This window comes from Octopus sinensis, linkage group LG18, assembly GCF_006345805.1.
Source record: "Octopus sinensis linkage group LG18, ASM634580v1, whole genome shotgun sequence".
Lineage (NCBI taxonomy): Eukaryota > Metazoa > Mollusca > Cephalopoda > Octopoda > Octopodidae > Octopus > Octopus sinensis.
Genome location: NC_043014.1, coordinates 33363376 through 33578375, shown reverse-complemented (window position 1 = coordinate 33578375; position 215000 = coordinate 33363376). Strand labels below are relative to the sequence as shown.

General features: G+C 37.9%; 4 protein-coding genes across 8 annotated transcripts in view; 2 read left to right on the top strand and 2 right to left on the bottom strand.

Annotated features, from left to right (window-relative positions):
- Nucleotides 1-14164: 14164 nt before the first annotated feature.
- On the bottom strand, nucleotides 14165-23914 carry LOC115221452 (adenine phosphoribosyltransferase). 4 transcript variants are annotated; one of them, XM_029791638.2, is made up of 5 exons: nucleotides 23455-23539; nucleotides 22329-22419; nucleotides 18051-18288; nucleotides 15837-15915; nucleotides 14165-14581 (listed from the first exon to the last, which is right to left on the bottom strand). In XM_029791638.2, the coding sequence occupies exons 2-5, from the start codon at nucleotides 22415-22417 to the stop codon at nucleotides 14442-14444; spliced, it is 546 nt and encodes a 181-aa protein (XP_029647498.1). In that variant the 5' UTR covers nucleotides 22418-22419; nucleotides 23455-23539; the 3' UTR covers nucleotides 14165-14441. The 4 variants fall into 4 exon arrangements, with proteins under 4 accessions (XP_029647498.1, XP_036366747.1, XP_036366746.1 ...); XM_036510854.1 differs by having other exon boundaries at nucleotides 23520-23539; XM_036510853.1 differs by having other exon boundaries at nucleotides 22329-22431; nucleotides 23455-23533.
- A 22-nt stretch (nucleotides 23915-23936) lies between these two features.
- Nucleotides 23937-142690, top strand: LOC115221443 (maestro heat-like repeat-containing protein family member 1). Of its 2 annotated transcripts, XM_029791625.2 has the most exons (42): nucleotides 23937-24207; nucleotides 35934-36079; nucleotides 39572-39703; nucleotides 43356-43518; nucleotides 52767-52865; nucleotides 55300-55451; nucleotides 56823-56963; nucleotides 57945-58037; nucleotides 60556-60634; nucleotides 64166-64279; nucleotides 65416-65489; nucleotides 67525-67653; nucleotides 68389-68493; nucleotides 69063-69207; nucleotides 72196-72236; nucleotides 73838-73979; nucleotides 75831-75889; nucleotides 78217-78324; nucleotides 79875-79994; nucleotides 83056-83178; nucleotides 84071-84220; nucleotides 85143-85265; nucleotides 86563-86642; nucleotides 89352-89589; nucleotides 90782-90892; nucleotides 92848-92977; nucleotides 95316-95425; nucleotides 97362-97514; nucleotides 99088-99242; nucleotides 100816-100972; nucleotides 101880-102017; nucleotides 103617-103678; nucleotides 105416-105553; nucleotides 110730-110844; nucleotides 114304-114450; nucleotides 117414-117602; nucleotides 120461-120616; nucleotides 124347-124481; nucleotides 127889-127991; nucleotides 129623-129688; nucleotides 134175-134189; nucleotides 142531-142690. In XM_029791625.2, exons 1-42 carry the CDS (start codon nucleotides 24156-24158, stop codon nucleotides 142611-142613), a joined length of 4971 nt encoding a protein of 1656 aa, XP_029647485.1. In that variant the 5' UTR covers nucleotides 23937-24155; the 3' UTR covers nucleotides 142614-142690. The 2 variants fall into 2 exon arrangements, with proteins under 2 accessions (XP_029647485.1, XP_029647486.1); XM_029791626.2 differs by lacking the exon at nucleotides 134175-134189.
- An 18821-nt stretch (nucleotides 142691-161511) lies between these two features.
- On the bottom strand, nucleotides 161512-188544 carry LOC118766969. The gene is made up of 2 exons (XM_036510855.1): nucleotides 188337-188544; nucleotides 161512-162091 (listed from the first exon to the last, which is right to left on the bottom strand). The coding sequence occupies exons 1-2, from the start codon at nucleotides 188448-188450 to the stop codon at nucleotides 161669-161671; spliced, it is 537 nt and encodes a 178-aa protein (XP_036366748.1). The 5' UTR covers nucleotides 188451-188544; the 3' UTR covers nucleotides 161512-161668.
- A 19010-nt stretch (nucleotides 188545-207554) lies between these two features.
- The window catches only part of LOC115221444 (kinesin-like protein KIF28P), a 113241-nt gene continuing 105795 nt past the window's right edge, over nucleotides 207555-215000 (top strand). The window contains exon 1 of the mRNA XM_029791627.2: nucleotides 207555-207878. Within this exon, the coding sequence (XP_029647487.1) occupies nucleotides 207865-207878 (14 nt within the window). The 5' untranslated portion in view covers nucleotides 207555-207864. The remainder of the gene's footprint in view (nucleotides 207879-215000) is intronic.

The following is a 215000-nucleotide window of genomic DNA, read 5'->3' as shown; positions in this document are numbered from 1 at the left end:
AAAACAAAAACATTTTTACATTAAAAAGAGTAGGATATCGTAATGCTATGGTGCAAATTAATTAAAGCTAATGAATTTTACTACGAAACAAGAATTCGAATAAGCTATTTACTTGAACACATGATTGAAGATGACAGTGTTGCCTGTGGACATGATGGAAAACATGATATTGTACCAAGAATTAAATTGGGATTACTCTTCCTTGCGTGCATTAGTGTTAATAACATTATTGAAAGAAGTCAACATTGAGAACACAAACAATTCTATGCATGTATCTATCAGTGCGTGCGTGTGTGTGTGTGTGTGTGTGTGTTTATATGGATGGAAGCACTCCGTCGGTTACGACGACGAGGGTTCCGGTTGATCCGAATCAACGGAACAGCCTGCTCGTGAAATTAACGTGTAAGTGGCTGAGCACTCCACAGACACGTGCACGCTTAACGTAGTTCTCGGGAATATTCAGCGTGACACAGAGAGTGACAAGGCCGGCCCTTTGAAATACAGGTACAACAGAAACAGGAAGTAAGAGTGAGAGAAAGTTGTGGTGAAACAGCAGGGATCACCACCATCCCCTGCCGGAGCCTCGTGGATCTTTAGGTGTTTTCGCTCAATAAACACTCACAAGGCCCGGTCTGGGAATCGAAACCGCGATCCTATGACCGCGAGTCCGCTGCCCTAACCACTGGGCCATTGCGCCTCCACAGCATTAGTGTTAATAACATTATTGAAAGAAGTCAACATTAAGAACACAAACAATTCTATGTATGTATCTATCTGTGCGTGCGTGTGTGCGTGTGTGTGTGTGTGTTTATATATGTAGCATATGATATAATTATAATCAGGGCAAATTTTCGCTATTTCTCCGGAGACTGAAAGAAAGGATGAACAACCTTGATCAATTTTCGAACCTTATAGTGTTAAGCACTTTCGTTATGCAAATTAGGAACTCCTGCATAGAATAACTGCTGCATTTGTTGAGGAATCTACAACATTCTGACAGTCTCCAGAGAAACAAGCTACCAAACTGTTTATATACTCAACAAATGCAGCAGTTTTGCGTACCGAAAGTGTTTAACACTATAAATACCAGCGGCCTGTCAACGGGGATCTTAGTCCACACAGTATCAAGGTATCATATAATAAATATGTTACATATGGTATAATTACAAACAGGGAGAATTTTAGCTATTGCTCCACAGACTGAAAAAAATTATGAACAACCTTAAGCGATTTTTTAACCTTATGGGGTTCTCATCAGAGGTGTCTACAGCATTCTGACAGTCTCCGGAGAAACAAGCAGCCAAACTGTTTATATACTCAACAAATGCAGCAGTTATTCTATGCAGGAGTTCCTAATTTGCATAACGAAAGTGCTTAACACTATAAATAGCAGCGGCCTGTCAACGAGGATCTTAGTCCACACAGTATCAAGGTATGATATATGTATATGCACATACATACATACATACATACATACATACATACATACATATTTTATTACTTATATTTTATCTTGTTTTATTTTTCTTAAGCATTATTAACAATTCGACAAGGCGGCGAGCTGGCAGAAACGTTAGCATGCCGGGCGAAATGCGTAGCCGTATTTCGTCTGCCGTTACGTTCTGAGTTCAAATTCCGTCGAGGTCGACTTTGCCTTTCATCCTTTCGGGGTCGATAAATTAAGTACTAGATATAATCGACTTAATCCGTTTGTCCTCTCTGTGTTTAGCCCCTTGTGGGTAGTAAAGAAATGAGTATTTCGTCTGCCGTTACGTTCTGAGTTCAAATTCCAGTGAGGCTACCAAACCTACCACACTCAGACATCTTCAGCTTTATATATATAGATTTGCTACACACTACTTTCCATCCTTAATAATGAAACTTGGTAGATCCAGAAGCTAAACACACAGAGACACACACAGATACACACACAGACACACAAGTTGAATTCTATATATATAGATTTCTCAACGGGGATTTCAGGGGAGAGTTTCAGGGAGTCGCTGGCGATGTATCGTGATGATCAAAAATCCGGCCTGCTAAAATTTGGTTAAAGTGATTCAAACTGCAGACTCAATGCAAAATGGTCACATTTAATTCAAAGCGTTGAAAATGTTATAAAAATAATTGGTATGTGTTCACAAAGTCCAAACGATTAATACGAAAATATCCTCCAGACTACATCCCGAAAATTCATTTCTTGGGCGAATTTCTACAATGTTTACGGCGATTCGTTTTTATATCTTGATTTTTTATTTTTCATGCAATTTACGCATGCTTGCATGCGTGGTAAACACAGTTCACGTCAAACAGCTGACTGAGTAAAGTTCGCTATTCAACGCATGGGATAAGGCCTAAACAAACACATTATCGATTTTTGCACTTGCGAAATGAATTTCGGAACAGAAATAGCGCAGTTCAATTTTCATTCGCCTAAACTTTAAGTGACCCATTTTGTTGGCTAGGAGATGTGCCGGGAAGTAAAACACACAGACACACAAGTTGAGTTTTATATATATAGATATCACCGTGACCGACCTGGCTATCAGATGTTGCTACACATCGCTGGTCACAATGCGCTTTGCATTGTTTTAGCCTTTAAATGACACCTCCCCGCTGGCTAAGCGAGCAGGCCAACAGAAGAAAGAGTGAGAGAAAGTTGTGGCGAAAGAGTACAGCAGGGATCGCCACCACCCCCTGCTGGAGCCTCGTGGAGCTTTAGGTGTTTTCGCTCAATAAACACTCACAACGCCTGGTCTGGGAATTGATTCTACACCGCAAGTTCGCTGTCCTAACCACTGGGCCATTGCGCCTCCACGTATATATATATATATATATGTGTGTGCGTGTGTGCGCGCGCGCGCAAACATTGTATGTGTTTATAAATATATATAAACACAAACACGTTTGCGCACACTCACACAGGCACGGACATGCACGTGCACAAATACACACATACACAGACACACCTACCACAGGTCATTCACCATTCTTCTTTCTAGACACGCGACTGATTATCTATTTTACCAGACTTACAAAAGTCACATAAGAATAACAAAAGATGTTATTAGCACTGTTTTTACTATCAAACTTTGTTTATTATATCAAGGCAGAAATATAATACCAGTTGTGGCCACCCAGTGAACGCAACTGGCTTACCCGACGTAGACACCTACAGTTCTCTACCCTTGCCCCAAGAATATTATACTATACATTTTCAGATCTATTCGGGAGCGATCAGATCCATAATGTCAACAGTTTTGAAAGGTATGGTCGCCCTCGACGGCATTTGAACAGAGAATGTAAAGTACCGGAAGAAAGCAATTTCCAACGCTCTAACAAGTGCGCCAGCTTGTCCGCTGACTGATAATTATATCCAATTCAAAGAGACGCCTGAACATTACTAGTTCTAAATCTATAAAGTACCTCTCTCAACACACACACACACTCTTTTACTCGTTTCAGTCATTTGACTGCGGCCATGCTGGAACACCGCCCTTAATCGAGCAACTCGACCTCGGGACCCATTCTTTTGTAAGCCCAGTACTTATTCTATCGGTCTCCCTTGCCGAACCGCCCTGTAACGGGGACATAAACACACCAGCATCGGCTGTCAAGCAATGCCAGGAGGACAAACAGAAGACACGCATATATATATATACATATATACGACGGGCTTCTTTCAGTTTCCGTCTACCAAATCCACTCACAAGGCTTTGGTCAGCCCGAGGCTATAGTAGAAGACACTTACCCAAGGTGCCACGCAGTGGGACTGAACCCGGAACCATGTGGTTGGTAAACAAGCTACTTACCACACAGCCTCCTACACACATACACATACATATATATGATATATATATATATTATATATAAAAATAATATATTATATATACATACATGTATGTACATACCTACATATAATGTATTATACATGCATATATGGGTACAGAACATAAAAAAAAAAACGTTGAACACAATGAAAAACGAAAACAAAAACAAAAACATAGACACGAGACATACACATAAAGAATATTCCCCTTCTTCAGTTGTCCCTATATATATATATATATATATATATTATATATATATATATATATATATATATATATATATATATATATATATATATGTGTGTGTGTTGTGTGTGTGTATGTAAGAGAGAGAGAGAAAGAGAGAGATTAAGCATAGACGCACATACACATATATATACAAAAAAGATATTTTCCAAGTTTCCGAGACAAGGGAAACTACTCTAAAATCATATATTCACGGGGAATAACTCTAACGTTTTAAGAAAGTACACAGTAGATTCTCAGCATACAACTATGTCGATTCATGCGTGTACGCAGTTCTTTATCTAAAATACAGGCTAGGCGCATGAAAAATGGAAATCTAACGTAGTGATTCTCAAGCGGTGCACCGCGGATATTTGAAAATATAATTTATGGATTAAAAAGAGATCTTATCATAAATCTGCTTGTCACTCTGTTACTTAGCTCGTCTGTAACGCTTCCGTGTGATTAGTTGAAGTGGAAGAAGGATGGGGAGGAGGAGGTGGTAGTGAATGAAATACTCTTTTACTTGTTTCAGTCATTTGACTGCGGCCATGCTGGAGCACCGCCTTTAATCGAGCAACTCGACACCGGGACTTATTCTTTTGTAAGCCCAGTACATATTCTATCGGTCTCTTTTGCCGAACCGCTAAGTAACGGGGACATAAACACACCAGCATCGGTTGTCAAGTGATGCTAGGGGACAAACACAGACACACAAACGCATATATATATATTTTATAGATATATACGACGGGCTTCTTTCCGTTTCCGTCTACCAAATCCACTCACAAGGCATTGGTCGGCCCAAGGCTATAGTAGAAGATACTTGCCCAAGGTGCCACGCAGTGGGACTGAACCCGGAACCATGTGGTTGGTAGACAAGCTACTTACCACACAGCCACTCCTACGCCTATGTTTAATTTTTTTGTTTTAACTTAGTTTTTTTTTCTTTCGTCACTCAGCCTGTCTGTAACACTTTCACATGATTAGTTGAAGGGAAAAGGCGAAGAGCGAAAGAAAAGGAGGGTAAGACGAAGAGTGAGAGAGAAAGAGGGAGAGTGTTGTGTATAAAGCCTATAAAATTGTGCATGAAGTATATAAGGTGTATATATAAAGTGCATTAAGTAATCATCGTGTTCCAATATTCTTCACTTTTCAATGAATAGACAAGAAGTTGAAAATTTTGGGGGCCCATGACACTACATCACCCTAAGTAAGGCATGTGTAAAATTTGAATGAAATCGGTTGTGTAGTTCTTGAGTTTTAGGGATTCACACACACACACAGACATTCTTGTCTTTATATATATACTAGCAGTATCGCCCGGCGTTGCTCGGGTTTGTAAGGGAAATAATTATATAAGCATTTTTAGAGATGTAAAGTATAATAGCCATCTCAATATGGCTAACCACAAAGGGGGAGGGGTGTTACTGTAGCTTTTTACGTTCTGAGATTTAATAATAAATTTTAGAGAGTTACTTCCCTTATATATGTCAAAAATGGATTAAAAATGGGAAAAATTGATGGTAAATTTTTTTTTAAATCGTAGACTCATCGTAGACGCGCGCTAATACCCAGACGGTCTCGATATGAATCACGACTATAAGATACCCGGTTTTGGTTAAACTGCACCGCAAAATGTGGGAGTAGTTAGGAATCTAAATCGTAGGAGACAGACACACAACCTCACTTTTATATATAAAGATTTCCTCTATTTACATAATATTGAGGTCTCTTTCTTTCTTTTGTTATCTTACTGTTTTTACCAATATACATATATATATATATAAATATATATATAGTTACAGAGATGTACTTGCATAGCAAGTGACTTGATCTGAGATCGTGTGCTGGAACGAAAACAGTTGCAGCGTTGAAGGTGTTTATAAGCCATTTAAGAAACACACAAAAACCGTTACATTCACTTCAACATTTAAATTTATTTGTCAAAATATTTTCGTCGCTTTGAGACCACGACTTGTTAAGCACGATATTTTTGTCAGTGAACAGGTCGCGGTCTCAAAGCGACGAAAATATTTTGGCAAATTAAATTTAAATGTTGAAGTGAATGTAACGGTTTTTGTGTGTTTCTTAAATGGCTTACAAACACCTTCCACGCTGCAATATATATATACACATATATATATATGTATGTATGTATGTATGTATGTGTGTATGTGTATGCATGTATGTGTGTGTGTGTGCGTGTCTGTGCTTGTGATTGTCCTCCACCACTGCTTGACAACGAATGTTGGTTTGTTTACATCCCTGTCACCTAGTGGTTTGACAAAGGAAACAGATAGAATAAGTACAATGCTTACAAAAATAAAACTGGAGTTGATTCATTAAACTACAATTCTTCAAGGCATTGCCCCAGCATGGCCACAGACCAATGGCTGGAAAAAGCAGAAGAATAAAAGAATACATTCTCTGCTTTGGTCTTATGTTCAAGGCATGAGAAAGCTTGAATTTACATGAGAATGCCTAACAGACCTGGTAGAAACAGCAGCAAAATCTCCCTCAAATCACACCTTACTGTCTTATGTATGTATATATATATATGAGCCAATGAGGGGGACTTCTACATGGTAGCTAGACCTGGTAGAAATAGCAGCCAAATTTCCCCCAAATCACACCTTACTGTCTTATCTATGTATATATGTATGTATGAGCCTATGAGGGAGACCCCTACATGGCAGCTAGACATGGTAGAAATAGCAGCCAAATCTCCCTCAAATCACACCTTACTGTCTTATCTTTCTGCTACTTGGATATAGGTCTTATATTCGTAGTAAAAAACTTTCCTGTCACACACTCACGCACACGCACACACACACACACACGCACCCTCACACACACACACACACGCGCACACACACACACACACACACACACTCACACACACGCACGTTAGCTTACAATTTTATTTATATATTTGCGTGTCTATGTGTGGAAAGAGGAAGTGGGAGACAGAGTGAAAGAATCACTCACTACAGTAAGTGAATTACTTTCATTTTATTCATTGCCCACTGTGTGTGTGCGTGTGCGTGTGGTGTAAACCAGACTAAGAAAAGCATTTGACACACACCAGAATGTGAGTTTTCTGTAAATTTTGCTTAATTGGAGTTTAAATTTTAAAAACTGGACCTGGCATGACGCGATGCATTGTACTCTTAAAACTGACAGGTAAATTGTAATTGAAGAAATCCTATATTGTAGATTTGTATAACTCCCAAAGGGAGGCAGATAAAATCTGCCTTTTATAATCTCTTATTATAAAAGGCAGATTTTATCTGCCTCCCTTTGGGAGTTATACAAATCTACAATATAGGATTTCTTCAATTACAATTTACCTAGCAGTTTTAAGAGTACAATGCATCGCGTCATGCCAGGTCCAGTTTTTAAAATTTAAACTCCAATTAAGCAAAATTTACAGAAAACTCATATTCTGGTGTGTGTGTCAAATGCTTTTCTTAGTCTGGTTTACACCACACGCAAACGCACACACACAGTGGGCAACGAATAAAATGAAAGTAAATAGCGACAGAGTGATTTGAGGAAGACTAAACTGAAAGTATTCTGTCTATGACGCTGATAGATACATGAGTAAAATGTATGGGAAGCTAAGAGCTAAGAGTGAGTGAAAATGTTCTTGGAAGAGAGTAAATAGCGAGAGAGGAAGACTTTCATTAAATAACCGTAGTGGCTTGTGTTAGTAATAAAGTAAACATACTCATACATACATACATACATACATACATACACACACACACACATACACATACATACACACACACATACATACATACACACATACACACATACATATACATACATACATACATATACATACATACATACACACACACACAGTATTGAAGCTTGAGAACAATCAGATACATTTGCAACACATCTGTTGAAAATATTATTGTTCACACACATACATATACATATATACATACAGACAGACAGACAGATAGACACACACACACACACACACATGATCCAGCATGGCCACAACCTCAAGGCTGAAATATATAAAAGAATAACAGAATATAAATGTGTGCAAAGTACAAGAAATATTAATGCAGTATATGGGGATTGGACAATAAGCGTAAGGGAGTGTCAATGGTGGTTCCAGAAATCCCGAGCCATAAACTACAGCCTAGAAGACGAGCCTCATCCTGAAAGATCTGTAGAACTCGACAAGGACATCCTGAAAACCCTGGTGGAACAAAATTTCATCGTAACTGTTGAGGAACTAGCAGAGAAGCTTGGATTTGGTCATTCAACCATTCATTGAGACCTGTGTGCTATCAGAAAAGTCAGCAAATTGGGTCAATGGGTTCCTCACGAACTTTCCGAGTCTAATTGCATGCAGAGAGTGAATGTATGCTTTTCTTTGCTGTCACATCTCACCACTACTGCGCTATGTATATCTATATATATAAAACTGTAGTTGTGTGAGTGTCTGTCCCCTTCGATTTAGATTCCTAACTACTCCCACATTTTGCGGTGCAGTTTAACCAAATTCGGGTAGCTTATAGTCGTGATTCATATCGAGCCCGTCTGAATATTAGCGCGCGTCTACGATGAGTCTACGATTTTAAAAATAATTTAACATCATTTTTTATTCCATTTTTAATGCATAATTTTTCGTGTGTCGATGGCGGCGGAGTTGGCGTCCACGCTCACACCTGCACCTGTGGGGAAGGGAGTGTAAGGAAATCAACGTCGTAATGCGTTGTCAAGGAGACCAGTGTTCTTTTAGAACAACGACTTCATGGCTTGAAGACACCAAAACAGAAATGGCTAAGAAAGCGTCTACATGAGTCTACGATTTTAAAAAAAATTTACCATCGTTTTTTTCCCCTTTTAATGCATTTTTTCGCTATTATATAAGGGAAGTAACTCTCTAAAAATGTCTACGATGAGTCAACGATTTTTCAAAAAATTTACCATCATATTTTTTCCATTTTTAATGCATTTTTTGCTATTTTTTGGCTATAACTCTCTAAAAATGCTTATATAGTTATTTCCCTTACAAACCCGAGCAACGCCGGGCGATACTGCTAGTAAGAGATATATAGATTGATCAAAAAGGCATGTACCTCACAGCTGGAATGTCTTTGATCATAAGTTTGCTTAACCACAGATGACTTGGAGTTATATAATAACATCAACAACAGCATCAACCCCAACCCTTACTACGTGTTGTTTCTCAAATGTCACACAAAACATCATTTATTCTTTCTTTTCCCGTTTCCTTTCAATTCTACATTTATTTCCTGCAAGCGTTGAAGTACACGTTAATAAACTAAGGAGGAAAACCCGTTGGCCAAAATGTAATACAAATAAAAAGGTGTGAAGTAAAAAGAAAACTGGTTTTCATTACAGTATTTTAAAGTTAATAACGGATGCAGGCGTGGCTGTGTGGTAAGAGGTTTGCTTCCAAACTATATAGTTCCAGGTTCAGTCTCAAGTATCTTCTACTATAGCCCTGGGTCGACCAAAGCCTTGTGAATAGATTTGGTAGATGGAAACTGAAACTTGTTATATACACACGCACCATGTGTGTGAAGAGGGCGATTGTGTTTGTCCCCCACCACCTCTTGACAAACTGTGAAGGTTTATTTACGACCCCGTAACGCTTAGCAGTTCGGCAAAAGCGATGATAGAATAAAAAGTCAAGTACTGGGGCGATTCGTTTGACTAAAGCCCTTCAAGGCAATACCTCAGATGGCCGAGGCCTAATGACTGACACAAGTAAACGATAAAACCTAATATATACGGAGACGTATTTACGTTGGAATGTTACTGCTGAAAAATACATGGATTTCCTTGCTTAAAGAGAAAATTTATCAAACTCTAGTTTCTTTTCGCCCTGACCAATAAATCTTTCGCCTTCACTAAAGTAAGAACCGGTAAATGTTTTATAATTTTAGAAAGATAATTCTTCAGGCTTATTGCAGGAAAAGTTAAAATAATTCACAAATAAAACATATGCATTTGAATGTCGATGCTAAACCTGAAAATATTTTCATAAAGAACATTATTAAAGTTCATAAGTTACTCTGGAACACATATTTTACAAAAGACAATTTGCACTTGTTTAAAACATTTTATTTTTCTGAGTTAATGATTACAGTTCCTATCTCTAATTCTACAGCAGTTCTAATGGCTGTCTGTCTCTCTCTCTCCCTCAATACACACACAAACAGGCGTTGGCATAACTGTGCGGTAAGAAGTTTGATTCCCAACCACATGGTCCTGGGTTCATCCCACCGCATGGCAGCTTGGGCAAGTATCTTCTACTATAGCCTCGGGCCAACCAAGGCCTTGTGAGAGGATTTAGTAGATGGAAACTGAAAGAAACCTGCATGTGGGTGTGTGTTTGTTTGTCCCACACCACTGCTTCACAACCAGTGTTGGTGGAGTTACATTATAATTAAGAGGTTTGGCAAAAAAGTCCAAAAGAATAAGTACCAGGCTTTAAAAATGTACTAAGAGTACTGGGGTCTATTCGTTCAACTAAAAGAATTCTTCAAAGCAGTGCCACAGCTTAACTGTAGTCTAACTCTTTTAAACAAGATTATATATATATATAACATAATATATAGGGTAATAATAAATTATTATTACCAGTGGCCAAGCACAAAAAACGAATTAGTCATTAGACTATATATTATTCGTATAGAAATACAATAAGAGGCTTCCAAATAGAAAAGCGTTGTGCTAGAAAGAGTAGTGGTTTTTGAGATTTCTACTGTTCTTTCTAGCACAACGCTTTCCTATTTGGAAGCCTCTTATTGTATTTATATATATATATATATATATATATATATATATGTATATATATCGAGGCAAATCGGTAACGAACGGCAAATGCAAAATCAACAAAAGTCAAAGGGAAGTATTCTCTTCTCGGATTGTAAAACACGACTGCTTCTGTTTTTCTGTTGTAAGGCATCAAGTTGTTAAATATGACAATATGGAATAACATGATGATATTCCACATATTGTTTATATTCCACAGCCTCTAATATCTTCGTTTTTTCAGAGTCTTTCTGTCTTGGCTGGAACATTTTCTTTGCTCTCCACTATCAGCCCTTAAATTAGCAAGGAAGTAGTCTACCTGGCTGTGAAAGTCATGCATTTTAATTCTCATATGACATCCTAGATGAAAGGCGAAAAGTAACTTAATATTTTTTTTTAATTGAATCGCCACCCAACAAAAAAATAAAAAGATGTCTTTTGTAGCTAATGTAAACAGGTTTAATAAAATCATAAACAGCTCATCTTTCATTAACCCTTGAAGAATCAGATTACTTATTTATTCAGTTCTGAATTAATCACACATTATTTTGTAGCTTTGAAATTTCAATGATGTGAGTGTTTACTTTTAGATTTTCATATTGTAGGCTGAGCATATGAGGTTAGACATAACAGGCTGAAAAATGTTAACATTCTTATCTTAGATCCTTCAGAAGTTGTTTGTTCCTTCTCAAGCCACGCCTGGCTCATAATGGGTCAGTTTCCCGGTTTCATTGGCGAATAGGTTCCCCACCTGGATGAGACGCCAGTCCATCACAGGTGAGCTGCTAGATGCAGGAGGAAAGAGTGAAAGAAAGTTGTGGTGAAAGAGTCAGCAGAAGTTCACCATTACCTTCTGCTGGAGCCATGTGGAGCTTAGGTGTTTTGCTCATAAACACACACATTGCCCGGTCTGAAATTCGAACCCACGATTCCTTGATCGCGAGTCCACTGCTCTAACCACTAGGCCACGTGCCTAGTGGTTAGAGCACATTATCTTGTAGCTTTGAAATTTCAATGATATGAGTGTTTACTTTTAGATTTTCATATTGTAGACTGAGCATATGAAGCTACACATAACAGGCTGAAAAATGTTAACATTCTTATCTTAGATCCATCAGAAGTACCTACTTTTAAATTCTCTAGGTAGTGCACATCACTCAGTAGGGACCAGAGGGATGGTTTCCTGGTTTCTATGGCATATATATTCAATTTTACTAGCTGAGTAGACTGGAGCAATGTGAAATGAAGTGTTTTGCTCAAGAACAGAATGCATCACCCAGTCAAGGAATCGAAACTGCAATCTTATGATCAAGAGTTCAACACCCTAACCACTAAGCCATGTGCCTACACATAAATTCTCAAGACTAAACAATATTTTCCACAGATGTCTGAGTCACTAAAGCTGTACTGGATGGTTTTATAAACCTAGCTCTATATGAAGTGCTGCAAATAAGCTGTATTTGTTTATTTTATTAGGTATTTGTTTGTGTTTTCTATTATAGAAATCACTGCATCCCAGCCATTTGTGTGTGTGAATGTTTAGGTTTACCAGTGTGCTGACTTATGTTATTTTATGTAAACAAAGGAATGTACTTGTTCTAAAAAGCACTAGTCTGAAACGAGCACCTTTTCAAACTCCACCTGTCTAACACCCATGGACAAGTTTACAAAGTCAGAAAACAGCACAGCTCCAATGACTTTCGGAAACATTCTGTCATGCCAAGCATTGCTGAAGTATGGAACAAACTGCCGGCATCAGTTGTTAGTTGTCGGAGCACTGCATCCTTCAAAACTTCCATGCTTCCTGAGATTCGCCAACACTACACCTGATTTTCTCCTCTCCATACACACGCAAGCATGTATCTGACTCATATACTGTTCACTTTCCAGATATTTGTACATTACTGCATATGCTTTATACACATTTTTGACAAGTTGTGGTGCACCTGAACACTGTATACAATAATTTCATTATTATTATTATTATTATTATGAAATGAGCACTAGGTTCAATATGATCAACTAAAACTCTTCAAATGCAATGCTCCCAGCATGGTCACATTTCACTGATTGAAACCATGTTCAACTGATGCTGCAATTCCAATACCCTAAAAATAACGACAATATTAATCCTTTCTGCTATAGGTACAAGGCCTGAAATATATATATATTTTTGGTAGTGGTGGTGGGTCTTGTCAATTACATCAAATCTAGTGCTCAGCTGGTACTTACTTTATCGACCCTAGAAGGATGAAAGGCAAAGTTGACCTCAGCTGAATTTGAACTCAGAACGTAACGGCAGACGAAATACTCCTAAGCATTTCACCTGGCATGCTAACGATTCTGCCAGCTCACCTTTCTACAAGGCCTGAACTTTGGAGGAGGGGACAGTTGATTACATCAACCTCAGTAAACAACTGGTACTTTTTTCATTGACCCTGAAAGGATGAAAGGCAAAGTTGACCTCGGCAGAACTTGAACTCAGGATGTGAAAATGAATGAAATGCTGTCAAGTATTTTGCCCAACATACTAACGACTCTGCCAGCTAATAATAACAATGGTCTCTAATTTAGGCACAAAACTTGAAATTTTGAGTAGAGTGGTTTAATAGATAATATCAACTGCAGTACTTGACTGGCACTTTTGTTACTGATCCTGAGAAGATCAAATGTCAAGTTGACCTCAACAGGATTTGAACTCAAAGCATAAAGAGCCAAAACAAATACCGCAAGATATCTTTCATCACTCGAAAATGATTCTGCTAATCCAATAATAATAATAATAATTCTTGGTACAATAGGCACAAGGCCTGAAATTTTGAGGGAGGAGAGAGTTGATTACATCAAACTCCATGCTTACCTGGTGCTTATTTTATTGACTCAGGAAGGATGAAAGGCAAAGTCGTCCATGGAGGAATTTGAACTCAGAATGTAAGTAAGAAATGCCACTAAGCATTTTGCCTGCATTAATAATAATAATAATAATAATAATAATAATCCCTTCTACTATAGGCACAAGGCCTGAAATGCTGGGGGAGGGGATAGTTGATTGCATTGACCCCAGTTCTCAACTGGTATTTATTTTATCAACACTGAAAAGATGAAAGGCAAAGTCAGCCCCGACAGAATTTGAGCTCAGAATGTAAGGATGGATGAAATGCTGCTGAGTATTTTGTCCGGCACACTAATGATTCTGCCAGCTTGCTGCCTTAGGAATAATAACAATGCCAAAATCTTTTAGAGAGGTTAAATAATAAACAGGTCATATTCCAAAAATTTTGAATAAAAACATAAAATTTTAAAATATAATTTAGCTATAAAAGTGTATAAAAATCTTCCGGAAAAATATGGAAATCAAAAGGTCCAAGGACATGACCTTAAAAAAACGTTTCAGAAACAGACCGGAATGAGTACAATCTTCACAAACATTATTTTCAAAGTGATTTAAGAAAAAGAAAAAAAAAAAACATTTTGATTAATAATCCATAAATCAACCAGAGTTATCATGGAAACAGCAAGTCATGATAAGTCCAAATAAAACCATTTTCAGCAGAAACGGATGAAAAGTCTTTACATTTCTATGATGGAATTTACAGGCACTTGTATATCCGTTAGTTTGCCAATAAATTCCTTTGCCTTTATCACAACCAGACACATCTGCACGATTGCTTTTTCCCTTGTCATCAGCTTAACAGCAGCCTCTAAAGTTCCTGCAAGAAGATGATGGAAGGTGACTGAGATTGCTAACATACAATAACAGCTGTGAAACAGTTTAACCCATAAATATTCAGATTACTCTGTGAAATGTAATGGCCTCTTTTTGCATTGTTTTGCATTAATCATTGCAGCTTTGAGATTTCAATGATGCGATGGTTTGTTTACAGAATGACATTGTAGAGTAAGTTTAAGAGCTCAGATCTGGCTAGTTTTAGCAATAACAAAAAAAAAAAACATGCACATACACTCATTAATTATCAGTGATGAAAGTAGTATTAATATCAAAAGGTGGTGTGTATATCTAACTTAACAGTGATGCTTCGTTAGAACATTGAATACTGTGTTATTAGCCAAGAGAGATCCTTTCATATAGGCACTTGGTGTGTAAATCACACACGTCATAGCAAATGTGAACCATCTGTCGTGGACACCAGAATATGTATATATATATATATATATATATATTTAACAATTAAGGATGACTTCTTAATAAGGAATTTTAACAAGAAATTATCAGGTAGTTAGCGTGAAAAACCTCATAAGAGAAAAAATTTTGAAAATAATTTTTTTCCTTTAGAAAATATTAATTTATATTGTATAGAGGGCATTATTACACATAAATGCCTCACACTAAGAGGGACATAAGTCATTACTCCCAAAATTTTACTAATCGTACCTAATGCATATGCATATATATATATATATATTATATATATATATATACACATACAGACACATGTAAAATACTTTATCTATCTATCTATCTAGAGATAGAGAGATAGAGAGAGCAATTAAATTGTGGAAAAAGCATTCTAGTTATTTAACATGGAATGCTGTTAAATTCAGTTCAGATTTTAAATTTATTTCATAAAATGTCAAATTTGTTGCCACAACTTAAAACCTGGTCATGGACACACTTCCACTTTAAGAGTTTCAAGGGTACCCTGATAGTGACCAGATTGCATTTATATGATCCCTTCTGCCTATCTTCTCACCACTGTATATACTCATTAGACCCCTTACTTTAAACGTCTACATACAAACCCTTTCAACAAGGCTAGGTAGAAGATGGGGTGGAATTCTAAGAAGGCTAATGAGAACTGTTCCACTTCCTTAATGTTACTAATAATTGACACACGTACACATGCACACATTCAAACTCTCACAAAGTTAAATCAAGAGGATGTAGATAACAGAGATACACATCAATATATAGACATTGGTAATTGTTGAAATTAGAATATTTACCTCCAGTCGCTAACAGGTCATCCACAATAACAACTTTCTGACCGGACTTCACAGCTGTTGTTTGTACTTCAAAAGAGTCCTTCAATACAAACACAAAATCATTTTATTAAATAAAAAAAAAAAAAAAAAAAAAAATCAAAAAAATCAAAATCAAAATCGATCAACATCAATGGAAATTGTAGCTGTGATACCAGTACTGGTGGCACGTAAGAGAACCATCCGAACGTGGCCGTTGCCAGTGCCGCCTCGACTGGCTTCTGCGCCGGTGGCACGTAAAAAGCACCATCCGAACGTGGCCGTTGCGAGCGCCGCCTCGACTGGCCTCTGCGCCGGTGGCACGTAAAAAGCATCATCCGATTGTGGCCGTTGCCAGCCTCGTCTGGCATCTGTGCAGGTGGCACGTAAAAAGTGGTTGGCGTTAGGAAGGGCATCCAGCTGTAGAAACACTGCCAGATCAGACTGGGCCTGGCGCAGCCTTCTGGCTTCCCAGACCCCAGTTGAACCGTCCAACCCATGCTAGCATGGAAAATGGATGTTAAATGATGATGATGATGATATATAAATCTATTTTAGAGAGTACTATACCACTCCATATATCACACTGCTCCTTCTCTATTGCACAACATTACTATGTACCATGACGGCTCTCTAGCATTACTGTATAATATTAATTTCAAATTTTGGCACAATGCCAGCAATTCCGAGGGAGGGGGGTCAAGTTGACTGCAATGTAAAGATAGTTGAAATGCCACTAAACATTTTACCCAGCATGCTAACAATTCTGCCAGCTTGCTGCCTTCTATAAAATTGATTTCAAATTTTGGCACAAGGTCAGCAATTTCAGGGGACTTGATTACATTGACGACCAGTACACAACTGGTATTTATTTTGTTCATCCTGAAAAAATGAAAGGCAAAGTCAACCTTGGTGGGATTTGAACCCAGAATGTAAAGATAGATGAAATGCTGCTAAGCATTTTACTTGGTGTGCAAACGATTCTGTCAGCTTGTCACCTTAACATTATTGCATGATACAGCTATAAAAAAAAAATTCTTCTATATCATTGCTGTTTTATCATATAATAACATCACAATATACCATTGCTGTCCTTTTATACAACACTGCTACATACCATTGCTGTTCTATCAAGAAGCAAAATTACTGTATAACATTACTATTCTATTTTTTTTTTTTTGACCCCCTTCGGTCAGACACTGACCATGGGTTTGCACCTAGAGAGTTACCCTCTGAGGCACAAGTCTGGGCAAGGTTGTTTTTTGTTTTTTTTTTATGGAAGACCAGCAGTCGCCCATGCATACCGGCCTCCCCTCTCCACGTCACCGATGTTGTCCAAGGGAAAGGCAAGGGCCGATACAGCTTGGCACCTGTGACGTCGCAACTCATTTCTACAGCTGAGTGAACTGGAGCAACGTGAAATAAAGTGTCTTGCTCAAGAACACAACACGCAGCCCGGTCCGGGATTCGAGCTCACAACCTCACGATCGTAAGCTTGACGCTCTAACCACTGAGCCATGGCCCTTCACTATTCTATTACATAACAAAATTACTATATACCATTTCTCTTTTGTTATATATCATACAACATCATTGTCATCAATATTTAACATCCATTTTCAATGCTGGCATGAGTTGGATGGCTTGAGAGGAACTGGCAAGGCCAGGGGGTGACACCAAGTTCTATAGTCAGTTTTGGCTTGGTTTCTATGACTGGATGTTTTTCCTAATGCCAAACACTCAACAGAGCATACTGGATGCTTTTTACGTGGCACCAGCACCCATACCAATGCTTTTTACATGGTACCTTGGTTTTAGGATCTCAACTGTGTTGTGGTGAGCGGGTCTACTCAAGTACAGCAATGTCTCACATATCTCGGTCCTCTGTCATCTCCTTAGTAAGGTTCAACATTTTGAGACTGGCCTTCATGATACACCATTGCTAGTTGCTTCTATAACATTGCTATACAACACTGCTGTTCTATTAAATAACGTTACTAAACACCTATTGCTCTGTTGTATAACATTATAACATTTCTCTGTATATGTGTACATGCATATAATTGTATTATACATTTGTGATTGTGCATGTAAGTCAGTGTGTGTTCATGCCTATCATGAAAGTATCTATATGTGTATGTATATATGTGCATGTGAGCAGATGCAAACACTTGTAAAAGAAAAATGAGAAAACATTACCTCGCCATATTCAAGTTTGTAATTTACTGAATATGTTGGTCCTGGCAATTTCCCCTTCTTGCGAATAGGAACAAAACCTACATTTAATTCGTTGGCAATAAGAGGCCCAAAAAGGAATCCCCTAGCTTCGAGTCCAACAATTAGTTCAACATCTGGAGCATGTTCTTTTACTATTTCAACCATTTTGGAAATGAGGCCCTTGAAGACTGGAGGGTTTTGTAAAATTGGTAAAACATCACTGCAAACAGAGAGATTTATTTAAATATTGGTTTTAAATTTTGGCACAAGGCCAGAAATTTCAGAGGAAAAGCTAAGTTGAATTCATCAACTTCAGTGCTTAAATGGTACTTATTTTATATATTTCAAAGGGCTGAAAGTGAAAGTCAACCCTAGTGACATTTGAACACAGAGTGTAAAGTCAGAAGAAAGGCCGCTAAGCATTTTGTCCAATGTGGTAACAATTCTGCCAAGTTGCTGCCTTGAGATTATTTTAAATATTGAAGTAAGTATGTGGCGGTGTTTAAGAAGTACACCAACTCAGATAGTTGAGATGGTATTGAGAGTGAACCACCACACACATGCATGAGGGCATTATGGGTGCACCAGTACACGTACACAAACTTTGCACATGTACAAGCAGGTATTTGTGAATTCACAAGCACACAACACACATGTAAGCATGTATGTTGTTAGGTGCATCACTTCTGCATGCAAGCAGATATCGGTAGGTGGGCCAACTTCACCCTCATAACATCTGAGAAACACAAGTGGATACACTAACCAGCACTTGCACATGCAAACAGTTGATAGTGGGTGCAGTTCTTGCAAGCAAGCATTGTTAGGTATATAACTCGTACATAGAAGCAATTATTGATGGATGCATCATCCTCATGTTCACTCTATGCAAGAAGGTAAATGCACTATCTCAGATAATCACTTTACTGAACTGAGAATAAAAATTGATTCATTCAGAAAATGGAGGAAATAGAAATGTGATAGATTAGGGGATGCAATAATAAAATATAGAAGAGATCAAAACTAAATTTTGGAACATTTTACAGAAAAATAATGGTAAAAACGTTCTTAAAAGATATTTACTTACAGCTTTAAAAGGGATTTTGAGAAACCTATTAGAAAGGGTATATTTACTTACAAAATAAGCAGCAGTGATACAATAGCAACGAATTAAGCGAAAACTTGGAGAGCTTCTTAATAAAAAATTTTCCTTTTATCAATAGAAACATAAACAGCCTTAATGATTAAAAGACCAAATTTCGATTGGCCACAATTAGGCACATGCACTTATTTACCTCCCCTTCGTCTGCACTCTTTTGCTGTGTAATACCAATATACAATATTTGGCCTCTTGATCATTCAGTATATTTATGTTTGTGTTGATAGAAATGAAAGAAAATATTCAATAATGAGAGAATTTAAAGGCAAAAAATATTTGTGACATAAACAATAATCAGTGGTGAGCACATCTAACCGCTAATTTGCTAACTAAAAAAGTTAGCTTTGCTAACACATCCACTAAACAATTAAAAAAATTAGCAGAAGCTAGCACTAACTTTTATCATATCATATCATATGATGGGCACAGCTAACCAAAATGTTAGCTTCTCTAACCACTAATTCACTAAACAGGTAAAGAAATTAGCAGAAGCTGGCGCTAATTGATAACCTCTAACTTTTATCATATGAATTTAGCTTCAGTTTGGTTTTTTGGCTCTAAAACCCCTAAAAACAGACCTAGAGAGCTGAAATTTTCGTGTTGTTGCTTAGACATAGAACTTCCCAAAAAGGTATAGAATGCCAAGATCAGATGATGATCAAGGTGTATGCAAATAATTAAATGAACAAATGAAATTAAGCATTAGTTTTTCAGTCAACATACATTTTATTTACTGTACAAAACTATTAATCAAATCAAAAAGGTTTAGTATAGAATAGGTATCATACCAAGATCAGATGATGATCAAGGTGTACTACTCTGGCTGGGCCTTCTCCATTGCCTCAATATGATGCTGGTTGCCCTTCAGAAACATCAGCTTCTCAAAGTTACCATCTGACAGGGAGGCCCTCTTGACCCTCAAAATATCTTTGTAGAGAATAGGAACTCGACTGCAGCACTGGATCAGATGGTGGTGTTATACTTGGTGAACAGGTCAATCACACCTGCCCACCCAAAAAGGCAACTTCAGTCAGAACCTCCTTCAAGACAGCCTCCAACCAAGTCTTCACCAAGTTCTGCACTTTAGGCTTCAATGACCTGTGGCTCCTGCTCTCCTGGATCTGAGTGATGTTGCTGAAGAACTCATCTTCCTCATCCTCATTGCTGGTGGTGGTGCTGCTGCCCTCCTTATTGGTCTCCATGGCGTCTGTTACTCTGCTAACCCAGCTGTTATTATACCTCTCCAACGAGAACAGGCGAAAGTTGGGATGGAAGGCAGTGGCTAGCTGGCACTCCGGGACTTCTAGGAGGAACTCAAACCTTTTCGTGGTGCCTGCAAGTATTGCGTCGACCAGAGGACTGCAGTTTGAACTTGGCCTCCTTCAACTTCATGACGATAGCCGCTACATTTGGCAGAAGGCTCCCAAGATGGTCCTGGTCTTACCCCTGGATTTCATCCAAAGCCTTGGCAATATTAGACATCACCTGGGCATACTCCATGAGGAAGCCAACATCAGAATCAGTGAAGGTCTGCAGCTTCAACTGTGTTATCCTGTGGACAGCTCCCCTAGTCTTCTCCAGTAGAATAATTGTAAAGAGACATAAGTTGTGAAGTTAAAAACTTAAATTATATATATATTGTAACAGTGAAAATATGATTAGGATGGGCAAAGTTCAGAGAGCTCCTACCCCTGCTGGCAACAAAGGGACTCTCTCTCAAAGTGAAAGGCAGATTGTGTGTGAACAGCTATGCTACATGGTAGTGAAACATGGGCTGAGACAGCTGAGGACATGCATAGGCTTGAAAGAAATGAAGTCAGTATGCTTTGCTGGATGTGCAATGTCAGTGTACATGTTCAACAGAGTTTAAGCATATTGAGAGAACAGTTAGGCATAAGAGGCATCAGATGTGGTGTGCAAAGGAGACAACTGCACTGGTGTGGTCATGTGATGCATATGGATGAGAACAGCTGAGTAAAGAAGTACCGATCTCTAACTGTGGAGGGAACATGTGAGGTAGACCCAGGAAGATATGGAATGAGGTGGTGAAATATGACCTTCGAACTTTGAGCCTCACAATTAATATTGGTAGGTACTTGATTATATTTGTTCTTATGCTAATATAAATAAACCACTAACGGTTTCCAAAGTTAACGAAAATGCTTATTCGCTAAATGTAAAGTTAGCTTTAGCGGAACCTTGCCCACCACTGACAATAAATATGTTACTGTTTATGTCTTTGATATCCCGGCAAGCAACTTTTTAAAAATTATAGAGAAAATATGTCTTTCAAATAACCACCCTTTTAAAACTGTAAATGAATATCTTTTGAGATAGTTTGTCTAATTTTTTCTTAAAATATTTCATAATTTGGGTCTTCATCTTTTAACATTATGGTGCACAATACTTTGAGCAGTCTTTCAAGTTTTCAATAATCTGGTAATTGTTCAGTTTTGTGATATTAAAAAGTAAAAAAAATTAAGGGGGAGATAACTAGTATAAGGACACATAAGTCAACATAAACACTGGATATTATTTACTTTGGAATTGGTCAGAACGGTACGTGGAAGACCAGTGGGACCGCAATTCATTGTTCCTGAAATTGAAATCCTCAAACATGAATTAATCTTGGAATTGATATTCCAAGATTAATTCATGTTTGAGGATTTCAATTTCAGGAACAATGAATTGCGGTCCCACTGGTCTTCCACGTACCCAAATATCACCCAAAATCACGAAACAAGATTTTTCTGTGGTTGGCACGGTGTTGACTAATTATGAATTTATACATGTGCAAAAATTATAATTCGCCATGTTAGCTTACTACAGTATTTGTTGTTTAGCACTAAGTTGACTTATGCATGGCCCTTTACTAGTTATCTCCCCCTTAATTTTTATTTACTTTTTAAATATCACTAACCTGAACAAATTACCTTCTGATTTTTCAGTCATTTGAACTTTGACGTTCTTACGTCTTGCATCCAATTGCAGCATATGACATTTTTAGTAAACTTTAAAATGGGTAATAGCAGTAATTCAAACACTGAAAAGAAACGAAGAAATAAGATAAAAATAAGAATAAGGTGAAAGAAAGTGTTGCCTACCAAAAGTTAACCCCTTTCTTGGGAAAATCTGGGAAATATTTCAACACTTCTTTGATTTTGACGACCCTTTCATCTTCTTCAGTTTCCATTTCTGCAATAGTATATGAAAGAGTGAAAAACAAATGGGTTCCTTAAAATTCCAAGAAGCATTTGGCACCTGTTGAAACCTACAAGCTTGTCGTGCACACCTTCTTTAGATAATATACTTATTTCTTTACTACCCACAAGGGGTTAAACACAGAGAAGACAAACAAGGACAGACAAATGGATTAAGTCGATTATATCGACCCCAGTGCGTAACTGGTACTTATTTAATCGACCTAAAGGATGAGGCAAAGTGGACCTCGGCGGAATTTGAACTCAGAACGTAACGACAGACGAAATACGGCTACGCATTTCGCCCGGCGTGCTAGGGACAAAAACATCTTCAGATGTGACTCATAGATGTGTTATGGGAGTAAGATAGGAAAAGCGATTTCATAGAGGGCATGTATTGTTGTAGTATTGGAATCGAGTTAGATATATAGTAGGTATCGAATAAAACAGTAACATCAAGTTTCAGAACATGGTTCATGGCGTCATAGGAAAGAAAAGGGTACCACTTTTTCCTTCAATTTTCTCTAGTATTTTTTTTTCTTACACGTGCGCCCGCTTTTATAACCTTTTTCTTCTCCCTTGAGGTGTAGGATATCTATTCTGATATTTCGCTACGAAATCAGCTCTGATCCAGGAAAACACCCACGAACATTTGAACTACGATATCTATCAGAGATATAAAAAAGCAACCTAGAAGTTAGTGTTAGCAGTGGACAAAAGGTGCACACAGACATGTAACTAAACGACGTCATAGAGGACAGGATTTCTTCTGTAGAGTTTCACTGCTTCGAAGAAAAACGAAAACATTTATTATTTGAATACCTAGGTATCGTTCCTCTGAACATTAGCCTGAGCAACGTACAGAACGTAGAACCGATGCTAACCGTGTACCATAAAGCTACACCCTCTAAGTTTTAAAATTGAATACACCGTTCGACTTCAAAGCAACAGCATATATATATATATATTGAAAGCTTCGAACAATGGTATTTGCATAAAGAAAACAAAAAGTATAATTTATGGACTCTACCTAGGCTATTAATGGTATTTCGTACAACTGCGAACGGAGAAAAGTGAACCAAAATAATCACGTACGCAAGACGGAATGTAACACCGACCGGTGACAGATGAAAATAGTTAACATCAAAAACATAGTCCGTATTTCTACCTTGTGTGCTGAAACTATTGTATTCTATCGTGATTATTTTAAAACTAAGTTTGTGAATAACAAGGCAATTTACTCAAAATTCCTTTTTATTGTGCAGTTTCAAAATAACAGGTGTTTATGCAACTCATTTAAAGAATATAATTTCCATTATATAAGTAAAGAAAGAAATAAATATACACACTTTTAAAGGATTGCACGAACTCACGATGTTACAAAAAAGAAATGATGTAAGACAGAGTGAAGCTCCTGTATACTAAAATGCGCATCTGTAGAGCACCTGATATATAAGCGGTGAGCAACGCCCCCTACCGATAGGTGGTGGACTATGTCATTTGTATCCGTCATATGACTGATAGCTGTATTGTCAGTTGTGATGATGGTGGTAATGACTTATTAATCAGTGTATGGCCCACTTCAAATCAGCAGTGGAAGAGGGCTTCTTTTTGAAGAGAGAACTTGCGATTTGCAGCATCGACGATACCAATCACTGAGATAAGTCATCTCTGGCAAAAGGAAAATTATCTCAATTCAAATATAAGGAAAGAAAGTAAGAAGGCATCAACATGCCTTCATCTAAGAAGGACGGAGTACGAGAAACAGGCGGACAGGTTGACAGTGAGTACATAGTTTATATATATACATATATCTGGTGGGTAGTGCACGTAAAGTGCGCATCACAAGCGGTGATGGCGAGCGGGGTCATAAACAGTTTTCTTAATCTATGTGTCTGCGTGGGCAACTGTTCTCGATCTCGAAGAAGGAAGCTTCTGTTCGTCCTCATGGAGGATCACCCACAGATGTTGTTTGGATATTGATGGATCTTTTCGTGGGGGTCGTTTAGGGAAGACATCTGTTGTGCATGATTATGCATCTTCCGATTCACGACGCATTAATAGCTTCAGTCGGTTCTTAAAAATACCTTCGCTTGACAGTTCTGTTTGTTGATCTGAGACTAGCTCAATAACAATATCGAAGATATTTATAGGACAAAACAACAAGGTTGGGAATATGTTATAAATATTAAACATCATTTGTGTCATATTCAGTTAAGATCGGTTATGGATAATTGTTTCTATTTTGTTTGTCTTTTTTTTTTTAATATCAAAGAAATAACCAAAATACGGAAATAATTGATTACATGAGTCCATGAATGCCTGTTGCGATGCTTTCAATCAACACATTTATTTGTGTATATGATTTTGTATGCTTGTTCAGTATTTGTGTGAGTGTACGTTTGTATACATGCATATGTAAGTAATATGCATGAAGTTAATTACAACAGATAATTAAACAATCTACAGCTAATATTCCAGTGAAGTTGTGTTGTTTGCGGTTGTGTTTATGTTGTTAGTGGATTGTGTATATGCGCGTGTGTGTGTGTGTGTGTGTGTGTGTATACTGTAACAAATATATTTAGGGAGAGAGTTTGCCTTTGTTTCGCTGTGTGTATATTCTGAACTTTTCTTTCCGTGTTTTCGTTTCAGCTGTGAGCCAAGCTTCCTCTAATCATACCCCACCGTCTTAAAATGAAATGACACTTTGTGTAATGTAGCCCTAAATATTCAAAAATAACTAAATAAACAAAAGAATGGCCATGGCTGGAATGCCTTTGTAAGTTTGCGCGATCAGAGTTGATTTAGCGCTAAACAATATCTATAATAATGGCTATCACCGTAGCCTTAAGAGGCGTGTATCTGCCGAGATAGCAACAGCTCAGTTCCTGAATGAAAATATTTCATTTAATTTGCCGTTGTTTGTGTTAAGAAAGGCATGACCGTGTCTTCCCCGGCTTTTTAATAAATGATCATTGTTATTTTCTATGCCTATCCCTTATATATATATATATAAGCTTCCATACCTTGTAAGAAGTTCTATATCAATAAGATTACATTTAGTAATAACAATAACAAAACTGCCGACCACAACAGTGTAAATGTTTAGATGTAAACCATCTCGCCTAAATATACCCTTAAACTACAAAGATAGTCATGGCTAGAAACGCTTTTGATCAGCTCGATCAGAGCTGGCCTACGGCTAAACTACGTCGGCGACAATAAAACTCAAAATCCTTGAGTTTCGTGTAATTACAATTGTTACAATGCCCGTAAGTCAGGACCATGGAGTAATTTGTAAGCGTTTTCGACTCCAAAAATTATTTCAGTATCGTTTTACTTTCGTTTTCCCATGCTGACATGAATTGGACCTGTATTAAAACATCCCGTCCCCCTTCGTTGTCCATTGTCGGTTTGCCCACAGCAACAGAGTAAACCCACCAGTTTTTCTTGTGTATAATGCATGTACAACACTGTAAAACTGGTCTAGAGTAGCTGTCTCATACAAGAATACTAAAGCGACCCCTCAACTCTGTTCATATTTGGAGTTATTGCTCAACAAGTAGATTTGGGTGTGGTTTGCAGGTTCCATGGCTTGTTTGTACAATTCATTTTAGGTGCTATGGAAACAACCATTTTACAGGAATAAGGGTCCTATATACCTTGTGTTAGGTCATCCTCAGAGTTGTTACTCTCCTAGATAGATAGCTTATAATGTGGCTTGTAGGGTCCATCTCCTTTGAACATTCCATATACTTAGAATATTAGCAAATGTTTCTATTAAATTAATTTTATCTTTAAAAAGAACTCAATACTTTTAATAGAGTACATTTACAGTATATAACATATATAACAGTTCCAGCTACATTATATCTTGTTTATCAGATATTTCTCAAGCAGGAGTGGCTGGTAGTGAGTTGCAACGCAATCAAATGAGACTGCTTAACTACATCTGAGGATGGGCTCAGCATAAAACTCAGCATCGTAAGATTCTCAGTGGCCAGAATTAACACACACACATACGTGCACATATATGTATGTAAAGGCATGTGACTTGTGATTAGAGTGTTGGACTGTCAGGTGCAAGGTTGTGAGTTCAGTTCTTGGACCAAGCAGTAGGTTGTGTCCTTGAGCAAGATACTGCATTTCATGTCACTCCAGTCTATTCAGAGGACCGCTGGTGTATCTGTATTTCCTTCTAGCTGTCTCAGCCTCGATGTTCTTCAGGGTCAAGGCTGAGAATGTTGTGGTGTTTAAGGCGGCGAGCTGGCAGAAACGTTATCATGCTGGGCGAGATGCTTAGTGGTATTTCATCTGCCGTTACATTCTGAGTTCAAATTCCACCGAGGTCGACTTGCCTTTCATCCTTTCGGGGTCGAGATAAATAAAGTACCAGTTACGCACTGGGGTTGATGTAATCGACTTAATCCCTTTGTCTGTTCTTGTTTGTCCTCTCTATGTTTAGCCCCTTGTGGGCAATAAAGAAATATATATCTGCTAGCAACTACATACATACCTAAAATAACTAACAAAAGAGCAGTACAAGTTACCAGATCATACTTGCTTGTAACTAATGGTTAATGTTTGATGTGTGTGCGTCTGTATACACATGTATAGATATATAAGGAGCACTGTAAAATGTGGCATGTAACCGAAAACCAAACTTAGTTGTGGGTTCTGTAGTCCAGTATCCAGTGTAGGACAATGCAGGGGCATCAACCTCAGAATAGGCTTGTGTGCAGAACACAAGCATAGTAATAAAAATAATAATGGTTTCAAATTTTGGTACACAGCCAGAAAGTTCAGGGATGGAGCTAGTTGATTACACTGACCCCGATACTCAACTGATATTTATTTTGTCAACCCTGAAAGGCTATGTTGGCCTCAGCAGAATTTGAATGCAGAATGTCAAGACAGCTGAAATGCCACTAAGCTTTTTACCCAGCATACTAACAGTTCTGCCAGCTTGCAGGCATAGTTTTCAGTGCTTTATAGGAGATACACATGTTTCATTAAAATGCTGAAGTAATTACATAAGTTGTAGTGACATTATACAATCATGCACTTTACCTCATCAGTGTCCCATAATGTTTCTACATCTTTATGTAATTAGTTCAGGATTTTGATGGAACTTGTACATGTCCTATAAAACATTGAATACCATACCTGGTTTCTGCTTATTTCTTTGTCATTTCATTTTTTTATATAGGTTTGCCAGCCTCCTCTGGCCCCTGTGCCAGTGGCACCTAAACAGCACCAACTACACTCACGGAATGGTTGGCGTTAGGAAGGGCATTCAGCTGTAGAAACACTGCCAGATCAGACTGGAGCCTGGTGCAGCCTCCTGGTGCAGCCTCCTGGCTTCCCAGACCCTGGTCGAACCGTCCAACCCATGCTAGCATGGAAAACGGACGTTAAACAATGATGATGATGATGATAGTGGAATAGAAAAAGGAAATAGGAGGCTATGATATTCATACCTCTCTCAAGAACATGTATGATCCTAGGTATAATTATGTTATTCTGTTGTGCACCATCATACTACAATAAGCAATTATAACAAGAGTTACAGCGATCCAATGAGGGAAGCTATATGTAGTCTCTCAACCTGATAACAACTTCAACTTAATTTAAGCCCAAACCACACTTTACCAACTTTGAAAAGAACTTGTTGAATATTGTAATCCAGGTTGTTAAAACTTAAGAGGAAAGAATTAGTGGGAATGGTTATATGTCTGCTCAAACAGGACCGGCTAGAGACTAAGCCAATAAGTGATATATGGGTCAAAAAAGGAGCTTGTACATGGTCACCCAACCAGCTAGAAAAAACAGTCAAATTTTCCTCAAATCACATCTGTTGATTTAAAAGGGGGAAAAACATATTGGACAATGCAGTAATCCTATATATAAAAGGTTAGATGATCATGGCTGGAATAGCTTTCTTTATAGGACTGCTTGATCACAACTGGCCCTGGAGCAAAACAACATCAGCCAGTAATAACAGCAACAGTTGCTAGAGCTCAAGGCTTGGTTTCTTAGCCAGCCACCTGACACTTTTCTTCGGTCTTAATCTCCTATATCCTATACTTAGTGTGTGTCTGAGTGTATGTTTTTAGTTGTCTGTGTTCAGCTGCATGTATTTGTACTTGTATTTTATCAATATTTATATAAGCATAAAGATAGTGAGCTGGCAAAATTTTTAGCATGCTAGGCAAAATGCTTAGCAGTATTTCATCTGTCTTTACATTCTGAGTTCAAATTCTGCTGAGATCAGCTTTGCCTTTCATTTGTTCAGGGTCGATAAAATAAGTACCAGTTGAACACTGAGGTTGATGTAATCAATTTATCCTCTCTCCCGAAGTAGCTGGCCTTGTGCTAAGAATGTAAACCAATAAATATGTATATAAGCATACATGTGTTGTTATATATACAAATAGGAATGTGTCATATCAGTATGAATGCATGTCTGTATTATAAGTACATAGGCAACGTCATCGTCATCATCATTATTTAACATTGGTTTTAACATTGGCATGGACTGGACAGTTTGACAGGATCTCACATGCCATAGGGTCGCATCATGCCCCAATGTCAGCTTTGGCATGTGTGTGTGTGTGTAATCCAGTTCACCCAGTTACATGGTTAGGCTGACTACAACTAATCTAGCACCTAATCTAGCATGATGAATAGGTTTGCTAGAAATCCATTTGGACAAAAAAATACCTGTACCTGTCAAAATGATGTGTGAACTTAACCCTTTCGTTACCAACCCAACTGAAACCGCCTCTGGTTCTGTAGTACAAATGTCTTGTTTTCATAAAGTTTTGAATTAAAATCTTCCACCAAACCTTTAGTCACAATTTATGTTCCTAACACTAGCTGAATGATAACTAAGTTATTTTACTAAATTCTTTGTTATATTTAAAGTAACTGAAAGAAACACAGAGCATCTCAAAATAAATACGGTTATGAAAGGGTTAATGTAGACTATCTACCAATAGAACTCAAGGACATAGAAATACTTCAGATGATAAGCAAAAATCTGTAAAATTACTAGGAGTGAGAGGTAGACTTGTGCACTTTAGCTCTGATAACTTGTCCACTTTTAGCCTTCTAGCATTTAAATCAATTGCATCTCGCCAAAATATTCACTAAACATAGAGAGGACAAGCAAGAACAGACAAAGGGATTAAGTCGATTACATCGACCCCAGTGCGTAACTGGTACTTTATTTATCTCGACCCCGAAAGGATGAAAGGCAAAGTCGACCTCGGTGGAATTTGAATCAGAATGTAACGGCAGATGAAATACTGCTAAGCATCTCGCCCTGCATGCTAACATTTCTGCCAGCTCGCCGCCTTAAACACCACAACATTCCCAGCCTTGACCCTGAAGAACATTGAGGCTGAGACAGCTAGAAGGAAATATAGATACACCAGCGGTCCTCTGAATAGACTGGAGTAGCATGAAATGCAACATCTTGCTCATACTCAGATTTCTTTGTCAAATGTATTGCTCATTTATTCATATTATTTTGAATTAATCATGTATTATCTTGTAGCTTTGAGATTTCAATGGTGTGTTTGTATATTTTTAGAATGACATTGTAAGGGAAGTGTAAGAGATTGGATCTGGTCAGTTTTTGCATAAAACAGGTAAAATATTTGAGCCGGATATGGTTGGATTAAATGCTAAAGGATTAATGTTCCAACTGGCCAGATCTGGCATCTCACAGCTACCCTAGTATGTCATTTTGTACATAAACAATCACATCATCGAAATCTCAAGGCTACAAAATAATGCAGGATAAATTCAAAATGATGTGAATCAATATGCATAGCAACTGACTGAGTAATCTGAATGCTAAAGGTTAATGCTGTACTCTTTCGTCACGGCTTTCTCTCACTCTTTCTTCTGTTGGCCTTCTCGCTTAGCCAGCCGGGTGGTGTCATTGATGGCTAAAACAATGCGAAGCGCATTGTGACCAGCGATGTGTAGCAACATCTGATGGCTTGGTTTGTCACGTGATCACATGATATATATATATATATACTGGCAGAAACGTTAGCATGCTGGGCGAAATGCGAAGCCATATTTCGTCTGCCGTTACGTTCTGAGTTCAAATTCCGCCGAGGTCGACTTTGCCTTTCATCCTTTCGGGGTCGATAAATTAAATACCAGTTACGCACTGGGGTCGATGTAATCGACTAAATCCCTTTGTCTGTCCTTGTTTGTTTCCTCTGTGTTTAGCCCCTTGTGGGTAGTAAAGAAATATATATATACTTTCTACTATTGGCACAAGGCCTGAAATTTTGGTGGAGACGGCTAGCCAGTTACATTGACCCCAGTAGTTGATTGATACTTATTTTATAAACCTCTGAAAGTCAACTGGTAGAAATGCCACTAAACATTTTTCCTGATGTGCTAATAATTCTGACAGCTTACCTTGTGTGTATGTGTGTGTGTGCATGTGTGCATGTGCCTATGTATGCTTGTGTTGTGTATTTATATTGTTTCCATTAATATTAGATTTTAAAGACGCCATTACAAGTGAGAAGGCTAACTTTCCAGCTGACTAACAACACATGCTCTGCTGTATCCAAAAATTGTTTAAATTGGTTCTCTTTAACTAATCTGTCAATTCTTTTACCATCACTCTCACTCTCTCACACTCTTTCACCCTCTACTCCTGTTTTTTTCCCTTCTTTTACTGATTTTTTTTATTTGACTTACTTTATTTCTTTCTCCTTTCTCCTCTACCTATCTCTCCCACTTAGTTTGTCTTTCTTTTTCTCTTTCACTCTTCAAACTGTAGCCTTGCACCAAATTTAGAAATCGCCATTTTCAAGACTGAATGGCACAATTAGTAAAGTGGCAAACAAACTTCATTGCATGACCTCATTATATCTCCTTACGTACTGAGCTCAAATAACACTGACGTTGATTATTAGGCCTCATGAAGGCAATGATAAGTGACCAAAACCTTTGGTGATATGCCATGCTTGAGAAGACCTATCAAGTCAAGTGAAATTGTGTAATGGTGTAATGGGTGCTTTTTACATGCATCACTAGCACCTGTGCCAGTGGCATGTAAAAAGCACCCATTACACTCTTGGAGTGGTTGGTGTTAGGAAGGGCATCCAGCCATAGAAACCATGCCAAATTAGATTGGAACCTGGGGCAGCTTTGGTGTTAAGAAGGGCATCCAGCCATAGAAACCATGCCAAATCAGATTGGAACCTGGTGCAGCTTTGGTGTTAGGAAGGGCATCCAGCCATAGAACTCATGCCAAATCAGATTGGAACCTGGTGCAGCTTCGGTGTTAAGAAGGGCATCCAGCCATAGAAACCATGCCAAATCATATTGGAACCTGGTGCAGCTTTGGTGTTGAGAAGGGCATCCAGCCATAGAAACCATGCCAAATCAGATTGGAACCTGGTGCAGCTTTGGTGTTAAGAAGGGCATCCAGCCATAGAACTCATGCCAAATCAGATTGGAACCTGGTGCAGCTTTGGTGTTAAGAAGGGCATCCAGCCATAGAAACCATGCCAAATCAGATTGGAACCTGGTGCAGCTTTGGTGTTAAGAAGGGCATCCAGCCATAGAAACCATGCCAAATCAGATTGGAACCTGGTGCAGCTTTGGTGTTAAGAAGGGCATCCAGCCATAGAAACCATGCCAAATCAGATTGGAACCTGGTGCAGCTTTGGTGTTGAGAAGGGCATCCAGCCATAAAAACCATGCCAGATCAGATTGGAACCTGGTGCAGCTTTGGTGTTAGGAAGGGCATCCAGCCATAGAACTCATGCCAAATCATATTGGAACCTGGTGCAGCTTTGGTGTTAGGAAGGGCATCCAGCCATAGAACCATGCCAAATCAGATTGGAACCTGGTGAAGCTTTGGTGTTAGGAAGGGCATCCAGCCATAGAACTCATGCCAAATCATATTGGAACCTGGTGCAGCTTTGGTGTTGAGAAGGGCATCCAGCCATAGAACTCATGCCAAATCAGATTGGAACCTGGTGCAGCTTTGGTGTTAGGAAGGGCATCCAGCCATAGAACCATGCCAAATCAGATTGGAAGCTGGTGCAGCTTTGGTGTTAGGAAGGGCATCCAGCCATAGAACTCATGCCAAATCATATTGGAACCTGGTGCAGCTTTGGTGTTAGGAAGGGCATCCAGCCATAGAACTCATGCCAAATCATATTGGAACCTGGTGCAGCTTTGGTGTTAGGAAGGGCATCCAGCCATAGAACCATGCCAAATCAGATTGGAACCTGGTGCAGCTTTGGTGTTAGGAAGGGCATCCAGCCATAGAACTCATGCCAAATCATATTGGAACCTGGTGCAGCTTTGGTGTTAGGAAGGGCATCCAGCCATAGAACCATGCCAAATCAGATTGGAACCTGGTGCAGCTTTGGTGTTAGGAAGGGCATCCAGCCATAGAACCATGCCAAATCATATTGGAACCTGGTGCAGCTTTGGTGTTAGGAAGGGCATCCAGCCATAGAACTCATGCCAAATCAGATTGGAACCTGGTGCAGCTTTGGTATTAGGAAGGGCATCCAGCCATAAAAACCATGCCAAATCAGATTGGAACCTGGTATAGCCCTACAGTTTACCAGTTTCGGTCAAACTATATAACCCATGCTAGTGTGGAAAGCAGACACTAAATATGATTAATTCTCTCCAAAGCATGTAACTGTGTAGAAGTTTTTATTGAGCTAGCAGAATCATTATCATGACAATCGAAATACTTAGTGGTGTTTCATCTGTCTTATGTTTTGACCTCAATTTCTGTTGAGGTCAACTTTGCCTTTCATCCTCTCAGGGTTGGTAAAATAAAAGACTAGTCTAGCACTGAGGTCAATGTAATCAGCTACACCAGTATTTTCCAACCATTTTTTTAACCTATGGGCCCTTTTGATTCCTATTTTATTCGGATAGACCCTTGGAACCTTACAGTGTCTAAATTTCATTCTTTTGAGTTCAAATCCCACCAAAGTTGACATTACTTTTCAACATTCAGGTATTAACAAAGTAATTAACCAAATGAGTAGATCAAATAAATTCCAATAATATAAGGAATTATACTGGACTAACTTTGACATTCTGCTGAAAATATGTGCCAAAAAAAAAAAAGAAAAAGAAATACTTATGATTATCATTAATATGAGTTCAAGTATTCCTGAATTTAAATATATTGAACTTTGTGTAAGTTCAATAAATAGCAGATCTGTAAGCTGATAGCAAGAAATCAAAGTCCACATAATGTTAAGAGATTCTTGAGGGTATATGTATAGTTAGTGAACTTCAGGTCTATCATTCTTTATCTCAGATGATTAATCTATTCCTTGTTCTAGAATTATATAACTTACTAGCACTATGACCCGGCAATGCCGGGTCATAGTGCTAGTGCATGCATATACAGCTGCGTGCATGTGCACATACACGCGAGTACTGTCTAAATCTCCGACAAATTACATACAGCTAGCTGGCATTCAATTGGCGTATCAAGTTTCAGGCATTTTGATTGGGTTTTGGATAGAAAATTCACAAAAGAGTCACTTCTATTGATTTTTTTAATGGCTTTGCGGGGTGACTGGGGAAATGTAAAGATGTGCACGACCACCCTTGGATGGTTTTGAATAACTATAGAAAGTGTGAGCCCTCTAACTGAAAAACTGTGGATTTGTATAAAGGACACGCACACAGACTTTTTGCCGTTTATATATAGAGAGATAATGGAGATATGCAAACAGATTGTAAATTATTACTGTAGACATATTCCCTTCCACATATCATCTTGATACATGCAAACAACAGTTGTCAACTAGTGTGACATAGTTTGTAGACATCTCACTGAAGGATAACTATTGTCATCTGGACTAACACATTTTGTAGATGTCCACTGGACAGACACTGTCTGCAGATCTGGAGTGGACTAACAGTCTGTAGATTGTCAGTGGCACAATTGCAGGTTGTAGATGTTGACTGGATAGACACACTCGACAGATGTCAACTGGACAGACACACTCTGTACATGTTGGACTGATGCACTCTGCAGATGTTGACCAGACAGACACATTCTGTAGATGTCAACTGAGCAGACACACTCTGCAGATGTCAACTGGACAGACACACTCTGTACATGTCAACTAGACAGATGCATGCTTCAGATGTTGTTTGAACTGATGCTCTCTGCAGATTTCAACTGGTCAGACACACTCTGCAGATGTCAACATGACATACACACTCTGCAGGTATTGACTGGACATAGGCACTCTGCAGATGTCAACTGAACAGACATTCAGCAGATGTCAACTGGACAGACACACTTTGAAGTTGTTGACTAGATAGTGTCTGAAGTTGTCAACTAAGCTGAAATGGAATGAAATTTTTCACATGTAGACTTAGCAGGATTAATGGAAGTTTGAATAGTTCTTTTTCACCAATGCTTCCAGAATTTATTATCAGTTTTTCTCATGACTAAGCGATTGCAAGAAAATTTAAACTATTTATTTGACTAAGGGAAGTGAAAGTGACATGACCAAGCTGATAAGTTATCAGATAACTTCTGCTTCATGTATTTGAATCTGTTGAATGTATTATTTTGTATTTGTGATTAAAACATGATTATATTAGGTTTTACTTTACCTGGCTGTTGAGAATAATTTACCAGTTTGTTGGGGAATGTTTATATGAAATAATACTGTGAAAACAGGCATGTAGCTTTCATCTGCTTCAAATGCTACGAAGCCAGAGATATAAGTACCAGTACCTGAACCCTTTCATTACCAACCCGGCTGAAACTGGCTCTGGCTCTGAGTACAAATGTCTTGTTTTCATAAATTTTGAATTAAAATCTTCCACCAAACTTTTGTCACAATTTATGTACCTATCACTAGCTAGTGGAGGCGCAATGGCCCAGTGGTTAGGGCAGCGGACTCGCGGTTGTAGGATCGCGGTTTCGATTCCCAGACCGGGCGTTGTGAGTGTTTATTGAGCGAAAACACCTAAAAGCTCCACGAGGCTCCGGCAGGGATGGTGGTGATCCCTGCTGTACTCTTTCACCACAACTTTCTCTCACTCTTACTTCCTGTTTCTGTTGTACCTGTATTTCAAAGGGCCGGCCTTGTCACTCTCTCTGTCACGCTGAATATCCCCGAGAACTACGTTAAGGGTACACGTGTCTGTGGAGTGCTCAGCCACTTACACGTTAATTTCACGAGCAGGCTGTTCCATTGATCGGATCAACCGGAACCCTCGTCGTTGTAACCGACGGAGTGCTTCCACTTCCACTTCCATTACTAGCTTAATGATAACTAAGTTATTTTACTAAATTCTTTGTTATATTTAAAGTAATTGAAAGAAACACAGAGCATCTCAAAATAAATACGGTAACGAAAAGGTTAAAAGTTGTTTGTAGGGTATTCATTCACATTGTAATGGTTAGCACCTACTAACTCGATATTTTGCTAACTTGATACTCTCTGTTTGTGATTTCAGATCTGGTATTTGCCCTGATCGACTCATTGTGCGATAAAGATGAGCTTGCTGAAGAGTTGATACGTGATTCATTGGTGGAGCTTGGGAAGAAGAAAACAGATCTAGTCATAAGCTCTACGTATTACTATCTGAAGAAGAATTCTAAGGTGAGTTGTTGGTATTCTTTAACTCTAGGTCAGCTCTGATCAGATTGACCTATGATTAAAGACATTTCAACCATAACCCTCCAGTATGTCGGAGACTTCATTTTTCAGAGTATTCCGGTGGCACGTGAAAAAAACATTCGAGTGAGGTCGTTGCCAGTGCCATTGAGCTGGCTCCTGTGCAGGTAGCACGTAAAAAACATCATTTGAGCGTGGCCGTTCCAGTACTGCCTAACTGGCCCTTGTGCTGGTGGCATGTAAAAGCACCCACTACACTCTCAGAGTGGTTGGCATTAGGAAGGGCACCCAGCTGTAGAAACTCTGCCAGATCAGATTGGAGCCTGGTGCAGCCATCTGGTTCGCCAGTCCTCAGTCAAATCGTCCAACACATGCTAGCATGAAAAGCGGATGTCAAACGATGATGATGCAGTGGACAGCAAAATTGTTACTGCAATGGACAAATTGCTTAGTGATATTTCTTATGACTCTTTACATTCTGAGTTCAAATACTGTCAAGGTCAACTTTGCTATTCATCCTTTTGGTGTGTGTGGTGGTGGGAGATCAATAAAATAAAGTACCAGTTGAATACTGAGGTTGGTGTAATTGACTAACCCTCTCTCACTAAAACTACTGGTCTTGTGCCAAAATTTGTTACATATTATTACATATTATTACATTGTTACATATTACATTGGCACCCCCATGACAAACTCATCCGGAAGGCAATAACGCCAGATTCTCCCCCAGGCTGGTATAAGTGGAGAGGTTGCCAGCTGAAGACGTAGCTCACATCAGTCAAAGCATCTGTGGAACTCGAGTCTTTGGCATTCATTGCTGAAACCAGGAGTGGCCACTGACAAAAATGTGTGGGCTGCCTTAACCTGTGACGTGGTGATCTCAATAGGAGCTGGCTTAACTCCTCCAGGGCGAATGCTGTTACAAGACAAGACAAAAAGATATTATTACATTTTGATTTTAAATTTTGATGCAAGGCCTGCAATTTCAGGGGATGGGGTAAGTTGATTACACCAACGCCAGTGCTCAATCTGTACTCATTTTATTGACTCTGTAAAAATGAAAGGCAGATTCAATGGAATTTGAACTCAGAACACAAAGACAGATGAAATGCCACTAAGCATTTTGCCTCAGCTCGTTGCCTTCTTAATAATAATAATAATAATAATAATAATATTAATAATAATAATAATAATAATACAACACAAAATACAGAACCAAATATATGGCACACTAGCATAACAACATCACAAACTTCCAACCTGTTGTCTCTTGAGGTCTCTGGGTGAGACTTGGAGCCAACTTGTACAAATATAAAGCAAAAGTCAAACATAGAATAATAATAATAATAATCCTTTCTACTAAAGGCAGAAAGCCTGAAATCTTGGAGGAGGTGACTAGTTGATTACACTGATCTCAGTGTTTCATTGATACAATCCTGAAAAGATAAAAGGCAAAGTTGACCTCAGTGGAATTTGAACTCAGAACGTAAAGATAGATGAAATGCTGCGAAGCATTTTGCCTGGTATGCTAATAATTCTGCTAGCTTGCCACCTTACACATATTGTTACATATTATCATCGTTGTTCATTACACTTTTGTGGAGTTTCATGTTAATCTTACATCTCCCATTTAGAGTGTTTAAATATCAAGGTTGATCTTTTTAAAAGAGTATGAAGTTACCACTTAGTCGCTACTTTTCCCAGGTCCTCTCTGGCACAAAGCACAAGTACTTTTCAAGGACCTTAAGGGACTTGGAGAAGGGCTGGCCTCTTGACATGCCATTTAAACTCACTAATGAGTTGATATTTTCTGATGTTACATGAACTGGTTTTTCTGCCTTGGAGTTTAATAGATCCTGTGCCTCAAGGATACTCTTGGGAGAGTAAAAGACTAGTAAACTAAACTGTAAATAAACCAGCAGAAGGCAACAGGAAACCAGTACTGTATTCTTCACAAGAAAAAACCATGAATATATGAAGCTTCAAAATTTGGCATGGAGGTCTATGATTACTCTCTCTTATACTCTTTTACTTGTTTCAGTCATTTGACTGTGGCCATGCTGGAGGACCGCCTTTAGTCGACCAAATCGACCCCAGGACTTATTCTTTGTAAGCTTAGTACTTATTCTATCGGTCTCTTTTGCCGAACCACTAAGTTACGGGGACGTAATCACACCAACAGTTGGCAGAATATTTAGCATGCCAGGCAAAATACTTAGTGGCATTTCATCTGACTTTATGTTCTGAGTTCAAATTCCATTGAGGTCAGCTCCGCCTTTCATTTTTACAGAGTCAATTAAATGAGTACAGATTGAGCACTGGCGTTGGTGTAATCAACTTACCCCATCCCCTGAAATTGCAGGCCTTGTGTCAAAATTTAAAATCAAAATGTAATAATATCTTTTTGTCAAGCGATGTTGGTGGGGACAAACACACACACACAAACATATATATATACAACGGGCTTCTTTCAGTTTCCATCTACCAAATCCACTCACAAGGCTTTAGTCGGCCCGAGGCTATAGCAGAAGACACTTGCCCAAGGTACCATGCAGTGGGACTGAACCCAGAACCATGTGGTTGGTAAGCAAGCTACTTACCACAGCCATTCCTACACCTACAATATTTGTAGGCAAGGTGCATGAAGAGAAAGAGAGTCTTTCTTTTATCCTATTTTATAGTCCTTAAATATCAATGCTGAATTTATATTCCCTCTTTTATACTGTGTTTAACTCTTTAGCATTTAAACCAGCCATATCTGGCCAAAATAATTTACCTGTTTTAACTTCATGCTGGCCAGGTCTAGTCTCTCATACTTAACCTACAATAGCCACATCATTGAAATCTGAGATCTACAAGATAATGCATGGCTATTTTTTATCAATAAATATTATATTTGACTGAGATATCTGAATGCTAAAGAGTTAAATATCACTGTCAATCATATATCACTTTTTCTTTTCTTTCTTAAGGTTAGGCAAAAAGGCAGTGTTCTCCAATATGAGAAGGTCTCTAAAGCCAGTGGGAGGGAGAAAGTTATCCTCAAACCTGAGACCTGGCATTATTGCTTACAATAGAATGATATTCACTAAAAGCACTTAAGGTTCCATGGTCTGGTGGTAAACTGGGTGATAGATTAAGCCTACCACCCGAGTAGGTCATGGCAGGATTTGAACTCAAAACATAAAGAACTGCAATAAATACCGCAAGGCATCTTGTCTAACCTGCTCACAACTCCATCCGTCCCAATCTACCTCCATGTAATGGTACACTATTTTATTGACTTTTAAAGGATGAGAGGTAAAGTAGACCTTGGCAGGATTAGAACTCAGAGCATAGAGAACTGGAACAAATACCACAAGGTATTTCCATTTTTAAAGTGTTTAAATATCAATACTGATCTTATGTCCCCCTTTTTATTGTATGTTTAAAATGCTAATACTGTTCTTATCTCCTCTTTTGTTATGTTGTCTTCAGCTCCCCATTGCTCACAGAGTGGCTATTTTGAACTGTATGGAGAGAATCTTAAAAGAATGTCTAGAAGTGTTGGACATGAAGCTTGCCTCCAGTGTTATAGACCAAGCATTAAAAGAACTTACCACTTCCAAGGTAACACACCATCTTATATCTTTCTGTTTCTAAACATTGTTTTCTAGCTTGGTGGGGAGATTTATAGGATTTTGCTTTATTTTCCCTCTCTAGCCTTCATATCAAGAGTGATACAGGTTGGACATAGCCAATCTGAAAGAAGCGGCCCAGGAAAAAACTGGCTGGAGGACACTGATCCATCGAGTAACCGAGAGTCGACTTCGACTGAGCGGATAGATAGATAGTCTTCATATTCCCCAATTTCTTTTACTTCTGCCTTTTCTCTTCCTTTCTCTCAGTCTCACTTAAAATGATGATGAGGAGGAAGAGGCAGTGGTGGTGGTGATGATGATAGCTCTTCAATCCCTGTAAATGATTCATACTGCCTCCTTTTTATCAGTAAGACTTCCAACTCATTTGAAGCCAATATCAAACTGGTTAACAACCTGTTGGAAACCAGCTCAATCCATCATGTTAAATGATGTTTTCAATGGCATTCAGAATTGATTAGGAAAGAGAAACAACAACAACAACAAAAATTGGCTCTTTTACTCTTTTACTTGTTTCAGTCATTTGACTGTGGCCATGCTGGAGCACCGCCTTTAATCAAGCAATTCGACCCCAGGACTTATTCTTTTTTGTAAGCCCAGTACTTATTCTATCGGTCTCTTTTGCTGAACCGCTAAGTAACGGGGACATAAACACACCAGCATCAGTTGTCAAGCAATGCTAGGGGGACAAACACAGACACACAAACACACACACGCACATTATATATAATATATATATATATATTATATATATATATATATATATTACACACACACATATATATACGACGGGCTTCTTTCAGTTTCCGTCTACCAAATCCACTCACAAGGCTTTGGTCGGCCTGAGGCTATAGCAGAAGACACGTGCCCACGGTGCCACGCAGTGGGACTGAACCCGGAACCATGTGGTTGGTAAACAAGCTACTTACCACACAGCCACTCCTGGCTATTTATTTTGTCAAAGCTATTTGTTTCCCTTTCAGCTGTGTGTCAGTTCAAATGTCATATGAGAAGCCTTAGTCTGCAAGGGTTAAACACAACCTTTGTGAAAGTATTAAAATTGTATGAGAATATATAATAGTTTCTTGGTTGATAGCTGAATCAGTAGTTGAATTAGCCATGGGACATCAGGACAAAATCCCTCTGGACAAAAATATGAATTAATAAATATTTTAGATTTTTTAATAAGATTTCACTTTCCTAAAATATTTTTATTGTATAGAACAACACTCTGGGGGATTTTGTCTACAGGTTTTTGTCCGGTTGGAATTTTATCCTAGTACCCAGCCATAGTGTGGTTAAGTTTTTGTAACTTCACTTCTGTTGGTAGCTGTATATTGTATCTTTTTTTTTCATTCTGTACTATGGACTGTGTCTTTTATCTACTTTATTATCTTTTACTTGTTTCAATCATTAGACTGTGGCCATGCTGGGGCACTGCCTTGAAGAATTTTTAGTTGCATGAATTAACCCCAATACTTTATTTTTTCAAACCTGGCACTTATTCTCTTTTGTCGAACTGCTAAGTTACAAGGATGTAAACACACCAACACCAGTTGTCAAGTGGGACACACACACACACACAAACACACACAGACATAGACACACACACACACACACAGATATACAGGGTTGGACAAAATAAAGGAAACACCTTAAAATTTCAAACAAATTAATTTTAATATGGGGCAGGACCACCTTTAGCAGTAATTACAGCTTGACTTCTATGAGGTATGGACTTGTACAAAGTTTGAATTGTTTCCAAACGAATTTTTGTCCATTCTTCACCTAAAACAATCTCCAGTTCTTGTGACGATGGTAGAGAATATTGACTCCTTACTTGTTTTTCTAAAATGCACCATAAATGTTCAATAATATTGAGATCTGGGGACTGTGGTGGCCAGATAAGACATTTGGCTTCACTAGAATGTTCCTTGTGCCATTCAATAACAACTTTAGCTGTGTAAACTGGTGCGTTATCATCCTAAATGATTGCATTTCCCTCTGGAAACAGTTCTGCAACCATAGGATGAATTTGATCAAACAAACTGCTTAAATAGTCTTGACTATTAATTCTGCCATGAAGGGAAACCATTGGGCTGGTGGATTTCCAAGATATAGCACCCCACCCCCACCTCCCAGATCAGCACAGATCCTCCTCCATGTTTAACTGTTGGAAGAAGGCAGTCTGGGTCAATGCTTCTTTTGGCTGTCTTCACATATCTATTCGGTTGGTGGTTGGAAATAAGGTAATGTTCAAATTCCTCTGAGCTCAACTTTGCCTTTCATTCTTTTGGGGTCAATAAATTAAGTACCAGTTACATACTGGGGTTGATCTAATCGACAGCCCCCCCTCCTCCCCCAAAATTTCAGACCTTGTGCCTAGAGTAGAAAAGCATATTTTTATGGACAAGAAAACAGACATATTGTTTACATACAGTGGCTAAAATATCTATAGATATATTATTATTGTATTGTATAATAAAGAAATATAGTAATCTAACGCAGTGTCATCCATTGATTGTTATTACCATCATCCATTACACTGCATTACAATTTTTTTTTTCTTTGTCTATGGCCAGTAAGTGTTATTTCCTCTTTATTTCTATCTAGAAATTAAAGGAAATAACCACTATTCCCTTCAAACTTTACTTATGTGATCCAGACATCATGTTTTGAAACGGACCTATTTTCCATTACATTTCAGACTGATTCAGCATTGAGTTACTGAAGCAGAAATATTGTTATAGCAAATATTCTGCTCAATGCCACAGATTTGCTTGTCAGTTGCTTGACCTTAACCAGTTGAGCATGTCCTTTAGTGATTGACAGTATGTGCATCTCTGATCATGAGCAAGAGTAGCAGGAGTAGTGTGTTGAGAGGGATTATTTGGGGTTTGAATAAATGTAACAAAAGCAAAGTTTGAAGGAAATATTAGCCACGTTGCTACTCAAGGACAAAGATCACGTTACACAGTGTTATAGATTACAGTGGTTGGGACTAAAACATCCTGAGATGACTGCTACCTGAAAAACAAATAGTGAGGCCTCTAATGTACCTGATGTAGTGTGGCGAGAAGTTTTAGATGAATTAAATTACACCTGTAATGTAAGTTACACCTGTAGTTAGCCATGTGATGAAATTAACTAAGCTAACAAGTACATACCATGTGACCACATGACCAACCAGACTATCAGATGTTGTTACACATCGCTGGTCACAATGTGCTCTTGCAATGTTTTAGCCTTCAAATGACACCACCCTGCTAGCTGGTTGAAAGGAGACTGGGGCAATGTGAACTGAAGTGTTTTGCTCAAGAACACAACATGCTGCCCTGTCAGGGAATCGAACCCACAACCTAGCAATCATGATTACAACAGCCTCACCACTAGGCCATGCACCTTCACAAGTACATAAATTATTAATTTTAGTGCAATTCTAAGTTAGACTCAAAGCAGTAAAAAACGGTGATTTTAGGGGATAGATTTGTCATGTATATTTCTTCTTGTCTTTTTGGCATGGCAGTGTGAGTACCTATGGCCCTAACACTGTCACTTTGTTGTTGCTAAGTCATCATCAAATTTGACAAATGAATTTTCATGTATCATATTCTTTCTCCCAGGAAATTGTTCCTGAATGGCAGTCTGCAGCCAGTGGTGTTCTTGTAGCCTTAGGAGCCAGATATTGCAATGAAGTGATGGAAGTACTGGTACAGAATTTCAAGCCTGGAGCTTTACCTCATTTCTTTATTGTACAGACTATGGCTAATCTCAGCACTGCCAATGGTAAGAGTCACTTTTCACACCTTCTTTGTTTTTTAGGTTAATAAAGTTGATAATGGTACAGACGTATCTGTGTGGTTAGAAGCTTGCTTCCCAACCACATGGTTCTGGGCTTCAGTCTCACTGCATGGCACCTTGGTCAAGTGTCTTCTCCTATAGCCTTGAACTGACCAAGGCCTTGTGAGTGGATTTGATAGACAGAAACTGAAAGAAGCATGTGTGTGTGTTTGTATGTCTTTGTATCTGTATACCCCCCCCACTCCACTGTGAAGGCGCATGGCTCAGTGGTTAGAGCATCGAGCTTACGGTCGTGAGGTTGTGAGTTCGAATCCCAGACCGGGCTGTGTGTTGTGTTCTTGAGCAAGACACTTTATTTCACGTTACTCCAGTTCACTTAGCTGTAGAAATGAGTTGTGACATCACAGGTGCCAAGCTGTATTGGCCTTTGCCTTTCCCTTGGATAACATTGGTGGCGTGGAGAGGGGAGGCCGGTATGCATGGGCGACTGCTGGTCTTCCATAAACAACCTTGCCTGGACTGCACTTTCTAGGTGCAATACCACAGTCAGTCATGACCGAAAGAGGTCTCAGCACCCCCCACCACCACTTGACAACTGGGGTTGGTTTGTTTATGTTCCTGTAACCTAGCAGTTCGGCATAGAAAAACAATTGAAAAGGTACTGGGTTTAAAAAAAGTACTGGGTCAATTCATTTGATTAAAAGTTCTTCAAGGCAGTGGCCCAGCATGACTGCAATCTAATGACTGAAACAAGTAAAGAATAAAGGATAATAGATTAGTGACAAGATGGAGGATCATCGACTTCCTGAGATCACACTGTAAAGTGAACACTCCTCTGGTCACTATGATAGAGAAGCACCAAATAAATCCATCAACACCTGCCACATTGATCACCAGCTGGAAGTCTGTTCTTGTTGCTGACCAGAAAACCTGGCATCTCACTGTTCTCCAGGCAACGGTCTCCTTTGAAGACATGTAGGGGACCATCTTTGCTGATAAAACAAAAAGGAGGAAAAAAACTGGGACAATGTGACCAATGCTGACCAGTGCACCTCTCTATGCAGTCTCTGCGGTCATGCCTGCCAACTGAACACGTTAGACATCAGCAAGCCTGCAACATACATGGATCTATGCTCATGTAGCCAAGCCTCATGTTAAAATCTAAGGCAAAACATTTTGTAGTATATTTAGTTATAGCTTTTTACATTCTCATATTAAGTTGGCCTTTAATCTTTCTGCAGGGATGGGGGGTGGGGGGTGAAGGTTGTCAGAATAAATATCAGTCAATTACTGGAGACAATTTAATCAACTGTATTTTCTCCATGTGTCTAACACACGTGGACATACCTACAAAGTCAGAAAACAACACAGCTCCCATGACTTTCGGAAACATTTTTTCACGCTCAGAGTTGCTGAAGCATGGAATAAACTGCCTGCATCAGTTGTTGACTACCATGGCACTGCATCCTTTAAGGCCCTCATGCTTTCCGAAATCCGCCGAAACTACACCTGATTATATATACACTTTAGATGAGTTGTAGTGCACCTGAGCACTGTACACAATGTTTTATTACTATATTATTATTATTATTTTAACTTTGATTATTCACTGTCACAGTTGCAATTACTAGCTAAATGCAATTTTTCAGGTGATATATTGTGAATGATGAAGTAGTCAAATAATTAATTACGCAACTGAATAATTAATTGTGTAGCAGGCAAATAAGGGAGCCTCTATGTGGTTATGCAACCTACTAGAAATGGCAACCTAATCTTTCTCAAGTGACATTCTCATGTCTAAATAAATGAAGTAGACATTGGAAAATGTTATTCTTATACATTGTCTGATCATAAGTCTACTTTGATAAAGGCAGAACTCGGTCAACTCAACAACAACAACAACAGATTATATATATACAAAATAGATAAGCAATGCACACACACATACACGAATATATATATATATATGAATTAGAGATAAAACCACTATAATGCAACTCAGACAGTGATAGACTTATTACACTTATTACTTATTATATTATATTTATCATTCTTTTTATACTTTCGGAAAAAAAAAAAATATATATATATATATATATATATATTATATATTATATTATATTATATTATATTTATTTTATTTGTTATTTATGTATTGGTTTATGTCTATCACTGTTTGAGTTGCATATATATATATATATATACTTTATTTCAAAGCAGCAGAAAATTCAACAAAACCTGTTACTCAGAGTAACAGGTTTTGTTGAATTTTCTGCTGCTTTTAAATAAAGCATATTACTCTACCACTGGTATTTGAGTACTCTTTTTTCCACCTTGTTTCACATTTATGTGTTTACTCCGGTATATATATACATATATATATATTGTGAAGGTGCATGGCTCAGTGGTTGGAGCATTGAGCTTACGATCGTGAGGTTATGAGCTCGAATCCTGGACTGGTTTACATGTTGTGTTCTTGAGCAAGACACTTTATTTCATGTTACTCCAGTTCACTCAGCTGTAGAAACGAGTTGTGATGTCACAGGTGCCAAGCTGTATCGGCCCCTTTGCCTTTCCCTTGGATAACACTGGTGGCGTGGAGAGGGGAGGCCTGTATGCATGGGTGACTGCTGGTCTTCCATAAACAACCTTGCCTGGACTTGTGCCTGGGAGGGTAACTTTCTAGGTGCAATCCCATGGTCTGTGTTGTGACCGAAAGGCATCTCAGATATATATATATATATTATCATCATCATCATTTAATGTCCATTGTCCATGTTGGCTTGGGTTGGATGGTTTGACCAGAGCTGGGCAGCTGTACCAGACTCCAGTTCAATTTTGTATGATTTCTATGGCTGAATGCCCTTCCTAATGCCAACCACTTTACAGAGTATGCTGGGTGCTTTTACGTGACACCACATGGGCACTTTTATGTGGTACCAGACGGGCGCTTTTATGTGGGACTGCACATGCACTTTTATGTGACACCACATGAGCACTTTTACATGGTACCACATGGGCGTTTTGATGTGGAACTGCATGGGTGCTTTTGTGTGGCACCACCATGGGTGCTTTACACCACCAGCAGGATCAGTCTTAACACTTCTGCTGTGGGTACGGATCCTCTTGAGTACGGCCAGACACCAGGTATCTTAGTCCTCTGTCATCTTGCCGGAAAGGTTCAGCTTCCTGAGATTGTTCTTCAGTACTTCATTCCATGTCTTCCTGGGTCACCCACTTCCATGTATTCCACCCATTTTGAGAGATGGAAAATAGATAGGCAATGCCCTCCCCCCACCTGCACACAAACACACACACACACATACACACACACACACACACACACACACACATGCACACACACATGCACACACACATATACATACACATACACAATAGATAGGCATACAGGTGTGTGTGTCACGTAAAAAGCACCATTCGAGCATGATCATTACCAGCATTGCCTTACTGGCACCTGAGCTGGTGGCATGTTTAAAAAGATTTGAGCGAGGTCGTTGCCAGTAGTGCCTGACTGGCCCCCATGCCGGTGGCATGTAAAAGCACTCACTACACTCTCGGAGTGGTTGGCGTTAGGAAGGGCATCCAGCTGTAGAAACTCTGCCAGATTAAGGTTGGAGCCTGGTGCAGCCATCTGGTTTGCCAGTCCTCAGTCAAATTGTCCAACCCATGCCAGCATGGAAAGCGGATGTTAAACGATAATGATGATATATATATATATATATATATATATTGTTGTAGGGAATCAGTAATAATGGTACATACCTCCCACATGGTGAATGGAATAACCTAGTCACTGTAAGTAAAGAGATTATGTAGTAGGCAGTCAAGACATAGTTGTCTCTTTACTAGTTTTACTAAGAATACTGTATACTGAAGTGGACGTTATATCAATCCAACATTTTAAGGATTATAACATATATGTATGTATATCATACCTTTGGTACTGCATAGATTTACATATATTATGTCATATCTTGATACTGTGTGGATTGGGATCTCCATTGGTAGACCACAGATATTAAGTAAAATGCTAAGCACTTACGGTATGCAATTTGCTAGCTCCAATTCTCTGAAGTGACCAGATTTGTCATGTATATAAGTTGACTGGCAGCTTGATTGATCAAGTGATGTAGAAGACATGGGAAGACTTGAAAGGAATGAACCCAGCATGCTCTGCTGGATGCATGATGCCAGTGAGTATGTATGACTAAATTGTAAATGTTTTGCGAGAGAAATTAGGTAGGAGTGGCTGTGTGGTAAGTAACTTGCTTACGAACCACATGGTTCCGGGTTCAGTCCCACTGCGTGGCACCTCGGGCAAGTGTCTTCTACTATAGCCTCGGGCCGACCAAAGCCTTGTGAGTGGATTTGGTAGACAGAAACTGAAAGAAGCCCATCGTATATATGTATATATATATATATATATAATAATAAATATTAGGGAATAAATCCAAATTTACAGGGAAAAATCAGATTTAGGATTGAATCCAATTTTATAGAAATATAATATAATATTAATTAGAGACAAAACCACTATTATGCAAATCAAACAAAGAAAGACTTAATCCAATGCATAAAAATTTTTATATAAATTAAATATAATTAAGATTAATTAAGATATCCACTACGATCGTTTCTTGTCACTTCAATGGACATTCATCAGGTGGTTTCAAGACCTACTATGCAATTTTGAACTATGAACTTCATAGTTCAAAATTGCATAGTAGGTCTTGAAACCACCTGATGAATGTCCATTGAAGTGACAAGAAACGATCGTAGTGGATATCTTAATTAATCTTAATTATATTTAATTTATATAAAATTTTTTATGCATTGGATTAAGTGTTTCTTTGTTTGATTTGCATAATAGTGGTTTTGTTTCTAATTAATATTATATATATATATATATATATATATATATATATGTGTGTGTGTGTGTGTGTGTGTGTGTGTGTGTGTATATATATATGTTTGTGTGAATGTGTTTGTCACCGAACATCACTTGACAACTGATGCTGGTGTGTTTACATCCCCATAACTTAGTGGTTCAGCAAGACTGATAGAATAAGTACTAGACTTACAAAGAATAAGTCTTGGGGTCAATTTGTTTGACTAAAGGTGGTGCTCCAGCATGGCCACAGTCAAGTGACTGAACAAAGTAAAAGAGGATAAAAGGCATCAGTTGTAGTGTGCAAGAGAGAAGACTGCACTGATAATGTCATGTGATGCATATGGATGATGACAGCTGCATAAAGAAGTGCCTATCTCTGAATGTGGAGAGAACCTATGGAAGAGGAAGACCCATGAAGACATGGGATAAAATGGTGAGAAATGATCTTCAGATATTAAGCTTCACAGTGGTGGTGAGAAAGGATTGAAACATTTGGTGATATTCTGTGCTTGAGAAGACCCACCCAGCAAAGTAAAATACACATACCCTTGGCTACACCTGATAAAAACTGATAGAGAGGGGTCCTTAGTCTTTACAGACACCCTCTCTTGTACTGTTTGGCTTGATAAAATAGACCAGGCCATGCTATAAAGTGGTTGTTAACAAGAAAGGTATCCAGCTGTAAAAAGCATACCAGAAACTAAATGTGAAATATAACAAATAACAATAAAGGTAGCTGGTTTTCTTGGTCGCTGTTCATATGTGACAGATGATGAATGGCTATAAGACACTGTGACAAATATCCAAGCCTTGCTAGCATAGAAAAACTGACACAAAGCAACAATATATATGTTAGCAGTTTTTAAACAATATTTTGGAAAGTAGCAATTTTAGCAATTGTCAAATGTTTTGGTTTTTTTTATAAAGTCTTGAACAATTGACCAACAGTTTTAATAATTAGAAAATACATGTTTGTATGTATTATTGTTATTATAATAATAATTATTATTATTACCGGTAGTAGTAATAGTAGAAATAGACTAGAAAGTATTGGTAATTGTGAGGTGATGGTGTTGCATGCTACTAGTTGCTGTGATCATTAAAATTATTTTAGTCAGAAGGAATAATAGTTCTTGCTTACAAACCACATAGGTCCGGGTTCAGTGCCACTGTGTGACACCTTGAGCAAGTGTCATCTACTATAGCTTCGGGCTGACCAAAGCCTTGTGAGTGGATTTGGTAGACAGAAACTGAAGGAAGCCCGTCATATATATGTATGTGTGTCTTTGTTTGTCCCCCAACATTGCTTGACAATGAATGCTGGTGTGTTACATTCCCGTAACTTAGCAGTTCAGCAAAAGAGACTGATAGAATAAGTACTATGCTCACAAAGAATAAGTCCTGGGGTCGATTTGCTCGACTAAAGGTGGTGCTCCAGCATGGCCACAGTCAAATGACTGAAACAAGTAAAAGAGTAGTGGATGTCCCATTGTTTTAAGTCCAAAATAAGTAATATATTGCAGCTTCTCATATTTTAGCATGGTGGCATTGTTCTTCAGACAGTTTTTTTTCTTGCAATTCTATGTCAAAGCACATATCATGATACAGTTTCTACTTTGATGTTCTGAAAGTCTCTTGAATAGTTCATGGTGTCCTTCAGCATCTACCTACCAAAGTTATTGCCTTTGTCTTTGAGATAGCATGCATCTTTTCATATTCTGCCACTGTGTTCAAATTTCAGACACTGGTAGAATATGTCATATAAAACAGGTTTTACTCTTAGCATTTTTGAGAAAAACTTATATTTACAAAGTAATTTCATGTTAAAGTAGGCCTATTTCGGTAATTTCAACCAATCAATGATGTGTATTCAGCTGAATAAAATTACTGCCGTTGTTTGTCAACAACAACTATCGGTGGTGTATTTTTCGTTTGTCACTGTTTTTTATGACATCATTCATGCATTTGTACTGGTTTTAGGGTTAGGGTGTTAGGGTTTTAGGGTTAGGGTTGTCATAAATAACAGTGACAAAGGAAATATACACTGCGAGAAGTTCTTGTTGACAAACAACGGCAGTAATTTTATTCAGCTGAATATTCGTTATTGATTGGTTGAAATTACCAAAATAAGCCTACTTTGATGTGAAATTACTTCACAAATATGTTTTCCTCAAAAATGCTAACAGTAAAACATGTTTTATATGACACATTCTACCAGTGTCCGAAGTTTGAAAGTGTTTAGTTACAAAAAATTATTTTTTAAATCTGTACGTCAAAAGGTAAAAATCCCATATCATTGATATTACTCATTGTAATATTGTTATCATTGTTATCTAACTATGTCTATCCTGTCTTTTCTAGTGTTGATAACCCAAGACCACATTATCTAATATGGGATTTGTTAAAGACAGTTAAGTTATGATTTGAAGATTTGACTGCTTTTTGTAGCAAATCACGTAACCGCATAATGGCCTCCAGATTCATTCTCAAGAATGTTGTTATAGTTTGTTGATGAAGGAATCTTTGCCATAGACTTCCTTTGAATGTAATCTGCAATATCTTCTTCAAGCCATTACCATACATAATGGTTTATGTTATTAGCATATGATGGCTAATTCAAGAGAGAGAATTATTGATTTAATCAAATCCATTATTGGCCTTGTTCTTTTTATTCTATTAATGTTAGAATGATTGAAAAGATTTTTGTACTCAGGTCATGAAGAGATATGATTATACCACAGAGCAAAAATTTTTTTGCTTCACTAATTCTCCTAATCAATCTAATACTCATAATAATTGAGTTGGTTCTTTCATAATCAAATTGATTTCTTACATAGGCATCAGGCTGTCACCATTGTGTTATGAAGGCAGAGACATGGTAATGAAACCAGATTTGATCTCAGCAAGATTTGAGCTCAAAACATAGAGTCAGAAGAAATGCTGCCAGACATTTTGATCAATGCTCACTGCTAATAATGATAATAATTTTTTTCTAATTCTGACACAAAGCAGGCAATTTTGAGAGAGGGGGTAGGGCAAGTGAATTACATTGACCCTAGCGCTTGACTGGTATTTTATTTTATTGATCTCCAAAAAGATGAAAGGCTAAGTTGACCTTTGTAGAATTTGAACTCAGAACATAAAGAGCCAAATGAAATGTCAGCATTTTGTGCTAGCACCTACCAGCTCATCACCTAATTAATAATAAAGATAATATTTTCACATTTTGGCACAAGGCCAGTAATTTTGGGGGAGGGTAAGTTGATTACATCACCCCAGTGCTTGACTGCTACTTATTTTATCGACCTCCAAAGGATGAAAGGCAAAGTCAACCTTGCTGGAATTTGAACTCAGAACATAACGACAGGTCATATGCCAATAAGCATTTTGCCCAGCGTGCTGGCAGTTCTGCCAGATCACCACCTTATTGTTTGTTCCTTTTCAAGCCATGCCTGGCTCATAAGGGCTGGTTTCCTGGTTTCCTTGGCATATAGGTTCCCCACCTGGATGGGACACCGGTCTGTCGCAGGTGAGCTACAAGATGAAGGAGGAAAGAGTGAGAGAAAGTTGTGGTGAAAGAGTCAGCAGAAGTTCGCCATTACCTTCTACCAGAGTCGTGGGAGCTTAGGTGTTTCACTCATAAACACACACATCACTTGGTCTGAGATTTGAACCCGCAATCCCACGACCGTAAGCCCACTGCTCTAACCACTAGGCTATGTGCCTCCACTCACCACCTTATTAATAATTATAATAATAACTAGCTGGCTCTGTGCTGTCAAAAATGGCAGCTAATTGTAGTATTTTATGTATAAATAAGGTACATAATAATCATTGATACAACCATTCACATACTCCCCTTGTAATGCACACACATACACACATATACTCACACAGAGTTGAAACACTGTTTGATTTTTCTTTTCAGTGTTGAATATTCACCATCCCACTTTCATTGCACACACACACACATATTCTCACACAGAGCTGAAACACTGGTTGATTTTTTTTTTTGTTTTTCACTGTAGGACTTCCATCATCTCACTACCATGTTTGCTATCACCCCTTCCTTCCTTATTCATCTATCACCCCTTCCTTTCTCATTCATATGTTGTGACGGAGAAAAACACAAGAGTATTATAGTAGATTCTTATAGCTGTTTAGATAATTTTGTATGTATCAGTTAGTAAATTTTTTATTACCTGTCTCCATTCAACTGAATAAATTTTCAATTAATAACTTGCATCTGTACCATTTCCATGCTTGAAATATTCTTCCTATCTCAATCATTACAGTCACTCTCTTTCTATTTCTTTTACAGTGTTTGACATGATGCCTCACATCAATGCCAGTCTGGGTGCAATTCTACCCATGATGGGTATGGCTAAACAAGACAATATGAGATGGGTTTTCTGTAATGGTCAGTTTTCATTCATGATTCTTTTACACTCTTTTTTCTGTTTCTTTTTTTTTTTTAATTTTAAAATTCCTAATAATTTTCAATTCATATTTTGTTGTGTCTGGGAGAGTCATTTTCTTTTAGTACCTTATTATTAAACACACTCACCGGTAAAGTTTCCACTCATTTACTTATTTACTTTTCCTAAAATTTTTGTTGGGTCTTGCAACCTTTTGCTGCTCCTCCTCCCATCCTCGTCTCTATCTCCTGTCCGCTGCCGCATTGTACTGCTGCCCGAAACCAACCCTCTTGCTTCGACCCGCGCTGGTGCCCGTCCTTCTGCAGTAGACCTGTGTGCAGTAGACTTACAACCTTTTCAACAACTATTAGCTGTTGAAAAGGTTGCAAGAGACAATTAAAATTTTAGGAAAAATAAATAATTAATGAATGGAAACTTTACTGGTGAGTGTGTTAAGTAATAAGGCACTAAAAGAAAATGCCTCTCTCCAGACACAACAAAGTATGCTTCAACACATGAACTCACATAAAGAATCCTGCAAACCAAATCCAAAAGTGAAATTTCAATTCATAGCCTGTCTACTTTTTGTCTCACAAGTATTGAGGGTTGCAGTTGCATGGATCTGAGTACAGAAAGTGTTGTTGTACTGTTTCAAAAATGAGTGCTTTATACTGTTTGTGCTCTGCTCTGCTGTATCCATGAACATGACACTCATCAATGACTCAAATAACTTGAAGTATGTCTCATGTATAGGCTCATATTTCAAGTTATTTAAACTGAGAATATTGTAACTGTTTTTTTTTTTTTTATCTGGTATGTCTGATGCATATCTTGTGTATGTGTATGTGTGTGTGTGTGTGTGTGTTGTCAGTTAACTAATAATCTGATGTCTGTCTGTTGTATATCTGTTTGTTGGCTATCTATTGTATTTTTGTTGTGCATCTGAGATATTTTGTCCTTGTCTATTTGGTGTTGCTGAGCCAATGCTGACATGTTTGACAGCAAATGTTTTAATTTTTCTCTCATTCTTGATTTCCCTTTCTCCTCTTTACTTTCCTTTTCTGTTTGTCTATTTGTCTGTCCGTCTGTCTGTCTCTCTATATATATGTGTGTGTGTGTGTGAGCATATTTCTCTTCATGTTGACAAGGGGAGGGAAAGTATTTATGGTAGTCATGTTCAATTAATAAATTGTGTTGGACTCAAGATTGTATGATTGTGGTTTCAATCCCTGGACCAGATGATATGTTGTGTTCTTGAGCAAAACACTTCACTTCACTTCACATTGTTCTTGTCCACTCAACTGTAGAAATGAATACCACTAGTGAAGGCGTGTCACTTAGTGGTTAGGGTGTTGGATTCGCAACTGTAAAATTGTGGTTTTGTTCACTGGATCGGGTGATCTATCCTGTTCTCGAGCAAAAACACTTCATTTCATGTTGCTCCAGTACACTCAGCTGTAGAAATGAGATTAGCCTGGAGAGGGACAGGCTCCATCAGGCTTTCTCACCCTAAATACACTGCATAGCTGCAGTCTCCCAACATCTCCCAAAGGGTTAATGGACTTTTCAATGTCCATCTCTCACTCTATCTGTATGTGTATATTTCTGCACACGTGTGTGTGTGTGTGTGTTTGCCTTCAGTGCCAAAAACTACTGTTGCCAAAAACAGGTTCAAAGTCCAGTCTGTCACACCAAATCACTAGATCCCCAACAGCCATACCTAATCATCTCTTTCCAGTTTGCTTTGTATCTTAGTAATCTGATGTCTGCCTATTGTCTATTTGCTGTGAATGTTTTCTGTTTGTTAGCAATCTGCTGTTGTGTGTGTATTGAATAAATGTTTGTCATGCATTGTCTATCATTTGAAAGCATCTATTTGTTATCAGTCTGTTATGTGTCTGTAGTCTTTTGTGTATATGTTACCCATTGGGGACTAAAATATCTTCTGCTGTTGGAGACTAGAATATGTTCTGGTCCTAAAGGGAAGGGCTAGTCTTTGGGATGCAGTCCTAACTATGCTAAGGATGTGCTTTCATCAGGAGAGATCCTCAGTGATAGTGAGGGCTAAGACTTGGAGCAACTCTGAGGCCTTTAGCTGAGTGCCAGTCATGTTCTGAGGGGATGTGGTGTAATGATGTTTTGATATGAGTAGTGTCTTTGTTGTTAAAAGAGATAAGGTTGGTAGTCTACTGTCTAACTGTAGAGTATCTTCTGTGTACTTAACAACAATCTGTTGTCTGTCGCTTGTCTATCTGTGTTTTTGGTGTGCCGACTGTCCTTTTTGTATCTGTTATGCTTGTTGTCAATCTCCATGTGGTCAGCTGTGTATCTGTTATTTATTTGTTAATTTTCTGATAATCCGGTGTATCTGTTATGTATCTGTTTCCCATATGTCAGTTATTTACAACCTCTTAATTCCTTGTTTTTTGGTTCCAGTTTTACAACACTTCAGCGAAGCAATTCTAGAGTACATTGCTAACATTGAGAAAGCCCCTGATCCTACAGTCTCTAAAGTGATGTTTGCCAGAGAAATATCAGCTGCTTATGACATACTTTTCAATGTTTGGCTACAGTCTAAAGAAGCAAAGGTTAGTAAGTGGTTGGTTGTTGTTTTTAAGTCTGTAATGAATCATAATGATCTTCTTTCATTCATGGACATTACTGACCGATTAAACATAATACAATTGATTTGTGTGTGTGTGTTTGTGTAAAAGCAAGAGAGCCAGTTTTGGGCAGCGGCAATGGACGGGAGATAGAGAGACGAGGACAGGAGGAGGAACAGCGAAAGGTTGCAAGACACTCAGTTTATGGGAAAGGATGCTCGAATGAAAGAACTTGCAGAAGACGATTTGCAAAATTCAGAAGTGGAGATTTCAGCCTTGAAGATGAAGATTGAACTGGACGTCCAGTTGAGTTTGATGATAAGCTCTTTGAGGCATTACTTGGAGAAAATCTTGCATTATCAGTTGAAGAATTGGCAATAAAGTTAGTTCAAACCATACAACTGTTCATTGTCATCTTCAACAACTTGGAAAGGTTCCTAAACTTGGAAAATGGGTGCCTCGTGAATTGTCCAAAAGCAACCGCAAATCCTGAATTGACATCTGCTCTTCTCTCCATTCTCGCAAACTCATTTCACCTGTTTTGGATGGACTTGTGACTGGTGATGAAAAATGGATCTTCTATCAAAATGTTAAACATCGTAAACGTCGGGGTCATGATACTTTTTAAAGGCGGTGCTCCAGCATGGCCGCAGTCAAATGACTGAAACAAGTAAAAGAGTAAAAGAGAGTGGCTTGGTAAAAGGGGAAAAGTTCAACCACAACCGAGAAGGGAACTTCATGGAAAAAAGGTTTTTCTCTCTATATGGTGGGATTACAAAGGAGTAATTCACTTTGAATTGTTACCACCTAATGCAACAATCAATGCTCAAGTCTACTGTCAGCAATTAGAGCGTTTGAACCAAGCTTTGAAGAAAAAAAAGACCCGCTTTAGTGAATAGAAAAGGAGTGATGTTTCATCAGGACAATGCGCGACCCCACTCTGCAAAGATCATATCACAGAATATTGAAGAGCTTGGTTGGGAAAAAATTCCTCATCCACCTTATTCTCCCAACCTTGGTCCTTCAGACTACCATTTGTCTCAAAGCTTACAGAACCATTTAGAGGACATAGCTTTCACAAGCCAGGAGGAGGTCGAAACTGACATTTCAGAGTTCTTCGATTTGAAACCAAAAGAGTTTTATATTGATGAGATTAAAAAGCTTGTAAATAGATGGGAGGAAGTCATAGATAATCAAGGAAAGTACATTGATGATTAAATTTCAATTAAATATAATATTTGATCACTTGTTTTCTTTATTCAAAATTCAAATGTGTATCATCATATTTACTTTCAAAGAACAAGCACATACTCACACACTCACATTTTAATATCATGTTTTATTGTATTTTTTTAGCTGCGAATAGCTGTGATAGAAGCAATAGGACCAATGACCCATATCATGAACCGGAATGACTTGGAAGAGCAGCTTCCAAAACTTATTCATGGAATTCTTGGACTCTACAAGAAACATCAAGTATCTTTTCACATCACCCAGGTTTGGTTGAAATTATTTTTTTATCGTATTCATATATATTTATTTATTATAATTTTTTTTAATATTTACCCCTTATGTTATGAAATTATTTCCCCAATCACTCAAATGTGCTGTGAATGGAGTTTAAAGTATAGACATAGGCATGGCTGCATGATTAAGAAGTTCAGCCACATAGTTTTGTGTTCAGTCCCACTGTATGACACCTTGGGCAAGTGTCTTCTTCTACAGTCCTTAGTAGACTAAAGCTTTATGAGAAACTGAATAAAATGTGATGTATATGTACATATGTGCGTGTGATGTTGGTCTCTTTTTGTCTTGACATCATCTGATAAAAAATGAACATCACTGTCATACAAATGGTGTCTCTCACTTCCAGCTATCTGTGAAAACATGTTCAACTCTGATGAAATACGACATTCTGATCTCAAATTCTGTTGACATCGACTTTGCATTTCGTCATTTCAGTTTTGATAAAATGAGTACCAGTTGAGCACTGCTTGATGTAATCAACTCACCCCCTCCTCTAAACTTGCTGGTCTTGTACCAAAATTTCAAATCAATATTAGTTTTTACTGTTCCTTCTTTTGATACTGGTATTTTGGTTTAACTGTCTGTTAAAAGTAGTTGTTTTTTCCTGTTGTTATTTTGGTTTAAATAGCTGTTAAAAGTACTGGTTTTAACTATTTCATCTTACATTTCTTTTTTTAATTTACTTGAAGATGTGAAGATATAAAATGTGGTTTCCTTAACCTTTCAGGCCTTTCTAAACTGATATAGTTATGTTATGACCCCAATGCTCAATTGGTAGTTATAATCCTATGGTATTCCTCAACAGATTTTTACTATCTATATTTAGGGTCCTGAAGATCTGAGAGTAAAATTAGCATGGCATGTGTGAGATGTCAACCATCTCAACCAATGAAAATAGTCTATCTACATACCTCTACTAATTTACATATTTCTGTCTTTCTACTCTTTCAGGCCCTCTGTATGGTGCTGGACGCTGGTTGTTCAGAAGGAAGCATGATTATGGAACCATATCTAGAAAACCTCTACAATGCACTTTTCCCACAAGTGAGTTGTTTTTTTTTTATCATATTTTTCAGTTCTTCGGTGAAATATCAATAATAAAGCAATCACACTGTGTAACATGGTTTTTGTCCTTGGGTAGCAACTGTTATTTCCTATTTGCTTACCCTTAGAAAGTATGAATAATGGCTAATATTTCCTTCAAACTTGTTTTTGTTACATTTGTTCAAACCCCAAAAAATCCCTCTCAACACATAGCTATGATGCTTCCCCAGTACTCCAGCTCATGATCGGAGATGCACATATTGTTGGCCACTAAGGGACATGTTCAAATGGTTAAGGTGAAGCAACTGACAAGCAAATCTGTGGTATTGAGCAGAATATTTGCTATAACAATATTTCTGCTTCAGCAATTCAGTGCTGAATCAATCAGAAATGTAATGGGAAATAGATCAGTTTCAAAATATTGATGTCCATGTCCCAACCACTGTAATCTATAACACTGTGTAACACAATCTTTGTCCTTGGGTAGCAACTGTTATTTTCTGTTTGCTTACCTCTAAAAAGTATGAAAAGCTGCTAATATTTCCTTCAAACTTTGCTTTTGTTACATTTATTAGAAACCCCAAAGAATCTCTCTCAACTCACTATTCCTGCTACTCTTGCTCATGATCAGAGATGCACATACTGTCAATCACTAAAGGACATGCTCAAGTGGTTAAGGTGAAGCAACTGACAAGCAAATCTGTGGTAATGAGCAGAATATTTGCTATAACAATATATGTTTCAGTAACTCAATGCTGAATCAGTCTGAAATGTAATGGAAAATAGGTCAGTTTCAAAATATTGATGTCCAGGTCATAATAGCAAAGTTTGAAGGGAATAGTAGTTATTTCCTTTGATTCCTAGATATAAGCCAATACGAAATAACACTTACTAACCAGAGACAAAGCAAAAATAAAAATTTTGCAGCACAGTGTTATCAGATCAGGTTAGGTATGGGGGCATATGCTGTTGCAGTGCATCTCTGCATCAACCATTTGTCAGTATTCTCTACTCTTGGTGGCTGACTACTTTGCACCACTCAAGCAACAACTCTCATACCTATCCTGTCTACCAGGCCTTGTAGGCAGTCAAGGTACTTCCCCAAAGGAGAGAACTTGATGGGTCTATTTAAGTAGTCATTACTGGTGAGGGTTTTATGAGGTCAGAAGCAAAGCCTACTTCAATCTCTTTTAATCACTCTTTATAACATGCAGAGAATACATTGGATCTATTCTTTGGCATACCATTCCCCATACCACATAAAGCAATTATAATCAATTAAAATTCTTAATGATAATCTATTAGAATATTTTATGATAGATAAGTAAGCTATTAAAATTTTCAATGATGCACAATTAAAATTTTTAATGACATTCAATTAAACATTTTAATGATAATTAATGTCTTTTATGTTAAATAGTAAATGGATTTAATGATATGCTTTGATGATATTTAATAAATCATTATGAAAATATTAATAATTAGCTATAAAACTTTTTTTTTCTTCAAATTGGGCTAGTGCTATGTAAAGAACACACAGTATCTGTAAATTGGTTGGCATTGGAAAGAACATTCAGTAGAAACCTTGCCAAGCAGACATTGGAGTCCAGTGCAGCCTTCTGGCTAGTTATCTGATGAGTCAAGAGGAAGGGATTGATTTTCTGGTCCTTGCAGGTCTTCTGAGACTGGTTAGATTGATGTCATTAATGTTTTGTTTAAATTGTTGCTGGCCAACATCTGCTGGGAGAAGATCCCAGAGGGCTGATGTTCCAGAGACAAAGGATTGGGCTTAATGGTTAGTATGAGGTGCAATCCATGCCAGTATGAAATACAAACATTAAATGATGATGATAATGTTTATCATTAAATATCAATTCAGTATTATTCGTTATTCTAAGGCAAGTGGTTCGAATATTTAGATTTAGGTTCAAACCACATTCAAAAATGTGTTTCAATTTGCTTGTGAGTTAGTGTTTCTCATTAGACCATCTTCATAGGTATGCTCGCCACATTCCCCACACAACTAAATCTCACAGCCCAAATTCCGTTATTTGTCCTCAGCCAAGACCTCTGCTCATAGCTGTACTGCCACAGTTCAACCCTTTAGCATTTAAACAGGCCATATCCAGCCAAAATATTTGACCTGTTTTATGTTCAAACTGACCAGCTCCAGCTTTTCTCACCTACCTTACAATGTCATTCTAAAAATAAACAATCACGTCATCAGGATTTCAAGATTGCAAGACAATGCATGATTAATTCAAAAAAGTGACCAAACAAGCATTATGTTTGCTGAAGTAATCTGAAGGCTAAAGAACACAATCTACAATGCTTGAAGAAAAATCAACAATTTCTACAAGCTAGATGGCTTTTACCGAACACCATAACTTCTGCAAGACAATCATTTAAACTACAAAGGATCTCTTTTTTTTTTTTTTTAGTAGTAGTAGTAGTAGTAGTAGTAGTAGTAATTGTTGGTGGTGTTGTTATAGTTCAAAGTGAATTATCTTGTTTCCAGATTACAGCCCCACTGGATTATGATAATCCCATGAGCATCAAAAACTACAATGAAGTTTTGAGATGTTTCACAGTGATATGTAAGTTGATTTATACTGTTTCTTTTTCATCACCTCCACTACCACCACCACTGTGACCATTAGTACTATAACTACCATCCCTATCTCTTTCACCACTACCTCTGGTCACTAGTCAAATGTCATCATTGTTGTCAACACCAACATATCAATGCCACTACCATCACTACCACCACCACCACTGTGATCACTAATGCTGTCAACACCCCCACCACCACCACCACCATTATCACTATTACCATTACTTTGATTACTGCTATTGTGTCTACTAGTATTATCACTACAATCACCAATGCCACTTCTGCCATCACCATTATCACCACTACTACTGCTGTTGCTTCTTACACCTCTCTCACTATCACCACAACCACTAACACCACCACTCATCTTCAACACTCCCATTCTTGCTACCGCCACCATAAGGCCATCACAATTCATCATTTCTCCTCAACATCATTTCAGCTCCATCCCTCTCTTTATCTCACACTATGTATTTATCTATCTCTCTTCATTTTCACTCTATCCTTACCCATTTCTCTCTACTCCCTTCATCTCTCTCTCTCTCTCTCTATATATATATATATATATAACTAATGTAGGATAAAATTTTTTTCGGGGAAAAAAATTTTATCAATGGCCAGCATATCAAAAAATACATTTAAAGGTTAAATTTATAAATAATTTACAAGATAAGGGCAAAAGAAAAATTCTATGCCAGATATGCCAAAAAAAAGCCAAAACTTTTCAATAACCATTATAATTTATGAGTCTCAAAACAAACCGATAGAAATTTCTAAAAAATTTGTTATTACCGTATTGGTCCAATTTCTTAATTAACCCCGAAATTGGACCAATACGGTAATAACAAATTTTTTAGAAATTTCTATCGGTTTGTTTCGAGACTCATAAATTATAATGGTTATTGAAAAGTTTTGTCTTTCGGCATATTTGGCATTAGAATTTTTCTTTTGCCCTTATCTTGTAAATTATTTATAAGCACCATCCGTTCGTAGCCGTTTGCCAGCTCTGTCTGGCACCTGTGCGGGTGGCACGTAAAAAGCACCCACTACACTCATGGAGTGGTTGGCGTTAGGAAGGGCATCCAGCCATAGAAACACTGCCAGATCTGACTGGGCCTGATGAAGCCTTCCAGCTTCACAGACCCCAGTTGAACCGTCCAACCCATGCTAGCATGGAAAACGGACGCTAAATGATGATGATGATATAACCAAGAAAAAAGCAACAAGAATGGATTAGTAGTTTAGTACAATTGTTTCATACCAAGAACAATTGTAACAATTGAAACAATTGTACTAAACTATTAATCCATTCTTGTTGCTTTTTTCTTGGTTATATATATATAAATAATTTTTTCTTGGTTATAATCATCCCACATTTTTATGGTTAATACCATAAACAATTCTGGTGCATCTAAGTTAAGTACCATATTCATTTGAATTCATTGGAATTCACTTGAATCTTAATTGTTTTTGCTATATATATAAGAAAATAGAGATGATTAAATTAATAATTATTTATTAATTACAAAAATAGACTACTATTCTGACTGCTGTTTTGATTAAATACCTTAGAAATTGATTAGTATAATTAAAAACATATAATAAGAGATTATAAAAGGCAGATTTTATCTGCCTCCCTTTGTTTCTTATAGAAATCTACAATATAGGATTTCTTCAATTACAATTTACCTAGCATTTTTAAGAGTAGAATGCATCAGGGTGTGCCAGGTCCAGTTTTTAAAATTTCAACCCCAATTAAGCAAAATTTAGAGAAAACTCACATTGTGGTGCGTGAGTCAAGTGCTTTTCTTAGTGTGGGCTATAGCACACGCACACACACAAAAAGGGAGCGATCTGATTCACTTACGCTATCACTCTAATTTCTACGACTTTCTCTTTGCAAGTTTGCAACAAATAAAGTGAAACTATTTCTATAAAACGGAAAAAAAAAAAAACACAGCAAACAGAAACAAATAAATACATAACGATTTACACAATTTCTTCAATTAGAGTTTACCCATGATTTTTCAAAGTACTTCCATTGGGTCATGCCATACAAAATTTCTTTCAATTTTACCCCCAATTAAGACAAAATTCGAGAAAACTCAATATTTTAACATTTCACTCCGAAAGCATTGATGTACATGTGTGCGTGCGTGAGTGTGTGTGTGTCATTCCTCACACACACGCATACACATACATACATGACAGTGACAAACACAAACGTTTCAAACAACTACATACAAACACGTGTGTGTTTGTTATTTGTAAAAAAGGTGCCAAACACAACTCGCTTCTCATACGAACACATTTGCAAAAACACACCGACGGTCGAATTGCTATAACAATACAGAAAAGGTAAATTGGTTTTTAATTTACTTTTTGTCGTTAAATTTTGGTAGTATTAATTTGGCGAGCCGACCTTCTTTCAGTATATATTTATACATACATAAATATATACACATATTCTGTATATATTTTATTATATAATATTATATATAGATATATGTATATATAATTGCAGTATGAAACAGTGTTTATGTATAAACAGACGACACTTATATATAGTTATTAATAAATGTATGCATCCGTTTAAAAGAAAAACCAAAAAATATTTTATTCTTTATAAATGTTGTGTTCAAAATAACATTTTCTTTTAAGAATGTGTATATAACAAAGTATGTGTATATAACTACATGGCTTATATCTTTATATATAAAAGTGAAGTTGTGTGTCTGTCTCCTACGATTTAGATTCCTAACTACTCCCACATTTTGCGGTGCAGTTTAACCAAAAGCGGGTATCTTATAGTCGTGATTCATATCGAGCCCTTCTGGGTATTAGCGCGCGTCTACGATGAGTCTACGATTTAAAAAAAATTTACCATCATATTTTTCCATTTTAATGCATTTTTTTCGCTATTATATAAGGGAAGTAACTCTCTAAAAATATCTACGATGTGTCAACGATTTTTTAAAAAATTTACCTTAATTTTTTTCCCATTTTTAATGCATTGTTTTGCTATTTTTTGGCTATAACTCTCTAAAAATGCTTATATAGTTATTTCCCTTACAAACCCGAGCAACGCCGGACGATACTGCTAGTATATATATATATATATATATATATATATATTCTCTGTTGTGTCTGGGGAGAGTTATTTTCTTTTTGTACCTTATAATTTAACACATTTACTGGTAAAATTTCCACTTATTCCTTATTTTTATTTCCCTAAAAGAATAAGTGGAAATTTTTCTGGTGAGTGTGTTAAATTATAAGGTACAAAAAGAAAATGACTCTCCCCAGACACAACAAAATATGCTTCAACACACGAACTCACATAAAGCATCTTGCAAACCAAATCCAAAAACGAAATAAAAGTGTGTGTGTATATATATATATATATATATATATACACATATAAAATCCTTAAATATATATATATAAATGTATGTATATGTATAAATGTATGTATGTGTATATTCCTCTTAACAATGTCCATCAATTATTTCAGCTCACTCATTCTCATCCAAACTCATGGCAATTTTACTCCAAAAACTCGAGAGCAATAATGAGAAAACTCGGATTGGGATATTGTCCATCCTGAAGCATCTCATTAACGCTGGAGGTAAGTAAGACAGTCTTTGTGATCCTTCATAGTCCCTTCCTCTTTCTAGCCTTATTTACAATGGTAACTTGCCTTTGCAAGAGATTACTTTACCAATATTGAATTTTAATCGAACAAATCAACCGCAGTACTTAATTATCTATCTGTCTATCTGCTCAGTCGAAGTCGACTCTTGGTTACTCGATGGATCAGTGTCCTCCAGTCAATTCTATCCTGGGCCGCTTCTTTCAGATTGGCTATGTCCATTCCGGTATCACTCTTGATGGTGTCAAGCCAGCGGGTTCTTGGTCGGCCTCTTCCTCTCTTGCCACTGACCATTCCGAGCATGATGTCCTTCTCCAGGGATTTTCTCCGCATAATATGACCAAAATATGCCAATCTATGCTTGGTGATCCTAGCTTCTAGCGACATTTTCGGCCTGATCTGCTTAAGAACTTCTCCATTGGTGAGCCTCGCTGTCCATGGAATCCGTAAAAGTCTTCTCCAATACCAAAGCTCGAATGCATTAATTCTCTTCTGGTCAGCTTTCTTTAGTGTCCAGGTCTCACATCCATATGTTGCTATTTGGAAGACAATTGCATTCACCAATCTGCATTTGGTAGCGAGTCTGATGTCTCTACTCTTCCAGACCCTGCTCATGCTGACCATTGCCTCTCTGCCTAGTACTATCCGCCGTCTTATTTTTGGAGTGCAGTCACCATCTCGATTTATTTTGGAGCCAAGGAAGATGAAATCATCAACCATTTCGATCTCTTTTTTCTTTAAACCTGGTACTTATTCTCTCAGTTACTTTTGCCAAACAACTAATTTATGGGTACGTTAACATACCAACACTGGCTGTCAAGTAGTGGCGGGCGGAAGACAAACACAGACATGAAGATATATACATGCACATACACTCACACATGACAGACTTCTTTCAGTTTCTGTTTATCAAATCCACTCACAAGGCTTTGGTTGGCCCAAGTCTACAGTAGAAGACACTTGCTAAAGATGCCACACAGTGGTACTGAATTCAGAACCATGTGGTTGGTAGGCAAACTTCTTAACACAAAGCTGCACCTTTTTAATTTTGCCTTTCCTCATGAATCCCTACTTCTATTATGCTCCCTATTTAATCTATTCCTATCTTGCAGGTTCCAGTATGGATGAAATGCAAGAATTATTGCTGTCTGGTCTCAAAATCTTGCTCTCTGAATCAAACAACAAGGTAGGTGTTTCTTTGTTCAGAATTGCCACTACAATGTAGTGGTTGTGGTGGTGGTAGTAGGAGTAGGAGTAGTAGCAGTAATAGTAGAAGTAGTAGTAGTAGAAGCAGTAGTAGTTGTAGAAGTGGTAGTGGTGGTGGTGGTAGTAGTAGTAGTAGTAGTAGTAGTAGTAGTAATAGTAGTAGTAGTAGTAATGTTAGAGGTAGTGGTGGTAGTAGTAGTGGTTGCAGTTGTTGACCTCTGGGTCAGATTTATGAACTGAGATGTCACTGTCCTATCGTTTATTCAAACAAATTGTATCAAGGATTGCATTATTATTCAATATGTTCCTTCTTTGAAGACCGTAGAGTGTGATTTGAGGGAGACTTGGCTACTATTTCTTGCGTGTTGAGTGACTATGAACAAGCTCTTTCATTGATTTCATTGCAGTATGTTAATTTGATCTTGTGGTGGTCTGTAGTAATTAAAAGAAATTGAAGGTTAGTGTGTTATAGTTATTTCGGTAGTGGTATTTGTTTTTAATATAAACCTTTTTGATTTATGTCATAAGGCATAGGAGTAGCTGTGTGGTAAGTAGCTTGCTTACCAACCACATGGTTCTGGGTTCAGTCCCACTGTGTGGCACCTTGGGCAAGTGTCTTCTACTATAGCCTTGGGATGACCAAAGCCTTGTGATTGGATTTGGTAGACAGAAACTGAAAGAAGCCTGTCGTATATATGTGTGTGTATATATATATATATATATATATATATATATATGTATGTTTGTGTGTCTGCATTTGTCCTCCCAACATCACTTGACAACCAATGCTGGTGTGTTTACATCCCCATAACTTAGCGGTTCAGCAAAAGAGACCGATGGAATAAGTACTAGGATTACAAAAAATAAATCCTGGGGTCGATTTGCTCGACTAAAGGCGGTTCTCCAGCATGGCCACAGTCAAATGACTGAAACAAGTAAACGAGTAAAAGTGTATGGTGATGACCACCACATGGTTGAGAACAATATCCATCTTGGAACAGGTTTCTCTAAAGATGTGTGAAGAGTTTAACATGAAACAGAATTTTGAACTCACACATATAAAGTATTCTTTATCCGAGTGAAGGGCAGATTGAATTATATTGCATGGGAGTGAAATGAACATTGAATATGAGGAATGAGTGAAGGCTGGATAGCAATAATACAAGACAGTCCATGCTGACTGGATGGCTTAGTGGTCATGGTGCATGAATTATAGAGCACAAAGAAAGATGAAAGAATTTCTGCATATAAGAGGAATCAGATGTGTGCAAGAGAGAAAACTGGTACAGGCATGTAATGCATTTAAGGAACAGTAGTTGTGCTTGAAGAAATTATGGGTTGTATTAGTGTGTCTTGCTGTTGCAGGCCTTAGGACATAGCCAGTGGATTTAGGGTCAAAATAAGCATTTTATTTTTTTTTTTGCCCACAAGGAGCTGAACATAGAGGGGACAAACAAAGACAGACAAACAAATTAAGTCTATTACATCGACCCCAGTGCGTAACTGGTACTTAATTTATCGACCCCGAAAGGATGAAAGGCAAAGTCTACCGTGGCGGAATTTGAACTCAGAACGCAGCAGCAGACGAAATAACACAAAGCATTTCGCCCGGCCTGCTAACATTTCTGCCAGCTCGCCGCATATGTTGTAGTAGTAGTAGTAGCAGCAGCAGCAGCCATTCAAGAATTTGAACCTGGAGATTTCCATTTCCAGTGACTTCAAAGGCCACCTCCCAGGGGTGTCGGGCGTCAACAAAGAGCCCTCGACTACAACAAGACAACCAAAGTTTTTTCTTTTTTTTCCCAAGTTCTGGGGTCTCCTGCCCCTAAGCCCTAGACCATCACCTAATCACCCTTACCTGTCTTGTTGCTTAACAACAACAACAAAAGCAGCAGCAGTAAAGATACTGTCAGTGGTGTTAGTTCTCACTCTATGTTTAAATGCATTAAGAACAGTAAGAAATGATTAAACACTTGAACCACCATTTCTTAAACCTTCTCTTTCTTTTTGTGCAGGTGAAGAAAGTATTGGCACAGGTGATCATTGCAATGGCCCATCATCAGTACCTGGAAAATGAAGGGGGACATCTAATGATTGAGTTTATTGTCAACCAGTGCTGTTTACCAAATGATAACCCTCACATGGTAACATCTACCTCTTTTTCTATTATTAGTGTGTACTATGGTCTATAGCTGTGTGTGTTTGTATGTATATGTATGTATATGTATTTGTATGTATGTATATGTATATATGTATGTATATGTGTAATGTATGTATCATCAGCAGCAGCATTTAACGTCCACTTTCCATACTGGCATGGGTTGGATGGTTTGACTGAGGGCTGGCAAGCCAAAAGGCTGCACCAGGCTCCAATCTGATCTGGCAAAGTTTCTACGGCTGGATGCCCTTCTTAACACCAACCACTCCAATAGTGTAGTGGGTGCTTTTACATGCCACCAGCACGAGGGCCAGTCAGGTAGTACTCGCATCGACCATGCTCAAATTGTGCTTTTTACGTGCCACCTACACAGGAGCCACTCCGGCGGCACTGACAATGACCACACTTGAATGGTGTTTTTTATGTGCCACCAGCACAGGAGCCAGTCAGGCGATGCTGGCAATGAATGGTACTTTTTACGTGCCACTGGCATATATATAAAGCATCCAGTACATTTTGTAAAGTGGTTGGCATTAGGAAGAGCATCCAGCAATAGAAACCAAGTCAAAATAGACTATGGAACTGTTAAGCCGTCCAACCCATGCCAGCATGGAAAAAGGACATTAAATATTGATGATGATGATGTGTGTATGCATGTGCATATACATGTGTGCAGTATGTGTTTGTACCATCAAGTAATAACATATGAACATTCTTTCAGAACAAACGACGATCTGATATTGATTATGTGACTAATGAAAACCTGAGAAACATGTGTGAGAATATATTACATCTTATTACCACAACAATAGAGTGTATGGAACCGGTAAGTGACTACTCTCTTCTCTCCTTCTCCCTACCTTCCACATTCTTTTCGCAAGTTCTTTCTCTCCGTCTTTATTGCTATAACTCCACCCGTCCAACACCCGTGGACATATTTACAAAGTCAGAAAACAGCACAGCTCCCATGACTTTAGGAAACATTTTTTCACGCTGAGAGTTGCTGAAGCATGGAACAGACTGCCGGCATCAGTTGTTAGTTGTTGGAGCACTGCATCCTTCAAAACTTCCATGCTTTCTGAGATTCGCCAACACTACACCTGATTTTCTCCCCTCCATACACACACAAGCATGTATCTGACTCATACATTGTTCGCTTTCCAGACATTTGTACATTACGGCATATACTTTATATGCACTTTCTGACAAGTTGTGGTGCACCTGAGCACTATATACAATAATTTCATTATTATTATTATTATTATTATTATTATTATTATTATTATTATTATTATATTTATTATTATTATTATATAACTCTCTCCTTTCCTGTCTGTCTCTTTTAACTGTTGAGTTCATTTTTCTTTTATTTTCTCTCTGTTTTCTACACATTAGGTGCTGTGGCCATTCCTGCTTGAATACATCACGTCAGAGCAACATTACCATGGAATTAAAGCAATCTGTCGGAGCCTTGCCTTCCTGGCCAAAAAGAAGGTAGAGAACAAGGCCACTGACTATGTAATTGATTTTGAAACTGAAAGTAAGTTTCACAAAGAAATTTCACTTAGAAAATTACTTTGTAGAAATTCAGAAAGTAAAGATTTTCATAGCGGGGATTTCTCTTGTTATCATGAGTATAATTCATTGATTTGTCCCAAGCCTCATCATTTAACATTCGTCTTTCCATGTTTGTTTGGTTGGATGATGTTTAATTGAGGCGGATTTTCTATAACCAGATGCTCTTCCTGTTATCAACCGTCACCTGTTTTCAAACCAGGTAGTATTTCCCCATGTTCAGACATGTTCTCAGAGAATATTGGTAATGAATAACACTGCTTATACAACAGTGACTCTCATTTACAACAATCAAGTGATGTCAAACTAAGGAGATACTAACACACACTTACACTCCCAGGATGCTTACACTCTGTCATACATGCACACTGACACTGCACATCCAGCAAAGCATGCTAGCTTCATTTCTTTCAAGCCTACACATGTCCTTAGCAGTCACAGCCCATGTTTCACTGCCATGTAGCATAGCTGTTCACACACAGACATCATACAGTCTGTCTTTCACTCTGAGGGAGAGGCCCTTTATTGCCAACATAGGTAAGAGCTCTCTGAACTTTGCCCAGCCTATTCTTTTTCTTGCAGCTATGCTCTCAGAACATCTACTTCTGACTTAATTACCTAGATAATGGAAGCTATCAACTACTTCTAGTTTTCCTCACTGGCATTTGATGGAGTCTATTTTCTGTATATTTTTAGTGTTTATTGTACCTGTGCACCTTCCACATACAAAAACTATTTTCCCAGTTAACCTTCCTCTGATATTGCTGCACCTTTTATGTGTCCATAGCTTGCACCGGATACATCTTATGGAATTTCTATCTACATCTTTCCTACAGATCAAGCAGGGTCATCTACCTGAGGGGATTTGTGGTTTGTCTGTTTTCCTACTTACTAAGTCTTTGGTTCATGCTAGGTTAACTCTAAGGCCCTTCACTTCTAGACATTGCTTCCACATCTAAAATTTCTTCTCTAGTTCTGGAAGTGATTTAGCTATAAGAACAAGGCCATCAGCATAGAGGAGCTCTCAGAAGCAGCTCGTTTTAAATTCTTCTGTTATTGCCTGGAGAATTATGATGAACAGGAAGGGGCTGAAGACTGATCCTTGGTGAACCCATACTTGTACACTGAATTCATTGCTATACTCATTAACACACACATGCAAACACATGCACATACCCACATACACATATACACATATATATATATGTATATCTATATATATGTATATGTGTATAAATATATATATAGAGATCGATAGATAGATAGATGGACGGACAGACAATGAATTTCTTTCAATTTTCATCTACCAAATCCACCCACAAGGCTTTGGTCAGCCTGGGATTATAGTATTAGACTCTTGCCCAAGGGACCATGCAGTGAGACCAAACTTGATTCTATGTGGCTGGGAAGCAAATTTCTCTCCACACACCCATACCTACACCTATGTATATGACTGATAATTATTTTAGCAACCTCAGAGAGGAAATAAAATGTTAACTATTTTCATAATGAGAACATGTAACCTTAGAGCAAAGCCACACATTTCTAACATTGGCCCAATGGCTCAATGGCACAGTGGCACAGTTGATTAAATCAATCTCCTGTAAATTGCTGATAGGTATCGTATTGTCTTTGGAAAAGTGAAAGGCAAAGTGAAGTTTAATCCTGGCAGGATTTGAACTCATTGAGTAAAGAATTATAAATCCTCACTGCAAGGTATTCTATACACTGTTCTGCTGGTTTTATCAATCTTCCCTCACAGAATATTGTCTGACCCTCTACTAACCCTGTCAATTGACTATCTTCTTGGTATTTTGTCTCACTGTTATTAACACTGTCGTGGTGATGATGATGATGATCATCATCATCATCACCATCACCATCGTCATTGTAATCATCATCATTTAACATCCATTTTCCATGCTGGCATGGGTTGGTCAGTTCAACAGGCACTGGCAAGCTGACAGAACTGTTAGCAAGCTGAGCAAAATGTTTAGCAGCATTTTATCCATTGAAGGCACGTGGCTCAGTGGTTAGAGCGCCAGGCTCACAATCATAAGGTAGTGAGTTTGATTCCTGGACTGGGCTGTGAATTGTGTTCTTGAGCAAGACACTTCATTTCACATTGCTCCAGATCACTCAGCTGTAGAAATGAGTGGCGATGTCACTGGTACCAAGCTGTGTTGGCCTTTGCCTTTCCCTTGGACAACATCAGTGGTGTGGAGAGGGGAGGCTGGTATGCAAAGGGTGACTGCTGGTCTTCCACAAACAACCTTGCCTGAATTTGTGCCTTGAAGGGTAACCTTTTAGGTGCAATCTATGGTCATTCATGACCGAAGGGGGGTCTTTACTCTTTATACATTGTGATACCTTGTTGTCTTTCAGTTCAAATCCTGCTGAAATTAGCTTTACCTTTCATCATTCTAAGTTTTGATAAGACAAGTAGCATTTATATACAAAGTTCAAATTCACTTGATTAACAAAGACAAAAATCTCTCACCTTCATAGGTGAATAGCTGAAATATCTTTTATATCTTTTTACATGTCCAGATTGATTTCAAGCAGGTCTAAAAGTTTTATACTTTCTCTACAATTCAGATTAGTCATTTGTTCAGGTATATCACCTATCCAGACTATGTACTTCTCTAAATCTGTCATATATCTAGCCTTGTCTCACCTGTCCAGATTAATTTTATATCATGATTTATTACCTGTATGTATGTGTCACTTGTTTAGATACTTGTCTAGATATCTCATCTGTACAATTGTGTTACCTGTATAGACAAGAGTCACCTGTGTATATGTCTCACCTATATAACTGTGTCACTTGTATAATTGCATCACCTGTCCAACTGTGTCACCTGTTTATCCAAATGTCTTACCTGTATAACTGCCACCTGTCCAGATGGCTCATCTTAAGATTAATTGTAATTTTGTATTTTTCTAATTGCAGCCAATATGCCAAAACAGCATGCCATCATAGCTCGACTTTTGGTAAGTTACACACAAACACACACACACACACACACACACACAAACACACACACACACACACACACAAACACACACACACACATACACACTTTGTCACAGATGCAGCCACACATTCACTCATGAACCCTCTTACATACACACATTCACATGCACTCTCACACATGTATGCACAGTGTCACATACTAATTCTAACATATATAAACACTTACAGTCATACACATATACACTCACATGCATCTATGAATATTCTTGTAACTGACAATACACATATATACACATGCTCATTTGTTTTCTCTCTCTCTCTCCATTCTCATTCTCCTTTACACTCTGAGACATATATACACCATTCTCTTTCTTATAACAGAATTTGCAGAACATCAAACTAAAATTTCCAGCAATATTGGTTATGTCATTTTACTTTTTGAGTTCACAACCCACTAATGCTTCTTATCTCTCTGGGGCTAATAGGATAAGTACTTGTCAAATATTGGAGCATTATTTTAATACCAAATTATTACTTTTAATATTATTGTTCTAGAGCTATCAAATAGGCATAGGCGTGACTGTGTGGTAAGACGCTTGCTTCCCTACCACATGGTTCCGGGTTCAGCGCCACTGCATGGCACCTTAGACAAGTGTCTTCTACTATAGCCTCAGGCCAATGAAAGCCTTGTGAGTGGATTTGGTAGGTGGAAACTGAAAGAAGCCCATCATATATATATATATATATATATATATATGTTTGTGTGTCTGTGTTTGTCCCCTCCACCATTGCTTGACAACCGATGTTGATATGTTTACATCCCCGTAACCTAGCAGTTCAGCAAAAGAGACTGATAGAATAAGAACTAGGCTTAGAAAAAATAAGTCCTGGGGTTGATTAGTTTGACTAAAGATGGTGCTCCAACATGGCCACAGTCAAATGACCCAAACAAATAAAAGAAAAGATAAAAGAATATGCTACCTTTAGTCAGCAGAGATAGTGTCTTGAGGTTTACTCTTTTACTTGTTTCAGTCCTTTTGACTGTGGCCATGCTGGAGCACCGCCTTTAGTAACAACAAGTTTCTTAACAACAAGTTTAGTAACAACAAGTTTCTTAAACTCTCAAAAATCTTTTTTAGGATTCTTGCAGAGTATAAAATAACATTTTTCTGCAGATTTGACAATGTGTGTCTCAATTCCAGTATCATTTAGCCTCTTGTTTTCAGTCCTAACTGGTTTCTAGCAACCTCCTCACCAGGCAAACCTAGTAGGGGTATTTGTTTAGACACCAACAATCCAACCATTGGGAGGAGGTCCACCCTCAGCATGTCTCTTGGAGAAGGTCACTCTGATATAAAACCAGATATGCAGGGAATGGCATTGAAAATTTTGGGTCTCTTTTTCTTGTGCTGGGGATCGTGGTGCTCCCACATTCATCAGCTTGTGACCCATATTGGCACTGGATATCTTGCCCTGGCTTGTCTCTGGTTTATGTCACTGGGGTGGAGAATGTAATTGATTAGCCCTACCCCTTACCTAGAATTTCAGACTTTGTGCCTATAGTAGAAAGAATTATTGTTGTGGTTGTTATTGTTATTATTGACATTTATTTTTAAAGGTCATTGCTGGAAATCCACTTGTAAATGGGTGTCGAGGAATATATGTACTTAACTTCATGAAACACATGGCCCCAAATTTGTGTCCTGAACTAACTGAACTGTGGAACACGGTCATTCCAAAACTGGTGTGTTATCTGGAAGGTTGGTCAAACATATTTTCTCCTCTCTCTAATGTATGTTGGCTTTAGCGGTCTGTTCAACACACTCAGCACAAATTACAATAATGTTGCTGGTTTTATTTGTTGAACTTCAGGTCAACCTTGATCCAGCATATCCATGATCAAAGGTGTACCACTTATGTCAATACTGCCCCACTTTTTTTAAAATTTCCTTTGCAGACATAGGCGTAGGAGTGGCTGTGTGGTAAGTAGCTTGCTTACAAACTGCATAGTTCCGGATTCAGTCCCTCTGCGTGGCACCTTGGGCAAGTGTCTTCTATTATAGCTTCGGGTCCACCAAAGCCTTGTGAGTGGATTTGGTAGACGGAAACTGAAAGAAGCCCGTATGTATGTATGTATATGTATATGTATGTATGTGTGTGTATGTGTTTGCCCCCCCCCCCCCCACATCGCTTGACAACCGATGCTGGTGTGTTTACATCCCCGTAACTTAGCGGTTTGGCAAAAGAGACCGATAGAATAAGTACTAGGCTTACAAAGAATAAGTCTTGGGGTCGATTTGCTCGACTAAAGGTGGTGCTGCAGCATGGCCACAGTCAAATGACTGAAACAAGTAAAAGAGAGACACTGGCATGACTATGTGGTAAGAAGTTTGCTTACCAACTGCATGGTTCCGGCTTCAGTCCCATTGTGTGGCACCTTGGGCAAGTGTCTTCTACTATAGCCTCAGGCTGACTAAAGTATTGTGAATGGATTTGGTAGATGGAAACTGAAAGAAGGTCATTGTATATATAACTGGCACTCCATTGGTTACAACAACAAGGGTTCCAGTTGATCTGATCAACGGAACAGCTTGCTCGTGAAACTAACGTGCAAGTGGCTGAGCAATCCACAGACATGCATACCCTTAACGTAGTTCACTGGGAACTTCTGTGTGACACAGAATGTAACAAGGCTGACCCATTTTTGCCAGCTGAGTGGACAGGAGCAACCTGAAATAAAGTGTCTTGTACAAGGACACAACACTTCACCAAGAATTGAACTCACAACCTTAACATCATGACCTGAATGCCCTGACCACTAAGCCCCGCGCCTTCATTGTATATATATATGCATTGTATATACATGCCTATATCTATGCATGTATGTGTTTGTTCTCCCACCACTGCTTGACAACCAGTAATGGTGTGTTTACAGCCCCGCAATTTAGCAGTTTGGCAAAAGAGACCAATAGAATAAGTGCAAGTCTTTAAAACAAAAATAAGTCCTGGGGTCAATGTGTTTGACTAAAACCTTTTGAGGTGGTGCCCCAGTATGGTCACGGTCAAATGATTGCAAAGTAAAAGATAAAAGAAAAGATAGTGTTGCAACTGCTTGATCACCAGCTGATAGACCAACCCATGTATATATCATCATCATCATCATCATTTAATGTCTGCCTTCCATTCATGCCTGGGTAGGACAGTTGGCAGGTAGAAGACTACCCCAGATTACTGTGTCTGTTTTGGCAGGGTTTTTACACCAACCGCTCTGCAGAGTGGATTCAGTGCTTTTTATGTGGCACTAGCTCATATGAGGTTAGTTTTGGCATGACTTTTTCAGCTGGATGCCCTTCCAAATGCCAGCCACTTTACAGTGTAGACTGGATGCTTTTTACGTGGCACCAGCACTGACAGAGTCACCAATAACTTGCAAGTCAAGGGACAGCAGCATTTGAAAAGGGGAACTTGTGTCAGATGATGAAAGGTTAGAGTGTGACAGTGAGGCAGGCAGAAACAGGGGCCTTGCTATAATGGAGGGGCATTATATGTTAAACTTTATTGAACTTTTTGACTAGCCTTCTCAACTTTGGTTTTTCATATTTATCTTCCAGATAATTCTGAAAATGAGGAAGCCTGGGTTCAGAAGAACTGGGAAGATTTGCTACTGAAGGTAAATTTAGGACTTTTCTGTCTCTGTTTGTACAGATTAGTTAAGGTGTTACATTTTGCAAGCTGTTCCTCAATGTAGTGAAGGTGCATGGCTCAGTGGTTAGAGCGTCGAGCTTACGATCGCAAGGTTGTGAGTTTGAATCCCGGACCAGGCTGCATGTTGCGTTCTTGAGCAAGACACTTTATTTCACATTGCTCCAGTCCACTCAGCTGTAGAAATGAGTTGCGACGTCACAGGTGCCAAGCTGTATTGGCCTTTGTCTTTCCCTTGGATAACATCGGTGGCGTGGGAAAGGAGAGGCCAGTATGCATGAGCAACTGCTAGTCTTCCATAAACAACCTTGCCCAGACTTGTGGCTGGGAGGGTAACTTCCTAGGTGCAATCCCATGGTCAGTCATAACCGAAGTGAGTCCTTCTTCCTCAATGTATGAGTCCTGGATCATTTCTTTCAGTGCATCAGTTTTGGATTTTTGCTTCTCAACAACTACATTTGTTTGAAGAGACACTAATTTTTACCCTGTTACTGCTACTGTATTGTGTCCCTATCCAAGTCACTGAGTTTTTGCTGGCTTGCTCTGCCTAAATATATATATGGTACTACAGAAGTAAAGTTCAGTTTTAAGTAACAGAATCACAATATAATCCTTTCTACTAAAGGCACAATTTTGGGGAGGGACTAGTTAATTACATTGACCCCAGTGTTTAACTGGTACTTAATTTATTGACCCTGAGAGGATGAAGGCAAAGTTAACTTTGGCATAATTTAAACTCAGAACATAAAGACAGACTAAAAGCTGCTAAGCATTTTGCTCAGCGTGCTAATGATTCTGCCAGCTTGCTGCCTTAGAAACACTATATAATGAATAAGTATTATTACTAGCTTGGGTAGTTGAGTTCAAATAATCCTAGATGTTGAAGCCTCAAAATAGTTACTCTTTATCTGACTCTACCATTAGATCAGACTGGTGTTCATATTGCTTGTCTGTTCCATTCAGCTCAAGTTGTACAATTTCCAATGCACAATCTTTTATATCCCTTTTGTACAACTGTTCTGTACTCACCCACAATGTGGCTATTTCTCCTTTCACTATTATGTAGACAGAGTCTACATAATAGTGAGTCAAAACTATAGAGTCACTATTATGTCAATGTCATATTTCACATAATCCTTAAGGATTGCTCTTGTGTTGCACATATCAAGGTTTCATTAACCTTAAAGGTCAGGCCCAACATTCAGAGATCACACTTCACCCCCTTGTCCCAAGTATTCCCGAGTCTACCTCTTCCACAGGTTCCCTCCACAGTTAGAGACTATTTTTTTTTATGCACCCGTTTCAAGCCTAGCCAGGCTCATGGACCCAGTTTCCTGGTTTCTGTGGCATATGTGTTCATCGCAGCATTACTCAAGAAACAGTAAGAAAGAGTGGGATAAAGTTGGGGCGAAAGAGTACAACAGGGGTCGCCACCACCCCCTGCCAGAGCCTCGTGGAGCTTTAGGTGTTTTCGCTCAATAAACACACACAATGCCCAGTCTGGGGATTGAAACCGTGATCCTCCAACCGTGAGTCCGCTACCCTAACTACTGGGCCATTGTACCTCCACACAGTTAGAGATTAGCACTTCTTTTTTATTATAATCCTTTTTTTCAATGCAGCTTTCAGTCTATAAAACACCACATTGTTTTACTGTCATCAACCAGGGCTTAACTCTGTTCTTCATGTACTTACCAGGACTGTTTTCCTCATTTTCTTATACAGTTTTCACAACTGTCCAAGCTTCTTCCACCTCTAGTTTTCAGAAAATAAATTTTATAGACATCACTTTTCAGATACAGTACACCATTCACAACCATTATTTTTCAACTTTTAGCTAATTTCATCTTTGCTCCATTTGATAATCCCAGCTCTATATCTTATCTTAGAAACAATGTATGTTAATTGTCACAATTGCTATTTAATTTGCTTTTTTATCAAAACCAAGTTTTCCATCATAAATATTCTTTTCCAAATACACTTTTCATTTCGTTTTTTTTTTATCTTTTCTGTTTCTACTCTACCTTAATATTTGTATCTATCATCCTGTGAGTCTATCATCACCTGCTCATCATCCACGATTAGTGAATAACTTATTTCAAACTGTTTTCTCCCCAAGTTATATCTACTAGCCATTTTTCATTATAATTAACATTAAAAGTATCTTGTACACAATAAAGCAAGTTACAAAAGAATTAGATAAATAAATCTAAATAACACATACAAGATCTTTCCTTTCAGTTAATTGTATTTTGAATACTTAATTGGTACGTTTTACCTTTTTCCTTTTTACAGATGCTATCTAAGTCTCTTGAAATTATCAGCAATGAAGACTGGGTTGAAAGTCTTGGTGAAGCCTTCAGTCAGCAAATACCATTGTACACTAACTTGCCAAATGAGAAGGTAGGTTTGTTGTCTTCACTGTTGTTGGTGATATGTATCACAAACCTTTTGTAATTTGTACTTGAAGTTGATTGTACAGAAAAAAAAATTATGAACAGCTAACTTCTTTTCGGGTTCCATCTACCAAATCCACTCACAAGGTTTTGGTTGGCTTAGAGCTATAGTAGAAGACACTTGCCTGAAATACAATGCATTTGGACTCGTTTTCTTCAACTCAAATTGTTCGGATGCATCGTGATACATTTTACCATTCAGATTGATCTATACAATAACTTTCCCAAGATGTCAAGTTCAGCTGTTGAGACTTTAATGATTGGTTCAATAATAATAATTATAATAATGATAATAATAATAATAATGATAATAATAATAATAATGATAATAATAATAATAATAATAATGATAATAATAATAATGATGATAATAATAATAATGATGATAATAATAATAATGATGATAATAATAATAATTATAATAATAATAATAATGATAATAATAATAATAATGATAATAATAATAATAATAATAATGATAATAATGATAGTAATAATAATAATAATAATAATGATAATAATGATAGTAATAATGATAATAATGATAATAATAATAATAATGATAATAATAATAATAATGATAATGATAATAATGATAATAATAATAAATAGACAAAGAAAAATCCCAGCAATGGTTGAGAAGCTCAGGACTCAAAGCAGAAACAGAGGGATTTTTAATTGCAGCACAAGACCAAAGCCTCCCCACCAGAAATTACCAAAAACATGTAATGAAAAGAAATATTACAAGTAACTGCAGAATATGTGGAGATGGACAAGAAACAATAAATCATATTATCTCTAGCTGCCCAGTCCTGGCCAAGAAGGAATATATTCACAGACATGACAGAGTTGGAACCTACATACATTGGAAGTTATGCCAACATTATGGAATAACAACAGAAAAAAGATGGTATAGGCACACACCAGAAAAGGTCACAGAAAACGAGAAAGCAACCATACTCTGGGATATGCCGATACACACAGATAGAGAAATGAAGGCCAACAGACCAGATATAGTTGTCAGAGATCATGAAGAAAAAAAATGCTTTCTAATTGATGTATCAATACCGGCAGATGACAACGTGTCTCTAAAAGAAATGGAGAAACTCTCAAAATACAAAGACCTGGAAATAGAGGTAACTAGAATGTGGAACCTGAAAACAGAAACAATTCCTATCATAGTAGGCATGATAAAAAAATATTCAGACAAATACATAACAAAAACACCAGGACTTACAAACACATATAACATACAGAAAATTGCACTACTAGGCACTGCACACATCCTACGCAGAACACTTTCCATACAATAACCATCAGAGCATCACAACAAATCATGGCACATACCCAAGGCACACAGAGCTGTGCTCGGTAGTGAAGTGAAAGCACGCTATAAAAATAAAACTACTGAATAATAATAATAATAATGATAATAATAATAATAATAATAAGAGTAATAATAACATAATGATAGTCTGTACTGTCTGTTTTTTTTAGAATTTCCTCTACAAATGTCTTGGTATCATTCTGAGGAATTCAAGCAAAAAGGAATTCATTTCGAAGCAGTTTGATATCATATTCTCTACTGTGAAACATTCCGCCATGAAAGAAAGAGAAGTAAGTTCTTTATATCATATTTCCATCGTATTTTAAACCCTTTTGATGCCAACCCACCCGAAACTGTCCTTGCACCTGGGATGCAAACTTCTTGTTTTTAAGTGATCCAAATTAAAACCTTCCATGAAAATTCCATGTTAATTTATGTTCCAAACACCAGCTTAACAATGGCAAAGCTACTTTTGTAAATTCTTTGTTATTTTCAAAATTAATTGAAACAATGGCAGTTTGTTTCTATAGAAATATGGTAAAAGAATCATTAATTCCATTTGTTGTTTAAAAATGAAAAGAGTATTGTTTCTTTTCAATTTCCCTATGTTATTATTTATAAAGAAATATATGAATGAGTTAATGAATGCTGAGATAAAATATAAATGAGACAGAGAATTTCTATTTTTTTTATTTATAATTTATTTTTTTATTTTATTATTTTGTCATTTATCTTTTGTTTTATACTTGTTTCAGTCATTGGACTACAACCATCCTGGGGCACCGCTTCAAAGTGTTTAATCAAAGAAATTGACCCCCAGTAGTTGTATTTTTTAAGTCTGGTACTTATTTTATTGGGCTCTTTTGCCAAATCACTTAGTTATGGGGACATAATCAAACCAATACTGATTGTTAAGCAGCAGTGGGGAATAAACACAACATGATCACAATGATACCCCCACACACACACACACACACACACACACACACATGCAGAGGGTAGGGAAAGTTCAGAAAGCTTTTACATCTGTTGGCAACCAAACGTTTCTCTATCTCTCTCTTTCTCTCTCTCTCTGAGTAAACCAATACTGATTGTTAAGCAGCAGTGGGGAATAAACACAACATGATCACAATGATACCCACACACACACACACATGCAGAGGGTAGGGAAAGTTCAGAAAGCTTTTACATCTGTTGGCAACCAAACATTTCTCTATCTCTCTCTCTCTCTGAGTAAGAGGAAGATTGTATGATGCATTTATACGAACTGCAGTGTTACATGGTAGTGAGACATGGGCTCTGAATGCAGAAGATATTTGAAAACTAGAGAGGAAAAGCTGGTATGCTCCACTGGATGTGCAATGTCAGTGTGCATGTGCAACAGAACACTAATGTGTTGAAAGAAAAGTTAAGCATATGAGGAATTACAATTCGATATTTAAGAGATGAGGAATTATGTACATTATTTACATCATTTACATTTGACAAATATTTGTCCTCATCTTGTTTGTTGTTGCAGTGACCTGAATAATAATAATAATAATAATAATAATAATGATGAAATAATAATAATAATAATAATTATGAAATAATAATAATGATGAAATGATGATAATAATAATAATGATAATAATAATAATGATGATAATGATAACGATAATAATGATAATAATAATAATGATGATGATAATAATGATAATGATAATAATAATGATTATAATGATGATAATAATAATGATAATGATAATGATAATAATAATAATAATGATAATAATAATATTAATAATGATAATAATAATGATAATATTAATAATAATAATAATAATAGTAATAGTAATAATAATAATAAGAAGAAGAAGAATAGTAATAGTAATAATAATAATAATAATAATATTAATAATAATAATAACAATAACATCGAAAAATAACTTAGGAATGAGAACCCAGGTTGGAAATTTTCCCAAGACACCTGATGAAGGCTGGAGGGTATATCAGCCGAAACGTGTTAACAACAGACAAGATGAGGACAAATATCCGTCAAATGTATATAATGTATAAGAGGAATTAGATGTAATGTGCCAGAGAGGAGACTGTGCTAGTTTGGTTATGTGATGCAGATGGGTGAGGACAGTTGCATAAGAAGTGTCAATCACTTAAAGTGGAGGGAAATTGTAGAAGAAAGAAACTCAGAAAGACACGGGACTAGGTGTTGAAGGCTGATCTCAGAATGCTGAGCCTTACAAAGGAGATGACAAAGGACTGAGATATCTAACACATTACGGTAGTCAAGAAAGCCCACTCACCATAACAGCAGTGATACCCTAAAACCGATGTGCCTTGTAAAAAGCATTGGTGTTGAGGCTGATACCACATAAAAATCACCAGTGCTGTGCCACATAAAAAGCTCAGTTTCCATCTACCAAATTCATTTACAAGGCATTAGTCAGCCTCATAAAGTAAACTCTGACTTTAATTTAATATGGTTAAAGTGTATCTTGAACTTACAGGATCATTTATGAGAAGCTTATCTCAGTTTCTGTAGAGTTTGAGCTACTAAGAATATGAGATTCCTCACTGAATGGGATGCTAATCCATCACAAATTTAAACCCTTCAACTGGTGGTGGTGGTGGCAGCAGCAGCGGTGGTAGCAGTGACAGCGGTAGTGGTAGTGGCAGCAGCGGTAGTAATCATTTTTAGTTGAGGGGACTGAAATGACATGGAAAGAGGTGCCTCGCCCAAGAACACAACATGCCATCTGATCCAAGAATTGAACCCGTTACCTAACGATCATGAGCCCGACACCCAAACTACGAGGTCACATACCTTCACAAACTTAGATTTATGCCATTCATAAGATTCGTACAGAAACGATACAAGATATAACTAGCAAACTAGTCCATTAAGAAAATCTCTGGGAGAGATAGAATCAGTATTCACGCCGATAAGTAATGTTTATCGTCACTTAAACGTGGGTCTTCTTTAAGAACAGATGATACTACTAATTTAACCCCTTTCCCCCCTCCATACACACACAAGCATGTATCTGACTCATACACTGTTTGCTTTCCAGACAATTGTACATTACTGCATATACTTTATATGCACTTTCTGACAAGCTGTGGTGCACCTGACCACTGTATACAATAATTCCGACGAAGTCGACTTTGCCTTTCATCTTTTCGGGGTCAATTAAATAAGTACCAGTTATGCACTGGGGTCGATATAATCAACTTAATCCGTTTCTCTGTCCTTGCTTGTCCTTTCTGTGCTTAGCCCCTTGTGGGTAGTAAAAAAAAAAAAATTATTATTATTATTATTATTATTATATTTTTACTTTTATTCATTTCAAGGGATGTGCTGTGGCCATGGGCTTTGCAGCTACATCTCATTTAGATGCCGTCCTCCAGAGACTTCAAGGGGCCACCAAACATGACATGGTCCGAAAGTCATCAGGAATCCTTGGTTTTATGAGGGTATGTGTTAGATTTCTTGATTTCTTTATGAACTTTTATATGCTAATTCTGTAGGTCATTGGGTAATTAGGTCATCACTGGATGTTGTACATGTAAAGTGATAAGTCATCCTGACAAAGTTTATTCACCACTGTATCTTTTATCTTTTATCTTTTACAAGGGTTTTAGTTAAATGAACTGACCTCATTACTTATTTTTTTAAAGTCTGGTACTTATTCTGTCGGTCACTTTTGCCCAATGGGAATGTAAATAAAATAACATTGGCCACCAAGTAGAAGTGGGACATACAAACACACACACATTTACACGCAAATACACACACACACATGTATATATAATGGGCTTCTTTTAATTCCTATCTACCAAATCCACTCACAAGGCTTTGGTTGGTCCAAGGATATAATAGATGCTTGCCCAAGGTGCCATGCAGTGAGATTGAACTTGGAACCCTGTGGTTGGGAAGGAAACTTCTTAGCACACAGCCATGCCTGTGAAGTAACTGAGCACACATTTACCTGCAAGGCTACACCTTTGCAGTTGTTTCTTTCTCTCTCTCTCTCTCAGAGAGAGAGATAGAATGATTAGTCACTTTCTTTTTCTCTCTTTCTATTTACTTTTGCTCATTCCATTTTCATCTCTTTCTCATTTCTCCTTTGACCTTCTCTATCTCTTTCTCTCTCCCTCTCTCTTTCTCTCCCTCTCTCTCTCTCCACTTTCTCTTTCTCTCACTCCCCTCTCTCTCTTGTCATTCTCTTATTCCTCTCTTTCTCTCACTCCCTCTCTTTCTCTTCCTGTCATCCTCTTTCTCTTTCCCTCTATCTCTCTCCCCCTCCCTCTCTCATTCTCCCCCCTCTCTCTCTTACTAAAACTCACTCTGTTTCTATTTCTACAGGACAAAAATGACACTGATATTGAGAAAGTAAAGGCCACCTTGATTCTTTGCTATGGTTATGTGACAATGTTTGCCCCCAATACTCTTTTGATATCAAGGATGGAAATGACCATATTGAAGGCTATCTACCCCTTTTTCACGAACCCAAAGGTACGTTTGGCACCATTTTTCTCATTTTTACTATTAAGGTAATGGTAATATTTCTTCATGGCCAAACATGATCCATGGAAGACACTGCTTGTGTAACTATGATAGTTGTTTACAACTATCAAGGTAAGGCGACAGTAACACACACACACACACAATAGGTTTCTTTCAGTTTCTATCTACCTATTTCACTCGCAAATCAAGATGACATGGTTTGGAAGCAAACTTTTCACTACACAACCACACCTGCTAATTAACAAAGGAAAAAAGTTACAATTATTTAAACTCCTAGTTGAAATGTTTGATAATTTTTCAAAATTATTTGAAAAATACAATCTGCTTATTCTGATCATGAAAGTGTTAAACATGTACCCGGCAATCATAAAAATTTTTCACAATGGCACTCAAGATTATAAATGCTTTTGGAGAAGGAGTACATTTAGTTGACATCCTCACCTAACAGTATAAAAAGAATCCCATTGGTCATGAATGACCATAGGATTGCACCTAGAAAGTTCCCCTCCAAGGCACAAATCTGGGCAAGGTTGTTTTTATGGAAAACCAACAGTCACCCTTGCATGCTAGCATGCCCTCTCTACACCACTGATGTTATCCAAGGGAAAGACAAAGGGGGCGATACAGCTTGGCACCTGTGATGTCACAACTCATTTCTACAGCTGAGTTATCTGGTACAGGGAGAAATAAAGTGTCTTGCTCAAGAACACAATGTACAACCTGGTCTGGAAATCAAACTCACTATCTCATGATTGTGAGTCTGATGTTCTAACCACTGAGTCATGGTACTTATTTGATCAACCTTTGAATGATGGAAAGACAGCAATCGATACTTGTAAACTGTGAACTCAGACTGCAAGACTTCACCATCTCTGCCATGTCTTTTAACCTTTTCCCATTATCTTTGCAGGATATGTGTGTAAAACTTAGTTTGATCAAAGCAACAGAGTTAATTGGTAAATCTTTAAGTGTGGAACGACTCAAGACAAATTATAAGTTCATGCAAAGGACTGACATTCTTGGACATTTACAGGTATGGAACCATTAACAACGTTGCATTGGTAGTGATATTTTGATTTGCTTCAGAATTCTTTGTAATATTTTTTAAAATTTAATATTATGGTATGGATAGGCAACAACTTAACTCTTTTTTTTAAAAAAAATGTTGAGAATATCAGCAATGAAGTAAAGACTTTACCTTTACTATTTTCTTGTATAATAATAATAATAATAATAATAATAATAGCAATAGCAATAATAATAGTAATAATGATAGTAAGAGCAATAATAATAATAATAATAATAATAATAATAGTAATAATGATAATAAGAGCAATAATAATAATAATAGCAATAATAATAATAATAATAATAATAATAATAGTAATAATGATAATAAGAGCAATAATAATAATAATAATAATAGTAATAATGATAATAAGAGCAATAATGATAATAATAATAATAGTAATAATGATAAGAGCAATAATAATAATGATAATAATAATAATGATAATAAGAGCAATAATAATAATAGTAATAATGATAATAAGAGCAATAATAATAATAATAATGATAATAGTAATAATGATAATAAGAGCAATAATAATAATAGTAATAATGATAATAATAATGATAATAGTAATAATGATAATAAGAGCAATAATAATAATAGTAATAAGAAGAAGAGCAATAATAATATTAATAATAATAATAATAATAATAATAATAAGAGCAATAATAATAATAAAAATAATAATAATGATAAGAGCAATAATAATAATGATAATAGTAATAATGATAATAAGAGCAATAATATAATAGTAATAATGATAATAAGAGCAATAATAATAATAATAATGATAATAGTAATAATGATAATAAGAGCAATAATAATAATAATAATAATAATATAATAATGATAATAAGAGCAATAATAATAATAATAATAATAGTAATAATGATAAGAGCAATAATAATAATGATAATAGTAATATGATAATAAGAGCAATAATAATAATAGTAATAATGATAATAAGAGCAATAATAATAATAGTAATAATGATAATAATAATGATAATAGTAATAATGATAATAAGAGCAATAATAATAATAGTAATAAGAAGAAGAGCAATAATAATATTAATAATAATAATAATAATAATAAGAGCAATAATAATAATAAAAATAATAATAATGATAAGAGCAATGATAATGATTATTATAATTATAATGATGATAATAAAAGCAATAATAATAATAATAAATTGAGGCTATTACTAAGTATTGTTGTTAATGATGATGATGATGATTCTGTTGTCTTTATACAGCTCTACATAAAAGGAGAGAGCAAAGAATGCATCAACAATGAAGTTCGAACTCTTGCACTGAATGCTGCCACCACATTAGTGTATCCTTTTTTTTTTTTTGAGTCAAATATCTCAATTAAAGTCTTCATCCTCCTTCAAATTTCCATTTACCAATTACTCACTTGTCTTCTTACCAATTGTTTCCTACATCAAGTAAACACATTCACTCTTTTTTTTTCCATTTTTTTTTAAGTACAATATGGAGTTATAACTAATCGCTAGGTCAATAGTTGGCTCAGTCTACTAGTTAAACCTATCGTTTAGAGTTCTGCTGCAGCCATTGTATGGTCGAAAGAAACTGACTTTTGATGGCTGAAATGAATTCACTATAAAAGATAACTGGCTGTCTTGGTTTTGGATTCAGTCTCACTAAACAGCTCCTTGGGCAAGTGCCTTCTGGTATATACTATAACCCCAGACCAACCAGTGCCTTGTGAGTGAATTTGGTGGATAGAAACCTAGTGGAAGCCTCTCGTATGTGTATGCATGTGTGTGTTTCTTGCACATGCATGCTTCACAAATAGGTGTTGGTTTGTTAATCTTTTCCTAACTTAGCAGTTCAGCGAAAGAAACTGCTAGAATAATTTCGAAACTTAAAACTAAGTCCTAGTGCGGGGGTAAGTTTGTTGGCTAAACGCTTCAAGGTGGTGCCCCAGCATGGCCACAGTCCAATGTCTGAAACAAGTAAATGATAAAAACATATTCTGTTGTGTCTGGGGAGAGTCATTTTCTTTTTGTGCCTTATAATGTAACACACTCACCAGTAAAATTTCCACTTTTTTCTTATTTTTATTTTCCTAAAATTTACGTTGTGTCTTGCAACCTTTTGAATAGTTTTTGACTATGAAAATGACTCTCCCTAGACACAACAGAATATGCTTCAGCACACGAACTCCTATAAAGAATCTTGCAAACCAAATCCAAAAACGAAAGATAAAAACATAAAAAAACAATTAATTGCTGGATGCATCAGAAGTTATACGTAGTTGATTATTCATGTCAGATGATTCCCCTTACAAGACAGAACTACCTACTAACATAATCAAGGGTATGTTATCTATAGAATTAATCCCAGTGTATTACTAATATTTATTTTATCAAATCTAATCAGATGAAATATATAGATAACCCTGATGATTTCATAACACAAAATTGGAAATGATGTAGCTAAATACTACAAGATATTCAGTCTATCATGTTATCATTTTTGCCACTCTAATCCTATGTCCTTAATACTGAGATGTTATATGAGATTTAAGAAATGTGGTCGCATATATTGGTGTGAAAAAAGGCCATGAATGCAGACACTCTTATTTCTTTATTGTCCACAATGGGCTAAACATAGATGGGACAAACAAGGACAGACAAAGGGATTAAGTCGATTACATCGACCCCAGTGCATAACTGGTACTTAATTTATCGACCCCGAAAGGATGAAAGGCAAAGTTGACCTCGGCAGAATTTGAACTCAGAACGTAATGGCAAATGAAATACTGCTAAGCATTTCGCCCGGCGTGCTAACGTTTCTGCCAGCTCGCCGCCTTTGAATGCAGACACTCTGCTCTAATTAGAAACATTAAAGGTGCAAAAAAATTAAATCAATCTTACACTGTTTTCTTTCTAATATATATTCTGGCCAATATATATTCTGGCCAGTGACTTATGGTGGTTGTTGCCATACCCAAGGCCACCAGATTTCAAGCAAGGGTACAACAAAAGTTTTCCATTAAGATTTGTTATTAAATTAATAAAACTTTTATTAAGGGAGATTTCATGTATGCTGTATATATTCTGTTTCAATTATATGGTTTGTATTTAAAAATCAGTTCTTCTGATTTAAATATGGGTGTTTCCTTCGATATACATACATACACAAGTGTAAGCACATAAATGCAAAACAAGGTGGAAAAAAATTGTACTTGAATACTGAAGGTAGAGCTATTTGCCTTTTTATTAAAGCTGCAAAAGCATCACAAAAAAACTGTGACTCAGTTTCACATTCCTGTTCATCAGATAGTCTTGATCACATCTGTCCATCGAACGAGAATGTGAAATTCTGTGTCACAGTTTCCTGTGATGATTTTGCAGCTTTAATAAAAAAATTCATACATACATACATACATACATACATATATATATATATAATATATATATATATATATATATATTATATATATATATATATTATATATATATATGTATATATATATAAATTAAAAAAACAACACCTTTTATCAATTCAATAATGAAAAATTAAATTATGCCATTTAGAAAAATTACATATTATAGAAAGATTAAATATAAGATAAAACATATAACAATGATTAAGTAATGTTAAATTATTGAATTGATAAAAGGTGGGTTTTTTCTAATTTATATATATATTATATTTTGTGAAATTTGATTTAGTATTTCTAAATTGAATTTTTCCCTGTAAGTTTGGAATAATATTCCCTCATATTATTATTATTATATATATATATATATATATACATAGAGAGAGAGAGAGAGAGAGAGAGTTGTGTATGAATATACACATGCAGGGACACAAAACTCATGCACAAACACATGCATACATGCTACTCTCCGTCTCTGGCAAAATAAACACACTATCACTCAATCAGATATGCATGCACTTGCTAACACGTGTATTCACACGAGCATATTGATGTACACACATATACACCAACGTAAAAACGATGAAACATGTATGAGTTGTCTTCCTTGACCCAGATTCTTTTATTTATAAGTCAACTGGACCCGAAACTAAATGAAAAGGAAGTCGAAGATCTCGTAGAGTCGGCGACCACCAATGTTCTTTCTCTACCCCTTGATGGCTGTGCACCAAAGAAGGGCAAGGAAGAGACATACGAGGAAGTTGTTGAAGCTGGAGAACATCTTAAGGATGCCATCAACGCTTTAAACACTCTATTGAGGGAGATACTTCGCAAAGATCTCACTCCAAATGGACTTGAAAGTATATTTAAGGTAAATATTTCTCATATTCCACTACTTTTGTACATTTTACTAGGCGATCTTATGGTATAAGTACCGGTGTACTTCCGGAAGTACTGGATACATTTCAAAAAAGTGTTTTTTTTTATACATGGGGTGTTAGGGTTAGCGTTAGGGTTTGTGTTAGGGTTAGGGTTAGGGTTTGTATTAGGGTTAGCGTTAGGGTTAGGGTTTGTGTTAGGGTTTGTGTTAGGGTTAGGGTTAGCGTTAGGGTTAGGGTTTGTGTTAGGGTTAGCGTTTGTGTTTGGGTTAGGGTTTGTGTTAAGGTTACGGTATGTGGCAATGCTTCAGTATAGGTACACACGTGACTTCGTTTACATTTCTGAAGATAACAGAAACCCTTTTCTCCCACCCCTAACCCTTACCCCCCATATATATATAAAAAAAAACACTGTTTTGAAATGTATGTAGTACTTCCGGAAGTACACTGGTACTTATACCGTAAGATCACCTTTTACTATTCTAACATAAGGGAAAAAGTTTTTTAGGTGACAGTTTGGGATGATGAAGGTGTTCAGATTTTTTATCAGACTTTTATAAGATTTTCCAAAAATTGCAAAAGCCATACTCATATTTTATTAACAAACCCAACCACTCTCAATTTAATTTGTCAGTTTATGAAACAGACGTTCCTTTGAAGAGCAAGTGTATCCATTTATAAAAAAATAAATAACATTTAACTACTTATTTTGAAAAGAGAGAACACAAGTTTTTGATAATATATATTTTTATTGAATTTTATTGAAAATCACTTTATATTGCAGAACTGTGGACTTTGTTTCTTTGTAGACTATTCTGAGAAACACAGGCCCATAAATATGTACTAGAATACCGATATAGAATATTGGTACTCTCTCGCTCTCATTTTATTGGGTTGGTGCATAATTATTGCGGGTTAGCCGTAGGTGAACTCTGAGCGATCTAATTACCAAAAGCCTTCTAAATGTAGTACTTCATTATCTTACATGTCTTTACCTTATTTTAAAGCAGTAAAGTGTGATTTGAGAGAGATTTGGCTGTTATGTTCAATGACTATGTGAAGCTTCCTTCAAAAGTTCTCTTTCATTAAGTAAAAGTTAAATGTCTTTATATTCTCTGACCACTTTTACAGTTGTTCCAATTTTTAATGCTCTGCTAATTTGAAACTATGTTACTCTATTTTCAGCACCTCAAAATATGGTTATCCTCTTCAAGTGACTTCCACAGAGAAAGAGTTTTGGAAACTTGGTTGCTATTACTTCGATTTTTCCGTGAAAATGTGAATCCAGTAAACACAGTGAGTTTTCCTATAAGACACCAAAAATAGGTTTCATTTAATTAGTTTAGGTTCTCTTCTTTCTCTTCTCTTAACCCTTTAGCATTTAAACCAGCCATTTCTGGTCCAAATATTCTCCCTGTTTTATGTCCAAACTGACTAGATCTGGCCTCTCATACCTAACCTACAATGTCATATTATAAACAATCACATGATTGAAATTTTGAAGTGACAAGATAATGCATGATCATTTCAAAATATTATTATTTCTTTATTGCCCACAAGGGGCTAAACATAGACGGGACAAACAAGTACAGACAAACGGATTAAGTTGATTATATCGATCCCAGTGTGTAACTGGTACTTAATTTATTGACCCTGAAAGGATGAAAGGCAAAGTCGACCTCAGCAGAATTTGAACTCAGAACGTAGCGGCAGATGAAATACTGCTAAGCATTTCGTCCGGCGTGCTAATGTTTCTGCCAGCTCACTGCCTTATCAATTCAAAATATATGAATAAATAAGCATTACATTTGACAGAGTAACCTGAATGCTAAAGGGTTAAATTTGTTGGCTGCAACAAAGCTTGTATTTTCTTATTATCTTTTAACCAAGAGGGAATGAAGTTGCCATGTCCTGGGCACTAACATTGCATTCTCTCTTGAATAAAACAAGCTTTGTTACACTCAATATAGGACCTTCTGAAACTATTAGGAAAGAGACAGAGAGGAAGGACAGTGTCCTCAGGTACGAGATCTGATCTGAGTGCTTGCAACAGAGTGGAGTCTCCACGAGGTACCCAAAGTACCAGGCGGTGGTGTTAAACTGGGCAGTGGGTTAAAATTATTGCCTGAATATGCCATGGTGGAATTTGAACTCAGACTACAAAGATCCAGAGCAATTACCACAAGGCATCTGGTCTGATACTCACCAGTCCGTGGTTCTGGATTGATACTCTTTGTGTTAATCCAGAACACATGAAAGGCAGAGTTGATGAGCAACATTCTAACCAACAATATATCTGCTCTACCAAGTCACCATTCATGTCAGAAATGGTGTAAAAATAGACTAACCCTTTAGTATTATTAAACCAGCCATAGCTGACCCAAATATTCAACCTATTTTATGTCCAAACTGACGAGATCTGGCCTCTCACACCTACCCTACAATGTCATTATAAAAATAAACAATCACCTCATTGAAATCTCAAAGCTTCATGATAATGATTGATTCAAAGCGATGTGAATAAATAAGCATTATATTTGACAGAGAAATCTGAACACTAAAGGGTTAAGGAATATGATGTTGTTGCTGTTTAGTTCCCAATCAGCCATGATTGAGCATATCAAAGATATTCCAAAGCTATGGTCATCACAAATTTTTGTATATGTATGCAAGCTGTTCTTTCTGTTTTTTTTTTTCCTTTAAGATATTTGGGTGTCATTTGAGAAAATTTGACTGCTATTTCTAACAACTTAAATGACCACATTCATATTTTCTTATTGGTTCATAAGGATTCAAATTCCACCAAGGTCAACTTTGCCTTTCATCCTTTTGGGTTGATCAAAAAAAGTACCAGTTGAGTACTGGGGTCAATGTAATTGATTAACCCCCTCCCCCAATTTCAGGTCTTGTGCCTATAGCAGAAAGGATCATCATCATCATCGTTATTATTATTATTATTATTATTATTATTATTATTACTGGCAGAATTGGTAGCACTGGGGGCAAAATGTTTAGCAGCATTTCATCCATCTGTACATCCTGAGTTCAAATTCTGCCAAGGTTGACTTTGCCTTTCATCCTTCCAGGGTCAATAAAATAAGAACCAATCAAGTACTGGCGATCAGTGTAATCAACTTATCCCCTTCCACCTAATTGCTGACTTTGTGCCAAAATTTGAAACCATCATCGTCATCACTGCATATATGTAATATTACTTAATTAACCAGACATCTCTATTTTCTTAATTGCAGTCTGACTTTTCTAACATCGGGCTTTTCTTAGCCAATTTGATACCTCGTTGTTCTGACCCTGTCATCAAAGTCCGTAAATTATCTCTGAATTGCGTCCACACGATCCTTGAGAGTGCTATGATTATGGAAGGTCAGTTCTTATCTTTTTATTTCATTTTTGTTTACTTTCATATTTTTATTTATTTCGTTACCCCTGGGGTTTTTTTTAAATAGTCTTTTTTCTTTTCATTTTTGCATGTTTTTTTTTCTTTTTTCTTGTTTCAGTCATTTGACTGTGGCCATGCTGGAACACTGCCTTGAAGTGTGTTTGTTGAACAATTCAACCCCAGGACTTAATTTTAAGCCTAGTTCTTATTCTCTTGGTCTCTTTGCCAAACTGCCAAGCCAATTGAACACAAACATACCATCACTGGCTATCAAGCAGTGATGAGAGGACAAACACAAATACAAAGACACACACACACACACACACATATACAGGGTGTGGAGAATAAATTGTCGTCTAAATTATGTAAAAATAAAAATAATACTGCCATCTCATTTTAACAGATATATTTACCAAAATTGCATAAAAATTTCTTGAATACTAAAGAGTAAATTTATTCAATAAAATCTCCATTGGCTTCAACCACGCCCTCCAGATGACTTTGGAATCTCCTGTATCTCTTCTGGATGGTCTCCTTGTTTAAGTTGGTGAATGCTGCCATAATCCTTGCCTTCAGTTCATCGTTGGTGTTACAAGAAGTTTCATTGGTCTCTTGCTCAGCTGTGCCCCACACATAATAATCAAGGGGTTTGCAGTCTGGGGAGTCAAGTGGCCAGGTGTTAGGGGTGATGTGATTACAGAAATTGTCCGACAGTCATGGCTGGGTTCTCCTGCTTGTGTGGCATGGTGTAGAGACCTGTTGCCAGACATAGGGTTTTCCAGCAGACATAGGGTTTTCCATGATTGACATGGAGGGATTGTTGTCATTCATTGCCTGGATCTCACCAACCCATTCAGGAGTTCTTTTCTAACAGAATAATCAGAGTGTGTTTTCCAAGGTGCCATACATTCATAATCACCATTAGACTCAACCATCTCTTTCCAAATCCTCTGCACTGTCCTCAGATTGACACCCAAAGACTCTGAAATGTTTGTATTGAAGCTTCTGGCACGAATGCCAAGCAGTACAACATGTCGTTTCCAAATTTCTGGCAGAGTGAATTGTGTCATGGTACCCAACTGATCCTACTATACTGTGTAGTCGACAAAATCACAAAAATCAGAAACAATGTGCATGTACAAAATTAAAAATATAAGATGGCAACACTTTACCCATCACACCCTGTGTGTGTGTGTGTATTTATATATATACACACACATATACAACTGGTTTCTTTCAGTTACTGTCTGCACCAGATCCACTCACAAGAAGGCTTTGGTTAACCCAAGGCTGTAGTAGAAGATACTTACCCAAGGTGCCACACAGTGGGACTAAACTGTGGGACTGAACTTGAAACCATATGGTTTGGAAACAAACTTCTTACCACACAGCCTGTGCCTTCTAAAGAATTCTGTGCCTTCTGAAGAATTGTATTGACTGAATGAAGAAATCAGTCCCTCAACAGAAGAAAATTTTGGAGCTGATTGTAATTTCTCTGTGAGGGGATGTGGTGGTTGATTTTAGATGACATCAGTCTTTCTGCTGTAGAGTTGTGGTCTTATATTCTGAATTTCTCAAGGGACTATACATCTGCACCTAGTAAGGTCCTCTCCTGGCCATGTCAGTTTTTTATGGAAAATATGCAAGATGCAGGCATGGTTGTATGGTTAAGAAGTTTACTTGGCAATCACATGGATTTGGGTTCAGTCCTGCTGTGTGATACCTTGAGCTAGTGTCCTCTAAAATCACAGGTTGACCAATGCATTGTAAGGGAATAAGTGAATTTGGTAGATGGAAGCTATGAGGAAGCCCATTGTGTATGTGTTGTGTTTGTCTCCTCCCTACTGCTTGATAACTGGTGTTGGTTTGTTTACATTCCTGTAACTTAGAATTTCAGAAAAAAAGAGTCATAGAATACGTATCATATATGAAGTAAGCATTGGAGTCAATAATTTCAACTAGACCCTTTAAGGTGGTGCTCCAGCATGGCCTTAGCCCAATGACTAATACAAGTAAAAAGATAAAAAAATATACATGCAAGTCTCTCCTCTCGATGCCACTGGTGTTTTTACAAGGAAAAAGTAAGGGTTCGCTACAGTTCAACACCTCCCCACCATCACCGGCATTGCCATCAGAACGCAATGGGCTGGAAGAGATACAACAATACATATCTTCCATCTTCTCTATTTCACCAGTCTACATGTCTTCAACTAAGCTATGAGGTGCAGTTTTGAAAATTACTGAATTATCTGTTCCTCTCACCATCTTAACACAGAATTTATTGAACTTAGGTGTTTTGTTGCTTTTTTTTTTATATCTCAGGTGAAAATCCAAACAATGATGTGATGTTAAATGGATTCCAGACCTTGAATGAAAGGATTGAGAAATCTGACACCAATGTGCTGTTTGTAGTGGCAGTTGACATCTCTAAAGTAAGATACTTGCGATATTTTTACTTTTGTTTGGATGTGTGTTTATATAAGTCTGGTAATGTTCAAGTGTGTCTGAACGTGTGATTTCATGTGAGTTTGTGTTCTTGTAGTAGATGTAGTGGGTTTCTAAAGTACGCTGCGACTTTCTACATTTCTCTACCCATAGAAGACTTTATATGTGTGTGCATGACTGTGAAGACCTGACAAATGAAGTTGGTTAATGGCTCGCAGGACGGCCTGCTGTGTTAACCTTGGATCATAGAGTGACCTGCTGTTCTTGAGGAAACCTATTGAGTTAAGTATGTCAACATCAAAATAAAAATCAAATGGAAATTGTAGTTAAGACACCCATGCCGGTGACACATAAAAAGCACTGTCCGAATGTGGCAGATGCCAGATAAAAATCAAATGGAAATTGTAGTTAAGACACCCATGCTGGTGACACGTAAAAAGCACCGTCTGAACGTGGCAGATGCCAGCGCCACCTGACTGGCGTCCATGTCAGTGACATGTAAAAGTACTAACCAATCGTGGCCATTTGCCAGCCTGCTCTGGCCCCTGCTGGTGGCATGTAAAAAACACCCACTACACTAACGGAGTGGTTGGCGTTAGGAAGGGCATCCAGCTGTAGAAACACTGCCAAATCAGACCAGAACCTGGTGCAGCCTCCATGGCTTCTCAGACCCTGGTCGAACTGGCCAACCCATGCTAGCATGGAAAACGGACGTTAAATGATGATGAGGATGATGAGGATTTGTTTATTCATCCATATTTTTCATACTTGCTTGCATTGAAAGAAGAGATATTTAAAGCAACATTTGACAGATGCTCTTCCTTTTGCCAAACCTTACCTGTTTTCCAAGCCTGTCTCTCTCATATTTTAGTCTCTCAACATTTGGCATAAAACCATTTCCCCATCTACTACAACACCACTCAGTTTAGGGAGCTTCTTCTTTTCCTTTGTCTAGCAAGCTACTTTGTGAATCCGCTTGTGCCAGTATCACGAAATGAGCACCCAGTACACTCTGTAAAGTGGTTTGCTTTAGGAAAGGGATCTAGCCAAAAAAAAAAAAAACCATGCCAAAACAGACATTGGTGCTTCAAGCAGTCTTCTGGTTCATTGTATCCTGTCAAACCATCCAACACATAGCAGAATGGAAGATGGATGTTAAACGATGATATGTATGTGTATTTACACATTCAAGAAAATGTTCTCGATGCAATCACAGTATTTGAAAAATAAATTTCACATTAATAATTCACTAAAAAAAATCTATGTTCATGCTGGCATTAGGAAGGGCGTCCAGTCATAGAAACTATGCCAAAAGACATAATTGGAGCCTAGATAGCTCTCTAACCGGCCAGCTCCTGTCAAACTGCCCAACCCATGCCAACATTGAAAATGGATGTTAAATGATGACATTTTTATTGAGGTATGGGCAATTGTGTAGCATGAGCAGATATCTATGAGTGTGTTTATATGTTTGGTAGGATATACAGTTTCTTTTTTCCTTGGTTATGTGTGTGTGTGCAAGCATTCATGCTGTCTTGTAAATAAATACACACACATGTGCATACATGCACACATTTAAGAATTTAAAAAAAACTTCTTGATACAGTTCCTACATTTGTAAAATTATTTTATCAATTAAAAATTATCTGTATGCATCTGTTTTTGTTGAAGTGTGAATTAGTGTCCTATGCCTGCATCGATCTGGTTTATATGTGTATGAGGTAGTGTGTTGTACAAATTTAATTTTTTTTCTGGTGATGTGTGGGTATGCATTCTTACTGTCTTATAAATAAATACCAGTAACATATTAGGGTCCATACCAATTTATTGTACCAACAGTGTAACTGTGTCTGAAGATATTATTTATTACCTTTTTGCATTTCTTCATTCAATTGTACATTATTACTTATTTTGGTGTTACAGGTCGTAGCCAAAAAGCTTCCCAAAACACAACTGATGTCCTTCTTGAGTGTTTTAGAAGAAGGCTTGGTAGACAACATGGCTCACAGTTCTTCCGGTTCCTGTGTCATGTTAACCAGCTTAATGAAACAACGAGGACGAGAGCTTCGAGAAGATGTAAGTTTCACAGTCACAAAATGCTTTTCATTTTATCATAGTTGTTAAGGCAGTGAGCTGACAGAACTGTCAGCACACTGGGCAAAATGTTTAACAGCATTTTGTCTGTCTTAACATTCTGAGTTCAAATTCCACCAAAATCACTTGGGTACTTGTTTTCTCGACTTACCCTCTCCCCCATATTGCTGGCCTTGTGTCAAGATTTGAAACCATTATTATTGTAGTTTTTGTTGCTGTTCTTGTTGTTATTATCAACCCCTATAAAGGAGAAATGGGTTGATAATCAATGGTAATCAAGGTTGCCAGAGTCTGGCAACCTTGCTTAGACTAGTGCTAACATGGATTGGTGACTATTATCTTGGCCTATGCCCTTCAGCCAGATTCGACATAAACCCACAGGTCAGCAATTCTCAGGCACTGGACTAGAGTGTGCAGAATGGTTTCATTGTTCTGGGCACACCTTGGGCAGGCCTGGCTGACGGCACTTCCGTGCCTATAAAGTTTATCCCAAACAGGCAGCTCCCCTTGTAGCACTGCCAGGCAAGGGATTTCTTGAAGTTTCCCATAAGCCCAGGCCCAAAAGTTCTCTAAAACGGACTGGTTAGTTGATTTTCATCAACACCCACTTTCCCTCCACTAGCGCTCTATAGAACGATAGAGTGGCACCACTATCAACCACATTGCCCACCAGGCAGAGGGCTGTGAGCACTTGACAGCACTTGAGATGCCAAGTGCCCCTCTTTGGTCTATGCCTAATCCAGGTTTGCAGCTCAGTCAAAGAGACAAGTTGTGGAAAAGTATGCCTGTCAAAGGTGACTACACCTGCTCACCATCAAAGAAACACTGGAGATGTCGTAGCCTGAGCGCATTTCTGCACATCAGTAACCACAACATGCCCAGCCCTCCATTCAGCTGCTGTTGACAGGAGATGGAGTGCCTGACAAATGGAACACACCTCTTCCACAGAAAGTGGAAGAGTAAGCGCACCAGCTTGGTCAACCAGCAAATGGGACAAAGGTCGATGGTCAAGCAAAGTATGCATTTGCCACCTCCACTCGACCTTTCAGGAACAGCTTTTTCTTGGCTCATTTCTGCCTGAGATTGGCTACCCTGCTCATCACCTCGTCCCAGTTTTTCTCCACTTGGAGGTCTAGACCAAACCAGAATCTGAGCAACTTAACGGGACTATCTGTCCAGTGCCCCGTGACACTGTTGGACAGCATGGATTTGCCTCTCCAGGTGCCTTAATAATAATAATAATAATCTTTTTAATAATTTATTCTTTTTAACAATAATATTAGTGTAGTAATAGTGAATGATAATATATTAACAGTAAATAATATATTTTATAAATAATACAATTCAGAAGAAAAATATCATCTGTTATTCCTTCCTTCCATCTGTCTGTCTGTCTCTTTCTCTCTCTCTCTCTCCCTCCTCTCTCTCTTCCTCCTACCTCTCTCTCTCCTCTCTCTTCCTCCTCCCTCTCTCCCTCCTCTCTCTCCCTCCTCCCTCCCCCTCTCATGTCTCATATTTTTGAGTAATTATATAAAATATTATTTTCTCATTGAAGGTTAGCACTATTATAGAGACATTACACCAACGCCTTGAATATATTCAACACCCACAATCACGAACTGGGACCTTAAGAGCCCTACGAACTGTCATTTCACAACACCTTCCTGTAGCCCTGAAGTGTCTTTTAGCTTATCCAATACCTTATGACACGTAAGTGAGCAATTGTTATTTATTACCTTTCTTATTCATTTTTTAAAATATTTCTTTATGTGTGTGTTTTAGAATCTAAACAGATTTTTGGAGTTGAGGACTATGGGACCCAGAACTCTCTGACTGCTTTTGTAGATTCTGGGTTGTTTTTTTTCCCCTCTGAATTTCTGAACTGTAGTATTATCACTATTATACACCAGTGCTCCGCAACCAGTATGCTGCAGCACATTGTATATATATATATATATATATATATATTATATAAAATCCTTTCTGTCTGTCTGTGTATGTGTGTGTGTCTTCTAGGATCTCGGGCATCCTCCATCCGATTGTGCTCAAATTTGATATGTAGATACCGACGGTATCAGGGCATGTATAAGTCTTGAAAAAGTTACAAAAATCGATTCCAGGTGAGAATGCGATCGATAAAGCCGTGGGAACGTGCATTTGTATGCGCAAGTACATCAGTCGAAATCTGTCTTTTGCTGGTGTCTCAAATTTAGGTTAAATCAGTGTTTCTCAAAGGGGAGGACAAGATGTTTTGAGAAAATTTGGTTTAAATGTTTGACAACTCGGCACCATCCATTGGACGGTGGTCGTTTTACTCATATATATATATATTTGTATATACGATGGACTTCTTTCAGTTTGAGTCTACCAAGTCCACTCACAAGGCTCTGGTCAGACTCAGGTTCTGGAAGAAGACATTCTCCCAAGGTGTCACACAGTGGAACTGAACCCAAAATCATGTGGCTGAGAAGCAAACCTCTTACTGCACAATCACACCTGTGCCTTATATTCTCAGAATTTCAAACTGAATCCTAATCACTGGAGAAAATTGTTCTCTTTTGTTGACCATACCAGGGATATTTTTGTACTACTTATTCTCATACTTCTGATACCATTTGCTTATTTTGCAAGGTTTTTTTTTTCTTTTATAGAGCAGGACCTATTATTATCCATAGTCCCTCTTTGACTCTCTAGGTCCTGGAATGATCATTGTTTAACGTCCGTTTTCCGTGCAGCCAAATCCCTCCTCATCTTATAGCCCTGAAACTGAGTATATGTGGATTAACTAACCTAGGGATTGAACTTACATGTTAAGTATTGCAGTTTATTTGGTAGGTGTGAGGTACTACATGTACTGAGAGCTGATATATTTTAACCATTCCCTTGAAGACAGTACCCTGGCTTGGGTACAGTCCAAGAACTGAAACTAGTCTGAAGAATTACTGAATATGAAATGAAGATATTTAGTATTTTGCCAATGTTCTGAGTACAGTTCTCACCCAAAATTGCCTTCCTTTATTCTAAATTTGCTAAAAGTTTATAAATACTGAAGTTGATGGTGCTCCAGTTTGGCCACTATCCAACTACTTGAAACCAGTAAAAACTATAACAGAATCTCCATACAAATGACACAGATTGCTGATTTCATCAGTTTTCATATCTGCTAAGTTTCATGTAAGGATTGCAAAAAAAAAAAGAAAATAATCATTCAAAGAAAAAAAAAAATTTTAATAAACAATTTAATTAACTAATGACATTTTTTGTGGCTTCTTTTTATTTTCAGCAACATTTGTGCCATCTGGTGTTGTTTGGCTGAAGATCCACAGCTTGTAACTACTATTGTTGACCAGCTGTTGGAAAATCTCCTTGCCCAGCGACCCTATGAGGAGCGAACGGATAATAAAGAATCAACCCACTATGCTTTGATTGGTCCACTTTCTGTGAGTCATTTATTTGACCCTTCATTGGTCCATTTTCTGTGAATCAATTTCTAGTTTTCTGATTGATCCATGTTCTAAGATACTCCCCAATTTCATTTAATCCATTTTCTGTGCATTGTTTATTATTCATTTGATTGATTCATTTTCTATATCGATTTCTAACCATTTGACTAGTTCATTTTCCCCAAAAAATTTGTGAGCAATTTCATTGATTCATTTTCTACAAATGAATTTCTAGCTATTTGATTGGTCCTTTTTTTTTTATGATCACTTACAAACTACTTAATTTCTCTGTTTTGTGTGAATCAGATTCTACTTATTTCATTGGTTCATTTTCTTTGGAAGAATATCTTACCTTTTGATTAGCCCAACTTCTGTGAATTAATTGCAAGCAATTTGACTCGTCTACTTTCTGTGTTAATCAAGCCTTTTAGCTTTTGATTTATCAACTTTCTGAGGCACAAAACTATCATTATCTAATCATATCTAAAATTCTATGTCATCTCGAAAAGCCATCTTCTACACCCATCAGTTTTATTACATTGTTTCACTAAAAGCATTTATATTTTCTGTTTTGGAATTATGAAACTTGAAGCAGATAAAACTATAAATAACGGTATGTAAAACTTTGGTTTTAAAAAACTTTGGGGTAAAAAAAGGTTGAACGCTATCCATGGGACTTGAACCCACATCTGTAAAAACATGATAGACATTCTAACATTGCCACACTAGCAACCTTCAGCAGTTTCAATCGAAAGACTTTTTTAACCCAATATTTACACACTATAATGTATAGCTTTATCTGCTTCAAGTTTCACCATCCCAAAAAGAAATATTTCATGATTTTTCAGTTTCTAAATTATTATGAAGTCAACAATGTATATACTTCTTACTTTCCATATTTCAGATCATGTGTGCATTTGAGCAGATGTTGACAGTGGCACAGACTGAAAGTGTTGTCATTGACCAATTCCACAGACTCTTCTCGGCCATGATATTGATTGTTGGATCACTTGCCGGTGCGAAACCTCCAAGATCCACACCTGTAAGTGTATGCCCTCTGACTTTTTGGTTTTAATTTGTAACTGATTCTATTATTTATAATTAAAATGAAACCAAAACTAAGCTATTTACTGCATGTGTTAAAAACATCTTATACAGTGGTGATACTGCTGTTGTTGTTGTTTAACCCTTGGCCAACTTCACTGAGCAAACTTATGATCAAGGGCATTCCTACTATCTCTTTTGCAGCAAGACATCTGTTCCTATCCTTCTATCATACTCTTACCTCTCAACACCTGGCATTTATTATATGCATCAATATTGTACCCTGGTGAAGATGCATAGCTCAGTGATTAGGGCATCGGGCTTACAATCATTAGATTGTAAGTTCAGTACTCGGACCAGGCTGTGTTGTGCTCTTGAGCAAAACACTTTATTTCACATGACTTCAGTTCACTCAGTAGAAATGAGTTGCAACATCACTGGTGCCAAGCCTTTGTCTTTTCCTTGGACAACATCAGTGGTGTGGAGAGGGGAGATTGGTATGCATGGGTGAATGCTGGTCTTCCACAAATAACCTTGCTTGGACTTGTACCTCTGAGGGGAACTTTCTAGGTGTAATCCCATGGTTATTTGTGACCGAAAGGGGTCTTAAATTATACTCCACCTCTTAATCAAGGGGTTTTGTTTTGCAAGCTACTTGGCAACCTCACTAGTGCTGGTAATATGTAAAAAGCACTCAGCAAACTTTGTAAAGTGGTTGGCATTAGGAAGGGCTTCCAACCATAGAAACAGTGTCAAAATGGATGCTAGATCTTGACATAAACCTCTGACCTGGTAGATCCTGCCAAACCATTCAACTCATGCCAGCATGGAACACAGATGCTCTATGATGAAGATGATGATGAGAATGAAATGCAGTACTTATTATAGACAATTAGGAGAGCTGAAGCAATGTTGAATTAAGTCTCTTTCCAGGCCTAATACCTTTTCTTGGCAGATTGACTGAGGAAAAGCATACATAAAATCAAGTGTACTACTGAACTAGACATCAAAGTATATGAAGTAGATTTGAACTCATAGCCTATAGGTTAAATATATTTGGGAATACATTATTTAATGTGTCTTTCTCTGCTTTTAAGCTTGTAGGATATGGTTTAACAGAGATTCAGTTACTATGATCAAATTCTGTTGTTCTTTAGTTGCTCCAATCAAATTAATTTGAGTTGATCTGTGACATGGAACTAACCTCTTGACTGATGTACATCAGAGAAATGGCCAAATAGTTATAGTATCATACTACAAACCCATAGATCATGAGTTCATATCTATTGCAAGTGTTTTGTTAATTAGTTAATTGAGCAGTATATTTGATTCTATATATACACTTCTGTTCAGTTAGTCTGTCAGAAATAGATACTTGACCATCTGGAAAGAGAGTTAATTCTACATTATTTTGGTTCCCCTAATTCTCAGAAAAGAGCCATTAGTGACTCAATTTGAGTCAGAAAAGAGAATTGGAGCCAGTATCAATGAGCTTATTTCTGTCTCAGATTAATGTTTATAATTGTTAAATGTTAACATTGAAAATATTGATTGATTAATAATTTTTTGTTCTTAATTTTTCAAACTATTTCTACAGAATGACAATGAACCTCGGAAAATGTCTTCCCTTGGAAATATTTCATTTATTCAACCCAGCAGGTAAAAAGCAACTCTCCCTTTTTTTTTTTTTTTGATGATTTCCATCAACTTTTTTAAATAATTCATTCATCGCAAGCATTGGTACAAAACTACTAGGGAGGGAATTTTGGGAATCACCTCAGCACTAATACATGACTGGTGGTATATTTATTTCATCAAGGGAAAATAAAAATGGCTCTATTGGGATCTGAACTCAACACACAGACATAAATGACTACAATTAGGTATTTAGTCCAACACTCAATTGTATCTGCTGTTCACTGCCATAGTGACGTTTTTATGAAAGACAAAGTTGACCACTGAGGTCAACTTACTCTTTCAGTCTTTCAGGGTCAATAGAACATAGTACCAGTCTAGTACTGTAATTGGTGTAATCAACTGGCCCCCTCTCCTCAGAATTGCTGGCCATGTGCCAAAATAAGAGAGAGTTATCATTATTGTTATGAAGAGGCAGTGAACAAGAAGAATTGTTAGAGTGTCAGACAAAATGCCTGACAGTATTGCTTCCAGCTCTTTACATTCCGGAGGCTGACTTTGCCTTTCATTCTTTAGGGATCAATACAGTAAGTACCATTTGAGCACTGGACTCACTGTAATTGAATTACCCCACTCCCACCAAAATTACTGGCCTTGTATCAAAATTTGAAATTATCGTCATCATTATTATTATGATTATGATTGAGTGAGAGAGTAGTGCATGTCATCAGAGTGACACTGGGGTAAAATATACGAAGCCCAATATACCCAGCATGATTACCTGTCTGATAAGGGTATACCAGGCTCATGCATCACAATCATATGTGTGCAGCATGGTGATCTCATATAAAGATAAACAGCGCATGACCTTGCAAGTGGGGCCCAATCAGAATTTTCTTCAGGTCAAGTAGCCCATCTCACTCAAAAGATCCCTGAATAAGGTTTGTTTCCAGAGGTGAGTTATTCAAAACTCATTATTATTTTTTTTTTTTTTCCTTCTTTCTTCAAATTTTCTTCCATTTCTCGCCGAGTGTTTTCCGTACACATAGAGCAGAGAAGCTCATTGTATGCATTCCCAGATTACACACACAAATTCACGGGTAAAATATGTATTTAAAAACATTAATAAATAAATAAATTCATGAATGGATGTTGTTTTCACATGAATTTATTTATTTATTAACTTTTTTTTTAAATACATATGTTACTGTGAATTTTCGTGTGTAATCTGGGAATGCATACAATGAGCTTCTCTGCCTTAGGTGTACAGAAAAACACCTGGTGAGAAATGGAAGAAAAATTTGAAGAAGGAAAAATAATAATAATAATAATAATAATAATAATATTGTTATTATTATTATGATGATGATGATGTAAGGTGGTGAGCTGGCAGAATCATAATATTGGATAAAATGCTTAGCAGTATTTCTTCTGGCTCTCTACATTCTGAGTTCAAATCCCATCATTTTGGGGTCAATAAAATAATTGCCAGTCAAGCACTAGGATCAACGTAATCTACCAGCCCCTTCCCCACAAAATTCAGGCCCTGTTCCTGTAGTGGAAAAAAATTATTATTATTGATATTTTTTAAGGTGATGATATATATATAAATATATATATACACATGTATACATATACACCAGATGAAATGGAAACACTGCTTTATTTTATTAACTACTCACAAACTAATCAATCTTTTACTCAGCCATATTATACCTGTTATAATGAAATAAAGAATACCTTCGCAATATTTTATTACAGCCTCGTAGTGAAAGCTTTTGGAATGCTATTGGAGAGGGCAAACCTGAAGGACGTCACCAGCTACCTACAGGAACATTCCTACTGGACTATGTTTGAAGATCCTGACAACTACCCTGAGGCCTTTACTGCACTTGCGAGGTGAGCTGCATTTGTTATTGTTGTTGTTTAATCCCAGATCAGTTCTAATCAATCAGACCTATGATCAAAACTTTTTCAATCATGGTTGTCCATCCATCTTCTCTGCCCACTATTCTTGAGAGGGTCATGGATGTAGAGTTCTCAGGCATCAAGTCCATAGGGTCTATCAGAAGCAACTGTTACTAGATTTTAGGCACAGGAGTGGCTGTGTGGTAAGTAGCTTGCTTACCAACCACATGGTTCTGGGTTCATTCCCACTGCGTGGCACCTTGGGCAAGTGTCTTCTACTATAGCCTCGAGCCTTGTGAGTGGATTTGGTAGACGGAAACTGAAAGAAGCCCATCGTATATATATGTGTATATGTATATGTATGTGTGTGTCTGTATTTGCCCCCCCTCCCAACATCGCTTAACAACCGATGCTGGGTGTGTTTACGTCCCCGTAATTTAGCGGTTCGGCAAAAGAGACTGATAGAATAAATACTAGGCTTACAAAGAATAAGTCCTGGGGTCGATCTGCTCGACTAAAGGTGGTGCTCCAGCATGGCCACAGTCAAATGACTGAAACAGGTAAAAGAAAAGAATAGACTTTCTAGATGGATTTCCAAGCATAACTAACTGAAACAATGGATATTATCCAATCATTTTGCTTTTTTGGTCTGCACCAAGATCTTGTACTGGTTGGCTCAACTTGGAGAATCTGTTTTGTGACTCTCTCTTGCAACATTATAATCACATGTCCTTAACACTGGTGCTGTGATCTGTCAATGTGGAGAGATAACAGCTCAACCTGGAGAAACTCCCTGATCTCCAAGCCAAGCACCCTGTCAAGTAATGTTACTCCAGAGACACTTCAGAGGAACCCCATTTTGGCCATCTCTATTTCTGATTGTGCTCTCTCACTCCATTACCCAACATTCATGGGCATAGGTAAGGATAGACATCAAACTGAATTGAAGATAGTAAGTTTGGTTTTTCTACCAATCTCTCCTCTTCTAAGGACTGAATACTGGAGTTGGTGCATCACTGTACCATCACTTGCAACTCTTACATCCCATTTTATTTATACAAATGTATGTGTGTGTATATATATATTTGTTTATATATATATATATAATATATATATATATTATATATATATATATATATATATATATATATATACATACATACATACACACACACAGATACACATGCATGACAGGCTACTTCCAATATCCATTTTCCAAATCCACTTGCAATGCTTTATGTCAAACTAGGGTTGTAGTAGAAGACACTTGCCCAAGATGCCATGCAATGTAGGCATGTTTTGTATGTCTATAATATGTGTACACACACACACACACTTTTAGATATATATATGTGTGTGTAATCAACATTTAGAAAAGAATATCCAATGACATTATTCCAAAATTACCATATAAAATAAATGACACACAGGTCTTACACTTGATGTGGTTGACTACTCTCCCTCTCTGCTACTGCTGGTCTTGTTGCTATATGAAGAAACATTATCATCATTATCATATCATGAAAAATCTCAGCTTTGTTTTGCTGAGTATGATGGAAAGTGTCAGCTGTCTTCAGCCAGCAGACTAATGTGACACTTGTTTACTGATCATGCTTCAAGAACCCTGCGGAAGACCCTTGCAATTCCAAGCAATGATGATTTTTGTGGGTATTCTATCTTTACATCTGTTCCAATCTTTTTGGGCCTCATTGGTAGTTGGGTACTGATACTTCCAAGTGTGCCAATCACTATTGGTATCACATTCACTTTTTTCATTGCCCATAACCTGCAAATTTCCCATTTCAATTCATCATAGTTGTTCACTTTTTGTTCTTTCTCTTCAGTTATTATCATTATTGTTATTATTATTATTATTTTATGTTTGACTTTTGCTTTACATTTGTACAAGTTGGCTTCAAGTCTCACCCAGAGACCTCAAGAGACAACAAGTTGGAAGTTCATGTTGGTGTTATGCCTAGGGTGCCATATATTTGGTTTTGTTATTTATTATCATTATTATCATTATTATTATTATTAAAATCATTATTATTATTATTATTATTAAAATTATTGTATGTTTGCACATTGAACAAAATGCTTAGTGGCCGTTCATCCACCTTTATGTTCTGAGTTCAAATTCCACCAAAGTCAACTTTATTTTCATCCTTTCAGAATTGATAAAATAAATATTAGTTGAGCACTGGGATTGATGTAATCAACTAATCCCACCCGTCAAAAATTTCAGGCCTTGTGCCCTTAGTAGAAAAGATTATTATTTTTGTAGTAATACAGCAATCAGTGCTAAGCTTTACTTTTACTGATTTCAAATCCTTTCACAAGTCATTTTGTTTTTCAGCTTGTCTGAGTGTTGGTAAAATACAAAGCGCAGATACCGAGGTTCACTCAACTGGTCGCTCACTCCCAATATTGATCTTGTATCAAAACTAAAGATTTTACTGTTATTGTTCAAATGTGAGAGTAATTAATTGAAGAGTTGGTAGAGCAACAGATCAAATACCTTGCAGTATTTTGATTCTTTCTCTTCATATTTGGAGTTCAAATCATGTTAGAAGCAATTAAGAAAATAAATAAAGTATTAGTCAACTATTGGTACAATGTATTTAACTGATCTCAATCCATCTCTTTGTATGTGTCCTTGTGTCTAAAATAGACATACTTATTAACAGGGTTTTTTTTTCCTATGGTGGAGACAGAGTGTCTAAATTATAATACCAGATTGCCTTTTGCTGTAGTATAAAGAACTGAGATTTACAATGCTTATGTAATGTTAATGATAAATACATTCTATTTCAGTGCAAAGTTCAACCATGCATTGACCAATGTACTTCTCTTCAAATATAAATGCTATTTTCATGTAGTGTTCATATTTCATGAGCGTTGATTAATACATGATTGAACTTTAATGAATACAATATAAAGTTTAAGCATGCATTCATTGATGTTCTTTTTATTGAATGTCAAAGCAATATTAATACTAAATACATGCAGAATATAAATCTGCCATTCAGTTTAAGCATGCATTCATCAATTCAGTCTAGTGTAGGCATGCAGCATGAATTTTATACCTGTTGAGAATGCCATTCAACTATGTGATTCAGTTTAAGCATGTGATTGATGATGCTTTTCTCATGGAATGTTAAAATAATGTGAATGCCCACCACATCCAGAATGCAATGTATTAGACAAGCATGCATTCATTTCTTATCTTTCCTTATCTCTTATCTTTTGGCTCCTGTTCTGTAAATCTCAAAATTAATGCAATATTTCCAAATTGGAATTTAAAAAGCAGACTATAAACATGGTTGGCCAAGAATTTAATATTTTTAGCTAAAAGTACCAAAAAGAAAAATGGCCTCTATTTGGTTGTTTGGCCTGCTAGAAACAACATCCAAGGCAGCAAGCTGGCAGAAACGTTAGCATGCCAGGCGAAATGCGTAGCCGTATTTCATCTGCCATTATGTTCTGAGTTCAAATTCCGCCGAGGTCAACTTTGCCTTTCATCCTTTCGGTGTTGATTAAATAAGTACCAGTTACACACTGGAGTCGATGTAATCGACTTAATCCGTTTGTCTGTCCTTGTTTGTCCCCTCTGTGTTTAGCCCCTTGTGGGTAGTAAAGAATAGGTATTTCGTCTGCCATTACATTCTGAGTTCAAATTCCACCAAGGTCAACTTTACCTTTCATCCTTTCGGGGTCGATAAATTAAGTACCAGTTATGCAATGGTGTCGATGTAATCGACTTAATCCGTTTGTCTGTCCTTGTTTGTCCCCTCTATGTTTAGCCCCTTGTGGGCAATAAAGAAATAAGAAACAACATCCAAGTTTCCTTCATATACCCTACTACTTTTAAAAGAAGGACATCTGTGTATCTAGAGTAATATAATCATGAATGCACTTTACCATCGGCTAATACAGGTTGATTATAGCTAAAATACCATTGATCAGACATCTACAAGCTCGTGACTGAGGTAAAGTTTAACAATAACATCATCAATATCACATTTTTAGACCACACTAGAACAATAGTTTAGATTATAGATGAACAATAAAGCTTAATTCAACCTGAAGATTATTGACGAGCTGCTGAGGAAATTTCAAGCTTGGATTAATAATTACTGAGGGTTTGGAAGATCAAGACAGATTAATTGTTAACATATTCTAAAGTAGAGGAGTAGCAAAACATCATAACAATGACCTAAAGACCTTGCAGTATCTAGTTACAACTTTCATGGGTCTGAGTTCTAATTTCACCTGGGTTGGTTTTGCCTCTCATCCCACTGTGTTCAATAATATAGGTATCTACAAGAAACATATACCACTGTCTGCTGAATTTACTATGGTCCCCTACCTTACAAAATTTTTACTGTATGAGGTGTGGACATGGCTGTATGGTTTAAAAGTTTGCTTCCCAACCACATGGTTTCAGGTTCAGTCCCATTGTGTGTGACCCTGGGCAAGTGTCTTCCACTGTAGCTCCATGCTGACCAAAGATTTGAGAGTGGATTGCAAATTTCAACTTTAAACTATGAACTTTCAGTTGGGGTAACCACAACAATCAGTTCTATATTGTATAACCATTACCATAACAATATGTGATAATGATGTAGATTACAACAATGATGATGATGATAAATATTTACAACAAACTTGACAATATAGATGCAAGTGTGGCTGTGTGAGAAGAAGCTTGCTTCCCAACCACATGATTCCAGATTCAGTCCCACTGTGTGACATCATAGGCAAGTGCCTTGTCCTATAGCCTTAGGCCGACCAAAGCCTTGTGAGTAGATTTGGTAGACAGAAACTGAAAGAAGCCTGTCATATATACATGTGAGTGTGTGTGTGTGTGCTTTTGTATCTATGTTTGTCCACCACCACCACTTGACATCCGATGTTGGTGTGTTTACGTCTCCATAACTTACCAGTTTGGCAAAACAGACTGAAAGAATTACTATCAGGCTTTTAAAAAAAATAAATACTGGGGGCTGATTCAGTCAACTAAAATTTCTTCAAGGCAGTGCTCCAACATGGCCACAGTCTTATGACTGAAACAAGTAAAAGATAAAAGAATATACATACCTGATTAATTCAATCATTGACATCACCACATACACCAACCTAATTAGTTCAACTCTATCTTTTACAGAACTCTTTCACAAAACAACCCCAACTTTATACCTCAGATTGTTATTACTCTACACCCTGCTTTACCTAGTTATCATGAGCCCCAGAGAATAGTGACTGCTGCTTTCTATGCTGAGGTAAATCTATCTCTTATATTCTTTCTTTAATCTATTGATCTTGATGTCTTTCTTACTGTCTCTCTGTCTTTCTCTTTGTCAACGTATATATATATATTGCCAATTAACCACAGGTACTATATACTTGGTCTTCACTTCAGCTTTATCATTATTCTTACTTTAATTTCCTTTGTCTGAAATCATTTATCACACATCCTGTGACCGCTTCAACAATTTCAGACAAAGAAACTAAAATAAGAATTATAATAAAGCTGAAGTGAAGATCAAATTATATAGTGTGCATGTTTAATTGGCAAAATATGACCATCCCCAAGTATAACAATATATATATATATATATATATATATGTTTATGAATTTATGTTGCAAGATTCCTGATGTGAAACTATGTGTTGAAACAGATATCATTGTATTTCAGGATGGTCATTTTTTTTTCTTTGCCAAATGAACACACATGCTAATAGTGCAAGTGTTTATTTAGCCAAAAAAAACCAACAAAAAACAAAAAAAAAGATTACTATCCCACAATACAACATATATATATATATATATATATATATATATATATATATATATATATATATAGGTATGTTGATGCAAACAGGAAAAATAGAACTCAAAATATAGATGTATGTATGTGTATATATGTATATAAGTATATATATATATATTGTTTACCTGCATAAGTATATGCCTGCTCGCTTGCCTTTCATTTAATCTGTTGTTTATTTGTCAATGTTTTTATATCTATTTTTCTGTATGTTTATCTGTTGATCTGCATGTCTGTCTGACTATCTGTATTCTATCTTTGACTCCCTGTTTATCCTTGCCCCTATACCTCTTTTGTCTGTATTGTTCATCTACAAGATTACCATCTAACTGTCTGTCAGACAGTTTGTATTTGTCTAAATTGCTATCTATATATGTTTTCTCTTCTTTCTCTTTCTATCTCTCTATATTATTGCCTCCTGCACACTCTAACATACACACACACACTTTAAATATTATTATTTATTTCACGAAACACTGCCAGATCAGACTGGAGCCTGGTGCAGCCTTCTGGCTTCCCAGATCCCGGTCGAACCATCCAACCCATGCTAGCATGGAGAACGGACATTAAACGATGATGATGATGATGATGACTAATCCAAATTGTAACAGTAATGAATTACAACACCATAAAATACTCACAACTCTACAATGTAACCACAACTGCTCAAAATACCCTCAATACTACAACATACCCCAACTTCACAAAATTCCCACAACACCTCAAAGTACCCACAACACTCATTTCACCCACATTAACACAGTTCTTTGACTCTTTAACATCTAAACTGGCCATATCCGGCCTAAATATTCCACCTGTTTTATGTTCAGACTAAACAGATCCAGCCTCCCACCCCTACTGAACAATGTTATTCCAAAAATGAAAAATCGCATCACTGAATCGCATCTTGAAGCTGTAACATAATGCATGATTCATTCAAAAACAATAGGAATAAATAAGCATGACATTTGACTGAGTAATCTGAATAGTTAAAAAGAGTTAAGTAACTCTACTAATGATGAAATTTAAATATACCTAATGAAACAGTCACCATCTGACCAATATCCAATCTACAGTGAAAAAGGCTAGCCACTGGATTTGGTTAAAAAGAGACGATGAGCGATGGCTAGAAGGATATTGAGCTTTATTTGATAACCAGCTGATCTAGCAAGCGGGGCCTCATATCAGTGAGGGGGGCCAGTGCGCATTGATGCCATCGAGAGGTAGGTCCCAAAACAGCGCGCATTCTCTCCTGATGACCCCATACACTTGCTGGCTTCAGGTATACGGAGTTTTTGACTGGTAGCACTTGTATGTGCAAGTTGTTTGCAAGACATCCATGTAACAAATCACTTACCCTGCCCTAGACACAGTAACCATATCTATTCACTGACATACAAGTCAATGATGGTACCCCTATGTGGTTGATTACTCTGCTAGACGTAGTAGTTAAAACTCAAATAATACTTCCCCATTTTAAAATAAAGGAAAAGACACAGTAGATGATTTACTTCTAGATAAATTATCTGAAACAAAATGATAGGTGACCACTGTTGGAAAGCCTTTGATCATAGCTCTGTTTGATCAGAGTTGATCTAGAGCTAAGCAACAGCATTCATTGCCACCTCTTTACTATATCTCACATCCCAAACATCTTGGAAGGCTTGTGAAAATTATGTGCATAGCTCTTCCATCCAGACTGAACAAATTTGAGGGCTTGTGAGTGTCAGAGGCATAACCTTTTCACCCAGATCAAACCCTGTACAAAATTCCTTACAATATTATTGAATTCCTTTCCTGCCCACAATTTTGCTGTAATCATTGACCTTACAAGTCAACATCAACTACAAATAAACCAAACCACTTTAAGGGAGCCCTGTCTGGTTGAGAAGAAGGGTTAGTTTCCATGATCTTTGAAAGTTCTCTCTACCAACTTTCTTGATAATAATACTATCTGAGAAGAAAAGATTTGAAAAAGTGGTTAGGGTACAGCTTATGATATGACTGAACACAAGTGGAAGTAACATTCAGAGAAGCAGAGGCCATTATAGTTAGTTAGTTTTCTCCGTGCTATGGGGCCTTAAGTCTGCAACGTGATCTCTCCAGCCAGTTCAGTTTCCTGCCACTGTTCTGGTCTCATTCTAGCTTCTCCACCTTTCTCATCTCCTTCCCTTGTCAGTGGTCCTTCACCATGTGGTTTTAGGGCACCCTGCTGCTCTTTACCCCTCGGGCTACCACTTTAGTCTCACCATACAATCGCTTTCTTGATCTTTTCAGAGGACATGTCTGATCCACTTCCAGTGTCTGCATCTTATTTCATCCCCTACCCCCATAAAAATTGAGCTGATTACAGAAACTGCAACAAATCAAAACCTACCCAATTCTGGCAAAGACATGATCATGGACAGGATAGAGACTGGAAGCAGAATGTTGCCAATGGAGCAAAACCAAAGCTCATTATAGTACTAGTGATGAAAAGACAGAGTGTGGGGAAAGTATATCTGTAGATCAGAAATTGTAGTGCGTTGATCAATCTGGTTATCTCTTTTTTGAAAAGGCGACAAGCATTGCTCCTTCTCCACTTCTAGAGTACTTCATTTAAAAGATATTGGCTTGGTGGGTGTACACAATAACAACAACAATTCAATAACCTTAACTATGGAATGATAATCAAAAATTTATCTTACAATTGCTGATGTCACCAACTGTGACACTAAATAACACCACCACTATCACTGCCACCATCACCATTATTATCACCCCCACCATCACCTCCCCCACCATCACCTCCCCCACCACCACCACTATTCTACCCCCTTCCAACGCTGTTTTGTAAATTGTTTTTTATTTATGTAAATTGTTCTTTTTTTTTTGTAAATTGTTTTTCATGTCTTAACTATATTTTTACAGCTCATCAACCAGAAATGTCCAGAAAAAACAGTTCTTATTGAATCAATTATCAATGGTTTATTGAGTCGGATGGTGGACAGCTCCCATATAGTTCGAATGTATTGTATACGAGGCCTCGGTAATATTGCCAGCATGGGTAAAGACTTAGTAAGTAGAAATAATAGTGTTGTCTTTAATTACTTAAGGTATAAAGAGCATATGGTATTCTTCTGTCCAATGATATAAAGATATAAAATATCAATTGTGCTAAATATGGAGTTATGATAGTTTGGATGTTAAGTTATACGATGGATTTAGAGTTATGATGTATTGGATAAGGAATTATAATTGTATTGATGTGAAGGTTATGACATTTAGTTATATATTGGTTGTGGAATTATGATGTTTTGGATTTTGAATTATAATAGTTTGGATGTAGTTATAACATGTTGAATAAAAAGTTTAGGATATGTCGGTTGCAGGTTTTTGATAGTTTGGATGTGTAGTTATGATGTGTTGGATATGGAGTTATCATAATTTGAATGTGGAGTTATATGTTGGATGTGCAGTTATGATATGTGGAATAGGATTTATGACATAGCTGATACAGATTTATAACATATTGAATGTGGAGTTATTATGTGTTGTAAATGTTGGATATGGAGTTGTTACATTAAATGTTGGATCTAGTCTTAAGATGATGTATGTGAAGCTTTATGATGTTGATGTGAAGCCTTAAGGTGGTGGATCTGAAGTCATGAGATGTTGGATGTGAAATCTTAAGATGTTGAATGTAAAGTCTTAAGATGCTGGTTGTAAAGTTTTAAGATGTTGGTTGTAAAGTCTTATGATGTTGGTTTTAAAGTCTTAAGATGTTGGTTGTAAAGTCTTAAGATGTTGGTTGTAAAGTCTTAAGATGTTGGTTGTAAAGTCTTAAGATGCTGGTTGTAAAGTCTTAAGATATTAGATGTGAAGTCTTATGTTGTTGGATGTGAAATCTTAAGATGGTAGATGTGAAGTCTTAAGATGTTAAATGTGAAGACTTGAAGTTCAATACGATGTTGTAAGAAGTTAGGCATGATGTTAGGAAGTTATCAATGTAAAGTTAGGATACAATGAATGTGAAGTCATGTGAAGGATGTGTAGTTACAATAGGTTGGCATGTATATTGTTATTTAGACTGAAGATATGGAGTTATGAAAGCTACCAATGACCTCACTGATATGACTTGGGAGTCTTAAGATGGTGGATGTGAAGTTTTATGATGTTGGATGTGAATTGTTAAGGCAGTGGATCTGAAGTCATGAGATGTCAGATGTGAAATCTTAAGATGTTGACCGTAAAGTCTTAAGATGTTGGATGCAAAGTCTTAAGATGCCAGTGAGCTGGCAGAATCATTATTGTGCTGGGCAAAATGCTCAGTGACATTTTGACCATCCTTACATTCTGAGTTCAAGTTCTGCAAAGGTTGACTTTACCCTTCATCCTTTCAGGGTCGATAAAATAAGTACCAGTTGTACACTGGGGGTCAATGTAATCAACTGTTCCCCTTCCCCAAATTGCTAGCCTTGTACCAAAATTTGAAATCAATGTGACTTGGGAGCTACCAGCTCAGAAGGTCAGTAGGAGGTCAGTAGTTCCCATCTTGACACTAGTGGTATACTGTGTCCAGGAATAAGCCTCTAAATTTTTAAATGTCCTGTTCAGTTACCTAACTATCAGGATGTTTTTGTATCTGTTTGTATGGTGAAGAGGACCAGAGCCCATAAATCTTTGCATACTACTTTCCTAAGTGAGATTGATGTGGTGATTGATATTACTCAGTCTAAGTCTAAATTTATGTGCAGATCCTTCTACCTGACAGGTAATTCTGATGTAACTGATGTTATCCTGTCTGAACATATATACTCCTTTTTACCAGACTAGTAAGATTGAGGTGACTGATGTTGCCCAGCCCAGGCATATGCAGGGAAAACTATAAATGGGGAGAGAAAACCAAGTATTTGGTCCAAGTGCTTGAAATAAAACTATTATTGCTAAGGGCCCCAAATACCAGTGATTGTGTTAAAGTGGACTTGCTCCTTCATTGAAAAACTAAAAATAAAAACGGCTCTTGGTGTTTGTTATCAGGTATCAGCCTTGACAGGTTTTTCAACTGGGAAGGAAAGATAAGACAATTTGAATAGAGATTTGTATGTAGAAATGAGGCTGAAGTTTAACATAGTAAGGATTTGTTGAAAGGGGTGGTAGGTGCATAGACATAACACATTGCTCTCTTCAAGACCACCCATTGTGGAGCCTTCATGTGGATACTCAACATGCTGAAATAGCCGGGAATTTCTCCTTATACTCATACCCTACCATATGATAAAAGAACACATTGAATAATATTACTGAGGTGTCTAATTCTCTTTTACTTGTTTCAGTCATTTGACTGTGGCCATGCTGGAGCACCGCCTTTAGTCGAGCAAATCGATCCCAGGACTTATTCTTTGTAAGCCTAATACTTATTCTATCAGTCTCTTTTGCTGAACTGCTAAGTTACTGGTACGTAAACACACCAGCATCAGTTGTCAAGTGATGTTGAGGGGGACAAACACACACACACACACACATATATATATACAAATACATATATACGATGGGCTTCTTTCAGTTTCCGTCTACCAAATCCACTCACAAGGCTATAGTAGAAGACACTTGCCCAAGGTGCCACGCAGTGGAACTGAACCCAGAACCATGTGGTTGGTAAGCAAGCTACTTACCACACAGCCACTCCTGCACCTAAGAAGAAAAGATGGTATGATAATGGCTTGATGCACCTTTGATCATAATCCTGTTTACTCCTTCAGGGCTGATCTGGGATTTAATAACAGTAAAATCTGATTTTGGGGCATCTTTAGCTTACTCCACTGTAAGCATGTACATCATCCACATTTCTTCCTGTAGATATTGACCTGCATATGTTTGGGCTGGGTTGGGGTGGGCATTGACCACCTCAGTCTAAACTGCTCTGTGGAATTAGATCATGATGAAGATGGGGCTGTTCCTTTACCCCAAATGACATTTTTAAAAATCACCAAAAAAAAGTAATATTTTTCTTTCTATTTCCATTCTCTGCTGTGATGAAGATTCAGAAATATTCTACAACAGTTCTGTCAGCTTTGATGTCTGGTCTTGATGATAAAGAAGACATTAATGACAACATCACAATGGAGGCGATGGGAGGTCTGTCTCGGGTCATGTCGGTTATTGATGAGGAGGACATACGCTCAATCCTCATCAATGTCATCCTTAAAATTCGTCCGTGTTTTGAGAAGGTAAGTTATTTTTTTGTTATTGTTGATGTTACCATCATCAACATCAATACCATCATCATCATCGTCGTCATTATTGTCATCGTCATAGCAATTATCATAACTAACATCATCTCGATTATTATCTGCAGCAGCATCATCATCATCATCATCATCATCGTCATCATCATTGCCATCATCAACTGTTATCTGTTGCAGCATTATTACCATTACTGTGGTTATCGTCATAATCGTCATATCATCCTCTTCATCATCATCATCATCATCATCATCATCACCATTAATATCATCACCATCATCATCATCATTGTTGTCATCTGTCATTTTTTTTTGTATTGATCTTTGTGTGAGTGTGTGCATTTGTACATGTTTGTGTCTTTGTTTGTACTCTTTTACTGGATTTTGAGTCAGTGAGATGTTGTTGCCATGCTGGAGTACCACCATCAGTGCTGTTGTAGACTTCATTCTGTGTTCAGTACTTGACCAATGAGGGATTTTCTTGTTACTGTTCTCATATGTGTGTCTTGCAGTGATGTTGGGCCATCTGGAATGTTACAGAGTAAAATGTCAAATGTTATTCAAATCTACTCCATGCAAGAACTCCTATGGGTTTTGAAAAACTATTAATGAATATATTTATGTATTTGTTTTGCAAGATTTCTGATGTGAAATCATGTGTTGAAACAGATATTGTTATATTTGGGGATGGTCATTTTAAAGATTTTTTTTTTTGCTAGTAAACCACAAACAACAAAATGCTCATTTTTCACTTCAGCTTTATTATTATTATTATTATTATTATTATTATTGAGTGAGAGAGCAGTGCATGCCATCAAAGTGACACTGGGGTAAAATATACGAAGCCCAGTATACCCATCATGACTACCCATTTGATAAGGGTACACCAGGCACATGCATCACAACCATATGTGCGCGACATGGTGATCTCATATCAAGATAAACAGCACATGACCTTGCAGGTGGGGCCCAGTTAGAATTTTCTTCTGGTCAAGTAACCCATCCCGCTCAAAAGGTCCATGAATAAAGGTTGTTTAAGGATGTTGAGCGAAACACCCATGTTGAGAATCCCTCTCAACACATGACTATAATGCTCCCCCACTACTTCTGGTCATGGTCAGAGATACACATATCGTCAGCCACTAAGGGACATGCTCAAGTGGTTAAGGTCAAACAACTGACAAGCAAATCTGTGGTATTGAGCAGAATATTTGCTGTAGCTCATCTTTTATACCAAGACAAAACAATGTACATGATAACACTTCCAATCAGTGAAGATCAGAAGCCATGAGAGCCACTGCTTGGTACTGCATTAGGGCATTATTGTTGTTGTTGTTATCATTATTATTATTATTATTATTTTAGTATCCTTTATCTGAAATCTTTCATCACATAGCCTATGACCTCTTCAGTGACTCTCCATCGCATGCATCTTCTATTTTGTTTAGTCCATTAAACAGAACAGGAGGAGACACTTGAGGTAGAGTCATTGAAGAGGTCACAGGATGTGTGACAAAAATTTCAGAGACTCTTAAATTTGAATAATAATAAAGTTAAAGTGAAAAATGAGTATTTTTTTGTATGTGGTCTTTTGGCAACAGTAAAAAAAATGACCATCCTCAAATATAACGATATTAAAATAATAGCCATTGTTCATTGACCCTAAAGCTAATGTAGTATTTTCTCCTGAGGCAGAGGATTAAGAACTTTAGGCACTATATTAGTAACCTTTTTTCTGGGTTTTTTAATGACTTAGTCAAAAGAAAATGTATGGGTCTTGTGACCCTTTTCACAGTCACTGTTCCTGGTAAAAGGAAAGTTTAAGTTATCTTGTGTAAATACTTGTAACAGTGTGAACACCACTAAAGGTGTAAAGACCAGGTGCTGGTGATGAACCAGGTATTGGTTTAAGTCTACCATCTGAGATTGGTGCCATGTTAAAAGCACTTCATGCTGGTGCCACATGAAAAGTGCTCAGTATAATCTGTAAAGTGATTGGCATTAGGAAGAAGATCCAGCCATAGAAACCAAGCTAGAATAATGGACCCTGGTGTGACCCCACCGCCTTGGCTTTACCAGTTCCTGTCAACCCATCCAGCCCATGCCAGCATGGAAAATAGATGTTAAATAATGATGATGATCTATGTATGTGTTTGTATGTTTTTCCTCTGTGTGTTTGCATATGTGTGAGAGAGGGAGAGGGGGAGGAATTTATATTCCAAAGTACTAATTTTGACCAGATCTATCTTTAAGACCAAATGCACCACTGGCCATTCTTTTGAATATAGAGAGTAAAGTTATACAACCTTATGTTAGAGGAAGTTTGTTAAAGATATATATTTCCCAAGTCAGTGATCCAACCAAATGTAAATAATTAGTGAAACTGCATCCAGTATACTCACCAAAGTGGTTGGTATTAGGAAAGGCTTCCAGCCATAGAAACCATGCCAAAGCTGACATTGGATCTTGAAGCAGCCAACTGGCTCATTGGATCCTATCAAACCATCCAACCCATGCCAGTATGAAAATCAGAAGTTAGACAGCGCTGCCGCCACCACCGACATTACTGCAGACAGAGATCAATGAAGAAAATAGATAAGCCAATTTTGAATGCCCAACATCTCTTCTATTGTTGACTGCCTTTTATGGCAATGTAAGCTGCTGTGGAAGAAGTGTCTGCTTCCATCCAAAGAATTTAGTAACATTCATATCTCCAGGCAAAAATCCATCTTTCAAAAGTTTCCAGTCTGCTCTCACAAACATATACGATATTCCTCTCACCTTATTATTAATAATAATCTTTCACTTTCTCTCTTCTTTCTTTCCATTCTCTATCTTTACAGGAAGTGCCTTGTGTGCGTGCTGAAGCAATCCTACTGTTTGGCAATTTGTCCAGATTTGGAGGAGGACAATCAAAAGCAGCCATACTGGAACAAATTCATTCAAATTTTGTTAGTTTGTTGTTACATTTAAATGATGCTGAGGTGGATGTACGCAAGGTAAAAATCTACTCCTAAAACATATTTCATTTAATTTTATAATTTGCAAGATTCTTGTTGTGAATTTGTGTGTTGAAACAAATTTTGTTGTAGAGTGTTGTAGTTCACTTGAAGCATTGTAATATAGAAGAAGGTAAAAACAGAAAAAATAGAAAGCTTTTGAGAATGCAGAAAGTTTTATAAAACCTTTATATTTCAGCTGCAAAGGCCCATGTTCTGTTAACCCATTCAAATCCTCTGGCATTATGTAGCAGCAGCAGTCACTCTCCAAACATAGGTCTAATCAATGCTCCAAGCATTGTAGCAATAGTTGGAAATTTGTTTACACCAAACCTTGAAGCATCAATTCCACTAATTCCACTGCTGCTACATAATGCCAGGGGGTTTGAGTAGGTTAACAGAACCTGCATAACTGGACATTTTCCAAACTGTTTTTCTTCTGAAGATAAGCCTTTGCACCTGAAATATAAAGGCTTTATAAAACTTTCCATATTGTCAGAAGCTTTCTATTTTCCTTCTTTATATATTCTTCAAAATGTTGTTGTCTTGGGAGGGTCATTACACCAATAACACACACACACAGGTTCAATTCCACTTCTTTATTGTAAAGAAGCAGAAATTTGGAAATATGCTGTGCTTGAGAAGATCTTGCAAGCCAAATGAGACCATAACCTCATGGCCTATGCCAGGGGCATAACCAGCCCACTTATGCATACCTTTTCCTTCTTTGGACACTAAACTCTGCTTTTGAAGACCTGTTGAGGCAAGTGAAATCAAAATCAAATTCGATGACTGGCATCCGTGCTAGCGGGGTGCAAAGAGCACCATACGAGTGTGATCGTTGACAGAGCGGCTAACCAGCTTCTGTGCCAGTGGAACATAAAAGGCACCATTTGAGTGTGATTGTTACCAGCATCGCCTTACTGGTACCTGTGCCGGTGGCATGTGTAAAAAGATTTGAGCGAGGTCGTTGCCAGTACCACCTGACTGGCCCCCGTGCCGGTGGCACATAAAAGCGCCCACTACACTCTCAGAGTGGTTGGCATTAGGAAGGGCATCAAGCTGTAGAAACTCTGCCAAATCAGATTGGAGCCTGGTGCAGCCATCTGGTTCACCAGACCTCAGTTAAATCATCCAATCCATGCCAGCATGGAAAGCGGATGTTAAACAATGATGATGATAATTGGTGATTATAACAGTTAAGAGTACAAAATGCATACATATATTGACCATGTAAACAGAGACATCCATTCTCACACACATATTGTTACATAGCCTTGCGACTTCTATCAAATATTTATTACCAATAATAGATAATAATACACCAATACAGCAAAGAAACATATTCACACATACATAATAATACTTAGGAACAATTTCTATCAAATATTGGTGGCTGTAATAGATAATATCTTTTTTTAATTTTTTTACTTATTTCAGTCGTTGAACTGTGACCATGCTGGGACACCACCTTGAAGGGTGTAGTTGGAATAATCAATTCTAGTATTTGTTTTTAAGTCTGGTGCTTATTCTATTGGGATCTTTTGCCAAACCACTAACTTACAGGGGCATAAACACCCAACACTTGTCATCAAGCAGTGGATGGGTACAAACACACACGTGCACACACACACACACACACACACACACACACATAATATATCTCTCTCTATCTGCTCAGTCGAAGTCGACTCTCGGTCACTCGTTGGATCAGTGTCCTCCAGTCAGTTCTATCCTGGGATGATTCCTTCAGATTGGCCATGTCCATTCTGGTATCACTCCTGATGATGTCAAGCCAGCGGGTTCTTGGTCAGTCTCTTCCTCTCTTGCCACTGACCATTCCGAGCATGATGTCCTTCTCCAGGGATTCATAATATATATATATAGGTGGAATTCTGGTTTAAGCATCCCATATAACTTCTCTTTTATTTTTTGGAATTTTCAGAAAATGGTTGTCAATTTGTATTCGATACATGGGAATTCATACAATTATGAAAGAAAATTTTTTGTGTGTGATTTAAGGGTGACTTAGCTTTTGATTTTAGTACATCTCATGACCACCTGATACCTTGTTCATTTCTTGATGTTTTTCAATATTTTTCTCACCATAAACACATTTAATGGAATGGTGATGCACCCAGGGGTGCTCCATTGCTGAGACTTAAGCAAAAGCTTCAGACTGTCCATACTTTAAAGCAAAATTCAAAAACCCATGGAAATTTTAGGATTTGTGGGAACAGGGTCAAGAAATTGAAAGAAAAGTCTTTTTTCATATTTGTATGAATTCTTGTATAGAACATAAATTTGCAAAAATTTTCTGAAAATTCCAAAACCAGAATTCCATCTACACACATACACGTGCATACATACACACACACACACACACACACACACACACACACACACACACACGTATATATGTATGCATGTATAGACATACACACATATATATACAGTGAGTTTCCACACAATTTCCATCTAACAAATTCACTCCCAAGGCGTTGGTCAGCCTGGGGCTATAGTAGAAAACACTTCCCTAGGGTATTGCACACTGGGATTGAACCTAAACCTGCATAGTTCCAAAACAAGCTTCTTAACCACACAGCCATACCTGCACCTATTAGTATGAAAATATAGTCAAATACTAACTCTTTATGTAGATTTAGTAGTTAGCAATAAAAAAAAAATAGTCAAATACTGACCACATGTATAATTATATTAATTGGTTGTGTAAAAATAAGCAAATACTAATCATATATGTATATAATTAATTTCATTTGTTAACTTTCTTATTAATAGTCATTAACATAGTTCTGATTATGTTAATTGAAAAGGAGAGTTGTGACTTTCTTTTTTAGCCCTAGGTCAACTCCAATAAACCAAACCTATGATCAAAGGTATTCAAGCCATGTCTTTCTTCTAGGCCAACTATATTCAAAGGTTACATGGTTCAATGTATCCTTTCTTCTTTAAGAAAATTGGGTGTGATATAAGAAGATCCTGGCTGCTATTTCTAGCAGCTCAAGCGCCTATATTGAGGCTCGAATGCTGGTTGATGAGGCAGCAGAAACAAAACTACTGGTTTTCTCCTTTAGGCTGGCGTAATATCATGTTACCTATGAATGCCATTGTTATTACATCAGGTTCTGATGAAGCAGATCCATGATTAAAGACATTCCATCAGTGGCCAACCATTATGCATTCTCAGCTTATTGAAGACCATATCATCCAGTGTGTCCTTCATTTTTCTTGAGGTAATAGGGTGTAATTTGAAGGAGACTTGACTGCTATTTCTGGTAGAAGAATGAAATACCTGGCTCACTTGCATCAGTGGTGGCAATGGTGGTAGCGGCAGTGGCGGTGGTGGTACAGCAGCAATGGTTGTGGGGGATAGAGATATCATAGTGGTGGAGGTGTCGGTAGTGGGGATTAAAGTGGTATAATAGTAGTGGTGGTAGTGGTGGTAGTGATGATGTGGCGAACTGGCAGAACCATTAGCACACCGGGCAAAATACTTAGTGGTATTTCATCTACTGCTACGTTCTGAGTTCAAATTCTGCCAAGGTCAACTTTGCCTTTCATCTTTTTGTGGTTGATTAAATAAGAACCAGTTATGCACTGGGGTCGATGTAATCAACTTAATCCCTTTGTCTTTCCTTGTTTGTCCCCTCTATGTTTAGCCCCATGTGCGCAATAAAGATATAAATATTTTAAAATTTTCTATTTCCAGGCTTGTAAATTCACATTGCGGTCATTGGGCTCATTACTGGACTGCCCAAAGATTGATGAGAAATTCCAAAAGCTTCTCTTAGATGATGCCAACTTGTACTATGGAGAATTCATGAACGACATTTCCAAACTAATCGTAAGAGCAAGTTTTATGGTTTTGTTGTTGTTGTTGTGGTGGTGGAGGTAATAATGATAGTTGTTGTTGATTAATCTATAATATAAATTGGACGTTGGCGATCGTTGTATTCTTTCTTGTCTTGAGGTTCACAGCCAAACGGCTGGGTGGATTCGCATGAAAAATGGCACACATGTGGAGACAGGTACATAGATTGGAATGCAGTTTGTATTTTTTTCCTAACTCCCATACTTACCGAGAAAATCGACTAAAACATTTTCTAATGGAATTTCCCTCTTTCTTCTGTCATTAAAACAACCAGTTGCTTAGAAACTGTTTTCTAACGGGGTGGGGTCAGGAAATTTTCATATAGTTGGAGGCTCCAATTGAAATAGGGGACCTGAAATGATAAGGTTGACAAATGCTGTTATAGATTATGCCTAACCGAAAACGATCACAGCCACATCATCCAAACAGACCGGGTGAAACTGGGCTTAGCTGCTAGTCCTATATCAATCCTAACTGAGTAGACCCCTAATTAACAGTCATGATCCACACATACTGGCTTGTTGTTTCAGGTACTGGTGCCGCATAAACACACCTCTTCCGGTGCTGCATAGACACACCCATGCCAGTGCTGCATAAGCGCACCCATGCTGGTAGCACGTAAAAGTCACCCGCTACACTCTGTTAAGTGTTTGGTGCTAGGAAGGGCATCCAGCCATAGAAACCATGCGACAACAGACAATTGGAGTTTGGACAGCTCCCAGCAAGTCAGCTTCATGTCAAGCCATTCAACCCATGCCAGCATGGAAAGCAGATGTTAAACAATGTTAATGGTGATGATGATTATCACACACACGTATAGTTGTCATCTTTATCATCAATTTTTGCATTCCATTCTGACATGGAGTGGATAGATGGTTTGACAGAATCCAGTGAGCAAGATGACTGCATCGAACCCCATTGCCTGCTTCAGCATGATTTCTATAGCTGGATGCCCTTCCTAATGTCAAATACCCTTCTTTCGTGGCAGCAGCTCTAGGGAGGTCACCAAGTAACTCACAAGATGAGACTCCTTGATTGAGAGTGGTAGCTTTGTGCCAGTTGTTGGGTGACTGAAATATGATAAAGGAACAAGAACAGATGTGTTGCTATAGGAGAGATACATGACTACCCCAACTCACACACACACACACACACATATATATATGTGTGTGTGTACATATATATATATATATATATATATATATATATATATATATATAGGGAGAATTCATAAAAAACAAAAGACGAAGACAGGTGGTGTTGACAACAAACAGATGTATTAGTATAATGCTCAGGAAATGAAAAAGTCTTTAATGTTTGGAGTCTACGCTCTTCCACAAAAAGGAACACAGAAACAGGGAGATAGATATATATCAGAGACTGATTTCTTCAACATATCCTTCTTAGTCCAAGACAGCACTTGGCTGGTACTTTATTTTATTGTCTCCTGGAAGAATGAAAGGCAAAGTCAAAACATAAAGGGCTGCAACTAGACAACATTTTGTTTGATGCTTGAATGATTCTGTCCATACACTGCATTTATAAACACAAACACATGTATGTTGTATCTATCTGTGGGTCAATGCCAGTGCTGCTTGACTGGCTCCTCGTATCAGTGGCACTTAAAAAGAACCATTCGAACATGATCGATGCCAGTGCCACCTGACTGACTCCCATGCCAGTGGCACATAAAAAGCACCATCTGAATGTGGTTGATACCAGTGCTATCTGACTGGCTGGCTCCCATGCTGGTGGCACATAAAAAGCACCCACTACACTCTCAGAGTGGTTGGCATTAGGAAGGGCATCCAGCTGTAGAAACCTTGCGTGATCAGATTGGAGCCTAGTGAGGCCTACTGACTTGCCAGACCTCAGTCAAACCGTCCAACCCATGCCAGCATGGAAAACAGACGTTAAATGATGATCATCGAAGAATAAAGTAAGTGATATTGATTTTAATACACTGTTTACAATTGTTTCACCACTTCACATTTTAACTACTCCTGCATCATGTTCATTAGTGTGTTAGCAATTATTGTCTCTGTATTCTGCACTATGTAAATAGTTTTTCCTGTGCATATGGTAATTGATTCATCAGATCATTGCAAAGAGCAATAAGCTTGATTAATTTGGTGACTTCACCAATAAGTATTCTCATCCCTTTCAAAAGTGGGCACATCTTAATAATCTTATTCGTTCAAGGCAAAGATGGGAAGAATTAGAAGCAGAAATAATTTGACAAAATAATTGACTCAGTTCCACATTATTCAGTATTTCATAGGCACAAATTAGCATGTACATTTTTAGATGTATGTCTGAAGATGTAGCTGCTTATCTCTGCATATGAAACTTAAAGAAATGTAAAGTTGAATCAAAATGTTGTTAGATACAACTCCAACTAAATATGTTGAGTAATACTTTCTTTTGATTGTTCATCTACCTGTCTTTTTATCTCTCTATTTACACACGCACACACATATATATATATATATACTCTCTCTTTTACACACACACACACACATATGTGATAATGTGCATAAACATACATGTATATAATAACATAAGCTGCAATGTATAACTAAAGAGAAATAATGTACTTGATACTCTCTCTCTCTCTCTCTCTTTTACTCTTTTACTTGTTTCAGTCATTTGACTGTGGCCATGCTGGAGCACCGCCTTTAGTCAAGCAAATCGACCCCAGGACTTATTCTTTGTAAGCCTAGTACTTATTCTATCAGTCTCTTTTGCCGGACTGCTAAGTTATGGGGACGTAAACACACCAGCATCAGTTGTCAAGCGATGTTGTGGGGACAAACACAGACACACAAACATATACACATACATATATATATACATATACACAACGGGATTCTTTCAGTTTCCATCTACCAAATCCACTCACAAGGCTTTGGTCGACCCGTGGCTATAGTAGAAGACACTTGCCCAGAACCATGTGGTAAACAAGCTACTTACCACACAGCCACTCCTACGCCTATTCATTTGTTAGAAGGGGAAGTTTCACTCTGTTGCTATACTGAATTTCTTGACCAGACGTCTTTTCCCTAGTGAGAAAGTGTAACTCCAACTTTTTATCAAATGAATTTACACTCGTGCACTTAGAGATTCTTTGATGCCATTGACCATCTTCTTCATTTGTGGTTCTTTCCCTAACTCACAACCTTACCTTTGATGTGCAGCCCCAGATCCAGACAAATATATAAATTGAGCAGATTTGGAGGAAGCAGATTCAACTTTCACAGACACACACACACACACACACTCTCTCTCTCTCTCTCTCTCTCTCTCTCTCTCTCTCTCTCTCTCTCTCTCTCTCTCTCTTTTTCTTCTTATTTGCATTGATTTTCTGTTTTTTGTTTCAGATTAAGGAAATGCCAGACAAAATTAACCAATACTTGTTGTCTTGTATGTCATTCTACAACAGTATTTGGGCAGAAATTCGTGCCAATGCCGCCATGTTTTCAGGTAATGACAATACTTAAATAATTTTTGGCTGTCTTTCCTAAAGCAAAATTTCCATCCCTCAATTATTTCACATATAGTTTCTATATATCTCAACATTTATTAAATAATTTTATAATCATCATCTTCATTTTATATGTTTTTCCATGCTAGAATAGGTTTGGTAGGTCTGTTCTAGCAAAGTAACTTTATACTTGTCACAGTCCAACAGTCATCATAGTTATTTTTTATGAAAATCACCATCTTCAGATCAACCACTGCCATTTTTTTTCCACACATCCTATTCCTAAAGCCCTTCCCATTTGGATCATTTGACAATTTTTCACTTCTTCACCAAGCTATGAACCTTCACACACAATACATGGCCAGGCGCAAGTATGGTTGTGTGGTAAAAAGCTTGCTTCCCAACTACATGGTTCTATGTTCAGTCCCTCTGCATAGCACCTTGAACAAGTGTCTTTTACTGTAGCCTCAGGTGACCAAAGCTTTGTGAGTGGATTTGGTAGACAGAAACTGGAAGAAGCCTGTCATGTGTGTGTGTGTGTGTGTGTGTGTGTGTCTGTGCGTGTGTGTGTCTGTGCGTATGTGTGTCTGTGCGTGTGTGACTGTGTCTGTGTTTGTCCCCCACCACTGCTTGACAACCATTGTTGATATGCTTATGTCCTCATAACATAGTAGTTCAGCAAAAGATATTGAAAGAATAAGTACCAGGCTTATAAAAAACAAAACCTGGGATCAATCCATTCTCCTAAAAATTCTTCAAGGTGGTGCCTCAGTATGGCTGCAGTCTAATAACTGAAACAAGTAAAAGATAAATGTTAAAAGATATCAATGTAGGCTTTCTCTTTCATGGCTTTCACAAACCATCCATTAACAATCCATTTTCTTAGTAACCATCAGGCTTTAAGGTATGTTTTCTTGTCAAAGGCCTTCTCCTTGTCAACAAATACTGTATATAGTGTTTTGCTCTTAGCCAAGAAACTTCTGTAGTTGGTTCACTAAGAAGAGGACATCAAGTGTTCCTGTGCTAGCATCAAGCTAAATTGCATCTCATCAAAGCTAATTTTACCTTGATAGCTGCAATATAATTCTGCACCTCTTTAAAGCATCTCCTTTGCTCTTGTGGCAGTTGATACTGCTACACCATCTATTGTAAGTAATACCTCCTTGCACCACCTGATTAACCATTTATATTCAACATCTCTGGCCCTGAAAGGTCTTTCTTATGCTTAATGGTTCTTTCAACAATATAGCAGTAAACCTTGATAGCTGGTTCTTCTATTGAGTTCATGTGGGGCAATCCCCCACCTCTCTCTCTCTCTCTCTCTCTCTCTCTCTCTCTTTCTCTCTCTCTCTCTCTCTCTCTCTCTCTCTCTCTATATATATATATATATATATATATATATATATATATACAACCACTTTTAGGGACATTTCCATGCCTCTTTCTACTGATTCATGATGATACTACCTCACAGTTCAGAACACTTCACAATACAATCCATTTTATTTCAGTTTCCTTCCTAGCTTCCTGCTATCATTTCTTACCCCCCTCTTTCTTCCAATAATCTCACAACTATACTCCATTTTAAAACTAGGGAGCAAGTTCTCAAGGGTCTCTTTTACTTTTCCAGGTTTTCTCCTTGGGAATTTGACGAAGGAAAGCCACAGTACCTTGCCCCGGGAACACATATGCACAGGTATTTAATGCAGGAACTTACCATTAATTATATCACATAATGATTTTTACTGTATTGCTGCATGATTGATACCATACTATCAACTGCTGGTGCACGTATATTATTCATTTATATATCATATTGATAATGTGACACATATACTATGTTTTAATATTGCTAATACTTCAATTTTACCCATGTAATGTAATATGTTATATAATATCTTTATAAGATCTTTATAAGATTGCTGGTGTAACTTATGATGTTACTAATACAATTTATTAAGACAATATATGTATGGTTTATTAATTTTGATATCATTGCTTCATTTTGTATTGCTGTTTTTGATTACATAACTGTTATGTTATTAATATAATATTAGGTAATTATAGGGCAACAAGCTGGCAGAATTGTTAGCACGCTGAACAAAATGTTCGGCAGTATTTCATCTGTCTTCGTGTTCTGAGCTCAAAATCCCTTGAGGTCGACTTTGCTTTTCATCCTTTCGGAGTCAATAAAATAAGTACTAGTTGAGCACAGGGGTTGATATAATCAACTTACCCACTCCCTTGGACTTCCTGGCCTTGTACCAGAATTTGAAACCAGTGTAATATTAAATACTGTTTATGGTCATAATATTATTGTATTTATCTTTGTGATATTGCCAGTATTAATGAGTTGATAGTTTTATATCTTTGTGATAATGTGATGTAATTTTAGTTTCCTTTCCATTAAGTGAGGACAACAGCTATCATATGCTTCGAGGTCTTTGTTTTCATTTGGATGCATTTTTGCCCATGTAAGTGCTGAAGTGCACACTCTAGTTTGGATAACTGTATAATTATTTCGTTAGTTTTCATTGATCCAACCATATAAGTAGATTTTCAAGTCAGATAAGTGACAGCTACAACCGTAATGGGCAAGCATTATTACAGTTCGTTAAATGGGTTTAGTGACACACCACTGGATGTCAGTTTACACCACTGGTGCAATTGGCTGCGGGTAGTGCTAAGTAAGGCTTACTTGGGAGCACTACCCTATTTTATTGTATAATATGATAGGTACATCCATGGCTGTGTGATTAAGAGGCTTGCTTCCCAACCATCTGGTCTTGGGTTCAGTTCGACTGTGCAGCATGTTGGGTAAATGTCTTCAACTATAGCCCCAGGCCAATCAAAGCCTTGTGGGTGGATTTGGTTGGTAGAAGCTGAAAGAAACCAACCACTCATTGTGAAAACTAATAGACAATCATCATATAGTACATGTATCGTTACATCATCATCATTTTGCATCCATATTCCATGCCAGCATGGGTTGGATGATTTGACAGGATGCAACAAGTGAGAGGACTGTGTTGAGCTCCAATGTCTATTTTGTTCATGGTTTCTACAGTTGGATGCCCTTCCTAAAGCCAACCATTTTACAGAGCATACTGGCTGCTGTTTTTTGTGTGTAACCAGCACCTGTGAGGTCACCATGTAGCTTGCAAAACAAGACTTCTTGATTGAGAGTGGTGAGGATTTTTTGAGGAAGGTAGCATATACCAGCTGTTAAGAGAGAAGAGTATGCAAGAAGGATCAGAACAGATGTCTTGCTGATAGATGGCTACCCTAGCTAGAAAAGGAGAGAAGATGGTGGTGATGAATGTCCTGACCCCGTCTGAATGCAAGAAGGATTTATGTATATTGTCCAACCCAAGCTAGCATGGAAAGCGGACGCTAAATGATGATGATGATGATTTAGTCATCAGTTTAATCAGGCATTATTAGTAATAAAACCTTAATACATTCAATTGTATTTTGAGAGTCAATGTACATCATAGATATAGGCTTCATACAAAATTTTAAGCTAAAAATCATCAGATCAACTCTTGTATCTCATCAGCTCATTGTAATTTACAGTATATATATATATATATTGGCTTAAAAATTGTTAAGATATTAAGATATTTTCTTAGTATGAAACCAATGGTAGCCTTAATACACAAATAAAGAACTTTTATTCACCAATATGGTGTTGAGCATTCATTTTCATTGTCCAACGTTCATGCATAAGTGTGTGTATATATATATATATATATATATATATATATATATATATATTAGAAATATCTCATAAAAAGAAAATATAAAATACACGTGGAAATGTAAGGGTAAAATATGAAAAATCAACGAAAATGCACATTGTAAATAAAAAAAAGGCTTTTTATGAAAGGTAACGACAAATACATACATTTAGATGTACTGAGGTAGTAATAAAATTCATAAAAGTCATTATTATGAGATGATTATAAAGTCAGAAAACAAAGCATACCATGGTTTCCGCAAAGCTATGCATTGCTTCATATACACCGGCTAGTGTATATATATATATATATATATATGTATATATATATATATATATCATCATCATCATCATCATCATCATTTAGCATCCGTTCTCCATGCTAGCATGGGTTGGACGGTTCAACTGGGGTCTGTGAAGCTGGAAGGCTTCATCAGGCCCAGTCAGATCTGGCAGTGTTTCTACGGCTGGATGCCCTTCCTAACGCCAACCACTCCGTGAGTGTAGTGGGTGCTTTTTACGTGCCACCTGCACAGGTGCCAGACAGAGCTGGCAAACGGCCACGAACGGATGGTGCTTTTACGTGTCACCGGCACGGGGCCAGGCGAGGCTGGCAACGGACACGAACGGATGGTGCTTTTATGTGCCACCAACACGGGGGCCAGACAGAGCTGGCAAACGGCCACGAAACGGATGGTGCTTTTATGTGTCACCGGCACGGGGGCCAGGCGAAAACAGAAAACAAGTGTAGTATTCAATGCTCCATTGGAAATATATGCATTCCAGCAAAATGCTAACACGATTACCTAAGATGAGTAGAAACATTATGCAGTCATGCATTTCATCCAATCTGTGTTTGGCAATAAATGCAATAATTGAGGTTAAAGTCCCAATATACATTTTCTCCCTTATATAAATAATCAACAATTTTGCATATCATATAAAACATGTATGATTTGTTATGTTTTCGATTACATGACTGTAATACAAATAATCAACAACTTGGCCTGTCACATAAAATTTGTGAGGTTGTTGATTATTTGCATAATGAGAGTAAAATGTATATATTTGAAGCCTTAGCATCGATTGCTGTATATATTGCAGAACATTGATGAGGTGAAGTGCATTATTGCATAATGTTTCCACTACTCTTGTGTAATTATTTTGGTAGTTTGCTGAAATGCATGTATGTCCTACAAAGCACTGAATACCACACCTGTTTTCTGCCTGTTATTATTTCTATAATTTGGCTCATATTCTGCACTCTAGCTTGTCCCAGGTTTGATGCCCCTACTGAGCTCAGTTTTTGGTTGCATGTTGCACTTTACTGTGCCCCTTTTGGTTTTGGTATATATGTATATAGACATCTAATAATCCGTAAGTCAGAAAAAATATGCATTTGTATACTTGTTAGTGGTGTAGGAATATTAACCAAAATATACAAATCAAAATCAAATTTGATGACTGGCATCCGTGCTAGCGGGGTGCAAAGAGCACCATACGAGTGTGATCGTTGACAGAGCGGCTAACTGGCTTCTGTGCCAGTGGAACATAAAAGGCACCATTCGAGTGTGATCGTTACCAGCGTTGCCTTACTAGCACTCAAGCCCTATGCTAGGAGGGTGTTAAGAACACCATCTGAGTGTGATCGTTGCCAGAGCGGCTATCTGGCCTCCGTGCCAGTGGCATGTAAAAGACACCATTCAAGCATGATCGTTACCAGCATTGCCTTACTGGCACCTGTGCCGGTGGCATGTGCAAAAGATTTGAGCAAGGTCGTTGCCAGTACCACCTGACTGGCCCTGTGCCGGTGGCACGTAAAAGCACCCATTACAATCTCAAAGTGGTTGGCGTTAGGTAGGGCATCCAGCTGTAGAAACTCTGCCAGATCAAGATTGAAGCCTGGTGCAGCCATCTGGTTTGCCAGCCCTCAGTCAAATCGTCCAACCCATGCTAGCATGGAAAGCGGACGTTAAACGATGATGATACAGTACTACTCATCCACTTCACCTGATCTTACCTATAGGTTTTGCACTGCATATTATATAATGTGATACTTGATTACAGCACGGTCAAGTAAACCATGTGCTCTTCAGAGATTTAGAGATGGCTGGTTTGGAAAAAAACATGGGGACTGCTCTCTGTTATATAAAGTTTTCAATAGTTAACATAACATTTACTTTTATTGGCTTCTCATCACTCCAACATGAATGAATTCCAAAAAATTTGCATGTCAAACATTAAATTACTCTACAATCTCTTTAATTTTACAATCTTACTTCATTTTTTTAGGTCTTATATTTCTTTTGTTTTTCTTCTGTCATGCTTTATCTTGAAATTATTTTCCTGCATTTTATTTTCAATTTATTTCATTTTTTTTTTTTGCTGCATATTTTGTTTTGTCTTTTTTAATTTTAAACATTTTTACACTGTTGATCTTTAGGTTTCAATCCTCGTGGTAAGTTTGTGCATGTCTCTGAAATTATCCTTAGTATACCGGCTTTTTAATAAATTTGTTTTCTTATCCCAATTGTGTGTGAGTGTGTGTTTACATACAACTAGGTGTGTGTCATCATCATTTAATGTAAGTCTTCCACGTTGGCATATATATGTGTGTGTGTGTATAGATAGATAGATAGATATATAGAAAGATGTACATACATATACACATATATGTATATATTACAGAGAGATATACATATATGTGTGTGTGTGTGTGTGTGTGTGTGTATATATATACACACACACCGTACAAACTTGTGTAAAAGTCAAATTTTTTAGACCATTTTTTAAGGTCAAATCTACGGGGTCAACTATTACATGGATACTATTTTTGAGGGGCTGAAATTCAAGCCAGAAACTGAAGTACCGTATCAGCAGCAGAAGCCCAACTGATTTCTAAGCGAATAAAAACAAAAAAACACAATGAATTACAGCAATGCTACCAATTCTATACATCAAAACACATATTCTAATAAAATATAAAGGTTTAGTGATTAATTGAATGTTTTTATGCTTATCAAAGTCATCTCTTTGTAAGAATTCAGACAGTGGTATTAGCCAGTGTCCACCAATAACATTGTCTGTGATATACGTTTCTCACCATGTAAACAATGAGTGTATGATGCATGTGTTTATTATGCTTGAAGGTGTATGCAGGCTTGCAGCATATCCTATGCATACATTTTAGAAATGGTGATGTAGCACCCATCAACAAATGTATAGTGCTCGCTATTTAATGGTGTTTTATTATAAGCACCAAGCATTCCACCTATAGAGCAGGCTACAGTAAGGTATCCACACAATTTTGTAACAGTATTATTTCTACGTACAGGATAATACGGTACCTTGACCAACAAATGTTGTCCTGCTATTTGTGAAATACTAGAGTCGACTTTTATGTGGAGGTCTATGGAAAATTCCCAGTTTTTTTAGCCAAAATAGGGGGTTGACTATTACTCAAGTACATATGGTGTGTGCGTGTATATATATATATATATATATATATATATATAGATAGATAGATAGATAGATAGATAGATAGATAGATAGATAAAGGGAAAGTTTATGAAAATAAACAAAAGACGAAGGCAGGTGGAGTACAAACAAACAAATGTATTAGTATAGCGCTCAGGAATAGAAATAGAAAAAGTCTTTTACATTTCGAGCCTACGCTCTTCGACAGAAAGATACACAGAAAAAAACAAGGAGAGAAAAAAAAAGGAGAGTAAAAATGCGTGTAGGAGCTAACGATCTATCATAGCATATATATATATATATATGAGTTCAGTAAAAATTTAGATTCAGATGAATATGGTACTTAAGTTGAGGCACCAGAATTTAGTACAGTATTATCCATACAATTTCAAAATAAGCAACAAGGATATCCAGAAGTAGTGCTGTACAATCGTTTCATGTAACTCCATTTAATTGAACAATGCAATCATTTCATTACATCAATTTAAATGTAGTGCAATCTTCAGCTGCGCAAAGACATAGAATTTAATTAAATTAGAACAGAAGGACACATTAGTATAATTTTACCTAAGATCTCTAAGAAGTTAAGGAGATAGACAAAGAACATGCTGTACCTACAACATCATAGCTGTAACTGAATTTTTTTCAAGAAGACACTGCCTGAAATGGAGTTGCATGAAACAATCGTACCGCATTACCTCTGGATATCCTTGTTGCTTATTTTGATTTTAATCACCTTCTATATATATATATATATATATATATATATATATATATATATATATACACACACACAGGGTTTCCACAAACTCTCTAGACAATTTTAAAAGGTCATTATGAAAATCTTAGAAGAGGTGGCAACTACAGTTTTGTTGCATATTAATATGCTTTTATTAAAGTTTATTCTATGGTACTAATAGTTTTATTAATGCTATGTTATCTAGTTTCCATTACAATTTTAGTAAATTTTTCTATTTGTCTAATAAATTTGTGGACACCCTATATATTTATATATATATAAAAGTTTGTGTATACATACATAAATATACACTTATATATAGGTAGGTAGATACATATAAATATATATTCAAAGTGGTGATTGACCACTGCTCAAGTTTTATGCTTATATACCAACAAAATTCGAGTAACAAGTCTCCCAGACTCAGCTTTGAATATATACTATTCCACTTCCTCATATTGATGACTTTTTATGCTTAATTACCTTCACACCTGTATGCAACCATTCATAATCACACACACACACACACATACACACACATACATATGCATATTTATATATGTTTATGTTTGTATGTATATTGTTAATTTTTTTTATATTGACTTCTGTTGTCTTAGTGCGTGATGTGTGTTGAAGATTCAGTTTGTTATTGCCACCAGTGACTAACAGGACCTGTTGTCACCAACCCACTAACCTGTCATCACCAATACCTAAGCAGATCAATTATCACCAATGACTAACTGTTATTTCCACATATCCTGTATATTACTATATATGTATGTAAATATGTGTGTATGTCTAAATATATGTATGTATATCTATATATTTATGCATATCTGTGTGTGTGTGTCTGTATTCATGTTAATGTGTTTGTATATTTTGTTTTGGTATTTGTTTTGTAAGTTCTTGATATGAATCTTGTATTGAAAATAAATATTGCAGAGTGTCATTTTGCCAGTGAAAACACCTATACTAGTTGTATTTCAGTTTTATTACTAATTAATTAAATGATTATTTAATATATATATATATATAATATATATATATATACACACACACACACACCACACACACACACACACATACATATGCATATTTATATATGTTTATGTTTGTATGTATATTGTTAATTTTTTTTATATTGACTTCTGTTGTCTTAGTGCGTGATGTGTGTTGAAGATTCAGTTTGTTATTGCCACCAGTGACTAACAGGACCTGTTGTCACCAACCCACTAACCTGTCATCACCAATACCTAAGCAGATCAATTATCACCAATGACTAACTGTTATTTCCACATATCCTGTATATTACTATATATGTATGTAAATATGTGTGTATGTCTAAATATATGTATGTATATCTATATATTTATGCATATCTGTGTGTGTGTGTCTGTATTCATGTTAATGTGTTTGTATATTTTGTTTTGGTATTTGTTTTGTAAGTTCTTGATATGAATCTTGTATTGAAAATAAATATTGCAGAGTGTCATTTTGCCAGTGAAAACACCTATACTAGTTGTATTTCAGTTTTATTACTAATTAATTAAATGATTATTTAATATATATATATATATAATATATATATATATATATATACACACACACACACACACACACGCATATACACACCTGTAGATATGTACAGATGTAACTAAAACTCAAGTCAAAAAAGTGTCTGTGTATGTAAGAGAGAGAGAGAAAGTGTAACTGACAATAGATAGTTGATATTTTGTTTCCACTTAGTGAAGGGGGACTATCTGTTGGTGCCAGTTTATTGACAGTCTTTCGGATTTGACAACTTAAGGAATGAAATATGTGCCCACTGCTGCACCTGGTGAAGTAGCTAGTTTTGAGGTTGTCAGTATACATATCAGTGTATTAGCAACATTATATGCTTGTCTTCCTCTGTTGGAGTAGGTTATTGTGTGGCTTGTCATGCCTGAGAGAAAATTGTTCAGAGCTGGGTATTAGCACTGATAGATTGAATTAGAAGTATACAGAAGGGAAATAGTCACATTATAGACAAGTTTATTACTTGTCATTTGTTTCTTTCTGGGACGTAACCAGCCCACTTATGCATACCTTTCCTTCTTGAGACACAAACCCTACTTGTGAAGACCTGTTGAGGCAAGTGAAAATCAAAATCGAAATCGTTCAACATCAATGGAAATTGTAGCTGTGATACCAGTGCTGGTGGCACGTAAGAGAACCATCCGAACGTAGCCATTGCCAGCACCGCCCCAACTGTCCTCTGTGCCGGTGGCACATAAAAAGCACCATCCGATTGTGGCTGTTACCAGCCTCGTCTGGCACCTGTGCAGGTGGCACATAAAAAGCACCCACTACACTCATGGAGTGGTTGGCCTTAGGAAGGGCATCCAGCTGTAGAAACTCTGCCAGATCAGACTGGGCCTGGTGCAGCCTTCTGGCTTCCCAGACCCCAGTTGAACCGTCCAACCCATGCTAGCATGGAAAACGGATGTTAAACGATGATGATGTTGGCACTGGTATTTACAGAACAAGAAGCCAACAGCTGTAACATTCCCAGTTCTAATTAGAGGCCTAGTCGTATGCATTGGCAAAAGAATCCCTAGTTTATCAGCAGAGAAACATCTTCACCTGTGTTACATCCCAATGTCACAAGGCACCAGCAAGGAGTGATTTCACTGTGAAGTTATTGTAGATGGAGGATCTACCACCCTCATCCCCAAACTTGAAGAAAGAGAAAAATAATCAGGTTCTATACTCCGTTCATAGATGTCTCTACAAACATAACTAGAAACTTCCTATCTCCAGTTAAACAACCTTTCCCAAGGACCCATTGGTATGATAACATCTTTAATGCCCATAATACTAAGGTTAACTACACCAGAAGAAAATAGACACCTACACAATTCCATCCCATTCCCCAGCCCTTTACAGCTGAAATTCAACTAGCTATTCACTAGGGAAATCCTTGCATTCAAACAATGTGGTTTACAGAACTAACCTCACTCCATCCAATGGCTTCATGAGAAATGATTTGGCTATGTGATCTGATAGCCAATGTTTGTGTTTTCAAGGGAAAATTCACATAACATATACATCCCTTCAGGTGCAAGGACAGAGAAAACTCCAGCTCTCTATCTCACTTCACCATGAGACTCTGAAACTAAGGAAGCAATTTTCCTAACATCAGATGGAGCATCCTCAACGGGGCCCACTGTATACACCTGCAGTTCATAATTGCCAACTCTGCCTTCATGATAAATTGCATAATTCATATAGCTAAAGAAAGAAAGATAGAGTACAGAAAGGACATTGAGCAGAAGACATACTGTATCACATGACTAAATGGCAAGAGCAGATGACATATCACATGACCAATAGACCAGACTAAAATGTGATTTTTGTTTGTCTGTTACATATGTATTTATTGTGTGCCATAGTTGTAATATAATTCTGAATAATTTTGATATTTATATATTTAAGTAAAAATATTAAGAAAGATAAAGAAGGCAGTGATGATATTGCATGTTATAGTGGGCCCCATAAAACTATTTTATATATGTTGTTACATGCTGATTAGGTTATCAAGGAAAAAAAGACTGATGTCTTCCTCATATCATTCAACTACTAAGGACCATCTTCCCCCCCACCCCAACACGCACACACACACAAAAGAGACTCTACACGGTGACTCAGGTAGAAATAGAAGTCAATTCTCTTCTCTCTCTCTCACCCTCTCTCTTTTCTCTTTCTCCCTCACCCCACACCCTATTTTCATGAAAAGTAGTGGGCACATTGGATTGTGTGATGTGATCTTAGATATGCAATACCTGAGAGAATGACTAGGGTGGTCCTGGATGGAATGTCTGTAATCATAGGTGTATTCAGTCAGAGGTAACCCAGAGCTAAAGAACTTACAACACCATCTATATTAGTACCCCACACTACAGCAATGAAAATAATAGACCAAGAAGGGTTGTAACTGTCTGCAAATATAAAGACTTAACATGTTGCCATCACTTAAAAATTTGCCTGTGATCTTACTAACTGCATGTTTTACAAATGATTGCTTGTCTTGGCTGAAATATTGCTTGCTTTTCAGCTAAAAATATTGCCACAGTTCCTGTAAAGTACAGACAACAGGACCTTGACATCAAAAACAACATTTGAGTGGACAGCTTATTGGATTAGTGTCACTATGTGGGATGTTGGTAGATCACATCCTTAAACAAGACACGCTTTCTTAAACTATTGTCTCTATTGAATTGAAACACAGTTTTATTGATGTTCTCTTTTTTATATTTTGTTTCTTCTTTTTTATATTTTTTGTATCTTTATTTTCAGGTTAGCCTAAATCTGATAATTTTCTTTTGTTTTATGTTTTTCTATTACATTGAAAGTACTTTTGTAAATATATGCACTACTAAGCAGAGTTACGTGTGTGTGTGTGTCTGTCTGCCTGTCTTGGGGTACTCTAAATAATGCATATAGTTGTGGGGTATTCTATTTAAGGCGGCAAACTGGCAGAATTGTTAGCACGCCTGGCGAAATGTGTAGCCGTATTTCATCTGCCGTTAAGTTCTGAGTTCAAATTCTGCCGAGGTCAACTTTGCCTTTCAGCCTTTCGGGATCGATAAATTAAGTACCAGTTACACACTGGGGTTGATGTAATCGACTTAATACCTATGTCTGTCCTTGTTTGTCCCCTCTATGTTTAGCCCCTTGTGAGTAATAAAGAAATAGGTATTCTATTTAATATATGTGCAGTGCCTAGTAGTGACACTGCCTATGTATTGTGTTTGTGTGTGTGGGTGCTGAACATATGAGACATTTTGGCACAGCTGTTTTGGCATCACTGATTTAACTATGACTTGCAAGCTGGCAGAATCGTTAGCATGCTGGGCAAAGTGCTTAGTGGTATTTTGTCTGTCTTTATGTTCTGAGTTCAAATTCTGCTGCGGTCGACTTTGCCTTTCATCCTTTTGGGGTTGATAAATTAAGTACCAATTGCATACTGGGGTTGATCTAATCGACTGCCCCCTCCGCCAAAAATTTCAGGCTTTGTTTTTAGAGTAGAAGAGATTATCCAGCAGAAGAAGGTGCTAGCTACAGAGAGGAGACAACAACAGATATATTTTTTACCAAAATAATTTCAAAAACATAACAAACAGGTTTAGCAAAAAAATGAAGAAGGAAGAGAAAATTAACAGTTAAACAAACACCATTATAAACAGTGTCACATACAATTTGAGAAGCCACAAAAGTAAAATATCACAGAAATGCAAACTTAAATGGCAATAACTAAAGCACCACAACCAACAACAACTCTTTTGATAGTCCAGGCAATAGAGAAAAATATGGAAGAGATATGTTACAATAGAGAGTACTTCCTTGCCAGAGCAAGTTACTCATGGAAGTGTGATGGCTGTGACATAACTCTGTTTCTCAAAAAATGGAGGTATGGGTTGAGAACTTCCTTATACCCTTACAAATGGGGTTGAAGGGTTTGCATGTCTGAAGATTGTTCAGCCACTTGCACATTAATCTCACAAGCAGGCTGTTCCATTGATCAGATCAACCAGAACCCTCGTCATCATAACTGACAGAGTGCCGGTATATAATATCATATCATATCATATTATATTATATTATACTGTAAATGCTTGTGGCCTCATGGTTTGTGTGTTGCACTCACAACCACAAAATTGTGGTTTCAATTTCTAGAGTGGCAGTGCATTGTGTTCTTGAGCAAAACAATTAATTTCACATTGCTTCAGTCTGCTCAGCTGTAAATGGGTAACCCTGCAGCATACTGGCATCCCATTTTGGGGGGGCATGTTGGACTCTCTACCAAGCCAGTAGGGTGCATCATTCAAAAACTACAACAATGCAAGGAAGCACATTGTGATCAGTAATGTATAACAATGTCTGCTAGTCTTCTCAGTATAGTTATATATTGCATTATTATATCATATATTAAGGAGGCAAGCTGGTAGAATCATTAGCATGCTGGGCAAAATGCTTAGAGGCATTTCATCTGTCTTTATGTTCCAAATTCAAATTCCACCAAATCCTTTTGGGGTCAGTAAAATAAGTACTAGTTGAGCACAGGGGCTAATATAATCGACTTACTCACTCCCTTGAATTTGCTGGCCTTGTGACAAAATTTGAAATCATTATTGTATCGTAATTGGCACTCTATTGGTTATGATGATGAGGGTTCCAGTTGATCTGATCAACAGAACAGGCTGCTCGTGAGATTAACATGCAAGTGGATGAGCACTCCACAGACATGTATACCCTTAATGTAGTTCTCAGGGAGATTCAGCATGACACAGAATGTGACATGGCTGGCCCTTTGAATTACAGGTACTGCTCAATTTTGCCAGCTGAGAGGACTGGAACAATGTGGAATAAAGTGTTTTGCCCAAGGACACAGCGTGCTGCTGGGAATTGAACTCATGACCTTACGATCATGAGCCAAATGTGCCTAACCACTAAGCCATGCATCTTCACATTGTATCATATATTATATATAAAATGTATATGCATATATGTATTTTTAATTTAATTTTTTTTTTATTTTCCACAGCATTAATTGACCTTCTAAAAGACCCATCTCCACAAGTGAGAGGTAAAGCAGCTGAGGCGATGAGCCTTCTTTATAACTATTAACGGAAACTTTTTATGAAATAAACCAACACTTGCTGCAGAAGAAGAAGAAAAAAAATAAGAGGAATAGGAAGATGAAGAAAAAGAGGAGGAAGAAGAAGGAGCAGTAACAGCATCAGAAACAAATTGTTGTTGTCGTTAAATTTTGTTTTTATTGTTATAATTGTTGTTTTTGTTATTGCTATTATTATTGTTATATTTTCGATTTTATTTTTTAACCAAATGAAATGAGATTGTATAATAATTTTAATTGTTATTATTATTATTATTAGCAGAATTGTTAGTGTCAGAGAAAAATGCCTTTTTAAGTTCTGATTTCAAACCTCACTGAGGCCAACTTTGCCTTTCATCCTTATGGGGTTAATAAAATAAAGTACCAGTTAAATACTGGGGTCGATACAGTCATCTAAACTTCTCCACTTAGATTTGCTGTCTTTGTGCCTAAATTAGAAATTATTATTATTATTATTATTATGATTATTAATCATTAGCACGCCGGGTGAAATTCTTAATATTTCGTCTGCCACTACATTCTGAGTTCAAATTCCACTGAGGTTGACTTTGCCTTTCATCCTTTCGGGGTTGATAAATTAAGTACCAGTTGAATATTGGTGTTTATGTGAACAACAGTTCCCCTCCCCAGAAAATCCAAGCCTTGCACCTATAGTAGAAAGGATTATTATTATGATTATTGTTGTTGTTGTTCTTTTCTAATTTTGGCACAAGGTCAGCAGTTTTAGGAGACGGTACTAGTTTGATTACATCGACGTCCCCCCCCCCCCCATCAGTGTCAACGCTGGAAGGATGAGAGGCAAAGTTGACCTCAGCTGTGTTTAAATTCAGAATATAAAAGTTCAAATTCTGCCGAGGTCCACTTTGCCATTTATCCTTTCTGGGTCAACAAAATAAGTACCAGTTGAATACTGGGGTCAATGTAATCGACTCCCCCCCCCCCCGCCTCATCTCTTCCAAAATGTTGGGCCTTGTACTTATAATGAAAAAATTATTATTATTAATATTTGTTTTTTGTTTGTTTTTTAAAATAAAACGAGATTATAAAATTTCATTGTTTTAAATATTGGCAAAATTGTTAAAGCATCAGGAAAAATACCTTGCAGTATTTACTCTCACTCATAACATATCTGAGTTCAAATCTCAAAGTGGTGAACTTTCCCTTTTGTCCTGAGAATGATAAAATAAAGTGCTAGTCAAGTACTGGAGTTGATGCAATTGACTAATCTCTCCCCAAAATTTCTGGCCTGGTACCTATGTTAGGAGCAGTTATTGTCATCATGTTTTCAACTGTTTTCCACCAGCCTTCACTGCATCCCTTATGTGTCTTGGCATTCGTGAATTGTGTATTGTTTGGTCTTTTAGGAATGTAGAATTGTGTTTATATCTTGATCGGTTTCGCTTCGTCATGGCATTTATTTTGTTGTTTCAGGAATTATTTTAATGTTCCATATGTTGTATAGAGTATGTGTAATCGTCATCATCATCAGCAGCAGCAGCATCTTCATTGTTGTTTTAGCGCCCACTTTTCCATATTTGCATGGATCAGGCAGAATTTGTTGAGGCAAACTTTCTACAGCAGGATGTAAACACACCAACACTGGTTGTCAATTGGTGGTGGGGGACAAACATAGATACAAATACACACACACACACACACAATGGGCTTCTTTCAGTTTCCATCTACCAAATCCACTCACAAGGCTTTGGTCAGCCTGAAGCTATAGTAGAGGATACTTACTCAAGATGCCACACAGTAGGACTGAACCCAGAACCATGTGATTGGGAAGCAAGTCTCTTCCCATTCAGCCACACCTGCATTTATATATATATATATCCAACCACAAAGTTTTGTTTGGCCTGGAGCTACAGCAGAAGATGCCCGTCTAAGGTGCGACACAGTAAGATTGAACCCAAGATCAATTGGTTCGGAAGTAAGCTTCTTAACCACATGGCCATGCCTGGCATGTATTGTAATGTGAACTGTTTTCCTGTTGGATGATGTTTATGTTTAATTCATTCCCAGAAAACATTCATAAAGCAAAAACTCATAAGCCCGGGGTCCCATAAAGTGAGGTATTACTGTATGCTCTGTAATCAGTGTTATAAGTTATATTGTTAGGTGATGGTCATGTTTTCCTACTTTTAACTAACCCAGAGTTTTTGTACCGTTGTTGGCTTTTGCCCTGGCTTACTTTCTCTGTTGAGCCATGCAGGGTATTGGCCATGGAATGGTTCCTCTCTATTTTTTTTTCTACTGTATATTTCAGGATTCCATTTTGATTGTTTTTTTAATCTTTTCTGTTGGTCTGGGATTAGGTTTTTTCCTTTGTCTCAGTTTTTAATATTAGTTAAACTTTTGTTTTATAATATTCTTTTTCATTTCTGTGTTTTGCATTTTACTAATTCCATCTTCTCCTAATTATTTGTATGAGTGATTCTGGCCTAATACTCTAATTTTGGTGTCAGTATCTAATTTTATGTTCTTTGTTTTAGTTTAATTGCCTTTTCTTATACTAGCTTTGACACTTTTGTTTAATCCCATACTGAATTTTATGACCTGGCTGAAGTTATGAACAATTTTTGATAGTTTTCTAACTGTAATTTATTCATAGCCCATATAATATTGGTTGTTGTTTTTTGGGGGGCTTTTTTTTTCAACAATTTTGTTAATGAAATCAAAGCTAAGTGAAAGAGTTGAGGAGATAAATAAGTCTTCCTTATGAATAAAGGGCTGGTTTTAAATATCTTCTCTCTACCTTGTAGTGATATTTATTATTGTTTTCTATTTTGACATGGCATAGCTGATGTTGTCTATTTATGTAATATGTCTTCAGAACTCAAGAATGTAATATACTCTCAAAATCCTTTCAAATCAATCAAAGTTATACTAGGGTTTATTTTCCTCTTTTTGCAGTCTTCCATATCTCAGTTCTCTTTATAGCCATGCATTTCTTTCCAGGATCCTTTCTATTCCTCTTCCAATATTTTTTTATTGTTCTCCAAGTGAAGAACCAACCTATTCTATAAGATGAATATAAGATACAAGTGCGTGTGAGTTGTTGGAAGGCAAGTTGAAGATGTATAATTTTGAGGATTTCTGATATTTTTGCTTTGGGGAACCAGTGTTGTTTTTCTCACTAGCTACCAATCAGGTATTCATTCTTATTTGCATATCAGTTCAGTAAATGCTTCTACTATTTACCAATTGGTACTGCCAGAAATTTGGGACCTTATCAATCCCAAGAGGGATTTTCTAGTCACTTGCTATTCTTAAAGTGTAGGTGAGTTCCTTACTACCTATGAAGGACCAAGTTTGCAGTGCTCTTATGTGTCTCGGTCTTTTCTGATCTCTTCCTTTCTACATCCCCATCCTATCTGTATGCTTCAATTTCCATTGATGTTCAGTATTCACTAGTATTTCTTTCTTTTTTTTTATTAATGTCAAATTTTTTGGTGTTTGATTCAAATACCTTAACCTTTTCTTTATCATTTATTATTATTATTATTATTATTATTATTATTATTATTATTGTTATTGAGGCAACAGTCTAGCAGAATTGTTACTGCATCGAACAAAATGCTTAGTGGCATTTCTACCAACTCTTCATGTTCTGAGTTCAAATTCCATCATGGTTAACGTTTTCTCTCATCCTTTTAGGCTTGATAAAATAAGTACCAGTGAGTGCTGAAGTTGATGTAGCCAACTTTGCCATCACCTCCAAATTTTTGGTCTTGTGCCAGAATTAGAAATAATAGAAATTATTATTATTATTATTATTATTATTATTATTATTATTATTATTATTATTGCAGTGAAGTAGCAAAAATGGTAGAATGCCAGACTAAGTATCTTGCAGTATTTAGTTATGTTGTTGGTTTATTTATTTTCTTTGTCTTGAGTTCAAACCCCACCAAAATTAACTTGACCTTTCATTCCTCTTGGTGGGACCAACACAATAAGTCCCAGTTAAGTACCTGGGTAGATTTAATACACTGCTCTTTCCTCCAAACATTTGTGACCTTATTCCAATTGTAGAAATTATCATAAATTCATTATTTTTATTATAATTATTATTATTATTATTATTATTATTATATGGTTACCCATATTATTATGTTTTATGTCTAATTCAGAGAAATATTATTTTGTACAAAACCAAATGGTAACTTTAGTATTTCAAATCAACAACAAAAAAAAAATATATATATATATATACATAATTTTAATTTAGAATTAATAAATTAATAAAACAATATATATTTTAAACTTTTTATTTTCTTCATACCATATATTAATATGTATGTTGAAGAAGTGAATGTTGTTGAGCTTAATACTCTTTTACTTGTTTCAGTCATGTGACTGTGGCCATGCTGGAGCACCGCCTTTAGTCGAGCAAATCAACCCCAGGACTTATTTTTTGTAAGCCTAGTACTTATTCTATCGGTCTCTTTTGCCAAACTGCTAAATTACAGGGACATAAACACACACCATCAGTTGTCAAGCGATGTTGCAGAGACAAACACAGACACACAAACATATACACACACACATATATATATATATATATATATATATATACGATGGGCTTCTTTCAGTTTCTGTCTACCAAATCCACTCACAAGGCTTTGGTCGGCTCGACGCTATAGTAGAAGACACTTGCCCAAGGTGCCATGCAGTGAGAATGAACCTGGAACCAGGCCTCAATGCTGCAGATTCCAGCCCTCAGAAGGATTTTGGTATGAGGCACCTTGTCCTGCCATGTGAGATCATGGGTTACCACACAGCCATGCCAGCGCCTTCTTACCAATGTCATTATCAACATGTTCTATCAACTGAAATTATCTCACAAATATTAATTAATTTCCCATTTGTTAATTATTCAGTTTTATTTCTATTATCACACAATAATCACTTTATCTCATCCTTTATATCTTCTATAATGTCTTCTTATCCTCTACATTAACCCATTATTGTCAGAAAGCCCATAACTTAGCGGTTAGAAGTATTCGGTTCACGATCGTAAGGTCGTGAGGGTTCGACTTGAAGCGGCACATTGTGTCCTTGAGCAAGATACTTTTCCACATTTCTCCAGTCCACTCAACTGACAAAAATGAGTTTTATCCATGGGCCCCAGAACAGCGGGTGCAGGGAGTGCAAGTGCACCCCCTAGAATTTTTGTGCGGGTGTAAAAATCAAAATTAGCACCCCTACTTACTTTTCTCAGGTTTAGAAAACAGCAAATAAAAAGTGATCTGTAGGAAGGAATTTCAATCGTGTAACTCTTCCAGTTGTCTGATCCGAGACCCATAGACAGCCCAATAAATGGAGATTTTTGTACTTGCTCTAAGGTCCAAACGACTTGTTTGCTAAGTCTCCCAAAAGATGCAGAGGCCAAGTTGTTCCAATAGAGTATATCCTCATGAAGAGTTAAGTGCTAGAGATTGTGCTTCCAAGATAACAGAGTGAGTAGAGGCGTATCATCAATATGGACAGACTGAGAGGAAAATGAGTACAGGAAGTCTAATTAGAGAACTTCAGTTTTTCAATGATTCATGTAAAGACTAAACCAAGAATAAGCACTGTTCATTGAGTTTGTCATGTGTTGTAGAGAAGCAGGGTATGAGATAGTGCAGCTGAATTATCCAGCCTGGTTGAGGGGTTTTGAAGTGACTTTCAGGTGGTGAGTGTTAGAGATGCAGTCATCACAGTGGTACCTGATATGAATTCCATCTTCTTCAGCGAACGATCTCCTGGAAAGAAGGGTTACAGCAACCAGGTAAATGTTAAAACAGCAGAGAGGCAAGGACACATCCTTGCTTTACCCACATTTAGACATCAAAGGGTTCCACTGCTTTACAGCCATGTGTCACTCTTGCTTGCATTCTGTCATGAAACTTCGGGACAATTGAGAGAAACATTGGTGTACAGCCAAACTTCTGAAGCTGGTGCCACAACATAGGATGGCTGACTGTATCAAACACCTTTGTTAGATCAATGAAGGCATAACATGTCTCCCTCTCTGTTGTTGACAACACATATACACATACATATATGTATATATATATGTATGTGTAGGAGTGGCTGTGTGGTAAGTAGCTTGCTTACGAACCACATGGTTCCGGGTTCAGTCCCACTTTGCGTGGCACCTTTCCTATAGCCTCGAGCCGACTAGAGCCTTGTGAGTAGATTTGGTAGACGGAAACTGAAAGAAGCCCGTCGTGTATATATATATATATATATATATGTGTTTGTGTGTCTGCGTTTCTCCCCCCAATATCGCTTGACAACCGATGCTGGTGTGTTTACATCCCCATAACTTAGCGGTTTGGCAAAAGAGACAGATAGAATAAGTACTAGGCTTACAAAGAATAAGTCTTGGGGTCGATTTGCTTGACTAAAGGTGGTGCTCCAGCATGGCCCCAGTCAAATGACTGAAACAAGTAAGAGTATGTGTATGTTTATATGTCTCCACCACTATTTGACAATAGGTGTTGGTTTGTTTATGTCCCCACAACTTAGTGGTTTGGCAAAAGCGATCAATGGAATAAGTACCAAGCTTTAAAAAAAATCATGTACTGGAGTCAATTCTTTCAGCTAAAACCCTTCCCTGATCTGATTTTTGCCCATGACATCATCACTAAAGGCCTGCTGAACCTTCTGAATGATTTGAGCTTGAGTATCATCAAACTTTTAGCAAAAACTTAATGCAATATCTTTACTCAATGCAATTGATGAAGATGAAAATCTGACAAGCAAACACTATGTTTGTACTCTAAGCATAACAGCTGGGAACTGACATTAGTTACTGGCGTGAAAAATTAAAGTCGGATACATTTTGAAAGCACCTTGTATGTGTGTGTATGTGAGAATCTAAGCCAAACAACGATAGTGAAAGTGGTAATTCTTTTCTTTCTTTTATTCTTTTATTTGTTTCAGTCATTTGACTGTGGCCATGCTGGAGCACCACCTTTAGTCGAACAAGTCGACCCCAGGACTTATTCTTTGTGAGCCAAGTACTCATTCTATTGGTCTCTTTTGCCGAACCACTAAGTTACAGGGACGTAAACACACCAGCATCGGTTGTCAAGCGATGTTGGGGGGACAAACACAGACACACAAACATATACACACACACACATACACACACACATATATATATATATACGTATATATATATATATACATATATACAACAGGCTTCTTTCAGTTTCCATCTACCAAATCTACTCACAAGGCTTTGGTCGGCCTGAGGCTACAGTAGAAGACATTTACCCAAGGTGCCATGCAGTGGGACTGAACCCGGAACCATGTGGTTTGTAAGTCATAGGAAAAAAAAAAAAGGGAACTGAATAGAGTTTGGTCTAAATGCATGGCTTGAAAGAGATGGTACAACTACATGATGAAGGGAAAGGAAATCTCTTAGATAAAAAAGTGGAAAGAGTGGAAGGTAAGACAATGAGAGAACAGGACAATGAAACAAGTGTGGGTGTAAACACATGCTTTTGTGTACAAGCGTAGTAATGACTTAAAGGGTTGATGGCTGAGAAGGTGTGAAACAGAGTGGCCAAGCAAGGCAGGAGAGTGTGTGAGTGAGTGAGAAGTATGTGTGCAAGTGTGAGTATATGTGTATGGATGGAAGAAAAAAAACAAAAAGATGTGCTGATGAGTTCATGTATGTGTGTGTCAGGGAGATAAGATGGTTAATGAATGGTGATATCTAATATGTACATGTGTATGTGGAGGTATATGTGTGCAGAAAATGGATATGTGAGGGTATGCCTGTGTCATTATGATGGTATGAGTGTGTCAGAAATAAGAGGTGTGGGGAAAGATGGCAGTGAGGGGTATGTGTAGGTGGAAACTGTTGAAAGCTTGTGGGGAGTAAAGTGGATTGTAGGAAGAGTGGGAATGTGTGAGAGGAGGAGAGAGACAAAGGAAAGGGGTTATAGTGATGGAGAGGGAGGGGAGAAAAAGGTTAGATGAATTGAGGAGGAGAATTTATACTGAAGAGCATAAAATGAGCTTCTGTTCCCTCTGGAAGTGAGTAGTTGGGGATCCAGAGGTGGTAGCCACACCAAAGACCAAGATATGTTGGGAGGAATGGTCGGCAGAGCAGAAGTGATTTGTTGTCATAATGGATGTCTCTGAAGTTCTCTGCAAATCTAAACCAGTCAGCAGCTGGTTTGCCTGATATGCATAAAACTACAGAGGGGACATTGGAGCACATTTATCAGGTTACTAGAGATGCATCAAAAGTAGTCCCTAATGTGGAAGGTGTGGTGGTTGAGTCTTGAAAGGGTAATGGTGTCTGAGAGGAAAGGGTGTGGCACGAGGGAAGGGATCTGGGAGGAGGAGGTGAGGGAAAGAAAGCTATGATGGGGAGACTGTGAAGGTTGTAGGCTTAAAAAAGGAAAGAGTGGAAGAAAGGGAAAAGGTTTAAAGAAAGGAATGAGTGGAAGAAGGAGGAAGTGGGAGATGGAATGGTCAGATAGTAAGTAGAGGATGGTGTGTTGTAGCAACATGGAAGTGAGAGGAAAAGGGATGCTGTGGGTGGGAATCTTGATGCAGTGTGTGATGGCAGAGGTACAATCAACAGCACAGGCATGAAGGAGGGCAGATTGGATAAGGATGGGTGGGTAACCATGTCATTTGGAAAGATGAGTCATGTTAATCTTGTACCTCAAAATCATGGTTACTATAGCAAAGGCACTGCTGTTGGGGGATGGAGTACTTGATTTAGGTTGGTGGGAGAAGTCAGGGTAAGAGTAGAAGTCAACAGGTTTGTAGAAGACAGAGGGGAAGAGGTTTGTCTATTACTATGTGTGTAGCCTCTGTGATCTGTCTAAGTGTCGTGTCAGTTCTATGTGTTGATAATACTTTGACCTCTATGCTATTGAGGCTCATTCAGTAGCATAGAAGTCAAAGTATTATCAATGCATAGAACTGACGCGACACTTAGACAGATCACAGAGGCTACACACATAGCAATAAACAGACTGAGCCTCAACAGAAAACACAAATGGAACAACAACACCCACCATCACACTACACATGACAACTAAAGACTGAAGGGAGAAAACAGTATAATACACATACAATATACATATATGCACATACCTATCATAAATATAAAAGAAATTAGAAATAAATAAAAACTGTATAAAGGGCATGGATACAAACAGTATAAGAAGCAAATCCATATACGCACACAAACACACATACAATAACTTCATAGACGGCTGCCACAGTATCAACAACATGACTAACAATGACAACAGCAACAGTGGTAACAACAAGGGCAACAACAACAACTACCACAATGGCAGTAGCGTGGGCGAACATGCAAACACAGTGAGTTACAAGTACAGTACAAAATGTCGGGTTCAAGGGCAGCAACAGCGGCAACAGGATAGGGGATGAGGCTGAGGAGAGGATCATAGTGTTACAAAGAACAATGACACACATACACACACCAACATGTACACAGACACAAATGCAGGTGCATGTGCATATAAGGATACACATCAAAGAAGAACAGAATGGAATAAGCAAAGCAAGAGCACACATGAAGACAGAAAGTGTTGCTGAGGAGGTCACAGATGTGTCATGAAATATTTCTGGGCAATAGACGAGGTAGAATAAGAACAGTAATAAACGAGTGATGAACAAATATATGGTATAAGTGTTTATTTGGCAAAAAATACATGGATCTATGGGTGTATATATATATATATATATATACATATAGAGGGAGAGTTTACGAAAAAAACAAAAGACGAAGACAGTAGGTGTACAAAACAAACGGATGTATTAGTATAACGCTCAGGAATAGAAAACGTCTTTTACGTTTCGAGCCTACGCTCTTCTACAGAAAGGGACACAGAAAAAAACAAGGAGAGAAAAAAAATGTGTGTAGTGGCTAATGATCTATGCATATATATTTAGATATATGTATATGCATATATGCTGTGCAAAAGTCATTGGCCAGCTCAGAGCCCTCACTTAAATATCGTCAAGCAAATGTGGATAAAACTAAAGAGAAGAATTTGACAGAGGAATCCTTAAAGTGTTGTGCGAGCCCAGCTACAGAGAATGGCATCTCAAACCTGTGAAGATTGTGAAGGATCTGTATGCTTCTCTTCCCAGGTTCATTGAAGCAGTTATTCAAGCTATGGAAAGCCACAGAAAATGTTAACAATGTAGAGTAACTTCTTGAAATGAATATTATGTAATAAATTTTCATTATAGAGATTTTTCTGCTTTAAAACACTGTATCTTGATTGGTTCATGTGAGGTGGCTGAAAACTTTTGCTTGGCCATTTTTGGTGGTTGTCTCACATCTTCCCCTCTCATTCAGAACCCCTACTGCAAAATATAATGGTTAGGTATGGAAATGACTCCAACAGGGCCAATATTTCATCTGTAAAAAACGCAATGTGAAACATCCACTTATAAGTTGGCAACTAGCAGAAATTTACAATAGTTTAAAGTGACCGAAGACTTATAGACAGTACTGTATATGTGCTTATACATATATATATTTAAATATATATGCATATGTATGTGTGTGTGTGTGTGTGCATAGATCCTTGTATTTTCTACATACATGAATGCACACTGACAAATCCATACAAGGACATACAGATAACTAACCCATCCCACCCAATCAGCTAAACAAATAACTTGTCAGAACCAGCAACCAACTGGTTCTAACAAGTTTCAGCCTCACGTGTAGCAGTGACAGAGTGGATGATGGTCCTTAGACTACAGTGTAATGTGTTTGAGCTTTATATGTGACGAGACATTTTTAAAACTTTATCATAAAATATTGCTTGTTATTCAGCAGTTTTGGGCTTTTCAACTTAGTCTGTACTGTGAATGACTATTTGTGTGTTTTATAAGACTTTTATAACTTGCCTCCGTTGTTATAGGTATGTGTGTGTGTGAATGTGTTAATGCAAAACAAGAATTTGTACTTTGCTTTTTAATATAGTATTGTGTGTGTGTGTGTGTGTGTGTGTGTGTGTGTGTGCATGTTAGTGTGTGTATGTGTCACTACAATATGTGTTACAATATAGTAGAGCGTGTATGTCCATATGTGTATGTGTGTATGTATGTATGTGTCTTTGTGCATGTGTGTGTGTGTATGCATCTATGTATAACAAAGACATTTTATCTTTACAGTGTAGCAGTGTGTGTGTTTGTGTGTGTGTGTGTGTGTGTATGTTAGTGTGTGTGTATGTGTGTTAGTGTGTATGTATGTATGTGTCTTTGTGCATGTGTGTGTGTGTGTATGCATCTATGTATAACAAAGACATTTTATCTTTACAGTGTAGCAGTGGTGTGTGTGTGTGTGTGGTGTGTGATGTTAGTGTGTGTGTATGTGTGTAGTGTGTATGTATGTATGTGTCTTTGTGCATGTGTGTGTGTGTATGCATCTATGTATAACAAAGACATTTTATCTTTACAGTGTAGCAGTGTGTGTGTTTGTGTGTGTGTGTGTGTGTGTATGTTAGTGTGTGTGTGTATGTGTGTTAGTGTGTATGTATGTATGTGTCTTTGTGCATGTGTGTGTGTGTATGTATCTATGTATAACAAAGACATTTTATCTTTACAGTGTAGCAGTGTGTGTGTTTGTGTGTGTGTGTGTGTGTATGTTAGTGTGTGTGTATGTGTGTTAGTGTGTATGTATGTATGTGTCTTTGTGCATGTGTGTGTGTGTATGTATCTATGTATAACAAAGACATGTTATCTTTTCAGTGTAGCAGAGTGTGTGTGTGTGTGTGTGGTGTACATGTGAATGTGCAACAAGAGTTTTTACATTCAAATACAGTAATTAACAAGTATGTGTGTGCATGTTTTTTTATTTGTGTAATTTATTCTTCTTGTCAATGAACAATATAGTAATGTGTGTGTGAAGGCGGCGAACTGGCAGAATTGTTAGCACGCCGGGCAAACTGCTTAGTGGTATTTCATCTACCGTTACGTTCTGAGTTCAAATTCCGCCGAGGTCGACTTTACCTTTCATCCTTTCGGGGTTGAAAAATTAAGTACCAGTTACGCACTGGGGTCGATGTAATGACTTAATCCCTTTGTCTGTCCTTGTTTGTCCCCTCTATGTTTAGCCCCTTGTGGGCAATAGGGAAATAAATATAGTAATGTGTGTGTGTGTGTGTGTGTGTGTGTGTGAGAGAGAGAGAGAAAGTATTTTACTTTATATGTTTTGTGTGGCAAAAATGCTTACTTTATAATATATAATTTTTATGTGTATCTGCGCATGTGTGTGTGTGTGTGTATTTATAAATGTATGTGCAAGCATCTAACAACAGTCTTTACCCTATCAACAATACCATTTTTTTAACATATCTGCTTAATCATTGAGGATCAAAGGGACCTAAACCACTACTATATCATCATCATCATCATCATCATAATCGCCGTCGTTGTCGTCCTCATCATCATCATAATCATAATCGCCGTCGTTGTCGTCGTCATCATCATCATTGTTAACATTTCTGCATCAAACTTTTTATGTTCCATGCTGGATAGTTATTTTGGGTTTTTTTTCTGTACAAGGCATTTTTTATTTTTTATTTTCTGTCAAGGCAGTGCCCCAGCATGGCTACAGTCTATTGACTGAAACAAGTAAATAAATAAGAACATATTGGTATTTGACTTGCTTTCATCATTTCATCTTCAAAGATCCAGCATTTTAAAATTGGACTTAATCACTTCTTCACTGTCTTCAGATGCCATCTATCATCCACCATACTTCTCACCATCCACTCACATGATGTAGCAAAAATAAAATTTCAGCCAGGTCTGGCATGTAAAAAGCACCCACTACACACACGGAGTGGTTAACGTTAGGAAGGGCATCCAGCTGTAGAAACACTGCCAGATCAGACTGGAGCCTGGCGCAGCCTCCTGGCTTCCCAGACCCTGGCCAAACTGTCCAACCCATGCTAGCATGGAAAACGGACGTTAAATGATGATAATGATCATCATCATCATATCCATTACTTTTTTGTTGTTTTTTGCATACAAAAAAACCACAGGGCATCATTCCGAATAAATCCTTGTGATTTTTCTATGTCCATACTGAGTTCTCCCAATCACATACAATTGTTTATCACTTCTGTATCCACCACAACCAATATTGTGCTACAAAGATGACAGTGAACAAGAAATCAATATCACTGATAATACCCTTAACTGTCACCTTTGTATTTTCCTGACCCCTATAGAGATCTGAATCTATGAGCAGATGCTTGACATACCAGCTGTCACTTCACCTTCAGTCTTGAAAACCAGGCAGACACTCACATATATTTTTCCATGGTCGATGGTAACTATATTGTCCAACATATCAGACAAGGTTTCCTTCAATTTTTTCTTAAGCAGGCATACTGGGTATCTAGAAGTGTACTTATATGTAGTCTTTCTAAAATGATGGAAACCTCAGTATTGTTTAGATATTGTAAACATTCTTCGATGGAACAGGTTTCTTTTTCTCATTTGAGAAACATATGCTGACATCAGTATTGCCACTACTCTATAGTGAGTATCTCATCTCTCTTCTGCATGAAAAATCCTCCTAAATTTATAGTGAACACTTTGCAAAATATAAAAATATATCCAAAGGTAAACTGTATTTTTCCACCCAGGAGAAATAAATAAACACTGAACTGTTCCAAAGTCATTTTATCAGCAAAGATATTTTATAAGATACTTTTTCCTTTAAGTGTTTGATGGTGAATCCAGAAATACCGAGTGTGTGGAGCAAACATTTCCACTCTCACCAAAAGACAAATATAACAATAAGGATAATGGTATATAAGGATTTCTTACATAGGAACAAAGTTGGAAATTTAGGTTGGAGTTGTTGTTGTTGTTGTTGATGATGATGATGATGATGATGATGATGATGATGATGATCATTTCTACTACAGGCACAAGGCCTGAAATTTGGTGGGGGTTGGGGTGTGGGCAAGTTGATTATATCAACCCCAGTGATTGACTGGTGCCTATTTCATTAACTCTGAAAATATGAAAGGCAGAGTCGATCTCAGTAGAATTTGTAACAGAATGTAATGAGTTGGAAGAAATACTGATAGTCATTTTGTCCAGTGTTCTAACTATTCTGCCAGCAATAATAGTTTATTTACTTGTAAGACCCATTTATACATGCAACAGAAAAACATTGACATAAGGTTTACGAGCATGTAAAAGGTGGACTAAACAGTTATATAAAGACTGAAGGTCTTGGACATTATACAATAAACCATTAGACATGTTAAAAATTTGAGGTAAATTATAAGGTGCACCTGATATTTCTAAACATAACTTCAGTGGACCATAGATGAAAGCCAGCCTAATGTAATGTTATGCGCATGTGCTGAACCTCAACTTTTTAATTTCTCCTTCAAATGTACCGACAGTATCAACCTAACAGACTCCAATCAGACATAAGTAATTTAAAAGCATGTCATGGTTCAAGCACCAACAACTAGTTTCTTCAACATAGTGGGAACCTTCATGGCTAGGATTGAGAAAAGAGTTGGGGCTTTGGATGGAGATGAGAAAGAAACCTTCACAATGATCAGACATTGTCAGGTCAGCTGAATTCGCCAAAGCAGATCCAGGACATCATCAGCAACTTCAGTGGGTCAATGAGAACTATAGTCAAGCAGTTTAAAGATATTAGTCCACTATCAGATGTGTAGTGCATGTGTACATGGGATACAAGTCCTACATAATGTGGAGAGGCTAAGTTCCTAATAGAATAGTGCAATCATATAACCCTTGACTACAAGTTCTGCAGTGTCATTGAAGGAACCAACAGGAGGTCCAGCAGTGTCATAGATTTGTTGGCTGCAGTGACATGAGCATGGCAGGTATCATAGGCAAGGCCACTGCTACTGTCACGTAGTCACTTCCATGAATGCATCAAGGTCATCATTGGGATTAGTAGTAGTTTTATTGCATAGCTTCTTTCTGTATATAGCTTTGTCTTTGAAGTCACTAATTTCTAACACTGCTACTAGGCTGTGATAGAAAATGAGGATTACAAGATCTTGTTGGATTTCATCATAAAGACTGACCTTACTATTGAAGCAAGAAGACCAGACATAATTATAAAGGACAAAATAAACATACAGATCAAGATCATAGATTTTGAAGTTCCCTATGATACCAGAGTCAATATGAAAGAAATGGAAAAGCTGAGAAATACTAGGATTTAGCCTGAGAGCTGAGGAGACTGTGGAAGACCAAGACAACAAATAGTTCTGTAGTATTTGGTGCACTTGCCATAACACACAAAATGCTATTTAAAAGATTGAAGGAAGGTGGAACTGAAACTCACACTGTTGACCTGCAGTAAAGTATCATCCTATATTCTGCAAGAATCCTCAGAAAAATCTTGAGATCTGAGGAGAGTTTTTGTTATTAAACCTTAAGATAAAATACCTGCTACCTAAATTAGCACACACTAGCAGGTAGTTACTCTCATGGCTTCTGACCTTAGCTGATTGGAAGTGATATCATGTACATGTTTTGTCTTGGAATAAAAGATGGGCTACATCAAATATTCTGTTCTTTACCACAGATTTGCTTGTCAGTTGTTTAACTGTAACCAGTAGGTCTCTTAGTGGCTGATGATATGTGCATCTCTGAGCATGAGCAGAGGTAGTGGGGGAGCATCATAGCCATGTATTGAAAGGAATTCTTTGGGGTTTAAATAATTCACCTCTGGAAACATGGGCGTTTCATTCATCATCCTTAAACCTTATTCAGAGGGACCATTTAAGTGGGATGGGCTGAGGAAAATTCTAACGGGACCCCACCTGTAAGATCATGCTGGTTTGTGTTTGTATGCCTTTTCTGTCACTTTGAATCCACAAATCCTGGTGTTTGTAATAGAGATTATCATAATTACTAATATTATCGAGTGAGACAGTCGTCCATGCCATCAAAGTAACCCTGGGGTACAAATATATGAAGCCCATCATCATGACTACCTGTTAGAATTTTCTTCATCATCATCATCATCATCATCATTGTTTAACGTCCGCTTTCCATGCTGGCAAGGGTTGGACGATTTGACTGAGGACTGGCAAAACAGATGGCTGCACCAGACTCCAATCTGATCTGGTAGTGTTTCTACAGCTGGATGCCCTTTCTAATGTCAACCACTCCGAGAGTGCAGTGGGTGCTTTTATGTGCCACCGGCACAAGGGCCAGTCAGGCAGTACTGGCAACAGCCATGCTCAAATGGTGTTTTTTACATGCCACCTGCACAGGAGCCAGTCCAGCAGCACTGGCAATGACCTCGCTCAAATATTTTTCACATGCCACTGGCACAGATGCTAGTTAGGCGATGCAGGTAATGATCACCCTCAAGTGGGGTTTTTTTTACGTGTCACCGTCATGGAAGCCAGTCAACTGCTCTGGTAACGATCATTGTCAGATGGTGCCAGTCATTGAATTTGATTTCAATTTCACTTGCCTCAAGAGGTCTTCACAAGCAGAATTTAGTGTCCAATGAAGGAAAGGTATGCATAAGTGGGTTGGTTACAGCCCTGATATAGGCCAGGTCTTCTCAAGCACAGCATATTTCCAAAGGTCTCAGTCACTAGTCATTGCCTCAGTAAGGCCCAATGTTTGAAGGCCACGCTTCACCACCTCACCACAGGTCTTCCACAGGTTCCCTCAACCGCTTGGGTGTGGCACTTTTCACACAGCTATCTTTATCCATTCTCGCTACATGACCATACTAGCGCAGTTGTCTCTCTTGCACACAACATCTGATGCTTCTTAGGTTCAACTTTTCTCTCAAGGTACTTACACTCTGTCGAGTAAGCACACTGACATTACATATCCAGTGGAGCATACTGGCTTCATTCCTTGCAAGCTTACGCATGTCCTCAGCTGTCATGGCCCATGTTTCACTGCTGTGTAGCATGGCTGTTTGTATACATGCGTCGTGCAGTCTACCTTTTACTCTGAGCAAGAGACCCTTTGTCATCAGTAGAGGTAAGAGCTCTCTGAACTTTGCCCAGGCTATTCTTATTCTAGTAGCTACACTTCCAGTGCACCCACTCCTGCTACTGACTTGGTCACCTAGGTAACAAGAGCTGGAATGTGTCAGAAGTTGTTCTCTGCACCTTTTTAGTGTTTATTGCTCCTGAGCATCTGCCACATACAAAAACAATCTTCCCAGTTAGCCTTCCTTTGATATTACTGCACCTCTTATGTGTCCATAGATTACACTGGGTACATCTTATAGAGTTTCTACCTACATCTTTTCTACAGATCGAGCAGGACCATCTACCCGAAGGGATTTGTGGTTTGTCTGCTTTCCTACTTATTAGGACTTTGGTTTTAGCTAGGTTGATTCTAAGGCCCTTCAATTATAATCCTTGTTTCCACACCTGAAACTTCTCCTCTAGTTCTGATAGTGACTCAGCAATTAGAGCAAGGTCATCAGCATAGAGGAGCTCCCAGGGGCATCCTGTCTTGAATTCATCTGTTATTGCCTGGAGGAGTATGATAAATAGGAGGGGGCTAAGGACTAAACCTTGGTGGACCCCTACCTCTACCCAGAATTCTTCACTGTACTCATTACCAACCCTCACCTTATTGACAGCGTCCCTGTACATGGCTTGCACAGCTCTCACTAACCATTCATCTATCCCTAGTTACCTCATTAACCACCAGATAAGGGATCGGGGGACCCGGTCAAAGGCTTTCTCTATGTCAACGAAAGCCAGGTACAGTGGTTTATCTTTGGCTAATCCCTTCTATTATAGGCACAAGGCCAGCAATTTCGTGGGCAGGGGTAAGTCAATTACATTGACACCAGTACTCAACTGGTACCTATTTTATCAACCCCAAAATGATGAAAGACAAAATCAACCACAGTGAAATTTGAACTCAGAATGGAAAGACAGACGAAATGCCACTAAGCATTTTGATCAGTGTGCTAACAATTCTAACAGTTCACTGTCTTGATGATGATGATAACAACAACAACAACAATAATAACAAGAGCACTCAGAGAGCGCAAACCTCTACCAAGGCAACACCAACGTCCTCTCAACAATTAGCCAGAGATGATTTTTAAAATGAGAATATCTGAAATAAACAGGACTGTTCTCACAAACAAGATTACTAAAAAAGAACCCAGCAGCTCTCAAACAGAAAAATAATCCAATTATATATATATTTATATATATATATATATATATACTGAGTGAGATTTGAAGGGAGAGGAGATGAAATACTAATACAGTGAAGGAGAAGTAGTGAGAGTAATAGCCATGACTGAGGGGGAGTGAGGAAAAGTAATGACAATGTGAAAGACAAAATGAAGTAGCAAAAAGAGCATCATATGAATGAGAAAGGAAGGGGTGATAGATGAATTACGAAGGAAGGAGTGAAAAAAACTAATAAACGGCATTTGAAGTGTGAGTATAAGTGTGCGTAAAAGAGAGGTATGTTTGTGTGTGTGTGTGTGTGTGTGTGTACAATGGAAATGGGATGGTAATGTTCAACACTGAAAATGTGTGAGTATATGTGTGCCTGTACAAGAGAACTATGTGAAACTTTACGTATACATGTAAAGTAAAAAAAAAATTAGAAAAATAATCCAGAATCCTTGTCCAGTACTGGATCGATCCCAAAATATAATGAGACTGTGCCAATCACAAAGCCAAACATCCCTGAAAGTTTCATCCAAATCCATCTGGCAGTTCTTGAGATATCTTGTCCACATACAAACAAACAAACATGACTGAAAACAATACCCCTGCTTTTGCTAAGGTGGAGGTAATAATAATAATAGTAATAGTAAGAAGAACAACAACGACCACAAGGAGAAACTACGTACACTGATATCTTTTTTTATTGCTGTTAAGGATTTCATTGTTCTTTGAAATCCAGTCGAAGTTTTCCTGATAAAAACCAGGTGTCACCACCCCAGACAACAAACAATATAGTCTCTGGGATTTGGAGCCTACCTTACATCTCTTGGTTGACCTCAAGATGCAATAGAGTGGTTCTGTATTTCAATTTTCCTTTGTTTTGTATGAGGCTGAGTCAATTTATTGCTATCAGCCAGACAGTCGCTGATCTCCTCATCTTTTACATCTTCTAAGAGATGTTTCTGGTTACCTTCAAGGTTGACACTCTCTTTGTACTGGAAACTGGAAAATGTAGGAATATCCTCTTCAAAGCTGTGCTCTAGGATATCCAAGTAACCTTTAATTCGACGGTGTGTGACTCGAAGAAGGGCTTCTTTACGCATGTCCTGCACGTCTAGAGTGAAGTGGCCCTTGCGGCATATGCCATTTATTTTCGAATATTTCAGTGCAGCCAATTTCCCTCTTGTCTGCTGCAGGAAATTCATATCGGAGATCAGTAGTCCTTTTTTTATGAAGTCTTCGAGTTTTAGCAAAGACTCCTTTAAAAAGAAAAGAACAACTCTTAAAAGATGTCGTAAATATAGGGAATAAAAGGCAACTTCATTTAAATATCTTTCTCACTGAATTAATTACCTTTAATTTATACCCATGTAATACACAACATTGATCTTCTAAATCATTATTGAAGTATGACAGAAGCTGGACTGAAATAGTTGTAATCATGTTTTAAACTTTACCTTTAAATAAATGGATTTTGCACCAGTTTTGCTGACTAGTAGCCAAGATGTTCAATTAATGGAAACTATATATTCATACTGTTTTAGTTTAAGCAGTGAATTGATCACTTCCATATTAGTCTTAGGAATGTCATGGCTCTCTGATTCACAAGTCTACTTCACATTTATGTTGTTTGGGGGTTCAATCACACTGCTGGTACCTTGGGATGGTGTTTTTGGGTAGTCTTTCAATAAAGATCTGTGATGTTATGAGTGAGGGTCTGACACTGTCTTTCATTCATTCAACAGAGTTGAACAGTCAAACACATACTTATTCATGACTGATGTCATGTACTAATACCAAAGTATTGTCATGTCTTATACCATAGCATCAGGTTGGCCAGAGCCTTGTGAGTGGAAATATCTAGTGCCATCTTAATGCATCTTAAGGTCATGAACAGGTCCAGGGGCCCAGTTGTGATTTCTGTATGTTGTAGCTTGCTGTCAATAAAAAACACTATAGGATCCAGTCCATTAACTTGCTCAGTGGCCTATAAAGCTGCTAAGTTGGACCTACCAATACTGTTAATTGTGTGACACAGAGTGTAACAAAGTTGGTTTAACCGAGCTCCAGAACAATTTACTGATGAAATTTTGCAGTTCCTGGCCCCACCCCTAATTTCACTCTAAGGGCTTGGATCAATCACCCTTATGGTTCAACCCTACCCTTTGAGTGAAATTAGATAAGACCTAAGCTATGGTAGAAGACACTTGCCTAAATTTCATGCAGCATAACTGAACCCAAGTATTTGTGATTAAGAAGTTAGTTTCTTCATCACTAGGCCCAGAACCACAAATATAATGTAGTTTTTTCCCCTTAACCCTTTCATTACTGTATTTATTTTGAGATGATCTGTGTTTATTTCAATTACTTTAAATATTACAAAGAATTATGTAAAATAACTTGGTTATCATTAAGCCAGTGTTAGGAACGTAAATTGTAACTAAGGTTTGGTAGAAGATTTTAATTCAAAACTTATGAAAACAAGACATTTGTACTTAGAGCCAGAGCCGGTTTCAGCTGGGTTGGTAACGAAAAGGGTTAATATGAGTGTTGCACCTATGTTTCTTTCTATCAGTTCATTCTTTGGCCCTTTTCAGTTGTCCTTTAAAAATTCTCTTAAGCTGGATTTAAAATTAAGATCTTAATTCTTAGTAGAGATGAGTTCAACAAGCTTTGTCGCTCTGCCATAATCAAGAAATACAATAGAAAAAATAAAATTTGGAGATATTTAAACTCATTTCAATTGTAGCTATGACACTGAGCTAAAAGTTAAAATGAGCTCAGTGGCTAGGCCCAGATTTAGCAGCCATGTAGATCCAGAATGGAGTAGACATTTTAAATTCATTTACCCATCAAGAATGTCGATCTACTGGAATTCCTTTCTTATTCCATATATTATTCTTAATAATAATAATAATAACAACATCGAAAAATATCTTAAGATTGAGAACCTAGGTTTGAAATTTCCCCAAGACACCTGATGAAGTCTGGAGGGTATATCAGCTGAAATGTTGTGTTAGCAACAAACAAGATGAGGACAAATAACTGTTAAATGTAAATAATGTAAATGATGCACTTTATATGCGTATGTTTGCTGCAATCAAAGGTAAGTTATATTTAACAAAGAGCAGAGGCAGCTTGGCTACAGCACACTCCCCACTGACTCAAAAACATCAGCTGCACTGATCTCACCTCTTCTGAAGGGTCTGTGAAGACCATGAGCATAATCCCTGCCTTTAAACCATTAGAAAGCAATAAATAATAAACACAACACATCTATGACTAATGAGAAAAAATGAGTGCATACATAATTAGGATTAATTTGGCATTGTTTTCCAGTGGATCTAATTTTATCTTCATTATAGATATTCAGTGATTATTTGATATGTGAAGCATGTAATGTTTGAATTGGCAAAATTGCACAAGCATTGAACAAAATGCTTTATGGCATTTGTTCTGTGTCATTACATTCTGACTTCAAATCATGTCACTACTGACTTTGTCTTTCCATCCCTCTCAAAAGGTTAAACAGCAACATGATCAGCATAGTGTATCAGTCAATAAATAATAGCTGACACCAAGGTGGTGAGCTGGCAGAATCGTTAGCATGCCAGATAAAATGCTTAGCAGCATTTTGTTAATCTTTACATTCTGAGATCAAATTCTGCTGCAGTTGACTTTGCCTTCCATCCTTTAAGGGTTGATAAAATAAGTACCAGTTGGGCACTTGGGCTAATGTAATCGACTTACCTTCTCCCCACTAAAGTGCCAACCTTGTACCAAAATTAGAAACCAATAATAGCTGACATCCTCCCATCTAAACTAAATCATTTGAAGAATCGATCATTTCCATATTAGTCTTAGGGATGTCATGACTGTCTGATTCAAAAGTTTATTTCACATTTATATTGTTTTGGGGTTCAATCACACTGTGCAGCACCTTGGGTATGTGTCTTGGGCAATCTTTCAGTAAAGGTCTGTGATGTTATGAGCGAGTGTCTAACATTGTCTTTCATCTGTCAACAGAGGTGAACAGTCAAACACTACTTATTCATGACTGATGTCATGTGCTAATACCAAAGCATTGCAATGTCTTATACTGTGGTTTCAGGTTGACCAGAGCCTTCTGAGTGGAAATTGGTTGATGGAAACTATAGAAAGCTATCAAGGGGCAGGGTACTGTTCATGCTCTTGGGCGGTAGACATAAAATCGTCACCCAATTTAAGACCTCCCACCTGGCTTTTGGGTGCTTTTAGTGGAGTTCACCCTCTCCAGCTACAAACATTTAGACAAAGTCTATGGTATGAGGTTAACTATCTTTCTATCACTAGCCTGAATGACCCCAGAAAGGACCAAGAGGGTTATTCTTTTCATTCTAAATGAGCCATTAAAGTAACAGCAGGAGTTTTAGCTTTCATCAATAACTAGCAGTATCGCCTGGCGTTGCTCTGGTTTGTTTCGACCCTTTAGAATTGGAATTTTTGAAAAGTAAAAATTTTGCATTATGTAGCTTGTTATTCTCTTTAAGTGAACATTTTTCTGGTTGAAATACACTGAAAAATGGCGACACAGCAGTAAAAAAGTCTTAAATAATAGGAATTTTCATAGAAAAAAAGCACCTTTTTGATGCAAATAATTTTTGGTGTTAACATGGTCCGATTTGAACTTTTTCTTCTACGGATGGAAGAGCAAGCCTTCTTCTATCATACTCTCAATTTTGGTCAACTTGCACCACAGGGTCTCAGAGGAAATAGTGTTAGTTGAAGGCTACCAAACCTGCCATACACAAACAACTTCAGCTTTATATATAGAGAGATTATATTGCTCCTGAGCAAACATAGAGTAGTGCACCAGTTGGGGCTCCTTTCAGGATATGTAGGTTCGATAACAAATATGTTTGATGTATGCAGGTTCTGGGTCAAGGACAGAGTACATGCAAGGCCGGCCTGGATGAGGAATTAATTTTGCTATTATGTGATTCTGAGTTTGACCCCTGTACTAGGAGCACCTTGATCAAGAGTCTTCTGCTCTAACCTCGGAATAAGGAATGTCTTGTGAGTGAAATCTGGTAGACAGAAACTGCTCAGAAACACACACACACATACACATACCATCATACATATCACTCAGTCTAAAAATTACTGTTCCACAGCTTATGAGAACATCATAACAAGTGTGTGTGTGTATGTACATAGTTTTTTGTATGTAGGGTCTTCCATACTTTTTTAATCTATATCGTCAACATTAGAGAATATTTTTTACTGTGATTAAATTGACTGTATGCGATGAACATCCAATACCAAACAATCTTAATCTCCATATTTAAACTGCATTAAACTTTGGCAAGCTTACCTTTACCTACTCTGAGTTACCTGAAAGGTGATGTTCCATTTCCTCTCTTCTATTTGTTAATACTTTTGTTTATCGACCAATGCGTTGTTTCATCTTAAGGATGCTTATTTATCCATCCATTATATTTTGACTGTTGTCCGTTGTTTCAAATACATTTTAATTTATAAAATTAATCCAATTTTTGTATCTCTATAAATTCATACTTATAAAAAACAGCTTCGATTATAATTTTATTAATATATAATTAGCATGTTCCTTTACCTCAATACTCCTTTATTAATACCAGTATATACCAATTAATCAATATTCACAGATACCATCTGATGAGTTTGTATTTAAGTGTACAATATGTATAAAAATTAAACTATTTCTGGATATTTCTTTTCCTCCCTCTATTGTGGTAAAAGTTTAGTATATACTCAAAAGTATTCATAAATTTCTATCCTTTTGTTATAATATTCTTCTTAATAATCCTCTGAATAACCATAAATTTTAACTGTAAACAACATAGCAGCATTGTTTAAAATATTAAACTATAGTACAATATGATAAGACTTCCCCTGTTTCTTTATCAATGGTCTGCTAGTGGGTGACCCCTTAATTGTCAGCTAACATCTTGTTTTAAGTTTTCCTTTACCAAACCTCATGATATTGCTTCAAATAAATCTTGATTTTTATGACCGTACCAACTATGATGTCTGTCTGCTCCCTCAGCCCTACCCCTAACAGATACTGCACTCTGTTCTCTCAGCAATAGAAAGACAAGGGATTTGATAAACTGGTCTATAAATTAAAACTGCCCCCATAAAAACAAAAAATCAGTGACAAGCAGAGTCTGTAACAATGTATGTCTTCTTGAAAATTCAGTAACTTGTAAACTGGAGTGAGACAGCATGTTTTTTGTCTATTTCCTTAACTTCTTGGAGATTTTAGGTAAAATTATACTAATGTGTCCATCTGTTCTAATTTAATTAAATTCTATGTCTTTGTGCAGCTGAAGATTGCTCTCTCTATATATATTGCTCTGCATATATCTATATCTATGTCTATATATATATATATATATATATACATACATACATACACACACACACACACACACACACATATATATATATATATATATATATATATATATATACTTGGAATTTACAAAAAAAACAAAACAAAAGACGAAGATGGGTGTGTAAACAACAAACAGATGTATTAGTTTAACGCTCTGGAAGTGAGAATGTCTTTTACGTTTCGACCCTACGCTCTTCAACAGAAAGGAACACAGATATATAGATAGATAGACAGACAGACAGACAAATACATGGACATAGAAAGGTAGTGGGATGGAACAGTAAACGATATATAGATTGATAGAAAGAGAAATATGTCTATCAATCAATCTATCTCTCTAAATATTTAACTATCTAAATTTCTAACTATTTACTTTACTATTTATCTATCTGTTGATTTATTCATATTACTATTTATCAGTCTATATATCTTTCTGAGTATTTTTCTATCTCTGTGTCCAAATTTCTATAAACACATAATCCTACCTAAATCACAAATCACAGTGTTTATCTGAAATAATAACTGGGGAAATTACACAGGGTGGTGGTCTTCTGTATAGAAAACACAGGTATGTATCTAGGTGTGTGTGTGTGTGTGTGTATGTATGTCATTATTTAGTTTTATTTCAAGATTTCATGCCAAAAGAGAAAGGGCCAGTTTCTAACCTAGATCCCAAATCCCTTCATTGGAATTTCAACAACATCAACAAGATATGTATGCATATCTTGGTGGCGAGCTGGCAGAAACGTTAGCATGCTGGGCAAAATACTTAGCGGTATTGCGTCTGCTGTTACATTCTGAGTTCAAATTCCGCCGAGGTCGACTTTGCCTTTCATCCTTTCGGAGTTGATAAATTAAGTACCAGTAACGCACTGGGGTCAATGTAATCGACTTAATCCCTTTGTCTGTCCTTGTTTGTCTCCTCTGTGTTTAGCCCCTTGTGGGCAATAAAGAAATAAGATATGTATGCATGCATATGCGTAGATTTGTATGTTTTGCTTTATGTATTCTCATGCATATAGTTGCATGTCTAGGCATGCTCATATTCTGAAATGATGCATGCATGTATGTATGTATGTGTGTATATGATTATATATGTGTTTGGGCATGTAATTAGTAAACTTATTGCAGAAGGGAAACTTAAATGAAAATTGAACTGGTATGTGGCAATCCTTTATTGGAAAAGTCAAGTCCTTTGATATACAATCTGCAGTTGAAATAGTTTACGGTGATTTTGCTCTTGCTTTCCATAGAATATTTAATTATAGTTACATGCAGTTATGATTTATGCCAGACAGGAGCACGACTGATGCTATATTCTTAGTTAGGCAACTACAGGAGAAATATCTAAGCAAAATTAAACCCCTATACCTCACTTTTGTTGACATGGAGAAAGCCTTTGACTGAGTCCCCCATTCCCTTATCTGGCGGTCAATGCAGAATCTAGAGATAGATGAGTGGTTGGTCAGAGCTGTACAAGCCATGTACAGGGATACTGCCAGTAAGGTGATGGTTGACAATGAGTAGAGCAAGGAATTCGGGGTACATGTAGTGGTTCACCAAGGGTCAGTCCTCAGCCCACTTCTTGTTCATCATAGTCCTCCAAGAAATAACAGAGGGAGCTCCTCTATGCTGATGACCTTGTTCTTATAGCCAAATCACTACTAGAACTAGAAAAAATTGCAGGTGTGGAGGCAAGGTCTAGAATCAAAAGGCCTTAGAGTTGATTGAGCAAAAATCAAAGTCTTAGTTAGTAGGAAAGCAGACAAATCACAAATCCCTTCAGGCAGATGGCCCTGCTCAATCTGTAGGAGAGGCATTGGTAGAAACTCCATAAGATGTACCTGGTGCAAGCTATGGACATCTAAGAGGTGCAGCAATATCAGAGGAAGGTTAACAGGGAAAATAGTTTTTGTGTGTGGAAGGTGCACAGGTACAATAAACACTGAAAAAGTACAGAAAACAGACTTCAGCAACTGACATTGGGGTAAGCTAGAGGCAGTAGATAGCTTCCATTATCTAGGTAACCAAGTTAGTAATAGAGGTGAATGCTCTGAAAGCGTACTGCCCTAGTATTATCATGTGATGCATATGGACAAAGACAGCTGTGTAAAGAAATGCTGGTCTCTAGGGTACCTGTGGTAAAGGTAGATCCAAGAAGACATGAGATGAGGTGGTGAAGCATGGTCTTCGAATGTTGGGTCTCACAGAGGCAATGACTAGTGACTGAGACCTTTGGCGATATGCTGTGCTTGAGAAAACACCATCAAGCCAAGTGAAGTCATATTCATGGCCAATGTTGGTGTCGTATAACTGGTATCCATGCCAGCAGCACAATAAAAGCATCTTTCACACATTGGGCCTCATAGAGACAATGTGGCTGGTGCTGGTGGCATGTAAAAAGCACCCTTCGTGCATTGGGCTTCACAGAGGCAATGATAAATGACCGAGACCTTTAGCATTATGTATGTTTAAGAAGAAGATCCATCATGCCATGCAAAATCATGGTTGCGACAGATACCAGTGTCATACAACTGACACCCATGCCGGTGGCATCCATTATACTCTTGGAGTGGTTGGCATTAGGAAGGGCATCCAGTCATAGAAACTGGAGTCTGGTGTAGCCCTTCAGCTTACCAGCCCTAGTTAAATCATTCAACCTATACTAGCATGGACAATGGACATTAAATGACGATGATGATGGTGGTAATGATGGTGGTGGTGGTGGTGGTGGTGGTGCAGGCGGTGGCAGCAGCGGCGGCAGAGGCGGTGACAGTGGCGGCGGCAGCGGCTGTGGGAGCGGCGGTGGCAGCGGGGGCGGCAGTGGCGGTGGGGGCGGCGGCGGCGGGAGCGGCGGCGGCGGCAGCGGCGGTGGGGGAAGCAGCGGCGGCAGCGGCGGTGGGGAAGCGGCAGCGGCGGCGGCGGCGGCGGCGGTGGCGGCGGCGGCAGCGGCGGTGGTGGTGATAGTGGTGGTGGTGATGGTGGTGATGATGATGATGGAGTGACATGCATATGTTACTGTGCGACATGATTTTCTTCCTTGGATAGCAACAGTTATTTCCTGTTTGCTTACCTCTGGGAAGAATGAAAAATCACTAATCTTTCCTTTAAAATTTACTTTTGTTACATTTATTCAAACCCCAAAGAATTTCTCTCAACACATGGCTATGATGCTCTGCTGCTATTCTTGCTCATGATGAGAGATGCATTTATTATCAGCCACTAACGGACATCCTCGAGTGGTTAAGGTCAAGCAACTGGCAAACAAATCTGTGGTATTGAACAGAATATGTGCTATAATGATATTTCTGCTTCAGCAAATCAGTGCTGAATCTATCTGAAATGTAATGGAAAATAGATCAGTTTCAAAACACTGATGTCCAGGTCACAAAAGCAAAGTCTGAAGGGAATAGTAGTAATTTCCTTTGATTTCTAGATAGAAGCAAATAGGAAATAACACTTACTGACCAAAGGCAAAAGAAAATTATAGTTTTACTACATTGTGTAATCCAATAAAATGTAAATGTTTCATATGAGATAGCTTTCATTTGAGATGTAGTGGTCATCATGCATGCATAAAGAGAGAGTTTGTTTCTAAAAAAGAAACAATACTCTTCATTGAAATGTAGATGGTGACAGCAGTGAAGAGTGAAAGAATAAGTGAAATACATGTTTGCATGTATGTATGTGAAGGTGCATAGCAAACTTCATTTCATGTTGCTCCAGCCCACTCAGCTGCTAAAAATGAGTAATCCTGTGACAGACGAAGGTCCCATCCAGGGGAAGAATATATACACAACAAAATCTGGGAAACCAGCCTTATGAGCCTATGACTTGGGAAGGACCTTAGATCCTTTTTTACTGTATGGGTGTATGTGTGTGTGTATATATATGCATGTTTATATATATATATATATATATATAATATATATATATATATATATATATATATACAGGTAAGGGTGTATATATGTGGTGAATTGACAGATTTAATCCATCCTCCTTTATAATACAAAACCACCCAGTCCTTGACTACTAGTTAGTAGATAACTTTTTCATTTTACATAACTAATCTTGTAAGCCTTTCAAATGATCGTCATGATCATCATAGCCAGTAGCATAGCTGGTTTGGAGGGAGCAGTAAGAAAATAAATAAGTAAATAAATAAATAAATAAATAAATACTAATTGGTGAAATGATGAAGGCAATTCAACCTCAATCCAGTTATAAATGCCTGGGAATACTTGAGGCAGATAGAATCAAACACCACAACATAAATGAAAAGACAAAAAGAGAATACCTGTGGCAAGAAAAATATTGGCTTCAAAGCTGAGTGCAAAAAAACATAATTTTGGCAATAAACTCGCGTGCAGTCATAGCAGTTGGTGTGGCACTGGAATCCTGAAGTGGACAGAGGAGGAGCTAAAGGAGATGGACAGGAAGTCAAGAAAGCTCCTAACGATGCATGGAGCCCATCATCCACATGCAGACACTCATTGTCTATACATGAGAGAGCAAGATATACAAGAGAGCAAATGGAGGAAGGGGACTGATAAGTGTGGAAGCCTGCTTGCTTATCGAATTCGAGAGCTTAAAGTGATACCTAAACCAAAGTAAGGAAACCTTGCTGGTGACAGTTAGGAACAAGGGAATATTGAGAGCAGAGAAGAAAGGAAAAACAAAGGAAGAAATACACAAAGGACATGAAGAAGAATAACGCAAGAAAGGACTACATAATCAATTCTATGTAGCCACAACAGAAGTTGCTGGAAAAAATAGGTGGGATTGGCTGATGAAAGAAACCCTAAAAAAAAGTGACTGAGAACACTATAGTGGCAGTGCAGGACCAAGTTTTGACCATGAACTGAAGGGTCAAACTGAGGAATGAGCAAGTATCTCCGCTGTGCTGCATCTGCAATAGAGTGGATAAAACCATTGCCAATATAACAAACGAATGCCTTAGACTTGCCCAAAACCACTACAAATTGTGGCGACATGACCAGATAGTGAAAGTGCTACATTGGAAACTGTGCGAAAGTGGGGGCTAGAGAGAGGCAAAATGTGGTGTGAGCACAAGCCGAAGAGAGTGGTGATGTCGGAGACTAGCAAAATCCTCTGGGATTTCCCAGTCCAAACAGATCAGGTGCCAGAGCATAATAGATCGGACCTTGTTGTGAGTGACAAGGTGCACCACATATGTTATATAGTTAATGTTGCATGCTCCTTTGACCCACAAACAGTTAAGAAGGAAGGCGAAAAGACGGATAAATACAACCCTCTGGGAACAGTATCAGAAAGCTTCAAGGAAATTGGAATAGAGTGCCCAGTAGAACTGTTACAAACGATTTGCCTCCTTGGCACGGTCAGAATAATCAGGAAAGTATTAGATAACTGAAAGAAACAAATAACATGGTACCGTAGGCTGCAGGTAGTAAGCCCGCTACGCATGCAAGACTCCAGGTGCTCCAACAAAACCTGTGATATAAAGAAAATAATAATAATAATAATAATAATAATAATAATAATAATAATAATAATAATAATAATAATAATAATAATAATAATAATAATAGTACATCTCCAGTGTTAGAAACTATGCAAAGACAATAATATAATAATAATAATAATAATAATAATAATTCTTTCTATTATAGGTACAAGGCCTGAAATTTAGAGGAAGAGGTAAGTCAATTACATTGACCTCAGTACTCAGCAGGTACTTATTTTATCGATTTCAAAAGGATGAAAGGCAAAGTCAACCTTGGTGGAATTTGAACTCAGGACATAAAGACATTCAAAATATCACCAAGCATTTAGCCAGGCATGCTAACCATTCTACCAGATCACTGCCTTCAATTATCTGGCACTATTTCAGTTACAATGATGAGGGTTCCAATTGATCTGATCAATGGCACAGCCTGCTCATGAAATTAATGTGCAAGTGGCTGAGCACTCCACAGGTACGCATATCCTTTACATAGTTCTCAGGACTATTCAGCATGACGCAGAATATATATATATATATATATATATATATATACGCTTTTGGTACGAATGGTTTAGTTATACAGCGTCGTATTTTACAATCCTGTAAACTCCTTAATATAATAATAATAATAATAATAATAATAATAATAATAATAATAATTATAATAATACTGATGCAGTACCAGGCAGTGGCTCTCATGGCTTCTGATCTTAACTGATTGGAAGTGTTATCATGTACATTGTTTTGTCTTGGTATAAAAGATGGGCTACAGCAAATATTCTGCTCAATACCACAGATTTGCTTGTCAGTTGTTTGACCTTAACCAGTTGAGCATGTCCCTTAGTGGCTGACGATATGTGCATCTCTGATCACGAGCAGAAATAGTGGGGGAGCATCATAGCCATGTGTTGAGAGGGATTCTTTGGGGTTTGAATAATTCACCTCTGGAAACATGGGTGGTTCTTTCAACATCCTTAAACAACCCTTATTCAGGGACCTTTTGAGCGGGATGGGCTACTCAACCTGAAGAAAATTCTAACTGGGCCCCACCTGCAAAGTCATGTGCTGTTTATCTTGATATGAGATCACCATGTCGCGCACATATGGTTGTGATGCATGTGCCTGGTGTACCTTTATCAGACGGGTAGTCATGATGGGTATATTGGGCTTCGTATATTTTACCCCAGTGTCACTTTGATGGCATGCACTGCTCTCTCACTCAATAATAATAATAATAATAGTAATAATGGTTTCAAATTTTGGCAGAAGACCAGCAAGTTTATTGGGCCTTTTTTATATAAGCTTAAAGCTTATGGTGTTCACTGAAGCCTTCTTTTTTCTGTTGCGAGCTTATATGCCCCATTATTAGACTATTTTCCTTAGTCATTGCATGGTGATTGGCATAAGCTTATATATATATATATATATATATATATATGTGTGTGTGTGTGTATATATATATATGTATGTATGTATGTATGTATACTATCTCTTTATTGGTTATGACAATGAGGGTTCTAGTTGATCTGATCAATGGAACAGCCTGGTCGTGAAATTAATGTGAAAGTCTATAGGCATGCGTACCCTTAATGTAGTTCTCGGGGAGACTCAGTGTGACTCAGAATGTGACATGGCTGGCCCTCTGGCCCTTTGAAATACAGGTACAACTTATTTTTGCCAGCTGAGTGAATGGGAGCAATATGAAATATAGTGTCTTACTCAAGAACATAATGCCCCACTAGGAATCAACCTTGTGACCTTACGATCATGGACACAAATACCCTAACCACTAATCCACATGCCTTTATAATAATAATAATAATAATAATAATAGTCCTTTCTATTATAGGCACAAGGCACGAAATTTGGCGGAGAAGGATAGTTGATTACATCGCCCCCAACACTCAACTGGTAGTAAATTTATTGACCCCAAAAGGATGAAAGGAAAAGTCGATCCCGGTGGAATTTGAACTCAGAACGTAGTGACATGCGAAATACTGCTAAACATTTCATCCAGCATGCTAATGATTCTGCCACCTCGTCGCCTAAATGATGATGATGATGATGATGATTATGATTTCTTTTAGTTGCCACCAGGGCAAAGGATGAGGGGAACAATACAATGACAGATATAAAGTGTTGGGGTTTACATATAATGGAATGATAAAATAAAGAGTATACGTGGTATACATTAGAAGAAGGGAAGAATACATAGTATACAATACTAGAATAAGAAGGGAAAAAAAGTGAATATGATGGGATCCCCCTGAGATAATCAAGGAACCCCGCCATCTCGTCCCTGAGTACCAAGGACGAGAGCCCACTCCAACTTCTTTCTTCTGACTCACAGATCTGCACTGAGAGTGGTACCATCCACTCTTGCCTTTTTCGCAACTTTTACCCACCTTTTCATAAATTCACTCGAGGACAGTATCTCCCTCTCTACCCTCACGTCCCATTTCAAGTGAAACTTGAAAAAGTAAATGAGAGCTTTACCAAAGAGGAAAGTTTCTGTCCTCATTCCTTTCAGCCTCATTCATCCGGAATAGACTTGCTAGTTCATCTTCGTCGACACCTAAGGTCTCCTTGAGAATATCATTGCACTACTAATCCTCTGTAAATCTCCAAAGTGGAACATCCACCGATCCTTTTGTCCGACTTGTAGAGAACAGTGAGCACCTGACGACATTCTAAGTGCCAGGTGCCCAGTCTCAGCCTATCCTTTACCCAAGACTGCAGCTCCGTCAAGGGGACGAGCTGTGGAAAGGCATATCTCACAAACGAAGTCCACACAAGTTCACAGCCACAGCCACCAGACAAAGGAAAACTGCCTTGCCAGCCCGATTAAAGGAGAGCAGCGGAGCAATCATCATTATGGACTCGGACAACAGACAGATCTGTCCTACACACAACAGCAGCTGTTTGACATAACTCCACAAATCTATTTCTTTACTACCCGCAAGGGGCTAAACACAGAAGGGACAAACAAGGACAGACAAAGGGATTAAGTCGATTATATCGACCCCAGTGCGTAACTGGTACTTACTTAATCGACCCCGAAAGGATGAAAGGCAAAGTCGACCTCGGCAGATGACTCCACAAAGCAGCAATGTCCGGACACTAAACTAGTGCATGTAGAACAGTTTCGTCTTTCTGCGTGTACCTTGGACATGCCTGTCTGACAGCACATCGTGCCTGTAAAGTTTATCTTGAACCTGTAACGCCCCGCCCCCTGGTAGCATTGCCAGGCCAAAGATTTCTAGAAATTATCCATAATTGTCCCTAACTGGAAAGTCCTCCAGAATAGACTTGCCAGTTCGTCTTCGTCGACGCCTAGGGTCTCTCTGAGGATGTCGTTGCATTTCGCCATTACTAATCCTCTGTAAATTTCTAAAGTGGAACATCCACCGATCCTATTGCCCGACTTGTAGAGGACAGTGAGCGCCTGACGACATTCTAAGTCCCAGGCGCCCAGTCTCAGCCTATCTTTTACCCAAGACTACAGCTTCGTCAAGGGGACGAGCTGTGGAAAAGCATATCTCACAAACGGAGTCCACACACGTTCACTTTCTAGAAATCGCTGCAGGTGGCGCAACCTGAGTGCGTGTCTGCACATTAAAATCCACAGCATACCTAAGCTGCCACGCAAAGGAAGTTGGCAGCAGACCAACCGCCTGACCATTGGAATGCGTCCCTTCCACAAGAAAATAAACAGGATATGCTCTAATCTAATCAAGCAGTAACTGGGGCAAGGCACAACGGTCAGACGATAAATAATGACAGAGGCGATGTAGGCATTTGCCACCTTTCAGGAATAACTTCCTCCCAGCCTATTTCTGGGTAAGAGAGGTCATCCTGTTCGTCACCTCTTCCCAATTCTTATCCACTTGGAGGTCGGGACCAAACCAGACCCCGAGCAGTTTAACTGGTCCACCAGTCCAGCGTCCGACGACGCTATCTGACGGCATCGATCTGCCTCTCTAGGAGTTCAATCGTAATCCCACCATCTTGTCAATAACAATAATGCAAAAGGAGGCATGATAATGTAAGTTAAGTACATTCATCGGAGATTGTATGAGAAGCGTAGTCTTGAAAGGACATTGAAAAGGTACGAGCATAAACCAGAAGGCATCATCAAGAATAATCAGTATAAGATTTTGTGGGATTTTACAATCCAGTGTGATTCAGTGATTGATGCTCGGAGACCAGACATTGTTTTAGTTGATAAAATGATGAAGGAAAACAAGATTGTAACAAGCATTTTCACAGTTTGGTTCTGGCTCATCACGTAATGGTCAAGTCCCTCTAGCTTTACGTGGGCTGTACACCCCATGACGTAACAGACCAGCCAAGCGTGTTACCCTTAGCAGTATAAGGAAGCTTTTTCTTCGGTGACGTGTGTTTGCATTATAGAGTTCGGATCTTCGGCAGAGAACACGTTTATTCCGCAGGCAACCTCAGTTATTCCTTTGACATGTACGATGTTCCTGTCCTCCAGCAGAAGTATGTCTCATATTTGTTTTCCTGTTCTATCCATCATACATCATCATTATGTATCATCTGCATGTTAAACCATTGTGTATATATTCTGACCATTCCTTCAAGATGTATCTCTACTGCTTTGCCGTATTAGCACTTTCTCCTTTCTGGTTTTGAAAAGCCTAATTTCTCAAGATTGGTATTTAGGCAGTGTATTACATTTCCCACGGCCCCAATAATTACAGGTATAAATCTGAACCTGTAGTCTAGATAGAGTAATTGCAGATTTCTCAATAGTTCAGCGTAAGTATTCTCTTTTTCACTGACCTTCAGCTTTATGTTAACATCTGCTGGGCAGCTAATTTCCACAACTGCACACAGTTTCTATTTTCTATCCCAAATCATTATATCAAGTCTGTTGTGCTTACATTTTATTGAAGTCTTCACTGGGACATTCCACCAGTACTCCTTTTTATTATGAGTGGCTATGGCTTCTACCATACTATGGATTCCTATTTCTTTGTCCTCAAAGCTAGCCTTCAGACGGATTTTATTATAGAGTTTCCTAGCTACAACATCATGCCTCATCGGTAGATAAAACCGTTATGACATTTTCAAACAACTGCTTATGATGTGGGTGATGTATGTATGTATGTATGTATGTATGTATGTATGTATGTATGTATGTATGTATGTATGCACGCAATGTATGTATATATGTATATTTGCATGCATGTATGTATTGTATGTATGTAAAGCTAACTGGCAGAGTCGCTAGATCAACAGATACAATTGACTTGTGCTATTCGTTTGGGATGTCTACGTTCTAAGTTCAAATCCTACAGAAATCAATTTTGCTTTTCATTCCTTCGGGGTCTATAAATACCGTATCACTATTGGACAGTAGATTGCCAGAATTGTTACAAGATCGGACAAAATGTATTGCGATATGTATGCATGTAGCTATGGGTGTATAAATGTATATAGGTATGTTTGCCCACTTGTGTGTATATGTGTGTACACACACACACATATATGTATGTATGTATGTATGTATGTATGTATGTATGTATGTATAAACCGAAAAAGAGGCATAAGGACTTGCTGAAGGCTTTCTTAAGAGATGCTTGCATCTCTCCTGACACATGGGAAGGCATAGCTATTGATCGTAGCAGATGGAGAAGGATTGTGCATGAGGGGACAGCCACTTTTGAGAAATCTCGAGTTGCGCATGAGACAGTAAGGAGGGATGTCAGGAAGGGCATCGCTGTTACACTTCCAGATGGGAAGGGTCTTCCTATGATGCTGACATGTAGTGTCTGTGCAAGACCCTGCCTCAGTAAAGCTGAACTCAAGAGTCATCTTCGTAGTCATAAAGCGAGACAAATGAGTGACAACCTGGCCACTGGTGGTGGTGTTACACACCATACTAATCATATCTGTCAGGCATGTGGAAGAGAGTGTAATTCGGCAGGAGGACTTAAACGACATGCAAAGGTACATGAAGCCCAGTTACAGCTACAGCCGGCTATTACCTGTAAAGGTTTTAGTTGCCAATTCTGTACAAGACATTGTAGATCTTTGGCTGGGCTAAAAAGTCACATTCGATCACAGCACCAGTAACAGTTAAGCTTCGTGCAATGGTCATACTCGATAACGAGGGGGCAGCCATAATGTATGTATGTATGTATGTATGTATGTATGTATGTATGTATGTATGTATGTATGTATGTATGTACGTAAGTATGTATGTATGTGTGTGTGTGGGTGGCTGTGTGTGTATGTTTGTATGTATGTCAGTTCGCTTGTGAGTGCTACTGGTGACATGTAAAGCGATACAGCCTGCTGCATGGTCGAGTAGTCAGCAACTAAACTGACAACGCTTACTAAGATTGCTTAGAGAAGTGAGTGAATGGATATTGCTGGATGAAAAACAAAACCTGTGAAAAGGTGGATGACCTCATTAAAACCAACGGCCATCCAATATTGTTTACATAAACTTGGTCTTCCTATTTCTCGTGGACAGCAGTAGTTCCTGCAGCAATCATCGACAAACAGGTGACTTTGGGGCAGAAAACAGTGGCTGCGCAGAGGATTGACACATTTTCAGCGGCATTCCTTCGATATAGCTCGACAAGGTCGAGACATTTTACTTCGGGTATTTCCGTGGGTTGTAGAGTATAGGATATAACGAAATTGTGCCGGCAATGTCTCATTTTAAACTTGAAGAAAAAAAAGCCTTGCATATTTGTTCTTGCCTGTTTCATGTGTGTATGTAAAATCCGAAAATTTCCAAGCAGAAAACAGAATCGAACTGTCATTTGCTTCCACAGAAATACCCAAAGTGAAGCGTTTTGATTTTGTCGAGTTATATCGAAAGAATGCCTTTCCAGCAATGGGCAGGAACGGCATTTTCAGTCAGCAGAGAACCACGGGAATGAGAATGTAGGCATGGTGTACCACATTACTGGGAATGAGATGCCCCTAAACCTTGTAGGACCATCACTCTATGAGAAGGAAAACTCTGATGTAAAACTTATCACCACAAATAATGTAGACTAGTTCTTCTTTTTGGAGTATCTGTCATCGTTGCTCAGGGAGTAGAATTGATATTGTGCAAGGCCTCTCCTCACTTTAAAAAGCATTGTACACAGGTATCGCTTAACGCACCGGCATCACTATCGTTCGATTCGTCTTTTCTTTTTTTTTTTTTTGAAAAGCTAGTCATAGCCTAAAATGGCAAACCACATTCATTGGAGACTAATAATAATAACAATGATGCAGACAATTGCAGTAAGGACTATAAGAAGTTATCTGGTGTAGCCTTTGTGGTGAAAACATCTGTAGTTTCAGGTCTGGAAAAAATTCCAATGTGAAATTAGTGACAGATTTATGTACAAGTGGGGGTGGGGCGGTCCGCCCTGGGCGGCACAATTTATTTGTATTAATATATCAAGAGTAAAAATGCAGTATGAATATTACAAACTTTAATAATGTATAGTAGCTATTAAAATTTCCTTAAAATTTAAATTTGTCATCAGTAAACTTGTATTGTGTGTTAGTTATTAGTTATGCGCCCTTTTCAAGCCTAGCCAGGCTCATGGGCCCGGTTTCTCGGTTTCTATGGGGTATGTGCCCCCCCCATCGCAGCGTTACTTAAGAAACAGGAAGAAAGAGTAAGAGAAAGTTGGAGCGAAAGAGTAGAACAGGGGTCGCCACTACCCCCTGCCGGGACCTCGTGGAGCTGTTTTAGGTGTTTTTAGGCTCAATAAACACACACAACGCCCGGTCTGGGAATCGAAACCGCGATCCTCCGACCGCGTGTCCGCTGCCCTAACCACTGGGCCATTGCGCCTCCACGTATTGTGTGTTAATATTGTGTAATATACAGTATAATATTGTTAATACAGTAATATGGTGTGTTACTGGATAAGACAGTGTGTCGATGATATTCAGAAAGTTGATTTTTATTTTTTGGTTGGTCTATACTCAATTTGGTTTTATTCATATAAATTCACGATATCACTGATGTAATTTGAGATGGAGTGAATTAAGGACAGCAGTGCAGCATTTCAAACAAACAAAAAAAAGGAAAGACAGAAAAACGAGAGAAGAAAGGTGAAATGAAGGTGCCATAATTAAATTTCTCATCAGACCCGACCGTCCAGACGAAACTGGTATTACTGTAGGTCATGAAGATGATGTTAATGAAATGCAACTTGAAAAAGAAAATAGAAGATGAAGTTGATGATGCTGATCCACCACAAACTACTGAAGAACAAAACTCTAATATTAATTTGAAACACATTGGGATGTGGCTTGCTAAGTTTAATCACGGTGACGGTATTCGGGAAATTTTTGTACAACAAGGATGGAAAGCTGTGAAAAATATTGACTGTGAATTCAAATAAGTTGCATGTCCAGAACAAGTAACAAAACTGAAAGGGGAGATTAGAAGACTGTCGAGAAACTGGGTTTTTTTTCGAACTTTACAAAACGGGAACTTAGATGATATACTCTCCATTGAAAGAAACCGTGTTTTGTTTTTGTTGTAAGCTATTTTCAAGTGAAAACTCAAAGTTTTACTCAGTTGATGGCTTCAAATCTTGGTGGAAGTTGAATCTTAAGATACAAGAACATAAATCTAACCCTGCGCATGAGAATGCGTTCACTCAGTGGAAAGAGCTAGAAATTCATCTTTCCAAAGGCAATGTAATAGACAAAGCGCAACAAACTCTTGCTGAAAATGAAACAAAGAAATGGAAGCAAATCCTGACTAGATTCTTGGACATAATTATGTTTCTTGCTAAGCAAAAACTCGCTTTACGAGGCCAAAGAGAAGACATTCAAGTTGAAAAGGCAAATAAAAATAAAGGAAATTTTCTGGAACTTGCTCAACTGATTGGAAAATTCGACCCAGTGCTACATGACTAAAGTAAAAATTGTTAAGTTTACAACTTCCTGTCTCTCACCAAAAATTCAGAATGAATTTGTGAACGTCCTGGGAGATTAAGTGAGAAAGAAATTATCGATGAAGTGAAACAGAGTAAATACTATTGCATTATTTTTGATAGTACCCCAGATATTTCTCATATTGACCAAATTCCCCAGGTGCTACGTTATGTTAAAATAGATGAACAGGAAGTAAAAGTAGAAGAATCCTTTCTTCGTTTTATTGAGCAAATTACATCAATGATTCTAAAACAATTAGAAATGGACGACATTAGTAGTCAAGACTGTCGTGGACAAGCATTTGATAACGCGACAGTAATGGCAGGTCATCGATCCGGTGTTCAAGCGCGCATCACAGAAGTTGATCCAAAGATTGTATTTGTGCCATGCATCAATCACTCTCTGAATATATACATAACGTAGCACCTGGGGAATTTGGTCAATATGAGAAATATCTGGGGTACTATCAAAAATAATGCAATAGTATTTACTCTGTTTCACTTCATCGATAATGGGTGCAGATTCAGTTACATTCTTTGGCACATTGGACCGTTTATTTTCATTCTTCTCAGCCTCAACTCATCGATGGGATATCTTGATTGAGATAACTGGTTAACTATCAAACGGGCTGGGGAAACGAGATTGAGTTGTCGAGCAGATGCAGTGAAAGTTGTACATACAAAATTCAAGGAAATCATCGCTGCACTAGAACGGCTGATGGAAGATGGACAAAATGCAACTACGAGTTCTGATGCAGATTTAATTCTTCAGGTGATGCGGTCATTTTATTTTCTTGTCATTTCTTGGCCTTTGGAGAGATATACTTCCTGAAATTAATGACACTCAAAAGTACCTCCAAACGAAAGGTCTGGAGTTGCAACAATGTGCCATTAAACTATCAGCTTTGAAAACGTCTCAACTTGTAAGCAGAGACAAAACAGTAGGTGACGCGTCGGTCTGTTCAACCGAAATCTGCTCTGATATGGGAATCAGCACAGAGCGTCGAAAAAAGAAAAGAATGAGCTACAAAGAAAGAATCGATGCCGCTCTGTTACGACGCTGAGCTAAGAAGAGAAATGTTGACAGTGATAGATTGCTTGGTTGAAGAAATAACCTCTTGGTTCGAAAGACTTCATTATATTGCAAAGAAATTCTCCTTTCTCACATCTTCCAATTTGTTAGATAAAAAGTGTAATTGTGATGTAGATACTTCTGATGAGAATGTTAAGAGTGAAGACTTTCTGGTTGAAAGGACAAGACTACAAAATTATTTGGCGGCTGCTGACGCTGAAGACATGGAAGGGCCTTTGCAAGTTCTTCAGTTTATTCAGAAATATAATCTTATTGATTCAATGCCAAATATTGTAATATTATCAAGAGTCTTCCTAACTCGTATCATTAGTGTTGCTAGCTGTGAACGGACCTTTTTTTAAACTAAAGCTCATCAAGAACCACCTCAGGTCAACAATAAGTCAAGCAAGGTTGCCTGATTTGGCAATACTATCCAGATAAAATTAATTTTAATGAAGTCATTCAAGATTTCGCGAAGAGGAAGGCACGTAAAATCAATTCGCAAATCGTTTATTTTTGTAATTCACTCATCTTCTGTTCTTTAACATATTATTTCCTAAATATAATAAAAGTAAATTTGAGGGAAAATGGTTGCTACAGTTTGTCTTCTTATTTTGCATACATGTTAATTTTGTCAGCTTTAAGAATCTTCCAATTTCTTTCAGACATGTTGAAGGAAATCTTTTCACCTTCAGACAAGTTGGAGTATATGTACTAGTTGGTGTATACGTACTAACAAGTGTTACATAGCAGTCAATGATCATCTGAAGTTTCATGTACATAAACGTTCTTGGCATTTTGAAGTGTTATTAGAATTTTTAAGGGGCGGTCAAATAAATAACCGCCCCGGACGGCACTGTATGTACATGAAACTTCCGATGATCATTGACAGCTATGTAACACTTGTTAGTACGTATACACCAACTAGTACATATACTCCAACTTGTCTGAAGGTGAAAAGATTTCCTCCAACATGTCTCTGAAAGAAATTGGAAGATTCTTAAAGCTGACAAAATTAACATCCTTGATTATTCTAATGCAAGAGTAAGTAGGAAGAAGAGATTTTAAAGCATGGAACTCTGTTGGGAAACACGGTGTTGGCAAATATTATGGTAATGGGATGATTCTGCTGTAATTGTATACTGTTCCAACTGAAAGACAAGTATAAGACAACATGGATGCAATGCATCCTGCCTCAAAACAGTGACATTGTATTGGTTATTTTGTTGTCCGCTGGCCTAGGGCTCGTAATATGCGCCTTGTTCGTTCAATGCGTGGAGCTGAGTGCTGAACTAACCATAGGCTCGTAAGAACAAAGGTTAAGTTCATGGTAAAGCCAAAGGTAAGACGTAATGGTGTTACTCTTTCAAAGAAGTTGGCTGTTGACTGCCTGAAAGATTCTGAAGTCAAAGTGCGGCATGTAGAAAAATGCTGGAATGTGAAACTGACTAGAGGGACTTCAAGGAGTCTGTGTTCAGTGTTTGAGCCGACGTGACTGTTTTTTTTTTCTTACAAAATGCAAACACCATGATTGGGTCTTTGAAAATGACAAGGAGGTCAACAAGCTACTATTGGAAAAGAAGAGAGCACTTTCAACTTTGCTCAAAGGTGACTTTGCTCGTGTTTAGCGACGGCTGAGAACTATCCAGTAATCTTGGTGGTGAGCTGAGCAGGCACGGTCACAGGAACTTTTCGAAAGAAGGGCACAAGGTCAGAAGGGAATACAATTTCAGGAGAAAAGGGAGTAATAAAATTATTTAGAAGGACGCACTTCTTTTCTTAAGTGAGGCACGTGCCCCTCAGATCCCACCCCGGGTCCGTCACTGCTAAGGCTAATGGCATTCAGTCTGCCTCCAATTCCAGAAGCTCCAAATTGTTGTTTATCTCCTTCAAGAGGTATAATGGATCTGTTTGACACAGTAAACAGAGAAGCTCTTTGAAAGATGCTGAAGAAACTCGGGTGTCCAAAGAAGCTTGTGACAATTCTTTGTCAATTCCATAGCAACAGGAAGCTCTTAATGAATAATGGTATCAAACAGGGCGATATTCCAGCGCCAACACCGTTTCTACTGTATTTTACAATGGTGTTTGTAATGACTTTTAATAAGTGTCCAATCTGGAATATATGTCAGGTTTCGTACGTTTGGGAAACATTTCAACATAAGATGCCTCAGCGCAGATTCAAAAGTCATGTCCTCATTCTTGAAAGAATTTCTCTATGCAGACGACAGCGATCTCTTTGCTCACACCCAAGAAGATATGCGACATATGAACCCCTTCTCTAATGCTTGTTCTTCGCTAGGCCTGACGAAACTGTTGTCTTATATCAGCCTGAGTGCAATACGTGGAGCCAAATATCCTTTTGTATAATTAGAAGCTTCAAGTTGTGGAGAGGTTTGTGTATCTTGGCATCACCCTTGACAATGAAATCAGGCTTAGAATCAGGGAAAACGTCTGTGGTCTCAACATGGTAGCTCTATTGATACTGAAATGAAAATTTATACGACGTGTGTTACCTCCCTGTTGTACGCTTGTGAGGCATCGGTAACTTACTGAAAACATCTGTTATAGCTGGAGCGCTCCAACCAGTAGTGTCTACATCGTATCTTGGACCTGCGTTGGAAAATGTACGTGAGTAATGTTGAAGTTTTTGAAAGAAGTCACTGTCAAAGTACTGAGTTAATCATTTGGCAGCACCGACGCCAATGAGGGCGTCACTTAATGAGAATGGAAGACTGCAGAACTCCGAAGCAACTCTTACATGGTGAGCTGAGGAATGGAAAGCGTCCACCTCATAGATCTAAGCTGAGGTGCAAGAACTGTGTAAAAACAGCGTCGAAGAAAGCTAACATCTCGAAAAAGGAACAGGAAGAAATTGCAACTAGCCCTGCAAAATAGAGTAAAGCAGTATATAACGGAAGTGAGAACTTCGAAATAGCCCGAAGATAAGTCGAAAAGGAATTCTAGAAAAGGTGTGAACATGATATTCCCAGGAAATGTTAATGAGCATAGTGAGCTAACGTGCGAAGAATGTGTGAGAGCTTGCTTCAGCAGAGCGGGACTGAAACGTCACAAAAGATGGCAAGAGAGTTGACTTGGATTACTCATACACATCATAACATCATGCCATGGATGCTACAAAGCACGAAGCGGCAAACTCAAGGGCAGTCCGGGGTGGCACACACTCTTGGTGCGCCACTTGTTTTCCCACTGCCTCTACCTCCACTGACACAGCAGGAGAAAATGTGAATGTATGTATGTGCATATGTATAAATGTATTCATATTTTTTGGTATGAATTAATATGTGTATATGTGTGTTTATGTGCGTGCGTGCGTGCGTGCGTGCGTGCGTACAAGTATGTAAGTACAAAAATCTCTGCTTATCCAGAGGTTTGTGTATCCACCGTCCTGTACGGATCTGAATGCTGGACCCTTTATCGGCGCCAAATCAGACAATTGAAAACGCTCCTTCTCAGATCGCTCCAAAGTATCCTCAGTCTCACGTGGAAGGACAAGGTACTTCATACCGAAATCCTTTCGAGGGCTGGGATCAACAGCGTTGAGGCCAGCATCTTTCGTCGTCTTCTCCGCTGGATTAGCCATGTGATTCAGATGCCAGGTAGCTGTCTCGCTAAGATGATCCTCCTCAGCGAGATCGAGACTGCAAGTAGGCCTCATGGAAATCCAAAACTTTTTTTTCATGATGATCATCTCAAGTGATCTCTCATTTTATGAAATGCGCCCCCATCCAATCGCTGGAGCCCCTGGTTATTAATCAGAAGACATGTAACTCCGTGTGTGATGCTGGAAACCGAACGCAGGAGACTGCATGAAGAGAGGAAGGAGACGTCGTCGTCAGCTCCCTGCAACTGTTGTTCGGGGTCATTTTCAGTGACCTCAGGGCCTCGGGATCTACCTATCTCGCATCGGTCTTGTCAGCCACGTCCGCTCCCATGAGAAACAATGTGCTAGGGGAGGAGGATGAATGTCTTGGATCGACGCTGTCATCACTTTGATGGGCTGTCATAGGCAAAGTAAAATATAAATATGTCCATTTGCATGTATGTGTGTGTGTGTTTGTGTGTGCGTGCGTACGTGCGCATGTGTATGCGCGTATGCATTATGTATGATAAGATACATGCATGTATATATGTAAGTATATGGTGTTGCTTTGTATGTCTATGTGTATGAGTGTACGCGAGCGCGAGTGTGAAGACCTGAGAATAGTTGTTTGAGTGGCTGGTCGATTACATCGACTCCGTTGCTCGGCGGAACTTGAACTCAGAACGAAAAGACCGACGAAATGCCGCTAAGCACTTTGTCTGGAGTGCTAACGATTCTGCCGGCTTTGTCGCTGCGAGAATGATGATCATTCATGTAAATAATTTTTTTTCTACGCAACTTATCTTTAAAGGCGGTGATCCAGCATGACCCCCGCCTTTTGCTGAAACCAATGAAAGAATAACTTCGATTTTGTAAATGAACAATCTGGAGTGTTTATTTTAATAGCCTATCAATGTATACAATGAGTTTCTTTGCCGTAGATGCTGGGAAGACACTCTGAGCGATGAAAAATCTAATAATAATAATAATAATAATAATAATAATTTAAACAATACGATTTCTTTGCGAGATTCTCATATTCTGTCCACAGTGTCATAGGTGAGAACCCATTAGTATATCATCTTTAGATCACAGAAACCCATCTTGTTCATTAGCTAAACTATGTTCCCTAATAACGCATGTAGCAATACCCGTCGCATTTATTTGTAGTTATGTAGGTTAAGCAATGAACCATCGGGTCTTCACTCAACAGTTTGTTACTCTGTTAACCCGCTTACCTCTTCACAATTCTGCGCAATAATGATAATAACAATAATTTCTATAATTGCATAGGCCAGAAATTTTACGGACAAGGAACAGTCAATGATATCGACCCCAATACTTTAGTAAAGCTTTATATTAACAGCCCCGGAAGGATGAAAATCAAAATCGACCACAGCAGCATTTGAACTCAGAACTTAAACAGCTTGCCAGTCTACCTTTCTTTCATAATGTTAACAATTTTTAACATAGGCACAAACCGGAAATGACTATATTGATTCCAGTACTTGGCTGGTACTTTATTTTATCGACCCCGGAAAGGAAACAGTCGAAATCAACATCAGCGGGATTTGAACTCAGAACGTAAAGAGCCGGAAAATACCGCAAGCTATTTTGTCCGACGCTCTATCGTTTCTGCTGGTACGTTGCCTTTATAGTAATAAATTCTAACATTGGCATAAAGTCAAAAATTTTAGGGGAGGGAACAGCTGATTAAGACAACACATATCCGGTACTTTATTTTGTCGACTCCAGAAGGACGAAAGACGAAGTCGACTTTGGTAGGATTGGAACTCAGAGCATAAAAATATGTAACCAAATACAGCAAGATATTTTATCTATAGATCAACTGATAAATTTTTTTATGACATAATGACGAATGGTTAAGTTCGAACTAAATACAGCGAGCTGTTTAATCCATCAGTTGACCGCGTCTACCATCAATCAGCCTCTTAATAATGATAATAATAATGATAATAATAAAAATCTTACTGGTATACATTTTTCCCAAGAGTTTCCAGTTTCCTTGGCACCAATAATACTCTTACGTAAGAAATAAGATGATTTTGAAGGATAAACTTTGGTCGGGTAAAATTTTTCCCTCATTTTGACTTCCCCCCGTTAAATGGATCCTCGTTCACAAATCACCACCAAACATAGACAGCGTTACCGTTCAAATATTCGTTATATGGAATGAAATAAACGCTGGGAACGTCCAACAGCAAGAGAGAGATGATACTCGGGCCTTCACATCTGTTCTCTACTAACTGTCGATTTGTATTAGAAGAATTTTGAATATTCTTCAGTATATTTCGGTTCGATAAAGCGATAAGAGGATCGATATTGAATGAAAAAATATTTATTGGTATTTCATTGCATTTTAACGTTTTCTGGTTGACTACACATTTTATCCTTTGCGGGATTGATGAAATAAAGTACCAGTTTAATACTTGGGTCTATATTATCGTCTACACTCCTTTCCTATACATTTTGATCCCATGCCTATGTTACAAACTACTTTTTGGAAGATTGAAACGTTCTTTAACGAGGTTGAAGCACTGGTTTATTTTTTCTTTCTTTATACTTTCTCTACCGTTCCACCAAAATATTTCTAGAAGACTAAGTGAAAAGGTAGCCAATTGTGATAGCCAAATTCACAGTTGATATTTTGCAACGAAATTGATTGAAGCCTATAATTCTCTTGTTAGAAACCTAGTTCAACTTTTCCTGTTTTTTAGTTCTGAAAGAGGTGCCTGAGAATTCTACCTCAACGATCCTCCTAGGAATAGTGGGTGAACAGGAGACAGATGAAAATAAGATCCAGACTCCAAGAAATTAAACATTATTATTATAAATTATTGCTGTTATAATTCTATTATTAGTGGGATGATAGTACTGTTAAAGCAACGGATTAACTGTCTCGCAGCAGTTAGTTGCGACTTCATCTTCTGACTTCAAATCTTGTCAAACCAAACTTTTCCTATAAAATAAAGTATTATTCAATTAATGGAGTCGATTTAATATTCTTATAAAACATCGTAAATGTGAATGAAATTAAAATAGACCAACACTCTACCGTTCATTCTTCAGTGATTAATAAATTACCAGCAAGGTGATCTGTCAGGCGCTTAAATAATTCCACATATCCACTACCCTTAACTGATGCTTTACTCTTTATTTATCGATCTCTAAAGGATAAACGGCATTATTTAACCTTGGCGGGATTTGAACAAAGAGCACAGAGAGCTGGCAGAAATACTACAAGACATTTTATCCAATGCTCTAACGGCTTTAGCCATATTCGCTGCCTCAACATTAGGATCTCCGCCGATCGAAGTTGGCCACAAATCTGCATGTGTGTACACAGCCCTAACGTAGCTAGTGTGGCGGTAGGGGCGGTCCGCCCCGGGTGGCACACACTCTACGCTAGTGGTCCTAGGCAAGATTTTTTGCAGAAAACTAGTAGTTACCTATGCATACATGTCTCCTCTCTTCACACTACAAGTGTTTATCTAAGTTTACTAGAATTGTGTCCAGTAAAAGGCACCGAGACAAAGAGTGTGAGATAAATGATACAGAGTAGAAAGCTGCGACTTTTGTCCAGTTTTGTTCGACTTCATTCACAATGGTGTCACGTAACAGAGACAACACCTTCCCAAACAAGAAGGAAAATGGTGATTCTACCATTACAAAGCAGAATAATAACAAAGCTAATCTGCTACAGTTCTCCCCTGTCATAAATTTTGCCTTTCAGAAAAAAACAAATGTGTTTTTGGAGGGAGATAGTTATGAGACATTTTTCGGTGAAGACACAAACGGCGACAATATTCACACACACACAAGATACAAGCTGCTGACTTGGGCCGATATAGTTTAACATCAGTATCATTGCTTATTTTGCTGTCAGAAAACAAAAAAGCTGAACAAATATCGCCCGATTGTTTACCAGTTCGATCAATCTGCCGCCCTAGATTGGTATTTTTTTTATTCCGAAAGTAGGATTTGGACTCAAATCGCAGAGTTGAACAAATACCGCGAAGTATTCAATCCAACGTTCTGACTATTCTGCAATCCACCGCCTAAAACACTGTTCTATGATTCTATCATATGTCTGGAATATTTTCAGGTTCTCACGAATCTTGTTGACTATATTTTGTGTTTGTAAAATCCTGGTCGAAAATAGGAAATCAATATCTTTGTCTTGAGCGCTAGGACACAAGGTTAATTCGATTTATATGCTATGGAAATCGAAGTGACTGATACCATCCCCATCGTCCCGATCCTCCGAATGGGTCGCTGGTTCATTGCAGGGTCAACTTTCCAGCGCTTCTGGAACTCATTTACAGGTGATTAGACTGGAACAACGTGAAATGAAGTGTTTTGCTTAAGAACACAACACACTGACCGGTCCGGGAATCAAACTACGATCGCAAATGCAACATCCTAACCACTACGCCACGCGCCTTCACATGTTTCTTATACTTCAAACCTAAGTTTGTCAGTCGTATATCCAGCTCTTTAGTAGGTCCTCCCTGTGTCCTCCGCTTCTTTAAGTACCCTTTTGTCTCGCTGGGGGCAACTTTCAGTCTTTCAGCAACAATAAAATAAGCGGTATACCATCACCACCACCACTACCACCATCACTACAATTATCATCACTTTACATCAACAGCACTTTGCACAACTACCAGCAATTATACACCACCCACTACTACTACCTAAACAACAACAGCAAAAATGATCGATAAAGTAAGTTTATAGTCATGGTCGGGTTAAACAATCGATGACAATAAATCTATGTCATCACCACCACTAAACAACACCAAACCAATAAAGTTCGTATATAGTAGTTGTGAACTGATCAATAGATTCAATAGTGATTCAGCGGTAATATATTTAATCTGCCAATCAACAGATTCATTAAATATTCACGTGTCATTTCCTCCTTATTTCAATAACAAATTAAAAATTTCTCGACCAGGAGATCGTTCATAGCCATCTGGTTTTTCTTCTGAAGTTTGTTTTAATAGTTTAATCAAGGGAGGAAGGATTGCAACCGCCAGTTTTTGCAGGGCTACGAGACTAATGGGAAGGTACTCATGAGGTTTATCCTCCGATTGCAACAAAACGGACTCCTCTAATTGTATAAGTGTATTCATTCGTACACGTTTGCAACAAGCGCACGAAAGAAACAAATATATGAACACGTTATTATTACTTAATATAATCTGGTAATTATTTCTTTCTGATCTAGGGATAATAATAACAACGAGAATAACGAGAGAGCCTCTACTTGGTCGCCCAACCCATTAGAAACAACAACCAAATCTTCAAATCATTCCGCGCCCTCTTAAAAAGGAAGATTACATTCGTTGATGTAGTCATAGATACACTATGCTGGAGTTAAAGATGGAATGTATATGGCTATAACGACTTTGTTTTTAAATGTGTCCGAACATCACTGACTTGGGGATATTATCGATGATGGCTTGCTGACACGTCCGGCTACATGTACCATAAGCAATTTAATAAGCGTAATATAAAAGTCAAGTATAGCTGCAGACTGAAAAACATCATAATATCTACAACGTAAACACCCAAATAACTAGCGATTGACAAGTCCACAGCCGAAGAGACATGATAATTATTAAAGGGACAGAACAGCGGAACATCTGACATATTGCTTCCGCTATCCTCAGTCAATCCTTTGCAAGTGTCACGGCGTGCAAGAAGCCATGATTCCATGCACCATCGTAGTTACTTCTTTACTATTATTGGCTTCTTCTGCGTTGTTCTACACTTGAATATATGCTGAGATTATCAATGGTAAATTATGTATCTGAATATCTAACTTTTCAAATTATTGGGTATCTAACATATTTCAAAGCTATATGGTTTCAAATTTTGGCACAAGGCCAGCAATTTCGGAGGAGTTGGATAGGTCGATCTCGAAAGGATGATTGCCAAAGTCGGCCTCGGCAGCATTTGAACTCAAAACGTAAAGTGGGGAAGAAATGCTCAGAACCAAGGGACATTGCAGTCCCGGAGTCAGAATCAGTGCGTGACCTCGGACTTCACATGCGTTGCGATGCATCACGCATTCGTGTCCAATCAGTCGCCTGGATTACCACTCATAAGTATGGTAGCCACAAAGCGTCAATTTTACAGCAGAACTCGAGGTACTCCAACGCCACAATACCAACACGATTACCTCGGTGTAACAGACGAGCTGCTGAGGAGAGAAGACGCGAAAAAGATATGCTGTGATATATATATATATATATATGCTCACCTTGATTCCTCTTATAGCCACTCTTTACCCCGTAAAGACATTGGAGTCTAAGTTCTAATCATTCGAGCGCTATTAAGTATCTTCTATACCGAGAATCTCTGGATCTCATTTGTTCACTATATATCGACATATATATATATAAACATATAAATATATATACATACATACATACATACATACATACATACATATATATAATTTTATTTATTCATAATAGAATAGAAGGATAAAATCACATTAATGATTATATCAGGTAGTCAGCATGAAATAAAAATTTATAGATAATATATATATTAAATTAATAACTATATATATATGTGCGTGTGTGTGTATCTCTTATATATGTGCGTGTGTGTGTATCTCATATATATGTGCGTGTGTGTGTATCTCTTATATAAAATCCGTTCTGTCTGTCTGTGTGTCTTCCGGATTTCGGGCATCCTCCATCCGATTGCGCTCAAATTTGATATGTAGATACCGACGGTATCAGGACGTAAATAAGTCTTGAAAAAATTACAAAAATCGATTCCAGGTGAGACTACGATCGATAAAGCCGTTTTTGTCCTGCTTTTGTTCCGTCAACCTGTACATAACTACACCTTCCATTTTTTGTTGTTTCTGTACTGCTTAAAGTCAAGTTTCTTTCCTGCCAAGATTACTGTTTAAACCATGTTTGTGTTCTCCCAGTCAACAGCCTTATCATTACTGGTACTTTAAACTCTTCGGTCACATATTTGTGTGAATAAAATCGTTTTTCTTTGGAATAGAAAAAATTTTTATCTTTATTTCTTCTTTTGCTGGTGTCTCAAATTTAAGTTAAATCAGTGTTTCTCAAAGGGAAGACCTATGGGACGGTCGGACAAGTTGTTTTGAGAAAATTTGGTTTAAATGTTTGACAACTCAGCACCGTCCATTGGACGGGGGTCATTTTGCTCATATATATGTGCGTGTGTGTGTGAGTGTGTGTGTGTGTGTGTGTGTGTTGTGTGTGTGTGTGTGTGTGTGTGTGTGTGTGTGTGCGTGTGTGTAATTATATTAAGGGATCAGGGCGAAACGACCTGTCTCCTACATGCTTGAAATGCCAAGGAAACAACCGAATAACTGTAAAAAGGCACAAGTTGTAGTCGGGTGAGTGAGAAATACTAAAAAAATGATATCACGTTAATTGTGAATTGGGTCCAATTTCTGGATTAAAGCCACAAAAATGAGTTTTTCCTTCATCAACACGATACATGAGAATATACATACATGTATACATATACTCGTGTATTGAGTTGACGAAGGAAAAAAAGTCTTTTTTATGGCTTTAATCCAGAAATTGGACCCAATTCACAATTAACGTGAAGTCATTGTTTTAGTATTTTTCACTTGCCCGACTACAACTTGTATCTTTTTGGAGTTGGAGCATGTAGGAGACAGGTCGTTTTGCCCTACTCCCTTAACATAATTATATATATATATATATATATATATATACATATATATATATAGTGGCTTCATGCAGGCATGGCGTGGATTAGATCTTCGATCGCCAAATTTCACTTAACAGTTCAACAAGATTTTCTCACGGTAAACAATAGGTTTTTTTTTTCTTTTTTGTGAGTGACAGCATTTACATTTGCCAGATGCCTCCGCTAAGCAGAATTATGTCTTTGCCACTTGACCCCTGCTAAACTTTTGTATGCGCTGGGGAGTTAAATTGACAGAACAATAGACCTCCCAAAATACCCATTGTTTGGGTAACGGTATGTCTCTCTTTCTCGCGATCTTGCGATAATTATAAGCAAAAATCAGAACCGAGTCTGGCTGAACAAAACGCCGTCCCTAAAGGAAAAGGCACAAAGGGACAACTATGGTAGCTCACCAACGAAGCAGTTGTTTCGTTCCACCACTCTTACTTTCACTTTCTTTTCTCTATAACATTACCACTACAAATTGGTGACCCTGAGTTAAAGAATTGCAGCCTTCGCCTTCATCTTCACCTTCGCATGAACAGTTGTCACATCCATCGATTACACTGGTGACCCCGTCTAAAAACAATTTCTACTACTTTCTAATGCTATATACCGCTGCATTTTGCTGACTTCGAACTGAAGAACTAGTCTTCATATCAACAGTCGCTAAACTTTGTCACCACCAAAATGCACACTCGTTCCACTTACTACAGTACGCGCAACAGAAAGCCCTATACTGAAATGCAATCTACGATGCGCTTCACTACAATGCAACCCTGCCGACGCACAAAGAATTCGCCCACCATGGAAGCCAATAAATGCATCATTTCGATAGCTACATCCCCAGAAACTAACTCGAAGAAAATACGGAAACCCGCGCATGCAACCCTTTCGGCACACACACGCTTTTCTTCTCGTCCCTGCATTGTCTACGAACTTTAGCACGTATCTAAGACTCTCATATAGACTCTCAGCAACTCTGTTTTTTTGCATGCACATTTTTTTTTTCGCTTTCAGCAATAGACTTTTAAGAGAGGACACTATTTTCAGCTATGTTGGTCATTTTTGCTTATTTTATTCTGTTCTGTTTGTACTGCACACTTTCATTTATTTACGATTTGCACATATTCCGCGATGCACATATACTGCGATGTACATATTCCGCGATGCACTTGTTCTGCGATACAGAAATTCCGCAACGATTCGTTTCACTAAAACAACTAAATTCATGTGCATATCTTTTTGAATGTTCTATATTATTATTCATATTTTGCACTTCCACTTTCTTTCAGTCACATTGTCGCACGTTGCATTTTGCATGTATTTTTTTCGTTCATTTTGGAAATGTTTGTATTGTTCATACACACATACATGTTGACACTGTCACATTCATGCATGATACCTTGCCTTTTTCGCTTGTTTTCCATGCTTCCTGCGCCCTTGTAGACACAACTCGCCTCTGTCAGACCCTAGGTCGGTCACGTATACATAGAGAAAGTTGTTTGTCCCTTACAACGCACCAACATGCCACACTTTTGCCCCTGCACGTTCAAGGCATTTAATACCTCATGCATCAGCTGGCATATCCAGCACTGCTTTAATCACTGGCATATTCAACACTTGTACAATGTATTTGAAATCAATGCACTAACATTACTGCCTCAGCTTTGCGCACGTATTTGCACACACATGCGCGCGATCACCTCTATTATGCCTCTACTTCCTTGCTTTTCAACACGTCTGTGTCAGCTCAACTCTTTTCCCGACTCCATGCACGTTGGATGTTCACATGCTCTGCGCTCATGTTAGACATAATTTCCCTCTGTTAGACCCTTGTTTGGTCACGTAATAAACGGAGAAAATTACCTGTCCCGCGCATCACTCCAGCATGCTAAACTGTCGTTCTTGCTAACCTCAGCAATTACCTACGACGACAGCGCCAGACACATTTCACTTCTGAAAAAGCTTCGAGGCATTTCACACACTGCAACCCCGCAGAAAGATCTACCATATAATGGATTGAGAATACATTCACTCGCCCACCTGAGCTCATTTTACAGTGAATTTGATACGTCCTCATGCCCGAAATCATTTTCTGTGCTACCCAGTTACCGACTGCACATTTTGGCAAGCAAAGCGACACTGATATCCGAATAGAAAATTGTCCCGTATACACTTTAATGATCCTCTCCTGATATGCAAAACATTTCCTCAGCCATGCATTTCTTTCTCTTCCTCGATGTTCGTTTCCCTTTCTCGGAACCTCTCTGGAAGAGGAGTGATGTAGTAACTTCATACAGGCATGGCGTGGATTCGATCTTCGATAGCCAAGTTTCACTTTACAGTTCAACAACACTTTTCTCACAGTAAAACAATAGTTTTCTGTGAGTGACAGCAATTACATTTGCCAGATGCCTTCACTAAACAGAATTATGTCTTTGCCACTTGACTCTTCTAACTTCATCTAGACCACCAAAAGCCAGAATAGAGATAACAGACCGCCAATGGAATCTATTGTTCTCAACAATATGTCTATCCTTCTGGCTGGTTTTGGATAGCAATACAAACAATAACTCCGTAAGCCAAAGTCAGTGAGAGCAACAATTAATGTAAACGGACATCTAGAGTCATGGCCACAAGCAGGCAGCCACTTGAGACCAAACGGCCAGAGGGAAAAAGATAGTTACAATCAGCGACTATGCGAGACAATTTACCTCGACTCTCTCACTCACTAACTCACTTTCTTTTCTCTAGAACTTTACTCCATTTCTATCTGTAGTTTACTACGACACAATGACGAGAACACAAACACAAACTATACAAGGAAAATCTACGACATCTATCTTTACTTCGCATGCTTTACGAATTTTTCACCTGCCCGTTGGGGCAAGGCATTATATAAAGTAACGATAAATAAATATTTCTTTAAAACTTCGATCACTGTTCTTCTTCCATCTTGCATACTGGCAACCAACACCTTAACAACAACCGTTACAATTGGGGACCCTCGTCTTTAACGAATAACCAACGGTTACAATTGGTGACCCCTCGACTGCAACGAAGAACTAACCGTTACATATATATAAAATACAGTATACATTTAAACACATTAAGAGGTTTTCATCATAGGAATCCGTTACGCTAGAAAGAACAGCTAAAATTCAAACTACTAATTAGGGATAAATTCTCGAAGGGAATGAAAAATTAAAACATTTACCATCTCTTTCCTGGACCATGGTTTCTGACCTATTTTAGTAAATAAAAATAATTTATCAGGCGAAGTCTTCATCAATAGGGACGCCATTGATTAAAATATAAACAACAAGACCAATCCAGCATGTGTCTCATTGCTTATACATTTTAATTTTTTCAAATCCACTGCGCAAGCGCAGTCTTTTTTGTCGCACGAATCTACCAGAAATCATTATACATAATTAATAATACCAGGGTAATAAAGATTTAAAAATTGTTTACTACCAGTGGCCTAGCGTATAGAAAAATTAGTCAATAGACTATATATTATTCATATAAAATACAGTGTACATTTAAACATATTAAGACGTTTCCATCATAGGAATCCTTTACGCTAGAAAGAACAGTCCAAACCACTAATTAGGGATAAACTCTCGAAAGGAATGAAAAATAATATATATATATATATATATATATAAATTAATAAATGAATAAAACATATGCATATATACATACATATATGTACATACCTACCTCTACATGTATATATACATGCATATATGGGTACAGGACCCCCAAAAAAACGTCGAACACAATGAGAAACGAAAACATAAACACAAAACCAAGGAAATGGACATTTTTCTTAAACAACGAAAAAATAGAGTACAGGACATACAAAACAAGGAAAATTCCCCTTCATCAGTCGCCTTTGTTTCATCTACTCCACGTTCGAAGGTCAAGGCGACCTATATATATATAATTATTAATTTTATATTTATATATATATATATATATATATTATATATATATATATGCCATATATATATATATGCCTTATCAAAAAGCCTCAGAAATCTGCAAGGTGTACATGTGGATATGTTCAAAGAACAATTACTCAAGTTTTTAATATGATTTATTAGATAAACCCACGACACGGCAAGACGTAAAGGATGTAGCTCTGTCCGACTCACTACTTCACCAGGCCTGATGATGGAGACAGAACCAGGAAGTGAACGCAAAAATTAGCACTAATGGTAGTGCCTCAGCATGGAAACCGATAATAGCACATATGTATGTATCTGCGTGCGATTAAACAAGCTATCTTCATATTACTGATTAGTATGGTTGAACGATTGAATCCTCAAGTTACATTTGTTGACTTCCGACAGATAGTATCCTCTTACCTTCCTACTAAGTCAAATCATTGTCTTGGAGGCCTAATATGGTCAATGTGAAATTTTATAGTTTTTATTGAATATAATTTTCTATCCCTTTTTCCGTCTTTCAACTTTGTGTCGTGTTTTTTATATTATTATTATTAAGGCGACGGAGTTGGTAGAATCGTTAGCACGCCGGACGAAATGCTTAGCGGTATTACATCCGAGGTCGACTTTGCTTTCGTCCTTTCGTGGTCAATGAAATAAGTACCAGTTTAGTACTGGAGTCGAGGTAATCGACTTAGCTCCTCCCTGGAATTGTTGGCTTTGTGCCAAAATTTGAAACCATTATTTCTATTATTAAGGCGGCGAGCTGGCAGAATCGTTAGCACGCCGGGCGAAATGCTTAGTGGTATTTCGTCTGTCGCTACGTTCTGAGTTCAAATTCCGCCGAGGTCGACTTTGCATTTCATCCTTTCGGGGTCGATAGATTAAGTACCAGTTACGCACTGGGGTCGGTGTAATCGACTTAACCCGTTTGTCTGTCCTTGTTTGTCCCTTCTGTGCTTGGCCTCTTGTGGGTAGTAAAGAAATAGGTATTTCGTCTGCCGCTACGTTCTGAGTTCAAATTCTGCCGAGGTCGATTTCGCCTTTCACCCTATTGAGGTTGACAAAGTAAGTTCCAGTCAAGTACTGGGGTCGATGTAATCGACTTAACCCCGCCCCCAAATCTCAGGCCTTGTGCTTATAGTAAAAAGGATTATTATTATATTATTATTATTATTATTATTTTATTATTATTATTATTATTATAGAAAGGTGACAAGTTGGCACCATCGTTAGCCCGCCGGACAAAATCCCTGACCTTGTGCCTATAGTAGAAAGGTTTATTTTTATTGGAAGTTCTATGAAAAGCCGATAACGACAGTTTAAATGAAGAAGCCAATGAGTGTCTGTGTGAGAAGAAGATTACCAGTTTTCGGATCTGCTCAACAAGCTCTGTGTTTACATACAAGTCTTAACAACGGTGGACGTCTTTTACAATTGGCAACAGACTGTGTGCATTCCCTGCTGTGTGAGTCGAAGAGTGGTAGTGCTACTGAGGAAAAACACAAAAAATGGTGAGCGGAGTATCAATGATAGTCTCGAGTGTATAACTCGCCTAAATGCAAAGTGTAAGATTTGGGTCAGGGAGCTCACAGACAAGCTAACGCTTCACGCTAATAGTGTTGTCGTTACGGCACAGACCGGTGCAATTCCCTGCAGATCTTTTCAGGACAGTCTCCACCTCTTGCGCTACATCGTTGAGAGAGAGAGAGGGAGAGAGAGAGTGTGTGTGTGCGTAATAAAACTGATTTTGGCGAGGCTTTAATTTAGATTAAGTTAAAGCTTTCAATAGAGTTGCCCACCACTAATTAGCAGCTGTCCTAAGTGCAGTTGATTTCGGTCTCGTTTTCAGAAACTTGGCTGTTTCTTATTTCTTTATTGCCCACAAGGGGCTAAACATAGAGGAGACAAACAAGAACAGACAACGGATTAAACCACTACCGCGGCAGGTAGGGGGACGAGAGATTCAATCCCGATCGAATTAGTATGCATGAAGACCGTTTCAGCATATGCAGACTACGTCATCGACGTGATATGACCGTGAAGACTTCCTCTATTCCATCCATGTAAAATTATTTATTTATGTAAACAACTGAAAGATGAATCAATGACTGCGTTTTTCTCATTTTGTAGAATATACCGGTACTACCAAACGGTGTATCGCATTGCATATTTTAGCCATAATACCAAGAAAAAAACATACAAAGACCCTCCCCCACCAAAGGTATTGTTTGTGTTTTAATATACGAAGGTAAGTAAATTTAAGAGGTAAGTAAGACAAGAGATTAAGATAATAGCCCATTATTGTTAATAGCATATTCCTTGTTACGACGGTAACGAGGAATATTAAAAAATGAGCCATAACACCTCGAAAAACGATACAAGGATCACACCACAGTGATTGCTTGAGCGTGTGTGCTTACGATGGCGTGTTACTAAACCCTCTGGTCCGAGTTTGGGTGAGCGGGCATCCTGTCAATAACGTCGAGGTACTTTTTTTTTTCAGCTGGATTTTCGACCTTATTGCAAACCTCACCGGTTCTTCCTCCCAACTTTTTCGGATTCTAGACGTTGAGACAAAGAAAATGATATACTAAACTCGAAAATGGCCGGGTTAGCGCTTAAGACATTCTGTTACTAAACGCCTCATGTATTCCAACACTCGTAACTTTGACAATCCACCGTGTATGGTTAATAGCATAGTGATGGTGTGGGAACCATTTTTGGTACTACTTATGAAAAGTGGTCCCGGTGCGCGCACTCGCGTACTCGCTCAACCACGCTAGCTAGTCGTGACTAGTCAATCCTTACTTTGTGTTTTTGTGTTTTATTTACTTTGTTTAATAAAATTATTTACTTTGTGTTCTTGTGTTTTATTTACTTTGTTTTTAAAAAATGATTAACTTTTTGTAAAAAAAATTTATTTTGTGTTTTATTTACTTTTTTTAAAAAATTATTTAGTTTGTGTAAAAAAATTATTTATTTTGAGTTTTATTTACTTTGCTAGGTAGTCGTTGTAGGATCGACTAGTCACGACTAGCTAGTGCGCACCGGGACCACTCTTCTTAAGTAGTAATACCATTTTTTCAGTACCAGAGTCCAATCACAAATGTATAAGAAGCTATGGTGGGATCACAGCTGTGCTGAAAAAAATGACGAATTTTTAATTTTATAAATTCATTGATTTGTAAGGAGACATAGATATGTACGTCAGCCAGCTCCCGGTTTCAAGCGTAGAGCACTCCAAACTACAAAAGTTAGTTCGTTATAAGCAATCGAAGTAGTATTAGTTTAAAATAGTCTTCTATATATCTTACTTAATGTGGAAATCTTGCGGTAGTCGTCTCGAGGAAGCATTTCGTATGGATGTATAACATTAAAAGAACACGGCTGTGTGGTAAGTAGCTTGCTTACCAACCACACGGTTCCGGGTTCAGTCTCACTGCGTGGCACCAGCATCGGGCCGACCAAAGCCTTGTGAGTGGATTTGGTAGACGGAAACTGAAAGAAGCCTGTCGTATATATGTATATGTGTGTGTGTTTGTGTGTTTGTGTGTCTGTGTTTGTCCCCCCAACATCGCTTGACAACCGATGCTGGTATGTTTACGTCCCCGTTACTTAGCGGTTCGGCAAAAGAGAACGATAGAATAAGTACTAGGCTTACAAAGAATAAGTCCTGGGGTCGATTTGCTCGACTAAAAGGCGGTGCTCCAGCATGGCCGCAGTCAAATGACTGAAACAAGTAAAAGAGTAAAGAGAGTAGCAGATGAAAAGCGTTTGTCAACAACAGTGGAATTACTAAATCCATATTTCTGCTTCTTTGAGCATTATCAGTTGCAAGTATTTACTTGCAATCGCATGCGTAGACAAATGCAACTTCAACTGATGTATAAAAAACAGTGATTAAAAAACACCAGGATTGCAAATAGCCGGCAGGCCGGATAAAAGACTCGTTATTAGAGACGGAAGTAGTATTAGTTTAAAATAGCATTCTGTTTGTCTTACCCGATGGCCCTCAAAAAAGCAGAAATCTATTTCTAGCAATTCCACTGCCGCTGCAAAACGCTTGTAGCAAGGATTCGAAACCTAACCGCTAGATACTCAGTCAGACACCACGTGTGAACGACCACAGTTTCACGTAACTGGATTATAAATCGACCAATTAGCGTGAGGCTGGTGAGTTATATAGTTTTCTCGAATGTTCTACAATTTGACTTTTCGTTCCCTATAAAAACCGTTTTGGACGCTAAACACGTTGCAGAGAGTTGAAGGCGGGAGACTGACTCATCCACCTCCACTCTTGCCAGGCGAGTGGCCAACGGACCGCTGACACCACAGATCTTGTCGGAGATTTACGCAGATGACTTCGTGGATTTTGGGATTGAACGCATGATGTTGTACGTTTGTTCCTTCTCGAGCCATACCTGGCTCATAAGGGCCGGTTTCCTTGGCATATAGGTGATGCAGGAGGAAAGAGTGAGAGAAAGTTGTGGCGAAAGAGTCAGCAGAAGTTTCGCCATTACCTTCTGCCGGAGCCGCGTGGAGCTTAGGTGATTCGCTCATAAACACACACATCGCCCGGTCTGAGATTCGAACCCGCGATCCCTCGATCGCGAATCCGCTGCTCTAACCACTAGGCCATGTGCCTCCACGTGATGTTGTACAGATAGCTTTCTATATTTTCAGAACAGTTTTCCTAACCTCTCATTCGGCAGTTATTAATATCGTTTGTTTCAATTAGCCAACACCAAATATCATTATGTCTGGCAATAGATATCAAGTTAAATGTTCGCGAGTTTACTTCAGTTATTCTACATGCAGCTTTCTCCCAACAAGAAAGGTCCAACAGTGATACATACTTCGAGCGATCACGCTTTTTGTCTACTACTGATATAATTCTGTTTTTATAGCACTATACGTCAATATTAGATGTTTTCTCGAAACGAATACTTCAGTTTTATGGCTTTCTACAGTATATCCACATTATGAAAAGATTTACAGAATGCTACTAAAGTTAGTTTTTAGGTGTTAAAGGCTTAAAAAATTTTATTTTTTCATATGGATTTTAAAAGAAATTGATGGACTCTAGTGTTGGCTGTGTTTAATGACGTGATAGCGGTGGTAATACATTTTGTTTTGGTGTTGTTTCTATTGATTCATTGATCCAAGATGATGATAGTAATGTTGTTGTTATTTCTGATACTGTTGATGTTGATTTAGTTGTTCTTGATGTTGTTCAGCTGCAAATCGACTCTGATCGAGTAGACTAACGGTCAAAGACGACAGTCCAGTGCCGACCATCACGTCTTTTTCTTTTGATTTGCGTAGTGGTGGTGGGCGAGTATCTAGGAAATATTTTATTTAATTTGTCTTTCTCGTATTTTAAACGACATGGTGTGATCTGAAGGTGCATTTGATATCGCTTTTTGTATTAGGTCCGAATGACCGCGTAAAAACCTCGCTCATTCACTCGTTCTTGGTGGTGGTGGTGCTGCTGCTGTTGTTGTTGTTGTTGTTGTTGTTAAGCAACAAGACGGGTAAGAGTGATTAGGTGATGGTCTAGGGCTTAGGGGCGGGAGACCCCAGACCTTGGAAAAATAAAAACTTTGGTCGTCTTGTTGTAGTCGAGGGCTCTTCGTTGACGCCCGACACCACTGGGAGGTGGCCCTCGAAGTCGCTGGAAATGGAGATCTACAGGTCCAAATTCTTGAACGTCTGCTGCTGCTACTGCTATTGTCGCTACAGCTACTGATACCGCTGTTCTTATAAGCATTATCACGGTCCTGGTACCCTATTTTATCCTTATATCAACGGGTACTCTATTCTACCGACGCTGAAAGGACGGAAAGGCAAGTTGATCCCGATTGGATTTAAACTCAAAGTGTATAGGGATGTAACTAAATACTCCAAGACACTCCACCGATATTATCATATACTACCTTTTGTAATTATTAAATATTGGTGGTCGTGATGGTATTTGATATTGATAGCTGTCTCAATGGTCTTGTGGGTAAAGACATGGACAGAGCAACACACAAACCTCTTAGGGCGGCGAGCTGGCAGAATCGTTAGCACGCCGGGCGAAATGCTCAGCAGTATTTCGTCTGCCGCTACGTTCTGAGTTCAAGTTCCGCCGAGCTCGACTTTGCCCTTTCATACTTTCGGGGTCGATTAAATAAGTACCAGTTAGCAACTGGGGTCGATATAATCGACTTAATCCGTTTGTCTGTCCTTGTTTGTCCTCTCTGTGTTTAGCCCCTTGTGGGTAGTAAAGAAATATGTATTTGATATTGATAACGGTATTGGTGGTGGTGGTGGTGGTGGAAGAGGCATGTGATTGTCGTACTGGTGGTACGTGGCAGTGATGGTATGTGGTAATGGCGATGGTAGTGGTAATATGTAGTGATACCGGGGTGGCGGCTTGTGATGGCGGTGATGGTATCGGTGGTAGTGATGGTAAATGGCGGTGGTGATGGTATATGGTGATGGTATATGGTAACGGTAATGGTAGCATTTGTGGTAAGAATGGTAGAGATGGTTGTGGTCGTATGTGGTGATGATAGTGCAGATGGTGGTATGTGGTAGTGAGTGGTGATGGTGTGATGGTCGTATATGCAGTTATAATGGTAGTGATGGTTGGGGCAAGTGTTGTTGATGGTGGTAATAATTTTAGCGGTAATGATTGTTGTTGCGGTGGTGGTGGTGGTGGTGGTACGTGATAATGGTGGGGATATTTGGTGGTTTTATGGTGACGATGGTGGTGGTGGTGGTGGATATAGGTCAGTTTTTCTCATAGGATGGGGGCTGTGAGGATCGAGCAAAAAGAGGGCCAACAAATTGTCATATTTTATAAATAAAATTAAAATATAAACTTCACCAGCGATATGAGGAAGTAATTAGGCGGTGAGCTGGCAGAACCGTTAGCACGCTGGGCAAAATGCTTAGCGGCATTTTGTCTGTCTTTTATGTTCTGAGTTCAAATTCCGCCGAGGTCGACTTTGCCTTTAATCCTTTCGGGGTCGATAAAATAGTTACCAATTGAGCACGGATTGGCGGGGGTGGGGTTCGATGTAATTGACTTACCCCTCTCCCGAAATTGCTGGCCTTCGCCAAAATTTGAAACCAATATGAGGAAGTAATAAGAGCTACACGGATGCGAACTCTATTCTTCCTTTTTCATAAATAAAAAAAAAAGCGAGTTGGAAGAGTCGTTAGTACGATGGACAAAATGCTTAGCGGCACATCTTCCTCTTTTACGTTCTGAGAGTTCGAAGTCTGCCGAGATCGACTTCACTTTTCTTCCTTTCGCGACTGAACACCGAGAATCGATGTAACCTATTTATCCCTCCCTCCGGTAAAATTGCTGTCCTTATGCCAAAATTTGAAACAATTAATAAAGAGGTGAGCTGGCAGAATCATTTGTGCCACGGACAAAATACTTAGCGGCACTTGGTCCGTTTTTACATTCTTAATTCAAATTCCGCCTAAGTTGACTTTGCCTTTAATCCTTTCGGGGTTGATAAAGTAAGTACCAGTTGAGCACTGGGGTCGATGTAATCGAGTATCCCACTCCCTCTACACAAATTTTCAGGCCTTATACTTATAGCAATGCTCCACAACCTTTTCTCACTAGCGGTACACTTAGCCTTTAAGGCGGTGAGCTGGCAGAAACGTTAGCACGCCGGGCGAAATGCGTAACCGTAATTCGTCTGCCGCTACGTTCTGAGTTCAAATTCTTTGCCTTTCATCCTTTCGAGGTCTATTAAATAAGTACCAGTTACACACTGGGGTCGATATAATCGACTTAATCCGTTTGTCTGTCCTTGTTTGTTCTCTCTGTGTTTATCCCCTTGTGGGTAATAAAGAAATAGGTATTTTGTCTGCCGCTACGTTCTGAGTTCAAATTCCGCCGAGGTCGTCTTTGCCTTTCATCCTTTAGGGGTCGATTAAATAAGTACCAGTTACACACTGGGGTCGATATAATCGACTTAATCCGTTTGTCTGTCCTTGTTTGTCCTCTCTGTGTGTAGCCCCTTGTGGGTAGTAAAGAAATAGGTATTTCGTCTGCCGCTACGTTCTGAGTTCAAATTCTGCCGAGGTCGTCTTCGCCTTTCATCCTTTAGGGGTCGATTAAATAAGTACCAGTTACGCACTGGAGTCGATATAATAGACTTAATCCGTTTGTCTATCCTTGTTTGTCCTCTCTGTGTTTAGCCCCTTGTGGGTAGTTAAGAAATAGGTTACACTGCGGTACACCTGCCATCGTCTTGAGGAGCACTGGCTTATGATAGTAGAAGGGTTTAATAAAGAGAAAACGAGAATCATTAGCAGGACGAACAAAATGCTTAGCGACATTTTTTTCCGGTTTTTACGTTCTGAGTTTAAAATCTGCCAAGTTCGACTTTACCTTTCAGGGGTCGATATAATCGACTAGGCTCCTCCTACACCAAAACAAAATTTCAGGCCTTTGTGTCCTAGGAGAAGAAAGGATTAATAAAAAAAAGATGGCAATGTGTGTGTGTGTGTGTGTGTGTGGTGTGTGTGTGTGTGTGTGTGTGTGTGTGTGTGTGTATGCGAAGGGTCCTGGTTGATTGGTTGCGGTGATAGTAGTGAAGTTAAGTGTTTGTGTGCATCGAATTAGTTCTGCAATAAGTGGTGACTATGGTGATGATGTTTACAAGAGATGGATGTAACGGTGTTGTTGGTGGTGGTGGTGGTGACGGTGGTGGAAGTGATGATACGACTCGGAGCGCTGCTGGTGGTTGCGATGATGTCTTGTTTGATAATTGTTGTTGTAACATAGTGACAGTAATATTTATTTCCGTGACAATCAATCAATTAACCAACCAGAAAACAAATAAGTATAGAGAGAGAAAGAGAGGAAGAGGGGGAAGAGGTGGGAACACACAAATACGCATGCATACAAACATTCCCTCCTACCACACGCTAATCCATGCATGCGCCTGCGCACACATAAGCGCGCGCGCTCTCTCTCTCTCACACACACACACACACGCTTGCATGCATGCACGGACATACACATGCATTCATTCAGTTTTACACCTGTTCAAAGAAGCGCGTCTTTGAAGTGCAAGAGGAAGAGGGAGATGGAAGTGAAAGAGAGAAAGAAAGAAAGAGGAAGAGAGGAAGGGAGGAAAAGAGGGGGGCAAAGGGAGAAAGAAAGAAAGAAAGAAAGAGGAAGAGAGGAAAAGAGGGAGGCTAAGTGAGAAAGGGAGAAAGAATGTGTGCGGGCGTGTTTGTAAAGGCATATGTATGTGTATGTGCATGTGTGTGTTTGTGCGTGTGAGGTGAGTGAGAGAGCACGACAGAGAGAGAGAGAGGGAGAGGATGTGCGCGTATGTTTGTATGTACATACGTATGTGTGTGCGTGTGTGTGTGTGTGTGTGTGGTTTCTTGTGTTGTATATGCATACGTGTGTGCAGTAGAGATAGATAGAGCAAGAGAGTGAGATAAAGAGAGGGAGAGAAAGAGACTGAGAGAAAGGCTTAGAGATAGACAGAGACAAAGAGAGAGGCTGGGAGTAAGTGTATGTGTCAATGTATCAATGTGTCTTTATATGTGTTTTTTTCCGGTCGTCTGCCGCACATAATATTATTGACTGATGTTTGCGGCCAGACCGCATCACTTAGTTTCGTTTTGATATAAACAATCAACATGTGAATGAATAGAAGAATATCAAATCAGCAAAGTTAACAAGAAAGTGATAAAAAGACTGAATAATTTCAGTTTCATTCTTAGTTGAAGAAAGTCATTTTGTTCAGTATTTATTTGGCAAATTATTTCGACAAGAACAAAACATGTCAGGAGAATCGTGAGTGAATGTTTTCATTGTTTATTTAACGATATGAGCCTTTAACGATATAAATGAAGGGATAGCAAACTATAGTTATGCCTAACACACGCGCGCATATATGTATGTATGTGTGCGAGTTTATATCTCGGATCTTTTCGGTTTGACCGGCAGTTTTTTAAAATAATTTCCATTTAACTAAACACTTTTAAACTTCGTATACTAGTAGAATGTGTCGAAATAAAACATTTTTTTCTCTTGGTTTTATTGAGAAAATTATATAGTTTGTAAGATATTTGTTGTTTTTTTCTTCAATTTCTGCAATTTCAACCAATCAATGACATCTATTGAGGTGAAAACATTCCGTGCCGTATGAATATGTCCCTCGTTTAAGAAACAGACTGGGTTTATTTACTTTTCTAAAGAAAAAAGATACCCTTTCCCCCACCCCTAACCCTAAAACAGATTGAAATGCAATAGATCGATACTAGGGTCGTAATTATGGGTGACAATTTCATACGACACCGCTAGAAAAAACTGCCGTTCAAACCGAAAAGATCCTATATCTCTCTTTCTCTCTCACTCTCTCTCTCTCTATCTATCTATCTATCTATCTACCTACCTACCTTTCTATCTATCTATCTATCTATCTATCTATCTATCTATCTATCTATCTATCTATCTATCTATCTATCTATCTTTCTATCACCTTTTACTTGTTTCAGTCACTAGACTGCAGCCGTCCTGGGGCACCGACTTGAAGAATTTTTTGTCGAATAAATAGGCCTCTGCATTTATCCTTTTTAAGCCTGGTACTCATTCTGTCGGTCTCTTTTGCCGAACAATTAGCTTAAGGGGATATAAACACACCAACACCAGTTGTCAAACGTTGGTGGGGAACAAACACAGGCACAAACATATATATATATATAAACACATACGATGGGCTTCTTTCAGTTTTCATCTACCAAATCTATTCACAAGGCTTTGGTTGGCCCAAGTCTATAGTAGAAAACACTTGCCTAAGGTGGAACCATGTGGTTGGGAAGCAAGCTTCATACCACACACCCATGCCTGTGCATATATATACATACACACACACACATATGTATATGTGTGTATGTACATGTGTGTGTGTATATATATATATATATATAACCAAAAAATAAGCAACAAGAATGGATCCGGTAAAATTAGTACAATTGTTTCATACTATAACAATTTATTAAAGCTGCAAATATTATATGTATATATATATATATATATATATGTATATATGCCTATATATATATATATATATATATATATGCAGATATGTATGTATGTATGTATGTGTGTGTGTGTGTGTGTGTGTGTGTGTGTGTGTGTGGTGTGTGTGTGTGTGTAGGGAGAGTTTACGAAAAAAACAAAAGACGAAGACAGGTGGTGTATAAAACAAACAGATGTATTAGTATAACGCTCAGGAATAGAAAAAGTCTTTTACATTCCGAGCCTACGCTCTTCTACAGAAAGGGACACAGAAAAAACATGGATAGAAAAAATGTGTGTAGTAGCTATCGATCTATCATGGCGACATATATATATATGGTGGTACTCCAACTTGACCACAGCCACATGGCTGAAGCAAAAATAAAAGAATACATATTCATATAGTTCTATATTTAAGAGATGAGAAATTATGTATATTATTTACATTATTTACATTTGACGGATATTTGTCCTCATCTTGTTAACACAACGTTTCAGCTGATATACCTTCCAGCCTTCATCAGGTGTCTTGGGGAAATTTCAAACCTAGGTTCTCATTCCTAAGGTATGTTATTATTATTATTCAAGTCACCGCCTGGAATCGAACCCGGAATCTTGGGATTAGTAGCCCATGCTCTTAACCACTACGCCATATGTCGGTGGGCATATAGCGTATTCATATATGCATGCCTACCATAATTTCTAGAGTTGGAAATGAAACCTGTGGGCGTGGAAATTGAGGCCAATGAGAGACATCTCACATAAAAACTTTTTTAATTTTCTCTTCATATTTTTCTTTTTCAATGCATTCATAATTTTCTTCAAGTTTTCTCAACAACACCTGTACATCTTGCAGTACATTTTCACAGGATTTCATTCTTATATAATTGCAATCAGGTTTTGTTCTTCTAGTTTGATATATTTTGTATTGATATATTTTGTCATGGCCAAGATCATTTTGTTAAAAAAATTTTGGTGCGCTGGCAGAATCGTTAGCATGCTGGGCAAAATCGTTAGCAGTATCTTGTCGTTCTTTACTTTCCGAGTTCAAATTCCGCCGAGGTCAACTTAGCCTTTCATCCTTTTGGGGTTGATAGAATAATTACCAGTTGATCACTGGGGTCGATGTTATTGACTTAGTCCAGACCCCTAAAACTTCTGGCCTTGTGCTAAATTCTAAAATCATTATTTTAATGAAAAGGCCAAGCTGTACATGAACAAACCATTAATACATTTCTCAAAAATGATTTCAAACAAAATTGTTTTATCAATCCTGGCAGTGTTGTGAGAACAAAAGTCTACAAAAGTGTGAAGAATTCTTTCAGTTGCTGGAACCATTGACAAAAATTTGCTATTCCCAGATTTTGACACAGCTTTCGTATTATATTTTGTGTTTTATCTTTTAATTTTTAATTGTTTTAATCATTAGACTGTGACCATTCTTGAGGTATCACCTTAAAGGCTTTAGTTGAGCAAATTGACCTCAGTACTGTTTTTATTTAAAATCTCATATTTATTCTATTGCTCACTTTTGCTGAACCACTAAGTTACAGGGATGTAGGTGCAGGAGTGGCTGTGTGGTAAGTAGCTTGCTTACCAACCATATGGTTCTGGGTTCAGTCCCACTGCATGGCACTTTGGGCAAGTGTCTTCTACTATAGCCTCGGGCCGACCAAAGCCTTGTGAGTGGATTTGGTAGACAGAAACTGAAAGAAGCTCGTCGTATATATATGTGTGTGTGTGTGTGTGTGTGTGTGTGTGTGTGTGTGTGTGTGTGTGTGTATGTTTGTGTGTCTGTGTTTGTCCCCCAACATCGCTTGACAATTGATGCTGGTGTGTTTACGTCCCCATAACTTAGGGGTTCAGCAAAAGAAACTGATAGAATAAGTACTAGGCTTCCAAAGAATAAGTCTTTGGGTTGATTTGCTCAACTAAAGGTGGTGATCCAGCATGGCCGCAGTCAAATGACTGAAACAAGTGAAAGAGTAAAAGAATAAAAGAACACTAGTTGTCAGGTGGGGACAGGTACATTTACATATACATATATAAAGACAGGCTTCTACATAGTTTCCATATTCACTCATAAGGCATTAACAGAAGATATGGTGCTATAATAGAAGATACTTGCCCCAGGTGCTGCATGGTAGGACTGAACTTGAAATCATGTGGTTGCAATGCAAGCTTCTTAACCACACAGCCATGCAAGTCTTCTTTTTTTTTTCTTTTTTCTTACTCCTACATCATCATCATCATCGTTTAACATCCGCTTTCCATGCTTGCATGGGTTGGACGATTTTGACTGAGGGCTGGCGAACCAGATGGCTGCACCAGGCTCCAATCTTGATCTGGCAGAGTTTCTACAGCTGGATGCCCTTCCTAATGCCAACCTCTCCAAGAGTGTAGTGGGTGCTTTTTACGTGCCACTGGCACGGGGGCCAGTCAGGCGGTACTGGCAATGACCTCACTCAAATCATTTTACATGTGCCACCGACACAGGTGCCAGTGAAGTGACATTGGTAACGATCACGCTCGAATGGTGCCCTTTTACATGTCATGGGTACTGAAGCCAGTTGGCTACTCTGGCAATGATCACACTCGGATGGTGCTCTTGGCACCCTACTAGCACAGGCATAAGTGCCAGTAAGGCGATGCTGGTAACGATCATACTCGAATAGCCGCTCTGTCAATGATCACACTCGTATGGTGCTCTTTGCATCCCGCTAGCACGGATGCCAGTCATCGAATTGATTTTGAAGTCACAAAATGTGAATGAAAAATTACAGCTGCTTAATCAAGTGCTGAATACTCAAAATGAATGGTACTTGTGGAATTAGGGAGACCAATGAAGCCTTAGGGAGGAAGGTGATAAAAAATGATGTTACAGATGAAGAGGTTGGTGGCAGAGGACCATGTTGACTGGATGTGAACACAATGCCGCAGAAGTCTCAATCACCCACACAAACCAGGTGAAATACTTGAACAGTGGGTTAGAGCATACACCCTGCCAAGTGTACATGTACCCTTTTCCTGTACCCTCACTATCTCCCACCATCCCACTGTGTGTATTTTATAACATTTCATCTCCCCCATTGTCTCTTCTTCTCACCGTACCATACTACCACCCATAATTAAATTGAAAGAAAAGTATTTGATTTGTGCAAATTGAATATCTTCCCCCACCCCACATACCTCCACCACCTCTCTATCACTTGCTACTCCTCCTTTTCTCTTTTTTGCCCAAACCATGATGCTTGTGTGGGGAAGGATTGCATTCTGGCAACATCCATCCATTCTCCATGATTCTCCTGTCATCATACTCTTTAGCAATGCTATGCAAAGTGATGGCCTGTAGACCTCTTTGATTCTTGTTTTATTCTGGTGGACATAATTTTAACAATATGGTCATGTGATGCATATGGACAAGGACAGCTGTGTAAAAAAGTGCTGAACTCTAATTGTGGAGAGAACCTTTGGTAGAGGTAGACCCAGGAAGACATGGGATGAGATGGTGAAGCATGACCTTTGAAATTTGAGCCTCACAGAGGCAGTGACTGGTGACAGTGACCTTTGGCAAAGTGCTGTGTTTGAGAGGATCTGTCAAGCCAAGTGCAACTGTGCTGGTGGCATGTAAAGAACATCTTTTGAGTGTTGAGTCTCACAGAGGCAAAGTGGCTGAGTTCCTTTTGAGCATTGGGCCTCACAGAGGCAAGGTAGCTGAGTTCCTTTCGAGCATTGGGCCTCAAGGAGTCAAGGTGACTGAGTTCCTTTTGAGTGTTGGGCCTCACGGAGGCAAAGTGACTGAGTTCTTTCCAAGTGTTGGGCCTTGTGAAGGAAATGACCAAGACCCTTGGCATTATGTTGTGCTTGAGAAGAAGACCCATCAAGCTGAGCAAAATTACAGTCGTGGCAGATACCAATGTCATGCAAATTGGCACCTGTACCGATGGCATGTAAACACACCCCAGCATCACACAAATGGCACCTGTGCCAGTGACATGTAAAAGCGCCCATTACACTCTCAGAATGGTTGGTGTTAGGAAGGGCATCCAACCATAGAAAACCATGCTAAATCAGACTGGAGTCTGGTGCAGCCTTGCAGAGTGTCAGCCCAGCCAAACTGTCCAACATGGACAACGGACATTAAATGATGATGATGATGATAATACATACTAATATTAACAGTTAATACAATGAAAACAACATTATATTTATAAAACAATTACAATATCAATAAGTTTCATTAAACAAACAAGCATATATTTATATTTCTATACTCAAAACCTTATAATTATATACACCTATTAAGCCACTTATTTATTTATGATATTTAAATAAAATCTAGAGTTACATCTAGTTCAAACAACAACAACGACAAACCCCAATAGATGGTTACATGCTGACCCTAGCATGTAACCATCCATCTAGCCATCAATCCATCCATCTATCCATACATATGTATGTATGTATATTCCCTTTTTAATAATACCAGTTTCAAATTTTGTCACAAGGCCAGCAATTTTGTAGAGGGGTTAGTCAACCCCAGTGCTCAACTGGTACTTATTTTATTGACCCCAAAAGAATGAAAGACAAATTCGACCTTGGCAGAACATAAAGACAGATGAAATGCCACTACATATTTTGCCTGTTGGGCCCACAATTCTGTCAGCTCACCACCTTAAGATGATACTAATATTAACAAGAAGTGCAGCTTCTCTTGGACATGTGACCACTTCATTACCTCACACTTCAAAAGCTGTGCATTTGCAATCCAAGAGTTTCTTTGTTCCTTCTCGAGTCATGCCTAGCTCATAAGGGCCAGTTTCCCAGTTTCCTTGGCGTATGGGTTCCCCACCTGGAAGGGATACCAGTCGGTTGCAGGTGAACTGCAAGATGCAGTAGGAAAGAGTGAGAGAAAGTTGTAACAAAAGAGTCAACAGAAGTTTGCCATTACTTTCTACCAGAGCCGCATGGAGTTTATAAGCACACACATTGCCCAGTCTGAGATTTGAACCCGCGATCACTCAACAGCGAGTCCGCTGCTCTAACCACTAGGCCATGTGGAGCTTATAAGCACACACATTGCTCAGTCTGAGATTTGAACTCGCGATCCCTCAACTGCGAGTCCGCTGTTCTAACCACTAGACCATGTACGCAATCCAAGAGTAGGAGACAAAATTCTTAATTAACAAAAGAGACAGTGAAGCCCATAGAGCTCCAAAATTACGCCACATTTCTGTGGAAGACATCATACATGTGACTAGCAGCTGCCCAAAAGTGTCATCAAGATACTGCCTTCCAATGTGACATGACGTTATAGCTAAAACAAAACACAATGCCATCCAAAATAAAAAAAAAAGATACTGTTCTGGGATAAATAGAGAGAATTCCCCTGTTATTGAAAACATGTCTAAACTTTAACACAGGGAATATTGGTGGGACATTACCATCAAAATTTATATCAAGTGCAAACAACGATAGCTGAGTATAGCTGTTTGAACAAAAAGGAAAAACGTGTGTACCATCCTAAAGCTTCGGCTGCCCTACTGATTTGAATATCTCTTCAAAAATCAAAGAGAAAAAGGATAACTACAGACAACTGCTTCAGAATCTTCAGCTTCTATACTCAGATTATAAATTCACATTTATATTGGTTTTAAATTCCAGCACAAGGCCAGCAAATTCGGGGAAGGTAGTAAGTTAATTACATCAATCTCAGTGCTTAACTGGTATTTATTTTATTGACCCTAATAGCAATGAAAGGCAGTCAACCTTGGCGGAATTTGAACTCAGAATGTCAAGATGGGCAAAATACCACTAAACATTTTGCCTGGCATGCTAATGATTCTGCTAGCTCACTCCCTTAATTCACATTTGTATTAACAATGGTGCAATTCG

Coding starts and splice junctions, on each gene's coding strand:
- LOC115221452 (XM_029791637.2), bottom strand. CDS start 22,417: ATGGAAACTGAAGAAGATGAAAGGGTCGTCAAAATCAAAGAAGTGTTG. Junction 18,289..22,328: donor AAGAAAGGGGTTAACTTTTG/GTAGGCAACACT, acceptor CTCTGTTTGCAG/TGATGTTTTACCAATTTTAC. Junction 14,582..15,836: donor TGACCTGTTAGCGACTGGAG/GTAAATATTCTA, acceptor ATCTTCTTGCAG/GAACTTTAGAGGCTGCTGTT.
- LOC118766969 (XM_036510855.1), bottom strand. CDS start 188,450: ATGAGGGAAAAATTTTACCCGACCAAAGTTTATCCTTCAAAATCATCT. Junction 162,092..188,336: donor CTTGGGAAAAATGTATACCA/GTAAGATTTTTA, acceptor TTCTTTTTAAAG/GAGTCTTTGCTAAAACTCGA.
- LOC115221443 (XM_029791625.2), top strand. CDS start 24,156: ATGCCTTCATCTAAGAAGGACGGAGTACGAGAAACAGGCGGACAGGTT. Junction 43,519..52,766: donor TAATCTCAGCACTGCCAATG/GTAAGAGTCACT, acceptor TTTCTTTTACAG/TGTTTGACATGATGCCTCAC. Junction 60,635..64,165: donor GAGATGTTTCACAGTGATAT/GTAAGTTGATTT, acceptor CAATTATTTCAG/CTCACTCATTCTCATCCAAA.